Genomic DNA, 285,601 nt, shown 5'->3' with positions numbered 1-285,601 from the left:
AGTAAAATCTTAAAAAACAAAACAAAACAAAAAAAACTACCTGGAGAATATGAAAAGTCCTGATGCTTTCTCTGGCTGCACCCCAGCTTGATTCAGTCATAATCTCCGGTGGTAGGACTCAGGCACTGGTAAGTTTTAGAGCTCCCCAGGTGATTCCATTGTATAGTCCCATTGAAAACCACTGATCTAAAATAATTACTAGTTGGATTCCTGGTGGCTGTGGAAAAAGTAGGTTTGCCCTGAGACAGATCAGGGGCCAATTAAAAAAACGCCCATTGGGGCACCTGGGTGGCTCAGTCTGTGGAGCAGCTGAATCGGCTCAGGTCATGATCTCCAGGTCTTGGGATGGAGTCCCATGTCAGGCTCTGCAGTCAGCGGGGAGTCTGCTCCAGCATATTCTCTCTCTCTCTCTCTCTCTCCCCCTTCTTCCTCTGCTCCCCCCACCTCTGAAATAAATAAATAAAGCTTTTAAAAATGCCCATCAATCAAAGAATTGGAGCTAAATGTTAGAGTTGACCAAGTCTGGAGTAAAATCTAGACCATATAGTCAGCCAATAGCAAGTGTAACAGTGAAGATATTTTAAGTAATATTTGTCTACTTCGAGGTCCATGACAAGCAACTTGGAAGAGGCTAGAGCTTCATATCTTTTCCCAAAAAAGTATTCCCTAGATGGGAGGATAGGGAAATGCAACTGATGGAGTGAAACTTTCTGTATGTTCGGGAGGCCCTGAAAAAGCGTTCAGGACACCTCTGCATCAGCTGTGGGCTGAGTGTACTGTATATAACTGTATTATGCATGATTTTTTTCATAGGTCTGTAATTGACGGAATATCCCCGTTCAACAATTCGAGCCTGGAGAGGCATTATTAATAGCAGGCCACGGGGTACTTACTGCTCTTGTCCATTTCTAGCTTGTTCCAGCTATGTCGGCGGTGGTTAACCTGTCATGCTGGTGGCACTGAGCAGGACAGTGTGGTGGTGATGGGGATGCATGACAAAGATACCGCATAGCAGGGGAGAGATGGTGGGGCAAAGCATACAGAGATAAATCTGTATCTTTTATATCTTTATCGATTTATATCGATAAACGTAAAGCTCTTTACTTTCCCCATCCCCCCTCCCCAAGGTCCCCTGTTCCAGGAAAAAAAAAAAATCAAGTTACAAACCCTAAACTGCACAAGTCCAAGATGGGTGCAAAATGATCGAACAGCCGCATCTGCCAAAAAGATGATGAATTCTATATGAATCAGCCGAGTGACTCAGCAGCTGAACAAAAGCTCGTCTAGAGCATTTGAGCAAGGGAAAAGGTGCTCAGCTCTCCCTGGTTACTGGCAGGTTCTCAGCTGGGCTCAGAGCCCCAAGAGAGGCAAGGTCCAGAAGGCCGAAGGGCTGGGGAGGAATCCACAAACAAGGAGAGGGCAGGCAGCCACAAGCCTGGAGATCACTGGGAGAAGAACCTAGCAGCCTTCAAATATCTGAAGGACCAGCAAAGGGGAGATGGGTTGGGTTTCCCTCTATGGTTCCAAAGGACAAAACTGGGCTTGGGGCTGGCCCTTGCAGGAGCCTGCCTCTGAGAACCTAATGCTATCATTAGTTTTTCTAGACAGCTGTTTGCATACAGGTAGTAAGCTCCCAGTCACTGGGGGGCATTCAAACAGAGGCAGGATGATCAGCTGGGGGGAACGCTGCTGGTGGTGGTGGGGAGTCAGCGCTGAAGTACCGTGTGAGAGCTTTCAAAATTCCCACTTTCCCCCTTAAAGTTTAATCTTCTGAGCTTTGTTTGCTTAGTAGCTAGAGTAATCAAGTAATCATTCCTAGGGGACAACAGTCCTGGCTGTGAATCGTGTTATTTTCTTCCAAATCCCTTCTTCCTCTCCTCCCTTCCCCGACTTCAGCTGACTAAGGCAGATCTCCTTGCCTGTCCTCCAACGTCTGATTTTTACAAATACAATTATCACAGATTTGTGCCTCCTGTGCCGGATGCGGGGGGGGGGGGGTGGGGGGAGCCACAGAACAGAAAAGTTACAAGGAATGTGCTCAAAAACAGCTCCTGTGACCTCAGCCATTGATATGCTAAGGAGGAGGCAGTTTCCATAGAAAATGTAGCTGTTACTGATAGTTAGACTTTTTTTTTTTTTTTTTGAGAAAAATAAAAGGAAGCCTCAGGAGAGAAATACTGTTCCACGTTTTCACTGGATTTCTTTTCCTTCTGGGCTGATTTTCTCAACATTTGGCATTGTCTCCGGTGAGGTTGAATGGGACCTCAGAGATGACACCTACCTTCGAGATTCTTCATTGTCCACAGGGAAGAAACTGAGGCCCAGAGGGCAAAGTGGTTGTCCAAGGTCACCCAGCACCTTAGGGCAGAGCTAAGACTCTAGTCAGAAGTCCATGCAACCAGCTCAAGTGCCCCAACTTCTTCTCAGGCCTAGAAGCTGCATCCGTGCTCCCTCCGGAAAAAGGGTGGGGTCCCAGTCGTCCCCAGACCTTGGGCGACCAGGGACTGGACCTCAAGCTGTATTTCTTCAAGTTGTGAGCGGAAAAACTCAGCCCCTGACCATACCAGCCCTCTCCCCTAAAGCCTTCCGTCTCACATGGTTTTCGAAGTCGGCCCCCCAAACCAGGCTGCCTACCCATCTCCCCCCCATTGGTGTGAGAACCACCTGCAGGCAGCCTGACTTTTCACCTGGAGTGCAAATGTCCTGGGGGTCCAGAGTGGGTGGCTCTGTTTCCTTCCCAAGAAGTAGCTATACCTGAGGGGCGTCTGGGTTGGTGGCCTTCCTGCCTGGGGGTGGCGCAAAGTCTCCCATCTGTCTGTCACACCAAACCACCCTGCCAAAGGGAGTCTAGAAATGAGCTCCTCCTGTCAGCAGAGGGAACTGAGACAGACCAAGCTGAGTGAGCCCCCTTGCAAAGAGGACCTGCACATAATTTGCAAGGCCGGGAGCAAGATGAAAATTCGGGACCCCTTGTTCGACAACTATGAGGAATTTCAGGACTGCATCCAGAGCCCTCAAGCCAAGTGTGGGGCTGCCGAATCCCACACCATGAAGCCTGCCCAGCTCTGGGCCCCAAGTGGATGGGAACAGTAACTGCTTAAGGTTTAGGAATCAAGGAGCCAGGGGGACGTTCTGGTTCCCCAAATGTATGCTCTGTTCACCCCTAAAGATACACTTCTGTTTCTTCCTGGCGAGCAGGTGCACCAAAGGCCCACGGGGTCTCTGTGATGGGGGAAGAAGGAGATATTTCTTTCTCCCTCTGTGCTCTTCTCTCGCAGAACACCCTCTCCGTCCCACCCTCATTATTTCTGCTTTTCTACTTAAGTGGAACAAGGCTCACGTTCAATGTGAAAGAACTGTGCCATTTTATTTTGGACTGGGAACCGGCCGGGAGCGCAGTGGACCCCTGGAACCCTGTGGAGGGGTCGCCAAGCTGCGCACGTTAGCTCGAGCTCTCCCCTCCTGGGGGCACCGTCCCCCAGCTCTGAGCCGCCGGGGAGTGGGGAGCGGTGCACCGCACGCAGCACCCAGGCGCGGCCCATCTCCGTGCAGATGCCCTGCCTCCCCCGCCCCCCAACCCTACAAGCGCCCCCAGCCCGGTGCTGCCCGGGAGCGCCCCCCTACCCCGCCTCCGCATCCCCTCCCGCGCCAGCTTCCAGAAAGCTCCCGGTGAATTCCACAGCATTCTTTGGGCGTGAGTCATGCAGGTTTGCAGCCAGCCCCAAAGGGGGTGTAGACGAGACAGAGCGCTATAAATACGCGCGCCTCACGGTGCTCACCACGCGGTGTCGCCAGGAGCTGCGCACGGTCGCTGGGCGCCGCTGACCGGTGAGATGTCCCCACCTCTCCTACCCGGCGCAGAGCCCCACCGGGACCCAGGGCGGGCAGGGGTGGCAACCAGGAGAGGACAGGAAGATCGCTGGTACTCCCTGAGCTGTCTGAGCTGCGCTCTGGATGGAGGCGGGGAACCAGGGAAGGGAGGTGGCCCGAGCCCCATCACCCGGCCGCGGAGCTGGAAGCAGAATTGCTGGGCGGTGGCGCCCAGGCCGGGACTCCGGAGCTCCCGTGCTCGCTAGCTCCAGCCACAATTCTGTGGGGTAGGTAATTAGGACAGGTGTAATGACCCTCCTTTTGCAAAGATGGGGGACCGAGACTTGGAGAACTAATGCCTATTGCGGGAGGCCCGGACCTTCCTGTGGCATTCTTGTCCAGGTACTGAGCTCCGGTGGTGGTTGTCAGCTTGCCTGCTTGGGTCATCTTGTCTGCTCCTGAATCCCGTGGTTCTCTCCATAGGGTGTTTATAAGTATGTTTTGATTTAAGTACATGTTGCAACCACTTAAATCCCAGTCTTTCTGCTTCCGAAGGCACCAGGATACATCAGAGAAAAGTCACAATCGCCATTAGATCGCAGACGTCTGCTCCAACTGTCTCATTTTATAGATGATAATCTGAGGCCTGGAGAGGTTTAGGATCCTCTCCCAAGATAAACGGCATGTAGGTGTCAGAATCAGGACTAGAACTGAAGCCTTGATCTTCCAGAATTTCTGGACCTAATTAAAAAAAAAAAAAAGAAGCTGCAGCAGCAGCTGCTTATTATTCTTATTTTTAAGGAGAGATTAGGAATTTAAGAATAAGGACAGATACAATGAAAGGGTGCCGGCTGGAGTCTTCATTATAATAACAGTGGGAAATTACATGCAATGTAAATGCCCAACCTTGTGGGATGGCAAAATAGACGACACCAGAAAATGCACCATTCTGCAGGCTCAGAGGTGTGCTTTTAAAGACTATTTGAAGATAGTGGGTGTAAGGGATCTGATTGCACACAAATGCATAGAAAATAGAAGGAGATCTACCACAGTGTTGCGTCTGGATGGTATGAATTACAGGTGCCTCGTTTTTCTTTTCGGTTTGGTTTCTACATTTGGGGAGGCAGTAGCATAGGAGCTTGGGCCTTGGGCTTTAAAAACCGTGCAGCACCCCAGCTGCGTGACTGCGTGGCTTAGGTCTCTGCGTGCTTCCCATCGCTCCATCTGCGTGGGTGAAGCATCCTTGGGGGAAAGAGGCTGCCTGGCGGAGGTGGGGAGTGGAGGACCTTGGTAGGGCTTGTTCCAGTCACAGCAATTGGCAGCCGGGTGCCCAGGCCTGAGCTGAGAGGAGAGGAGAGTCGGCGCACATGGAGGGCAGTTGCAGTGCTGTCCTAGGAAGAGCAGTATCAATGTCACGTTCTGAGTCGGAGTCGGCATTGTCACAAGACCCCTGCCCCCCCCCCGCCCCCCGCCCCCCGCCTCGGGTGATTCCTAGGTACTCTAAAGGAGCAAAGCCCCACAGGGAGGGACCACAGGTTCCTCGGTCCCTCTCCAAACATGCCACCTCCTTCCACTTCCCGGAAGGATAGTGCCAATGCCCACAGCTGGTCCTAGGTCAGATTTCGAAATAGTCAGAATTTACTATGATTATCTAAGACCCCTGTGTTTGCAGAAGGCATTCACGTCTCGGAGGTCCATGCTGGGGCCATTTTACAGATGAAAACACTGAGGCTCAGATTTAAGTGACGTGGTGTCAGGGAAAGGACACTGGACTGGAGGTTGGGAGGGCTGGGTTGTCTTCCTGGGGTTGCCAGCCTGCTGCGGGCCTGGGGAGCCCCGTGCTGTCTCTGGATTTGACCTCCCCTTAGAGGCAGAGGGATTTGGGCCAGGAAACTGCTCTTTTTCTCAGCCTTGGGACCCAATGGCTCCTCATGGCCCAGGCTCCTGGTGGGAGACTGTACTGGCTGCTGGGTTTCCAGACTCCTCAGTCGGTGCTCTTGCCTTTGGCTCCCTTTTCTTCAGGGCCCAACGCCCTTTCTCCTGGTCCAGACCTATTTCAGAGGCTCTTGTATGAATTTCTGAGAAGTATCCAGGGGCCTCTCCCCGAGAGGTGGGTGTTCTTGCTGGCTTTCTCTCTCTGGCGTGGCCAAAGCTCTGTTTCTCTCTGAGGCATTTCAGGCCTTAGTGAGCAGCTAGGGCAGAGCCCGTGAGCCCTGGGCCTTCTATCAGGCCTGAAATAGCGCCCCAACTCAGCCACCCACCCTGTCTTGGGGGAAGGCAATGACCCACTCTCTTCTCCCACGCTGCTCCTTTGCTCTGCGTGGCTGGTTTGGGAACCGCAGCTTGGCCGCCTGACTAATGACTTTCCGGGCAAGGCTTCCTTTATTTACGTGCTACCAAATACGTCCCTATGGGCCTGCCCAGCTGAGGGCAGTTTTTAGAGGTTCACAGTTTCGGGAAGGGGGGACCCCACCTCCCTGTTCTGTTAGGGGAAATGAGAGAATTCAGATAAGCAGTGGGGGCAGGGGGAGGCGAGAAGACGGGCTGCTGGGAAGAGGGGTTCTGTTTTATGCAACAGCTCCAGCTTCTGGGAAAGGGTCCATTGTGTAAGACTGGGCTGTCCTGGGTTCCCAGCCGTCAGCTGAGTGGTGGAAGGGGCACCTTGGCAGGGCACCCTACTGTGGGCTTAAAGGGGAGAGCCACGGGAAAGGGAGCTGGCAGCAGAGGGGCCCATCCATCCAGAGGAAACTTCTCCTGGGGGGGGGGCATGGGCCCCATCGTTTAACCCTTTGACTTTGCCCTCCCCTACTCTCTACTCTCTGAAGACAACTGCCCCCTGCTCTACTGCATTTATACCCCAAATCTGTGCAGGGATATAGATCTCAGGTCTCATGCGAGGGATCGCAAATGACCTTTATTTTCCTTTGCCGGCCCTTTGGCTCTCACTGCCTCAGAGTCTTGAAAGGCCTTTGTAGGGAGTGTTGAGGCTTGGTGGAAAAAAAGGGGATTTTTCTTTTGTGATGGATTGGGAACGCCTGCTGTGGGCCGGATTAGTGATGCACACAGCACGGGGTTGGGGGGGGGGGTCTACGCAGTCCCCACATCAGGGCTGGGAAAGGAGAGGGGCCAGTGAGTCAGCCCAGAGAGGTGTTTTGAGGGTTTATTTGACATGAGCAGGTATCAGATAGACGTCCTTCCTGGATGCAGAAAGCACATGCTCAGGCTTAGTCAGCGATTCTGGGGTGGGGGGGTGGGGTGGCTGGGGGGGAGGGCTGGACCTGAGCCCAGAGCTCTGACTCCAGAGTTCTCGTTTCTTCTCTATTAGGCTGCTTCTCCTATGGTTCCTCCCTGTGTCCACTTTCTTTTGAAGGGGTCCAGGGGCAATTCTGAGCTTTTTCTCCCAGTTTCCCTGGGGGATAAAAACACAGTAATGGCAGCCGAGGGGCCGGCTGAGGGCAGGGCCTCTGTGGGGCTCTGGAGAAGCTGCTGTAGGCTGCAGGCCAGGCCGGAAACCAGCAGGCTGGCTAGCTGTTACCATGACAGTCTCCTGTTCTCTACAAACAGAGGCCTGCTGGGATTCCAGAATTGGAGAGGGAGGTGCCATGAAGACTCTCCTTCTGCTGGTGGTGCTGCTGCTGACCTGGGAGAATGGACAGGTTCTGGGAGACCAGATGGTCTCAGACACAGAGCTCCAGGGTAAGTGGAGCAGGTGTCCCCTGTCCTAGCACACTCTCTGCCAGAGCCCGAAGTGGTAGAGACGATTTGGTCCTGTGCATCCCATCTGCTTTGCTCAGACTGGGCCCTCTCGGAGCCTCCTCCCCCCGCCCAGCTACCTGGTCTAGGTTCTTGGCCGTCAGGTGGGCTTCTGGGCATTTTTCAGGCATATCCCCAGCACTTTCTGGCCCCTGCAACCCTTTTCACCAGTCTGCTTGCCCCGGGGCCCACGCCTCCTCCGGGAAGCCTGCCTCATTTGAGACTTTGTGAGCTTCCATTTCTGAGTCTCCATAGCCCCTACTATATGTACCCTACACCTTTCCGCCTAGAAACCCAATGCTCCGTATCCAGGTAAGGGGAAACGTCCTCCTGCAGAGCCCAGCTTCGGGGTTCCCTCCTCTGTCAGGCCTTTCCTGAAGCCCCCCCACCCCCGCCCTCCTCCCCATGCTTGTCCTACAAGCTGACCGGTTCTCTGGGGTTGTAGTTAAAAACTCAAACTTGGAAATCAGACTTGGGTATGTGTCTGGCTCTGTGACTCCCCAGCTGTATTAACCCGGGGCAAGGATCTGATCTCACTCTGCTGCTTTTTCCTCCTCTCCTCCTCGTCGTCGGTGCAGGGGGTGATGACCTCAGTGCAGAGAGCATTGCATAAAAGGGCATGTGATGTGGCCGGCTCAGTGCTTGGCCCAGGAGAACCACCAGAAAAGCCTTAGTCGTTACTCCTTCAGTACCTCGGTGACACTGTCTCATTGCATTTGCCACACGGCGTTGTGTCTTGATCACGGTCTCCTGTGGAATGGTGCCATTAATTCATCTTTATGTCCCCTATCACGTGGAGCCATGGAATAAGGAAGTTCAGATGTTTGGTAAAATGGACTCCCAGAAACACTTGTGTCCAAAATAAGATTTTACATTTTGATGTTTAAACAGTTAACGCTTCCAGAATTTTTTTTAAAAAAATTTTATTTTAAGTCACATATAGAGTATTATTAGCTTCAGGGGTAGAGATCAGTGGTTCATCAGTTGCGTATAAGACCCAGTGCTCAGTCCATCACGTGCCCTCATTAATGCCTGTCACTCAGTTACCCCATCCCCCCACCCTTCTCCCCTCCAGCAAACCTCAGTTTCTTTGCTGTGATTAAGAGTCTCATGCTTTGTCTCCCTCTCTGATTTTGTTTTGTTTTATTTTTCTTTCCCTTCCCCTATGCTCCTCTGTTCTGTTTCTCAGGATTTTTTTTTTTCCGTGGAAGTGTTCTCCTGCAGCTGGGCAGGCTCGTTCTCCAGAGCCGCAGGGGCATCGCGCTGCTCGCTGTCCCTCCCCTGGGGTGTGCCTGGGCCGGTGCTTTGTGCTCCCGAGCAACTAGCGGAATCGCTCTTTGGGCCCTGGGTCCACAATAAGCCCCATGATGGGCCCCCGGGTCAGGGCAAAGCTGGGGCCAGAAGGCTGCCCGCCGGGGTGGGTGCTCCCAGCCTTGACAGCCCCTAGACTGAACTGGACTTCCAGACCATCCCAGCTGGTTCTAGGGTGATATCCCCAGCACCATCTCTGCCTCTCTCCTCACTCTCCTTCCCTGCCCTTCTCTTGCAGAAATGTCCACCGAGGGGAGTAAGTACATTAATAAGGAAATTAAAAATGCTCTCAAGGGGGTGAAACAGATAAAGACTCTAATAGAACAAACAAATGAGGAACGCAAATCACTGCTCAGCAACTTGGAAGAAGCCAAGAAGAAGAAAGAGGTAAGGAGGAGCCAGCTGACTGCCCCGCCCCCCCCCCCCCCCCCCCCCCGCCACCACCTGAGTTCCCTGCTGGAGGGGCGTGGTCATCGCCCCTCTGGTGCCCTGCTGGGTTGTCATGGTGACCCTCAGCCCTTTCAGGCTAGTGCCTGCTGATGCTGGGACTGTAGTTAAGAAAAGAGGGAAGGTTTCTTTGCTTTTGAAAGCTTCAAGGGGTTAGATCTTGGATCTGGTTTCTTACCAGCCTGGCCCAGGGCCTGATGATGACCCATTAGTCACTTCAGTAGATTTTTCTAAACCCTGGCTATGCAAGCTCCAAGGTAGGCTCTGGACTGGGTCTGTCCTGGGTCAGGAGAGGGATGGTACCCTACCTTCAGGAAGCTTATCGAGTAGGGCAGTAACTTTGGGGTTAAGGCAGGTACACACTGCCGTGCCCCATGGCTTTCTGGAGTTCTGAGTACTTCGTAAAGAGACATTTAAGTCGGATAGTGAAAATAGTGGGTCTAGCCTGTGCCTAATGATTCAACAAAACTAAAACACCGTAATGGAATAAATCACTTATTTAAAAAAAAATCAGTAGTCTCCTTAAGGGTATCCTAAAAACCTACTCCCATTGCCTCCCTACCAATAATGAAGGAGATGCTAAGACAGGTCACTTGCCACCTTCATGACCCATAATGCATAGTAAAGTGTTTTAAAGGCTCTGAGAAGTTCTGTAGTAAAGAAGTTCGTGGAACTTCATTTAACTCTGTGTTTTCCAAACCAAATTGATTAGGAAATCCTTTTTTCTCCCCATGATAGCTTTTTCTTTTTAAAGATTTTATTTATTTATTTGAGATGGAGTGAGAGAGAGAGAGAGAGGGAGTGCATATGACTGGGGGTGGGGGGTTGCAGAGGGAGTGGGAGAAGCAGGCTCCCCACCGAGCAGGGAGCCCGATGCGGGGCTCGATCCCAGGATCCTGAGATCATGACCCGAGCCGAAGGCAGGTGCTTAACTTACTGAGCCACCCAGGCGTCCCTCTCCCCATCATAGCTCTTAGCACAATTCCCTGGAAGCCACTTAGGGAAATGCTGGCCGATTCAGCAGTTTCTTTTGACACTTAATGCCCTTCCTTGGTATCCGTGTTTTTCTTCACCATTTTTTAAAAATTTTTTATGTTATGTTAATCACCATACATTACATCATTAGTTTTTGATGTAGTGTTCCATGATTCATTGTTTGCATATAACACCCAGTGCTCCATGCAGTACGTGCCCTCCTTAATACCCATCACCAGGCTAATCCATCCCCCCCACCCCCTCCCCTCTAGAACCCTCAGTTTGTTTCTCAGAGTCCATCGTCTCTCATGGTTCGTCTCCCCCTCCAATTTCCCCCCTTCATTTTTCCCTTCCTGCTATCTTCTTTTTTTTTTTTTTAAACATATAATGTATTATTTGTTTCAGAGGTACAGGTCTGTGGTTCAACAGTCTTACACAATTCACAGCGCTCACCATAGCACATACCCTCCCCAATGTCTATCACCCAGTCACCCCATCCCTCCCACCCCCACCACTCCAGCAACCCTCCGTTTGTTTCCTGAGATTAAGAATTCCTCATATCAGTGAGATCATATGATACGTGTCTTTCTCTGAATGACTTATTCGCTCAGCATAATACTATGAGAATCCTCAAGTAGCTCAGAGAAGTGTCAGGCAAGTCCTATTTTTGAGTTTTTGTGGTTATCATCAGAGTTTGGTATCCTACAGTCCAGGTTCTGTGATAAAGCCCGTCAAGTTCAGGAAAAGACTCCATGCTGTCTTAGTTCCCGGGTCTGTGAACGGGAAAGAAAGGAAGTGGGCCATGTAGTTGATGTTGGTGCTTCGGCTCAGTAGGAGGCCTGGTGGCCTTCCCCGCAGGAACAGGGGACCCGGAGCAGGAGAGGGGTCTCACAGAACTCAAACTCTTTCCTGCTCAGCTCCTGGCTTTGGGGTGTGCATGGTCTACTTAACTCTTCTTCGAAGCGTTAATACGCTCATTTGTCGAGATTTTAATATAGAAAAGTGGAAGAGGAAAAGTTTTCTGAAAACCTTTTAACCTCTGGACAATTTGCTGTTAGCATTTGATCTGTTTCTCACTCTTTCTTTTCCCCCCTCTACACTCTTCTGATAGTCACTATATTCAAAATCACAACTTGTTAACATGAAAAATGCTTGTTATACTATTTAAAACTTAACTACGGACACCCTCGCAAAGAAAGCCGTGCGTCTCCGGCCGCTGTGTAGACCAACGATTTGCTTGGCCTTCTATTTTTAAGCATCCGGGTTGATTCCAGTATTTTTTCCCCCCCACCATAAACAAATACCATAACAAATACCTTCATGCATATGGATTTCCCCTTTATGGCAAGAATTCTTTGGGATGGATTCTCATAGAATTATTGGGCCAAATGACATGGATGTGCTAGAGGGTTTGGGTAGTTGTTGTGACTTTGATTTTGAAGGCTTGCTTCCTCCCGTGGCTGCAATTGACAAATAAGATTCAGAGCGCCTCTGGGGTCAAGACTAAGGGCAGCGTCAGAGAAAGGGGATATCCACGCGGGTTCTAGTGGCCGGGGAGGACTGTAAAGAAGAGCCGGGTCTCGAAGTTGAGAAGATGTTTAAAGCTGGGTGGGGAGGGAATTCCAGGCAAATGGGGGGAACGCAGGAGCCAGAGGAAGATACAGGGACTCTGTATGGCTGGACCTGGGAAAAGGCCTGCTCCGGGGGCGTGGAGAGCCCGGCACCATCGTGCCTGCTTGCAGAGCGTGAAGCCTGTGGCTTCCGCGTGGCTAACCTGATCTCGTGTCCTCCTCTAGGATGCCCTAAATGATACCAAGGATTCAGAAACGAAGCTGAAGGCGTCACAGGGGGTCTGCAATGACACCATGATGGCCCTCTGGGAGGAGTGTAAGCCCTGCCTGAAACAGACCTGCATGAAGTTCTACGCCCGCGTCTGCAGAAGCAGCTCGGGGCTGGTTGGCCACCAGGTGAAAGGGGACAGGCCGCTGAGCACAGCAGGGCTCTGAGTGGTGGATGCAGGAACTGAGTGTGAAATATGCCCCTTCTCTGGTCCTGCCCCCAGTTCCAACGGGTGGCGTAGTTCTCCCACACCAGCTGGGTGACTACAAATCAGTTCAATTCTGACACTGTCCCCCCGGAGACGGCATGAGATCCCATGGGCTAAGGGCTCAGGCCCACAGACTGTCCTCCCCACTCCTCCCAACTTCAGGTGTCAGTCATGAGTCTGGCTTGTCACCTGTGCTGCTGTCCGACTGGCTATAGATTGGAGGTTCCCACAACCCCCTCCTTGTGTTAAATCAGTTTGCTAGAGCAGCTCACAACTCAGAGACACATTTGACTGATTAGGTTATTGGTTTATTATAAAAGGATCTAACTCTGAAAAGCCAGAGGGAGGCGATGCGTAGCTCAAGGTATGGACAAGAGGTGAGGAGCATTCCATGCCCTCTGAGAGGGCACCGCTCTCCTGCATCTTCACACATTCAGCAACCCAGATACTCCTGAAGCCCATCCTTTTGGGATTTTATGGAGTCTTCCTTCCACGGGCATGATTGATAAAATCATTGGCCATTGTTGATGGATTCAACCTCCAGCACATCTCCCCTCTCCAGAAATCAGGAGATGGGATTAAAAATTCCATCGTTCCAATCTTGGTTGGTTCCCCTGGCGACCAGCCCCCAACCTCAGGTGCTTTCCAAAAGCCACCTCATTAACATAACTTTATTATTTTTTCATTTATTATTAGCATATAACTTTATTGCTCTCCTCACAGGGAATTCTAAGGGCTTTAGGAACCAGACAAAGACCAGACATACACTTCTTTTTATAAATCACACTATCACAGCTTCATTTCACATGCCAGATGCAGTTGATCGGTCCCAGCTGCATTGGAGCCTGGAGGGCCACGATCAGCTGGTAACGTTTGCCATCAGTGAGCAAATGTGAAGTCGTTAAAAGCACCTATGCCGTGTGTTAGAAGATTCTTATCCAGAAATTATTAGCTGGATGACATAACCAACGACTTCGTAGTATGGCTCATCCCTGGGCCCACTTAGGCAGAAGGAATTAAGAATTTTAGCACATTGATATCAATCCCATCTTCCCCTGTGGGCTTCGCCTGGTTGCAACTCATGAACCGAAGGCCCATTCGTTGGCCCTTGGCTGCGTCGGGGTGTGGGGATCCTTGGTGGCCAGAGAGGAGACCAGTCTCAGGTGACAGGGGTTTGTGCATCTCTTGGCCTCAGACGTCTTCCCAAACTCTTCCCCGTTGGGCGGGTAGAATGGAAGGGTGTTGGCCTGACAGCTGGGGGGCCAGGGAGCCAGTCCCAGCAGGGGCTTTGGTCATGTGCTATGTGACTGAGGGGACCGAGGGGCAGCGAGGGGGCGCAGGGGGAGGCTGGGACTTGAGTGAGCTTCTCCTAACTTCCCCGTTCTGCCATCACAGCTTGAGGAGTTCCTGAACCAGAGTTCTCCCTTCTACTTCTGGATTAATGGTGACCGCATCGACTCCCTGCTGGAGAATGACCGACAGCAGACCCACGCCCTGGACATCATGCAGGACAGCTTCAACCGGGCGTCCAGCATTATGGATGAGCTTTTCCAGGACAGATTCTTCGCCCGTGAGCCCCAGGACCCTTACCACTACTCACCCTTCCGCTCATTCCAGAGGAGGCCTGCCTTCTTCAAGTCCCGCTTCGCCCGGAACATAATGCCTTTCCCTGGCTACCAACCCTTGAATTTCCACAACATATTTCAGCCCTTCTTTGACATGATACACCAGGCTCAGCAGGCCATGGATGTCAACCTGCATAGAATCCCTCACTTCCCAATGGAATTCACAGAAGGTTAGAAAGCCGTCTCATTCTTCCTAAGAAGGGATGGGAACAAGCAGGTTACTGAGAAGCCCGTTAGATTCTAAGGACTATGCCAGGGGCTTGGCATGTGGCATCCCAGTTTCCCCCAGCAACCCCGTGAAGGTGGTATTATCCCCATTTAAGGAGGAGAAAAGTATGACAGGTGAAGGAACGTGTCCAGGTATTCACAGCTGATAAAGGGGGACCCGGTCAAATGTAGCCCTGCCGGACTTGGAATCTGTGTTCTCTCAAGTTTACCATGCCCCTTCCAGCCGCTGGTGGGTGTGACATTGATTACTCCTTTCTAGAGAACCAGACCCCCTTGTCTTGGGAACCCAGGTGCCTTTATGTGGATGCCGTGCATACAGTGGTGACCGATGATATAACCAGTCCATGCTACAGTTTAAAAAAGCTGTTCCTGGCCATCACCTTGGGGCCTGGTAGAGAATGGGCATGCATGGATAGTTTTTGAATGAATGAGGTCGACGATGGACATGAAAAGTCAATACTTTTAGAAGTGATTTCCTTCGTTAAACTAATAGACCTGGTTAGCCAACACCATCTCCTAAAGGCTACCGTTGGATTGGCATGAAGTTTGGCTTGAAACGGTTTGGAGATACAGGAGGACATTGAATTGAACAGCATCTACTGCATATCCATAATGGGGGGGAGCCTTGTGTTATAAGGCGGCTCTAAGGAGGATCCCATTCCTGCCTTCAAGGGATTTGCTGACCCTAGGGGGAGAGAGATGAGCCAGAGAGAATGCAGAGCAGAAAGGGTCAGATGCCAAAGAGAATGGCGTATAGCTATGGCAGTGTGGAGGGAGGAAGGGCTCATCGGATGGAGATGGTGGGAGTGAGGTCGCACCTAACTGAGGGAGCCCCGGGAACCCCTTCCTGTCCCTCTCTGCAGGGAGCCCAGATCAGAGAGGCCTAGGTCTGCAGGCAGACAACCCATTCCAACCTGCTCTGCCCACAGAAGCATCTCAAAGAGGCAAACAGTAGTGTGGAAGGGGTCGGAGGGGAGGCCCATCCCTATATTGCTCTGTGTGGTCCTTCAGCATGACGCCCTCTTCCCTTGTGTGTCTCCAGAAGACAACCAGGATGGTGCCGTGTGCAAGGAGATCCGTCACAACTCCACAGGGTGCCTGAAGATGAAGGACCAGTGTGAAAAGTGCCAGGAGATCTTGTCTGTGGGTGAGTCGGGGAGCCTTGGATCCCAGGAACCTCACCGGGGCTCCCTTTATGGGGTCAGGCACATGGGACTTGAAATTCCAGCCCCGCTGACTTCTAGCTGTGGCACTGGGGGGAGGGAGGTCCTTGACCCTGCTCCATGTGGGCCCTCATCTGTAGACAAGGGCTAAGAGGTGGGGTTGTCCCTGAAATTGGGAGACATCTTTTTTTGATTTCCCCAGCTACTCTCTTCCCAAGGGCCATGCCGGGTAGACCTCCCTATTTTTTTCTGCAGATGATGGACTTATAGATAATATGTATTCTGTTTAATAAACTCTTACCGTGTTGGTACTGTTGTAAACACTTTGCAAACATTTACTCATTTCCTCAGAATGACCCTGAGTTGGGTACAGTGACTGTCCCTATCTTACCGAGGTGAAAAAGCTCATAGTCACAGGAAGGTTGAGTAACTTCCCAAGATGATAGGACACCCATATGTTGGAGAGCTGAGTGTTTGGGATGTGTTCTTAACCAGTGTTTGGTGTTCTGTCCCCAGAACACGTGGATCACCAGTAGTGGTACCTTAGCTTCCCAGCAAAATACCCTTTGGTTGGTCGGTTCCCAAAGCAAGGGAAATATAGTTGACCCTTGAACAACGAGGGGGTGAGGGGAGGCGATAACATAAACCATCTATTAACATGCATTTCATATGTAACCTGTATCATATACTATATTCTTAAAGTAAGCTAGAGAAGAAATGTTACTAAGAAAATCATAAGAGAAAACTATGTTTACAGTACTGTACTGTAAAAAACTGCATATAAGCGGACATAGTTCAAACCATGTTATTTGAGGGTCAACCATACTTCCTTTTAGGGCTCCCCTCAGCTTTATCAGATCTCTTCATTGGCTCATTTCTTCCTACTTTGAGTAACAGCTGCAAAAGCATCTGGAATGGTTCCTGGCACACAGGAGTCTCTGCTCCGAAAGAGTTAATTGTTTCCCTTGGACGTGGCCGATCGATCTTGTGGCTTTGCTCTTACTTAACACGTTTGGGTTTGCCAGGGCAAGCCTTTGGAGTCTAGTTAAATATTCCTAGCCTCACTCCTATAAGTTTTGAGGCCACTGCGAAATAAATCCAAGTGTGGGGGGAGGGGCTGATGTATGAATTGCAGATGAGTCCTCAACCCAGCCTCCCGGGCTTTGTCTGTCAACTACCATAGTCAGAGAAGCATCAAGTGCGCGGTTCCCCACCACCAGAGTTGTGCGTAGGGCCAGAGGAAGAGAGGCACAGATGCCCCGACTCAAATTGGCACCCCGAGCACTGATCTTAACGGTCCCTGATCCCAGCTTACCCACACTGCCTTCTCTTCACCGAGAGAGGGTTACCGCCTCTTATTTCAGGCGCGGGCCGCCAAATGAACACGCACTGCCCGAACTCTCTAGACCAGGGTTTCTCAGCTTTGGCCCTGTTGGCATTTTGGACTGGATCGCTTTTTTTTTTTTTTTTTAAGATTTTATTTACTTATTTGAGAGAGTGCGTGCACGAGTAGGAGAAGGGCAGAGGGAGAGGGAGAAGCAGGCTCCCCGCTGAGCAGGGCCCCCCCCCCATCCGCCCCTGACACAGGGTTCGATCCCAGGACCCCGGGATCATGACCTGAGCCGAAAGCAGTTGCTTAACCACCTGAGCCACCCAGGCGCCCCCAGACCGGGTCACTTTTATCGTGAGGGGCTGTCCTGTGCGCTGTGCGATGTTCAGCAGCAGCACCCCTGGCCTCTACCCACAAGGCACCGGTAGCCTCCCCACCACACCGGTCGTGACAACCAAAACTATTTTCAGACCTTGTCAAATATACCCCTGGGGCAGCAGAGCCCCCGGTTGAGATCTACTGCTCTAGATGGAGTCTCAGTTCTCAATGACTTTTCTCACTTTTTAATTTTTCCCTGGTGAAAGAGTTAAGATTACTCATTGTATTATCTTTTCAACCTGGCTTTTATTTCTTGCCCCACCTAACATTTTTGAGATTTTAATACAAATACACTATCATCACTTATGGTAATCCTTTATAGTAAATGCAGTGTGCAAAGATCTGTTTTCCCCTGACTCGCTAGGGTTTGATGTACCATCCTTGAGATATTTTTTGAAAAAAATCAGGGAAAGAAAATCAGTAGTTTTTAAAGAGATAGCGGGTAGCTGCCAGCTCTTATTGATCAGACAACCTGCAGTGGGCATTCCAGGACCCAAAGCAGTCCCCTGTGTCTTCTCTGCCCTCCTGATGAGCTGGGTGACCAGCCATGATGGGCAGATGGACCAAGGATCCTGGCCAGCTCTTCTATGTCATGGACTGTCGGCACCAGATTTCTAGCTCTGCAGATACGCTCAAAAGACAGGCTTGGAGAATTTTCCAGAGCCACAGACTCAGAGGAGGAAGAACCTAGGTTTAGGAGTTAAAGCTCTGGGTTCAATCCTGGCCCCATAAATCATTCTGTGTCTTTAAGCAAGTGATTTACTTTTGTGGACCTCAATTTCATCACTGGTAATACTTAAGGTAGAAGAGATGTGATTACTGGAGAGAGTGGATATCCACAGCACTTGAGTAGTGTGTGGTACCTAGTAGCTGTAAGTAACACTCCTTCTCTCCGGAAATGATCCCTCGGGGGACTAGCACAGTGAGGGTAGCTCCAGGTCTGAGCACACAGACTGAGACCAGTGTTTCTCAAAGTGTGGTCAACGTCCTTTCATCAGTCTCTAAGCAGGTAAGGGCCTTGCACCCAAAGGTGAATCAGTGATGTCACTAAGGACACTGGTTAGTTCAGGTGCCAATGTTTTCCAGAGCAAGACTTTGTCGATGAAGGAAGCTGCGCGTTGATTTACATTCCGGGGCGAGCTCTCTGTTTTGTTACAGACTGACGACACACGGCATGTGGCTAGCCATTTAGAGTCCTGGCTCCATGAACTGATTTCCATTCATGTTTTTATCCCTTTTTAGCCTTCCCTTCACATTTCTGCCTTTTTTTCCCCCTCCATCTCTGGGCAGACTGTTCTTCCAACAACCCCGCTCAGGTCCAGCTGCGACAGGAACTTAATAATTCCCTCCAGATTGCCGAGAAGTTCACCAGGCTGTACGACGAGCTGCTGCAGTCCTATCAGGAGAAGATGTTCAACACGTCCTCCCTGCTGAAGCAGCTGAATGAGCAGTTTAGTTGGGTGTCCCAGCTGGCTAATCTCACTCAAAGTGAAGACCCATTCTATCTCCAGGTCACGACGGTGAGTCACGTCCTGGCCACACACTGAAGCTCGGTGGGGCGGGTATGGTCTGGCAGCGATGTGAACCTCCCCTGGAAGCAAAATGGGAGGAAGCTTTAAAGGGGACACTTAAGCTTTGGATCGAGCATTTGCCATATGGCAGGAAACATAAAAACTTTGAATACATTGATGCATGGAAGCCTCGTCTCCCAGTGAGGTGTAGAATGTCATGACCCCATTTTTTTTTTCTTAAAGAGGGGCAAAGGGAGAGGGAGAAAAAGAATCTTAAGCAAGCTCCATGCCCCAGCGTGGAGCCCAAGGTGGGGCTCGGTCTCACGACCCCAAGATCATGACCTGAGCCGAAATCAAGAGTCAGATGCCAACTGAGGCACCCAGGCGCCCCCATCGTGACCCCATTCACGGTTGAAGAAAGTGAGAGGTTCAACAGCTTGCCCCGGGTTTAAGAACTGAGAGGTGGCTCACCTAAGGCATTTGGACCTGTCTGCCTGGCTGAAAAGCCTGTGCTCTTCCCATGAGGGTGCCTCGCTGCCCTGCGCCATGTAGCTTGGCTCATGAATTGGTGTGTTATCCTCTACCAGTACTAGAAAGCCTCTCTCTAGTGCTGGGAACCTTTTTTTGGTTTTTCTTTCCCCGATTCCTTTTCTGCCACTGGCCCAGCCAGGGGCTGCCCAAAGAAAACCTGGTGGCTTAGAAACCATTTTTCCTCTGATGGGCTCCCCATGGGCTGGTCATTTGCAGATAGGATTGACACCTACAAACAAGTGTCTCTGAATTAGGGCCCTTCTGCTCATGGAATTTTACGGATGTCAAACTGAGTAAAAAGCAAGGGGGTCACCTGTCCACATCTGAGGCTGGCTTTTGTCACAAAAGGAGTCCATTTTGACCAATATTTCGGTTCTTCTCTTACCCTTTTCCTCGTAGGTGGGGTCCCGGACTTCTGACTCCAACGTTCCCACGGGGGTCACTAAGGTGGTTGTGAAGCTGTTCGATTCCGACCCCATCACTGTGATGATCCCAGAAGACGTCTCCAGGAACAATCCTAAATTTATGGAGACTGTGGCCGAGAAAGCCCTTCAGGAATACCGCCACAAGAACCGGTAAGCATGCAGGCCTCAGCTCTTCTCCTTCCATGCTCAGCAGGTCCCCGGGACCCAGAAAAAAGGCCGCGCGGATGCAGCCTGGGAATGATTGCTCCTATAGCCAGAGCCCAGGCACGAAGCCAGAAAATCTCTGGAAATTCTAATTTTCCTTTGGGGGATGTTCTTTCTTTGTTGAGAAGCATTTATCCGTGAGGGTCCAGCCCTCACCTTCCATTCTCCTCCATTTTGTTTTCAGGGAGGAATGAGATGTGAACACTCCTCTCTCCAAATAGGGGGCTGTCTGATTCCGTTGCCCCCGAGATGCGCGACAGGCCCCTAGAGAGAGCTCCGCATGTCACCGAGTGGACCGGGCCTTGCCTTGAGGCCCTCCTGCCCCCCTCGCCCAGCCTTCCCTGCCTCCGGACTCCGCACCGCAACGCCGCATTCGCTGATCACGGGAAGAACTCCTGTGTACCACTAACTCAATAAAACCGCCAGTAATCTGAACGCTCTGGGGTGTCCTGCTTTTATACCGGGTTTTTCCATCTCCCACGCGCCTTCATTTTGGTATGGAAAAAAAAAAAAGAAGTAGAAAAGAAAAGCACTAGCTAAAATGGTATAAGGACTATCGTGTAATTGAGAATAAAAGGAGTGTGACAAAGTCAAACCAGGGATTTCTTGCTTTTAGGAGCAGAAATGTGTTCTAATGGCCAAGTAAAATGCATTTCTGAAAAGTGAATCTTGTCCATTCCATTATAAAACGGTTGCTGTATTCTGATTGGGGTGGGTGAGATCTCCTGAAGGAACACATTGAAAATTAAGATTGAAGAAGCAATAATAGGGGCTCCTGGGTGGCTCAGACGGTTAAGCGTCTGCCTTCAGCTCGGGTCATGATCCTGGGGTCCTGGGATCGAGCCCCATATCGGGCTCCCTGCTGAGCGGGGAGCCTGCTTCTCCCTCTGCCTCTGCCCGTCCCCCTGTTTGTGCTCTCGCTTGCTCTCTCTCTCTCTGTCACATAAAAAAAGAAGAAGAAGAAGAGAAAATAATAAGGCATTCTGGGTATTTTAATACCCAGTTGGTATTTTCTTAATGGAATCTATTGTCCCCCAAAGACAAAATGAGGCAATTTCCTTTTTACTTTAAGGGTTTGGAATTCCTGTGACACCTTCCTGACTGTGGCATTGTCTGTCTGCTGTCAGTCCATACAACCTTCCTATCTTGCCCTCGACCACAATTTCTCTTCTACTTGGATTTTTCCTGAAGGCATATTTACCACTTAGTCCGATATAGCCAGGCTGCAGTACCCCGTGCTGCCAGAAGATGGCCCTGCCTAACCGTGGTTCTTCCCCCAACATTAAGTTAGGCAGCCTTACCATTTCTGAGTATAGAAATTTTTTCTATACTATAGAATTCTTTTCATCAAATATAGCTCACATGAAGAAACACATCTAGCTGCATTCCAGGTTTGTAGCAAAGTCCACATATTAATTAAACGCTTAGAATGTTCTTAGGTCACTGTTCCTCATCTTTAAGTTCTAAGTACCTCTGCCGCACAAGTAACACTCCAAGGCTTAGCTCATCAAGGAAGCTGCTATTTTCATATTGCTCTCAAGGAAATTCAGAATCAAATTAGTATGAGTCACTTAATGACATATATTAATTAGGGGCATGGGTTCAGGAGGCATTTGCTAAAATGACCATCTTTGTAAATCATACATCACATTAATGTCACACCCTTATTTCAAAATTTACTTTTTATTTTCTGATTATGTCACTAGCTTCTGGCAGCCACTATATCCAAATGTTGCTCTTTTTATGCAATCTACTTCACACTGTCCTAGGCGAGCACCTTAAAATACAGACTAAAGCTGACTCCGAGGTTTGCTGGGAGCCCATGTGTCTATCCTCTGTTCCCCTTTGCTCAGTGGCCTTGTTGAGGGTACTTGGATGTCTCTCCATCCCTGACAGGAGTCCTAGCCTGAGGCACTACAAAGACCAAGGCAGGGCACAAGATCACCAAGGTGCAGGGCTGAGATGTGCGTGGGGAATTCTGGCAGGGAGACTGTGGCTAATGAGCCCTTGGTTTCTGGCCTCTAGGAAGCTCATGGCAAAGGGGGAGCAGGGCTTGATGTTCTCAGAAGAGAGGGCTTGGCACCTGACTACCAAGGGGGTAGTGCCACCAACCCTGCCGTTGGACCCTATGGTGACCCTCGGTGTCCTTCCGCCAGAAAATTGTAATAAAAAATAATCTCTGCTCACTGCATGGTGAAATGACACCAGAATTATGCAGTGTATGGCTGGTGCAACTGTACCAGTACCCCTGGGCCAGCCAAAGCACTTCTACCACTTGAACCAACTGTTTCATGTCATCTCATTGGGTCCCACAGTTACTCTCTAGGCAGGGGTTATTTCCCCCACATTACAAAGGCTTCCAGGAGTAGCCTTCATTAGAAAAGCAGAAGGCCTAGATGAGAGAACATCAGACTGTTGTTTCTCGTGGCCCCCAGAGGCTACTGGAGGGGACCTCAGGTTGCCCACCCTTCACTGTGAAGTGGCTGGGAATAGGCGAGGAGAGGGAGCCAGGAAGCTGCCCATGTGTTCAGGGCAGCTCTGCAGAGCAGAGCTCACCACGAAGTGGTGGGGTTGGGGGTGAATGAAAGGCCATTTGGCTCAGGCTTCACTTTCCCAAAGGGCCTCCAGATAGGCTTCGACTTCATCCTCCCTGGGGTTACACTTTGGTCACGAAGTTCTAGTGACAGGATCAAAGGAAAATGCTCACCATATAACAGTACCTTTGTCTCATCCAGAGCGGGCTGGAGGCTTCGATACTGGCAGGGGCTTAAGGAGGACACAGGGGCTGCTCTCCAAGGGTGTCCAAGTGAAGTTCAAAGCCAGCCCAGGGAAACCATCATCTGGCAGTAGCAGTCTCGGTGACCAGAGCAAGCCACCGCCCCACCTCAGATAACCTCAGGCAGCTTGAGCAGGGAGGGTGGCGGGACAGAGGGCCCAGAGCCAGACCGTGCCCTTTCCTACTCTGCTCTGGACTCTCAGAACCCGGGGTGCAGGGGTGTGTGTGAGAGGGTAGAGGGTGCCCCTCACCTCCTCCGCCCACCTCTGATGGGGGAGGGGAAGAGTTTTGATTACCATGTTAGTTGACATTCTGAACTGTGGTGTTTCCAGGAAGTAGAACAGTGTGTTTGAGATGTGATTTAGTGATGGGAACAGTCCTTAGAATGAATACGATTATTTCCTGTTTGTGCCCCTAAATGAGTTGAAACTCCACAATGGACAGATTCCAGGAGCTCTTAGCCACAGTCAAGCACGAGGCTCAGACTGGAGCCCAGACCTGGAGTGTGCTGGGAGAGGGCATCAGCAGTGAGGGTGCAGAGAGAATGGGGACCATTTGTTCACAGCCGTGCGGCTGGAAAGTGGCAGAGTTGGGACCGAACTCAGGTCTAATTCCGGGGCTCGTGGGGACCTCACCACCACCTTTTAGCCGCTCGGGCCTCCCACCTTAATCTCCTATCCAGACCCAGCATTGCCTGGCATTTGCTAACTGTAAGACAGCAGCTCGGCAAACCCAGGAAATATTAAATAGTTCTAAAGACAGCGTGGGAAGGACTCGGGTCAGCAGATCCTATTGATAGAACCGATGGTAACTGATGATCGGCAAATCAGTTAGTGCACAATCTGTAAAAGCAGGACCTCAGGGAACAAATGGACAAGGTGAATAATGGACTCTCCATATGCCTCTGGGATATTCTTAACCCCTTGGTCATAATCCTCCTTGTTTATGACATGGCCCAGAGCAGGGTGGGCAACAGCACCTGGGCCGGTTCCCTGATGGTCAACAGTTGCCTTCAGCCCATCCGGGTCACTCCAGGGTCAGGGAGGCGCTTGCCCAGGCTAGGAAAGCAGACGGAGAGGATAACCCCATTACCGGCCTGCCTTCATTTGTTGTGTCCAGCACCCCAGGGAGCAAAGACGCTGACCTTGAACTAGTACCAGACATGCGCCCACAACCTCCTCTTGATCTTAGTCCCTCTTTGGTACCCAATTCAGTAAAAACTAATACCTGGCTCAGTCTGACCTCAAAGAAGGCACGTGTCGCAGGGGTGGGGTGACGGGTGGACCACCTACTTCATTCAGCCTTATATCCACAAGAAGACTTTGGACCTCTTTGCGTATGACTTCACGTATATAAAACCAGAGATGAGCTAACAGCATCAAACGACAGTATTCATTCGCCAAACTCAAGCCTGCATCCAATCGCCAGCCCACCTGCCTGGAGTGGCCGAGCTGTTGGCCTTTAAAATAATAGCCTGTAATGATCTTGAACCCAGGACAGCGTTAGCTCACTCTGCGTGTGTTAAGACATTCATTTGTGGATGTCAAAAGTGAAAAAAAAAACCCACATTTTGATAATTTTCTGGAAATGTCTAGATGTCACTTGATCTTCTGCAAGGCCCTGCCACATGGCAGAGAAAACCAGGGTCAAAACCAAGATAAGGCAGGCCTTACAGCTTTGCTCAGACTCTGCCTTATTGCATTGCTTCCCTTTTAGTCCAGGGCGGGGGTGGGGGGAGGTTCCCTCAAGGACCCTTGGGATTAGGGTGCTCGTAGCTATTTTTCTAGCTTCCACTCTCCCTTCCTTGGATAGCTCTGGCCTTTGGCCTCATTTTAGTAACTGGAGACCTACAAGTGAGATCTTCCTTGTAGGGTGCCCAGACACCTCTTCTAAATTTGAAACCTAGGGTTGCATAGACAACCCCCCAGTAGCTCCCTTCCCTCAGGGTCTGCTCCCTTCTCTGTGGCATTCCTGGCCCCTTTTAAAACTGGGGACTAGCCCGCCACCCCTGTGTAGGTCAGGGACAGGCTGCTTTGTTTCCACCTGGGTACCTTGGCTGGTTCCAGACAGCTGCCACCAGGGGGTGCCATGAGTCCCTGTTCTGGGGCTGACCGTGCCTGCCGACCTTGCGAGGAGGACCAGTTTTGTTGCAGCTCTATGGGCCAGGCAGGTGGGCTTCGCTGCCCGCCCCCCTCAATCGGCCCCACCTGCGCACCCCCTGGTCTATCCTCTTGGCCCTGTCCATGCAGGTGGCCAGGCTGACTCAGCCAATTTGGCGTTATCCCCGTGCAGGGACTCCTGCACGTGAAGTGAGGGGGCACCTGTCTTGGGCCTTTAAATGTCTCACGTCTTTGCATTGGGTGGAAGTGCATCCTTCCGAGACGCCCAGAGCTCACGCGGACCCCTCCCATTCTCAGCTCTGCCCCTCTGGGGCGAGGGGCCAGGTGGCCGCCCCGAGGGAGAAGTCGCCCACAGTTCAATCACTTCACTTGGTAAGATTTGCACCTTTTCTTTTGGCTGGTGAGCTCGTGCCCCAAATTTAACCTCGAGAGCCCTCATGGCCCAACGGCGGCCCTGATGCTGCTCTACAATGTAGCTTCCCAGGGGCCCAAGGGAGACGCCATTCCTCAACTTTCCATCTGTCTCTTGAGATGGTGCTGGCAATCACCATCCACTGTTAGAAGCCCAGGGTCAGAGCACAGGTTTGGCCCTCAGCACCCGTGATTTTCTAAATCTCCTGAAGTGAGAGTGTTTGCCACAGAAGGCAGAGCTGGCTCCTGCGACCTGAGGCTTCCACAGGGAGAGAAGAGAGGCCAGCCAGTGGGAATCTGGGACAGAAGTAGCAAGGAGGAAATCAGGAAGGAGAGAAAAAGTGGATCTGTATCAGCGATGCCCTCAGGAGCCCAATTTATGGCCTGCGGGACACAACATTCAATATCGAAAGGATTCTGCAACGGTAATTTTTTGGGAAGGATGACCTTCAGGCATCAGATCACAAATCAAAGGAAGAGTAAATTATATTCATCAAAAGCCTGAACCAGAAAAGACACCTGAGTTCTCGGATAATTAGAAAGTCTATTTCCACAACATTCTTTTGCCCTAGCATTCCAGGACTTGAAGTTTTACTGCATCTCAAGGTTTCAGACTTAAGACATTGCGCTGCGTGTCCCTCAGTATGTGTACTTCTCCCGCTGGGGTCAATGTGAGCTGCCAGAAGACCCCAGAACAAACGTGCCACTCTTTCCTAGAGCGGAAATGTCATTTAAAGATTTGAAAAGTAAAATATTACTCAAAACTTTAAAACACAGTTACATAATGAAATAGACTGCAACATCTGTAGATTTTAGAAATGAAATTCAAACTCTCAAAAACGTAGGGCTGCCAAGACAGACCTCAGTTGAAAGGTTTGAAGACACTGCTTTTCCTAACTTGCTGTGTGACGTTGGACAAATTTCTTCACCTCTCTGAGCCTAGGTTTCCTCCTCTGTAGAACCTGAGAGTGATTGGATTTCCAAAGCCTCAGAGTTTTGCCTGCTATGCTTTTCTTTTTATTAACTTTACTCATTCCTTATGTATCAGCCAGTGTCCTCTGGAAAAACAGAACCAGTGCACAGTTCATACCCATTCAAGAAATTGGCTATTGGTATTTTCCCAAGCCTGTAATCCGTGGGGCAGCCCCAGCCTGAAAACTCAGAAAATCTTGAGGCAGAATTCATTCTTCTTCCAGAAACCTCAATTTTTGCTTTTAAGTCTTTGAACTGATTGCAAAAGGCCCACCCACATTTTCGAGGATAATTTCCTTTACGTCAAGTCACCTGATTGTAGGTATTAACCACATGTACAAAACATCCTCAGATCAGTACCTAGATTAAATAACTCAGTATTGGAGTCTAGTTGACAACGTAAAAAGAGCTGTCACGCCTTTCATACACACCTGAGGGGGGTCAGGGAGGGCACGACCTGTGTGGTGCTCAGAAGGACCCTAAGCTTAATTTAACCATCACCACCGTCCATCTCCAGAACTTTCTCATTGTCCACGACTGAAACTCTGTCCCCAGTAACTAACTCCCCACTCCCTCACCCCCAGCCCCCTGCAAACCCCATTGCCACTTTCCAGCTCTATGATAATCTATGCTAAGTGGGATCAGTGTTTATCCTTTTGTGACTGGTTTATTTCATTTAGCATGATGCCCACGAGGTTCCTCCATCTTGCAGCCTGTGTCAACATTTCCTTCCTTTTCAAGGCTGAGTACTACCCGGCTGTGTATATACTACCCATTTTGCTTATCCATCCGTGTAGCGTTGGCTTGCTTCCTCCTTTTGACGACTATGAACAATGCTGAACATGCTGTACAAATCTGTCTTCAAGTCCCTACTTTCAGTTTTTCTGGGCATATACCCGGGAGTGGAATTGCTGGATCATGTGGTAACTCTGGTTTAATTTTCTGAGGACCCGTCATACTGTTTTCCAGAATGGCTGTGCCAGGTTACATTCCCACCAGTGATGCCCAACAGTTCCTCTTTCCATGTCCTTCACGATTTTTATTTTTTAAATAATAATGATCTTAATGGATATGAAGTGGTATCTCATTGTGGTTTTATTTACGCTTCCTTCATGATTAGTGATGTGGAGCATCTTGTGCTCATTGGCCAATTGGAAATCTTCGGAGACATGTTTACTCAAGTCCTTGGCCCATTTGAACATTTTGTTGTTGAACTGTGAGATTAGAATATCAATTTCTTGAGGCCAGGAACCTGCCTTACTGTGCTGTCAATTCCCCAAAGCACTTGACACCCTCGTAGATGTTCAGTGAATACTCACAAAAGAATGGCCACAAAGGGTGATAGGTCAGAGGCCAATTGAAACTTAATTTGCAAAAGGATATGAAGAACATTTTCCAGGCAGGCCCAAGACCACTACCTCTGGAGGGAAGCCAGGAAACGAGTGAGGCTCCTGTTCCCATAACATGGAGATGAAGAGGTGAGGGGCAGAGAGTGAGTAATTCTTGGTCTTTATTTAAAAGGCGGCAAGGAGTAGGCCCACTTCCCACATAGCCCCTGAAACAGACATGCTTGAAGGTCAGGTGATGGATGTCAGGTGGACAGACAGAAATTGGAAGAGGGCAGCCCCAAAGCATTTGAGAAACCCTCAAGGGTGTAAGGAAGCAGAGCACAGTGCACACGACAACTGTGCCCAAACACATTATTACGGGCCCGGGAGTCACAGACCCCTAGCTCGAAGGCGGAACCTGTGAATGACCGAGTCCCAAACCTCTTAAACAAATGTAACATTTTGGGGTTTCTCTATTTTCTGGGAAAACAGAACGTGGTGATTGTAGGTTCAGGAAAAGGGACTGCCGCATGTAAATGATGTCCATGGAGACTTGGGCACTCTTTGCGTGGGGTTGTTGTGAGGATACAGAAATTAGGAAAGCAGGGAGCCCTGCACAGATCCAGGCTCATGGCTGGGGGTTGGTGCTGCTTTGGGGGCGGCAGCAGAGGGCAAGCAGAGAGAGGTCTGCCCCCTCCAGGCCCGTGGGACGTTGCGCCTTCAGTGTCACTGGAGGGGGGCCTGAGGGATGAGATGGGGTGGGCTCATCTCCGCTTCAGTAGAACACCTTCTCCAGATACGCATTCAGGAACATCCCGGTGGGGTCCAGCTTCTCTCGGATGGCACAGAACTTCGAAAAGGCTGGGTACATTTTCTCGAAGTCCTTCCGGGTGCAGTTGTGGGCCTGTGGAAGCAACCAGATACAACAGGCCTTGTTCCCTGGGACTGGCATCTCAGTGGGGCTGCAACCGGGCAACCCTGAGTCTGTATGCCTGCATACATGACACTCCTATTCCCGGACACACGCATGCGTGAGCTCACCCACACATGCAGGCATGCACGCAAAATGCACCCATACCTACCCATGCACGCACGTGTGCGCACACACGCCTCCAGGCATACGCCTGCACGCATGCGTGCACACACATAATGTAAAGACCCAAACAGGAGAGAGGAAGTTCTGGGAAGGTAAAGAAGGAAGGTGTTACAGTGTTTACATGAAACTCTGCATTCCCTTCGACACCCCCCAGTGTGACAGTGGAGAGGGCTCTGGCCTCAATTCTACTGCTAGTCAGTCAGTCAGTCCCATCATCTCTGAGAGACTCGCAGTTCCCTATCTGTTAAAGGGGTTCACGGACTCCTGCCTTATCCTCCTCATGGGGTTTCTATGGGAATAAGACGAAAAATTTCTCTGAACACTCCGAGGGAGTTGTCACCAAGTACTGAGCTGTTGGAACATGGATGCAGGGGGCAGCTGGGTCTGGGTAATGCGGTGGAACCCTTCCTTCTTGTGACTCACTCAGCCCCTGGATCCCAACTTCTGAGCCTCGGGCAGGCCGAGGACCAGGGAAGAGAGGCACCCTCTGGGGAACCCCCAGCTCACAGCAGCTGCCCGGCCGAGGGCCCCGTGAACCTCTCGCTGGCAAATCCTACCTTGGCCCAGTGGGGCCTGCCCCCGACCTTCTTCATGATGGTCTCGTAGGTCAGCCAGTAGTCCAGCCGGGGCACGTCCTTGCCATAGGGCCTGGTGGGGAGCAGAAGGAGGTGAGGCCCTGTCCCTGCCCTGAGCATCACAGCAGTGATGTGGCACCTTCTCCATGCCAGGCCCAGCACGTGGCATGTGGTATAGAGACCAAGCCGGTGGCTCTGCCCACAGGACATGGGCAACAGTGCAACCTGAGGGTTTTTGCTCATTGCTCATCACCAGAGGGATTTCATAAAGGGTTGCTTCCTCTCACATATTTTATAGCTGGCATCGAAAATTACCATGAGTTTAAATATACATACACACGAACACATCTTTATGGTGTAACATATAAAATATGCCATCTTTTTTTAATGCCATGGAAATTCCTCCCTCCCTCCCTCCCTCCCCTTATTTCTTTGAGAGTAAGAGAGAGAATGGGGGAAGGGCAGAGGGAGAGGAGAGAAAAATCTCAAGCAGGCTCACTGAGCACGGAGCCCGACTCGGGGCTCGATCCCACCACCCTGAGATCATGACCTGAGCCAAAAGGAAGAGTTAGACGCTTAACCGACCGAGCCACCCAGGCGCCCCTACCTGTGCCATCTTTTTGACAAAGCCTAGGAATCTCTGAATCCCCTCATTTGATGTATGGATAGCATGGCCCTATCACCTAGTCAGTCAGTCCTCACTGCCCATCAGCCGAGTCAGACTTACTGGCAGAAAAAGTCTAGGTCAAAACTTTTTAAAAATTCAAATAAACACGACGCATACCCATGGCTACTTTCTCACTTCTGATCTGCATTCACAGATAAGGAGAAGATAGAGGGACAGACAGCTAAGGTTAAGCCAGAAGTTTGGTCCCTGAGTCAAAGAAGCTGCTTCCCATTCAGTGCATCTTTCCGAAACGCTCTTTTCTGGCTTTTCATGACACCTTTCTGGAACAATGCATTCTTTGTCCCTTGGGCATCCTCTAGGTTTGAGGTTTTTACAGGCTGGAGAAATACATCATAGTAAGATTCAAGCTGGGCGGGAGCTATTTTTTTCTTTTGCAGAGTCAGAAGGGGCCTATTATCAATGAGAGGTGGGAAGAAGAGGCAGAAGGAAGACACATTTCGCACAGGACGTTTTTTAAGAGATGAACTTCTTAAACTGTGCATGTGTCATGGCCTTATCCTGGAGCCTGCTACGTGTAACTGACTAGGAAAAAGATAATGGCTCTGTGAGCATTCGGTACCTGCACAGCACCTGGGGGAGGTGGTCCGGAGGGGCAAATGCATCCAGGTAGACAGCTCTAACGGAGCACGATCCTCTTTTCTGCTAAACCTAAACCTGGCCTCAGAATCCTTCTCAACACAGCGTTCCAGGCTCTCAGAACCATCGACCAGAGTAGGCACACGAGATCGCATGCCTGAAAGATGGGTGGGGAGAGGGGTCCTCCCAAAGTGGAGGGGCTGCCTCCCGCACCCCACCCCCAGCCCCACCGCTCCCAGTGAGCCGGTCACCTGTACATGATGATGTTCATGTAGCAACTGTCCCTCTGGAAGCAGGGGCTTAGCAGGATGTCATCCCCGCGGGTGAAGCGGACCTCCACGGGGTAGTGGGCCACCATCTTGGGGTGGGCCTCCAGCATGGCCTTCAGTTCCAGCAAGGCCTCCTTGGTCTTCTCTCTGCACTCGGCCGGGGGCGGGGGGGACAGAACCCAGATCTCAGGGAGGGGCCTCCGGGAGCCCTCCCACAGGGCTCTGCCAGGCCCCCCAGCCTGCGCCGGGGACGGGGGCTCCCTGCGCGGAAGGGGGCCCACGCCGGTGGCTGCTCTCAAAAAGTCCTTCTCATGGAAGGGGAGCCTGAGAATATGTCTCCTGGGGAGCTGCTACGGCTCTTGGTTCAGCCCTGGGCCCCCACCCAGTCGCGGGCTCCCCTTGGGTGTCTGGCCACAGCTGTCCCACACGCCAGGCCTCTTCCTTTTCTGACAAGTCAGTCTGATTCTAATGCTTCCACTTGTTCTAATATTCCCCCTGGGATAGTAATGCCTCAGGCCTTGAACACAGTGACAGGGGCATCCCCTAAGCCCTGGGCACCATCACCCCCCTTTCCTGGAGAGAGACAAAGAGAGGCAGTCCGAGAGAAAGCTGTCCTGAGTTCTGGGGCCACAGACCTAGCCTAGGTCCTCAGCGGGCGTCCCTCCAACGGCAGAGTACCTGCCCCTAGCATGCCAGGCGGGCTCCATCCAGAAGCTAGGCAGGAAGGCCCACACTCCAAGCCCGTATGCTGTGACCCACCCGCGGGGCTGGAGAGGGACTGACAGGAGAACAGAGGGCTTTCTGTGACTGGTATCCCCTCACGGGAAGAACAGCGGTGTACAAGGGTGCCAGAAGGGGACTCAGCCTCCAGTGGGCCCCTCCTGATAATGGGTAGGACTGGGAACCTGGCTGACAGCGTATGTGCCGGGGCTGTGGCGAGGACCCAAGGGGCTCTCTTCAACCCAGACCCCCCGCAGGCTGGCCCGCACAGTCCCTACCTGGGGATGGCCCAGTCCTGGACGTGCTGCTTGAAGCGGCACTCATAGCTGAAGATCTTGTAGCTGAGGTTGCTGCTCTCCTTCTTCCTGGTGAATAGGAGCCAGAAGAAGCAGCGATTGATCCAGCCCACGAGGCCCGGCAGGAAGGAGCTGGAGGGGCAGCAACAGAGGGGCAATTAATAATCGTATTATCGGGGCACCTCGGTGGCTCAGTCAGTTAAGCTTCTGCCTTCGGCTCAGGTCGTGATCCCAGGGTCCTGGGATCGAGCCCCGCATCAGGCTCCCTGCTTGGTGGGGAGCCTGCTTCTCCGTCCCTGCTTGTGCGCTCTCTCTTGACAAATAAAATAAAATCTTTAAAAGAAAAGATAATCATATTATCCAGCATTTAGTGAGTCCCAGCGGTGTGCTTACAAACCATGGGCTGAGTTCCTTACAAACCTCTTTCTCTACGGACTCTGTTGCTTCCCCTTCTCCGGAGCTCAGAAACCTTCCTGGGGATGCAGATGTCACCCCACATCACCCTCCCAACCCTGCCAGAAGCCCCTTCTGGATAGCCCACATGTATGCCCCTACTCTGTCGCTGATGACTAGCTTGTTTTCAGTGTTTGGGTTTTTTTTTCATTCTTAATTGTGGCAAAAAATACGTATCATTAAATTCACCATCTTAGCCATTTTTAAGTATGATGTTGAGCAGTGTTAAGTATATTCACGTTGTTGGCAGGAGCGGAAATTCTGTCCCCAGGGAACAACTCCCCATGCCCCTGTCCCCCTGCCCCTGGTAACCCCCATTCTATTTTCTGTGTCCATGAATTTGACTGCTCTTGGGGCCTCACACAAGTGCAGTCGTACAGTATTTGCCTTTTGCAACTGGCTTCTTTCCCTCAGCATCTTGTCCTCCAGGTTCATCCATGTTGTAGCCTGTGTCAGAACTTCCTTCCCTTTTAAGGCCGAATAACATGCCATTTTAAGGAGAGACCACGTTTTGTTTATCCATTCATCTGTCTGACCCGCGGGCTGCCTCCACCTTTTGGCGCACTTGAATAACGTAGCTGTGAACGTGGGTGTGCAAATCTCTCTTTAAGTCCCTGCTTTCATTTCTTTTAGATACATACCCAAAGGGGACACAGGCCCTGAGGCTGGTTGCGGGGGCCTCCAGGCCCCGTTCATGAACCCAATTCCCGCCAGCTTGGGCTCCTGCGAGCTGAACTGGCTCCAATCACGTCGGTGGTAGTTCATGCCCTCCTGGAGTCACTCAAGACTCCCGGTCACAAGGATTGGTCTGGCTTCTCCCTGCCTGTGGGTGGCCTCTGCTTAGAGGCACCCTCTCCAGACACCTGTCCCTTGTTGCTTCCCTGCCGTCTCATTGCCTGTCAAAAATCCATCCCAGCTGCTCAGAGCACCTCGCGGGGGTTACAGGTAACAGCAGATTCAGGGCCTTTGCATCCTGCCCCTTGAAGGGGGGCACCAGAAGCTGTGAAGCTGAGAAGCGAGGGAAGTAAGGTCTAGGGAACACCTTTCATGCAGACTTAATACTGACTCCTCCAAACAACCCAACTGTTGCTGGAGGCTCTACTTTATTACTTTATTATTACTTTATTACTTTATGTGGGAAAGCCACAGCTTACAGAGTCATACAGCAGGAAAATGAAGGGGTGAGGATCAGAGTCCAGGTCCACTTGAATCCATAGCTCATGCTCCTCCCATGGTCCCAAGCTGCCGAGTTTCCTGGGACTCAGAAAGGGTACCTGGGTACATGCCGCAGGGGCGGGGTGGGAGAAGGGTGTCGTCTGTTTCAAGGCAGATGTTCTTTGGTGTCTCAGAGGCCACCTGGCCGTGGCGGGGCTTCCAATGGCCCCTGGGCACAGGGCTATTCTAACCAGAGGAGCTGAGCTTGGCCTTGGCCCTGGCTCACCCTCCAGGGACCTGTTCCCAACGGACAGCCTGCCTTTTCGTCCTGGTCAGCTCTAGCCACCACCATCACTCCTACAGTGGACCACCACTGAACTCCTCAAAGACAGGCACCAAGCTTTTCACCTGGCACTTCTTTCTTTCTTTCTTTCTTTCTTTTTTTTTTTAAAGATTTTATTTATCCATTTGACAGAGAGCGAGCACAAGCAGGGGGAGCGGCAGGCAGAGGGAGAGGGAGAAGCAGGCTTTCCGCCGAGCCTGGAGCCCGACATGGGGCTCGATCCCAGGACCCTGGGATCATGACCTGAGCCAAAGGCAGTCACCCAACTGACTGAGCCACCAGGCACCCCTTTATTTGGTGTTTCTTACACAGATATTCGGGAGCCTCCCCTAAGTGCCAGGCACTGTTCGGGGCACTGGAGACCCAGTGTGATGAGGCAGACAGGGTCCCCACCCTTGCAGGGACACAGTGAGTCTTGTTGTGAAGCAGCCATTAAACCACCAAGTACAATCTATTATTCACTTCTCATTCCCACCCCTTTGGGCACGCAGCTTAGTGAGCGCCACAGAGCTGCCAGGGTGGGACGGGCGGACAGGTTTCCAGAAGCAGCTAAGCCAGAGCCACATGGGCTGAGCTTGGAGGTTGCGAAGCTCTCACAGAGCATCCACTCAGGCCAGGAAAGGGGCAGCAGTGATTTAGAGCCCAACTTATTTGGGTGCTCACTGGGCTCGGGCTCCCCAGACACACAGAAAGTTGCCGAGAGGCCATGATGGAAGGTGGAGAGAAAGCCTGACCCGGCATTTTCCACGAACTCCCATCCATACTCTGCTGGAGCAGTGGCCCCCCAGGCGGGCTTCCTCACGGCTCCCTGTCCCTTCCCTGCTCAGATGCAGTGAGTCCTGGCTTGCATTTCACTCTCTTAACACCTTCCAAGCGGTTAGTCACCCCAGCGTGGGTCCCAGGCGGTGTCACCTGTAGCTCCCCCAGCTCCCCCACCCTAGGGGAGGCCAGGCCCAGACGCCCGGATGCAGACCTATGGTGCTGAAGGTCTCAGCTGCGCCCAGCGTCTAGGATGACAAGAACTCCAGCTAGTTCTGCCCGTCCTGTCACCAGCCCCACCCTTGATGGGCTTTCATGCCCTTTTGGTAGGGAAGGATTTCTTAGTAAGACACAGAAGTCCCCAAGGTGAAAGAAGCGATGGCTAAATTTCACTATATTAACATTAAATACATCTGTACATCAAAAAAAGAAAAAGCCGTAAAAGTGAAAGACAACACAAACAGGGAGATGTTGCAACACAGAAACTGAGTGCCCAAAATATATCAATAAAACCCTACAGGGTAGTAAGAAAAAAAATACCCACCAAATTTCTAAAAAGGGCAAAATACATAAATAGGTGCTCCACAGGCAAGAAATCCGAAGGATCAATAAAATGAAAAACTGTGCACCCTTAGGAGTAAGCATGGAAATAAGAATTCAAAAATCACAGTAAGATACTATTTAATACATGTCACATGAAAATGTAAAATCCTGACAATTCCAATTTTGACTGGCTTGTGGAGCACAGAGAATCTGATAGCGCCCAGTGCCCAATAACCACTTTGGAGAACAATTGGATCTGATAAGGCTGAAGATATACTCGATGGCCCAGGAATTCCACTCATGAGTATTCCATGCATGACAAATTCCACTCAAGACAAAAAAAAAAAGGCACCAGGAGCAATAGTTGAGAATGCTCACAGTAGTATCATTTGTAACAGAAAAAAAAAATCCTGGAAACAACCCAAATATCTGAGTATGGATAAACACATCATGAACAGTGGAATAGGAATAATTAATAACTATCCATAGCAACATGGTAATTGTCACTATTGAAGCTGAATTACCAGATTTATTATTTCAGGATTCATAAAACTAAAAAGGGAATGATAAGCTTTATGCTTACTTCTTGGTAACCCCTTGGAGGCTGTGATTTGGGACTTCACAAAGAGCATGCCAATTGTACTTGTGTTGTTTTCATTTCTTAAGCTGGTGGTAACCACATGGGCGCTTATCACATGATTTTTTATACTTTATGTTTTCTATATTATTTTGCATGTATAAACTATTTCAAAAAATTGTATGATGCAAAGTTATCATTCAAGGCCCCATGAAACCTTCCCCATCACTCAAGAGTTCCATGTCTACTGGCAGACTTGGGGCCTGAGCATGAGCACAGATTTTAGGCTGGGAAGGAGATAGAAAATAGGACAATATGAGAAGATTTACATCATCTGGGGGCCAGAGAGTGGAGCCCAGGCATTGGTGTTTTTTAAAAAGCTCCTCAGGTGTTTTGAATGTACAGGTAGGGTGGAAAATCACTGCTCTAGACCCAGGACACTGAGCCAATTTGCATGCATAAAGGCCAGGGTGTCATTCTTCATTTTTTAAGATTTTATTTATTTGTCGAGAGAGAGCACAAAGCAGGGGGAGCAGCAGGCAGAAGAGGGAGAAGCAGACTCCCCGCTGAACAGGGAGCCCAATGTGGGACTTGATCCCAGGACCCTGGGATCCTGGGATCATACCCTGAGCCAAAGGCAGATGCTTAACTGACTGAGCCACCCAGGTGTCCCCAGGGTGCCATTCTTCTGATGGACCACATCCTCAACAGCAAATAGCAGATGTTGAAAAAAGGTACCCTTGCATTCCTACCTGACCCAGAGCAGGAACTCCAGTAAATAGAATCCAATGGCATAGTCCCAAAACCAGGTGGCAGAAGAGGAGGGGGGCTGGGAAGAAGAATCTGTGATCAGTTCAGGGCCAGAGCTAAGCTGCCTTCATATATATACATACACATACACATACACATACACATATACATATGCATATATATATATATATATATATTTAAATTTTAGTTAACATAGAGTGCATTATTGGTTTCTGGAGTAGAAATCAGTGGCTGCCTTCTGACCTATGCATCACAGTGTCCCCTGGAGAGAGATGTATTCCAGGAGTGGCTGCATGTGTGTGTTTGGGGGGGGTGACCCACCTATCAGGACAATTGAGAGCCTCACTTCTTGGTGACACAGCCAAATCTCATGCCCCTTTCATTTCATGTGTATTTAGGTATGGATTTATTTTGCACAAGACAAAGATGTGCATCTATCCCTCCTCTTCTGGACCCATGAAGCAGGTGTCCAGCGAACCCCGTGCCAGCCCCTAACACACAATGAGTGTCATTGCTTTTGCTTGACTTGTCCCATGAACATTCATCCTAAGTGATGGCTTTGTGTTCTGCTAAGAAGCAGCCCATTTGCTAAGGACATCGGGGAGAGACAAAACTATTGATTCCTTCACCGGTCCAGTTAGGGGTGGGAAAGATGGAGTGTTGGAGGGAAGGTGGAGGTGCATTAGACGGTTAGAGTATAGCCCAGCTGCCTTGAACTCTATCTTACCTTAACTTGTCCTGCCAATACTTCTGCTTCCCTCTCCCACATCTAGGCTGTCTCTCTCTTTTTTTTTTTTGCAAACCAAAACACTGCTTTATTGTCAACAGAACCTGCCTGGGGGAGTAGGGGATCCCACTCAACCCACAAAAGAGCTATCTATGTTCAACGGGCGTCTGGGGTTCGTGGGACACATGGGTCAGTGCAATGAGAACAGCTGGGGTGCCGCTGGGGCCTGGGTGATCAGCCACAGGGTCTGGGGGGCCAGCAGGGGGCGTGGGAGCCCCCGGGGAGGCAGGTCTCGGAGCCCCCTGGCTCATCTGCAGGAGGCCAGTGAGGGCGATCAGCTGAGGCCCACTGAGCCAGGCAGTGGAGCAGCCCGGGGATGGGGTGCCGAGGACCCAGGGAGACATGACAGGAGGTGGGAGCAGCAGCTTCAGAGAGCCCGTGACCTGCTGAGAGGCCTCCGACAGGTACAGGGGGACCCGCTGCCCACAGGGCAGCAGCGGGTCTGACAGAAAGACAGCTTCACGGCACACCGCCGGGAACCCTGCATCCCTGGGCGCATGCTCTCCGTTCTGATACCCTGTGGCTGGGGCCAGGGGCCTGAGGTCCCGGCCTGGGGCTGCCTCACACAACGGCCAGAACGAGGGATGACACAAGGTCCGGCCTGAGAAGGAGGCGCCTGACGCACAGCTGGGCCCCCACACCAGCCGAGGTCCTGCTTTAGCCTTGTAGCGGGGGTCCCACGGGGCTAGCACGGTCATCCTTGAGGGGGCCACCTCCTAGGCCATGTGGGGGGGAAGGGCGACTGGGGCTCCCGGGGACTGCACGGCAGCCAGGCCTGGGGGGGGCCCAGGGCAGCAGCTGCGCTCTCCGGGTCCAGGAAGGCCTTCGGGAGCGGGGCTGCGGGCTGTCCTGTGGGGGAGTCCCTGGCTGCCCCAGTGCTTCCTCTCCAGAGGTCCATGCCCCGCCGGGGTCACCGCCCACCGAGGGGCCTTGTTCCATGGGCGCCTGCTCTTTGCCGGCGTCCCACAGCCGAGGCGGCCGGAGCAACATGCCGCGTCTGGGGGAGGGGAGGGCAGCGCCGGGCAGCACCTCTGCACCCCGCGTCCGCGCCATCCCTGCCGCCCGCGCCTCCCACCTCGCCCCTCGCGGCCTAGGCTGTCTCTTGACCTCACTCCTGCACATCCCTACCTGTGGTCACATTGCACCCTTATGGGCCAACTTTCCTTCCTCCTTCCAACCTCCCACTTTTTCTGCTTCTGTCCTCATTCTCAGTGATGTTCACTCTTGCTTTTCCTCTCACACCACACTGATCATCGGGACAATGACAAATGTCAGCCACCCTGGGGACTGCAGGCTCTGTATAAGGATGGGAATGATGTGTTGCTACCTTGTTGGTGTGGTCCTGGTAGATGATGCTGACGTTCTCACTGTGCGGGAACCACAGGAAGCGAAAATACTCAGATTTCTTCAGGTGGCTGTCCAAGTTGTTAAGAACCTGACCTCGGCAGGAGAAAGGGAAGACTGTGTTGGTTACAGGATGATGGTGGGAAAGTACTGGGAGTCAGGGCCTGTGGGTGCGTCAGTTTCTCCCCATCAAGAGAAAATACTTAAAATTGTCCTAACATTGTCAACTGACATGGAATGTGGCTTGTAATATGCCGGACTTTAAAATGGTCCTTTTGCATGTTGACTTCCCCAAGCAGCTCAGAGGATAGAAATGATTTCTTATTTGTCCTGGCTGGAACAATTCCTAGCCATATGAGTTTGGGCGAGGCACCTAACATCCCTGTACCTCACGTTCCTCATCTATAAAATGGGACTAATACCAGTACCCATGTCGGGACTGGTATGAAGCTGAAACTCACTGACGGTGTCACAAACATGGTAAGCACTGTAGAGGTGTAAGCTGCTGCTGTTGCTACCCTCATATTGTCACCATTGTCATCATCATCCTTTACCCCCATAATGCCTAACACATCACGGTCCTTAGAATCCTGCTCTACTATGACTCATCATTGCACTCCTGGAGATGACATCACAGAGCAAACCATGTCTCCCTAAAACCCATCAAGCAGATACAGGACAATTTCTGAGACATGGGTAGATAGATTGGGGCTTTGACAGGGAGCTGGGAGGTTGAGGAAAAGCAGCCCTGGTCTTGGAGTTAAGTTCTGGATTTGAGCCCTGGTCTTCAGCTTACTAGCTGCATGACCTTGGAGGAGCCATGTACCCTGAACTTTGGTTTTCCCATCAATAAAGGTGAGCATTTGTGCAATGAAATGACATAATCTACATCAAAGACCCTAAGTACAGTGACTGCCATGTGGCATGTGCCCAAGGAACAGTTTAGTTCTGGATTTGATCAATGCTGGGACACACACATCGATATACCAGTGCTATTCCCCCCAAAATCCCTAGCTGTGACTTACAGAAGCCCTCTGAGGTCTGTGGGTAGCATCTCCCCATCTGTAGAATGAAGACAGTAATACCTTTCCTTCCTTCCTTCTAGGGCTGTTGTGAGGAGCAGGGGAAATTATGGATTTAAAAGCACTTTATACGCTGGAAACTCAACATGTGAGGGAGGGAGGACAGAGTGTCAGGAAAAACAGGGAAAAACAAAACAAAACAAACCTTATTGACCAAACACACTGTGGGGAATTTGGTACCTAGCATAGACAAATGGCTGGATCCAATCATGCGTCAATACAGTGTCTAAAGAGTTTGGTGAGCTTGAGAGAGGCTGGCCACATCTGATCAGGAAGGAAGGTGAAGTCAAGATGAAGCACTGAGATGAACCCATCTAGAACTTAAGTTTGGTGTGTCTTGAGCGCAGTGGAACTTTGGAATTCTGGGTCTCTGTCATGACTGTCAGGGAGGCCCCCCAACTTGCTAACCAGTTCATGGTACAGCCAGGGATACAAGGGTGGGTGGACAATTGTTGCATTCAAGTGACGTGGCTGCCACCCTAACCCTCCCCCACCCCACCCCGACTCCAGCCTGTTGGTCCCCTGTCGTATTTCTGCAAATGTCTCCCCAGTTTTGTCTTGTGACCCACTGCCGCTGCTGTGATGTAGTACATGTCCTGCTTAGCTGTCACCCATACTCTTGCCCTGGCCTCATAATATCCCCCCTTTCTCATCTCTCCAGACAACATCTCCAGAGAACATCCAAAGCACAGCTCAGAAATCCCCAGCAGCTCTCGACTTCCTACGGAATGAAACCCACACAACTTCGTTCAGCATCCGTGACCTCCATCCACAAACACCGTCCGATACAACGGCCACTGGCCACAAGTGGCCATTGAGCACCTGGAAACTGACTTACCTGAACTGAGATGTATGTAATTGAAATGTTCCTCATGAAGCCATCTCCTCCCATTCTAAGTGGCTTCTACCTATATTGCATCCATCTTGTCTCTGAAACTGGGCAACATTCTCTTATACGTCAGGGACTATCTCATCCAGCTTTGGTTCCCCCTGCTAGAGCAGAGATCAGCAAAATTTTTTGTAAAGAACCAGGTAGGAAATATTTTAGGCTTTGGGGGCCATATGGTCTCTGTTACAACTACTGAACTCTGCTGCGACGGCATGAAAGCAGCCACAGACAATACATTAACAATGTGCGTGGCTGTGTGCCAATAAAACTTTATTTACAAAAACAGGGAGTGAGACAGATTCTGCCTGCGAGCTGTGGTTTCTCAATCCCTTGCCTTAAAGCTGGCGGCACAATGCCTTGCACAGAAAATGTTGGAGTCACCACGCCGTATTTGAAGAGGAAGGCCCTTTCTTCTATGCTGAAGGCCCAGGAAAAGTTTAGGATGAAATCCCAGGGCCCCCGTCGCTATCACTTCTATCCTGACAGGGTGTTGGACCCATGGTCCACAGGACTCTTATGTGGGAAGCCTTTGGGCCGAGCTGATTTTCCCCCTGGGGAGAGCAAGGAACACAGCCTGCTGGCTTGGCCTGGAGGATGTGGCTGGGACACCAGGAAGTGGCTGTCATTCGGATGGTGCTGACCAGGTCGGTGACACACTGGGACCAATCCTGCTTCCTGGGGCGCTGCAGGAGGGGTGATGTGGCAGCCAGCTGTCCTTATCACATCTCATTATGCTTTGGGGGGCATAAAGGGCAAAAAGGTTGACAACAATTTTGAAAATCTTCTCGCCTTCTAACTGGTTGAGATCCCATACCGACCAAATGACAGGAGTCTAAAATGCTGAGACTTTGTCAGAAAAGTGGTGAAGGGGGCGCCTGGGTGGCTCAGTTGGTTAAGCTCGGCTCAGGTCATGATCCTGGAGTCCCGGGATCGAGTCCCACATCGGGCTCCCTGCTGAGCAGGGAGTCGGCTTCTCCCTCTGACCCTCCCCCCTCTCATGCTCTCTCTCATTCTCTCTCTCTCTAATATATAAATTAAAAAAAAAAAAAAAACGGTGAAGGCTGCCCCTTTCTTGGCACCACGAAACTGGATGAGCCAACTTACCCTGCCCCACCTCCCTGCATCTAGAAACACTGATTCCAACTCTCCTTGGGGCCCAGAAATGACCGTTTCCCCTCATATAGCTTTGAGCAGCATTCAGAAATCATGTTGTAATGTATTTAAGGGACTCAGTAATGTTGTATCTGAGATGGACCACCACACAGCATGGGTGGGAGGAGATGGGGAAAATCCCAGGAAGGATGGATTTTTAATAAACTGCTAATCAACTGACCTTGAGTTACCTTGTACTGAGCACTGCCATGTATTTTGTGGATGCTGGGGAACCAGAGGCCTCAGATAAAATCCCCGCCTTCCAGAAATGAATCACCGCGCAGCAGAAGGCGCGGAGGGATATTTCAAGAAGCAGTGACAATGTCCATGAACAAAGCAGAGTGACCAGCACCCCTAGCCTCAAAGTGCAGCATTGATTGGGATTCTGGGCTCTACCCACACAGCAGGTGTCTCTGGGTAATATTCTCTGTGAGTAAAGTCAGAGAGAGGAGGCATTGGGGTTGCCTCTCTCTGGCACTCTAAAGAAAAGCAAGGGCAGAGGGTTCACCTGCTATGTTTCCTTGAGTCCTGACAACATCCCATGGGGACAATGGAGCTCTTTTTTTTTTTTAAAGATTTTTTATTTATTTATTTATTCATGACAGACAGAGAGAGAGAGAGAGAGAGAGAGAGAGAGAGAGAGGCAGAGGGAGAAGCAGGCTCCCAAGGAGCAGGGAGCCTGATGCGGGACTCGATCCCAGGACTCTGGGATCCTGACCTGAGCCGAAGGCAGGCGCTTAACCACCCGAGCCACCCAGGCGCCTGCGGACAATGGAGCTCTTATCCGCACCACACAGGTGTGGAATCCAAGCTCAGGGAAGTGAGGGGACTTCTCCAGACCCAGACAGGGTCAATGGAGACACCGGGCTTCAAACCTGTTGGTGTGACTTGGAGAGAAGATTCCCAAACTCTACACCGCACCCCTCATGATGGGTCTGCTTGGGCTCTTCCGAAGTTCAAGGCTGGAAGACCCATGGTAGGTTATATTTTATAGACACGTGCTGGATGGAAGGCAGGGAAAGAGGAGAAAAGGGAAGGAAAAATGGTGGAGCAGCTAGCTCTTCAAACCTAACTTTATGCGCAAGACGCAATTGTCATTCTTCTTTGTCCTGGCTTCCTGTCGTCCCACTCCTCAAATGCTCCTCCTGTAGCTCAGGACCAGCCAAACTGGAGGCCTTGGCCATCAGGGACAAGCCCGTGCCCAGAGAGGACATGATGCTGGGGAGCTGCCCAGACATAGAGGTAAATACTCAGGGCAGCAGTCTGCCGCCCCAATGGAGGTGCGACAGTTTCCTGGGAACCTAAATGGCCAGAAATCACGAGTATGGGTTTGTTTCCTTTGAGGGGAGCAAGGCCCGTGTTGTGTGGCTCTCCATATCCACCTAGCTCTTCTTCCTAAACATTCAAAGCCTCTCGAAGGTGCCCTTTAAAGGCTGCTTTGCGTGGAGAGAGCAAAAACAAATTGAATATGGGGCCATTTATTGCACACACCCCTTGGAATAAATTACAAGGCTGTAAATGCCACTGACCTTCTGTGGCAGTCCTTGTTTCTGGCCTGCGAGTGTCGGGAAGGCTGTGGGTGGGGTTTGATGGAAGCTGATGATGGGTTTCTCAGAGGGCCAGGCTGGCTCTGCAGCCCTGTGGTTCACAGAAAGGGGGAGATCCACAGAGGGCTTGCTGCCTCACAGACTCCTGCTCCACGAGCCCTCTTGGGGTGAGCTGGGGTCTATGCGGGACCCGTGGGGGTGTTCCTCACAGGGCTCATGCCTCTCCCTGGGGGTAGGGCCCAAGCACTTGCTCCAAAGAAGAGAAACAATGCCAGAGGTGACCCTTGCCTCTAGGGTGTGGCAAGTGGATGCGGGGACAGCTTCACATCCAAGCATTGCTCTGACTTACAGAATGTCGGAGCTGAGAAAGAACTCAGGGGCCATCTGCTTTGACCCTGCTTTTAGAAGGTAAAGAAATTGAGGACCCCAAATGTGAGGGATTTGCTCAGTCAGGATGGCAGAGGACCCTATTCAAACAGGGTAGCAGCATAGCCAGACTCAGAGGCCCCGTCTCCCTCCCTGGAGACCTTTCATTACATCCTGTTGAGTGTTTATTGCTGTGTAACTGTGTGTGTGTGTGTGTGTGTGTGTGTGTGTGTGTGCCTACTTTGTCTTTTAGGGGAGGAGATTGCAACTGCTGTTTCTCATGTGTCATCATAGCCTTTCAAAATCAAAGAAGTTGGAAGCTATGAGAAGAATGTAGCCCATTGCCTAGAGTCACTTAGAATTTTCAAGGATGTTGTGTCTAAGTTAGAAGTTTCCATGTTGAGGTAAGTTGAAGGCAAAAAAATCCTCGAGCTCCGGACAGACAGAGAGGCCAGCCAGCGTGTGTGTGTGTGTGCTTGTGCACGTGTGCGTGTGTGTGTGTGCGTGTGTGAGTGTGTTGGGGTAGGGGAGGACAGTCTGAGATAGGCTCCACTAGAACCAGGACTTGGCTGTAATCAATCTTAGTCAATCTCAGCTGGGTCAGAGGAGGAGCAGAAAGAGAACAGACCAGGTTATCAGGAGACCACCCATCCACTCAGCTACAATATCCTAGTAGGAACCTGGGGGCCAGTCCTACTGGCAAAAAGAAGTTTTTGTTGTTTTTTTTTTTATCATCTCTGGGTCAAAACCTTCAGCTTAACAATTAACAAGTGCTAACCTATGTGAGAAGTAGGAAAACAGATTCAACAGTAGAGGACATTACAGCCCCTTTCTGCTTGCAAGTGGTCTGTGCTGCCCATCTCCCTTCCTCGTTGGTGATGCTCATCCATCCCTTAACCTGCCCCAGGCTCCCCACTGAAACCATCCTCACCAAGGTCAGCTACAGCCTCCCAATGACCAGACCAGTCAACACTCCAATTCCCCATGGCCTTGGACCCTGTTGACTGCTCCATCCCAGACACCGGGCATTCCTTGCCTCTGTGGTCATCTTCTCACTGGCTTCATTCCTCTATAACCTGTCCTCCTCGGTCTCCTCCTTGACACCTCTTCCATCTTCTTCTCTGCTCCCTTATCACCCACACTCACTCTCTCTGGGTGATCTTGCCTACCCTGTGACCACCTAGGAGGCTGAAGACCTCTACTTTGGCTTCAGGTGTACCCATCCCACGTTCATATATTGAAATCCTAACCTCCACTACCTCCTAATAGGACTATAATTGGAGACAAGGACTTTAAAGAGGTAATCAAGGTTAAATGAGGTCATTGGGTGAGCCCTAATCCAGTAGGACTAGTGTACTGATAAGAAGAGATTAGGACACAGATATGCACGGACGGACAGGAAACCATGTGAGGACACGCAAGACGACGGCCATCTATAAGCCAAGGGCAGAGTCCCCACAAGGAACCAATGCTGTAGACACCTTGATCAGTCTGTGCTATTTGTTACTGCAGCCCTAGCAGACTAATACAACCCCCCAATCTCCACCTCCAGCCTCTGCCTCCTGAGTTCCAAACGTGCAAAGCCAGCTGCCTTCCCATACCTCCACTTGAGGCACCTCAAACCCGAGTTCCCAAACTAAAATCATCTCTCTCCCCACACCTGTTGTGCCTCCTGGATGCTCCACCTCGGTGGTAGCGCCATTTCTGCCTCCTGCCTCTGACTCCCTCAAACCCACACTCAGCTGCCAAGTCTTACTGGTTCTTCATCTTAAGTATCTCTTGAACTTGTGCCCTAAAAAAAGTGGGCTTGGCTCTGTATTTCAGCCCCTTGAGTACCTCTCCAGTCTATACCCACTCTACCTCATTCTCTTCCAAATCTCCCTCCCAGAGCTCACTTTGGTCAAAGCGTTCTCTGCCAGGCTCCCTTGGGACTTGACAGTTGTTATGAACCATTTCTTTAGCTCCTGGCCGGGCCATCTGCACTACTGTCTTCAGTTTCAAGCCCTAGAGCAGGCTACCTAGTCTGTTGGCCCTGGAGCCCCAGGTCCAACACTACTGTATCTTTGTTAGCCATGTCAGCATATATGGTTAATCTCAGAGTGGGGACCAAGATGATCTATCTTTGTAACATCCCCCTGCACACACTTCTGTAATTCCCTGTTAAAAATGCTTTGGCTGAGAAGACTGGAATGCTTGGTTCAGAAGCAGCATCAGAAGAGGGAAGTTGGAGCATCCGTGATCTCCTCTGCAGCCAGTCCAGGGGCAAGACAACCTGGAGGGTACAGAGGATGGATGGTGGCAAATGCCAAGGGTGGGGGGAGAAGCAGACTGCCCCTGGGTCCATAGGAAGGGGTACCGAGGCTTCCCAGCTGAAGCCTGAGAAGAATGTGTGGATTTTATCTCAGTGGGGGTCCCTGCCACATCTTGCTGCATGACCAGGATGGAGGGGTCACCCCTCTAAGAAGTACAGAAGGGAAAGACTGAGAATATTAGAGGCATGAGGGCTGAAGGGAAAATTGATCTTTGCAGTGGGTGCTCAGAATGTTATTCCATGGCCTTAGGAATTAGCCCTAGAGTCCTATGAGTCTCAAATGCTGACCCCACAGGAGGCCTCAATAGTATGTCTGGAACTGAACAGAATGTAGGATGCTTTTTGAACCCTACTTGGAGTGAACAAGGGGCCTAGACCTGCCCTCTAGTACTGGTCCGGAAGATTATAGCTGGTTGAGGTAGGCCTAGGTGGCCCCAAAGAGCTCAGAGTCTGGTTCCAGGCAGCGTCATGTGGGCCTCCAGCCAGACCCTTATGGGACGCCCTAGCCACACCTTGTCCCTGCCAAACAATTCCATGAAATGTCCTTGTCCCAAACTAGTCCTACTTTCTTGGGCCAAGGCATCAGGCAGTTTGCTTGCCAATTACTGTCCCATTAGGCTCGCTGTTGGTACTCCAGGGATCGATGCTGCCTCCCCTAGAGCCACGGAATCACTTTCTTACCACCAACTGGGAGTTCTGGGGATAAATTCCCACCAAACACCATGCCTCTTAGTAGGGGACCTTCTGGATTTAAGGCCTTTGCCTTGTGGCTTCATGCATTAGAAATTTTGAGGTAAGGATTTTAGACCTGGTTCTAAGTAACAGTATTTTCTTTTTATCATTGACATAGGTGCCACTGGGGGCATATTTTAATACTGAACTAGATAATTTATGTGTATTATCTGATTTCATCCTCAGATTCACTACTTTAAGGTAGATATTTTTAAACTCTTGTTTTGGATGAGGAAACTAGGGCTTAACAAGGTTAAATGACGGGCTCACAGTCACAGCTGAAAAGTGGCAGAGCCAGCATTCAAGGCCAGATCAGTTGGATCGCCAACCCCACCTTACCCATTTAAGGGTAAGGTACTGGGTCAGTACTGCTTACATCATTGACTCTTCCAACTGTGCACAGGGTCTCCTCAACTTGAATGATAAGGTGACCATGGAGGAACTCAAAGACCAAGGAACTTGGAACCATAGATATGAGTCCCATAGCTTGTGATTACCAGGCATTTCAGGACTGCTGCCTGCTACCCATCCATCCATGCACCCATCCATGCATCTGTGCATCCATGCATCCAATTATCCATCCATCCATGCATGCATCCATCTATCCAGTCATCCAGTCATCCAGCCAACCAACCAACATGCTTTTCATTCATTCCCAAAACATTGCTATGAGTCTGAAGTCATCCTTTCTGCCCTCCATCATCTAGATCCACATACCCTGCATGTGACCTTAGGCAGCCAGCCAGACGGAAAGTTAGCTCACCCACTTGGCTGTGAAGAAGCCACTGTAAAGAGAATCCTGGGTACCTTCTATGTCTCAGTGCAGTTGAGAGTTAATGCCTTCTCAGGAGCAGTCAGCTCATGCCAGGACCGTATCTCCCCCGGCAAGTCTCTACCCAACCTCCCTTCTCACCCAGACGTCTGCCAACCCCTTGCAGTTCCTCTGAGCTTCACTGACCTGCTCAGAAAGGGACCTGGCCACAGCATCCTTGGGCCAAGGAAGACCTACAGAGGTCAGCCCACTCCCTTATTCAGGGGGCCTACAGAGCCCCCCCCCCTCCCCCGGGGCCATCAGTGGAGCATGGCCTATTTGTCAGCATCCTCCATTTACTTTCTGAGGTTGAGCGGTGGCGAACAAGACACCTGTACCTCTTCCAGGGTTGAGGGGAAGGAGATCTCCTGCAAGTGAAACTGGGGCACACACTGCAGGGTGATGGTGAGGATCACTCCCAGGCAGCCCAGGTGCACCCGCGCCGCCTGGAACACCTCTGCGTTGCTGGACTCGGAGCACTCAAGAATGGTCCCGTCGGCCGTCAGCAGGGTCAGCGCCACCACCTAGCCATGGGAGAAGAGCACTCAGAACCCCAGGGGGCATTTCCTGTAGACGCCCTGCTCTCTTTATCCTGGGAAATGAGGCCACGTGGTGCCTATCCCCGAAGATCAATGCCATCTGGCCACAGCGCTACAGGGTAAGAAGGGTCTGTCTGGGCAGCATCAGCCCCCCGTCTCTTAGCCTTGGCCCCCATTTCTGGAGGAATCCTCTTTTAGGACCTGTGTCAGTACTTCTCCACATTCTGCTACCTGCTAATTCGGATGCAAATCGCTTTTGACATGTGTAGTTGGCGGCTGGGGGCTCGGGTGAGAGAACAGAGACAGCTGAACAAATTCCAATTTACAGCGACCAAGACCAGAGGGGAGAAATTGGCAGAAATGGGGCACCATGGCCATCTGTAGGAGTGAGGGCATCAGAATGGTTTTCACAGAAACCAGATTCTGTCCATGATCCAGAGCCATTGAGAATTGGCCAGTGAAACCCCTCAGCAGGGTCCAGCAACAAATATAGGTAGGCACTGCTTTATTCGCTGTGTGACCTTGGGCATGTTACCCAACCTCTCTGATTCCTCATCTGTAAAATGAGGACAATAACCGTCTCAGAGACAGTGTGCAGTATCCAGCTGAGTCTCTGGTGTACAGTGGACATTGAAATGTCGGTCCCCTCCCCTCGCTCCCAGCCATTGGTATAGTATGTAAAACAAAACAGCGGAGCTCTCCAACTCCTTTCCAGGTGCTGGCCCTGCTCAGCTGAGCTTCCTAAGAAAAGGGGCCAGTAAATCTCAGGCGCATTTTGATTTGTGGCCCCTCAGAATTATCCCATACTCTGCTCAACATTTTTGTAGCAACTGCCCTCAGCCCTGGATAGTAGACCAGGACTGTGGCCTAATCTTGGGGGGCGGCTATTGTGTTGTCCATCACCCTCAGTTACCACTGGGCTCTCTTGGGCAGTGAAGCCAGCTTTGAAGGGGTCATGGCATGTCCACAGAGGGCTCTAAGTACCTGGGAATCGGGTCCCACAAAGCCCAGCATGATCTGCTGCAGCAGCTCTTGCCTATGGGTGGGGTCTAGCATGATGAACACAGGTGCCCTAGGTCAGTTTCCCCTACAGCACAGAGTGCGAGCTCCGGAAAGGGCCCTGTCTTCTTATAGGCAAAACCCATCACGAGTGTTTATTGAGCACTAACTGTGTACGCTCTTCTAAGCACCCCAGATGCATTGCTGTTGTGACCATCCTCATTTTCCGGGTGAGCAAACTGAGGTAGCCAGAGGTAGAGACTTTCCCCAGGTCACACAGACCATACTGGTAGAGCCGGGATGCAAAACCCAGGCCCCAGTGCTTAGCCGTAATGCTCCAGGGGCCAGAGGTCCCACGGCCCACAGTGCAGATGAGCCCCTGCAGGTGGAAACACAAGGCGAGCTGTGTGGTGCCGCCCGGGCACAGGGGATCTCTCCTGGCCCTGATGGTGAGCAGCCAGGCTCCCCGTGTGCACAGCCGGGCCTGTTAGGAAGCCCCTCCAAAGGGAGGCTCCCGACACAGAAATCACGCACTGCCCTTTGCTCAGCCACGGAAGTAACATACGCCAGCTCCTTCGCTCCACCTGGGTTGAGGATTGTTCCCTCCAAGTTACAGATGAAAACACGGAGGTCCAGAGGAGTTAAAAACTTGCCTACAGGCTCATGCCTACTACACGTTGGAGGCAGTTTTGAACCCAGATCCGAGTCCAGAATCTGTGTTCATAACCGGTTTCCCAGACCGGGACTCTCATAAAGTTTAAGTGGCGATCAAGGGCAGATCCGGGCCCACATAGGCTGGACTCCACTCCAGGTGGCCCCCGCTCTGGTCCTGGCCCCTCCCCGACTTGCTACCCTAGGAAGACCTCTTGCCCTGTCTGGCTCCTGGCTCAGACCTTTCAAAGAGGCTGGAATCTTTCACCCTGCTTGCCCTTTTCCACAGGGTGGCCAGGACGCTCCAGAGAGGCAGGGGTGTCTTATCACTTGTGTCCATTGCGGACAATGAGGCTTAGAGGAGAGTGGCTGGATGGCACCTGCCAAGTGTCTGAGAGAGGCAGGAACAAGGGTTGGCTTTGAGGCGTACGTGGAGCTGAGCCGACACTGCCCATGGAGCCCCCGATTTCCCAGGAGCTTCCGGGAGGTGATGTCCATCCCATCCCCCACCCCCTGGCAGTCGTGGAGCAGCCAAGCAGGGGGACTCACCTGGGTGGCCAGGATGCCGTGTTTGATCCCTGTGTTGTGCGTTCCGGACCCGATGACACCCCCTGCAGTCACGTCTGACACAGCGCCCAGGCTGGGCTCAACAGGAGGGAGGGAAAGGGACACAAGGGACCGGTTAGGCTTCCCTGGGAGCATACCCACCCCCTCCACTGGGCTGCAGGACGAGGCCCCTCAGAGCAGAGTAATAGATTCATCTCTTGCCTCGGTTCTGACCCTGCAGGTACCATGACTTAGCTTGTCTACTTGGTGGCCCTTCTCCTCTCTGAGCCTCTCAGCCTTATTTCAGTGGCCTGGTGGGGGCATGGTTCAGCTCTGAGAGGGGCCTGTGTGTACACAGGAGAACCAGAGTCCCGAGGGGAACAGGGGTCCCCCTAGAGGTGTGCTCTGGGGGCAGGAATTAGAAAGATGTGCCCAGAACTCAGGGTCAAGGGAAAAGAGTGATCAAAAATCTTACTTCCTGGGACACCTGGGTGGCTCAGTTGGTTAAGCGTCTGCCTTCGGCTCAGGTCATGATCCCAGTGTCCTGGGATCGAGTCCCGCCTCAGGGAGCGCTTTTCCCTCTCTCTCTGCCTGCCATTCTCCCTGCTTGTGCTCTCTCCCTCTCTCTGACAAATAAATAAAATCTAAAAAAAAAAAAACGAAAAACAAAACTTACTTCTTAGGCGAGTCCTCTGAGACATCCTAGGCCTAGCTTAAAGGAGAAGGAAACTGGTATTTTACTAAAGGCCCCCCGGGGTGCCCAGGGGGTGGGAGCATCATGTGCTACACAGTATCTTCACCGTAGCCCAGCCCACTTGAGAAATGGGCTCAGCAACTGACGCCAAGCGCCCACCCCCTCACACACCCTGGCTCCCAGCACGGACCGAGGGCCCCTGAGTAGAAGTCCAGCCTCAGACCTTCCTGTGGAGGCGGTGGGACGTGGGGGCCGTCCTGGCAGAACAGAAGAACGGAGAAACCCAAGCCTCTCCAGCCTCCCCTTACTCACCCCGCTACCACCTTTGTGTCTTGTCTTGTCTCTCTGTCCACATGAGTTGGTTTACTTCATTTTTTTTTTAAATAAAGATTTTATTTACTTATTTGAGAGAGAGACAGAGCAGGAGCAGGGGGGAGGGACAGGGGGAGGGGCAGATGGAGAAGCAGGCTCCCCAATGAGTGCAGAGCCCAACACGGGGCTCCATCCCGGGACCCTGAGATCATGACCTGAGCCAAAATCATTCGCTTAACTGACTGAGACACTCAGGGACCTGGAAAATACCAGAATGTTAAAAGAGGATCATGGAATCCTGCCCTCGGGAAATTCTCCAACTTGAGGGAAGGCAAAGCACGAAGATGTTTGTCGCATTACGTAGAATCCTGACAACCTGAGAAGGACCTCAGTGCCCACAAAGGGGTGGTTAATGGAACTGCAATATGTCTCCTCTTTTCCACACAGCCTCCCAGACTCAAAAGCAATATGGAAACAGGCTTGTGACCACCCGTGTTCAAAGAAACAAATGATTACGGCGAGGCCCTGAGGGAGAAAAGTCAAAGAAGGAAGGATTACACTGGCCTCCAAGAGGCTGGAAATAACATGGTCAGGCGAAAAGTCATCTCCAAAACCTGAGGAGCGAGGCACTCTGCAGGTGCCTCACCAAAAGGTCAACGAGCACGGACATTTACTGAGCAGTTCTGTGGGCCATCTTTAACTCCTCCAGGCCTCTGCACACCCTGTTTTAAGACCCATTTTCCAGGCCTGAGGCCCAGGCGGGTCAAGGAACTTGACTAACAGCGAATAGCAAGATTTGCACCCAGGCCGTCTGCTCCTGGAGCTGGGGTTCACACCACGCTGCTGTCCTGCCTCCTCTGGTCCACCACATGGTGGAGTGTTCCAGAACTTTCCAGCTGTGTGACTTTGGCAAGCCACTTAGCTTGAGACCCTCGTTTCTTCCTCTGTAACTAGGCTTCTATTCCTCACCTGCCAAGCAACCAGCATGGGGCCTGCCTCAGCTCTGTTCTTCTCTTCAGCACCCCCAGCCACAGACGCTCCTGGAGTCCCCAGAGCATCCTTGGAGCTATCTATCCACCCAGGCTCCTCTTCTATACACAGGACAGGACATCCTAACTCCCTCTGAGTAGCAGAAGGGCCCCATGCAGGCAGCCACGTGAGGAGGACTGGGTCCCCGGGGGGAGAGACACACCATAAACAGGGCACAGAGATGCCCGAGTCCAGAAGCTAATGCCTGTCGTTAATAGAACATGTCTCTTCCTGTTGTCACTGGTCACAGATTCTGTCCCACGATCTGTTCATCGGCCCCCGGATGCCCCCCACTCTCTCCCCATCCTGGACTTTTACTCGTGCTGGTCCCTCTGCCTGAATCCCTTCTTTCCTCTTTTTTTTTTTCTGGTTTAGGACTCAATCCAGAAGCCCCCTTCTGTGGGCTCCCGGATTCCTAGCCCCTCACATGGTCCCCTGCCTGCCAAGGCTGAACCCAGGGCTTCCTGAGAGCCCCACAGTGCCCTGAACACTTGTCTGACATTGAACCTGTTGTCTTACATTAGGCTTATCATTTTGGAGGTTGGTCTGCCCCTTGCCAGGAGTTCCTTGGGCTTTATTCGTCTTTGCCTCTTAAGGGCCTGAACAAGACCTACACATGGCAGACACCTCATAAATGTTTGAGTTGCCATGATCTTTAGAGAAGTAGGAACAAGATAGGAGGGTTCCCAGAGTAAAAAGGCGCAGCAATACCTCTGGGCCTGTGCTAAGAGAGCGAAGGCAAACGGACCACTCACACTCAAAAACAAACGACAGGCTTCCATGGGTGCAGTTTCCAGCTGCAAAGAGATTGCTACCCAACTATCCAAAACACCCGTCTCCTTTTTCCAATGGTTGAAATTCTACAGTTAGACATTCAATCCTTTGGCTATATCTGATGCTTATTTCAACGGAAATCCCCTGATATGTAAACCTGAGCAATCACTGACACGTTTGGCCAGAGAGACGGGTACAGTCATAGGTAAGTACACCCCGAAGTCCTGTGGCTCAGTCAGCATGCCCTTCTCTTCCTCTGTGCTTGTTTTGCACACCTTTTTTTTTTTTTAAGATTTTATTTATTTATGTGAGAGAGAGAATGAGAGAGAGAGAGAGAGCACATGAGTTGGGGGAGGGCCAGAGGGAGGGAGAAGCAGACTCCCCGCCAAGCAGGGAGCCCCATGTGGGACTCGATCCCGGGACTCCAGGATCATGACCCGAGACGAAGGCAGTCGCTTAACCAACTGAGCCACCCGGGCATTTTGCATACCCTTCTGTCTGGGTCCATGCAGTTGGTTACTGCAAGTTTGAAGAAAAATTTAATCCATAGTTTTTCTGCCCCTTTACAAGAACTTTACTTAAGGCTTGGCCCATCTCTGGCCTGTTTCTTTTTATTCTCACAGGACAGTCCCTGAACTCATGGGGGATGGGAGACAGGTACCCCAAAGAACAGGGGTCCAGAGAAAGGGGATGTGCCCTGGGAAGTGTTTCTCTCTCTCTCCTGCCAGATCCTTGAGTGTCCAGCCGAGGCCAGGGCAAGGGGAGGTGGGCAGTATTGGCCCACCAGGAACGGGAGAGGTGGTTCTTACTTGGACAAGGCCAGGCCGTGCTTGCCCAGCTGTGGGTGCAGGTCAGCCAGGAGGATGCCAGCCTCCACAGTCACCTGCTTCTTCTCTGTGTCCACCTGCGAGAGACCAGCATAGGCTGGGATCAGCTAGGCTCTCACCCAGCCCCCAGCCGGCAGCCACAGTCCCACGAATATGAACGTGTCTGTCCCAGCCTGTGGTCAGCTCAAGCCGAGTGTGGGCAGAGCCCTGGATTTGCTTGAGTTTTGGGCATACAGTCATCCCCCCTTATCTACAGGGGATACGTTCCAAGACCCCCAGTGGATGCCTGAAACCACAGGTAACACTGACCTTTACATATACCATGTTTTTCCCTATATACACATACCTGTGATCGTTTAATTTATAAATTATGCACAGAGGAACAACCATAACTAAAAATAAAATAGAACAATTATAACAATAAACTAATGTTACATCAATGTGGTCTCTCTTAAGATATCATACTGTGATCAGCCTTTTTTGTCTTGCAAGCATGTGAATGATAAAATACCCATGTGATGAGCTGAAGTGAGGTGAAGGATGTGGGAATTGTGGGTTAGGCTACTGTTGACCTTCTGATGATAGTCTTCTTGTCCTATATGATCCTTCTGATCATCTGCTTTCAGATGGTGGTTTACAGCGGGTCATTGAAACCACAGAGAGCAAAACCATAGGTAAGGGGGGGACTAGTGTTTTCTGTGGAACCCCTTCTTCCTGAAAGGGAAGGAAATGAGGAAGGAAGAGAAGGGGTTCGCTCAAAGTCACTGGCAGGGCTGGACTAGCATTCAGGTCTCCCAACTGCCACAACTGTGCTCCCCCCAATCCCACGGCCCCCCAGACTAGGAAAGTGGGATTCCTACAGCGCTATGCAAAGTCACCAACTAAGGAGGGTCTAATCCTGCGGGGGCTTGCGTTTGCTAGATGGAGTCCAAATTCTCCACTTGTTCTCACCCAGGGAGGTCTAGGGTGAAGACGGGGGCCTGGAAGGGGACGGGAGATTCCCACCATGTGCAAGAAGGGCCCTAGAAGATTCCCTGCAGCCCAGGGAGGTAGGGGCAGATTCTCTTCTTTCACAGGGAGGAATCTCAAGTTCAGGGACTTGAAGTCACTCGCCGAAGGTCACACGAGCACCGGGGGTGGAACGGAGAGGAGAATCCCCATCTGTGTGACTCCAAATCCCATCCTCATCAGCTCATTGCACTGACCCTGAGCACAGAGCTGGGCAAAATCAATTGTGGGAGCCAATCCTCACTAATTAGTCATCAGAGTTCATTACTGCCATGACCGACATCTTGACCAGAATATTTTCTATGGCGTGGAGACTGTCAGCCTGAGCAAAGAAGGAAATAATAGAGAGGAACCCAGAACCTCTGCTAGCAGGGATGCGGGGGAGAGGAGTTTATCCGGCAAAAACTATAGCTCGGGGGAGCTGGCCCTGTGAGGGGAGAATAGGAGTGCTCCCAATGTGCAGGGCACCTGTCTGACCTCTACGCCCTCGCAGGTGCCTTCACCGAGTGCTAGCTGAATTGCACGGACACCATCTCAGCACCGTGCTGGTGTCCGACTCCTGAGTTTGTGCCCAGCTCTGCTACTGATTGGCTGTGCAACCCTAGGCAAGTCACTCACCCTCTCTGATCTTGTTTCCCCATATGTAAAACGAGTTAAGTGTCAGTCCTTCTGGATTTGTCATTGCGAGTGCATCTTTGGGGGTCTGGCTTGTCATTTTTCTAGAGAAGCAGAGGGGGGCCCCGACAGGAGGGGGTGAACATCCTGTGGCCACAAGGAAGCACCCACACCTGACAAGCAGCCCGAAGAGGCACACAGAGGGCTCTGGGGAGGGTGAGATCATGGGGCCATCAGGAATTGGGGTGTCACTTTGGATTCAGGGGCAGGGAATAGGATGAGGCCTGAGGGCAAAGGCTGAGGCATTTCCTGGGGCTTGGGGTGGAGGCTGAGCCTGCCAGGCTGGGGGCCAGCAGAGGGGGGGAGCTGAGGGCCCTGAGTACCTGGAGAACACGGTTCATCTTGCCCATGTGGATCATGAAGCCATCGGTGCAGGCGATGTCGGAGGGCGAGTGGCCACCGCCCACCACCTTCACCCGCTTGTTCTGCTGCCTGGCCAGGGCCAGCACCTGCCAAGACCATACCAGAGTCAGCCCCAGCTCAGGCCTTTCTCTCCCTGAGGCAGCCGGAGACCTTGCAGGGCCCGCAGGGGGGTGGGCCGCCCAGGCTTTGCACCCCCAGGCCTCCAAGGCCCCTGCCCGCTGGAGGCTGCTGTGCAGTCCACTCTGGGAAAGGAACCAGACTGCAGGGCCAGGAAGTGAGCGGGATGGAGAACCAAGGGATCATCCTAAGGTGGGGCTCCCGTGTGCTCTCCCCACTGTGGCTGGGCACACCCGACCGCATTCTTCTCCAGCACAAAACCTTCCAAGGGCCCCCGAGTGCCTTCAGAATAAGGTCCCGGCTCCTCCTCTTGGCCTACTTGGGCTCAGCTGCCTCCTGAGCTGGAATGAAGGCTCCTGGGGGTGACAGTGGCTTAATTAGACTTGGTACCTGTGTCTGCCCAGCCCTACTAGTCTCTAGTGATCACTGAATGAATGCATAAATACATGCCTGGTATCACTTAAACAAATGCATTCCCTTTCACCCTCACGTCCCTGCTCAAAAAACCTCACACGTGGTCCAGGTGGTTTGACAGCAGGTACCACAAGGGGTTCCATGAGCAAGTGAGATTGGGAAGTGCTCTGTCTTCACTAGCTCCTTTCTCCACCCACAATGCCTGTGGCAGGTTTAAGGCCACAGGCTCTACAACAAAGAAATCTGTTTATCATCATCTTCCGTGAGCCCCCTTGACCACACAACCCCGTTTTAGGACCCTACTAGGCCTCCGGGGAGATGTCGGCCCTCAGTGGACTCAGCCTATTAGGAATTCACAATTGTGTAGGCCAGCATGGCTGAGGGGCGGCCTTGGCCTACAGCCATCTCAGCGTACCTCTAACTTTTCCCTCAGCTCAGAAGGAAGCCAAAAGGAAGCCCTCTGATACTACCTTCCCAGCCTTCCTCTTCTGCCCTCTGCTCACTCATCCCCTCCAGGCATGTCTGTCCCCACCCGCCCGGCCACTGCGTCCCCAGGCATGCTCCTCACTTTCCTTGCTCACGGTGCCCTTCCCCAGCCCCCTGTGGAGCTTTTATTCATTCTCCTGGGCCCAGCTCAACCACTTTTCCAGTGTGTAGCTTTTCCTGCATAAGAAGGTGGGGGCTTTGAATCAGACACTCCCTGTGTGAATCCTGGCTCTGATACTTAACTAATATGGGAAAATAACAAAGCCTCTATTAGTCTCAGTTTACCCATCTGTGAAAGAGCATAATTATAAGTGATTATAAATATGCAGTGAAGGAAACATACAAGGGACAGGGACAGAGAACACTGGGGCCATACTGCATGCAGGTAAGGTGGTGTGGGAGTCCACTGAGGAGCTGAAGTTTACCCCGAGACCTAAAGGATGAAAAGGAGTTAGTTGTGTGAAAAGTGAAGGGACAGGCATTCCTGGCAGTGGGAATAGCAAGTACAAAGGCCCCGTGGTAGGAAAAGGTTTGGTTTGTCTTACGAACAAAGGGTGAACCAAGGCCAGGTGATACATGGCCTTGGGAGTCCAGTTACAATTTTACTCCACAAACAATAGGGAGCCTCTGAAAGGGCTTGAGGCAGGGGAGTAGCCCCATCCAGATTACATTTTAAGAAAACTACTTCTACTGATGTGGAAATTACATTCCAAGGAAGTAAGAACTGAAGCAGGGAGACCAGGGACATGGCCACCACAGGTCATGGTGGGTGAGGAAGGGATGGCGCACTGCGCATGGAGAGCGGCAATGGTGCCGAAGAGAAGGGGAAGGACTCTGGAAGCTTCTGGGGCAAGACTTGCTGATGCCAGATAAGGGTAATGCCCCACTTCCTGGCCTCCAGTTTGAGCAAGCAGGTGCCCCACGCAGAGACAGGCATAGAAGGGTTGAAGTCAAAAACAGAGAGAGACTCAGAACACTGGAAGTGTAGCTTGGGGCATGGAAGTCTGTGATGACCTTGAGGCACACAAGGAGAGCGCCCGGAGGAGAGGTCTGAGCTGGAAGTGCAATGCCGGCCATCGCTGGTGGCCCAGACAGTTGTAACGGGGCGCTGAAGCAGGGGAGGCCAGGGCCCGGATTGCAGCCGGCTTCGTGGAGCTCTCGCCTACCCAGCGGTTATAGGGTGGGGGGTCCTAGCCGGGCACGTCCCCAGTTCCTGCCTCCTCTCCGGGGCAGGGCCTGGTCTCCAGCCGTAGATGCACACTCACCTCTCTGACCTCCTCCACGGATGTGGGCTGATAGTATATTTCTGGGCAACAGCCATAGGTCCTAGCCCAGTTCTGGAACTTGACTCCTTTGTACCCATGGACCTGTGAGGGCGAGAGAGCTGGGTGGCCACAGATACGTGGCTGCAGGCTGCCCGGACGCCCTCCCACGCTCCTGCCACCATCAGACGGGAGGCTGGGGCCCGGGCGCCCAGCCAGGTTCCTCTGCCCTGGTCACCTCTCAGGGCCAGTGGGAAGATGCAACACACGTCGGAAGCTCTGAAGCTGAGCAGCTACGTGCGGGGCTTCCTGTGATCTCCCTTGACCCCTCGAGGCCACAGTGGCGGATCACACAGGAAACGTCCGCTCTCAGTAGAAGGGATGGGGTCGGGGGTGGAGCTGGGAAAGTAGGGCTCCTGTCCCCCCTCTGTCTGGGGCACCTCTCGGAGGGACCCAGCAGGTGGACTCCGGCTGAGCAGGGCGACTGGGGAAGGGGCGGCCCGAGCTGGCCTGGTGGCTCCAGAAGGACTCGGAGCCGGCCTTCAGCTCTCCCACCAGGCTCCTCCTGCCAGGAAGGGCCGAGTCTGGGAGACTCCACAGCAGCCTTCCTGGCCTCTAGACCAGAGCAGGGAGCCCCGGGGATAAGCCTCCCGTTTGCTGGATGAGGCCTGTGTACGGAGCACTGTATTGAGACCCTCTATACATCGTATCTTACAGACCGTATAATGTCACAAAATAGGTAATATTCCTCCCATATTCAGGAGCAGAAACGGAAGCTCAGAGAGGTGAAGTAACTTACCCAAGCACACACATCAATCAAGTGAAGACACTGGAGTCCAACCCAGGCGTTCCTCTTCCATGCTTTCCCCAACACCCCAGTGCCACCCTTAGAGCCTCAAGTCCAATTCAAGAGGGTCCCCGAGGCCTCCCCGAGGCCCCAGACGTGACCTGATTTTGTCCTCCCATGCCTGGTTCATGGGCGGGCTGACCGGCTGTGCCCTGTTAACCTACCATGGCTCCAGTGGTGGGTCGGTGGCCTCGGCTGACTGTGGCTTCCTCTGGGAGCCGAGCACTGGGCGGCAGGGTGCAGAGGTGAGGTGGAGCGAGGGTCTGGAGCAGGCAGCACGGCGACCTCTGAGCTCACAGCTGGCTCCGTATCCACTGTACACCAAGGGGATTTGGGCTCCTGGCAAAGGTGGATAAACAGTGTTGCGACAAGCTCCACCCAGACAAATAGCAGCTCAGGCCTGCCCCCTGCCTCGGGGGCCCTTCTCAGCCTGCGAGGTGGAAGAGCAGAGTTTAAGAGGTGGCTGCTTTGTTGTTGGAAGCTGCTGGACCTCTGACCCCAACTCTAGGCATTCTGGAATGGAACCGAAGGACCCCGCCGCTTCAAACCTGGGTCCTTCATTCCATAGGTCAGGGGAGGCTGTGATGTGGGAGGCCCGTGGGGGTCTTAACGTAAGGGCTCCCTCAGTGCCTGCTTGGAGGAGGGTCCATGTGGCATGCTGGTACAGATAGACTCCGCATCTGTTAGTTAGCTCATTTGTCAGGCTTGGGGCATGGATACAGCAAGCCACCCATCGCTACAGGGAGACAGGACAGGAGGCTGGTGGCTTAGTCCAGGGTCGGGGAGGGGAGACAAGGGACACTCAGCCCAGGCAGTATTCTGGCAGAGGCCTTCCCTTCCCCAGGCTTTAAGGCAGACAGACCCGGGGTCCTCATCCACGCTTTGCCTGTTAACCTCTGCGAATCTCATTTTCCTCCTCAACAAATGTGGGGCACTTTTGCCTAATTCTTTGGGTCCACATAAAGTTTAGAGCAGATAGATGAGGAGCATCGGGACACCATGGGAGCTTGAAATGGCAGCAAGCTCTTGCATCTGCCCCAGCGGTGAGCTTGCTGGTGGCAGGATTCTGGGGACACTACCCTCCTCTTGCCAACCCTTAGCTAGTGTCTGGCACAGAGCCAGCGCCCAAAGCACGTTTGTGCCATGAATAAACAAATCAGCCACTGAGGATCTCGGCTTATCAGATCCCCCCAAGCCAAGGGCTGGTGTGTAGCAGGAAGCATGAGCAACAGCTCTGGAGTTGGGAGTGGAGGAAAGGCTGGGCTGAAGGAGTGGAACTGGGGTCAGAGATGCGGGAGAAAAGTCCTGGAAAGGGGGAGTGTCAGAGTCACATCTGTACCCCCCCAAACCAGGATTCCCACCAAGCCAGCAAGTGCACATGGGCATGAACGACTGCACCCCCACCCCAGATACAAATGTCTGTGTAGGAGGTGGGGTGGCAGCCATGAGCTCACCACAGGGAAAGCCCACCCAGCCCAGGACGTGCTGCTTTCTATGGTAGCTCAGCACTCGGTCATAGAACGGGGAGTCCTGGGGCCACAGAACAGAGCTGACTTTCGGGAAAGGGCTGTTAGAGGCTGAACTGTGTTCCTCCCAAATTCCCATGGTGAAGCCTTAACCCCCAGCACCTTAGAACGTGACTGTATCTGGAGATCAGGCCTCTGAAGAGGTTCTTAAGTTAAAATGAGGTCTCTAGGATGGGCCCTGATCTAATAGGACTGGTGTCCTTATAAGGAGAGTAGGACGTAGGCACACAGAGGGAAGACCACGTAAGGACTCTGGGAAAAGGCGGCCGTCTGCAAGCCAAGGAGAGAGGCCTCAGGAGACCCCAACCCTGCTGACAGCTTGATCTCCAACTTCCGGCCTCCAGGACTGTGAGAACATAAATCTCTGCTGCTGAAGTCACTCAGTCTGTGGTACTTTGTTAGGGCAGTCCAAGCAAATTAACGCCTGGTGGCTACTAGCTCCTGAGGCTGGGGGGTCTCCACCGAGACCTTCACGAGACAGAAGAGCAAAGCCTGGCTCTTGGACGGTCCCTGATGGAAGAGGTATGGCCTGTGCCCTCTAGTGCGGAGGCTCCATTGTCTGGAGGGAAAAGAGATGGGGAGGGAGCTCCCCATCCCCACAGAACCTCAGACTCCCTGCCTGGGAAAGGCAGGGCTTGGTGAGGGACACAGTGGTTGGAGGCCTTGGGACTGAGGGGTGGAGAAAGCTCCTGGTTGGCTTGGCTACTGTCCCAAAGCCCTGGAAGGAGGCCCCGGAACTGTGGCCCACAGATGGGGTGACTATCAAGCCTAGGGGGGGGCGCAGAGAGGTCCATGGCAGGGAGGAGAGGGGAGGGCTGAAGGTCAGCCTGGTGTCTCCCCAAATAAATAACAACTCATTTCCCACCGTTAAGCCTTGTCCCCACAACTTAAGGCCATGTATGTCCTGTCCCCACCGCAAATGCCCCATTCAACCACAGTCAGACTCACAGGGGTTTCTCCTTTTGGTGAATGCATTCTGCGCTGAGACATTCTGGAAGCCCGGTGCTGTGGGGAGCGGGTGGGCCTGGGCTATGCCCCTGAACTGCCCGAGGGGCTCCCGTCCCTCCCCTGTGGAGATTTCCCAGAGCCTGGAGTCACGCACTGTTTTCTTTCTTCACCTCCTGCTACTGCCCTTGGATGGAACGCTTTTCCCCCCAGCCCGCAAGCCAGTCACATCAATCTTACAAACTGCCTTTATTGAGAAGCATAAAATGACATGAAAGGAATACAAAAATCAGCAAAAACAGTGTGTGTATCAATTAATTCAATCTGCGCTGCCACCATCCTGGGGTTGAGGGTGATGGTTTATTGCTTATTTCCTCTTGCCTGAAGGGCTCAGCTAGTTCAATAACTGCTGAGTCTTAATTTTTTCAAACCTTTGTTGGCAAGGGAAATTAATGTGACTGCTTCAATGGTCACTGCAGCTTGTTTTGTGACCTTTTCTCCTCTCATACTTGTTCATCGATCTGAATGAGCTCCTTAATATACAATTTGTACGTGGTAACTGAACACTTCTTTGAAAGAGTGTGAACATTTGGAAGAGTGTTTATTAGATTTCTGACCTGCAGATATTACTTCCTTGTCCCACTCATTCTCTTTAAAATGTGATGTAAGGCATAAAGTTCACTCAATACGTAAGACAAAGAGGAATGGCACTGTCTAAAATGTCCCCTGCTTCTGAGTCCTTTTTCCCACTCGAATCCAGGATAACTGATTGATAAAAAGACCAAATATCCATCTCTTCAATCTATTCAAATGGCAAAAAAGACTACTATTTGGGGACTTTCTCTGGAACTTTCTGAGTTGCATAAGCCAAGAATTGTTTCTGTCTTTGAAATTCTGACATAAGCCAAATGGTCACACCTACTCTCCAATGCTGATACATTCAGCCCCATTCTGGGGGGGTTTGGCACAAACATCATGGAAAACAGTGATGAACTGCAGAAGAAACACAAGTTAGGTCTTAACCAAGGCCTTTTAGATATGGGAGTTATTTTATAATTGATTAAAAATGGGTCTATGACCCATGGAATGGGAGAAAATATTTGTAAATCGTGTATCTTACAAGGGATTAATATCCACAATATATAAAGAACTCCTACAACTCAACATGAAAACAAACACGAATTAAAATGGGCAAAGGACTTGAATAGACATTTCTCCAAAGGAGATATACAAATGGCCAACAAGCACATGAAAAGATGCTCAAGAACACCAAGTATTAGGGAAATGCAAATCAAAACTCTAGTGAGATATCCTTTCACCTCCATGAGGATGGCTATTATCAAAAACTCAGAAAATAACAAGTGTTGGTGATGATGTGAAAAAAATGAAACCCTTTGCATTGCTGATGGGAATGAAAAATGATGCAGCCACTCTGGAAAAACAGTATGGTGCGTTCTCAAAAAACTGAACACAGAATTACCACATGATCCAGCAATTCCACCTCTGGGTATATACTCAGAAGAACTGAAAGCAGGGACTCCAAGAGGTATTTGTACATCATATTCATAGCAGCGTTATTCATAGCAGCCAAAATGTAGAAGCAACTCAAGTGTCAACCAAGAGATGAATGGATCAACAAAATGTGGCATATCCAGACAATGGAATATTATTCAGCCTTAAAAAGGAAGGAATATCTAACACAGGCTACAACATAAATGACCCTTAAGGATCTTATAGTGGGACACCTGGGTGGCTCAGTCGGTTAAGCGTCTGCCTTCGGCTCAGGTCATGATCCCAGGGTCCTGGGATGGAGTCCCACTTCGGGCTCCTTGCTCAGCGGGGAGCCGGCTTCTCCCTCTCCCTCTGCCTCTCCCTGCTTGTGTGCTCTCTCTGACAAATAAACATACAAAATTAAAAAAAAAAAAAAACATACAAAAAAAGGATCTTACAGTAAGTGAAATAAGCCAGTCTCAAAAAGACAAATACTGTATGATTTCATTTGTGTGAATTAGCTAGAATAGTCATATTCATAGAGACAGAAAGCAGAATGGGGGTTGTGCAGGTTAGGGAGAGGGGGGACGTGGAGTTAGTGTTTAATGGGTATGGTCTATGTTTGGGACAATGGCAATGTTCTGGAGGCAAATGGTGTGATGGTTGCACAACAAAGTGAGTGTCCTTCATGCCACTGAACTTGTACACTTGAAAACAGGTAAAATGGTAAATTGTATGTATATTTTACCACAGTGAAAAAAAAGAGCGCTTATAGGAGTACAAACATCATTGATATTCTTTCAAAAGTAGGTACCAGCCTCAAAACCCTTGTATGTAAATATGACAAAGCATATTTAGGTAAACTGACAAAGTGATCCCACTCATAAATACTAAAACTGTAAGCATCTACAGTAGCCATAAATACTTCAGCCTGTGTTATTACAAAAATTATTGCCTTTCTATTCTACGCAGCAGAAACCCACTAATGCACTGTATCCAATTAATGCTAAGATTCGTAGAGGACTAGCATCTGGAGGTCTTCTTCTGAATTTAGCTCCATTCACAGATATGCTGGGAGTCATTTTAATAAGAGTCTTTTTTTCTACACTTTATTTGTTTATTCATTCATTCATGTTAAAGTAGGCTCCACGTCCAACATGGGGCTTGAACTCACAACCCTGAGATCAAGGGTCGCACGCTCTACCGACTGAGCCAGCCGGGCGCCCCAAGAGTCTTGTTCCATCAAGGCTTTGTATGGTGGACACAGTCATGCGATTGGCCATCTACCTCACCCGGTAGGACATCAAAATCAAGAATTTGAAATGAACCCATTTATCTATCCATCCACCCATGCTTCCATTCTCTGATTCATCCAGCAAACATCTAATGAGCATCTGCAAAATGCCAGGCATCTGCTGGCTTAGGATCAAGGATGGATCACCTAGACAGGCGGCCGCCAATCTCACGGGCCTTACCGTCTCGCAGGGCAGACAGTTAACAACCGGGTGCGGTAGCCAACACTCGGGAGAAACTTCTACAGCTGCTAAGAAAATATTTTATCATGTGTGGCTAGGTGGATTCCTCTGAGCAGTGAGGCATGGGTATTTCCCACCCAAGTGCTGTGCGGCTCTGGGCAGGAGATGATGAGGGCTTGAAGCCTCGGGGAGGGGGCCACACCTGGAGGAGACGTGGCTTCTGGGCGTGGCTGGGGAAGGAACGGCTAGAGGGAAGGTTTGGGTCTGCCCTGAGCTACCTGGCAGCTATTGCCTGCCAGACAGGACCATTCAGATTTATATTAACTAAAATTAAATGATGGGTTCCAAGAAGAGCGCCCAACAGAAGAAGGGCTTGAAGGCCTGCTGGGGGCTGGCACGAGCCACACCCTAAAGCTTCAAGACCACCGGTGGGTCCCTGGCATCAGTCTCCAGCCACTCAGTGAGGATCTGATTCAACTCCGTGGGCCTGGAAAGGGAAGAAAGGGCAATTCACACCTGTCCGGACCCACTCACCCCACGCGAAAGCAGAGGTGAAGAGGGGAACGGCCAAGCCAGGAAAGGCCTTACTGGAGGTGAACAGGAAGCCCTGATCTCCTCCAACCAGGGGATCCCCCCCCAACCCCGCTACCCTGCCACACCTCCTTACTTCTCCATCTGTGTCCAGTGTCCACAATCCTTAATGTGTCCCCTTTTCAGGTAGGGGATCTGCAAGAAAACCCCACCCAGAAAAGTCAATGGCAGAATGCAAATGATCTGGCTTTTGGTTAGTGCTCCCCACAGGCCACCCCCGAAGACCCTCCATTATTTAGGAAAGGAACGGGCATTTGTTGAGTTCCTACTATGTGCCAGGTACTCTATGTGCACTGCCTTCTCTAACCTTGACCGTAATCCTATGGGGTAAGATGAAGGCTCAGAGAAGTTAGGTAACCTGCCCGAGGCCACACAGCGCGTGGTGGAGCTAAGATTCAAATTCAGGGCTGCCTTGTACTGATCACCACAAATTGCTTCTCTTTAGAATTATTAGGACACGGCTTGTTCACCAGCTGGAAAATGGCTGGTTGTTGTGTGGCTCCTGCCATGCAGACATGACTGAGTGCCCCCCTCTCAGGCCGCCTCCCTTCTCCCTGGTGGTCTGCACGCAGGGTTGTTCAGCCTCCCTTTTTGGACCCTGAATCCCCACAGCGGGTCAGAGCAACGAGCCCCAAGGATGGAGAGGGAGCAGCACTGCACTCGGCACATGCGGGCTCCCTCCTGACACAAGCCTTGAACTGAGCAACACGATGGAGAAAATGCTGGGGAAAAAACGTGGCTTTCCTCCCAGAGGCAAGTGCGGCCCCTTCCAAGCACATACCTCAGCAAGGTTAGCAGTCAGTTGTCAGGGCTGGAAAGGGCCAGCTGAAGAACTGGAAATTCTACAGAAACCTTCGGAGGGTAGGGCCAGAGAGAATGAGCCCCACCCAGCCCCGCAACGGGCTCATGGCTTTCTGTAGCCCTCTGTCAGTGGGTTCTAGAGCCCACACCACATCCCACTTAACACACTGTCTACTGTGTCTGATGATGCTCACAAAGCCACAGCCAAGTGTGCACGGACTGCTCCCAGCAGCTAGGGAGGATAAATGAGCCAGCCCATGGTCACCCCACCTGCAAACCTCCCCACTTCCTACCAACCTCCACGTTTGTAGCAGAGTGAGCTTCCAACCCACAAGGCGGTCACCTGTCAATCCCCTTCAGTGGCTTATGCTCATGGATGGATGTACAAAGCTCAGCCTGGCCCCGTGGGCTCAGTAGAATCCTCCAGCCTTCTGGAATTCCTGCCATTCTCCCAGCATGCCCTGAATGTTCCCTGCCTCTCATCCTGTCTCCATTCTCTCTGCCAGGCAAGCCTTAGTTGTTCACCAAGGCCAGATGTTCACCAAGGTCAGCACCTGTGCAAAGACCTCATTCCCAACCGTGCCCTCTCTATCACTCCCTCCTGGGTTCGGGATTAAATGCCGACAGTGGGCTCCCCAAGGATGGGCTCTGTATCTTATTCATCCTTCCCGTCCCAGAATCTAGCACTGTGCCAACACACTTACGTGCACGGTAAAAGCCCATGAAATGAATGAATGAATGAACGAACGAACGAACGAATGCATGAGTGAGTGAGTGAGTGACAGGCCACACCGGTGCAGGGGAAGGCAGCATCGGTCATGACAGCAGCTCCCAAGAGATGACAGCGATGCTACGGCCGGAGAACCTTGTCGAGCAAGTGGTTCAAGGAGATCTCCCGCTCTGTGGCCTCAGCTGTCATCTTTCCTTGGCCGCCCATGCCTTCTGCCGGGAAGTGCCGATGACCCCAGGGCAGGACCGTTCCCTTACCCAGTCCTCCATATGCTTGGACATCTCAGGAACGAGCACGGGGTCCTTCTCCGCGGTTACCATCAGGGCCGGAACCAGGATCTGGGGAGGAGGGAGGAAACGTTCCCTTCTTGTGCCCCTCTCCCGGGGCAAGGACACAGTACTTCGTGTTCATGCTTTGTGCCTTCCTCCCTAACTAACACTGCCCCCCTCCACCCCACAAAGACCCACTATGGTTCTGCCGGTGGGGCCCTGATTTTGTTTCCCCAGGCTTTGAAGGGAGGAGGCATCGCTATTACTGGAGATCTGAAAAGGACGGTGCGAGAGGAGAGAAAATATATATATTTGTGTCTGCCCCGGTTCCTGGCACAGAGCTCCTGAAACCCTTGTAATTTCCTAAGTGATAAGGACATTGTGAGCATCTTGTGCTAATATTTGGGCTTTTGACCCCATCCCTGCCTGACACGGGGCTCCCAAAACCCTTGTAAATTCCAAAGAGATAGAGCACCGGGAGTATCGTTTGTTCTATTGAGGCATCTCTGGGTGGGCTCCTGGATGGGGGCTGGTCACCAGAAGGACCAAGCCATGATTAGAAGCTTGGAATTTTCAGCCCCACCCCCCATTCTCTAGAGAGGGCAGAGGGGCTGGAAATGGAGTTAATAATTGATTGTGCCTACATGAGTTAGCCTCCATAAAGCCCCCCCAAATACCAACAGGATGGGGTTCGGGAAGCTTCCACGTTGGCGAACACATCCACACTGGGAGGGAGATGCACCCCCAACTCCTGCGGGCACAGAAGCCCCTCTGCTTGGGACCCTCCCAGACTTCACCCTAATGTATCCCTTCCTCTGGCTATTCATCTGTATCCTTTGTCATCTCCTTTAGTAAACTGGCAACTGTGCTCCCTGAGTTCTGTGAGCCGCCCTAGCAGATTAGCCGAAACTGAGGAGGGAGTTGTGGGAACCTCAGATGTACCGCCAATCAGCGAGAAGCACAGGTGACAAGCTGGACTTGTGATTGGCATCTGAAGTGGGGGTAGTCTTGGGGGACCCTTGCCTGCGGGATCCGGCACTACCTCTGGGGAGACGGTGTCAGAATGGATTTGAATTGTAGGACACCAAACTGGTGTGGCAGAGAATTGCTTGGTGGGGGGGAACCCCCATATATCTGGTGACCAGAAATGTCAGCAGGGTGAAGCGTTTTGTGTAAAAGTAAAGGAGACACACAGAAGGACAAGACTGGGTTTTTCTAATACAGATGGAGTCAACAGTATAGTGACCAATGCGGGTTTTGTGTGCGTGTGTGTGCGTAAGAACATGCGTGCTGGCCCACTCTGTGTGACTGATACTCACAGAACTGTGAAAAAGAAACCCGTAGGCCCCAAATGATGTCACTTGGGGCTGGCCAAATTACTAAACTGGAGCTTAATACCTAACCTAATTGCAGTTCCAACTTGCCCCAGAAATGTCTTAATTGGTAAGGCAGGAATTTTTTTTTTTTAAGATTTTATTTATGTATTTGAGAGAGAAAGAGTGATCGAGAGAGAGAGAGAGAGCGCGCGAGCGAGCACGAGCAGGGGGAGGGGCAGAGGGAGAAGCAGACTCCCCACTGAGCAGCGAGTCTGACATGGGGCTCGATCCCAGCACCCTGGGATCATGACCTGAGCCGAAGGCAGATGCTTAATCGACTGAGCCACCCAGGAGCCTTGAGGCAGGAATTTTTTGATTAGCACTGATGAGGTCATCCATCACACGGGCCCTCTCTATTCCCCACCCCATACGAAGGTGAGGGAATGTGCTTAAGACCCCTGCCCTTCCCCCTAAGGGAAGGTGACCTTGCCTGAAACAATCCTCTCTTTTCTTTCGCTTAGAACTTTCTAGCCACCCCCTCCTACCTATAAAAACCTTCCCCTTGGTACAGCTCCTCAGCGCCCCTCTCCGTGCTAGATGGGATGCTGCCCGATCCAGGAATCATTTAATAAAGCCAATTAGATCTTCAAATTTACTCAGTTGAATTTTGGTTGTGAACAGAACGGAAGAGATGACACCAGGAAGAAGGAAAGATGCCCTTGGATGGAGATCAATATTCCTTTTCTTCGAATTCAATGAATGCTTAAAAAGGTCAGCCAGGATTCCAGAATGAATGGGTCAGCCCATTCATTATCAATGTTAGCGGCGGCAGAAATGACTTTGCTTTCGCCTGCTGACATATACGACACTGTGGGCTGGAGAAAGCCTCCTCTAGCCTCTTGGTTCTCCCTCCACCGTTATAATTTTCAAACAGCATCGGTTTGTCCCTGCCTAAGGGACTCGCCCAACTGTTTCTTCCCTATGTGCAAAACCATGGGCTTCTCACTGCATCCCCTCCACCAGACCAGAAGAGCCAGGGGATGCTCAAGGGTGATGTTGTTGCAGAAACTCATCCTGAGGCTGTTGTAGACTCTAGAATATTCCAAGTCACAATGTAAACTGGTTGTGGGGGCGTGAGAAGAGGTGGGGAGGAGGAAGATCGGGAGGCAGCTGCAGAAGAATGGGGTTTCCAACGTTGGCGCCCCTGGCGTCACCTTCCCAAAGACTCTGTCATTATGTCCCTCCATGCTGGGAGAGATTTTTGCCTATAACCGTGGTTTTGTCATTTTGGTCAGTCACAGATGAGGGAGACGAAGATGATGAGCCTTAACGGAACTACTCGTATGTGCTAGGCGCTGGTTTAAGCATTTTGTAGGCATCAACCCATTTTATGCTTACACACACCTATGAGGTAAGCACTATTCTTGTCATTCCCACAGTCCAGAGGCGGCAGTGGAGAACAGAGTGGTTAGGTGCCTTACCCAAGGTCACACAGGGATTAGATCCCAGGCCGAGTTGCTGCCCAGCCTGCTCTTAATTACCGTGTTCCAGCTTCTATCGCCTCAAGATATCACCCCACGAGGTCAGGACCTCATCTGTTTTAACCGCCATGGGATCCCTAAGGTCTAGCACAGTGCTTGGCATATAGAGGGTGCTCATGTCGTAGTGAATCGACGAGATAACGAGGGCGATTGAGTGAGCTGAGGAACGCGAAAATGAAATTTCCCATAGGTTTTTTTTAACATTATGAATGTAACCTGGGGACCTGTTACAGGTTTCCCCCGCTCCCCAAGAGCAGAGCATTCCTGTGAGAACTCCCGTAAGCCAAAATTGTGTAAGGTGAAAAAACAGTCACCATTAATTTATATGAAAAAATTTTTGAACTTTCCCAGACCCTCTTTTCGGCTTTTCTAATACCTTAGGAAACATCTTGCTAACGGATACACAAAAGAGAGCAATGTCAAGCCCAGATGCTCAGAGATGGTTCAAAGCTATGGCAGCTTGATGCGGAGATGTTGAGGGGAGTTCCTGGGAAGGGGCTTGGCAGGACCCCTCTGGCTTGTGAACCGCCTCTATAATGACTCACTGCGAAAGAAATGCTAAATGTTATTTCTGCTTTTTGCCTTTTTTGCTAAAAGCAAAAATCCTCTGGATTTCTTTCAGTTTGCGAAAACCCACTATTAACGTAGGTCTTCTGTAAAAGCGAACTTTCAAAAAGCGGGGTCTACCTCTATTCCCTTTGCAGACCCAGAGACTGGAAACCCATCTTCTGCTTGGCAAACGAGGACACCGAGACTCAGGTTGACTTGGGTGAGGTGACACAGCCAGCGGCTAAAGCCTGTCTCTCTGAGAGCACCTCACGCTCCTCTGTGAAATGGGGGCTCCATGATACCCTCCGCTTTGGGAGTCATCCTGGACTTTCTGCTGCCCTGACGTGGGGCACGGTCAGGAGACCTGGGGCCTTCCATGGCGGCGCTGCGATCACCTGGCCAGACCCCTGTCCTGCCCCAATGCCACCCTCAACCATTCCAAGGAAAGCATCAGCAAAAGTCCTCTGAGAACCCCCTTGAGTGGAGGGAAAGGACAGAAAGGAGAAAGAGGGCAAGTCAGACTGGCCCGCCCATCCCCCTACCCCAGCTCTGATCCAAGGACAGATTCACTGGGCCAATGAGAAGCCCCGAGAGGGGCTCATGGTGGAGCGCAACCACACTGAACCACACTGAACCAGCACTCACCTTCCATCCCACAGCTTTGCAGCCCCACTGCCAGTTCAGCTCCATGTTTCGATACCAGTTTAGGGGACCTCTGGGGGTGGGGAAGATCAGGGAACAAAAACAAGAAAGCTTAGTAGAGGACTCTGCTGCAGACCTCCCAGGGAACCAGCTGCGCGCAGAGCCAGTCTTCCCAGTGGGAGCAAAGGTTGCTGCAGGGGGGAAAGAGAACAGAGCCCAGGGTTCCCATCTGGTTGCCCAACACACCTGCTAGGCTTTAACGGGCGAGGCCTAGTACAGGCATTCAGGGCTTGGCCGAGACAGCCTCTGAAGGGGGCTTCCCAAAACACACAGAAGCTGGCCCCACAGGGCTCGCCACGTTCTCTGAGGGCGGTCGTGTTAGATAATGGGGAGCTTTGTTTCGTTCCCTCACCATCTAGAAGCCACTCCCCGGCCCCGGAACCTACTGAAGAGCGACTTTGGGAGGTGGATGTAGCGCGGACGCACCCTCTTTCCAATGGGATATAGGGAAGGGGTTCAAAGAGGCCTCTCTGGACAGGTAAGGACAGCCAGGCCAGGACCTGAACACTCTCCCAGTCCTCAAAACCAACCAACCAACCAACCAACCAACCAACCAACCAACCCACCAACCAACACCAAGAACAAGAGAGGTCGATAACCCTCCTCTGAAAATACATGTAACTTCTGAGTTTAGGTAGGCTTTTGTGTTTTTCTGAAGAAAGAACCCAGAGCTGTCCTCTGGTCCTCTCAGGGGTTATGACTGAAAAAAATGTTTTTAACCCTCTGTTCTGAGGGGGCCCATCAGCACAAGGGGGAAGCAAGCTGAGTTATCCCACCCTAGAGCAGCCCGAGTAGCTCCAGGAGTGAGCCTCCTGACACCAGAGGTGTTCAAGCAGAAGCTGGCCACACATTCACAGGAGGGACAGCCAGGCCTCACCCTGTACCCTGAGAGCAGAAGAGCCCCTCTTGGCAGATGGGCTCTCTACTGTGTTTGGGGCACTGTTGTCTTTACCTGAAACCGGACTTCTGAAACTGCTGCACATAGACCCGGATGTCCTCCTCGGTGACGATCCTGCTGAGGCTGGGCTCTTCTGGGGCCCTCACTAAGAGTCCTCCTGCAAACAGCCACTTGTTTGCTCCCAGCCTGGGACCAGGCACCCAAGTCCTAACTCCGGCGTGCTCCCAACTGAGGCTGGGCACCTCTCAGTTGGGAACTGCCTCTCCTGTCACACCTGAACTCACAGGGAAGGGTCTTGCGTTCCCTCATTCATTCTCTTTTTCTCTCCACAATGAGCCCATCTCCTCTCAAGCTGCAAATCTGTGCCCTCGCTGTCGTTCTGGAACCCAGTAATACCACACACACAGACCTCCCCTTCCAGGACAAACTTTGGGACAAACCATATCCCCTTCCTCAGAAACTCACGACGTAATTCCAGGATGACACTGTTTACTATTTACCAGGTCCTACCAGCCCTCCAGCTACCCTCTCCCCCGCCACTAAACCTTTTCTAAATGGCCTAATAACGTCCCTCTTTAGATACCTCCACTGATTCTCAGGATTTTCAGAAGTGTGTGCTCTGATTTTTCTCTTAGCCTGGAAGAAAGTCCAGGACAGGGAGCACGCGTTCCGTTGCCTTCTGATGCTCATGACCCTCTGCACACTGTGGAATCCTATCTTGTCCTCGGAGGTGCAGCCTGTGTCCTGGTAGTCCCCAGTCCCCTTGGTGGCTGGGCAGCCCGGGGACTGCTGCTATTTCACAGGGGACAGCCACAAGGGCCAGTAATGCTGGCGCGTGAACAGGGCTGACTCACCATTTTCAGGCTCTTGAAAGCTCAGAAGCATAGGAACTGGGTGATGCAGATTTTGTGAGATGTATCAATGGGGTATGTGATCAGGGCGCCTCCCTGACCCGGCGTGGGGCTCCTGGCTCGCTCAGCGCCTCTGTAAGAGCCCCCACCTGCTCTCCTCCTGTGACCACTGCTGTCTGCCACCCTAAGGCAGCGGCTGTGCTTTGTGCATCTAGCTATCTGCCCCTGCCTCGCATCAAGCGCGGGCTCCACATGCTCAGGGAATGAAGCAACGAACAAGTGACGCATGAAAGAGGAAAGACAGGGAGGGAGGGAAAGAGGGAGGGAAGGAGGGAGAAGGCGTTCTTGACCAGTGAGAGGAGTATGGCCTTTAGGGTAGGAGGAGTTTAAGACCAGCCGCACCCCTCTGAACAAATACCTTAACTCTTCCGAGATCCATTTTCCTCACCTGTAGAATAGTGGTAACAATGGGATTTTTGACGATAAAGAATAGATCTCTAGGGGGCCAGGCCCGTGTTTGATGCACACAGTAGGTACTCAAACAAGAGGCAGCGATCGTCTTCACTAATGCGAGTGCATACTGGCAAGGCCACTGTGTGGGGGCTTAAAAGCAAGGTTCTGTGGGAGCAGTGCCGGATCTGGGCACCATGGGGATGAGCTCCTAACTGCTCTCGGCTTCGACTCTGCACTTATATCCAACCCAGGAGGGAGAACAAAGATGGTCTTCACGTGGGGGAACTGGAAATGACGGGAAAGCAAGACACGGGTAGAGGAAAGGCCAGTGGATTATGACCAGAGGAGTTCTGGCTTGGGGTCTAGCTGACTTGGGCTCCATGTGCACCAGGTGATCCTGCAAAGGTCAGTCCCTATCTTAGGTCTTGGTCCTTATCAGCAGAGGGTGGGATTGCCCTGATGAGCTCTAAGATTCCTCTAAGCTCTTGTGGTTTAAGATCTTGGACCCAAAGTTCCCTGGGGCGGCAGGAACCAAGGCCGTGTGGTCAGCCCAGAGCTAGGGTGAGCACTATTCACCAGCGGGGGCCTATGTTAAGTCACAGTTCAGAGCTAGCTGGGGCGGGGGGGGGGCGGGGGATGCTTCTGCTCAGAGCAGTCAGATGGACACTCGTTTAACCTTCAGCTGATTCCTGCCATGAGCCTCCTGCCCCCCTTCCCTCCTAAAAACCTCTCTTACCCATTTCACGGACTCGGCTCACGCTGAGAAAAGCCTGTAGGGAAAAGGAAGGTTAGAAAGGTCGTCATGGATGAAGTAAAGGAAAAAGTTGAAACAGGTCATGTGTAAACCCTGTCACAACCAAAGGCCTACGAGTGCCATCAGGTCACACAAACATGCTCAACTCCCAAGAGAGCTAGAGACATCTTCGGGGGTCAGAGCCGAGGTGGTTAACAACCAAAGCTCTGTACCAAGGCTGCTCCTGGGTGCTTGCAGGCCTTGGTCATGTAAGAACCTGGGCTGACGCAACCCATGGGAACAAGAGGTGAGACCTTAGACCAATGGCGGGTGGGAAGTTAAAACAGGAGATACTCTCCACCCCTCTACCGCACACCCAGGAAATCTGCAGTCCTTGGTGAAAGGGTGGGCTAGAAAAAAATCCACCCCTCATGTGGAGCAATGTCAAAGGACTTGTTCCATTTCAGTTTGGTATGGAGCGGAAACCACAAAAGCTCCCCTAGGAATTCATGGCTATAAGCCTGCCTTCATAGGTGCTCAGGTTCAAACGTACTCTAACTACGGGATCTGGAAACCCCCAAGATGTGAGGTAAACAACAACAAGAAAAGTGGGCCCGGGCTGGTGATGCCCCCGGGACACCTGGCAGAGGCAGCAAATGCTAAAGCACAGGAGGATCTTTTCTCAAGCCCAGTGGAAGCAGATTGGTGCAGTTTCAGTGCTGCTGAAGATGAGCTCACAAAGCAAAATTTCAGAACACTCTGCCACACCCTCACACCCTTCATGCACACACACAGGCCCCTTTGCAAGAGACAGCAGAGACAGCAAACACAGCAAACAGTAAAATCAGAGTCTCCAACAATATCAAGTAATAGAACTTTCAGAGAAAGAGAGAGAGAGAGAATGAAAAAAATAAGTATGCTTAACTTGATTAAAGACATAAAAGAAGGAACTAGAACACAAGAATACAACAAGACTCTCTCACCAAAGTTTAGAACGATTTGAAAAAGAGCCAAATACAACTTTCATACAGAAACAAAAACCCTGTTTGTGGAAATTAAAAAGAAAACTTCGAAGATGTATTCAACTGCCGATTAGACATCACGACAGAAAGGAGGGCAGAGCTTGGGCTGATTTTTAATAAGCAACGACAGAAGCTTCTACCTAGAATTCCATCCTTGGATGAACTAGTCTACAGGACTGAAGATCCAAAATAAAAATATTCTCAGGCCAAAAATTATAAGTTTATTATTAACAGACTCTTAGGGAGAGAACTACCAAAGAAGGTACTTCGGGGAGGAAGAAATTGCACGAAACAGAAAGCGAAATGCCAGGGGCGACCAGCAAAGGCGCTGGCAAACACGGGAACGTCTCAGCAGCACTGACTATATGAACAACGGCAGTGACAGGACGACCCACACACAAGACAGCGGGCTGGGGTGGGGGTGGGGCGCCTGGGTGGCTCAGTCGGTTAAGCAGCTCAGGTCATGATCCCAGGGTCCTGGGATCGAGCCCCGCATCGGGCTCCCTGCTCAGTGGGGAGTCTGCTTCTCCCTCTCTGTGCTCTCCCTCCCTCTCAAATAAATAAAATCTTAAAAAAAAAAAAGACAGCTGGCTAGGGTTATGGAGTTAAAAGTGTTCTAGGCTCCTTTTCAAGACAAGGGTTAGTGATATCAACTGATTTGGGACTTGGACGAACAATTCTGCGTGTGAAAATGGTAGCGGCAGTCATGGCACAACTTCTCAACTGTTGCTATTAAAATCCTTTATAATCCTTCTCTGATCTTCATTCCAAAGCCCTACTGGTGTGGGGCAGGGAGGATGTAACCTTTCCCCACGACGAGGGGAGCGGTCGAGTGAGGACCTCGATGACCCTGACTACAGAAGTCAAAGAAAAGAAGGCCACGTTGCTCATTTCCAGACCCTGCCACACGCCAGGATCCTTCCCTCCCAGGGAAGCCTTCCAGAGGCCTTCAAACCTCTGCAGCTCCCATTCCTCCCCTCCCGCCCCCCCCCACCCCGCCTTCCCACCCCCTGCAACACTCACCATGTCATCACTTGCTCTGAAGAAGCTTTTGAAAGTCCGACTCAGGTTCTGTTCCAGTTCGGCCTCAGCCACTCCCTAAAACAAATCCAGAAAGCAAAAGGAAGGACTCTGCAGAAATCTTGGGAACCAGAGCCCTCCCCGATCGGACCAAAAGCCGGAAGCCCCCAACCTCTGTCCCATCCAGCCCACGTTTCATTAGAAGTGCATTAGTTTGGATTTTCCATTGAAAACTCGTTTTAAAAGCTTCAAATAAAACACAAGATGCTAACAGCGGTCCCCCGCGGGAAGTGGGTTTAGGATGTTGCTTTCTTCTGTTTTTCAAAATTCCTACAGTGAGTACGTCTTACTTGTAATAAGCCCTTTAAGGGACTGGGGGAGGGCTGCACAGGAGTAGTTGCTGGTGAGGGAACGGTTCCAAGGATTCCAAGAAGCCAAGTGGAAAGGCCAAAAGTTGTTCCATTCACGCATCTTATTTTGCTATGGTAACTTCAAACCCAACCTCTTTGAGTTGGGCCTAAATTATTATAGACCGATTATTATTCCATGCCCATGGATTGTCTCCCAAAGGTCAGGGCAGCAAGGTTGCCTTGGGAAGAGCTGGGACCCATATCCTTTGTGGTGACAGATTACCAGGTCTCCCCGCTCATGGGAGTGTTGTTACATATGATGCCTAACCTAACACATGGTTCTTTGGTCATTTCCAGGTCTCTGACCAGAACCTGCTTCATCCATCCCATAGATAACTGGGCCCCTTCTCTTGCCGGAAACTCAGGGTCTGGATTCCTCAGCTCCCCACCTCCTTTTCCTCTTACCCAAATCCTCCATCCAGGAGCACGTACAGACACTAAGACGGGGTGGCAAGGGGCTTTGAAATCCATCAGTGGATGTTAATCTACTGGCTAGTCTCACGGGACGTGATTTTTTAGGGCATAAAAGGAACATTTTAATCCAGTCTTTCTTTTCTGGAAATCGAAAGCCCTTGGACCTGAAAGCTGTTATAAAATCTGTGCAAAGAAAGACAGCTGTCCCCGAGGCAGAGAACCCCCCACCCCCACCCCAGGGGCAACTGCTCGGAAAGAATCAAGATCCTTCCCCAACACAGTCCTGAGGAGACCAGTGCTATGGCAGGACACTGAGAATGAGTATGGCCGTGTCTTAGTCCATTCCGGCTGCTGGAACGAAATCCTATACATCTGGGAGCTTGTAAACAGACATTCATTTCTCAGGCTGGAGGCTAGGAAGTCTGAGATCAAGGAGCCTTCAGACTCCCTGTCTTCTGACCGTGCCTTCACATGCCAGAAGGGGCGAGGGAGCTCTCCTCTGGAGAGGACGCTCCTCCCATTCACAAGGGCACTACTCTCATGACCTAATCACCCCCCAAAGGTCCCATCTCCTGACACCCTCACAGTGAGGATCAGGATTTCAATATGTCACTTGGGGGGGGGGGAACACATTCAGTCTATGGCACAGTGCCAATCTACTTCTTTCTCCTGCTTTCCAGGGGCTCACCTGAACGTACCCAGACACCGGCTGAAATGGACCACAAAATGTTTTCTGAGTGGGCGCCCTTACTTTCTCAGCTCCCTGGTTTAGCAGACTGGAACTTCCATCAAGAACACCTAGCTCCCAGGGCGCCTGGGGGGCGCAGTCGGTTAAGCTTCAGACTCTTGGGTTTGGCTCAGGTCATGATCTCAGGGTCCTGAGATTGAGCCCCCATCATGCTCAACGGGGGTGGGGGGGTCTGCTTGAGATTCTCTCCCTCTCCCCCTCCCCCCATGCTCTCTAAAATAAATGAATCTTAAAAAAAAAAAAAAAGGACACCTAGTTCCCTCAGTGTGGCCTTCAAAGAACCTTCAACACCTGTCCCCAAAACTGCCTTGTCCACGGAGTCCTGCCTTCAGCCATCCCAATAAAATAACTGTATTCTTGTTGGATCCCACAGAGCTTTAGCGTGGCCCCCTCAGGCCACCCTGAGGGCAGGGAAGCATCCACTTGGGAGCATCTGTGACCGGTCGTAGGACAGAGCAGGGGCTGCACCTGTATGTTGGTTCCTCTCCTCCCCTTCATGTTCTCAGAGAGGAGGGTGCTATAGGCCAGGTCTCTAAAGCGTTCTAGTGACCCGCAGCCCTCTCCGTCCTGCACACATTAAGAGGCCCCACGATACAACACTTCGTTTGTTCTGCACATCGACACGGTGAGGGCTCTGGATCTATGAGAAGGCAGCAGGCCCGAAAGGAAACATTTATCTTCCGCAGTGTTGGGTCTGCAGTTTGAGATTTTCTCATGTGAGCAATGTCGATGTGTTCATTACAACCTCCCTCCCATTTGTCAGATTCAATTATGATGGAGATGTGGTCGTGACTTTCTGCTCTGCGATCAAACGCCACGGCAAGAAAAAAAGCCATGGAAGGAAGTATATTTTAAGTGATCGATAAAAGCCCCGGTCAGCCCTGCCTATCACATGGGTCATCGCTTTTATTTACTGGGAGCCGTCCTCAGCCCCGAAACTGCTGCTGTTCACGAGCCCAGGGTCCGAAGGAGTCTCCCCAGGCGCAGAGGTCTGGACAGGGCTTTGACCTGCAAATGGTCCTTAGAAGAGCAGATGGATGCCAAATGGGTCAGTAAAAAATAAAAGAGATCAAAGGGATCAACAAGGTAAATAAGTCTGTCCACCCACATGAAAGTAGATCAGATCAACAGGGAGAATGAGGACAAAGGTGAGGGCCAGAAAGGGGAGAAAATGATGACATTTGTACTCTGCTCATGTGCCCTGCTGGTATCATCTGACTCTGTAAGTTTTTAGAAGGCGATGCCATGTTTTAAGTCCCACAGACCAATGACAAGATTCCTGCCTGCCCCGAGGGAGGGACGGGGCTCCTCCCTCTGTGCTCCTGAGTGGAGCCCTTAGGGGATGGACTTTGGAATCCAGCAAACAGGGCTGCAAGCCCCTGTCCTGATACTTGACTGAGCAACTTAAGATTAAGTCTCGTGATTGGGAGGGTGGGTGAAGAGGGAAAGGGACTAGGGCCTACGTAACCCCGGGTTCAGGGGGCCCGGGCACCTGCCCGCCCCACCCCCGCAGCAGGATGACAGTTGTGCTGAGCACAGGGCGCGGGATCTGGCTCCCAAGAGCTCAGCACGTGGCCCCCCACCCACCTTCCTCCCCAGGCACACGTTTCCCTCACTGTTAGAGGAACCCCAGATACGTCGCATACAATGAAGGAGACCAAGTGTTGTCCCCACTCTTCACCCAGAGTGCTGACAGGGGAGGAGCTCTCAATCACCTCCTCTGCCAGGGAGGTTCCTACAGCTGGGAGGGCACAGCAGCATCTTCAAGAACTCAGACCTCCTCCCAGAGACACCATGCTCCCGCGTCCCTACCCAGTGGTCTCCCCTTTGCTCCTTCCAAGATGTACAACAGGTCTCTGCCTCAGAAGATGAACTTAATTGGGTCTATGGCTTCATTGCCAAGACAGTGGGGACAGCAAGAGGCGGGTCCATCAAAGCAGGAAGTCGGGCAGCCTGGCTAAATAAATGATGGTCCACCATCATTTCTGGAGCACCAAGCAGCCGTTGCGACAGATGAGGTAAATCTACATGTATTGGCAGGAAGATCTGTCCACGCTCTAGTAAATGAAAAAGCAGCACGATTTCAGTTCTATAAAAATTACATGTACGCTCATATGCACATACGCATGCCCCCCGCCCCATCACACTTAAAAGCATCTTTTAAAAAACCGTCTGGGAAATACTCACTAAACTATTCATAGTAGCTACTTCTAGATGAGGGAAAGCGGAGCCAACTTTTTATTTTATACAACTCAGTACTTTTTCTTTTAAAGTACCAAGCATAAATCATCTACAAAATACAGACAGTAACAAGTCACCAGCTGTCCCCGTAGCCTGGTGCCTGGTGGGGGACAGGATGGGGGGGGCATTACTATGGGTGTTCTGGGGATGAAGGGAGACTCTGAACACCGTGAGGGAGAAGGAGGAAAATCGTTTGTGGATGTCAGGGTGCCCTTCCACCTGGCGAAGCCGTCTCTTCTTGACTGCCACCTATGATTTCTTTTCTCCACATTTGCTCTCTATTATCTAGTTTCTCAGCTGGTTAAATACTTAAAAGTGGGCTTTGGCTTGCTCTGGTATATACAGCCTATAGCTGGTTGTACGGTGCCAGACACCCATACCACACACACAAAGGTGCACGCCCCACACCCTTCTTCCAAAAAATAAAAATACACATATACTATTAAGGAGGAGTAAAGAAGAGTCCAGTGTTGGCAGCAGGAAGAGGGCATGCACTAACCATGTTCTGATTTCTGGGGCAGAGGGGCTATTAAATATCCCCAGGCTAAGCAAGGACGTGAAGAATCTTCAGAATTAAAACATGGAACTTGTCACTTTCAAATTGCCCAGCCGATTCTATTTACCTTTGCTGCCCGGGGCTGCCTCCCCCTCTTTCTTACTATACACATGCAAAGCCTGCCATCTCTTCACTGAGAACAAAAAAAAAAAAAAAAAAAAAAAAACCCACGCAAACCTTTTAATTTTAGTTTCCACCAGACTTGGCAAATTTGCAGGATGAGACAGTAAACACATTGGCTCAGGGTTCAAAGAGCTGGAGGAACTGAATCTAAACTTGGGGTTTACCTAAGCCACACCCTGTCCGGCTCAGCAAATGTGAACGAGAGGTAGGAGGGATGGGCACCGGGGCCCAGTCTGAAGCCTTTCTCAGGCTGAAGGCATCCACTGTGACCTTGAGTGCTCATGGTGACTCCTCCTGGCTGGGGCGTGGTGGGGGCAAGTTTGGAAGGAGAGAGGCAGGAGGGAGGGGGTTCCAGCACCCACCCCTGAATGAAACAGGTGCTCTCCTCGTTATGCTTTATTTACTGGCCTAAATTCGGCTTCAGTTTGAAGCAGTTTTACCTATTTTGAAAATCATCCAACTAGACCACCCTCTTGCAGTGGAGGAAACTGCGGGCCCAAGGTAGGAAGGGACTTCCCTGTTGCTGAGTGAGGAGCAGACATGCTGGCAGGACCCCTGTGCATGGTTTCTCCTCGAGACCCAGCTCTGTGCCCATCCAGACCAGCCTCAGCAGCTGAATTCGCCCCAGACCCACACCCCCCACCAAGCCTTCACTCATTTGAATATTTAACATTTCCCTACCAAGAGGCTTTGTTCTTCTTCTTCTTCTTTTTTGAGAACAAAACCGGTCTCCAAACTCTTCCTGTGATTTAAAACACAGCAGCTACAACGTAACAATAGGGGCACTGGTTTTTCCACAGTGACTATAATAACCTTTGAAACCAAAAAACGTTGCCTTGCTGGGGGGGCAGTTAATAAGCATATCCCCCCCCCCAGGTCACTTTTGTCCATGGGGCTTTGAGCTTATCTTGGTTTGCTCCTGCCTACCCTGTTTGAATGAGCACACACAACAAAGTCCAAGCTCCCTCCCAGAGGGGCTTGGAGGGAGGCACGTAGGCTTTGAAGTCAACGCTAGGTCAAACCCAGTCAGTACCTGGTCTTGGGCCAGTGAGTGAACCCCCCAGAGCCCCTGTCTGCTCAGCTGAAAGACAGGAGAACACCAGAGTGCGCTCGTGAATAGAGCCACTTGGCATACCATGCTCAAAAAAAAAGTAGTAGCTACAGGGCGCCTGGGTGGCTCAGTCCATTAAACGTCTGCCTTTGGCTCAGGTCCTGATCCCAGGGTGCTGGGATCAAGCCCTGCGATCAGCCTCTCAGCTCAGTGAGGAGCCTGCTTCTCCCTCTCCCTGCCACTCCCTCTGCTTGTGTTCTCTCTCCCTTTGTCAAATAAATAGATAAATAATCTTTAAAAAGAAAACAAAGTAGTAGCTACAACCCAAGTGTCCATGAAGGATGGCCAGATAGACCAAATATGTTCTACACGTACAATGGAATATCATTCAGTCCTAAAAAGGATGTAAATTCAGACACATGCTACAACACGGAATAGCCCTGAGGATGTTGTATAAAGGGAAATAATCCAGACCCAAAAAGACAAATCCTGTATGACTCCACTTCTATGAGGTTCCTGGCGTAGTCGGATTCAGAGACGGAAAGTGGCACGCTGGGTGCCAGGGGCTGGAGGAAAGAGGCAATGGGGAGTTCGTGTTTACTGGGCACAGTTTTGGATCTGCATGATGAAAAAGTTCTGGGGACGGATGGTGGTGATGGCTGTATGGTAAAGTGAATGTACTTAATGCCACTGAACTGTAGTCTTAAAAATGGTTCACATGGTAAATTTTATGTTATGTGTGTTGTTAAACAACAAAAATTCAACCAAGTATGTTTTGAAGATCTATTTGGCTTTATGAATCAGACAGCATCCCGTCTGGCCAGTAGAGGGCGCTCAAAAAGGGCTGCAGAAAAGGAAAGGTTTTTAAGGGTAGAGAGAGCGGAAATAAGGAAATGATCAGCAGAGAATCCATTGTTTTAGGCAAGGTCACCCTTCTGAGGGGAACGGAGGGGGCCTCTCAGTGATTTCCTTGTGCTGACCAGGAAATTCCCATGCTGACTGCTTAGAGGTTATGTTTGTGGGGCTGAAACTGCACTCAGGTTGGGGACTGATTGTTGGTTTACTGATTTGGGGCCTTCCCCTAAGTGATGCCATTTTGGGCCCGTGGCTTTCTTTTTCTTTTCTTTTCTTTTTTATTTATTTATTTACTTACCTACTGAGAGAGAAAGAAGGAGAGAGAGAATATGCCTGGGGGAGAGGGAGAGAGAGAATCTCAAGCAGGCTCCACACTCAGCGCAGAGCCCGACACGGGACTCGATCTCACAACCCTGAGATTATGATGACTTGAGCTGAAACCAAGAGTTGGACGCTTAACTGACTAAGCTACCCAGGTGCCCCCTCATTAAATTTTTTAAGGAAAATATTATCTAAAAAAATGTGTTATTTACATTAACATGGGCACATTATTATTTTTAAGTGAAATAATAAATATTTTAAAAATTTAATATCTAGTATGGTAAATACCAGTAGACATAACCCACATTAACTAAAGCTCTTTGAGGTCCTGACCCTCAGCTCCAACTGCTCCTAGCTTGTACTGAATTCTCACAGTTGTAATAGAAATGAGGAAGGAACTCCTGCCCTGGGAAAATGCATGCATACAGTACATTGTGCAGGCAATTTCAAGGTGTTCCAGACCTTCTGAAACCCACCTTCAGGATCCCTGAGTATTTCGTTTGGAACTCTCTTATGTCCCATGATATTTATGGGAGATAAATAACTTGTCTGCGTGAAGCAAGTTTCATATGCATTTTCAGCCATTTGTCCCCTCAGGCTGGAATGCCCTTCCCTCTCCCAGTCACCCACACAGATCCTATTATTCACCTTCCGAGGGTCAGTTCAAATGTCTCTCCTCTGGTAAGAGTGACCTGTGTTTTCTTACGAGCTCCCAGAGTAAGCTGTGTCTTCAGGCCGGTCCTGCATGGCTGCCTTATTATCCAGGCAGGTGTCACCTGCTTGCTTCTCCAAGAACTGTTTCAATACTTTTTTTTTTTTTAAGATTTTATTTATGTATTTGACAGGGAGAGACACAGCGAGAGAGGGAACACAAGCAGGGGGAGTGGGAGAGGGAGAAGCAGGCTCCCTGCCGAGCAGGGAGCCCGATGCGGGGCTCGATCCCAGGACCCTGGGATCCTGACCTGAGCCAAAGGCAGACGCTTAACGACTGAGCCACCCAGGCGCCCCCTCCAAGAACTGTTTCAACCTGTACATGTTGTTACTCAGAACTGACACTGGCACACAAGAGAAGATGCAGAAGCATTTGCTAGATGAATTCATGGATATTAATTCTTCCTAAGAAACACCAGTCAAAACATTCTGACATTTAAATGTATTTGTAATGCTCAACCCCTCTCCCCCATCAGGGGGCACCTCCGTTCTTATGAATGGGGAATCCAAAGGGATGAGAAAGAAAAAGGAAGAAAGGAGTGGGCATGAAAGTGCATGGCCTCCCTCGCGCTCTGCGTCCCCCATATGGTGCAGCCTGGCAGCTGGGGCCTGAGTGTGGAGGGCCTGTTGCCCATGCCTGGGGCATGGGGGCTTGGTGAGGGTGGAGGGAAGAGGGTGAGAGATAACTATGAAGCACGGGGCACCGGTGATGGAAAGGTCTGTGGCGGTCGGAGGGGGCGTCCTCTGCAAGGGCGTCCTCTGGGCACAGCGTGCGGCGGGAGGGGGTTGGGCTCTTGGAGGGTGGGGGCCAAGCAGAGCCAGAGATTGAGAAAGGGCCAGATAAGAGGTGAGAGGAATCCAGACACCAGCTTCCCAGCTTTGGGTGGGGCCCTAGTCCCTCCCCAATTCCCAAAGGCCAAGGCAGCTGCCACCAAGACACCTGCCACCAAGACTTTGTTTCTCTCCCCACCACCAGAGCCTTCTCCAGTGTGAGATGCACAGGGGCAAAGCGAACACCTGGAAAAGGGCGGCAGGCAGTACGTCGCACCTGACATTGGGATTCTGACTTCCAATCCAGCTGGAAGAATTTTCATGGGGCCATCTTTGACCGGGCAATGAGCCTGCAAGGATTCTTCTCTACTACTTTTGACATCAACGACAGGCGCAGGGCTTAGTGTCCAGGCCACAGGGACACTCACCTCCTTCCTCTCCCACTTGTCCAAACCTTCCAAAGAGGCCACTTCTCATCGCGCCTACCCTTTCCCCTCACTGTCCCCATCCTCCCATTTCTCTCACCCGGGGCACTGTTCCTTTCCTCCTTACCCACCTGTTACAGGCTGAACTGTGTGTCCTCCTAACTCCTAGGAAGTCCTAACCCCTAGGACCTCAGAATGTAATGATATTCGGAGATGAGGTCTTTAAAGAGGTAATTAAAATAAGGTCTTTAGAGTAGACCCTCCTCCACTATGACTGGTGTCCTTATAAGAAGAGGAAATTTGGACACAGAAACACACAGGCACAGAGGAAATGCCACGGGGGGACACACCTGTGAGCAGCAAGGGCAAGGTCTGGGTAGAGAAGTGGGGGGATGTTCTTGTGTTATTAATTCAATCCATCCTTCTCTCTTGGGAGTGCTAAGGCAACATCTCTTATCTTCTCTGGAATTACCCAGATGTAGCCGGACACTGGGGTCCAGAGTCCACGAATGGACGAGTGGCAGGTGCCCCTTACAGATGAGGCCAGATGATGCTGACTCACAGTGCTGCTCTCAGTGACTCCCCCTGAAGGTGGCAGTGACACCCCATCACGGGTGTCAACCCAAGGTCCAAGGGGCATCTTTGAAGGGCACCTTTGGCTTTGAGGCGTATGAGGTGATACCCAGAAACCTCCTACATATCTCAAAGCACACTTGGGGCCTGGTGTAGGGCTTTTAGGCTCTGGTGCTCCTGTAATCACAAACCACATTCCTCAGCAAGTGAGGGACTAGGTCCCTAGCAAGAGCCCAGGCGCGGTCCCCAACCAGAAGTGGGCTTCACCAGCCTCTCAGCCACAGAACTGAGAGAGGGCAGCTCCAAACCAGCACTCAGCCCCACCCCACCCCATAATTTCGGAGAAACAGGAGAATCCACTGCACCGTCACTCCCACTCCCTTCCCCTCGCCACCCCAAATACGCACCCACAGAAACGTGTTGTCACCTGGGAAGGACCAGCTGAGCTACAGAGCCAGTTTCACCTGAGCCTATGTATAAAATCATTTCTGACTAATGCCATGGAAAATTAAAGGGCAGAGAGAAAATCAAGCCAATGGGGAGGAGGGGAGACAAAGGAGAAAGAAGAACAAAAACCTTGTTGGGATCATGGCTCTCAGGGCCCCAAACTTACTGGTTCTTGGAAGTAGAGCTGGTAATCAAAAACAGGATTGGCTTTGATCCTCTCCATTGGGGACACATTGGGATTTGCCGGTATGAAGGGAGTATTCAAGCTGGCCACTGCCCTGTGGAAAAAAAGACACCAAGATACAGACCCTGTAAGAAGATAGTCTGTAAGAACCAGAAAGGACCTTACACATCAAAACGGAACCTCAGAGCAGGAAAGGGATGTGCACAAGATCTCACATTAGCCATGTGTGTGAGAATGGGGTCAGCACTCTGATTTCTTGACTCCCAGCCCAGTGGTTTTTTTCCCACGAAACTGCAGTATTTCTTACCTTCTTGCCAGAGACAAAGACATACGGACACACACATACACATTATGTACAGTATATCAACCTTAATTAGATTATAGTTTCTAAAAATGCATTCATTTTTTTCCTTCCTTCCTTCCCTCCTTCCTTCCTTCCTTCCCTCCCTCCCTCCCTCCCTCATTTAACTCTGTGTTGAGTTAATTCCATGCTATATTCTAGGGGAGAGAGGATATAAAATCATACTCAAAGAGCTTATTATAATTTAAAAAGGCTAGACAAATATACCCATGACAAGACAGACTGTGATATGAGCCATAAGAATAGCACAAGCACCATGGGAGTTCAAAGAGACAAAGAGTTTCTAGATTTGGGCATCACGGAAGTTCTCATGGAAAAGAGAGCATGTGAACTTGGCTTTTAGGAGTGGAAGAGTGTAGGGAAGGAGAGACGCTATGTAAGGGCAACATCACGGGGTCGTATGAGCAAATTCTAGAAGGGGGCAGAGCTTGTGGCTGAATTTGATGTCACAAAGAATCTATGTGGCCAGAGGCCAAGTGTTTAATGGGGCCTCTTGTGAAATAAAGCCAGCGAGGCAAGTGGGAGCCTGGACATGAAGGGCCCCGAGTAGATCCGATGAGGCAGACAACCAAGGAAACCATGAGGGCTTCTGAGAAGAAGGGAGGAACAGACTGAAGTTGCAGTCAGGAAGTGATGTATCAAGCAGCGATACATGACCTGGGGGCAGAGAAGGACACCAGAAGCAGGGAGAGGGCCAGCACACCACTGCATTAGTCACCCAAGAGCAGGGAGAGGGCCAGCACACCACTGCATTAGTCACCCAAGAGCAGCAGGACGGCAGCGAGAGGAAAAACAGAGAGGGGTAGATCTGAGCAACCACACGAAGGCAGGGCTGACAGAAGGCAGCAGGACCACGGTGAGCTTGGTTCATCAGTAAGGGATCCCGTGCCCACTCTGATCCTAGGGAAACTCCTTCCCCAAAGAGAAAGATGGAGAAGACCATATCTGGGGGAGAGTTAAACTAGGAGGAAGGGGGTAACTAGGACAAATGAAATTATCAGGGAAAGCAGAGCTGAGGTTTAATTAGTGCCAACCAAGCATAATGAGAGCCACACATACCATTTCAAGTTTTCTATCAGCCAATTAAAACAAGTAAAAAGAAACACGTGAGATTAATCTAAAATAGTACTTAATATCAATTATATGTTAATTAATATTAACTTACAATCCAATGTTGATGTAAATAATTTAATATCCAACACGATATATCTAAAATATTAATAATTTCAACAAGTAATAAATTAAAAAATTATTAATAAGATATTTTACTTTTTTTTTGGTATTAAGTCTTTGAAATCTGGAAGGTATTTCCCACTTACAGTCATCTCAGTTTGAACCGGCCACATTTCAAATGTCCAGTGGCCACCATGAGACACTGCAGCTTAGGCTATAAAATAAGTTATACCGAAGTCGAAAGGTTTCTAATGTTACCAGAGTGAACCTATTTTAAGCATTACTTAAATCACAAGTCAAGAAATTCTAGCTTTTTCTAAATATTCTGAGCCGACTAAAGTTTTCTTTTCAATCGCCTTGACACACAGTTTATTCCATATATAAGAAAATTATCATCACCACATGAGATGTTAGCATATCAATGCTGCTGCCAACCACATTAAGATTGGAAAACGCTAAACCACAGCCTCCTTTTGGGTACAGAATCTCTAGATGATTATCAAAGAAAGGATATAAAAAGGTATTCTTGGTCAAACACGTGAGTAGACCCTTACGTTAAATGGGTCCCTGCAGTTTATCTCAATAGAATGCCAAAACCAAGGATTTAAAGAGGTATTTCACTTTAAAGGTGGGCTTCCCCCACCACCCTTTCCTTCATTTTCTATCCAGAAAGGTGAAGATCAATGTCAACAATATTCTTAAAATCAGCTTTGCCCAGGCCCAGATATGCTGTGTCCCACCACGGACAGCCCTTGGAAGGGGGTCTTGGCTTCCTCCTGCCCCGCAGGAAGCGAGTAATAGGGCCCGTTTTGATGAGCACAGAAAGAGCAACTACTACCGAACCAACGTCAGATGGGATGGAAGCAGAACAATGAGAGGAGGGATGGGAATGCACAGCATGCTTGCCTGTCTCAGACCTAATGTTATTCTGGCTACAACTTCACTGGGCTCATGTTAAATATTCTCAAATTCTCACGGGAGAGAGAGAGACTAAGTTTAATAAAACAACAAGAAGGCGTTTCACTTCCTTCAAGGTAGAGATCATAAGCCTGTTGCTCTATTTCCTTCTGTCCCCTTTAAGAAGCGTCTACTACAGTCTGTACAGTAACTTTCTAGTGACCCGATTCCTAAGAGCTGAGCTCTTATTTCAACTCTGAATGAGAGGACAGAGAGAGAAGCTAAAGAGATCAGATACACAAGAGTGCAACAACTTTTACAATATTTCAGGCAGTGGGGCGCCTGGGTGGCTCAGTCGTTAAGTGTCTGCCTTGGGCTCAGGTCGGGATCCCAGGGTCCTGGGATCGAGCCCCGCATCGGGCTCCCTGCTCCACGGGAAGCCTGCTTCTCCCTCTCCCGCTCCTTCTGCTTATGTTCCCTCTCTCGCTGTCTCTCTCTCTGTCAAATAAATAAATAAATAAAATCTTTAAAAGATATTTCAGGAAGTGTTTGAGTCTTTTTGGTCTCTGATATCATCCTGCCATTTGAGCTGATGTTGGGCCGCACAAAGTTCTCCAGTGTTTCCGTTCTTATAAATGCCACCAAAGAAAAAGTGACCAGATTAGTTAGGGAGATACAGGTGGCTGTGAAAGATGGTGTTTATTTAATTTGCTAAGATCCCAGGCTGAAATGGGAGGCCACGCAGGCTTTCACTACAGTTGCCAGCTCAACGGGGGCGTGGCCACAAAGACCACCTGCCTCTCTGGGTTCAAAACCTGTCCTCCGAAAGCTGCTGCCAGAGCCCTGATGCCATTCTAAGAATGATTATGAATGATGTGATGGTTGTCACCAAGTGCCATTCTAACCTGACACCCGCACAGCATTTTGCAGGTTGTACAGTCAAAAGGAGTTACCATTACTGCTCTGTGGTTGAGGAAACCAAGGCCTAACAGGTGAAGTGATTTGTCACACAGCCAGTTCACAGGGCAAAATTGAAAGCCATGTTTCCTAACTCCCAGTCCAGGACTGAAGTTTCTTCTGACACTCTGTTCTATGACCCTGCCACCCTCGATGCCTCACCCACTCCCCCCGAAGTCTACCACCATTCTCCTGCATTCCCACTGGGCTACCCAGGCCCTGAGTTAGCTGTCCTGGGACAGGCCTTGCTTCCTAAGACATGAGCTCATTAAGTCCTCCTTATTAATGGGTCAATGGGCACTAGGAAGCTAGATGTTTGGTGCCTTCCCAGACAACCTATCTGTTTTCACAAAGTATACTGGAGTTCAAGACCTGAGGAAGGATTCTAACGGGAATTCAAATCCAAATTCTAGGTGCCTGAGGCCTAATTACCTCACTCTCTCTGGGTAGAAGAGAGCCATGTTCCACACCAGCATGCCTCCCCAGTCGTGGCCGATGAACACGGCTTGAGGGATGCCCTAGAGGACAAAGATGGGAGCGGAATGTGAGTGGGCTGCCGGGTTGGGTGCTGAGAGCCCTGAGGCCTTGTGCTCCATGCAGGCCCAAAAAACCCTCAGTGCTGGCAGGGACTCCCCCTCCACTGACCCCACAGTGTCTACTCCAACGTCCACCCTCTTCAAGCCTCCCTTCCCACACATAACGGCCCCACAGAACCTCCACAGCTGACTGATCTTTTATATTTTCTCAGAAGCCTAAGGCCACAGGCTCCAAATTCCCTCTCCCTCTCTACTTCCCCTCAAATCGAAATTTGTTTCACCTCTTTTTTACTTTTTGTCTTAAAGTTAGTATGACTCACCTCCCTGTGCTCCATGTTCATCTTTCATTGAGTGATTATGATTCTACGCCCCACTCTTTTGGGATCTTTCCTCCCTTAACTAACCACTGAAACCTCAAAGTCATCTTTAATCCCTCCCTCTCTACCGGCAGCTTCCTTCCTTCTGCTGCTACCGACAGTGAATGACAGCAGCTCCCTTTTGTGGAGGACCTACTATGTCAAAGGCACTGTGCTAAGTGCCTACACCTCTTGTCTGGAACTCCTCCATAACCTTCTCATGCACAATAGGGAGACAGCCTCACAGTGGTTAGGCGACCTGCCCAAGGCCACATAGATGGTCATCCAGACCCAGGCCTCCCCAACTTAAAATAGGACTCTCCCCCCCCACCCCCTGCTGGCCACATTCTTCGCCACTACCGTGAAAAGTGGCTCCCTGACTCAGCTCCCTGCCACGCTTCTGTCTTCACTGTGTCCAGCTTCTCACAATGATCTACCCCAGTGGCCTCCCTGGCAACCTTCTAAGTCCCTGCATGCTGACTTCTTCCCTGTGACCACTGAGTCCACTGAAACTTCCCTCTTAAAGGCTATTTAATCACTTCTAATAGTCTTTTTTTTCCTCTTGGCTCTCACTCTTCTGACTCTTCTGCGGCATCAGACATTTCCTTTGAAATGTTCTTCCCTGGGCTTCTGTGACACTATGCTTTCTAGACTGTTTTCTCACGTCATGGAGTCTACTCCTTCCTCTTTTGTCACACAGAAGTGCTTCACGGCTCAGTCCTCAGTCCTGTCTGGGGAACTCCTCTGCTCCTATGGTTTCAGCCACCACCTCCAGGTGGAAGATGACCACCTCACCTGCAATGGGCCCAGCTTCCTTCCCCTGCAACCCAGGAATGACGGGGCCAGGGAGGGACACCTAGCCCGCCAGCAACCCCACAGGGGCTCTCTTTCAACAGAGTCAGAGACTGTCTCAGCCAGCTAGAAATTTTCTAGATAGGAGGTCACTCTAGAGTCAGAACTGGGGTGGCCACATTGGGCCATGTCCTCTTAGATGTCCCTATCATTCTCAAAAGGTCCAAAGCGAATTCTGTGGGACTGAGAATTTCGAGAGGGCAGGGACCGTGACATCTTTGCCTCATTTCCTACAGGGTCTGCCCCCAGGCCTTGCTGCTGAACTGGAAGCCCTCAGTCATCCCAAATTCTCCTCCCGACTCTCATATCCAACGAACAGGCACTAAATCGCTGTTTTCAGATTCTCTCTCAGCTGTCCCTCCACTGTCACTGTCCTGGCTTAACCCTTCTCCCCCTCAGTCCAGGCTGTGTGACCTAACTCAGGGTGGGAGAAGTGTATTACCTAATTGCAATCTCAATCTTCTGTAAGTAAAAAGCAAAAGTATAGTCTCTGATCACCATCGCTGATCTGCTATTTGTTTGGCATTGCCATTCCAAACAAGGTTACCTGAAGGCACTTGATTCGAGGTATTTCTAAAGGGATGTCAATCTTAAAAAGTTGTAAAATATTAGCCTATAGGATAGTTTCCAAACTTCCTGATGTAAGCAAAGCTCTTTACCCTGACTTAAAGCCAACAGAGGGATCCTGTTCCCTGGAAAATGCTTTCCGTGAAACAAACAAACAAACAAACAAAACCAAAACAAACTTGGCTCTACACTGTTCTCCACACACTTTGCCACCTCTGTGCTTGTAATTCCTCCTGACCACTGACCCTGCCTCCCACGGCCCCAAAGTGGGCTGTTCCTGCCCTCGCCACTCTCCTCGGGGGCTCTAACAGTGGAAACCTTCAAAGGCTGCATCTTTAACTGCCCACCCAAACGGAAGTCTCCAGGGATCAGTTCAAAATAATTACTTACCAACTTATCCAGGAAGGTTGCCATCTCCTAAGAAAGAAAACACACCAAAAATCAGAAATTGTACGCACCCACCTCAGCTGCTTCCAGTTGAGAATTCCTGTGTCTGCTTTGTTAGGGGCTGCACTGTATTCACATGCTCAAGCCCTAACCTCTCCCCTCCAGGACCTTGGAATCTGGCTGTATTTGGAGGTAGGGTCCTTAAAGGTGATCAAGTTAAAATGAGGTCATTAGAGTGGGCCAGGATCCAAGCTGACTAGAGTCCTTATGAGAACAAAAGTTTGGACACAGACCCACAAAGAGGGAAACCCATGTGAAGACACAGGGAACAGGGAGAAATGGCCATCTACAAGCCTCAGATGAAACTGCTGTCACCTTGATCTCGGACTTCCGCCTCTAGAACTGTGAGAGAAGAAATGTCTGTTGTTGAAGCCCCCCAGTCTGTGGTCCTCTGTTATGCTGGCCCGAGCACACTAATACAATGTTCAGTCATTTCCCGAGCTCGTGAGCTCTCTCCCTTCCCTTTCCAGCATCCTCTCAGGAACCAGGTAGACCCCAGGCACACACAGGAAATTTTCCAGGGTCTGTCACTGCACATCCCTAACTGGGCCAGATCCATTGTAAGACAGAAATCGTGGCTTCTTCCTGGGACAAAGAGGGGAAGAAAACTGCTGTGGAGAGGTCTGGCTGCTTTCTTGCCCCAGGACAGCAAGCACCTGCCCCTTGATCTGCAGCACAGACACGGATGCCTGGCCACACTCGTCAGCAAGCATGGGGTCTAGAAAAGGTGTCTAAAATGTGTGGAGGTGTTGGAGATGAGGGTCCTCCAGAATCGGGGCTGGGGCTATCATACTGGGCGAGGTACAAAATGAGCAAGTAGGGGAGTCCTGCTGGGAACGGGGTGGCGGGGAGGGCAGAGCAGAGGTGTGGAGAAAATGAACCAGAGACGTGACAGGCCATTCAGGCCCTCCAGAAAGCCACATTGGCTTCCTGTTTCCCAGCCTCACGCCTCCTGAACGATCGCGTCTCATTTGTCAACACTTCCCCTATTCACCTGAGCCCGTGCGAGAAGCTTCTGCGTGCTGTAATAAAGAAGTCTATGGAGCTGCTCATCTGTGGAGCCCTAGCTTGGCCCTAGGTGTAGTGCGATGCCCCTCACACTCATCACTTCCTTTTCCCTCACGCGGGCCTGCGGGGAGGAAGGGGTAGCTCCACTCTACAGATGAGTAAACTGAGGCTCACACGGGTCAAATGATGTGGCCACGGCCAGGTAGCTAGTAGTGGCAGAACTGGGACTGATTCCAGGTCTGTCTGATTTCGGAAATTCAACATCGGAACATTCAAAGCCATTCTCTTTCACCATGTAGACCAACAGTGTTATTTTAAATCGTTTCCAGTCCCTTGACTCCTCCCCTCGGGCTACCAATTGAGAAGTAATCCTAATTTGCTTTCGATTGCCCAGACCAATGCCTTCACTGGGGGCTGCCGAGATTGCACCATGAGACGCCGAAGACTTAAAAAATATACGTGATTGTATTTCCAACATCTACTCTTGTGTTTCCAAAATGAAAGGCGATTTTCTTCTCCTTCTCTAGGCTGGGCCTATTTCTTGTTCTACGTTAAGCAAGGAGATGGAAATTTCAGGACAGTAGGAGGCAGGGAGAAGACACAGGGCTTCCCATAGCCCTTGTATTCACTGCCCTAAGAGCATTAAAAAGTGTTCGGATGTTCTCCCCTCTGGTCTCAGTTCTGCTGGGGAAACCCACCAAATATGGGCACCCTTTTCTGGGGGTGCCAGGGGGGGACACAGAGTTCTGCCTATAGCCAGTGCCAGCTTCACAGAGAAAGAATTGTAAAGGTGTTCTGATTCCTTTTGCTACCCCGGCTCCCCACTGCTCCCCAGTAGAACATGAGAAGGCAAGAGCAGATGACAAGTTCCACTGGTTAAAATACACACCATCTATTATTTTTCCAAGATGTAGATACACAGTATTGATGTAATTACCTAGTTTATTATTTTAGCAGTTTTTATTTTCACCCTTCCCCCCAAAGATAGGGAGAAAATTACCAGATGGTGTCAGGAAGACCTTTCCACCCAAAGATAGGGTGACAATCACTGGATGGTGTCAGGAAGTCTTGTTCTGGACTGAATGTCTTTGTCCCTCAAAATTCACAGGTCAAAGCCCTAATCCCCAGTGTGACTGCATTTGAAGACAGGGTCTTTGCAGAAGTCATTAAGGTTCAATGAGGTCATGAGGGTGGGGTCGCGATCAGATAGGATTAGTGTCCCTTCCTTAGAAGAGACACCAGAGAGTTGCTTTTCACTTTGCAATTAACCACAGAGACTGAAGATTAGCTCAGTGTGATTTCCACATCCTACTGTTAAAAAAGAAAGCCGCCGGCCCAAAATGACATCACTCAGGTGAAGGCCCCAATCAGTAAACCAACACTCAGTACCCAACCTGAGTGCAGTTTTCAGCCCCCCACAAACGTAACCTCTAAGCAGTCAACGTGGGAATTTCCTGGTCAGCACGAGAAAAATCACTGAGGGGGCCCCTCCATTCCCCTCAGAAGGGCGACTTTGCCTAAAACAATGGATTCTCTGCTGATCATTCCCTTCTTTCTACTCCCTCTCTACCTTTAAAACCCTTCCCTTTTCTGCAGCCCTTTGGAGCTCCCCTCTATCGCTAGATGGGATGTTGCCCGATTTATGAACTGATTGATAAAACCATTTAGATCTTTACAATTTACTTGCTTGAATTTTCACACTCAGGGCTGGAGGGGTCTAGGAGAACACTAAGTCCATCCATCCACCTGCTGCATCTGATACTTGATGGCATGACCTGAAAAGGTTAAATGACTTACCAAGGTCACACACAATGACGGAGACAACTGGGTGTAAATAAGCCTCCCTACGCTAATGAACTTGAGAAGATACCATTATTGCTACGTTGCATTCCAACACCCCTAATTTGGAATCCTAAGACTATAGACATACAGAGAACAGGTTCACTATAGACATACAGAGAACAGGTTCATGGTTCCTTAAAGGTACCTACTCTAAAACAAATAACAGTTGTATGATGAACTGGCACACAACGTTAAGGAACTGTGGTTGAGAAAAAAGAGGTTTCAATATATTTGGGGGGATGTAGTTGAGAAAAGGGTTTTTGTGGGCACTGAGGGTAAGCAGTATTATGGATCTTCATTCAGTTTCCTATAATCCTCTATTTCAAGATTACACAGGTTATTTTTTTTTAAGATTATGCAGGGTATTTTAAATAAAATTTTACACTAAAAGTATTGTGCTAATTTTTCAAATGACAGCTCTACTGAGATATGATTCACATACCATAAAACTCACCCTTGAAAAATGTATAATTCAGAGGATTTTTAGTGTGGTCAGACTGTGAGGTCATCACTGTTACATGGTTAGAGAACATTTCATCACGCCAAAAAGAAACCCTATACCCATTAACAGTGTCTCCTGTTCCCCATTACCCCCAGCCCTTGGCAACCACTAATTTCATTTCTGTCTCTATGGATTGACCTCTTCTGGAAACTTCGTATCAATGCAATTATACAATGTGTGGCCCTTTGGGACTGGCTTATTTTAGCATAAGGTTTGCAAGGTTCATTCATGTTGAAGCATGCACCATGATTCCATGCCTGCTTATGGTGAATAATAGTCCATTGTATGGATATGCCGCACATTTTTAATCCATTTATCACTTGATGAACACTGGGATAGTTTCCACTTTTTGGCTTTTGTGAATAATGCTGCTGTGAACATTCATGTCCCAGTTTTTGGTGGACGTACTTTTTAAAATTCTTTTAGGTGAAGACCTAGTAGCAGACGTACTAATGACTTTAAAGGGTGGAGTTGGAGGACTGGAGCATCACATTTTATCTTGCTTGTCTTAGTAAAAGGACCTTCTTCACAAGGGCAGTTAGGTCAAGTGACCCGATTTATCTGTCTTGAGAACCGATTTCGACAGAAACAAGCAGGGGTCCAGTGAAGGGACATTAGGGGGATGGGGAGAGGCCCCCCACAGGGTCGCTAGTGAGATCTTGGTAGGATTTTGGCGGGGGCGGGGGGGACATGAGCAAGATCAGAAGTGGCAGAGTGGAAGAAGTAAAGACTTGGACACCGAGGAAGGAAGGACAACCCTAACTGGAAAGTCTGGTTTTATCAAGGCTCCTCTCATGAGTCGCCAAAGCCTGCGTGCGAGCCTGGCTGGAGGGCAGTCCGAGCAGAGCTGTGACTCCTACATGGAGCCTTTTTGTAAATTTAGCATAATTAGCAGCATCGCCAGTTTTTTTTTTTAGATTTTTTCAAAACTTATTTATTTGACAGAGAGAGAGAGCACAAGCAGGGCGAGTGGGAGAGGGAGAAGCAGGCTCTGCACTGAGCAGGGAGTCCGACACGGGGCTCGATTCCAGGACCCTCGGATCATGACCGGAGCCGAGGGCAGATGCCCAACGGAGCCACCCAGCCGTCCCTAGCGTCGCCTGTTTTATGGCCAACCAGGACGCTGTTTCTTTCCCTCGGCCCCCCCTCCAGCCTTGGTTTCTGCCCTAGGGCTGATGGAGGCTTGGTACCCAGTCTCCTCACCTCAGCCTTGGCAAGGTCTGAGATGAGGGCCCCTCCCCGATGGTGCTCATGCTTCACTTAGAATAGGAGCACCATTACATCCGCCAAGCCACACACTGACTCCTTCGGTCTGGCCAACAACATCTCTACCAAAATAAGGTGATTTTTTTTTTAATTCTCAGGACAGAAAGGCGAGATGGTGGAGTGGCCACGAGGAGGGACGTGGGAGCTATTTCAGGGTTCAGACTTGGCTCTACCCGCTGCTGACCTCCAGCAATTACTTTACCTCCTCATGACTCAGTTTCCTCTTCTATCAAATGGCTTAGAACAGTAACTGATAGACAGTAAATGTTGGCTATCATTTTTAAAATACCATCTTAACTTTCAGTAAGATTTTTATACCCAAATGCTGTGAAATGCTTTCCTAGGATTTTAAATGAATACCCATACTTCTGTCTTGTATCAGTAAAAACACCAGGATGGAAAAAATGTTACAAATGTTACCCAAAGATCTTTCTTACCTGGCATAACACTTCCATGGAATATTCTTTTATTTCTGCAATTAAAAAGAAATACAGTTAATTCACATGACCGAAAATTACCAACAAACTAAAAGGGCCCCTTTGCCCAAAAATAGATATCTTATTAAATCTTTAGATTGATGTAGTCTACTTGTTTATTTTTGTTTTTGTTGCCTATGCTTTTGGTATCATGTCCATGAAATCATCGCCAAAATCAGTATGTTTTCTTCTAAAAGTTTTAGTTTCAGGTCTTATATGTAAGTCTTTAATCCATTTTGAGTTGATTTTTGGGTATGGTGCAAGGTAAGGGTCCACTTTTATCCTTTTGCATGTGGATATCCAATTTCCCTAGCATCATTTATTGAAGAGACTGTCCTTTCCCTAGTGTATGTCCTAGGCACCTATGTCAAAGATCAGCTGACCATACATGTGTGGATTTATTTCTGGGCTCTCTATTCTGTTCTATTGGCTATATGTCTGCCTTTATACCAATACCACATTGTTTTGATTACTGTGGCTTTGTAATATATTTTGAAATCAGGAAGTGTGAGTCCTTCCAGCTTTGCTCTTTCTAAAGATTGATTTGACTACCTGGGGTCTTTTGTGGGTCCATATTAATTATAGAATTGTTTTTTCTGTTTCTGTAAAAAAAAACATCATTGGGATTTTGATAGGGATTGCACTGAATCATACCAAAGATCACTTTGGGTAGTATGAAAATTTTAACAAAAACAGCAATTCCAGGGGGCAAAAAAGAAAAGAGAAAACAGAAGAAAAAAATTATCAAAGAAATAATTCAAGAAACTTCCAAGAACTAAAAGATAAATGTACCCAGAAAAGTGGATGAAAAGAGACCCACATCGTGGCACAATATCATAAAATTTTATAACACAAGAAGATAAAGATCCTAAAGGTTATTAAGGGTAAGAGAAAAAAAAAACAACAGGCACATAGAAAGCCTCGTGGATCTGAAAGGCATGGGATTTTTTAATAGCAACAAAGAAAGCTAGAAAATAGTGGGACAACAGCTTCACAGTTTTAAGGGAAAACAATTTGTTACTTAAAATCTATTGCCAAATGTATGAAATTTATACACAAATGATTTGCAATGTGTATGTATGATTCCAAATCATCATGCTTGGCTTTAGAACTCATGTTATATATAATCTTCAGCAATAGTTAACATGTAAATTATTGTTTTCTCTTTTTTTGAAGATTTTATTTATTTATTTTAGCAAGGGGGAGAGAGAGAGAGAACTCGAGCACGGAGTGGGTGGAGGCGTAGAGGGAGAGGGAGAATGAGAATCTCAAGCAGACTCTGCGCTGAGCATGGAACCTGACACGGGGCTTGATTTCACAACCATGAGATCATGACCTTAGCCGAAACCAAGAGTCAGTCGCTCAACCGACTGAGGCACCCAGGCACCCCGTAAATTACTGTTTTCTTAAAAAGTAGTTATAATCAGAGTATGTATAACCATAAGTCCCAGTTCGTCCAGAACAGTTCTGTTTATGTGTGTTATTACTAACAGTGTTTCTTTTACTTTCAATGGTGTTCTAGTATGAATGATAAATTAATTACTAAGTTATCCCTAGGGAATTCAGGGAGGATCATAGTCTAGATGAATGAAAATAGACATTTTAATAATTAAATTGGAAAAAAAAAACCCTTCAATGTCTTTCCGAGATGTCTGGACTAGAAGTTTTCTTTTTGTCTAAAAGGTAGACCATGCAAGAGGTAGTAAGCAGCCGCTGAGTCGGTACCATGACATTTAGGGAACAATCATGGCGGCACTCCCTAGTCATGACAGGCTGAACGGCCTCGTTGGTGGTCACCTGAGTGATAGTTCATGTCAGCTGGCTTCAAACTCGACAGGCTTGATGTCAACATGGGGAAGCAGCTCAGAGAAGGGTGGTGAGCAGCTGGTTTGGCTCACTGAGCCACTGCTGTCAGCGGCATGGCTGACACTAGGAGGGACAGGGATTCTGCTACATGTCTGACTGCATCACGTTCCTATCTCTACCTGGGGAGCTGAACAGTGTGGGACTTGAGAACCCCTCTGAAACCCATAAAAACAGTAGACTCCCTCGCCCCAGGAAGGCACTCATAAATCCACGCATGGACTTGGGTTCATAGGCCCCCAATGCCCATCCTTGGATAGATGCCAAATGGGATCCACAGACACTGGCTTAAGAATCTGGCCTACCAATTACCATACGATCCAGCAACTCCACTTCTGGGTATACACCCCAAAGAATTGAAAGGAGGAACTCAAGCAGATATTTGCACACCCACATTCACAGAGCATTATTCACATTAACCAGAAGGTGGAGGAAACCCAAATGTCCATCAATGGATGGATGGATAAACAAACCGTGGTCTATACATACAATGAAATATTATTCAGCTTTAAAAAGGAAGAAACTGTGATATATGCTACAACACGAAGGAATCTTGAAGACGTTATGCTAAGTGAAATCAGCCAGTCACTGAAGGATAAATATTGTATGATCCACTTAGAGATGCCTGGAGTAGTCAAATTCATAGATAGAGAGCAGAAGGGTAGTTGCCAGAGGCTAGGGAAGGGAGAACGGGGAATTAGTGCTTAATGGTACAGAGTTCTGCAAGATAGAAAAAGTTCTGTAGCTGGATGGTACTTCCTATACCCTACATCCAGCACGAGACTTCCTCAGGCCACTGGGTTTCTTGTATTCATTCAGAGTATGGGGAGCAGAGACATCTGAGCCCAAAGTGTATAGACAAGGGTCACTGCAGGAGAGGGGAAGGGCAAAGTCAGACCCCCCTCAAGGGCTGTCTGCTCTGACCTGGGACCAGGGGGAGACAGTGCAGTTAGGAGAGCTCAGGCAGTCAGAAGGCATTGACAGCTGTGAGACAGCTAACCTACCAGGAGGAGCAGATGACTCTCCATAGCCTTTCATGTCCAGAGCTAGTACCCGGAAACCTGCCTGAGCCAGAGCAGGGATCTGGAAAACAAACAGTTCGGGAACACTCAAGTGTGGTCTCAACAGTCTTTTGCAGATACTCCTTCTTCGCTTTGCTTCCTTCTATCCACGTTCTTATAAATGGTTCAACTCAAAGTGCCATGTGGCACTATCTGGGATCCTTGCCATGAGGCTGGAATGAGCCCATCTGGATAGGGCTGCCACGGAGAGTGGTAGGGTCTGTGTACTGCATCTAATACTACATCTAAGACAGCACTTTTCCTAGCAAAGACTTTGCAGATTTCTATATTCATTACAAAGACCTCCCAGCAGGTGGCATAAAGTGTCCTGAAGAATCCGTCTTCTTCTAATCTGCAAAGATGCTATGTGGGCTAGCACAGCCCTGAGGCCTGCACCCATCTCTGGCTCCAACACTGCGGAGGTATCATGGTCATCGTTGGAGACAATGCTCCACTATAAGGTTTCAGCTTCTTTTTAAGATAGATAGATAGATAGATAGATAGATAGATAGATAGATAGATTTATTTATTTATTTATTTATTTATTTATTTATTTGAGAGAGAGAGAGAGAGAGAGAGAGAAAGGGCATGAGAGAGAGTGAGCATGAGCGGGGCGAAGGGCAGAGGGAGAGGGAGAAGTAGGCTTCCCTGCTGAGCAAGGAGCCCAATGCGGGTCTCGATCCCAGGACCCCGGGATCATGACCTGAGCTGAAGGCAGACACTTAACGGACTGAGCCACCCAGGAGACCCAAGGTTTCAGCTTCTTAACGGCATTCTACACTGGGACACAACATTTAGACCTCCCTCTCCCTTCAACTTGACTGGGGCAGACCTCCCCCTGGTTTCCTTTACCTGGTACCGCCAAGAGAACCAGCTCTCGGGAAATCCATGGCAGAGACACACAGCAGGTCCGGAGCCCAGCTCCACAAAATGCAGACGCACCCCAGGCTGTAGAAAAGAGAGGTGAACAGAAAGTGACCACAGCGCCAGGCTGGACAGAACCAGCTCGTCTTCTGCAGACCGCGCTGGGCCATCTCTGGGTACTGCCGGACCTCACAATTTCTCAGCCCAAGACCCCGATGCCAGGAGGAGATGTTCAAGAAGACACAACTGGCCAAACTGCAATAAAACTGGCAGCTTCTATAGGAACATAGGAGGCCTGAAAAGAAGGTTATAATGTTGGAAAAAAAAACCCAAAAAACAAAAGCAAAACAACTTTGCCTTCCTCCCTAAGAGGCCCTAATAGTGTCAGAGTTTCCGGTACTGTCTGACTGGTCTGTCTTCCATATTTTAAACTGGGGCTGATTTTGTGCACAGCATAATATTCATGTTAACATGCAGAATACCACGATTATTATGTTAAAAATTGTTTCTCTCTTGAATGCAAAATCTTTTCCAAGCTTTGCTACACTTCCGAGTGCTTTCTGGGCTGTGTCAGAGCCTGCTAGAGCTCCATGTCTGTGTTCTCTCCTTGGCACATGACAACATTTTCCAGACCTCCCCCCCACACTTCCTTGCAATGGGTGCAGCCATGGGACCGAGTTCTGGCCAAATGGCCTAGGAGAATGAAGAAATGTGTGCTACATCCTGGGCCCATAGAAACCTCCCACGCGTGGTCCTCCCTCTTTCCCTATCTGCCCCTGAACAGTTTGGGCCTTGGGCGAGGTAGAGCCAGCAGAAAGGAGATGGGCTACTTGATGACTGCATGGAGAGAGCCCACTCCTACCCCACACTGGACTGTCTGGCAAGCAAGGAATAAACCCGATGTTGAGCCACCGGAAGCTTGGGATGGTTTGTTTTGGTACTTAACCTACTCCAATTATTACCATGTGGTCTAAGCACATGAACTAAAGCAATATCCAATCAGAGTGCTCCATTTCCCTCAAAAGTATGTATCTTCAACTTTCTAATGGAGATAAATGGGAAAAATAAGCTTTACGTATGGAAATTCACTTGGAACAATTCTATGTAGCTGCATCTCAGATTACTCCAAGCTCGTGTTCTAAAGCAGAAGTTTCATTCATGATTCCCAGTGAGTTATTCTGCTCAAGAAAACATTAGGCTGACATTTCACAAACTCTTTCATGGTCTACAATCTTATCAGAATATGTCCCACAGTCTTCTCATTAATACTTGGCAAAGGAAGGGATTTAACTTGAAATTCTATTCCTTATATTGAAAAGTGTTGCAGTACTGATGTCCAGGGAAATGATCCTAACCTGCCCCAGATCTAAATGGATCCTAAACTAAGAGTCTCCCTTTTGCTGCTCAGCATATGCATATACTTTCCCATCCTTTAAATGATATGTTAATGAAATTGCCATAAAGCCAGAAACCAGAAAGACCTAACCCAGCTTGGGTGGCATTAGTATTTAGTGGAGATCGATGGAGTAGCGCCCCGCACAGTGGGGCTCGGCTGGGACTCCCCAGAGGTCGCTGCCCCAGGCCTTTAATTTGGGATGAAGACAGACGGGGTGATAAAGCAGTTCTGATCACCCTCCTTCAAGGTCAAATGAGAAAGGTATTGAAACTGACTGGACCTGTGAGCCTCAAGAGGATTATGAGAATAACCCTGTCCATGGGGTTGAATACACCAGGTCACAGCCCAGATCCCAGGCCGAGAGCCCCTCGCTCCTCATTGATACTGGAGACAAGGACTGAAGGGACCTCATGAAGCATTCACCCCTTCAGGAGCACCCAGGGTTACCGGAGGGGCTGGGTTGACCCTCACAGTAACTTTAGCCCTTTCTTACTACCCAGCTCACACTCATCCTTTCATGCCCACTTCACCATCACCGCTAAACATTCCCCGATGCAGCCTCCACCCTCACAGAGCCCATGCCCAGTGTGCTGGGGCACCACCATCAGACAAGGACCCCATCCTGGGTTGTAACTGCAGGGGCTGGGGATGTGTATCTCACTAGACTGCAAAATTCCTTAAGTCTTAGAAGACACTCCATTCATCTCGGTATTTCTCTCTGTGCCCCGAAAACAACAAATACTCAATAAATCCTTGAGGGGCTGTCCTCCAAGCAGCAGGACTTCCCCTGGGTCTGCAGACCTGCCCCATTCGTGCCACCAGCTCTCCTCTTCATCAGCTACAGTTTATGGAGCACGGAGGTGCCAGGTACGATGCCCCATGGTCTACATACAGTATTTCAATGACAGTTGACCCTTGCACAATGTGGGGATAAGAGGCACTGACCCCCACCCGCATAGTCAAAAATAGCATATAACTTTTGACTCCTCTCAAAACTTAACTCCTACTAGCTTCCTATTGACTGGAAGCCTTACCAATAGCAGTTGATGAACACCTATTTTGCATTATGTATATTATATACTATAATCTTATAAAGTGAGATAAGAGAAAAGAAAATGTTCTTAAGAAAACCCTAAGGAAGAGAAAATACATCTATAGCACTGTACCGTACAAAATCCTCAGATAAGTGGACCCACACTGTTCAAACCCATATTGTTCAAGGGTCAAGTGTAATCCATACATGACCACTGAAGGGAGGTATTAGCATCACCTCATCATAAAGCTGTGTACACTGAGATTCGGAGTGATAAAAAAAAGTACCTAAATTTGCAAACTTAGTGCCGAAGCCAGGATTCACATTGGTTCTATCTGGCCCAAAGCAACTGTCCCATCTTGTTTGCTTATAAGCTGACCCGTAGCTCTAGGTCTCTTCCCATTTAAATGGGACCGATGACAAATGAATCCATGAAGACATCCTAACACCCTGCTCTGTATCCTGGCTGGCTCGGGAGTCGGGGCCACTCTGCACATGGCCTTGGCCTTGCTGTAGCCCTGACCACAGCTGTTTTAATGACTAATTCTGTCTCTTTATCCTCACTACGGGTTCCTTGAGGATGGGTCTGTCTTGTTCCTCACTGCATCCCTTGTATCTGGCCCATGGCTGACACCAAGGCAGTGCTTGATAAATACCTGTTGGATGAAAACAGGTTCTCCCCAGATCACCCAGGCCAGACACAGATGCACGTTAGCACCCCCGGGCTACTCAAGGCCCCATGTGACCTGTTTTTCCATGGGAGCCTGACCACATCTGTACACTGCTTTGTATATCCTAAGGCATGATCCATGTCTTGTGATTTTGGAGGAATGATTATATGGAGAAATGTTATTTCCCTATGAACAGCGGATGTTCAGCTACCCTTGATATTTAACAAATGTCTCTGCAGGCCATTGTAGGTGGGCTGGTCAGGGAGGACTCGGCTGACTGGGAGGGAGTGCTCACATACCTTTATCGGCACGTATCCGTGGCTTGCATCGCTCAGATTGCACGGGACTGACAGAGGGGCTGTGGCTCCGAGAAGCTGGAAGGAAAAGGGGACAGGAAGAGAGGGAGCAGCCTCCTTCTGTGAGAAGTTCTCACACAGAGTTTCCCAAAGTCCAGAGTGCTGGCTACAGGCACCCGTGTCAGGGGCTCCTGAGTCCTCCAGGGGACTGCCCAGCCCCGTCCCTCTCCTGCAAGCACAGAGTTGTACTCATCTCCTCCTCTGTTTCAGTTCAGTGCAGCCCATGACCAGGTCCTTCGGACAGAAGAGCGTGGCCTGTCAGGCTGACCCCTTAAAATCCCCACGCCATTCTCTACATTCTCTACTGCCCCCCCCACCCCGCCCCCAGCTGAGAGCCTGGTGTGACTGGGGAGAACACAGCGGGGAAAGACGGTGGGTCCTCTGTCAAACCCAGGTCCTTGAATGGCTGCATGAAGCAAAGCCCCTGGCCACCACCACCTGAACTTAACATCAGCAGGAAAGAAATACCACCTGCTCTAAAACGCTGAGCTTTCGTACTTCAAGGACTACAATCCTTCTCTATGGCAGTTCCTCAGGTGGTCACCCAGGCTCACGTTGGATACCACCAGGAATGCCAAGTTCACACAGCAGCCATCCCATCACTGTATGGCTCCGCTGAGGGGTCTCTCCTTCACGCTGGCCAAAATCAGATTCTCTGGGCCTTTGGATTCGTCTGCTCCAGCTGCCATTACCATGTGCCACAGACTGGGTGACTGACACAACAGACATTTATGTCTCTCAGTTCTGGAAGCTGGGAGTCCAACACCTTGGTTGGTTCAGGCTTGGCTCCTCCTGAGTCCTCTCTTTGGCTTTGCACCTCCGCCCTGGGCCCTCACATGGTCTTTAAGGGGCTTCTTTACCTATTCATGTCAGGTTTCTTGAGACGGAAATGACAAAGGACAGGATGCTGACACATGTAAGTGAACTTATTCACAGGAAGAGACATATTAGCGACTCCTACTGCTAGATCACTCATCTTTAGTCCCAAATGTGCGACCTAAGGAAGAAGTGGCTCCGACCTCTAAAGTGGGAGAAGTAAACCACGAAATTTATCTTCCTTTTTTAAACATGGAAGAGTCTGCCTGGGTGTCCTCAGCGGGGGAACCAGAAGGCAAGCCCCCTATCTCCATCGCACCTGGAGAGGACTCAAGGTGTGGTGGGAGGGATGGGCAGCTGGGTGCCCTCTGATGGCAATGAGCCTTGCCTGGCCTGAGGGAGCCAAGACCCTGACCAAGGACCAGGGTCCCTTGGGGCCCTTCTGCTGAGGTATCCCTGGCTTCACAGGGGATGTGCTACTCTTTCCAGGGGTGAGGGCCGAGCGGGGAGCAGGGAACTCCCTGAACCGGTCGCCCTCTCACCTGCTGTGTCTCCTGCAGCCCTAACACAGAGAAGGGGCAGGAAACCCGACCCAGCGCAGCCCAGAGAGTTACCTGCACCCCAGTTACTTTCTCCAGTTCTGCCAGAGCTGTGTCTGTGTCACGGACGAGGATGGTGACCATCCCCAAGTCACGGGCCGGCTTCAGATTAGTCCCGACGTCATCCAAGAACACAACCTGAATCCAAATAGCAGAGACACTAGCATCACTTTAATTCAAAGCAAAACTCATCCATGAGGGACAGCATCGGAAAGATACACATTAAAACATGAATAGTGGTTATTTTATGACGACAAGGTGAAGAATTATGTTTTCCTCCACATATTTGTTTACCCTTAAAATTAAAAATATTGAATTACATCAGCATACCCATAAACACGCAGAGATGTACAGATTCCCACAGACACTTGTGGGTTTCAGCCTGAATTCTGAAACTTAAGAAAATTAAGGAAGGATATAAAGTTACAGGGTGATATTAAAATTCATCTAGGAAATCAGCATGTATGAATAGATTTAAAAAAATCTGGAAAAGAACTGTAATAAGGGCAGATACTAAAACAAATTATGAAGCTACAAAAGGTAAAATAAAAAAAAGTGGGGAGCTAGAAGAGATATAGATGATATTAAATGAAATAGAAGAGAGTCGAGGAATGAACCCAAATATAAATGACAATTTGTGTTGTTCACCTCGTGAGGAAAAATAGTACTTAAAAGATTATATAATTATTTTAACTGTTTGGGGGAAAACAGTGGATGCTTCCTTCACATCTTCGCACAAAATAAATTCTGAATGGATCAAATATTTAAATTTTAAAATAAAAAAATCTTTAAAGTTGTTGAAGAAAGCATAAGTGCATTATCATCTTGGATTAGGGCAGGCCCAGACTTCTAAGCAGCTCATCCAACCCAAAAGCCAGAAATGAGAAGACATTTATTTATAGGTACACTCAAATTCAGAGCACTATTACAAGGCTTGATCCAGGGGTTGAAAGGGGCAGGAGCAAAGTTTAAGAGGAAGAGGAAGGGTTCTGGGATTGAGCCTGGTAAGGATTCCCTGTGAGGAAGTTCAGGGTTTCATCTGATCAGCTTGTGGATGAGGTGGGGCCAACAAGGAAGGGTCAAAAACATCAGGGAAAGGTATTTAATCTTGGTCTAATTGCCTTTTTGAAAATTAGAGGTGGGGAATACAAGGGAAACAGAATTTTAGAATAGATACTTAGAGACAGTATGAAGACAGAATTTAGGGGTTCCTAGAGGAGATGGCTCTAATATTGGAGCCCACTTCTGCTCACCCTTTGGTAGGGTGACTGTGACCCTTATGAGCCTTGTGGTCTTGGGAAAATCTCCCAGGGTCTATATTTCTTTATAGGCAAACTGAGGCAGCTGATCTAGCAGTTTTGACAATACCTGTTTTGACCTATAAAAGCCACAGAGAGGGGCCACATGCCCATCTCTTGTAGAATGTTCTAGACTGAAGGGACAGGTAAAGTCCTTCAGAAGTCCTGGCCTGGGATAATGGGAACCTGCCACTGGACCTAGAATCAAACCACCAGGCCCCAGATGTCCTCCATCTGCTCACTCCTTCTCAATTTTTCTTATTTGCAATATCTCTAGAACATTCTTTTTCACTAAAGGAAGTGTCTACATACCTCACTGGGGCTGGCCTCCATGGTGTCCAGCACGAATCTGTAGATCTGTGGATCAGGCTTGGCCATTCTGATCCTGCACGACTCTATCAGGAAGTCGAAGTGCGGCCTCAGCTGACACAGCAGCTGGGCCAGGCTGCCCCTCTTAGCACTGTCATCCAGCCAGTTGTTGGTGAGGATGCAGGTTGTATATCCTGAGTGAGAAGTCACCAGTGACCAGACCAGATACAGAACTTTGCTCCAAGAAGCTCAGGGTAACCCCACAGGGAACCCCAAAGAAGGGGCCACGCAGGGTTCTTCTTTGCATCAATCTCTTGATGCCCAGCTTCTAAACTGACAGATGGTACAAGAATCATCTTTACCCATAAGCACCTCCTGGCACAGAGACAGGAGAGTAAGCAAACCGGGTACATGAAGGGCTTTCAGAAGCACTGATAGAAAACACTACATCCCTTAATTCCTTGCAATTGTAGAGCAAGAGGTTGTGATCTTTATCAGCTCATGTGATCCCCACCACTTCTGGAATAGGCAGAACAGATCTTACCAGATGAGCAAACAGAAGCTCAGACAAATGTGAAGCTTCCCAGAGCCACACAGTGAAGGCAGAACTGGGCCAGGCCCAGAATCCTGCCTTTGGACTGCCCCTCCAGTGCTCCTTCCAAGTCTATCTTACTGAAAGCTCTGCTCGACTATCTTTCAAAATTCTTGCCTTGGCTGTCGGAGACTGCATTCCCCTTTCAAAACTAGAGGAATGTCAGCAGAAATGGCATTATCCCTGGCTTTCTCTCCCTAACCAAGAAGGGCAAGAAGCAGGGGGTGCTGGAAACAAGGCACTGATGAGTCAGTGGTGAGACCCTTTCCATGGAACATGAGTGAGAAACATGGACATGGGATGGCTTAGCCGTGACCAGGTAAGTCTGCTGAGAAGTGGATAGAATGATTTCGAATATACCTGTGAAGAAGAGCTGGGCTCCAAAACTACATAAATCCCTACTGGATGAACATGATCTCATGTCCCAGACCATTGGACACCATCTGAATTCATGTCAGCCAGCTCAGAGCTCAGTCACTTTGACATTCAGAGGCTGAGACAATCACAGTTGCTTAAAAGGCCTTGATTTTCAATCACTGTGACAAGAGGTTGGGTCATTCTGGTCACTACTAGTGTCACTGGAGGGAGAGAACTTTGCTCACAAGGCAGTCTCTGGCACACATTGCTTTATTAAATAAAGTGCTTTCATTTCTTTCCCCCAGCTATTCTGATAGTGCTATTTTTTTGCCATTTGATAAAACTTACTTCAGGGCTATATTTTTAAGAATGGCTTTCCGTCAAGGTCCAGCAGATCTGTGCTCTCGGAACACATACAGATGTATTCTGACCTAACCCTCCCAAGGGCTCTAGTGTGGTTGGTTCAGAGAATGGCAAGTATTGGATCCTTACCCTTCTTTCTGAGGGCAAGAGCTGCCTGAAGCATGGGGTGGTTGATCTTTCTTGCTGCAGCCACCTTGCCAAAGATCTGACTTACAGAGAAATTCTCAGGGAGGCGGATTCCAGAGTCCTCAGAACACTTCCTGCAGTCTTCTTCCATGAGTGGCACCCACTGTAAGAGTGAATTGATGACAGGCAATCAATAGGTACCATCCTTTGGAAAGCTTTTGGCAGCATTTACTAAATCCGACCGTATGCATTCTGAGCCAGCAATCCCGCTCCTAGACCCACACCCAATGGAAATGTCTACATATGTTCACCAAAAAAGACATGTTTGTGTATGCACTTGCAGCAGCATTATTTCCAAGAGCCCCCAAACTACAAGCTACACAAATGCCCCTGTTTATGGGCTGAATGGGGTTCCCCCAAAATTCGTGTTGAAGTCTTAGCCCTCACACCTCAGAAAGTGATTGTCCTTGAAGGTAGGGTCTTTAAAGAGGTGATTAAGGTAAAATGAGGTCATGAGTGGGCCCTAATCTAATCTGACTGGTGTCCTTGTAAGAACAGGAGATGAGGACACACATACACACACACACAGAGGAAAGACTGCAAAGACACAGAAGATGGCCACTACAAAACAAGAAGAGAGACCTCAGAAAAAAACCAACCCTGCCAATACTTTGATCTTGGGCTTCTAGGCTCCAGAGCTATGAGAAAATAAATTTCTATTATTTAAACCACCCAGTCTGTGGTATTTTGTTATGGCGGCCCTGGGTAACTAATAACACTTGTTAGCAGCAGAATGGATTGTGATATGTTTACACACTATCATAGCAACACTATTTGTAATAGTTCAAACTGAAAACTACCCAAACCCCAATAGCAGAATGATAGAGAGCTCAAAAATAAACCCATGCATACATATATGGTCAATTAATCTATGACAAAGAAACCAAGAATATACAATGGGGAAAGGACAATCTCTTCAATAAATGGTGTTGGGAAATCTGGACAGCCACATGCAAAACAATGAAACTTGACCGCTTCACCATACACAAAAATCAGCTGAAAATGGATGAAAGACTTCAACACAAGACCTGACACCATAAAATCCCTAAAAGAAAACGTAGGTAGTAAGTTCCTTGACATAGGTTTTGGTGATGATTTTTTGAATCTGACAACAAAAGCAAAGCAACAAAAGCAAAAATAAACTATTAGGACTACATCAAAATAAAAAGATTCTGCACAGCGATGGAAGCCATCAACAAAACAAAAAGGCAACCTACTGAACGGGAGAAGATATTTGCAAATGATATATCCGATAAGGGGCTGACATCCAAAATATATAAAGAACTCATACAACCCAACGGCAAAAAAAGCAAACAACCTGACTAAAAAATGTACGGAAGACCTGAAAAGACATTTTTTCCAAAGAAGACATATAGGTGGCCAACAGACACATGAAAAGATGAAAACATGACTAATCGTCAGGGAAATGCAAATCAAAACCACCGTGAGGTATCACCTCACACCTATTAGAAAGGCTATTATCAAAAAGACAAGAAATAACAAATGTTGGTGAAGACGTAGGGAAAAGGGAACACTCGCACACTGTTGGTGGGAATGTAAATTGGTGCAGCCACTAGGGAAAACAGTTTGGAGGTTCCTCAAAAAATTAAAACTAGAACCACCCTATGATCCAGCAATTCCACTTTGGTATTTATCCAAAGAAAACAACACTAACTCGAAAAGATATCTGCACCCCCCCACCATGTTCACTGCAGCATTATTTATAATAGCCAAGATGTGGAAACAACCTAGGTGCCCATCAATGGATGAATGAGTGGATAAAGAAAATGTTGTATATAACTTTAACGGAATATTATTCAGCCATAAAAAAGAACAAAATCTTGCCATTTGTGACAATCTAGATGAACATCGAAGGCATTATGCCAAGTGAAATAAGTCTGACAGAGAAAAACAAATACTGCCTGATCTCTCTTATATGTGGAAATTAAATTAAAAACGGAAACAAAAACAAAAAACACAAAAAAAGCCAAACTCATAGATACAGAGAATGTGGTCGCCAGAGGCAGGTGGTGGAGGACGGGGTGGGAGAAATGGGTGAAGGGGGCCAAAAGATAAAAAGAAAAAAAAAAAGGATACAAATGCCAAAACTGATGCAAGATAAAATATAAAATGTGAGTAGACTAAAACCGTTAATGAGATTGGAAAAATAATGGAAGTCTTCACCTTTCCATAAAAATAATACAACTCTTGCAGCCTTAGACTGTTACACAAGTAAAAAAAAAAAAAAAAAAAAAAAAATATATATATATATATATATATATATATATATATATATAGTTAAGTGGGAGAGTTACATAAGTAGATTTGCATTTTAGGGAGGTCATCCCAGAAACAGCGAGGAGGATTGGAGGAAGGGAGAATAATTAGAAGAGAATTTTCACAAGTTCTCACCATCACTATCCACCTACCAGCATTAGTGGCCAAGAACTCTATCTTCCCTTCTGTTGCCATGGATAATGGTCCATTGCTCTTATCAAAGCTCACCCCTCCAACCAGATTCCATCCCTGTCTGTTTCAAGGACGTGGCTCCAGTGGGTCTCCCTTCCTTATTCCTTTATCAGCAATCCCCCTCCCTACGGGATCATCGCCATCAGCATGCAAGCATATTGTTATCATAAAGAAAACCTCTTTCTTGACCGTATCCCCTCCTTCTACTGCCCCATTTTTCTACCCCACTTCGTATCAAAACTTCACATAGTCTTCAAACTGTTTCTCTCATTCTTTCTTGAACATAGTCTGATCAGGCTTTTCACCTCTACATTCCACATTCCACCTTCTCTCGTCAAGGTTATCAGTGACCTCCACGTTGTGTTGTTGTATCTAATGGGCACTTGCCAGCCTCCATTTTGCCTGACTCATCAGCTGCATCAGCACGGATGGCCACTCTCTTCATCTGAAACTTAATAAATCCTTGGCTTTCAGGACTCCACACCCTCCTAATTTTTCTCTTATCAGTGGAGATTCATTCTCCATCTCTCAATCCTGGGCCCCCTCATCAACCTGACCTTTAATACTAGAGTACCTGGGATTCTGGGTTCTCCATTTATACTCCCTTTCTCAGTGATCACACTGAGTCCAATGGCATTAAAAATGCCATCCATATGCTGTGTGTGTGTGTGTGTGTGTGTGTGTGTGTGTGTGTGTGTGTGTGTATTCAGCCTGGACATCTTCCTTCAACTCTGGGTTTGTATATGCAACTGCCTCTCGCACGCTCTATTTGGAGATCAATAGGCATTTCAAATTAAAATATCCCAAATCGGGCACCTGATTTCCCAGCCCCAGAGCAGCGAACAGCAACTGATAACTGTCAGTTGGTTCTGGTCAGAAACCTTCGTTATCCTTCATTCCTCTCTCATACTCATACTCAATCCATCAGGAAAGCCTATGGAATCTACTGTCAAAATATTCCAGACTTGGATCACTTTTTACCGCTTCCACCAATATTACCTTAGTCCAAGCTACCACCATCTCTCACCCAGATCTTCCAATAGCTTCCTTAATTAGTCTATAATGATCCTTGCCCTTTTGGTCTATTTATGCAGCAGCAAGAATGAGGTTTTAAAAATATAGTCAGGAGCTGGATTTGAGGCTTGCCTTTCCATCTCCTTGTCTGGCTGCCTCTCAAATAAACCTTTTCCTTGGGATGCATGGGTGGCTCAGTGGGTTGAGCGTCTGCCTTTGGCTCGGGTCATGATCCCAGGGTCCTGGGATTGAGTCCTGCATGGGGCTCCTTGCTCAGCAGGAAGCCTGCTTCTCCCACTGCCTGCTACTCCCCCTGCTTGTGCTTGCTTGTGCTTGCTCGTGCGTGCGCTCTCTCTCTCCCCCTGACAAATAAATAAATAAAATAAAATAAAAACTTTTCCTTGCTGCAAATATATATACATAATGTCACTTCACTGCTCCAAACCTCCCAATGCCTTTCCATCTCAGGGTGAAAAAAAAAATGGATAAACAGATCAGAGTATCTTCATACAATGGAATATCATGCAGCAATGAGAATAAAACTATCTATGCCTGCACACAATGACATCTATGATTCTCACAAATACAATGTTGAGGAAAAGATGCCAGATACAAAAGATTTATCGGTGTGGTTCCATTCGCATAAAGTACAAAATAGATAAAAGTGATCTCTAAGGTTGGAAGTCAAGATGGTTAGTTACTCTTGGAGGGGTGGTGTTAGAAGGTGCATAAGTGGGGTGCCCATGGTGCTGATTATGTTCCAGTGCCGGTGACATGGGTGCATTCAGTTTGTGTGAAAATTCATTAAACTGTATACTTTGTGTACTTTTCTGTTTGTATCGTATACACAAGTGAGAAAAAATTTCTCACCCAGGTGCCCATATACACAAATGAAAAATTAAAAGACATTCATTTTTAAGATATGATTTCTGAAGACAAATTGAACCTAAGTAGCCTTTGTCATAATATATAGTTGGCCCTTGAATAATGTGGGGGTTGAGAGCCCTAACCCCCACATTGTTGAAAATCCACATATAATTTTTGACTCCCCAAAAGCTTAACTATTAATAGCCTACTGTTGACCAGAAGCCTTACCGATCAGAGTTAATATATATTTTATATGTTATATGTATTATACACTGTGTTCTCATAATAAAGTAAGCCAGAGAAAAGAAAATGTTATTAAGAAAATCAAATGGAAGAGGAAAATGCATTTACAGCACTGTATGTGCATTTATTGAAAAAAAAAATCCATGGATAGGTGGACCTGTGAGTTCAAATTCATGTTGTTCAAGGATCAACTGCAATTTGCTATTTCAGACCTCATCTGCTAACCATTCAAGTTACCTAGAAGCTACACATACGGACGAAAGAAGTCAGAATGGGTGCAGGGTTTTCATAGCAATTACTAGAATTTCACTCTATAATCCTATGTTCATTGAAAACACATCGTACTTCCTTCTTTCCTTCTCTTCCAACAATATTACTGCAGATTTCTTATTGACTTCACATTTATTCTCAACAGTATCATTAGTTTTTCATTCACCAGCAGCCACTGTGTCTTCACAGAAAAGGCGGACTCCTGCTTTCTCCTACAGTGGGCCCTAAGTTCTCTGACAGACTGATAGGTGGCTGTAATTCATAAAAAGTGTTAACATATAGACCATGTTCTCTGTGCGCTTATAGATTCTCAATAGCCTTTCTTCTTCCAGACACTGAGAATTAAAGTGGTTCAGATCCTGATTACTTTGTTAAAAGCCAGTGGAGGTTGTAGTCACAATGGTAACTGTTATTTATTGAGCACTTGCTATGCGCCAGGCACCTTGTGAGATACTTTCCTAGCTTCCTAACAATCCATGAAGTAGATAGTAGACCACCCTCATTTTACAGATGGCAAGACTGGGCCTTTCGGAGGTTAAGCAACTTGCTGGAGGGACACGGTCTAGAAGTGGGAGCTGTGATTCAAATCCTGCTCTCTGACTCCAAAGCCCACCCATTATCCAGTTATTACTTAACAACCTCTCCCCGCGATTGGCCCCGTCTGAAAACAGCTACTCTAAAGATGACAACTATCAACAACAACAGAACAAATAAACAACAAAACAAAGACTAACGAGGATTGGCGAAGATGTGGACGAACTGGAAATCCTGTGCACTGCTCAGAGGAATGCAAACTGGGGTAGCCACTCTGGACAACAGGATGGAGGGTCCTTAAAAAAAACAACTGAAAACAGAACTACCCTATGATCCAGCAAACCCACTTCTGGGTCTATACCCAGAAGAACTGAAAGCGAGGTGTCACGCAGATATTCGCACACCCATATTCACAGTGGTATTATTCACAATAACCAAAAGATGGAAGCCACCCCGGTGTCCATGGACAGATGAATGGAAAAACAAAATGTGGTCTATCCATATAATGGAAAACTATCCATCCTTAAAAAGGAAAGAAAGCCTTTCACATGCCACAGCATGGATGAACTTTGAAGACATCATGCCAAGGGAAATAAGCCAGGCACAAAAGGACAAATATTGCATGACCCTACCTCTCTAATGTGGCTAGAGTAGCCACACACATGGAGACAGGAAGGTTGCCAAGGGCTGGGGGAAAAGAAGCATGGAGTTTTTGTTTAAGGGGTACAGGATTTCAGTTTTGCAAGATGGAGAGTTCTAGAAATGGATGGTGATGATGGCCTCACAATGTGAATATACTTTACATTACACAACTATATACTTGAAAGTGATCAAGGTGACAAATTTTGTGTGACGTGTATTTTACCACCATTTAAGAAGAAGAAGAAAAAAAAAAGCTACTCTGCCTGGCCTAGATTTTTCAAGGGGTTGGCAATTTTCCACTCATGGGGTGGATCCTGCAAAGAGACAATAAACCAGTCTTAACCATCTCTCTGTGGGTCTCTAAGCCCCCATCCCAGTCCTATGATGGAAGTGCTAGGCGGGGTCCATGGGTGAAGCAAACATGGGTCTGCCCTCAGAGAGCTTCTAGTCAGTGTGGGAGATGGGCACGTGGTCACAGAATGCCTTCTTAAGGGGGTCTATGAAGTGTCCCCTTACCTGGGAAAACGTGATCTCTCCCCTCATGAGGCGGGCACTGGAGCCATCTGGGCCTCCTCTCCTGAAAGCTTCTTTCAGAAAGCCTCTGGAAGACACAAAGGAACAACAGCATGGATGTTCAGAAGACTTCATCACAGCAGCATGTAGGGTTCAGACACTATTCCTATCCATAGGCAAACTGCTGTTAGAAAGGCATTCTGCCGTGGAGGGGGAAAGGCAATGTTCAAGTTGGGAGCTTAGCCTGAAAGAGCAATCTAACCGGGACGTGAGACCATAAACTAAATGACGACCATGCTGGCAGGTGAAGCAGCTCAAAGGGGACCACCTAGCAGAGACTCTTCAACTGTTAGTACTTCTGGCTTTGCCACTTAAGGGACAAACTCAAGACTGGGTATGCATTCACTCCCATCTTCAGCTCATTTGCACAAGGCACTGCTCCAAAGGACTGCTTTATTAATACATATTCTTCAAAGGGAATGAAATATCTTTTTCTCGTTTTGATTCTGAACATATAGTTTCTATTTCATTGTAATTTTATTTAATTTTTAAAAAGTTTCCCATGTTATGAGCTAAATTGTACCCCCCCCACCTCCAATTCATATGTCGAAGTCCTAATCCCCAGCACTTCAGAATGCGACTGTATTTGGAGACAGGGCCTTTAAAGAGGTGATTACATTAAAATGAGGTCATTAAGGTGGGCCCTGTGTAATGAGTGCCATCCCGAGGAGGAAATCAGGACTCAGACCTGAACAGAGGGAAGACCACGTGAGGACACAGGTAGAAGGCGGCCGTCTACAAGCCAAGGAGAGAGGCCTCAGGAAAAACCAACCCTGCCGCCATCTTGATCTTGGACCTCTAGCCTCTGGAACTACTGTCGAAGCCACCCAGTCTGTGGTGCTTGGTTACGGCAGCTCTAGCCATCTAACACGCCTCAGCTCATATTCATCCCTTGTACACAGACCCAAGGAGGAGCAGACACAGAGGGAGAGAGACCAGCTCATTACCCTCTCACCTCCTTACATTAGGAAATACAAGTTTCCATTCCATTCTCTTGATAATGCCCCCCCCCCACCGCCCCCGTGGTGGATCTGCTACCTTCACATGGCCAGCTGGGTGTCATCGGACAGATAAAGGGTGGTACGTATGTGGCACACACACACACACACACACACACACACACACACACACACCCCTCCACCCCCTTGCACCCCCCGCAGATGTTGATAATCCATCACCACATCCTATTCCCCTGAGCCTAGACGCTCACGGGCAATCCTTAATAAAGTGCCCCAGGCAAATATTTACAATGCACGGGAATTGGTGAGCCAGTTAAAATTATTTACCATTCCCAAGTAAGACAATAAATATCTCTGACCTGGGAGTTTCATTTCTGAAAACAGTCAACTCCCTTCTATCCCACTAACCGTCTTGCAGGTAACAATGACCGACTTCGCACGAAATGTGGAAAGATATATTCCTACTATAGTAGCCTTGCTCAACTTTCCAGTAACAGCAATGGCTTTGCCACACCTTTGCCACCAGTTGTTATTTATTTATTTATTTGAAAGATTTTTATCTTTAAGTAATCTCTACACCCAATGTAGGGCTCGAGCTTACAACCCTGAGATCAAGAGCCACATGTTCCATTGACTGAGCCAGCCAGGCACTGCCCTGCCAGTTGTCTTTTTTTTTTTTTAAACAGAGTTATTAAATTGTAATTACATACCATCAAGTCCATGTTTTAAGAGTATGATTCAATGATTTGTAGTAAATTTACAGTTGTGCAAACATCAGCACATGCCAGTTTTAGAACATTCATCACCTCAAAAGATCCCTCACACCTTTCTGCAGCTGACCTCCAGTTTGAAGAATCAATACACAATTCAACTCAACTATCTTGTATTGAGCACCTAGGCATGCAAGACATTGTGCTGGGTGCTGTGATATAAAAATGGAAAAGTGTGACTGCATTCTTAGGGAGCTCACAGGAGACAAGGGAGTCAACATATAAGCAAGTAACTATAACACACTGGATGAGTGGGATGGAAAGCAAAGGGAAAATTATTTTTTCTGCCTGGAGAATGGGGGCTGATAGAAGAACAGGAGCTGAGGGAAGAATCTAACTATAGAGAAAGGAGATACCAATGTATCTATAAGACGAATCAGGCAGTAATAATAATAAAGGAAGCAATTTGAAATATGAACATTGTTGGATTGGAAAACATGAATTCCAAATTTTAAGGATGGCTAATAAAAGCAGTGAACCGTGAAATGGCCATCACACAAAGTGAAATTAGTGAATAAAAAGACACGATACAGTTTTCAAGAACAAAGAGTAAAACGATGAAGCAACTGAAGTTAATGAGCAAAATGAAAAGACCTAGGGGGGGCCAAATTCCTTTAATAAGCAAACAATAAGAATTCCAGAAGGATTGGGGTGCCTGGATGGCTCAGTCAGTTGAGTGTCAGACTCTTCATATCCCCTCAGGTCATGATGTCATGGGCCGTGGAATCGAGCCCTGCATGACACTCCTTGCTCACTGGAGAGTCTGCTTGAAATATTCTCTCTCTCCCCCTCTGCCCCTCCTCCTGCACGTGCACATGCCTGTGTGTGCGCACGCTCTCTCCTTCTCTCAAATAAATAAATCTTCAAAAAAAAAATCCACTAGGATTGATCAGAGAAGCAGTAGGAATAACAGGAGAACACTTCTCTGTGCTGAAGAAAGATTTGAGTCCTTAGATCAAAAGTATACCAATTACCAAGGCAAAACTAATAACAAACAAACAAACAAACAAACAAGACCCCCACAATAGGCATATGTGGGGGAACTATGTCAATTCCTAGAATAAGAAAGAGTAACAACCTTTTGTGTAAAAACAGATTATACACAAAAGAAAAACAATTTAGAGTGACATTAGTCTTTTATCTGTAACTTTCGATGTCAGAAGATTGTGGAAAAATATTCACTAGACATTGAGATAAAAAGAAACAATGGCCCCAAAATTCTATCCCCAGACAATTTATTATACATTTTGGAAGGCAAAAGAAAATCCCAGCATGTAAAACTAATGTTTACCATCACATGCATTTCCTGAAAAAAAAAAAAAATTCAAGGAAGATTTCCAGTCAACTTAAAGATAGATCAAAATAGAAAGTTGAGAATAGGACAAATGTGGTTTAAAGGAAATTGGAAATGAAATTCCTCAAAATACCACTTGCCATAGCATTAGAAAAAACCAGAAATAAACCTAATGAAAGAGGTTTAAGACCTCTCTCTGGAAAACTACAAAACTAAGAGAAATTAAAGACCTCAATAGATGGAGAGATCTCTATCAAGTTTATGAATCGGGAGACTTAATATGGTTTGGGCAAAAATTCTCACCAAACTGATATAAAGATTTAATTCACTCCAATCGTAATCCCAGCAGATTTTGTGTGTAAGTGTGAAAATTGACACACTGATTACAAAATTTATCCGGAAACTAGAGGACACAGAATAGCCAAACAAATCTTTAAGAATAAATATGAAGGATTTATATTACATGATTTTAAAATTTACTATAAATTAAGACAACGTAGTATTATTGCACAGACCTACACATCAACTAGGCATAATAGGGAGTCCAGAAATAGACCTCTACATATATGGTCATTTGATTTTTTTCAACAAAGGCACCACTAAAATTTAATGTGGGGAAGGTTTTTTTCAATAAATGACTTTAGAGCAACTGGATATCCATAGGGGGTGGGGAGGCTTCACACCATACACAAAATTTGTTTTGAAGTGGATCATACACCTAAATGTGAAAGTTAAAACAATCTAGCTTCTAGAAGAAAGTGGGGTATCTTCATGACCTTTAAGTAAGCAAAAATTTCATAAAAGGACACCAAAAGCAGGGGCGCTTGGGTGGCTCAGTCAGTTAAGCATCCGACTCTTTTTTTTTTTTAAAGATCTTATTTATTTATTTGAGAGAGAGAGTGTGAGAGAGAGAGCATGAGAGCAGGGTGAGGGGCAGAGGGAGAAGCAAACTCCCCGCTGAGCAGGGAGCCTGATGCAGGGCTTGATCCCAGGACCGCAGGATCATGACCTGAGCTGAAGGCAGATGCTTAACCGACTGAGCCACCCAGGTGTCCCAAGCATCCAACTCTTGATCTCAGTTCAGGTCTTGATCTTGGGGTCGTGGGTTCAAGCCCATTTGGGAAAAAAAAAAAAAAAAAGGACACAAAAAGCACTAACATAAAACAACAACAAAAAAGATAACTTAGTTGTAATTAAAATCAAGACTTTCTGTTCATCGAAGATATCACTGAGAAAGTGAATGAGTTAAGTCATATACATGGATATGCCTGCAATACATATGACAAAGGACTTGTATCAAGAATATCCCACTCCCCCTGCTTGTGTTCCCTCTCTCTCTGTGTCTCTCTCTTTCAAATAAATAAATAAAATCTTTTTAAAACAAACAAACAAACAAAAAAGAATATACAAAGAACTCCTAATATCAATAAGAGAAAGACAACCCAATTGAAAAATGGGCAAACAACTTGAACAAGAGTTTCACTCAAGAGAATTATCAAATGGCCTATAAGCATATAAAAAGAAGCCCAGTATCATTATTCATCAGGGAAATACAACTTAAAAACCACAATGAGATGCCACTATATACCCACCAGAATCACTACATTTAAACACCCTAAGAATATCAAAGACTAAAGACCATGTGGAGAAAGTGGACCTCTCTTCTACTCCTGGTAGGAGTATAATTTGATACCAGTTTAGAAAATGGCAATCTCTATTAAGCACTTTTATATCGACAGGGGGCACAAACCTTTGTGTAATAAAGTTATAAGGCACACACCTTTATGCAACAATTAAGATAGCATCAAAAAATGCAAAACGAAGGGAGTGGGGATTATATCAGGACAGCACACTGAGCATGTATCTATTTCTCTCTGCCCAAAATCCCACTGAGATCATACAAAAGCTATCCTTAACAGATTTAAAAAGAAAAACACCTTCAGTAGTTCAGAAAACCAAGAAAATGTAAATTATTGGACTAAAAGACACGAGAAAATCTTGGAAGACAGATGTAGCCTGGAACATATTAATTTAAAAAAGAAAGAAAGGAGGAAAACAAGAGCCCAAACATGTGAAAAGAAGTCCACTGTTGCTCTTGCTCCACTAAGCCCAAGAGCAGGTTCAAAGTCACTTCAATAAACTCCACAAGTAGAAAGTGGACTTGGGGGCTTCTGACAGCTGATCTGCTCTCTCCCCTTCCTTCTACCATTTCATTTATTCATTAGCAAACATTCATTGTGCACCTTCTATGTGCCAGGCACTGTTGTAGGCAATGTGAAGGAAAGATTGAACAAAGCTCTCTTTCAGGAGCTCACATTCTAGTGGGGGGAGAGGGGGGAGAAAGAATAAGCTGGTAAATTATATAGTATTTTAGTGAGAAATACCGAGAAAAATTAATCTGTAAAGGAGACAGTGTTCCAGTTATTATTGCTACATAAAACATCAACCCAAAATCCGTGGCTTAAAACAACCACAGTCATTTTATTATCTCTCAAGGTTTCTGTGGGTCAGGAGTTAGAGAAGGGCTCAGCTGGGCAGGTTCTGACTCAGGATCTCTCCTGTGTCTGCAATCAGATGGCAGCCAGAACAGGATGGGGGAAGGGGAGAGCTGAAGCAGCTGGGGACTGACCAGGCATGTCTTTCTCTCCCAAATAGTCTCAGGGCCTCTCCATGTGGTCTTTCCAGGTCAGTTAGCATTAAAAAGAAAACCACATCTCAAAATGGAGTTACTTATGTTAAGGCCCCACATCAGTTAAGACTTCACACTTAACTAACTGCAGTTTCACCCCCCCCCCCACTGCCCCGCCCTCACCACGTAATCTTTAACAGGGCAAACTGGAATTTCCTGGCCAACACTAGGAAGTAAGCCCCTGATAGACCACTTCCATTCCCCTTAGGAGGGTGAGTTGTCGGAAAAAATGCATTCCTTGCTAGTAAATTCCCCTTTTCTGCCCCCTTTACCTTTAAAAACCTACTTTGGACAGCTCTTCTACTTAGTAGATGGAATGCTGCCTGACTTATGAATCATTTAATAAAGCCAATTAGATCTTCAAATTTACTTGGTTGAATTTAGAGTTTTTTTTAAGCACTAGTTGGGGATTTCTCCCAGCATGGAAGCCTCAGGGCAGTCAGACTGCTTATCCAGTGGCTGAAGGCTTCAAGAGTGATATTTCAGTGAGCAAAGAGAAAGCTGCAACACATTTATAACCGAAACTCAAAATCACAGGGCAGGGTATCACTTCTGCCATACTCTGTTGGTCATAAAAGTCCACCCCACTTCTAGCAGAGGGAGTAAGGAGTGCACCTCAATGGGAAGTGTCAGAATCACAGGTAAAAAGTGCACATGGGTGGGAGATACTGCTGCGGCCATCTTTAGAAAATATAACGTTAGGGGTAGAAAGTCATCTCTCTTAATTAACAACTAAAATACAATTATTCCAATCACTTTATTTTTAAAGATGGGGCTGAGAGAGCTTAACTGGCTAGTCCCAAGTCACACGGCTAGTGGTGGGGAGGCCATTACATAATGGCTCCCATTCCAGATTTAAATATTCTACTGTATGGAGACTGTAGAAGACTCAGAGCCCTATGAGTATAGTTACATACAATTTAAATTTAAAATTCTGATTCCAATTTTTTTTAAAGATTTTATCTATGAGAGAGAGAGCGTGCGTGTATGTGCGCACAGGCGGGAGGGGGGGCAGAGGGAGAAGCAGACTCCCCGCTCAGCAGGGAGCCCGACGTGGGACTCGATCCTGGGACTCCAGGGTCATGACCTGAGCCGAAGGCAGAGGCCTAACTGACTGAGCCACCCAGATGCCCCTAATGATTCCCATTTTTAATAACATTGGAAATTCAGCAATCATCCTCTTTGTTTCAGTAAAATACACATAACATAAAATTGACCATTTTAACCATTTTTAAGTGTACAGTTCAGTGCCATTAAGTACATTCCCATTGTTGTGCCACCACCACGGCCATCCATCTCCAGAACCTCTTCATCTTCCCATCTTTGCAAAACTCTGTGCCATTAAACAATAATTCCCCATTTCCCTTCCTGGCAATCATTTTAAACCAGATTATATTTTATATACGTTCTCACCTCCTCAATCTTCCACAAAATATCAACTATATAGGAAATTTAATCTTATACCATTAACTACGAGAATCTTTGTTAGTGGTTTTCATACAATGGAACCCTTGAAACCTCCCACTATGTCTAGAATTCATTTGCTGTCCCCCAAAGGGATTCTTCTTCACGTGCTGAAAACACACATCCATAGCTAATAATGAATGAGTCAGAGCAGCTGGAAGCAGATGTGTCCCATGATAAAACTGGAGTGGAAGTGATCCACCTGCCTGGGGAAAGTTCCGGTGTGAGTGAGCACCAGGACAGCTAAGCTGGCCTGGGCATGGCAGCGTGGGGTGTACTGCAGTTGAGTTCCGATGCTAACTACGCAGAGTTTGCACAGACCCCACAGGTTGAGGGCAAGTCCTCCACAGAATGAGCTCACCTCAGATACCAGCCACAAGTCTCGGGGAGGGGGGTCTCCAGTCCACCCATACTTCTGACCTACTGGATATAAATTTGGAGGTTCCCACAACCGTCTAGGTCTGATAATTCACTAGAACAACTCAAAGAATTCAGAAAAGTGCTATACTTACTATGATCACAGTTTTATTTTATTTTTTTAAAGATTTTATTTTCAAGTAATCGCCACACCCAACGTGGGGTTTGAACTCACAACCCTGAGATCAAGAGTCACACACTCTACCGACTGGGCCAGCCAGGTGCCCCTGCAGTTTTATTTGAAAGACACATGAGACAAGTTCTGGGAGGGCATGCAGAACATCTGTGCCCTCTCCCTGTGAAATCAGAGCATGTCACCCTCCAGGCAAATCGGTGTTCACTAAATAGGAAGCTCCAGTGAGCTAGAGTGTGCAGAGATTTTATTAGGGTTTCATTATGTGGGCACGGTTGAGTAAATCATTGGCTATCTGATTCAACTCAATTCTCTGCTTCCTCCCTAGAGGTCTGGCTGGCCCAAAGTCCCAAACCTCTAATCACTCAGTTGGCCTTGCTGGTGACCAGTCCCAATCATGAAGATTAGTAAGCGCCCCCATGAGCCATCTCACTGTAACAATGGCATTCCTCTCCCTCAGGAAATCCCAACGGTCTTTAGAAGCTCTGTGCTAGGGGCGCCTGGGTGGCTCAGTCGTTACATGTCTGCCTTCGACTCAGGTCATGATCCCAGCGTCCTGGGATAGAGTCCCGCATGGGGAGCCTGCTTCTCCCTCTCCAGCTCCCCGCTTCTTGTGTTCCCTCTCTCACAGTTTCTCTCTGTCAAATAAATAAATAAAATCTTAAAAAAAAAAAAGAAGCTCTCTGCTAGGACAAACAGCAGACAAATTCTTCATTACACAAAAAATAAAGATACCAATAATTATGCATGCTGACAGAAAAGGTTGTGTTAATAGACTAAGTTACTGTCTATGCACATTAAAAAATCATAGGTAATCGTAAAGAAACTAGAAACAAAATGTACCCATACAAAGACGAGAAATGTTTCCCCAAGAGAAAACCAGAGAAAAAGAAAACTTGATCAATACAACTATAGACAGGAAAAAGAAGAGGAATAAAAGGGGCACCTGGTGGCTCAGACGGTTAAGCATCTGCCTTCAGCTCAAGAGTCCTGGGATCGAGCCCCACGTCAGGCTCCCTGCTCAGCAGAGAATCTGCTTCTCCCTCTGCCTCTCCTCTCCACTTGTGCCCCCCACCCCAAATAAATAAATAAAATCTTAAAAAAAAAAAAGAAGAGGAATAAAAGAAGGAACACAAAACACAAAACATCATGGTAGGAATCAAGAGTTCAGAGAAATTAAGAAGAAAATGACAAACAATCCAGTACAAAACCAGGCACCATCCTGTTGTGGAATACCATGGAGCGGTTAAAAAAGGAAAGGTAGATATATAAATAGACAGAGACACAGGAAGATGTCCCATTGTTAAGTGAAGTAAAATAATTAAAATGAAGTAAATGAAGTAAAAAAAAATTAAGACCTAGAATAGCATGTGTACTATGATCCTATCGTTTTTTTTTAAATCTATCTTTCAAACCACCTACCTACCAAACTGTGCATAAACGTGCCTGCAAATTCCTATAAGCAGGTGACAGAATGACAATCCCTTATCTGAAGCCTCAGAACCAAATGAGTTTCAAAAGTCAGGCTTGTTCAGACCGTAAAGGTAAAGGGGGACTATACCATATAGTCAGTAACACATCCAGGAGGGTCTGGGGCAGCCCTCTTAATCAAACCCATTCGTATTTCTCTCGGGAAATGCGTGACTGCTCACCGTAGTGGGACAGATAAAGATGACAAATAGCCCCACACTTGTTCAGATCATGTTTACTACCCAAATGAGGTCAAGTCAGATTTTGTGGTGAAATGAAGTCAGGTCAGGTTTTGCTATAAAGAATTATGGGGAGGGGGAACCTAAAATACCCCTTGGTTCTGGATCAACCAGGATTATATGTGGGGTGGGGAGAGGAAGAAGGAAGGGTGAAGAGGGTCTGACATTCCTATTCCACATTGTTCTGTTAGTTTGAGTATTTTCATAGTAAGAATGGATTTGTGTATTAGTTGTGGAATTAAAACCCACGTGTAAAAAAAAAAAAAAAGATGGTTTCAGAGATGATATAAAATCCCAGAGGTGGTAAATAAGAGGCAAAAGGCCACTACAAATCTGGGGACTGCCCCAGGAGCTCCTGGAAGCATCCAGTAAATACTTCCTGAAATAGTACACACGACATGGATAAGAAGTCCTGATTCTCAGATACTCTTCCTGTATTTGCTGACCGCGTGTCTGTCTCCCTATGAAAACATTTACTGAGCATTGCATAGGACAAGCACCTGAGGTTCTAGAGCACACATTTTTTGGTAGAACTGACGCTCTGCCTATCCCTGTTGTTCGGTCCAGTGGCCCCGGGCACACCTTCCACAGTGAGGCTGTGTGAGAAGGTATTAAACGAAGCACACAACTGTCTACACCCTGCTACCCTCACGGCTTCAGCACCAGGCTCACAGGCTTCCTCTGTCCTCCCCGGCTGGGCTCCTACCTAGGTTCTTCACCTTCATGTCACATTACGGAGCCGGCCCCCTGCTTCTGTCTCACGACGCTCCTCCTCTCTGGCCACACTGGGATAGTCAATGTTCTAGTGCGCACTCCATGCTCTCCAACCCCAAGCCTTTGCTCATGCTGCTCCCTTCACCTGGAATGTTCTCCCTTCACATCTCTTCCCACCAATCTCTTAACCATCTTCTCAGGCTCCGCCTCCATTAAAGCTTTTCTGGTTCTCCCATCAGCCCTAATCCCTCCCTCCTTTGAGCCACCTAAGAACTTTGTTCCTTTTATGACACTGCCTTCACCTTGAACTCTGGCTATCTGTGGATGCCTGAATTCACATACCAGATGCCAAGCCTGGTGAAAATGCCCCGTGCAAGGCAGGCCCTTCAGGCTCACCTGCTGAACCAACACCTTCACGGTTCGTTCACAGACTCTAAAGACTAACAAGGTCAAGGTCTTGGAATCAGCCAGCTTTACTATGACCCGTTTTATGGCTGCTGGGAACAATCCTAACCATGGTCATGGAGGGAGTGCATCGTCTGTGCAACACTAGATAAACAGAGTGTGCCCAGTGCATCTCGTGCATACGCACGAGACTTATATAAAGAAAGAAATGTGTTGGAATACAGCTGCCCATCCACCTTACATGTTACCTAATGTAACCCTCACAAAAATGTCTAGGGGAAGGCATTTTCCTATTTTTAAACTAAGACTACGGTTTTAGATGAGTTGGCTAAGACTGAAACGGATTAAGCGAGGTTACCCAGCAGTCAGTGTTAGGACTGAGATTTTTAATCTGGGTCTGACTCAGAGACCAGTGCTCTTTTAATTACCCCATATTTGCAAACTTGTATACTTGTGACTTTTATTCTTACAGTCACGTTCCCCCCCACATTGATGAGGTCACAGGCACAATTACACCTCATAGCTTACGAGGGTAAGCTCTTTTTATGTCTTTTTTTTTTTAATCAAATTTATGAGTCAAAAGGAAGTAAAACAACGCTATTGTTAAAAGGGATTCTAGGAAAGCTCACTGGCCTTCTTCAGCTTCTCCCTCCTGCAAATGATCTGAACTGGACAAGCCTGGATGGAGAGCGGCCCTCCATCTTCAATACTTCTCTCCAATCTTAATTATCTGGGATGTGATTATTCTTACTGTGGACTCTGTAGGCACCTTATTTATGTTTTAATGACAATAAATAATTATTGACACGCTAACTACTGGTATTGACATATTGATGTCAATTTACTATTGATATACTTATTGATGTATTTACTCACCGCCTACAGATTGATATCTTTCCCAGAACAGTAATAGCCAAGGGAGGTGGGAAGTCTCAATGAATCAGAGAGGAAATAATCCTAAACTGGGAGTCAAAAAAAAACTGGTTCCATAGCTCCCATAATTACTATGTATTCAAGTTAATCTCCTGCTAGGCTTCAGTTTCTGTATCTGTAAAAGTTAAGGGTGGCTCTAGATTCTGAGACGCCTTTTGGCTCGGCATGCTTGCAGACACCAGTCTTTTATAATATATAGTATAATAGGTTAGACAGCCTGTTGGTCTTTGGTATCACAAGAATTCTAGAATGGGGCATGTGCTGTATTGGTTTGATGTGATTTGAAATCCACTTGTTCTTGACAAAGGCTAATAAAGTAAAGCTGTTGTTAGAAGTAGTTGTTTTGCTGGAAGAGTGAGGTAAACTGTACTGTAACAGCATGTCAACATCTGGTCATCTGCTCCTTTGCCCCTGATACTCAGTAGCTCAATTGCTGAGGGCCTCTCTGGGTGTCTATCAGTAAAAACATGGAGCAGCAATACCGAAAGTTTGAGAACACCATCCAATGGGTGAGGGGACTCGGCCCATTAAAACAGCACTCTGAAGCCCTTGGGGCAAGTAGCTTTTGCTTCAGTAAAGGCGACTCTACTCTTTCCAGAGCAGCCACCAGCTGGGGAATAAAGAGTACACTTCAGGGGCGCCTGGGTGGCTCAGTCGTTAAGCGTCTGCCTTCGGCTCAGGTCATGATCCCAGCGTCCTGGGATCGAGCCCCGGTCAGGTTCCCCTTCTCCCTCTCCCACTGCCCCTCCCCCCCCCAAGCTCGTGTGCTCTCTCTCTCACTCTCAAATAAATAAATAAAATCTTTTAAAAAATAAGTGAAAGTACATCTCAACTGAATTTGGGCTTTATTTCTTTCAGATCCCCCTTGACTGGAACAATAATGGGATTAATCTATCATTGTTTGGGAGTATGTTGTGTATTGGTTTATGAAGGGGCATTATCCTGTATGCTACAGGCTTGTGAAATACCCCTAGTGAATCTGGGTTAAAGAAATTGCTGCCAAAAGAAACAGTCTCTGAGCATTAATTTGCCATGAAACAAAACAAGACCGAACTCTCAAAGCTTCCACCCTGCTCCTTATCCTTGCCAGTAGTTTAGAATTTAGTCTTCCTTGGGTGTTGCCAGGGTGATCTATCTATCTTTCTTTCTTAAATCTTTTTTTATTTATTTGAGAGAGAGAGAGTAAGAGAGCACATGAGAGGGGGGAGGGTCAGAGGGAGAAGCAGACTCCCCGCTGCGCAGGGAGCCCATTGCGGGACTCGATCCAGGATCAAAACCTGAGCCAAAGGCAGTCGCTTAACCAACTGAGCCACCCAGGCGCCCCTGTTTCTTAATTTTTTTTACTTATTTATTTGTTAGAGAGAGAGAGAGGGAGAGATTGCGAGCGCACAAGTGGGGGGAGGGGCAGAGGGACAGGGAGAAGCAGACTCCCCAATGAGCAGGGAGCTCCCTGCGGGGCTTGATCCCAGGACCTGAGCCAATGGAAGGCAGACGTTTAACCAAGTGAGCCACCCTGGCGCTCCCTTCTTAACTTTGTAAACAAATATGCTTTCCTTCCTTCTGACTATAGAAGAAACATATGTTCATAAGCAGATAAACTGGAAAATGCAAAAAAGTAGAAAAATGAAGACAATCATTCATAATCTCATCTGGGATTAATAATCCCAAACACATTCTGGGATATTTCTTCCATACATTTTTCTACATGTAGCTTCCCCCCCCCCCCCCGCCCCATAATTGAAACCATGTTGTATAAATTGTTTTACATGCTGGTGGGTTTGTTTTTTTTTTCAAATATCATTAACAGGTCTTTCCTGATCTGAAAGCTCATCCTGTTTCCTGGTTTACTGGTGACGCTTCCTAGTTCATTTCTCAGTGATTAGGCTTTGGGGCTGTTTCTCTAGTTTGCTATTATAGTTAAGTAAACCCGCAAGGCACAGAACTTTTTTTTCTTTTCCCAACTTCAGCGCGGCTTTAAAGACCCATTCCATTACACAGAATTAAGGGGCAGCAGTTAGCGCGGAGAGCAGTTCCTCTCACTTTAGGAAAAGAATCCAATATAGAGGGCAATTTTGGAGTCTTTAGAGACATCTAATTACTTAGCATTTAGAAAGACAATGGGTCTAGTCGCATACATGGGTATTTTTAGGGCCGGGTAATTGTTTTAACCTTCGCAGGGCTCTCACCCTACAGCAATGTGAAGTGCCCAGAGGCAGCTTCTCAGCGGGGGCGGCCGCCCCCTGCGGCGCCGACTCTCCCGCTCCGACCCCGGCGCCGGCTCCCTTACCTGGGCAGCGCCGACTCCTCCGTGCGGTCCAACGCGCCGGCCACCGAGGGCAGCGCCAGGACCCCGTCCAGGTCGAACACGGCCGCACGCAGCGCCATGGCGGCCCACCGAGGCAGACAGCGCCCGGAGCTGCACGGAGGCGGGGAGCTGGCTCGGAGCGGCTGGCCGCCGGGCCTCGCCTCGCACTGGTCCACCCGGGCCCCGCCCCGCCCCGCCCCGCCCCCTGGCCAGGTCCCGCAGGGGTGGCGACCGACGGGGTGAGCCCGGGCTCTATCTCCACCGCCTCCAGGCATCGAGTTCCCGGGCTCGAGTCCCGTGATGGCTGACCGCTTCACACGAATTTGCCAGACTTTCACTGGTCGGGGGCAGGCCTCAGAGAAGGGGTCTGAGAAAGAGCCAGGGGCCACAGACCCTTTAAAGTGTGTGTGTGTGTGTGTGTGTGTGCGCGCACGCTTGTGTGTCCCTTTAAAGTGTAAGTGTGTGTGTGTGTGTGTGTGTGTGTGTGTGTGTGTGTGCGCGCGCTTCATTCAGTGTTTGGATCCTTCCATGTTCCTTTCCATTGGCATATCCACTAAACTAATAGCTTTGTTGCCCCTCCTTTTGGTGCATATATTTACGGATGCCTCACTATCCTGACCACGCTCCCCTCATCACACACTTATCTGTAGAGGCAAAATGTGTTTCAAGAATAAAATATGCTCCAGGGCACCTGGGTGGGTCAGATGGTTAAGCGTCTGCCTTTGGCTCAGGTCATGATCCCAGGGTCCTGGGCTCGAGTCCCGCATCGGGCTCCCTACTCAGCGGGGAGCCTGCTTCTCCCTCTGCTTCTCTCTCTCTCTTTCTCTCTCTCTCTGTCTCTCATGAATAAATAAATAAAATCTTAAAAAAAAAGAATAAAATATGCTCCAGATACCGTATGCCAACTCAGAATACATCTACACCAATCTCTTGTTGGGATGAGGCTTAGAAGTAAAGTTGGAGTACTTATTACCTCTTGGAACATTCTCCTTGTACTAATGCTGCCTAAAAATGTTCCAGCTTTGTTTTAAATCACAGATTCCACACTATTGGCTCCTTTGTTTCTGGACTTTGCTTAAGAGTGTCTGAGTTGTACTTGCCTGAGGATTGCTGGACTCCTCATGCCTGTAGTGTAGCTCTGTGAATTAAAACATGCTTTGGGCCTAGTGTCCCAGCTTGCCAGGAGCATGCCTCAAGACACAAACACCGGAGACCTCTCTGTTGAATGTGTCATCTCTGAATTTATCCAAGATATTCTGCCCCATTTAGCTAGAAGAATGTTGTGAAAGATCATCAGATACCTTACTGAAATCAAGAGGTATTCATCTACAACATTCTTTGTATCTACCAATTATCAATCTGTGGAAGAAGAAAAATGAGTCCACTTTGGGTGTTTTGCTCTGGTGAACTTTGACCATGCTTACGTCTCTTGCCTTATAACCTCATCTGGGATCTGTCTGAGGCTGTTATTAGTGCTTTCTGAAATCCACCCCTACGAAGTAGGAAGTAGGAAGTATGTAGTCAACAATGCCAAATTTAGCAGAGGGAACTGGAAAAAGCCATTCGATTTTGGATTTGGAGGACACTGGGTGACCTCCTTCAGAACACTTTTAGTGGTTTTGGAGATAGAAGCTGGATTACCTGGGTTTGAGAGAGGTAAAGAAGTGACTACAACAATCTCTCATGAAGTTGGTGATCTCAAAAGCAAAACTGAGCCTTAAAAAAATAATAATTAAACAAATTGTAACATGGCTTGTAGAGTATGAACCCTCTTAAATTAAATCTCCAACTTAGACTTTCCTTTGGTCTCCAAACTTGCATATCCAACCTCCTACTCCACATCTCTTGAATGTCCAACAGGTATCTCGAATTTATCATGACCAAAACAGAACTCTTGCTGCATTCCCACCTCTCAAACCTGTTCTCCCCAGTACGTTCCTAGTCTTACTCAATGGCACCCCCATTCACTTAATTACTTAGCCCAAAGAACTTGGAGTCGCCTCTGGATTCCCCGTTCCCCTTTAAGCTGTGTGCTCTTGAACTCAGTCCCAGTGATGTCCGGATGATTAGGGCAAAGGTAATAGCTTCAGGTTCAGTGGTGTTTTTTGGCAGTCTTTCTTAAAGGCTCACCCGGGAGCTGACTTCTCCACTACTTTCAAAGGTTTTGTAGGTTCCTAATATCCCATATTAAAGCTCTCTCTATTTAATAACTAGAGTGATTTCTGCTGCCTCACAGGTGTACCATTTAGGAATACATATCCATATATGTTTGTAAACATAACAAAGCAAAGAGGAAGGACACATTAACAGAATTGGATTTTATAAATCCCCCTTTTGAGAAGGAAAGTAAGAAACACAGAACACGAGACCCCATTTTAAGATGGGGATCATTGCGGGTTAAGAGGAAACTATGAAGCTCTTACAGGGACCTTTGTTTATTCAGGAGCGTTTACGCTGATAAAGTGATCTGGTCTGGAATATTTTGTAATACCTTATGAGTTGCAGAACTTCCTGGCTGAACTGCTTAGCCAAGGTTTAGTGGTCTCAATCCTTTTACTGTGCTCTGCTCTTTCTCATGGGTCACACTTCCCCTAGGTTTTCTGCCAGCCAACATAGAGGAAGGTAAGAGCTCACTCAGCTGGGCTCTGGAAACAGGGTATCTTTTTAAAATGTAAATCACAACCCTTTTGTCTGCTAATTTTAATATTTATAAAATGCATTTGAGGTGATAGCATGAAATCATAAAAACATGACGAATGTGGTAGTGCAAATGCAGAAGTTACACTTCATGCTAATCACTAGATTCACAATGAACTTACAGTAAACTTATATCTGGTTTTGTTTTGGATTTCCTGCCACCGCACCCTTTCCCACCACCTGCTAGACCTTGGTTTTCCAACCCTATTTTAACACTCTATTTAATTCCTGCTGGTTGAGAAAGGATCTCACACTGCTGCTGCTCCTACTGTAGGTGTTTGAATCATGCTAAATTAAAGTTGTCTCTGGTAGTTTTCTGAACCCACATTCCACCTGATGCTTTGTCTTTCTTTAGTGCAGCAAATGAATTTCTTTAATTCATTCAGAAAAATATGTATTAAGCACTTTCTGGGCACTTGGGATTCATTGGAAAATACAACAGACAAAATTAGGGACTAAGAAGCTTCCATTGTAGTGGAATGATGAATTCAAGGAATTTCTAGTTGCTTCTGGGGCAATGAGAATGACATTAGTAATATTTATCGAGGCTACTTGTCATTTTTCTTAGTTGGTTTTTTGTTTTGACTGCCAAACATCTATAACCTCTTCCTATATTTGAAAAATTCTACTCTACAGTGGACATCTGTCATTCAGAGATGCCCAGTGTCCTTCAAACATCTATTTTGATAGTTCTCACATTTTGAGTTCTACCTCTGCAAGCTAGACTCCACAAACACCGTTTTTCCTGGGCTTCCTTAATGCTGGTCATATGACTTGTGCTCTGCCCATCAACCTTCTGGCCTGAGATTTGGGTATGGAATGAGCAACTTGAAGCAACAAATGTACCAACAATGGCAAAGCAGATGCATCTAGTTTTTCTGGAGAGGACAGTATGGAGCTTCTCCAGTCTAGTCCTGGATACTTGATATGGATGCAGTGGCACAATGATGGCTTCGTAAAAATTGTACCATGGCATGGTTTGCTGTCATTACGTTCTTGGCTGTGTAGTTTCCAAGCCTGCTTCTCTTGTCCTCCCTGAGATTCTGTGAGCCTGCCTTGAGCTAGGGTGAAGTTCTGTGAGTTAGGCTCAGCAAATCAGATGCACCCAGCCCAGACTTGATAGCAGGAGCTGGTAAAAGGAACAGGGACAGAGGAGAAGGTTGGGTTGGCAGTTTTGGGACAGCAGCAGTATCCAGGGGTCCCAGCTGGCAGGAATGATGCAGGCCTCAGCATTCAGCAACAGGAACAGCGGTGTGTTCCCAAGGCCGGTTCTGCTGTGTGAATTTGGTATTGGCCCTCTCTACTGCTGGTTTTCCAAGTTTGGTTCTCCAAGCTTCCTGAGAGCCTCACCAATAGCCTATCATTAAATATATTCCCTGCCTAAATCAGCCAGCGTAGGCACTTCTCACCCCTTACCAATTCCCAAAACCCTTCTTACTGTGCCTTCTGGAACCTTCTGGAACTCACCATGCCCTCTGGAACTTCAGGGTCATTATCAGCAAGATCCACTCTTTCCCTCAACCTCTTTTCTATTCTCTTGCTCTTCTTGCTTGATCTCAAATGTTGCTCTCCTCTGAGGCACCTATTTTCCCTCTTCTCTCTTCCTCCACTTGTGTGCCACTGACAGGGGGAGAGGGGGAAGACCTTTTTAGTCCTTATCGCTGCTCCCAAATCCTCCCTAAGACCCATAACATTAACCTCACCTCAGCCGATTGTACCACTCTGGACCCAACGACTCTACTACTCTTCCCTAGTCAGCTCTCTCTCCTAATCTCCTGGGAGACCAAAGGACACATTCCTTTCTCCCCTCAGCCTCCAGTGCTTTCCATCCATCCTCACTCTCAGCCAGTCTCTTTGCTTCCCATTTCACTGAGAAAATTGAAGCAATCAGAAAACTTCCACAAACCCCCACCTCTCTATTGATTCATCTACCTGTACCTTCTCTCCAGCTGCCCTGAACAGCTGCCTCTGCTCCTGCCTAAGCTTGACTCTTCCACTGAGGCATTGAATTTGGTACCTTTGTAGGCAGAAGGACAACTTCTCACTCCACCATCCATGATCTCCTTTCCTGGATCATCCCATTCACATGCCAACTGTTATGGACTGGATGTATTTATGTGTCTCCTCCCCCGCCCCCCGCCCAGATCTGTATGTTGAAGCCCCAATGCCCAATATGATGGTATTTGGAGGTAGGGCTTTTGGGAGGAAATTGGGGTTAGATGAGGTCATGTGGATGGGCCTCATGATGAGATTAGTGTCCTTATAAAAAAAGACACCAGGGCGCCTGGGTGGCTCAGTTGGTTAAGCAACTGCCTTCGGCTCAGGTCATGATCCTGGAGTCCCGGGATTGAGTCCCGCATCGGGCTCCCTGCTCAGTGGGGAGTCTGCTTCTCCCTCTGACCCTCCCCCCCATGCTCTCTCTCTCTCTCTCTCTCTCTCAAATAAATAAATAAATAAATAAATAAAATCTTTTAAAAAAATAAATAAAAATAAAAAAAGACACCAGAAAGCTTGCTCTCTTGTTCTGTGCAGACACAGAAGAGGTCATGTAAGCGCAAAGCCAGATGACGGCCAGCTACATGCCAAGAGGCCTCAGAATGAAACCGCCCCCTGCTGGCACCTTGATCTTGGACTTCCAGACCGCAGAACTGTGAGAGAGAAATTTCTGTACTTTAAGCCACCCAGTCTTCGGTATTTTGTTATGGCAACTCAAGTAGACTAAGACACCAACAGTCTGTAACTTCACTTATTAAAAAAAATGAATAAATCTATGGAGAGCCCACATTTCTCTCCCACTACCATCTTATTTCCTTCTTTTCCAGCAAAAGTCTTTCAGAGTTGTTGAGGCTCATTGACTCTAAGCCTTCTTGGCCCCTTCTTCCGCGAACTCATTTGAATCATGCTTTTGTCTTTATCCCTTCCTTGAAAATCCTCTTCCCAGCATCACAGAAAACCTCTGCATTGCCAGAACTGTAGGTCATTCTATACCTTAACCACGTCTGATTTGGCATTAGCATTTGGCCTGATTGCTCATTCCTCTTCCTGATGACACTCTCTGTACTTGGCCTCTGGTACCCTCTCTTGCAGGGGGTGGTCTCACTTGCTCGGCAAACTGCTCTTGCTTGGTTTCCTCTGCTGGCTCCTCCTCATTTTCCTCATCTCTAGATTAAAGTCAGTCCTTGGACCCTTTCTCTTCTTTATTTACAACCGCTCTCTTGCTTATCTCAACTGGCCTTCTCTAAATTATTTGTCCTGCAGTCTTCCTCACATGGGACCCTCTGGCCACAGTCAGCTGCATGTAGCCCTTGCAGGGGCTTGCCAGGGGGATCTGGACAGGTGGCTCCACGCAGCCTCCCTGGGGCTCTGGTTTGTGTGTCAAAATGGCTGCAGAGACGTGACTGCCAGGCTGAAGCTGAAAGGTGCCCCCACATGTGCTAGAAATTGCAGGAAACCTTTCTCTCATCCTCCTGCAATCCCTCTGGAGCTCTTCACTGAGAAAGCTTACTATTGTGTACACTGTAAAGAAGAAATGCTTTAAAAAGCATATATTGAAGGTACATTCAGAGATGACAGGCAATAAATGGATAACTGACAAGATGGCTACAATCCAAGTTCAAAAGAATTTGATTTCAAAATCCTGTGATTTGCCTAATTATTGCATCAGTTTAATTCATAGCACTGATGGAAAAGAAGTGAGACTCTAAGAACTGGGAAGAGTCCCATGAAAAAACCAGGAAGCAGGGGAAGATATTTTTCTTTCTCTAGCTGATGAACTTGTTCCTACCTTAGCTGAAATTCCTACAACAACTTCACCTGAAGGATTTATCACGGGCCAGCTAAGCCAACTTTCTACATGCCCCACCCTACCCCTCCTCATTGCCTCTGGACTTGAACCAGGTTTAGGTCCCCACATGTCCCAGCAGACAGGTTCCAAGGACAAACCTGGGAGGAGACACAAACACACCCCAAAACTGCAGGATTCTGATCCCTGATATTCACAATTTGGTGATCATGCATAAAAATGTATTATCAGGGGCACCTGGGGGCTCAGTAGGTTCAGCAACTGCCTTGAGCTCAGGTCATGATTTCAGGGTCCTGCGATAGAGCCCCATGTCGGCCTCCCTGCTCAGCGGGGAGTCTGCTTCTCCCTCTCCCTCTTCCCCCCCACTCATGCTTACTCTCTCTCAGATAAATAAATAAAATCTTAAAAAAAAAAGATTAACCATCACAGGGCGGTATTCACAGTTTGTTCAATGGCAGCCCACGCAAAGTTACTATGAGATACCAGAAATTAGTATAGTGGAAGGGAAGACTTGGTGAAACAGAAACATTGGAATGGATTTTTTTTACGTATGACCTTCTTCCTAATGTGAGAACTCATGAGACACTCCTCCAAGGCCTTGAGAAAAACACTGGTGTGGGAGGACTATTAGCTTCTTATAGGAGCCGTGGGAAGTGGTTTGACCTTGGGTGACAAGACTTGAGTTAAGGAAACTTCTCAGTACATGACACATCATTGTCAGTCGAGAGAGGAAGAACCAAGATGAAGCCTCTATAACAAAGTAATAAATAAAATCCGTAACATGTCTCTGGGAGAATCCTAAGGGTTAGAACCACCATCAAAGACCAGAATTATGCAGGGACTTTTGATTACCACCAAACTTTACCTAAGATGGATGCATCTTGCAGACTGTCAATTCATCGTTGTAAACTTAATTAGGTGATGCTAATGGCAGATGCCATTCCCTATGTGATCCCTACTGCTGCCATTGCCAAATGCCCAGCTCCCCAGCAGCAGTGACAAATCCCAAGCTCTAGATAGGGTGCCTGAGCCCAGAGGCTCGAATTAGCCACCTGGTGGCAAGCTGACTACAATGAACTCCTTCCATAATGGAGGGGGTAGCAATTTGTCTTTTATGGAATAGATGCTTCTTCTGGAGAATGGGTGAAGGGGAAAGCTGTAAACGCCAACTCTAACCTAATGATCTTTTATAACAATGAGGGCTGTACCAGCCAATATTTTCTTCCTTACTTGGTTAATTTATTTCATTTTCTGCCCACCCCATTACTTTATACGCAGTATGCTTTCGATGAACTTTATGATTTACTCCATTGGAGACAGAATTTCAAGATGACATTGTATCAGGATGAGAGCAAGTTTGGGCTTTGCTCAGAGAGGCTAGATATGGAGTTGGAGGGAGTAACTGATGAGCCCTAGGGATACGGGGTGAGGACGAGCACTTTTATTTCTGTAAGGAATGGCTGCCTCATGCTAGCGCTCTAAATGTGTTTTCTTAGATTCTGTGTTTGTCTAGTTGGCAACCATTACTCATGAGGCCAAACTAATGGCCACACTTGTTCACATCATCCCTGTGATCCAGTTTCCATGGAGGCACAAAAATCATATTACAAACTCTCCAAACAGTCCTGAGTCAACATCTCCAACCACTTCCTTTATCTCTCGCACACCAAGCCACCATTGCCCTGCACAAAAGCACCCACGGCCAGGTACTGGACAACTAGAGACTTGTCCCTATACCCACAGCCTTCCAAAATTATTCAAACCATCCAGTTCTAAGCTACTTACCCTGGCCTGCCTTGCTTCTCTTGCAGAAACTCCAATAAATACTCTGGGCCATGGGGACGCCTGGGCGGCTCAGTCGGTTGAGTGTCTGCCTTCAGCTCAGGTCATGATCCCAGGGTCCTGGGATCGAGCCCCACATCGGACTCCCTGCTCAGAGCCTCAGCTCTCCCTCTGCCTGCCCCTCCCCCTGCTTGTGCTCTCTCTCTCTCTGACAAATAAATAAATAAAATCTTTTAAAAAAATGCTCTGGGCCATGCTTTCTCCTTTGCCTTTTCTGCCCCCTGGCTGAGCCCTGGTTCTTCCCTGTGTGGCCCTGCATGGCACATTGTGATTATTTCCAGGGATCCGTGAGTATAAACTTCTTCCTTCACGACAAACATTCTTGTGTCTGCATGTCTTGCCATACCGAATTAAAACAAATTCCGGGGACAACTTTTTGAACAGTTCGATGTAGGCATTCTGTTTTTGAAGTGAAATTATGGAAAGTTGGGTGTGCACTGATGTTAGGAGCCAAAAAGCTAGATTTGGGGGAGCTTTCCGGCATTTAAAACGCCTATCTAATATTTTGGGAATGTTCTCACCTTGAAGGAGGCAGAGCCCACTTTTCACAAGGAGCTCAAAACCCCAGATTCCTGCTTCCTCAACATTCCTTGCACCTCGTTCATGGGCACATGCTTAATCAGATGCATCTGTCCCCACCCTTGTGTTGGGAGCTAGTGACACAAGGAAGCAGGGACGGGGAGGATTAATTCTGGCAGCAGCAGGAGAGGCTTGTTTCCAGGGACAGCAGTGACCTCAGTCCTAGCGACAGATGTTGTGAGGCTTTGCATCCAGTCCCACAGCAGCACAAGGCCCATCGTGCAGGTGAATGGCTTGTGAGCTCGGCTGTGGTCTGGTTGATGTTTCCCTTGTTCTCACCTGTGCCCTGAGTGGGTTCTCCAGCTTTCTAAGTCCTGCTATGAACTACCCATTGTCCTTTAATAAAATCCATTTCTGCTTAAATTCATTAATAGGTTTTTATTACTTGCAGCCAAGAACCCTAGTTGATATAAGCTATGATTCTTTCCTTCCTTACACACACACACACACACACACACACACACACACACACACACACCCCTCAATAAGCAAGTACATGTGGTGAAATATTAACATTTGTTCATTATGGGCAGTGAGAATATAGATGTTTAGTGAATTCTTTTGTATTTCATGTCTTTTAATTTTCTTAGAGGATAATACTAGCAATCATGTACATATGTGTAAATATATATGTATATTTATGCACATATACGTCCCATATATTTACACACATAGCTATATATAGCATACATTATTTCACTATCCTAAGCCCTTTATTTATGCTAACTCATTCACTCTTCACGTCCAGCCTGTGAAGTGGGAACCAATATTCACATCCTCATTTTACGTATAAGGAAACTGAGGCACAGAAAGCTCTAGAGACCTATCAAAAACTACACAGCTTTATCTTTTTGAAGTATATTTGACACATAGTATTATATTGGTTTTAGGTGAAGCACATAATGATTTGACCATTATATACATTTTAAAGTGCTCACCACGCTAAGTGTAGTTACCATCTGTCACCATAAAAGGTATTACAAAATTATTGACTATATGCCCTATGTTTTACCTTGTGACTTACTTATTTTATCTCTGGAATCTTGTACCTCTTAATGCCTTCACCTGTTTCGCCCATCCCCCATCCCACCCCTCCGTCAACCACCAGTTTCTTCTCTGTATTTATGAGTCTGTTTCTGTTTTGTTTTCTGCTTGCTTGTTCATCTGTTTTGATTTTAGATTCCACATATAAGGGTAATCATATGGTGTTTGTCTTTCTCTGTCTGACTTATTTCACTTAGCATAATACCCTCTAGCTCCATCGACGTTGTTGTGAATGGTGAGATTTCATTCCTTTTTATGGTTGAGTAATATTCCATCGTATGTATATATCACATCTTCTTTATCCATTTATCCGTTAATGGACACTGAGATTGCTTCCATTTCTTGGCTGTTGTAAATAATGCTGCATAGGGGTGCATGTATTTTCTCCAATTAGTGTTTTCATTTTTTTTCCCATAAATACCCGGAAGTAGAATTGCTGGGTTGTAAGGTATTTCTATTTTTAATTTTTTGAGAAAACTCCATACTCTTTTTCACAGTGGCTGCACCAATTTACATTCTCACCAACAGTGCACAAGTTTTCCGTTTTCTCCACATCCGTGCCAACACTTCTTATTTCTTGTCTTTTTGATTCTAGCCATTCTGACAGGTGTGAGGTGGTATCTCATTGTGGCTTTGATTTGCATTTCCCTGATCACAAGTGATATTGAGCATCTTTGTTGGCCATTTATATATCTTCTTTGAAAATATTTCTATTTGATTCCTCTGCCTATTTTTAATCAGATTATTTGTGGGTTTTTTGTGGGTTTTTTTGCTATTAGTTGTATGAATTCTTTATATATCTTGGATACCCTCATCAGATATATCATTTGTAAATATCTTCTCTCATTCAGTAAGTTGCCTTTTCATTTTGTTGATGGTTTCCTTCACTGTGCAAAAACCCACACAGCTTTTAAGAAGCAAATCAGAAATCAAACCCTGGAGGTTATTTAGGTCCCCCCCCTTTTTTTAAAAAAAGATCTTATTTACGTCTTTGTCAGAGAGAGAAGGAGCACAAGCAGGGGGAGTGGCAGGCAGAGGGAGAAGCAGATTCCCCACTGAGCAGAGAGCCTGACGTGGGGCTCGATCCCAGGACCCTGGGAACATGACCTGAGCCGAAGGCAGCACTTAACCGACTGAGCCACCCAGGTGCCCCTAGGGCCCTTTGCTTTTAAACAAAGTAAGGGAGATGAGATAACAAGGGGCTTGAGGGGGAGGCAGACCTCAAAGCGTGTAATTAGGATGGAGGATGAGCTTATTTATGGGCTGAGGAAAAGGTTCCCGCAGTAGGAGCGGTGAAGATAGGAGAAAGCCTGGGGATATTGAATAGATGGGGTCTCCATCGAGATCACAGGGGCCAAGCTTCCCCGTGCAGGAAGGAGAGGAGGACCAGACTCCTGGTGAGAGAAGGAGGCAAGTGTCGGTTTACAGTTTGGAAGATGACCTTGACCTTGCTTCTCTGGGTAATTGAAGGCAAAGTCACAGGCAGGGAGGCTGAGGAGGTGACAGGCAAGCTGCAGCCAAACCAGCTGGCAGCATGAGGGAGCTGATGGTCCTGCAGACAGCAGGCTGGGGGGAGAGGGGTTTTCCTCCAGAGGAGAAGGGGAAGGAGAGATCATAGGCTGGCTGACTGAGGGCTCTGTCCTCAGTCCTATTCTACTTGCAATTATACTGATCTCTTGACACCCAGACCCAGGACCCAGGACCCAGGAGATCTCCCACCTGTGAGGTCTGGGGGTCCAGGCAGTGATCCCAGAACACAGGATCCTTCAGAGCAAAGAGAGAAGCATCTTAATAACTGGACAGAGGGAAAGCAAATCTGTTGTCTGTCTCCCACTGGACACAGACTGAATAGTCACAGGCTCCTCCTTCTCCCCTCCAGAGAGGGTGTGTGTGTGTGTGTGTGTGTGTGTGTGTGTGTGTGTTAGAGAGAGAGAGAGAGAGAGAGAGAGAGAGAGAATGAGAGCATGAGTCTGTGTGCTGGTCAAGCCAGCAGTCCCTCCTGTGGGCTTTGGCTGTTACCTGCAGAAGCCTTGGTGCCGGGCTCTCCATGACGCCCTCCCCCTTAGCACCTGAAGGAAGCCTCTCTGGCCGCCAGAGCTGGGAGCCCCAGGCAAACCGATCAGCTGGCAGAACTTGCCCAGCCCTCTCCAGGAAGCCAACTTGACTCTCAGAGTCAGGTCGCCCTCATCCACCAAGGTGTGTCCTGCTCCAGCATCGGGGTGACGATAAAATGAAGTCACCCCGCTCTGCTTTGCACCTGCCTTTCCATTTGGGGGAGACTTTTGTCGGCTGACCAGGACTTCCAAGCCAGGCTGCTTCCGTGTTCTCTCGAAGGCCTTTCTTCTTCTGTCGCCACAGGTAAGAAATGTGCCTCCAAAGCTTGCGTCGGGGGATGTGGGGGTGGGGGCATTGTGGGGGTGGGGACAAGGGGGATATCAGCAGATTAGTGGCTTCTGGGTACTTTGGGAAGGGAGTATGTCAGAATGCTGGAAGTCACCTGCTCCTAGAAGAATTTTCATCTTCTGGTTGTCCCTGCAAGGGCTGTTCAAAGCCCAGTGACAGTCAACCCCTTCTACTGGGGTAGCTCAGTCTCAGGCGTTAGTGGCATTCCTATATCAAATCTGCTTCTGTGTACTATTCTTTCATTTATTTACTCATGAAGTAAATATTCTATATCTTTTAGTAAAGACTGACAGACATCAATGGTATTCACTGACTTGGAAGGTTAGCAAGTTCTTCATTTCCGGGGTTTTTCTGAGGCTGGAATTTGTCAGAGAGGTTTCCTACATCAGCTGATGGGCTAATCCAGATGACCTTTAAGAGTCCTTCTGACCTTGAGATATTAGGCTTCTCTGATTGAGCAGGGTATGGAGCAGAGCAGATATACAAGCTAGAAATACAGGCTCTCTCCCCTAAGCACCTGGCATGAAATTATTTGGAAGAAGAAACAATATCATTTCCTCTAATCAAGGGGCTTTCTTTGGGGTATTGACAGTTGGGAGAGAGATGGGACTCTCATGTGGGGAGATGGGGTGCTGGATGGCAGAGAGGAGCTGGTGGAATCTAAGCAGGCTTCCAGAAGAAGGTGATGTTTGTGAAAAGACTAGAAAGTGACCTGGTGGGTGGGAAGCCGAAAATCAGCTGCAGTAGGAAGATGGACAAAGAGGCCAAATTACCTTGACTTCAGGGAACCAGGACTCAGGAGGTCGGCATGGGGGTGGGGGGTGGTCTGGTCATCCAGGTGCGTCAGCAGCAATAGTGGGGATCTTGGTGTCTGAGCCTTTTACATACACAGTGTCTTTTATGTAGATTTCCCTGTGCGTCCCATTCACCCAGACCCACTTTACAAGCAGGGACGTCACCCCACAGCCATCCCCTCCCCCAAAGCTGCCAATCCAGCCGCTTAAAGATCAAAGGGTCCAGGGCTCTTTCGCTTTTAATATCTTCCTTAGGCAGAAGGTAACTCCAATTACTGTCAATTACCTGGGATAATTCTCCTTTGGTTTCCAGTGACAAAGTAAGGAAATTATCTTCGCAGGCTAATTACAAAGGATGCAAACTTGAGGGTTCTTGTAGGACTATATCCTCTAGGATCGATTGACTTTTATTTGCACATTCTTCCGGAGGGTCCAGCAGATCTCTGGTTGGTTCTTTATATGATGCAATTTCAGCATGCCTGGATTTTTTTTTCTCCTATTGTCACTAATGGGGAAAAAAATCTTTTATTTAGTGCGCTTGGTTGAAAGGTGAAACAGGTCATAGCCTTGGGATTTGTGGCCATGGTAGGGGTTGGTAGGAGGAGTGAATGAATCTGCACATAGTGGAAACTCCTAGAACCTTGGATCCAGGCAAACATGGCTGCGGGGTGGGACACCTTTCTCTTCTCATCACCCATCTGCCACCGACCTCAGTCCTGACAGTGGCTCAGCAGTGACAGTCAATAGAGCGAGGATCTGCAAATGTAGGTATAGGCATAAGTTGCCCATACAAATTGCCCTTCTAGTCAGTGGCACTGGGTAGCACTTTACCAGATTATAGTTTAGAAGCTGAAGATCTGAGTATGAATCCCAAATGTATGGATTCTGAACTACACATCCCTGAGCAAATCTTTTCTGAGCATCAGTATTTCTTTTATTTATATAAAAGAGATAATAAAATCTCTCCCCCTTTCCCTTCTAGAGATGATATGAGGCTCAAAGGAGGTCAAAGGTGTGAAAGTGCCTTGTAAGCCTTAAAACTACACAAGTGCAAATTGTTCTTAGAAAGATCTAGGCGTTAACATCAAAGGGGACCCTGGCATCCTCTTTCCCTGTGCTTGTCCGCCCTGTTCTCTCATAGCTAACTGAAAACAAAGCAGTGCATCTTCATGGATATGTCCTAGTGGAGAGGAACAATTCCATTTTCTAGCTCCCCTTCATTTTAACAAGCAAACAAAACTTCTAGATGGTAGAGATGGTGTCAGGTAATAATTTGTCACTGACAACCCAGGTCAATTAGGGAGACATGGGACACATGAGAATCCTAAAGCATCTGGGGTAGAGAATGAAAGAGAAAAGGAACCAGAAAAGGAGCCCTGTGATTGTCAGGTTTTGAATGAGTGTAGAAGGATAAAAAACCAACCAACCACCACCACCACCAACAAAAACAAACAAACCAACGTGCTCTGCAGTTCCCCTGGATGTTAATGAAATTTGTCTCTGTTGGCAACACCAGGATCTCTAAAATCAACTCAACTCAACTCAACTCAAGCATTTCTCAGGTGCTTACACAACATCAGACTCAGGGAAGAGCTTCCCAGTGTGAGGAGTTGTAAAGAGCTCCGAAGGAACATCTCGGGGAATTTGAGGTCTCTCCGCATGGCTTTGAAACCAATGGGACTAAATGAATAAAGTCATGACTTACAGCAGGGGTGGATGAGCAGATGAGATTCCAGAATTTTTCTTCTGTCCTTTCTTCTCTACTGTGTCCCCCTCAGGGCCACACATTCTTGATTCTTCATCCCTAATGCCTGACACATTTTTGGCCCCATCATGGAAGAGGAGGTGGAAAGATGAATGAGTAAAGAGAAGAATAAATAATCAGATTATGGAGGAAGTGTTCAATGTTATCTTGCTCCCTAAACTAAGCCATAAGCCTGGGTCTCCTTCATAGATTCTTCCAGAACCCTCTTCCACTCCTGGGTCCCATTCATGGGTGACCCGACATACCTAGAACACACAAAGCAAACCCGTGTTATAAGGGCTGTGCTTGGGGCTGAGATAGCCAGTGAATGAGACACAGTTTGCATCCACAAGGAGCTCATAATAGTGACTTCTGCTTCTCTTCCCAAGCCCCTGTCAACTTTTGTTTCACCTTCGGAGCCCATTGTAGGATTTCAGTGCTAGGATCTATTTCCTGTTCTCTTTTTTGTCTCAGCCCTAAGGTGATTCCCAGGAACACAGCTGACTCTTTTTTTTTTTTTTATGAGTTTTGAGTATTTATTACCTGTTTTTCTTCCCCAAGTATTTTTTTATTGTGGCAAAATATGCGTAATTTACTGTTTTAACCATGTTTAAGTGTACGGTTCAGTGTCATGAAGAACATTCACTTCATTGTGCAATCATCATCACCATCCACCTCCACAGCTTTCCATCTTCCTCAACTGCAACTCTGCCCCCATTAAACAGTAGCTCCCCACTCCCCGCCTCTTCCCAGCTGCTCTATCAATTTCACTCCTCTAGGTAAGTCAAATAAGTGAATCATACGATATTTGTCCTTTGGCATTTGGCTTATTTCACTTAGCCTAACATTTTCAAGGTTCATCCATGTCCCTAGACATGTCAGATTTTTTTTCTTTTTTAAGGCTAAATAATACTTCACTGTATGTATACAACACAGTCATTTATCCATCCATCCACAGATCGACATTTGGGTTGCTTCCACATTTTTCATAGATGACTTTGATGACTTGCACTCCATTCAGATGGAGGAATGGAGTCTTTTTTTTTAAATTTAAATTTTAGGTAGTTAACAGTACAGTGTTGGTTTCTGCGGTAGAATTCAGTGATTCCTCACTTACATACAACACCCAGTGCTAGAGAAATGGAGTCTTAAATCTACACATATTTTGGGGATGAGAGTCACTTCCCCACTCCCTCCCATGAGATGGGGGGAGGGCACATAATACACCCAGCAGACGTCACCACCCAACTCAGAGTACTTTATAATATTCAATAGCTAGTACATACTTATGGTAGGAAATTTGGAAAATATAGCAAAGTGTCAAAAAGAAGTAAAAATTACCTCTAATTTCTGTACCCAGAGATAACACGGGTGATCTGTATATACACAGAAAAAAAGATTGGAAAAGAGCAATTTTGTTGTCTTAGTCCACGGGGGTGCCATAACAAAAACACCACAGATTGGGTGGCTTGTAAACAACAGACATTTATTTCTCACAGTTTTGGAGCCTGGAAAGTCCAACACCAAGGTGCTGGCAGGTTTGGTGTCTGATGGGAATCCGCTTCCAGGTTCACAGATGATGCTTTCTTGCTGTGTCCTCACACGGTGGAAGGGGAGAGAGAGCACTCTAGGATCTCTTTTGTAAGAGCACTGATCCCATTCATGAAGGCACCACCCTTTTCTCCGACTCCCCCTGTTACAAAACATTCAACACTTCACTCCCATCTTTGACTTCAGCGTCCTTCTCACCACTGGAACCATATCCATGTTCTGGCCTTTATCATTGTCTGAAAAGTTGGCTATTTATTTATTTTTTTTTACTAATCCACAAGGTGTCTGTTTATTTTTTTAATAACAACTCTTTTGAGATATAGTACTCATTACTATAAAATTCATCCTTTGAAAATGTTCATTTTGGTGAATTTTAGTATATTCGCAGAGTTGTACAACGAACACTGCTACATCACTGCAGAACATTTTGAGCACCCCAAAAAGAAACCCTGTACCATTAACGATCACTCCCTCTTCTCCCTTCCCCCCATGCCCCCCAACAACCGTTAATCTGCTCTCTGCCCCCACAGATTTACCTATTCTGGATATTTCATATATATCGAATCCCACAATGTGTAGTTTTTGTGTGTCTGGCGTCTTTCGTTTTGCATGTTTTCAGGGTTCATCCATGCTGTAGCAGGTGACAGCACTTTGTTCCTTTTTATGACCTAGGCTTCCATTGTATGAACATACCGTCTGTTTTGTGTGTGTTCATCAGCTGACCGGCATTTGGGTGCTTCCACATTTGGGCTATTGTGAATAGCACCGGCATTCTTCTCTTGACCACCCGTGTGGTATGATCATCTCTCTTCTAGAGATGTAGCGCTGAGGCCAGAACAAAGGGGACTTCATTCCCACCTTGCACCCTCCTCTGTCCAGTGGGTCAGGGCAGAGTGACCGGTTGACACCAGAGGAAGAGAAGATGCTAGTTCCTCAGTGAAGTCAGGGAGAGCCCAAAGCCCTCGACTCCTGGGAGGCCTGTTTGCTCACCTTTCTCGGCTCTGTAAAGTATGAGGAACAAAAGCACATGTGTATCAAGGATGCACGACCCCAAGACCCTTTCCATGGCTTGCTCAGGTTCCACAGTGAGAGGGGCTGTGTGGAATCCAGTGGGAGCTCTGCCATGTCAGCACCTGGAAGCCTTCCTGGGGAAGCAGATCCGAGCCTCCAGCCATAGCACAGCCCTGGCCTGCCCTCCTTCTGATGTCCAGGGGAAGCCAGCCCCCGTCCTCTGAAGCCATGGGCCCCTCCCACTCTGCGGTCCTGTCCATGACAAAGCTCAGTCTGTGGTGGCTCCTTCTGATCCCAGCAGGTGAGTGGGTGTCATCACTACGACATCATGTCACACCTGTGGGCTCCCATGCAGCATGGAAGATTTTGTGGTTAGCATTAGCCGGCGGGTCGTTGACCCCAACCACTTTCCTTCCCGTCCACAGGGTTGGCACAGCGAGCCCCACATACCCAAGCTGAGGACCGCCTCTTCAAACACCTCTTTAGGGGCTACAACCGCTGGGCACGGCCAGTGCCCAACACCTCGGACGTGGTGATCGTGCGCTTCGGGCTGTCTATTGCCCAGCTCATTGATGTGGTGCGCCTGTCCCCCCATGCTTCTCCCCCTTGGGATCAGCCCCCAGATCACGGGTCCCTTTCCCGGGGTCCTTCCTCCCTCCCTTCCCAGCTCCAGCCCTTCTCCGTTCCACTCTGCCAGCCCTGGAGCCCCTGAGAGGGCACTGATCGGCAGCAATGGGTTGTCTAGGTGCCCTGTTTGTTTTACTAGACACAAACCCAGAGGACCCAAGTAGCCAGTGTGCTCCTGAAGGATCTGAGGAAGGGTGGCAGTGTCAGGAGGGGATGGAAGGTTAGGCTGGGCTTGGGGTGCCATGTGAGAGGTTCTTCTGGGGAGTAGGGGGTCTGTATTAGCCCATCCCACTCCACTCTGTTTTGGGGGGCTGGCTCCATCACTCTATTGTTCTTACTCTCTCCACCGGTCAGGATGAGAAGAACCAAATGATGACCACCAACGTCTGGCTTAAGCAGGTGAGAGCCTCTTCCCTGGCTGAGGCAAGAGTGAAGGTGGGAACCCACTGACCCCAGACCCCTCCCAGGACTCTCTCACAAACAGAGGGATTCTGAATTCACATTTCACAGGGGAGTTGCCACTGGTGATATTCCCAAAGCTGGCCAATTGTGGGCTGCTTCTCGGAGGGGCTGTGCTCTGAGATTCTGAGTCCAGTCCTCGAGAAGGTCGCCTACAAGAACCTAGTCATCCCCTTTCTGGGAGTGGGCATTTCCTGCATGCCGGCCATTGTTTGCAGATCAGCTCATTCTGAGTAGTCACTGAAAAGCCAGGGGAGGTTTCACTCTGCCCATTTTACAGCTGAGGAAAGCCTGAAGCAGAGTGCAGTTCAGCTAGAAAGGGGGAACCCAGGTGTGCTCAACTCAGAACCCCAGGCTCCTTCTGCAGGAGAATGCTGGGTGTTCCACATCTATGCTGCTTAACAAATGACCCCAATACTTAATGGCCTAAAGCAGCAGTTTATCATACTTCATAGTTTTATGGCCAGGAGTTTGGGTGGTTTCTTCTGCTTTGCATGGCAACTACTGGTGTTACTTGGTGCTATTTAACCTGTGGCTGGTTTGCTCTGGAGGGTCTAAGAGAGCTTCACTCATGTCCATTCCTTAGCAGGGATGTCTGGAAGGCTCTGGAAGGTTCTGGAAGTTTCTGGAAGCTGGGCCCACCTCAGGGTCTTTCTCCAGCAGGGGAGTTGGTTGCCTTACCTGGAGGTTCAGAGACCCCTGAGTAAGGGTCCCCAAGAGACAGGAAATGAAGCTGCTGGTTTCTTAAGGTCTGGAAACTGGCCCAGCATCACTTCTGGCAAAGAATGTGTGGCCCATTTTGATGTACCCTTCTTGGGGGCAGCACTTGGGGGCACAGGCTTTATTAGAGCCTGAATAGATTCCTTTCCACTTCACCCCTTCATGCTCTGCCCAGCCCCTCCCCAGGCCCAGAAGTGGAGATGGTGGAGAACATGAGAAAGAGGACCTAGCCCTCTGCCTCCTTTCCTCCCGCTACTCCCTTTTCCTGCCCCACTGGTAACCTGACCATCTCCTATCTCAGAGGTTGGCACTCAGAAAAACCACGATAATCAGCATTGTGATTGGCAACTCTATTTTGAGTCTTTTGAATGAACGTCTCACTTTGCATGACCCCAGGGCTGTATACAGGCCATTTAGTTTATAACTGAATGCTGAGGTGAGAGGCATAGAGCGGATCCCTCTGACACTGTTCACCCTGCAGCTGCCAGGGGGTCATGCAGCTCATCTTTACAGATGTACAAATTGAGGCCCAGAGCGGTGAGGGACTTGGGAAACCACACAGTCCTGCAGTGCAGGGACCAGCTCTAGGACCTGGGTTACCATCACTGTCCCCATGAGACGGTCTCCTTGGCTTCAGGGGCTGGGGTGGGGATCGGAGCAAGGGGTGCCTGAGCAGGAGTCCGGCCGACCAGCACTGCCTCTGACTAACCTGTGATACTCTGCAGGTTACTTAACCTATCAGAGTCTTATTTCCTCACCTGTTAAATGGGGATAGTATCATTTGTTGCCTGCATTGGCAACTGATTGCCAGTTACTATAACCCGTGGGTGTGGATGCCCTACCAAATGTTGGTTGAGCCCGAAAGCTTGAGAAATGATGGACTAGGGGGAGGGGGCTAAATTAATGAGTACCAATCCCTTTCAAAATTGTTCATCAATGTCCTGAGAAGTCCTGACAATTTTACGAATTTTTTTAACCTTCCTTATTTTGCATGGCCTGGCTCCTTTGTTCACCTAAGCCTCCCCCTCCAGGTGAGCAGTCAATATCTCCAGGAGGCCAGCGTCTTCCCTTCGAGCGTGGGTTGGGCATCAACAGCGGTGTTTCGTGAAATGATTTTACTTGCCTTGCTAATATTCTTGTAATAGTCTTATATTTATATGTTAGTGGATATTCTCAAATGCTCTTGATTTTCTAGTTAAGTCAGCGATGTAAAGTTTCAAAATTTAGGTAATTTTAAAAATAGTGAACTAGTTTAGAGGAAAATACTAAGTACATGATGATACAGGCAGTATACAGGTATATTGGCAAAAATTATGAAATTGGGACTTGGGTGCTTGAAGTTTGGGGACCACTGAGCTAGACCAGTGCTCTTCTTCTCATGTACCTGCTTCCTGAAAATGCTATTTCCCTTCACTCCTTCCTGGATCTCTACCAGCCGGATGCTTTGTGTAAACGTTACACAACTATCCTTAGAGGGGAAAAGGCATCATTCATGGGACCCTTTCCAATGGTGCATTACTGCACTATTTTAGTGAAGATGTGCAAAAGCAAAATGGCCCCTGGAATGAGGGCAGGCTCGGAGTCGGGGAGGCCAGGATTCAAGTACCAGTGCTGCCACCTACTAGCAACGTACCCTCCACACCTCACTTTCTTCACCCTAACCCATAGGCTTGTTGGGAAGATTAGAAAGAACCATCTAAAGGCCCTGTAAAAAAAAACTGGGTTTCTAAATGGTAGTGGCTATTATTTTAATTATGAAAAGCCCCCCGGGAGGCAAAGGACAGCCTTGTGGGTAGACCCAAGTCATTGTCTGTTGGGGGTGGTTGTTTCTTTCAGGTCCAGAAGGGATGTGGCCAGCCCTCCCAGAAATGGAACCAGACAACTTCAGAGGGAGGAGGCATTGTTTTCATTGCTCAGCTACACATTTACTGAGCATTTCCCCGGGGCTTGGTGTTAGGGAGCCAGAGTGAACCAGTGGTCTTCCCTGGCCTGTAGAACTTACATAGGCATTAAATAAATACATATGCAAATCCACATTGATCACCACTTGTGATGATGCCCAAGAGGAGAATTTCAGCAAGTGAATAATACTAACCTGGTTCTGGGGAGGAAAATTCACTTGGCCCTGCCCCTGGAATCAAAGTCGGGGCCCAGAGCATCCCCTCCCTGCTGGGACTCCCAAGGGGCGGCGCTCTGGAGCACAGTTTGGAGGTCACTGTGGACTCCCTGGTCTCAGCAGCATAACCCTGGTGCGACGTTTTCACTTCTCTGGTTCTCAGTTTCCTTACCAGTTAAAATGGGGAAATTCTTTCACCTGCTCAGCTTTCCCTCCCCAGCTCTCCCACGGAGGCTCTTCCTAGACAGACGGCGTACAGATCCTTGGTAAACTGTGAGGCACTAACAATGTTGTTCCTACAGATGAGTGAGGTGGCTCTCCAGGGTCATCTCGCTGGGGGGGGGGCGAAATGAGATCAGAGGAGGGACTAGGGTGACCTATCGTCCAGCTGTGCCCAGGACTTTGAGTACTAGAGCTGGGGCAAAGCAGGGTTGGTTATCACAGGCTGGACTCCCCGATCCTCAGCTCAGAGCCCTGTCCCGGCCTCACAGCCCTTTCTCTTCTGGGGCTTAGGGGAGGCACTTGGGGGTGCTCCCGAGGCCAGCTGCTGGGGCGTGCCCAGACCCCTCCCCGGGCAGTGCCGGGTGATGCGACGCCCCTCCCTGTGCACAGGAGTGGAATGACTACAAGCTGCACTGGAACCCGGCTGATTTCAGCAACATCACATCCCTCCGGGTCCCTTCGGAGATGATCTGGATTCCTGACATTGTCCTCTACAACAAGTAGGAAGCCGGGGGGGGGGGCGGTCCTGGAGGCCCCTGGGATCCCCTGGGAGGGGTGGGTACAGTGAAGCTCACCTGGGTTGGACTTGGGAAGTCCCCCTTGTGTCTCAGCTTCCTTGCCTTCCTCTCAACTCCTGCTTTGCTCATTCTCACCCCCTCCACCTTTCCTCTTGATTCTTTCATTTCTTTCACTCTGTTCTCTCACTTGTACACCAAAACTTACTGAGCACCCACTCTAAAATAGTGCATGGTGCTGTGTGCGTGGGACACGATTTACCAATACTGAACAGTATTTGAAAAATTGGCTGATGTGGGCTCTGAAAACAATGCCGAAGAGTTGGCAGTTTGCAGGATGGCGGGACTCTTGGAACCGGTAAGCGGCATCCCCGGGGAGCACCCTCAAGGGGGCACACTCACTTGGCATGGGTATTTTGTAAAACTCACATTATTTGTAGTTGCCTTGCATTCAAGACCAAAAAAGGAGCCATTTTTGAGCACAATGACAAGAAGCTAATAAAAGGCAGGGGAGTTGAAAGAGAGTCCCAGTGAACACCAACAAGGCAATTTTTTAAAAAAGAAGATAGAGAGATCTAGTTTTTTATCTGTGTGCTTGGTGTCAGGTAATTCTTCACTTAGAAATCAAAACTTAAAAGATGTTTGGCATTATGCTTGTCTGACGGTGTTTTCTAATGTGGAGCTCTAAGGAGCACCCGTCCTCGGAGATATGAATAAGTATGAAAGGCAGTCATGCAGTCAAATAATCTTGGATAACTCTGTATGTCGTTAACTCCCCCACCCTGGCCCAGTCCTTAGGAAAATGTTAGCACAAGGCAGCATTTTCCGTGTTGTTGGAAGTTGCGCGGCCAAGAAACCCATGTAGTCTAGGTTTTCCCAAATCATTTGACCCGAATTGGGAAGAACTATCTTTAAACATAAAATAAAAGGAGACAGATCCATTTTTGAGTTTTGGTGTCTTCAGAGAAAGTCATGACAAATGACTCCTTTATACCACCCCCTCCTGGTCAGACCCAAAGCCCTTGTCCCTGAGCCATGTCCATAAACACACATTCAGCACAGATTACCGCAAGGTCTAACTGCAGGTGCCTGGTGTTGGCGGCTGTCACTGGACTCATGGGCCCCTTCCTCCATATCTTTATGCCCTGGAGCCAGCACTCAAGATCCTTCTAGTTACTGCTCCCTTTGCACCTGGCAGAAAAGTCAGGCGAAAGGTCCTAGCATCAGATATGACCTGAAGTTTGGGATCGTCAGTAAAGCTCCAACCAGTGTTCCTTGATAATAACAGGAAATTCTTTGGATAGGACGAAAGTCCAAACCAGATTCTTGCAGACATTTAAAGAAGGGTCTCCTCTAGCCAGACATTCCACTCCAGGTGAAACAGGAGGATGGAGGAAATTGCGCCTTTCCTTCCTCCAAATGGGGCACATGTTGCCATCTAGTGGTAGTTCTGTGTGGTGACAAAAATGCCTTTAAAAAAAAAGTTAAACTTCGGACTGATCTGGTCGTTATTGTTTATCAAAGTTCCTGTTTCCAACCTTCTAAGTTTCCCGTTTTCCAATCCCTAGCCTGGGATTTCTCCATAGGAAAGAAGTCTGTCTTCCTGTGTATTCTTCTGGTTCCCTTGACTTTAAGGAATTGGAGGGAGAAGGAAGGCTCCTTGAACGCCAGGGCACAGAGCCCACAGCACCACCCCCCCCAGAGGAGTCAGGGACTCAGGCTCTCAGGAAGCCCCAGCAAATGGTCACTGTTCCTCCACTGTTCCCAGAGCCCTGGTGGGCCCTTGGATGCCTAGCCCCATGATGCCACAGGGGTCATTTCCCACCACCCTTTCTTATGCCCTGCCCCCCCAGCCTGAGCACACCCCGTGAGTTTTGTCCTTCCCTTCTTCTGTTCCTTGTTCCCCACCTTTGTTCCGCTAGTATGCTCTCCACCCCAACTCTCCACCAATCCTACTGGCAACCTTCAGGGTGAACCTGCTCACTCCAGCCAGAAGGGAGGCCCATCCTCCCCGCCCACCCCCAGTGGGCTACCCCTGTGATGCTGTTGCCAAACCACCTTCCTTGTGTTATAGGTGTTTAGGGCCGCATCGCATTTCCTCGTGGTTCCTCACAGTTCCTTAAGGGCAGGCCTATGTCACATTCCATCCCCCACAGCTCCTCTATAGGGCCTAGCGGTTGGGGCTGAGTGCAGAAATGCCCAGTACATGGACGGGGTCAAGGAGGTATCTTCCAGCACCAGCAAAGGTGTTAGGTCTCTTCTGAGCCAGGAACTAAGGATCCCGGGTGGAAAAGACGTGACCCTAGATGAGGCCCTTGCTCACCATCTGCTGTGGGGAGAAAATATAAATAATCACCCTAAAATATTAAATAAACACAAACAGGCCGTAAGACTATCTGTCCCATGCGTTTATAGATATGTAAAAAGTTATATATATGATCTGTATGTCAATCAAATATGTATGATATATATAACATCAGAAGGTTAATAGTGATTGTTTTTAAAATTCTTGGTCTTGTCCTATATTCTTCAGTATTTCTACTTTTGTCATTAAAAAGATAGTGTCTGAAAGACAACTCGGGTAGCTCTAAATGTAGGTGTGCTGGGGGAGTCTCTCGCACACTTGCATAGATCCCAACAACTGAGCCAGGTCCGGCTTTGTTATTGGGGTTCCCTGTTGCAGGCTGTCTGGAGCAGCCTGGCATGGCAGGTGGGCTGAGCCGGGTCCCCCAGCTCCTCTCCTCTCCCCAGTGCAGATGGCGAGTTTGCGGTGACCCACATGACCAAGGCCCACCTCTTCTCCACGGGCACTGTGCACTGGGTGCCCCCCGCCATCTACAAGAGCTCCTGCAGCATCGACGTCACCTTCTTCCCCTTCGACCAGCAGAACTGCAAGATGAAGTTTGGCTCCTGGACCTACGACAAGGCCAAGATCGACCTGGAGCAGATGGAGCCAACGGTGGACCTGAAGGACTACTGGGAGAGCGGTGAGTGGGCCATCATCAATGCCACGGGCACCTACAACACCAAGAAGTATGACTGCTGTGCCGAGATCTACCCCGACGTCACCTACTACTTCGTCATCCGGCGCCTGCCCCTCTTCTACACCATCAACCTCATCATCCCCTGCCTGCTCATCTCCTGCCTCACCGTGCTCGTCTTCTACCTGCCCTCAGACTGCGGCGAGAAGATCACGCTCTGCATCTCCGTACTGCTCTCGCTCACCGTCTTCCTCCTGCTCATCACCGACATCATCCCCTCCACCTCCCTGGTCATCCCGCTCATTGGCGAGTACCTGCTCTTCACCATGATCTTCGTCACGCTCTCCATCGTCATCACGGTCTTTGTCCTCAACGTCCACCACCGCTCCCCCAGCACCCACACGATGCCCCACTGGGTGCGGGTGGCCTTTCTGGGCTGCGTGCCCCGGTGGCTTCTGATGAACCGGCCCCTGCCCTCCCTGGAGCCCCATGACCCCCCAGATCTGAAGCCCAGCTCCTCTTGCCACTGGCTGGAGACTAACGTGGATGCGGAGGAGAGGGAAGAGGAAGAGGAGGAAGAAGACAGATGGGTGTGGGCGGCTCAGTCGTCCCCCTCCCTGGGTGTCCTCTGCAGCCATGGTGGTCTGCACCAAGGGGCCTCAGGTCCCAAGGCGGCGGCCGGGTTGCAGGAGGGTGGGCTTCTGCTGTCACCTCGCATACAGAAGGCACTGGAAGGTGTGCACTATATTGCTGATCACCTGCGATCTGAGGATGCTGACTCTTCGGTGAGTTGGGGCCGGGAGAGGGGCTCTTCCTCTGGGTGACTACCCCTCATCCCAAGGTGTTCATTTAGACCACCTAGTCTCCTCCACGAGGACCCATTTCCTTCAGTTGTGGCCCTTGGGAGTCTGGACTAAACTGTGATAAAGAATGTCTGGCTGGCTGGTGGCAGAGTAGCAATCAAGAATGCCCCAGCTAAGGCTAACTGGAAGACAGCAAGCCAGAGGGGGAGGCACCTCAGATGCTGAAATTCCCCATACCATCCTTGTCACCATTACCCTGTAGGTGGTGGAGGAAGGAGACAGAGGGAGGCAAAGTGGAAATCATCAGATGATAAATCAGATAAATCAGGCTACTGCTTCCTCAGCCTTCCTCCTTTGTCCTGGTGGTTTCCTCCCAGTTCTATTTTTTTTGGGCTCTGGGCATGTTGTGGAATTCACTATTCACCCACAAACCTTGAGGAAACTTGGTTGTACCAGGTGGGCTCCCCTCCCCGCCCCTGCCATGCTCAGCATTAGTAGGTCAGCAGGCCACTGCTCGGGATCACAGACTTCTTACCAGCCTAGGGAAGGATGAAAGGCCAGGTGGTTATTAGGGGGTGGCCTTGTTGAGTGGATTAGAAAAATTAATCATTATCTAATCTGAGAGCAGGTGGGAATCCAGACCTGCTTGCTTGGGCTGAAAGCCTAAATTCCACAAAGCTCTGCCCCCCACCCTCCCCCATGACCCTCCCACCTTTCCCTGGGCCACACCTACCTCACCTAGCTCCTCCTCTCCACCTCGTGCAGTGGGTGGGGGATTGGGTGGGGAGGCAACGTGGGGGCAGCACGGTCTTCACCATTTTGTAACTGCCGGGTGTCGGGTTTAAATCACTGCAGCCCCCTGGGAAGGTCCATGCCCCTTGGTGGTTCTAGAACATCTAGTCTCCCTTATCTGGAAATTGAGAGTCGATGGAAAGGCTCTGGGTCATGTCATAGGGGTGGGATAGGGTTGGGATCACTAGAAGAGGCTTGTTTGAGTCTTGAGACAACCTTAACTTCCCCAGGTCTCAGTGGGGTCACGGCTGCCCCATGTCATCCGTACAGAGGCTGTTCATGGGTGGGACACTTCCCCTCTCCCAAGGCCTGGCCTCTGTCACAGTGAGCCCATTTCCACCTGCAGGTGAAGGAAGACTGGAAGTATGTGGCCATGGTCATTGATAGGATATTCCTCTGGTTGTTTGTCATCGTCTGCTTTCTGGGGACCATTGGACTCTTTCTTCCTCCGTTCCTGGCTGGAATGATCTGACTTCCTGTCCCTTGCTTTCACCCAGTGGTGGCACTGCTGACCATCTTTAACCACTGCCCCATCTAGTACACCTTTGGGGTCAACGCCATCCGACTGCAGTCACTCTCCATCAAGTCCCTACACGGGCCTGATCATCGAAGTCTCCTTGGGTCAATTCATTGGACGTTATTGTACTGTGTGCTGAGACTCTGCTGGGCACAGAGCCCGGTTTTGGATGCTGAGGAACTCAGAAGTAAGGACCTTGCTCTGCAGAAGGTTATAATATGGTGGTGACAATGCGAAGCCATGTAAGATTTTCCTGTAGGAGCCATGAAGACACTGAGTAACAGGAGGGGCGATCCAGCGGGTAGAGGCACAGACCTCAAAGGATGGGTTCGTGGTGGAGAGGGGAGAGGGTGCTTTAGGGGGTGGAAGGGTTGTGAACAATATTTTGCATTCAGGAATGAGCCCAAGCTGTCTAGGAGAACAGGCAGACTGAGATGGGGCTTCAGTGTGGGAGCTGTGGGAGGAGGTTGGAAAGGCAGGTTAGGGTGTCTTGAGTCTGATCCTACAGGTCTAACGATGGTCAAGACTCTCCTGGAAGGAGAGAAAGGGGGAAGCAGGGCCATGGGTGGGGTAAAGGTACGGGTCAGACCTTCTGGGTGGCAGGGGGATGTGTGGTTGGATGCAGGTAGCTGGGCCATCCCACCCACCTGGAAGCTCATTTGAACCCCTGGCTTCCCCTCACCTTTAGCAACACCCCCTCACCTTCCTGCTGCAAACTGGCTCAGCACCAGCCGGCCCCAGGAGGCTTGGCCGCACTGCAGTCCCTGCCATCTGTCCTTGAATGCACCTTGACAAACCGGGAAGGTATCCTGGGCCATCCTTGACTCAACTCAAGCTTGCAGCTTGCTCCTCCCACCCATTGGCGGGGCAAGTGGTGGGCAGCCCGCAGGACAGTTTGCTCAGAGTGACTGACAGGAGTGAGCTGGGTTGCTTTGCACTTCGACTGCTGTGGAAATGCAGAAGCTGCAGGACAGCTTCCCTTCCCAGCCTGGCCTCCTGGTCGTTCCTGAAGCCCCGCAATGGCTTCTGAGCCACTCTGTGCAGCCCGAGAATCCTCGCACCTCACAATCCAGCAATCCACAGCCCTCAGCCGCATGCTGGAGCCCGGAGGAGCTCCTGCCCCAGGGTCAGGCCTCCCCGTGCCTGTCCAGCCCTCAGAGGGCAGAACCTCAGCAGCTAACAGAAGTGGACACCGGCTCTCTGGACCATGTGGGGACGCTGGATAGGAAGTTGAGCAGGGCGAACTTCCGGTTTCCCTTTGGCCTTTGAGGTACCCCACTCACCTCTCTCTGACGATCACAGAGGAAACCTGCAACACCCCGGCCCAGACCCTCACTCCTCAGTTCTTCCCAAGACCCCCCACTCGGCGGCCCATCTGGTTTCTGGCTTCCCCCGGCTCCTGTGTGGGGGCAGCCTCCCAGCCTCCCTTCTCCGTCCATTCTGGTGCGGTGATGTTCCCTCATGCTATTCCATCTCCCATCCACCTCGCATGTGAGTAAAGAGATGAAATAAAGCTATGGCCAGTGTTCACTCAGCTGTACGACCCCTCCTCAGCAGCCCCAGGACCACTGAAGCTCCACTGGAGCCCCAGTTGCTTGCAGAACAGCTGGGAGAGTGCCATTGGCATTGCTCATGTGGCGCAGGAGGGGGCTGCCCTGGGTCCCTGCTGGAAAGTCACCCTTGGGTCAGGCGCAGGGGTGAAGGGGCTGGAGCACGCACCTCACCCTACGGCCCCGGTGTCACCACACACTGCTCCGTGCTCATGCTCGAGCCTGGCGTCGGCTCTTGATCTACACGCACCAGAGCACAATCGATTTCTTCCAGGGCGGTGGCCCGAGGTCAGTGTCGCCCTCCCTACAAAGAGCAGGTCAAGCAAACAAAACAATCAAACCACAAAGCAAATGGTACAATTTTAATTCATCCACAAGTCAAATAGAAAGAAGGTAAAAGAGTGTTTTGCACAAACACAAGGGAGGGGTGGGGCAGATGGGAAAGGGGGGCGGAGAAAAGGAGAAGTAAGAAAAGAGGGAGAGAAGGAAGGAGCAGAGTCAGGGAAGAGAGAGAAAGGGCACAGGGAAGAGAGCAGATTGTGGTCCAAGTCCTGTTTTGGCCTCATCTCGCCCCTTCTCCCTGACGCTTGGTGTGTTGACGACACGGCGTCTTGTGCCCGGACTCCCAGTAGCTTGTTCCTGGACTGGGTCCCAGGTCCCCCCTCAGGGGGGCACATGGCTGTCAGTCCAGCCCACACTCACATTAAATAAATTCCAATATACACTGTACAAGAAAGCCAGGCCCATCCCTCATCTCACCAGCCGCCCACCCCCAAAAGGAAAGCCCCTCCCCAGCCCCTCTGTGCATCAGGGGACCTCCATGGGCGGAAGAAGAAGGAATAGCTTGGCTCCAATAGAGAGGCCTGCCATGTCCACGCATAAAGCCATCGTGACCACTAGGGGCACCAGTGTGACACCCCCCCCCCCCCCCCAGCGGGGCAGGCAGGTGTGAGGAGGGAGCGGCCAGCAGCAGCAGGGCTCCCTCTGAGCCCTCTTGGTCACCCCCTGGCATCTATAGCCCTGAGTCCCCTCTGTCCAGCTGCAGCCTGAGCAGCACAGTCCGGGGGTTGGGGTGGGGAGAGGGGGTCGTGCAAAGTGGCAAGGGAAGAAGGACTCCCCGCAGCCTTCCCCCTGAGAAGACCCACATGACCGAAGACAAGGCAGGGGCCGGGGGGCAGGGGAGGGAACACTACAGGCAGGGGCAGAAGACACAGGCAGGTGGCGCCCACCCTCCATCACTCTGCAGGCGGGTGGGCCAGATTGGCCAGAACTTTGGCCTGGTCTACGGCATCGAGCAGGTTCTTGGCGTCCACCGCCAGGGTGTGGGAGGCTGTGAGCATCTGCCGCTTGCACTCCTCACTCAGGGAGGTCACGGCGTTTTGCTGGGCCAGGCGCATCTTATTGATGAGCTCTGCTAGGTCCTTGTTGAGCAGTTTCTGGGTCCCCTCGATCTGTAAGAAAAGCACACAGGAGAGGCTGGGAGCCTGAGGGGCTGCAAAGTTTAAGCCTGGAGAATTGGGGAAGCCGTGCAAGTATCCCCTTTGGTGTTGGCCGAGGCAGGCGGAAATTCTCTGGGGGACAGATCTGATCCAAGCCTGGACTGAGCCTAAGGCCCCATGGGGGCTGGAGCCAGGTCAGCAAGGACACACATTGCAGACGCCGCGGACCCCAGCGCATCCCATGCTAGCTCAGTCTGACGCAGCCCCACAGACTGTCCCCTTCATGGCTGCATCCCTCGTGCTGGCCAAGGTCAGAGTGAATGGTCAGGGGACAAGGGCGCTCATTCATGTGTTAACTGTCTACCTTCAAATCAAGAGACCAGGGACCATGGCTTGAGCAGTAGGGTTTGTTTGACCACCATATCCCAGTGCCTAGCACAACGCTGAGCGCATACTCGGCCCTCGAGATATTTACCAAGTGAAATGAATGACGGAGCCTTCACGTGGAGGGTAAGGACCTCTCACATCGGAAGGGACAGCTCCAGCTGGGGCTCCTCTATGGGCTGTTGCTGCCACCCAGAGGGAGGCTGGGAAATGCCCAAGCCCTCCTGCATTGTCTTGTCTCCAACAGTCACAGGCTGTGGGGACAGCGGTGTGAGGCGGCCGTCCCTGTGCTGTGTTGCTGGCTCACAGCCTGGTGGGGGGCATGGGGTTCTGCTGAGCTCCATGGCTGGTTTGCAGGCAGACAACCAACACACTTTCAGAGGCCTCAACACACTGTTCAACGTCCGACTATGTTCAGCGTCTCCCACAGCTGCGGTAACAACCCAGGACCAGGGCGGGGAGGGGTGGTGGTGGCTCGAAACAACAGAGTAGTCTCTTCCACTCCTGGAGGTCAGAAGGCTGGAATGGGTCCTCTGGGGCTAAAGTCAAGGCGACAGCTGGGCCATGCTCCTCCTACAGGCTCTAGGGGAGAGAATCTGTTCCCTGCCTTTTCCAGCTTCTAGAGGCTGCTGCCTTCCTTGGCTTCTGGATCCTTCCAGCAGTGACATTATCCCAACCTCTGCTTCTGTCATCCCATCTCCTTCTCTGACTCTTACAGGATGTCTGCTTCCAACACCCTCTTACAAGGACCCTTGTGCCTCATTGCACCCACTTGGATAATGCAGCACAATCGCCCCATCTCAAGATCCTTAACTTAATCACACCTGCAAAGTACGGTACCACAGTACTTTAGTACACTTAGCCTTAGTGTGGCAGGTAATTAGATAAAGAGTCACGGGGAGGGAAAAGGGAAAGGGAAAGGGAAAGGGAAAGGGAAAGGGAAGGTCTGTCCTCCCTTGCACACCCTCGTGCATTATGAAATCACCACAACTCTCTAAGACTTAAACGGGGAGACTCCCCCTAGGAGGCTGGTCGGGTCCCTGGGCACCCACTCAGCCCCCCTGTGGTCCCGCTCAGATCTGTTGTGGAGAGCCACATGTGGAAGGCTCAGCAGACAGACATGAGGCTGCCCATGTGGTCCTTCTGAGTCTCCTGTGTGAAGCGCAGCTGCGGATGGGTGAAGGTGAAGGGCAGAAGTGACAGCTGATGAACTGTCTTCAGCTTCAGGAGTATACCCACCTCTGTCCGGGAGGACGACGGCAAGGAGGGCAGGAGATCATCCACACTCCCAATGAGCTTCCGCAGGGTCAGGCCCACGTTCTGCAAGAGAGAGGGGTAGGGTGACTATCACCCCTTGCTTTTTGGAGAAAGCCGTGTTTCCCTGGGGAAGAGCCCTCCTGGGATGGTACCTGTCCTCCACGACTCCCTGGCACTAAATTCCCACCAACCACTTTGCACTAAAGGGAGTCTTTCTGGGAAAGGCACCTGCTGGGCAGACAAGGAAGCCCACCTCCACCCCCTTCCACCCAGGGCCAGAATGAGCAGCCTCCACCTGCCCTGTCCACGGCTCTCACCTTTACCACCACCACGTAGCCCTCGGGAGGGAGCTGACAGATCTCATTCTTGAGGTCCAGCACAGCCCGCACTAGCTCCATGACATTGAGGTATACCAGATCATCGGTCCGGTCCAGGTTGGCTGTGGGCTGGATGGACTGTGGGCGGGGGGTGGGGGGGTGGAAGCAAGTGGCCAGAGGGGAGGGTCGTGAGTCTGGGGGACACTGTGATTCTTTCTTTGGCAGGCACTATTGTGCCAACACAGCCTCTGGTCCAATTTGAAAAGACTCTTTTCCAGAATAATGGTGCCCCGTCCTTGGGGGGTGCATCCCCCCTTTCTGCTTTCAGGGCAGTGGTTCTCAGATAAGAATCAGCCTGGGTTTGGGGGCCGGGTGGTTTTCTAAGCTCCTCGGATGATTCTAACAGGAGCCAAGGCTCATAACCACTGTTCCAGAGTGAGGAAAGCGAGCACCTGGCCCCAGGCTACTGTGAGAACAGTGTGCGTGCAGGAAGCCAAGGGGGCAGCTTGAGAGAGGAAGGGGGTCCACACTTCTTGCTCCTAGGCCTGGGTCAATGAGCTTTCTTCCAAGTCAGGGAGCGGGGCACAGGAGATGAAGAGACTGGGTTTCCCCCTGCTTTCTCACGAATTCACTATGTGGCCTTAAACAAGGTACTCTTCTCTCTGAGCCTCAGCTGTATAATGATGCAGGACTGGATTCTTTCTGAGGGCCTCTGAAGGTTTCACAGCCCATGGCCTTGTGTCTTGTATAGCCCTGATTCAAACTCACTACCAGCTTTGGCACCGCCAACACATACCTGCGCACCCAGCCGTGGTGGCTTCTGTGGGGGGCCCGTGAACTCCGCTGCAAGGGGGAGGGAGAGTGAGTCAGGGGGAGGTCTCGGCACCCTGGCCCTTCCCCTCACACCTGCTGATAACCAAGCCAACCCCCTCTCCTCTGCTATCAGGAGACTCAGGGAAGCCAAGGTCGAAGGTGTTTCCGGGAAGGTGGCTGGGAAAATAACCTCTGGGCTCCCTGGCCCTCCCACAGTCAGGCACTGCTGTCCATGTGATAGAAAGACAAATCCAAAGTTGCAGTGGAGATGGAGTGATTACAGCAGGTGCTCCAGATTCTGCCTGTTGCACGCTGGCCCCCGAGCAGATACTCTGGCCTTGACATTCATGGGGAAGAATCTTCAGCCTGGTGCCAGAGCAGTTAATGGGGTAGCTTTGTGAGAATTCCCTTATGGTCTGCCTTGAGCATTCGGGGGTCCGGGAAGTGAAACAGCTGAGGAACCACACTATTCACTCCACACTTTGAAAAGCAAAGACATGTGCGAGGCGTGTGGAGTTGCTGGAAGAGTGAGCAGGAATGGAAGCCAGAAGACTGGTTGGTTCTACTCTCTAACCTTCTGCCACCAGATAGCTGTGTGACCTGGGGCAGCTCACTTACACTCCCTGGCCCTTACTTTTCATCTGTTAAATAGGAGGGTTCTTTCAGAAGGGACCCTGAAGCCGGACTGCCCGGGCTCCAATCAGAGCTCTGCTATTTACTAGCGGTGTGACTTTGGATAAGTTACTTGACCTTTCTGTGCCTCAGTTTCATGTCCTTTGTAAAATGGACATAATGATTCATTGTATCTATTGATAGGGTTGCCGTGAGGTTAGACCTGACATTTGCAAGCAACTTGGGCCCACGCTTGGCTAGTATTCCGTTTCCAGTGACTGTTGTCATTGGTCGCTGTCATTGTCGTCATTGTCGTCATCCCCATCGCCATCCTCACCAGCCACACCCTCCCTAGTTGGATGATGATGAGCCTGGCTCACTGCTGGCTCTTCCTGCCCCCCCCACCCGCCCTTCAGCAGCAGTTTCTGGAAAGGCCCCGTGGCCTCAGCTGGCCCCGCCTGCCCTCTCCCTTCCATCCCCTGGGCCTAGCGAAGAGAGGCATCAGCTGAGAGAGGCGCGCAGAGCTACTGTCCCCCACAGACAGCCTCCCACAGAGTGAGGGGGAGACAGGACGGAAGAACCACCAAGGCCTCCAAATACGTGCAAGAGGAGATCAGTGAAGCGAGGGCTGAGGACCCCGCAAGAGCGAGAGACGAGAGAGACCGGCCAAGGCAGAGAGAGGGCGGGGGTGGTAGATGGAGGAGAGGGTAGGTATCAGTTCCCAAACGGATACGACACGCTCCGAATTGAAACAGGCAGAGTTTCTGAAAACGGCAACAGACTCTGCGGCCTCTGTGGTGGGCAACGAGCATGAGCAAGCGCTCCCCACGCAAGGTCAAGCGGAAGCTGCCGCCCAAAGGAAGGGCACGAACACTTACTGTAGCCGGCCTCCTTCTCTGGGGTCTGGAAGGGAGGAAAGAGAACACGTCACCAGCGCGGTTCTGGGCACACCCCGCTCCCCACCTTGACCTGTTCCCTGCTGTGCACACGGAGGTCAGAGGTGCAGGGGGCCGCCGGGGAGCTCCCGTCTCAGAGCCCGAGGGCCCGGCGGCAGAGGCGGGGGATGCGCTACGGGTATAGATCCAGCGGGAGCCAAGGTACCACAAGCGGAGCTTCAGAGTTTCGTGATGATCAAGGTGAAGGGAGGAGTCGAGCTCCCAGAGGGAGAGGCAGAAAGGGAAGGAATGGGCAGGCAGGGGGCCTGGCGCTGGGGTCCCGCTGTCTCCAACGCCTTCCCAGGCCTTGAATTTAAGACAGAGATCTCTCCCGGTGACTTACCAGCGGGGACTTGTCGTTCATGTACACCATGGGGTCCTGCAGAGGAGGAAATGGAAGCAAACGACTTAGGATTCTAGAACCGAAAACCCTAAGGACGCATGGAGAGCATTCCTCCTGGTCAGCTGGTGACGCACGAGGACCCAAGTGGACACGGTGGCGTGGATATCTCTCCCATTCAAGCACTTTTATCACTGTGTTCAGCAGCCCTGCAGAGAGTGGGGTCCCCTCCCACCCACGGCTCAGAGGCTGCTCACCAAGGATTTCTCCTCCTGCCTCAGCCACTGGTAATCTTCCACCATCTGCTTCTGCTGCTTGTCCAGGATCTGTCGCATCTTGAGCCTCTCGGCCTCCCAGAGTTGCTGGGCCTCTTCTCGGCTGCTGGGTCGGATGAAGTCCTCCTCCTGAGAGGACAGCTGGGAGAGAGGAGAGGACACGATGAGTCCAGCGCCCAGACCCAGGCAGGGCAATCCTCCGAAGAGCCTGTGGGAGCCACAGAACTTGACCTCGCCTGCTGCTTTGTTTCTTGCAAGGTTTGTTCTTAAATCCTTAGCCATGGATGCAGACAGTTATTGGCTATGTTGCAGTGTCATGTCAAACCCGAGAGCGCAGCACTGAACATGCATCGTATTTGAACAATTACAGGATCTGCTCGTACAATTTCATTTTCAAATTACTGCCCTAATAGTATTTTCTCAGTTGGCATTTGTCATGGTTGTGGTCATGTCATACATTTAAAAATGCAAAGCCAGCCCTCTGGAAAGCCTTGGGTGCTTATCGCCACCACCGGAACACTGTGGCAGGGGGCCTGGGAGCTTTGAGGAGCGTGGTGCCGCCTCTAGGCTCACGGTGTGCAGTCCTGCAAAGCTGACCATGGAGGGATGCAGGCTGAGGGAAGGAGCGACAGTATGCACCCATGTGATTGTGCCTTTTTATGAAAACATACTCTTTATTAAGCTAGTAGTAGCTTGGGTTATCGAACCAAAGGCTAAAAGAAATGCATGAGCTAAGAGAAAAGTGAAGAACAAAATTTAAAGCAATATGGATCTATACATATGCAGTACATGCTTGCTCTCCCTAGCTTTATTAATCTAACCCTCCTTTTAACTCATTTGAAGGGCTCTGGAACTATAGTTTCACTTGGGAGTTCTTAAACAGAAGGTGTTACATGTTTTCTTACTCCTTCCTTCCCCTCAGTCTTCCCCAGGGTTCATTTATATCAGTATCTTCTCGTCCCTTCAAACTCTGGCTTTTTTCTGCTGCACACAATCACCTTGGCCTCCCGAACTCATGTGTGCTATTGTCATTCTTTTGACTGCAGAAAGCCCAGGGTGACCTTTGTCAGGAGCAGGACACTTCTGTGACATCCAGACCAGCAGCCTCTTCAGATTCTTGCTTTTAAAGTGGCCATTTTACATACAAGTCACTAGCATAGAATGCTAAAAATTATTCTCTATCTACTTTAGCAAGCCATAATCACTGCCAAGCCTCTAAAAAAGATTTTCCCCACCAAACCCTTTAAAACACACTTGAATATAACCACACAGTTTCAGATTAGTTATATTGGTGTTTTTCCTAGTGCTCACTGAGTTTCAATCACGGCTCTTGATTTCTAACAATACTTCCCGCCTGACACCCCCCGCAAGTTAGATTTCTTGCTGAAATATTCTTTGTTACTCTATTCAACACCTACTTATTAAGGAGCTACTACGTGGCAGGCATAGGGCTGGGTGCTGGGAGGGCAGTGATGATAAAATATGCAATGTCCCTGTTCTCATAGAGTGAAGTAAGCAACAGTTAGACCAGGTTTCTCAACCTCAGCACCATGAATTTGTGGGGTGAGGATCATTCTTTATTGGGGGAGATCTCCTGTAAATTGGAGGATGCTCAGCAGCAAGTCCATAAAATAGATGCTTTTAGCATCTCCCCAGTTGTAACAAAATGCCTCCTGACATCTCCAAATGTCCTCTCGGAGGCAAGACCATCTCAGCTGAAGGCTACCGAGTTAGACCTTACTTTAAGAAAATAAATTTCAGGTCATAAGAGTATTTTACAATCACAGAATTGATAAAATAAGATTTTTTTCCCAGATACTGATGCTCCAAAATGAGGGTATTTGAAGGCTATAAATATCTGCAGTTAAATGTCAATACCTACAAACACAATGGTATGGCTACCCCAGGCTATTGACAAATAGTGACACACAGGAACAAAGTGTCAAATATTCTGAATATTGAATCTCTAGGTGAGATTAGACTAGTCTAGACTAGACTAGACTGAGAAAGACTAAATACTGGTAGAGGAAGTTAGTAGACTCAAGAAAACACTGTATAGTTTTGTAAGTGTTAAAGGAAAATTCCCACTACTCAACTGTCTAGGTGTCCCAGGCCCGACCACCATCTCACCAAATATTTTAACATGTATTGGAAAATGTTCCTATGTCTTACAATTTCATAATAAAACCCAAGGAGAAAATAAGATTTTAAAAAATTGATCACTTTAGGGCTTACTTGTCTGCAAGGTACCTCAGATATTCTTATCAGGCAATAGCATCTTAGATTGCTGGTCACTTTTAAAAGGAATCAGGCTCTCGTGGTGTCTTAAAATGACTCTCGCAAGCTGTAACTCCTTCCAAATTTGACTACCCCCTCCCATCTTGCCAGCTTTATTTCCACCTCCAAATGCATCCTCCTGTGTTCTAGCCAAACAGGTCCTGCACTTGCCCTGTGGCTTCCCATTACTCAGTCTTGGATCCTACCTATGCATCTGCCTCTTTTATCTCCCATACCCCAGTTTCTTCCTGTCCAAATTTTCCCCATCCTTCAAGGCCCAGCTGAAAAAAAAGAAAGAGCTGTTCTTTTCTCTAAACTCCTAGTGCACCTTTCCATTATCTCTGTGTGCCACTCACAGCTTTATGGCTTGCATTACAGGTAAGTGTGCATCTGCCATATTCCTTCTGGCTGCCTGAAGCTCACCGAAAGCAGAACGCCCTTGTTCTCCCTTCAGCACCTAGGACAGTGCCTGGCAAAGCGTTCCTGCACAAGGTAGTTCATTGAATTTTATTATAATTTTAAACCTCAATTGCGAGGTCTTCAAGAGGGAGATTGCTGCCATCCTGACTCTTGTGTGGAATGCCAGATTCCCAGATGAGTCAGGCAAGAGAGTCAGTCAGTAGAAAAATTGTTTTTGTGGGGAAACCATCTCTGATTTTTGTTAAATGCTTTCAGATGCTTTGCAGGAAGCCTATTATACCTTTCCAGCATTCTCCCTAAAAGAGGTTTTCTCAGTCTTTCTGATGTATATCATAAAATGGATTTTATATTTTTTACTTTTTTTTGTTTACTTAAAGAAACATCTATTATATTCTTTTACATAGACCTTCCTTATGACAAGTACTTCTAAACCCCTAACACAAAAAGTCTTTTCTTCCCTGCTGCACAGTATGTCTTTATGGAACTGAACAAAGTCTTATGGTGAAGGGGGATTAGACAAAGGCAGTGCCACCCCGGAAATGTGCAAAATAGCTTTTTTCTAAAAGGACACATTTTAAAGCAAAACTCAATTACGAATAGAGTCAAGGACAGGAAGGTGGAGGAACTGAGCGTTGCCTAAATTATAGTTCATACTTAAAAATGCAGTTTTATTATTGTTAAGTATGTGTTAAGATATAAATTGGTTAAATTAATTTAAAAGAGGAAAATGAGCTAGGTCAGGGGAAAATTTAGTCCACAATAGATCTTACTGCCTAGAATTCTAAGTTACCTTATGCATTTCAAAATTTTGCTAAATTAAAAATAATGGTACAGAATATACCAACATAACTTTCCTATGTTTTTCAAATCTGTTGTAATAAACATGGAGTTTTTCCAAAAACTTTTAGAGTCATGTATCCTGAGCCTGAAATATCATGCATGTATACAGAGTTAGAACTAAAATAATGCCTTTTGTTTGTTTTGTCACATACCAAGACTCAGTTTAGTAAAGTATATCAAATATTCATGCCAGATGATCACACCTCCATTGAAGGAGAAGATGGGTGCTGAGAAGTTACAAGTGCATATCTCTTTTACAAGCAAAGCTGCTTCCCCCGCCCCCACAAAACTTGACAATTAGAAGCTAGTCCATGAAGTACTCAGGGCCCCATTGGCGGTTACACAAAAGACGTGACTGGGAAGGGTGGCTTAGCCCCACACTAACCCCCAAGCTCCTTCCTGTACAACATCAACTTTGACAAAAGCAGCAGGAGTATAGCCACAAGGAAACTTTTCCTTTGACTGAGGAGAGATTTAGCAACTGAAGCAACCAGGCAGGAAGGGCAGAACTGGGCAGAGCCTCCAGGATCTTTTATTCTCTGGCACCATCAAGCTTGGTCACCCTCTGCCCACAAGCCACCACACTATCCCCCCTGCCCCCAGGGCTCAGGAAACATAGCACCAAAGTATGGACAGGGGCAGGTCGAGGTCCAGCTGTGTCCTTGGGAGTAGAGCCTGACTTGGCCCCCAGCTTCCAATGTGTTTGCAAAAGCGAGGAAGTTACAGAGCCCCTTGATGGACTGACGGGTGCATTAAGGCATGGAGGGCCCCTCCTGAGCTGGAGGATGTGGGGTTCCTGGTGTCCCAGACACCTCCCTCTAGCAGCTTTCTGAGTTCGGGCTAGGACCCAGCATGCAGAGCCCTCTTACCCGCATGCTGTGGCGCTTGAAGACATTGTGCCGGTGGAGAGGTGGGGTGTGCAGTGAGTTTACAGGAGATGGATACTCCATAGGGCTGGTGAGCGTAGGTGAGCTGGCACACAGACCCTCAGGGACCTATTCAGGAGAAGTAAAGAAGCACCAGCACAGGGACAACACAAGAAGGTGGACAATTAGCTGCTACAAATGTGAGCACAAAGAAGCAATAATGGGCACCACAGGAGACATCGGACTTGCTCTTCAGGAGCTAAGAATGTGGTGTGGGCATTTCGTTGGTCTTGTTTGGGAGACATGGCAGGGCGACACACACGGCTCTTGGCTGGGAGTCAGCGCAGCCCCTGTGGCCTCATTCATCTGACAGCCAACCACATGATGCTCTGCGTACAATGGGGTCCACATTATGTTACTGACCTACTGAGTCCATGTCTCCTCCTTCAGGACTCTTCAGAAAGGAGTTCTGTTTCATAAACATGTCGCAAACTCGCAGGTATGATTAGCCCACAGAAATATGTATGTGTGTTTGTATTTAATCACTATTTTAAACATCACAAAAAGGTATGATTCTTTTTAGGAATATTGCTTCTATCTTCTGCATCAAGGTTTTCTTCTTCACACAACAAGGATTTAGCTGTTAGTTCTTGGTTAGCCTTGTTTTGGTACCAGAGTGTTTCCTTGAGAAATATATGACCATGGGACACCACCTTTCTGTAAGGAGCACTAGATAAACAGACATTGTTTCTATTGGTTGAGATGCTCCACTGCTGAACAGTGACTCCGAGCTGAGGGATGTAAGAGAAGAAAAGAGATGGGCCTTGGCTCCCTGTGACTGAGATGCAGGACACAGACACAAGACAGAGACATTCTCAGACAGGGATCGACATCTTGGGAAGATCCCATGGTTGGTAATGATGGAGGCATGAGGAAAGCTCCAATGGAACCTTGCTCTCAGCTTCTGGCCACCTGGGTTCTGCCTAAGGTCTCCATGGGGAGCCCCAGGGAGCAACTCCATCCTCTGGGAGCATCAACTATCCCCAACTGCCTGAAATTCCTTCTCAGAAAGCTCTGCTCTGGGTAGGGGGCCAGGAAGGCCTTGGGCATAGAGAAGTAGCTATAGGCAGGCACACAGAGCAACAAGCACTATGGACAGATGGACTGAGCTTAAGGCAAGTCTTAGCTGAGGAGAGCCTGGTGGAATTGCATTTTGATTCTTTTGATCTCTGGGCACTCTGAGTTCAAATTTTCTTGTGGGTACCAAAGAATAGTCAATGCAGGCCAACTCCATAACCCAAGCAGGTAATTGCTAGTCCTCCAAGGCACGAGAATGGAATTTCAGAAAGGTTCGAGTTGAGGAATGGCCCCAAATTTCCCAGCCCTCTGGTTACATGTTTACCTGGAACTGCAGCTTGGGAGCCAGAAGGTTGGTTTGTGGAGGGGGTCTATACTTGGGCCGGCTGGGCTGGAGAGAAAACACAGAGATGAGTCAGTCCATGCCTCTCTCCTTGAGTGAGCATAGCTCACCAAGGGGAATATTGGGCTGGACACAGGTCAGGCTTATTCAGAATAAAGGAGAGATGAGGGGCAAAGTTATCATTAAAATCATTTGCATTCACTTACTGAGCACCCATTATGTGCTGAGTGATGAGAAGGTACAAAGAAGCCAGTCTCTCTGCCCTCCTGGGGGACATCACTAATTGAAGGGTTTACTGATCTCTGGTGTGTAACCTCTTTAGATATGGGAACACCTGTCAAATCAGCTGTCAAAAGCCACATGCTTCCAGAGGTAACGAGTTACCGAGGGCTCAGGCACGTGCAGAGGCTTCATGGAGGAGATGAAAACTGCCTGAGGGAAGGATCAGGGCATGCCAGGCAAGGGGGGACAGTGAGAAAAGGCCTTGGACCAGATAGGCCTTTGTTATGGACTGTTGGTGCCCCCCCGCCCCCACAGATTCATATGTTGAAGCCCCGGCCCTTAGCGTGATGGCATATGGATGTAGGACCTTTGCCAGATAATTCGGGTTAGATGAGGTCATGAGGCTGGGGCCCTCATGATGGGATTAGTGTCCTTATAAGAAGAGACACCAGAGCTCTTGCTCTCTCTGTTGTGCTAAGACACAGTGGGAAGGTGGCCATCTGCAAGCAAAGAAGAGAGTCCTCACCAGACAGTGAATCTGCCAGCACCTTGATCTTGGACTTCCTAGCCTCCACACTCAGTCTATGGTATTTTGTTATGGCAGTCTGAGCTGACTAATATGGATATGGTCCCTCAAAACCCACCCACATAATGGCATGGTAGCAGGGCACTGGATTCTGAGTCCAGAGATGCCATGGAGGGTGTGGACATGGAGGCTGGACATAAGGGACCCAGGGACACTCCCCATTCATATGCCCTCAGGGACATCTAATTTGCCCCTAAAAAATACCAGAGACAAAAGTGCTCCAGCCCCTCAAGGGAAGAGTGTCCAGGGTGATTCCCTGCCTGAGATTCCCTCTGAGGGGTGTGCTCCCCTGGGGCCTCAGATCACACCTGCCAGGGCACCCATGTGATGGGGGCTAAATTTAGTGCTGGCGGACAGTTGGGTTGAGGGCCAAGAGGCCCACAGGAGCACATCCTGCCTATGCTGGAGGAAGAGGGAGGAGTTACACAGTCAGGCCAGGAGTGGGCTAGATGGAGACCCAGCTCTGCTTGATTCACAGGACCCATGAGACCAGGGTTTGGTTTACCTTGGGTGGGGGTTCCTGGTAGGCTGTGGGCTCCAAGATTTTGGGAGGTCGGTAGCGAGCATTCCTCTCCTGCTCTATAGCGATGTCTTTCTCCATCTGATAAATGTCACTGCCAAGGAGTCAGGTCCGATGAAGAAAGAGGAACAAAGTTAAAGATGCTCCTGGGGCCTCTTTTCTGCAGTCCTTCCTCTGAAGCCTGGAGAGGCCCAAAGAAGGACCTCTGGGTCCCATTTCTGTCTCCTCAGAAGAGTGGCTGGGGAGACCCCTCTGAGAAGGCTGGAAGATGGACCCTGAGGCTGCTTCCCCAACAGTGAAGTTGGGAGGATCACAGGAACGGATCCATGGTGGGAAAAGCCCTTGGAGAGCCAGTCCTACGGGGCAGTATAAGTGTGTCTCCGCCCACCTCACCATGCATCTTGCCTTCCTGTGCTTGCTACTGGCACCAACCCCCTATGCAGATTTCTGATATCCCAGCCAACTTCATGACCAAGGCCTGTGTTCTGCATCTCCTATTTTTCATTAAGCCACCCACCAACACATTCCTGGTGTATACTAATGAGAAATGGCTGTGGATTCAACTCCTGGGTTAGCTATGTGCATGCTTCTTGCCCTTCTTACTCAATCCACTGTTTCCCAACTTGGGAATCACAGATCCTAGAGGACTCTGGAATGGTCACAGGGGGTCCCTGAATTCACATGTTCATTGTCTGTATTCATTGTATTCGCATGTATTCATTGTCTGTAGACCAAGTATTATGTGCTACCAGATACATAATATTTGTATTGTATTTTCAAGTGTACATGAATTATACTGTACATTATATAAAAAATTCATTAGATAGCATAGTACATTTTGCCAATCAATAAATTCTGAAAATGTAACTATTGTTACAGGGAGGAATTTTCAGAATTTGACATTAAAAGGGCCCCGCTTATGCCCACAAGATCAGGAAATTTTCATCTAATCCTTTCTTAACTCTCATGGAGGACTGCCAGGCTGTAGCTTGAGGGGCGTATCCCGGGCTCCTTGGGGTCTTTGGATATCCTTCCAGTTCCACAGAAAGCCTGCTCCTAACTCCATCCATGGTGGGGGCTGGCCTGGGTCCTCTAATGGGGTATCCTTCTCAGCCCACAGAGAAGCACCTGTCACAACTCCACAGGGTTCTTAAGCCCCCAGAATGAATTAAGATCTCCCCTCTTACCCTCATCACCTCAGAGCTTTGGTCCTTTCAAATTACATCTTTCAAATACTTTTCCTGGAACTCTTTTGCTTCTCAAATTTCCCATATGAAGGACCAAAAGATGAGACTAGAATTAATCAGGGGTGTCAACAAAGGGATAGACAGGAACAGAGATGTCTTTTAAGCTGGAGGCCTTGCAGACTGTGTTGGAACCCCTGGCCCCACAAGCAAACTCAGTGTCATTCCCACTGCCCCAGTGTGGGCAGCCCCAGCTTGCCCGTTGGGGTACCTCCCTGCAAAGCAGTTTCCAGGGGCACCTTTCTTTCTCTAAAAAATGCCAACACATTGACTGCAGTGCTTAAAGTCAGTTGTTTTCAACATTAATTAAGCACTAGATTCCCTAACGCAGGGGTCAGCACACTGTTGCCCACAGGCCAAATCCAGCCCTCTGCCTATTTTTATATGGCTCCAAACTAAGAATATTTTTTACATTTTTAATGACTGAAGAAAATAAAGAGAAGAAACTTCATGACATGTGAACATTATATAAAATTCAAATTTCTGTTCCCCCATATAGTCTTCCTGAAACCCAGCTACCCACATTGATTTTTTACGTATTTTCTATGGCTGCTTTTGAGCTATTATGGCAGAGCTGAGTCGTTTTAACAGAGGCCATATACGGCTTGCAAAGCCCAAAATGTTTACTGTCCGGCCTGTTACATAAAGTTTGCTGATCCCTGCCCTAAAGGAGGCCAAAAAAAAGTCAGACCACCCAAGGAGAAGCTGTTGGCACGCAAGCCACCCAGGGAACAGGGGGACAATCTAAAATGTGATCTGACAGCACCCTTCACCAGGAGAGAATAATGGCTCTTGGATGAAACATCAGATGTTCAGGCTGCCAATGCTCCATTCAGAAGGGAGAGGCTACCCCCCGGGTCGCTGTCTTAATGGTCAAAAATCAATCACTCCCTTCCCCACTATCTGGGAGGAACAATCAAAGGCACAGAGGCTCAAGGGTGTTGCTGGAAATGCAGGTCTCATGCCCGAGCTGGGCCTCCTGTAAAGAGAAATCTCTGCAAAGAGCCTAGGCACATCAGTGAAAGTCTGGTTTAGACTTTGTGCTCAAACCTGCAAAATATTTTTTGGAACGCATACTAGGAGCAACATCTCGTGCTCGGGGTTGACAGATACCAAGATGGTGAGGCTTACGCAGGCTCACTCTCTGTGAGTTCCTGTCTGACAGTGAACTCGGTTTCAGTCCCCTGTCCTCTGACTGAGCTGCTGAGCCTCTGTGACATGTAGGGCACTGTGCTTCTGCTGGGAGGACCAGCCAATTCCGCCTGGACACATGGCTCCGTGTTGGTCAGAGGGGAGGTCCTGGTGCAAGTCCCAACCCCACCCGTCACGGCCACAGCTCTGAGCCTGAATTCTCTCATCCTTAAGGTGGTCATGGCCAACTGCATCTTGTTTCGGGAAGTACGTTCGTTTTAAGCCCCTAAGAGCAGCTGGAGAGTAGACTTGCTGTCTGGGGTCCCTGCACCTGCAGCCCCCCCACCCCTGCTCCATGGTCACCTGAGGTTGCACACGAGCTCGGTGAAGCGGGGCCGCTCACTGGGGTCGTAGTCCCAGCAGCGAGTCATGAGGGTATAGAGGACAGGTGGGCAGAGGTCGGGCTTGGGCAGCCGGTCCCCTTTCTCGAGCACCCCGATGACGTCCTTGTTCTCCAGCCAGAAGAAGGGCTGCTTGCCAAAGCTCAGGATCTCCCACATGCAGACAGCTGAAGGCAGGTAGAGAGGGCTCAGGGCCTGCACTGGGGAGGACGCATGCCCAGAGAGGCCAGTCCACCTTCCTCAGGAAAAACTGTGGGACCTTCTGAGTTCACCAGCCTCCCCCTCTAGCATCCCTGAGGGCTTGCCCAGTGTGGTGGTCCACTGAGGGACCAATCACCTGCATCTGCAAGTGAACTAAGGCTCCCTCCCTAGAGCCCTTCCACATGGAGTTATTAGATTTTGTGGGACAAGGAAGAGGGGCCAGTCAAAGGGCATGTTGTTGGGACCACCAGTGCCTTCCCTTAAGAGGGAGTGCAGACTATTGGAAAGCTGGGGTTTGAAGCCTAGCACCAACACTTGCTGCCAACACAAGCCCCTGGCCTGCTTGAGCCTCAGTTTCCTTATCTGAAAAATGGGAATAATAATAATGAGCTTTTATTGGGCTGGCCATGGAGAACTGAGAGGGATAATCTGCGTGGCTGTGTGCTCTGTAAGGGGCTGTCCATCTATCACCTGGTCTCGTTCTCACCTCTCCCTATACCTCCTTCTCAGAACAAACTTCAGAGTTTGATCCCCTCTAGGGGGGGGACTTCTCAGAACAAACTTCAGAGTTTGATCCCCTCTAGGGGGGGGACTGGCCCCCCATCCCTGGGACTGGTTGGTGGAGGGCATGCTCCCCTCAGGAGCCCTTTCCAGGAAGATTAACCAATACTGCCCAGGCAGGCCTTTAGCCCATATCATCCCCAACCCACCATGGCCCCCCCCCCCATTTCTGGGACTTCTCAGTGGCCACAGCAAAACAGAACCCTTGCAATCCAGGGATGGGGGGGCCAGACCTCTGCCCCCTGGACCCCCTCTTAGCCTGGTCGTGGAGGGGAGAATCAGAACCCTTTCCCATGCTCTTCTGAAACTCCACTGACCAAACATCCAGACGTCACTGGCTGTTGTAAAGCGGCGGAAGTTGATGGACTCAGGGGACATCCACTTGATGGGGAGACGGGTCACAGAGGCTTGGGGTGGGCAAAGAGATTTACAGGGGTTATTTTGTGAAGAAAGATCCAGAGAAATCCAGAATTACAGCCTGTTCTCCAGAGACCCTTGGCCTGGGCTTTGACCAACTGTAGCCTTTTTTTCTTTCTTTTTTTGGGGTGGGGTGGGGCTGCAGCGACCCCTCCAGGGACAAGTCCGGGGCCAAACATCCCTCACCTTTGTAATACTCCTCATCCTCAATGTACCGGGAAAGGCCAAAGTCCCCCAGCTTCACACACTCAGTGGAGGCCACCAGGACGTTTCGGACAGCGATGTCCCTGGGAGAGAGATGTGGAGGTTCAGAATGTTTCATTCTGACAGACCGATGGACAGAGAGGTAAAGGAGGAGAGTGCCGGCCAGGGCCCCAGGAGGCTGGGCTGGCCATCCAGGTCCCCCCCCACACGAGGCCCTCGGCCACCTCCTTCTACCTCCCCGAGGAGCTTTATCTCCCATTACCCCTCCTCACGTGGCTCCAGTGTGAAGCCAACTTCAGGTTCCCAGGACTTGCTCCGCACACTTGCCCTGAAGGCTATATCCTCCCCTCTGCCAGGGATGCTGTCACTCTGCTGATTCTTCAAGGGAGAGCCCTAGCAACTTTCCTGGTCACTATTCTCCCCTGCTTCTGCAACTCCACTGGACTGTAGGCTTCTGTCGTGGCTAAGAGCAACAGCTCCCAGATACCCTCTAAGGAGCACTAGCATGGTCAGGACCACCCAAATTCTGTACATACCCTGCCTTGTGACAGAGAGACCCTCAGATGCCCCCCACCAGCCCCGGCACAGAGGAGGAGACGGGGGTGGGGGGCACAGAGAGCCGAAGGAGCTTGCCCAGTAGGTTCTCTGGGCGGGGAAAGGGGTCAGCCCAGGCGGCCTAACTCCAGAGCTGAGCTCTCACCCCTCTCTGGGAAGCACCCACTGACTCAGTGTACCTCATGTTCCTGGCATCGTTTCTAACCCAGGGTCGTCCGCTCGCTTCTCACAGGCAGGCTCCGTTCCCTGTCATTTGTCTTTATAACTGAAAAGCTGACTTCAAAGCAGGACAGCTTCACCCAAACAAGGGAAACAGATCTATTATCCCACAACCTTCCCCTCATGACTATTTACATCTCAAATTTTACCCTCATGCTAGAAGGTAAGCTCCACAGGGAAAGGGAGTTTGGGTCTGTTTTGACTACAACTTTATCCCAGAGCCGAGGACAGCACTTGGAGACACAGGGTGGAAGTTCCAGAGGTGTTGAATGAGTGAATGGAACGAATGAATGAATGTTTATATCCCCACACATTGCTTTGCATAGTATCACCCACAAGACCACATACCCCACGTCCATGGTGTTGGATTGAAGAATTCATCTGCTCACCCCAATATTCTGGGAGCACCCCCTTTGTTTCCTCCAGGGGATCACATCCCTTGTGGCTGGAACCTCCTTTCAGGGACTGGGAACAAAGCCAGGTGGAGAAGGGGCCCACCCCCCAGCCAGAGGGAGGAGAGGACTTGGCAGCTGGGTTGCTGAGGACTGGGGTCGGGGGCGGGCAGCTGCTCAGGCTGGGAAGGGCCCAGACCCCAGGATCTTCCTGGTGCTGCCCCAGTCCCATCCCCCTGCCTGGGCCGCATGCCACCAAATGGGTGAGCCAGCTCCGTGCAAGTGGGGGAGCAACTTCCTAGACCCCACCGGGAAACGGGCTAGACTGCGCTGAGCTACAATCAGATGCTCCGCACTTTAGATTTAGTCTTAATAACGATGCCATGAGGCACGTATGGCGATTCCACCTTTCAGATGAGGCAATGGGTTCCTAGCAGGTGCTCGACTCGTCACATGAGGCAGGACTAATGCTGGGGTCTCAGTACTCGTCTGTGTGACTCCAAAGCCCTGAATGACCCCCAACCCCTCCACGGTCAGGTCGAGGAGCCCAGCTTCCTCCCCAGCCCCACCTATGGACACAGTTGATGCTCTCCAGGTAGGCCATGGCCTTGCAAATCTGCAGCGAGTACAGGACAAGAGTGAGCACCTTCAAGGAGTTCTTGTTTCTCTCCAGGTAGTGGCCCAGCTGTAGGAAGAGGTAAGATGCCATCAGGACCCCAGCACAGACGCCGCGGGCAGCCACCAAGCCCTGCCCCGGCAAACCCAGGTTGGCAAGATGTTCCGGAAATTTCCCCTACCCACAATCTCTGGGTTGTCTGGGCTGAATACAGACGGCAGGAAGCTGGGAGTGAAGGGCCCGTGCTCTAAATGCATCCCACCCGGAGGCCCGGCTCAACAGGGTTCCACCCCTCCCATCCCCAGCTCACCTCACCGTAGGGATACAATTCCATGATGATCCAGGTGGGCTCCTCTTCAATGATACCGATCAATTTCACGATATGTGGGTGGTCGAGATTCTTCATGATCACTGAAGTTGGGGGCAGGAGGGATGGGCCAGAGTGGCCCTAAGTTCCAATACGGGGAAACGGGCTGGGCTGTCCCAACTGGGAGAAACGGGGGGGGGGAACCCCTCCTCCCGACGGAGGCCCCTGCACTGTTCGAACCCTCCCCATCCCCGGTTCCAGGCCCCTCCCCCATCTTGGACATCCAGGGCCATGTCATCCCAGGGGGCCTCTTCCCACTCACGGGGGCTGTGGCGCTTCCCAGGGAACATGTACCTGCTTCACTCAGGAACTTCTCCTTGTTGTCCAGAGTGCAGTCCTTCTTACAGGTCTTTACGGCGACATTGATTTTCTCCCCTTTCTGCAACGAAAGTCTGTTCAGAGCCCCTTGGGCCAGCCCAGGACTCAGAAGAAAGTGTCCCCTCCCTGGCATCGCCATGGCCATCCCACAGGCTTGGCTGACAGCTGAGGGAAGACAGGCAACATCTGGGCCTCCCGGTCTCTGCCAGGCACCTTCCTCCCTTACCTCCTTCTTCCCCCCACTCTCCTCCACTCCTCTCCAAGTCCTGACTTCACTGCCTTTTATTTTTTTAAGATTTATTTATTTATTTGAGAGAGAGAGAGTGCATGAGCAGGAGGGGCAGAGGGAGAGGGAGAGAGAATCTCAAGCAGACTCCCTGCTGAGTGCGGAGCCCGACGTGGGGCTCGATCCCACGATCTTCAGATCAGGACCTGAGGCGAAACCAAGAGTCGGACACTTAACCGACTGTGTCACCCAGGCGCCCCCTGACTTCATTGCTTCTTGATGAGGGCATGTCAGGACTAGAAAGGACCTTTGAGACTAAAGCCTCTGGCCGTCCAGATCAGGACACTGAGGCTCAGGGCCAATGCTCTGCCCTTTGTTCGTGGGTGTGTGTGGAGTGCATGCAAAGCCATCTGACGCAGTGTTCCAGTCTCTTTCTCTCTTTTTATTGTTGGCTTTTGCATTTTTGCTGCTTCTTTTCCTTGGCTCTACCCTTTCTGCACGGTCCCACCCCACTGGGGCCTCAAAACTAGCCCCTGCCTCAGATCCTGCTCTTCCTCTTCCCAGAGCTATGTTTTCTCACACTTCCCCATGTTCTTGCCCGTCAAGATTCAGCCAACTCTTCCCCAGGTCCTGCCTCCATTTTACTCCCCGGGCTTGCCATCCTTCTGGGAAATGACCCTTGCTTCCATCACTCCCTGGGTATTTCATAAATACTGCAAATGCCAAGTGGAGGAAGAGCCACATATCATGGTGGCCGCTCCAACCCCAGAATATATGAACTCCCCCTTCGTTCTATGGAAAGGTGGGAGAGGAGTGTCCGCGAAGAGTCTGGAACTCACGTGATTTGTGTAGACACCTTCATAGACCTCCCCAAAAAAGCCTTCACCAAGAATCCGATTCAGGACCACATCTTCCCGTGTGACGCCATACCGCGGCCCTGGGCAGGTGGAAAGAGCAGATAGTCTCACTATCCACTGGTGCCCCTGGGAATCTGAGTACTTGTAGGCCCCAACGCCAGGCTCTGCTCCCCTCCTGCCCAGGCATCACCAAACCCCTCAACAACATCTCAGCTAAGATGCAGGAGTTGGCCTGGAAAAGGGGTTCTAGAAGGTTCCATCATCTCAGACTTGGAGAAAAACCACCACCCTGTTCCCTCTGAAGGCCAGGTCGCATATTCACACTCATGGGATCCCCACACACATCACAGGCACACACAAGGTCAATAGTGTGGGCATAAGAGAATGATCTCAGCTTTCAAATCAAAGGTGTTTCACTTCGGTTTGTCCCTGTCTGCGGCACACATGGGAGGGGACGAAGGAAGGAAATAAAGTCCCCCCGGGGTGTCACAGGTGTCCCCACAATGTCACTTCATAGGGCCCTGGCTCTGGCCATTGTGGTGGGGCCAGAGATCTACCTCCGGGCCTTCGCAGGGTCTCATCGGGAATCTCAGCATAGATGTCTGATTCTGGAATGATAGAAAGAGAACATCCTATGGGTAAGACGCCCTCAGCGGGCACCACCGGGAACTGGGCATGGGGCTCCCACATGCAGGCCAGCAAAACCAAGGCTGACATCCCGGGGAGGCGAGTGATGGAGGGAAGGGGAGCCAGGCAAGAACTGGGGCTCCTGTCGCACGTTTTGGCATGGCCACAGAGCCTAGGGCACCTTGACTTGAATCCCTGCTCACTACTGCCTGGTTGCATCATTTAGGGCAAGCTACTCTCCCTCAATCTCAGTTTTTCTTTCTGTGAAATGAATGTTTCCAGGGAATGTCATAAAGATCAAATAAAATAATACCTATGATAGATTTAACGCTGCTGGGGACTGAATGTTTGTCTCTCCCCAAAATTCATATGTTGAGATCCCGACACCCCAGTGTGAAGGTATTTGGAGGCGGGGCCTTTGGGGGGCAGTGATTAAGCTTAGGGGAGGTCAGGAGTATGGCGCTCCCCGGCTGTGGTGTTTGTTATGGCGGCCCAAGCTTAGACAAACATGGCGCCCTGTATTAACTGGTGAATACATGTTAGCTATTAGGATTCATGATGCTTTAAGCTGTCACTGAGAAGTCAGAGGGGAAGTGTGCTTTTCTGCAACTTTGAGGGAATCCATGGCAATGCACAAGAGCAGGCAGAAGAGAGGCTCTGGACACAGGCAGAGGACTGCAGATGGGCAGGCTCACCTATGCTGCAGCTGTCTGAGAGGTGGGGCCGCTGTGCCTCCAGGCTGCTGTAGGAGGAGAAGAGAGGGCAGGAGCCCAGTGAACTCAGAGCCTGGCAACACGGCCCGGGGCAGCCTCGGCCCACCCTCTCCCGGCCGCCCCTCCTGGAGGCCAGCTGCCCCTGTCCCCCTGCCTGCCTGGCGGAGGAGCACCCTGTCCTGGCGACACCAGCCTGGGAGCATGGCCCCCGCTGCCGGGGGGCAGGAAAGAGGGGACAGCGCCATTCTCCGTACGATGAGGCCAGAGGGCATTAGGACACGGGACTACCCTTGCAGGGACTGATGGGGTGAAATTTACTGGTGAGAAATTGCCACTTAGGAAATGCTGGGGTTCCTGTGTTCTCCCCTGGGGCCTGGAAACCAGAAACCATGGCGGTGGGGGCTCCCTATTTGTTCTGCCTCCTCCCAGGAAGACACAGGCTGAGTGTAGACCTTGTTCCCTGTCTTCCCGTTGTACTCACAGCATGGGGATCTGGGGCAGGCTGTTCCGCTTCTCACCATCTGGGGAGAGGGCAGAAAGGGGGAGCTGAAGCCAGGAACACAGGGTCCTGGATGGATGGCTGACCTCACTGCTCCCCTATGAACCAACACAAGGGGGATCCCTTCCCACCATTCTGTATCCTCCGAAAGTCGGAGTGGAAGCTGGCCTGAAATAGAGTCCTCTTAGTAGAAGAAATTCTCGAGTTTCTTTCTGCCACCACCCACATGTTCCAACCCGGACCCCTGCTTCCTGATCCCATCCCCAAATAGACACATGTTCACAGGAGGGACCAATCATGTTCTAACACTAGCTTTGCTCTTCCTGGGGCTACAAACACCTCCGCTCCAGAAGCCAGCCCCCAAACTGCCTTTGGCCGGGGCCTGCAGCTAAGGACCCAGGATGGGTCCACAAGGAGCATCCTTGTGATGGAAGGACTCGGCAAGCACCTGGTCCCACTTCCCGAGGCTCTTCGTTCACATCTTGGTCAGTGGTTTCACTTCTCCTGCTCTGCCTCTGGGGGCTTGTGCCACATCTGCTCATTGGGCCAGTCTGCCTTTAAATGGAAACTCACCTTTTTTGGGATGAATGATGAGAGAGCCTTTGTGCTCCCCCTGCAGCCGGCAGTAACCGTCCACCAGGTCAGCCATGTTCTCGGCCTCTGCCAGAGAGGAGGTTTTGATGGACAAGGTCTGCAGAGAAGAGACCAGCCAAGGATGAGACCCAAAATCCTTGGCTAGAGTCTGCCCCACAGGACTGGAGAAGAAACTGCATACTCCGAAGGAGGAGACGACACCACCCATCTCCGGCCTGGAATCCATCAGCACCTGTCCTGGGGCTCGGCTTGCATTCCCCCATGGCCACCAGGGGGCGCACTCGTCATCCCTCCCCACTGGTGACCCTAAACCCTAGGAAGGCCAGTTCCAGTTAGGACTTATTTTGGTCTCTGAGTGCATAGCACAATGCCTTGTACCTAGTAGGTGCTCCATAGGTAAGAGCAGAAACTAGGAGAAGAAGGAGTGGGCAGGCACAGACAGATGAAATGGGAGATAGACAATCAGTTTGCAGTCTGAGTTCTCTCTGATTCTTCCACCCACAAAAAGCCCAGGTCCCCGGAAGTCCTGTTACTGAGTCATCATTCACTTGTTCAAAGTTAGACCTCTCATATGTACCTTAATTTCTGGTCACTTCACCCACTTTAAAAACTCCCCCAACTTATTTCTTAACATTTTTAAACAGCTTTGCTTCCTGATACATTTCCCTTAAAATTTTTTTGTCAACCCGGTACCTTGTCTGAGAAATAGGTGCAGTTTTCTTAGCAAGATCCCAGAAGCCAGGCTGACCTACACAAGGAATCCCACCCTGCGGTTGCATGCCCTTGTTTCAGAGCTGCCAGGGGCCCAGAGATGCTCACCTGGGGGGCGCCTTCGATGCCCAACTGCAGTACCGCCTGGCCCTCCTCCAGGGGGAGGCACCTGATGGACTTGATCTGCTTGAATTCGGCCAGGCAGGTGGGCTGTAAGAAAGGAGGGACCCTTCAGACCATCCCACTCGTCGGGCCATGAAGATTGGTCAGTCTGGGGGGAGGGGTTGTAAGGAAGCACTGAGAGCCTCCCTGTGGGATGAAGAGAAAATCGAAGACAATGAAGACTGAAAGGATCATCTGGTCTAAGCTCCTCACTTTGCAGAAGAGAAGATGGGTCTAGAGAGCCGGGACTGGCCCAAAGTCATATGCCACATTGGTGATAGAGCCAGGACTGGATCCCGCCCCCCCCCCCCCCGCCCCCCGCTCCCCCAGGTCTTTTGACTTCCAGGGGAATGATTGTCCCATGTTGCCATTTCCACAGCAACTGTTTTATCTAAGCCAGAGGAACAGTGATGGTGCCCTTCTGTCTTCTCTTCCCCCCAAACCACCCCTGCCGCCCAGCCTCTGCGCAGGGGATAGCACAGAGAGGGAAAGAGCCATCTGCCCCATGTTCCAAACACTCTCTCTACGGCTATTCCTATCAAGGACCTCTCTGATCTCAGCCAGGGGAAGGAACAACTGAAAAGCCGGACAAGGTAGGCGGCAGCAGAGAGGGGAAGGCCACTTAGCCTGGGGCCAGGTGCAGCCTGCCCTTCTCTCTCTCTACCTTTGCATCCTGACTGGTCAGCTGGCGGATGCCCTTAGGGCCAATGACTAGGTCCACAGTGATGTTCCATCCTTGCTGGAATGAAAGGAAGAGAGGACTATTGCTTCAGTTCTGTTTCCCTCCTACTTCAGAAATTTGAGAAGAAGCTCACTAAGTTAGACCGAGGCCACTGTCTCCTGGGCCCTCCAGCTCCTTCAGTCTTCCAACCCTGCCAGACAGATTACTCTCCTCCCAACACCCTGCTGCTCTGCCCACCTCCAAGATCTGTAGCCAAGATCAGTTCCCTTCCTCAGGCAAGGGAACTTGGCTGCGTTTGACAGTACGTTGGTGAGGCCCGGCTGCCCAAGGGTCTTGGCTTATGTGGGTTGCCACAAGCAAGCACACCCCTTCTTGGTCCCCCATGTTGGCCTCATGGGTCTGTTCCCCGAGAGGCCTGGAATTCAGGTCAGGGAGAGAATAAAAAGGACGTGGCATTACAATGAGTTCACAGCGATAGGTCTCCTGGTCGATGTTGGCAAAGCCCGCGAGGGTGTTGAAGAACTTCATGACACACTCCTCCTCCTTGAGCGAGGCGTACTGCTGGAATGTCTGCTGGATCATCTTCCGGAACTGCTTGGGCTGGGGTGGGGGGCATGGTCAGTGATGAGCGGGCCCTGCTCCTCCAAGCTCTGGCTCCTTCCCTGATTTCACCAAAAGCCTCTCTGCTGCTGGAGGATGGTTCCCAGGCCTTTGCCACGAGAGCAGCAGTGAGCTGTTACCTAAAGCACACACCTGCTGTCTCAAGGGAGGATCACCATAGCCCTGGCAGGGAAGCATGGGAAGTAGCATCCCTAGGCCAAGAAGCTAATTGGCCTCTGATGTGGAAATGGAGCCAGGTTTCCTAACTGCCAGCCACAGAAAGGGCTCACTAGATGCTTTTAGTGGTCCTATGCCCACAGATACCCTGGCTTTCCCAAGTACCCCCAGCCCAATGCCATTAGCTCCAGTCTTGGAAGCCAACACAAAGGGGGTCTCTCTGGCCCCTTGCCCAGTGGTTTCCTCACCTTTAAGTTCTCCTGCATCTGCTTTGGGAAAAACAGGTCCAGCCCCACTTCCTTCCTGAAAGAAGAGGGGGGAAAAGTGACATCTGACTCCCCCTTACCCCCAATCCAGGACTTCAGGCCAATCAGGAAGAGGCAAGATGGCTTGAGGACCAGGGGGATGGGTCCTGCCTGGCTCTGGTCTGGGGATGAACAAGGTAGGGAGTGAATAGGAAAAGCAGGGCAGCAAGGAAGGAAGGCAGGAGAGGCGAGGGCCAGTGTCAAAACTTACTCCAGGAGCTCGAAGTTGGACTTTTTGTCAAGTGCATTGTGGGGCATGTCTTTGAAGAACCGCCTGGAGAAAGAGAGAAGTCATGGACAGGTTGATGGTTGGAGAACAAGGCCATTAGACTGGGGTACCTAATGCCACACATTGGTCTAGAAGCTCCCTTTCTCCTTCCAAATGTAGTCACCAATGGAAAGGAGAACATTACGATTACGAGAGTAAAAAAAAAAAAAAAAAAAAAATATATATATATATATATATATATATACACTCCTGTGCTTTGGGAGGCCCAGCTCTGGCCCAGTTTTGGGGCAGAGGAGGAAGATGGCAGTTCTATCTGTGACCTCTAAAAACAAATGACCCAAGGCAGCCAATAATGATCGTTGGAAGGCCTAGCATTCAGTGGCTCGAGTATATGGCCCTCTAATGGCCCAATTCAGTGGTTCTCAACCAGGGGCAATTTTACACCTCCCTCTCCAGCCTGGAAAATTTGGCAATGTCTGGAAATCTTTGGTTGTCACATCTGGTTAGGAGAAGGGTGGTCCCACCAGCATCTAGTGTGTAGAGGCCAGGGATGCTGTTAAATATTCTACAATTCACAGGATGGCCCCCCAACCAAAGAATTATCCAGCCCCAAATGTCCCTATTGCTGAGATGGAGAAACCCTGCAAGCTTGATCCAAGGAGAGAACTCAGGGATCTGGGAAGAATGCTCTTCCTTGACCCATTTCTCTCTACTGGGTGTCTGACAGAATGGGATAGCAGATCCTGGAGGAGCAGGCCAGCTGATTAAAGCAGGCCCAAACTCTGGAAACCAAACAATAGGTCAGTAGGAATGATATTCGCCTGTAGGACATGAGGAGCCTATCCAGGGTTCTCCCCTGGATGGACGGTCATTCTCCTCCTACTTCTACCTGAAAATGTTTATGGTTAAGATCCCAAATTTCCACACAGCCCCTCATGGAGGCTTTAGAAAGTTTTCTGAACCAGTGTTACCCGCTTGCCCCCCAGGTTCACAGAAAACCTCAGAGCATGCCTGTGCAGTGTTGGTCATAGACAGCATGGCCTCCAGCCATTCCTGCTGGCTCGAGGGAGCTGCAAAATGTACTCCTAGGTAACTAAACAAATTGGCTTGCTGTACGCACTTACTTAATTCTAACAGAATAAGTGTTGGCAAATGCCCATCAGAGAAGAGGGTTTTAGATCTTTCAGGGTTATCCATTCATTCAAATACATACTGCACTCTCAGTCTGTGCCAGGCAATGAGATGCCAATGCCGACTTTTAGGATTTGATAGGATTTCACAATCTAGTGCATGGGAGCCAATCAGGGCCTGGTGGAGTGAAGCATGAGTACAGCAGATCTACGTAGGGTAGGGGAGGTGGGGTGGGCATGAGGAAGGGGAGCCTTCAAGATGCTAAGACCCTGGAGCCGGCTCAGTGGGAAGAACCTATGGCCACCATATTGCTTGTGATGGACACTTCACAGGCATGCTCTGAGGTTTTCTATGAGTGTAGAGTGCGAGCAGACAATGCTGGCTCAGAAAACTTTCTAAAGCTGCAGAATAAAATGAGCTCACCAGGTTGAAAAGGGAACGAGAAGAGTATGACACACAGCAGGGTCTGCTTCCCAGCAACCAACCCCCCCCCCCCAGTGACAGCGGTCTCCTTACGTCACTCCTGGCTTAAGGCAATTGAATGAATGAATGAGCTTTGAGACTAGGGATGGATGAAAGAGTTCCAAGGATGGGGATATTTAAATAAGTCTTAGTAAAAAAAAAAAAAAAATTGGGGTTGGCTAAATGGAAAGGGAAACAAATTTTCAAATGAACACTGAGGAATTAAAGTACGTGAAAATAACAGCAATGTTAGACTGTTGGAGGAGATGGTATGTAAAAATGTTTTCTTAGAAAAGGGAAGCTCAGGGGCGCTTGGGTGGTGCAGACAGTTGAGCATCTGGCTCAGGTTGTGATCTCAGGGTCGTGGGATCAAGCCCTCTGTCGGGCTCCATGCTCAGTGCAGAGTCGGCTTAAAAATTCTCTTTCCCATTCCTGCCTCTCCACCCTCTCTCTCTCTCTCTCTCTCTCTCTCTCCCTCTCTCTGGAATAAATAAATAAATCTTTAAAAAAAAAAGGTGGGGGGAAGCTCAGGGAGTACACCTAGGTCATTTCCATCTCCTGAAATCCAGCCCACTCCCTCTATCATTGGCTGCCCTTGAAGATCAGTTACAGTGTTACTTTTGATAAAGTTACCCAATCACTCAATGTGTCATGATCTGTGTGTTTCTAACGTTTGGAGCAGTGGAACATCTTTGGGACGTCTGGGAGAACCAGTCACCATCATTTATCGGATGTACCAGTTTGCCCAGAGACTGGGCTTCACAGTCTTCTGTACCTCAGCTATTGTCAGTGGACACCCGATGATCCCCAACCTGCCCGAATGCCCTTACTGAATGAGGCTGCACCTGCTAGGAGAGTCCCCTGGAGTCTGACTGGCTCTACGAAGCCCAGGTCTGCCATTCTGACTGGCTAACACTAGGTGGAAAGCAGGGCACGGGCAGGCGTAGGCCCAAGACTGATGCCCAGGTAAAACCAGCAGAAGGTAAAGAAGCATCTATGCAAAATCCAGTTGGCTGTGTTTGTAGTCTAAAAAGTAACAGAAATATTAACTCATTACCAACATTTATAAATTAACTATGAGACAAAATGCCTTCTGAAGCAAGCTGAATGCTCTTTCTCTAATCTTTACTTATTATCAGTTACTACTCAACTACTCTTGGGGTACACATTCACTCCGAGTTTTTAGGTCAGACTGTTCTGGGACTCTACTGGGAGTGGGCAGTGGTCTTGGGTGCCTCAGGTGAAAGGGGGGGCTACTTGGTTCTTCACACTGGGAAGGTAGCATGTGGCCCATGAATTTCACATTTTAACTTAGAGGGGGGCATATAGATAAAATATTTGGCATTTACAGAGCACTTCCAAGAAATCAATAAAAAATTAATTAGGTATGATTCCAACTCTATGACGTTCTGAAAAAGGCAAATTATGGCAATAGTAAAAACGTGAGTGGTTGCCAGGAATTGGGAGAGGGAGGGATGAATAGGTGGGGCCCAGAGGATTTTAGAGCAGTGAAGCTATTCCACATGATGCCGTAATGGTGGCGGGGGGGGGGTGGTGGATAAAGGACAACATACCCTTTCCAAACTCCATAGAATGCACAAGATCAAGAATGAATCCCAATGTAAACTATGGACTTTGGGTAATAATCATGTGTCAATGTAGGTTCATCGATTACAAATATACCACGCTGGTGGGGAATGTTTATAGCGGGGAGACCATGTGTGTGTGTGGGCAGGCAGCGTATGGGCAAGTTCTGTACCTTCCTCTCAACTTTGCTTCGAATTTAAAACTGTTCTTAAAAAAAGGTCTATTAAAAATAAATAAATAATAAATAAGGGTAAAGAGAAAAAAGTCATACAAACAATAAATAATTACTGAATATTCTGTCCCTACATTAACTCACTAATTCCTTATAACAATCCTATAGGGTCACTACTATTATCATCATTCCCATTTTACAGATGAAAGAACGGATGGATATGACCAATGGTGAAACTGAATGGTCTGCTCTGGTCAAGAGAGTGCTAGGCACAGCTTTAACCACGCCACGCTCCTCGGCCCCGAATGCTTCCACAGCCAAGAATAAAGACTATTTCTTAGTCTGTCACTCAAAGTCTTCCATAATCAGGTCTGACTGACCTCCTCCGTTCATCTCCCACTACCTTCTAGTCTGTTCTCTTCTTTCCACTGATCCCTGGACCAGGAGTGCACTCTCTCCCACCCCCGATTTCCCCCATTGTCTCTGGATGGGATGTATCCTCCTTCCTCGAAAGTTCAGATCCCCTCTTCCTGATCCCTGAGGCAGGATTAAGGGCTTCCGTATGTGTGTATGTTTGGCACATGTTTCATTCTGCCTTATATTATAAGCAACCGTGGACACACCTGTCACCTCCCAGACCAGACCCGGAAGTTTGAGGGCATCTCTGCATGACTTACTAATTCTATACATATTTCTCGGTGCCTACTGCAGCTGAGGACATAGCAGTGAATGACACAGATGGAAACCCAACCTTCGAACATCTCCCAGGACCTTGCCTGGTGCTCAAAGACACATTTACTGAATCACTCGAATGGCAGATAGATGGAAGAAGTAGGCAGCCTGGAGGGAAAAGCAGCGGCAGCCAAAGGAAGCGGGGGGGCACTGACCCGAGATGGGGCTGGCGAGCACCTTACCCTGTCAGCCACCATTTGTCACCCACCCCCCCCCCCATGTACCCACTCTTGTTTCCCACCCTGGAGGCAAGACAGAGCTGGCCAAGAACTCCAGTCCCTGGAGGGTCCTTGAGGCCACATACCTGAGCTCCAGACAGCCTAGCTGCAGGGCCATGCCCTCACTGACCTTGCTGGCGTAGCGTTGCATATAGTCATTCCGGAGCTGGTGAGGAGAAAGGCCAAGGTTGAGTCACACACTCCTTCCCTGTTTCCCTGAACAGAGGCCCCAGGAGATGGCAGGTGCTTTGAATACAATCCTGCAGCCCCAAGCCGTCTCTCTCTCTCTCTCTCTCTCTCTCACCCCACCAGGCACAAATGTGTAGCCTCTGCCTCGCTCCAGAACCCTCTAGACTCATGCCTCCATAGGCCGAGGCCCTCAGATTTTTGGAAGCGCTTCCAGACACCGAGGCTTATGAGGCTGGAGTTCAGATTCTCCTCTCCACTCTTCACTTTAGAGATAAAGAACCTAGAATTTGGGCATGAGCCAATCATTTATTCAAAGTCTTGTTGGTAAGTAGTGACAGATGTCATCCACTCTACATTCAGAGTCTCGCTTTGTGTCCAGCAAATCAGGAGGGAGATACAGTTGGGAGCAGGGACCAGACAGACAACAGGGGCAGCAGGCTCACACATCCTCAGCACCCACTGTGCCCCGTCCCGGGCCAGGCACACTACCTGCCTTATTATAGCCAGTGGTGTGTCACAGCAGCTCTGAACAGCTCATGAAAGCCAGGTATTAAAGCTTCTGAAGTTTTGCAAGCTGTATGATATCATACTGGTAGCTTGAAAAATGCCATGGTGGGGGAATATTTACACCATGGAAATTGGCACGTGCTGTACCTCAGAGATTCTTTTCTTCAGAGAGCTGGTTCACCAGCCCCTGCTAATGATACCATTTGGTCCTCACCACAACCCTATAAAGTAAATATGATTATTATTGCCTCCATCTTCTAGGAAAGGAAACAGCTTCAGGCAGGTAAGTTAAGCCCTTAGAAGATCCTGGGTTAGGAGGTGGCCGAGCTGGGCTGGAAGCCAGGTATGTGAGAGTCTGTGTGCTAAGACTACCACTTCTCTTTGGACCTGCTGTGTCTGCTCACCACCAGGTCTCCTGGGCCGTAAATGGCCACCAGCAAAGTCCAAAAGGAGCTGTGCACATGGGGCGGGGTGAGCCAGCACTCAATGAGCCGTGAGAGAACCAGGAGTGGAACCGTTGACCGGGGACCAAGGCATGTATATCCCCAAAGTAAGTTTCCGAGACTGGGATCTCCAAAATCTGGGCTTCGTCATTCTATCTCCCCAGGTAAGGGTGAGTAATAGGACCCTGGTGACAGGAAGATAAAATACTTACCTGTTGGTAAAAATAAAGTAGCGTTGTCCTGTCTTCTTTTAGGCTTTCCATGAAGTCCTCTGGCAAGTAGCGGATTTGAAGGTCGTACCTGGGACAGGAAGTTCAGACTCTCTGGTTGACACAGGGAAGCTGGTCATGTAAGGGTCTGCCCATGAGGCCGATGGCCACCCATTCAGGGCTTGCTTCTTCTTTCCCTCCTCTGTGGTCGGGCGGAGGACCGTGGAGGACCGTGGAGGACCGTGGAGGACCATGGAGGCCAGCAGGTGGTAGTCAGCGCTAGTCCTGACTCTCCAACTCTTCCCCCTCATGGCAATTGTTCTCCTTAGGTTTGCAGATCACCACGTGACCTGGTTCTCTATCCTCCCTGCCCTACTGTTCCTCCTTCTCCATAGTACCAGGAGCATCCTGCCTAGGGATGTTCCTGATATCTGCCCCGGGGAGGGGGATGTGCTATGAGCCCATGTTAGGCTTTGGCCAACACATGCACTGGATGCTGCAAGAGGACTAGGCTTAAAATGCCACCCAGATTTTCTAGGAGGTTCTCAGAAGTTGGGAAGTGCTCCGAGGAAGGACTTCCCACAGCCTCCCCATTCCATACTCATCTCCCCCCATTCGAGAACCCAGGGCCCTTCTCCTACCTCCACTCGGCTTCCACATGCAGACACTCATACTTGTCCTGCACCTCCCCCACCGTCATCTGCGGGTGCAGCCAGTGGATCTCATCCGACTTCATGTGCTTCAGCCTTAGCCCATAGCACTCAGCCAGCTGGATGTTGGGCCCGATCCGTCCGCTCATCAGGATGGAGGCAATGACATCCTGGGGAGAATAGAAAGACAGGATTCAGGGATGCCCCCTTCTAGGTTCCCACAGTCCTCATGCAGCCCCCAGAAGTATGATTCTCTAGGGTGGGGTTCCGTCTTAACTTCTCATTTATCTCTGGTACTCTAGCACTTAGTGCAAGGCTTAGTGCACAGTGGGCTCTATCTGATGAATGAATAATTTGGTAAAATGAGACAGAGAAATGGAGAGGAGAGAGTAGGAGCAAAGGAGAAAAGGCAGCGGAGGCCAAGAGCACAGAATCTGTGCTTCTGCAGCCCACTCCAACCAAACCGATGAATAATCATTGAGCATCCGCCATGTAAAATCACCCTCTGAATGGCTTCCAATTTAGCCAGCATAATCGGGGGTCTGTGGTAGGCACTCCAGGCCCCTTGCATACATTATTATTTCATGGAATCCATACAACACAGGGAAGTAGGTGTTACATCCCCATTTGGCTGATGACCAACTGATGTGGGTTACACAGCTCATGGACCCGGGGCCAGTGGACTCTGAAGATTTCTCCTAGGCCAAGCTGCTTCATGGGGTGCTGGGGCTGGACAAGGCAGAAGGATGAGATTCACATTAATGGATTAAGTGGCCCAGTTTCCACATAAGAAGCATGGCCACGGGAAACAGAGTGTTGACAAGAAATTAGGAAGCCTCCTATTCCGGCTTTCTTGTTGATGAGAAGCCAGCCTGCCCATAGCCTGATGCCATTGTTTCCTGGCCTCGAGCCAGAGCTGGATCAAGAAGAGGCCCAGTGGGCAGCTGCCTGGAAGCCCATCTATAAGGTCTTGCCTCATTCTGAAATCACATTAGTTTCAGTTTAATTCAGGTTTCTCATATGGTTGCACAGGTAATTGGTGAATTGAGCCCACTCCCAACAGAGTAGAAAGTACCATCAAAGGCAAATTTTTAAAACTCTTCTTATTTTCACTAATAAAATATTAAACCCATATTTAAATAGCACTGTTTTAAAGGAATGCCAAATTACTGGTCTGCCTGGGCACCCACATACATTCGTCCCGCTCTGCTTCCTGCCAGCCCTCTTCAATTCTATGCAGTGGGAAAGCTAAAAGACCCTAAGCCTAAAAGATCCCTTCCCGATTAGGGAAGCAAATGCCCATCAGAGCCATCAACTCTTGCTCTGTGGGATAGATAGAGAAACTGAGGCACAGAAAGCACACTTTAACAGTTGTAACTAATCAGTGCAGGAATCGGAACTGTGGTCTTGGGATGGGGAAGAAGGCTATGATCAATGGGACCTACAGCAAGAGGGACACAGACAAAAGGAGAGCTCACAGCTGTGAAGTTGACCATTTTGTCATTATTTCCACCCATTTCTCCTGCCACTGAACCTCTGTACTGCTCTGTCCACTCATGATTATATTATCCAGAGCCCCGTGTTACTCCCAAGCCCCACCTGGAGTCCCAGTCTCTGGTGCTTTTAAATGTAGAGCCTTCCCTGCCCCAAATGAAACTTATTGTCTTATGTCTAATTTCTCCAGGACTGGGACCCCTGTAATTATTGGAAATTTCAAACATATATGAAGTACACTGAAGTCAAAAGAAGAGTATAATAAACCCCGATGTACACATCACCCAGCTTCAAAAATTACCAACATTCAACCATTCTTGCTTCATCCATCCTGCCACTGAGCTCCCCCAACCACCACTTAACTACTACCACTTTTTACAGTTCCTTTAAGGTAAAATTTATAGACATTAAAATGCACATGTCAGTTATACAGTTTATGTGTAATCCACACGCCAATAATTAAGATACAGAACTTTTCGGGGCACCTGGGTGGCTCGGATGGTTAAACGTCTGCCTTTGGCTCAGGTCATGATCCCGGGGTCTTGGGATCAAGCCCCACATCGGGCTCCTGACTCAGCAGGGAGCCTCCTTCTCCCTCTCCCTCTGCCTCTCTCCCTGCTCATGCTCTATCTCTGTATCTCTGTGTCTCAGATGAATAAATCTTCAAAAAAAAAAAAAAAAGAGGTGTGCCTGGGTGGGTCAGTCTGTTAAGTGTCTGCCTTTGGCTCAGGTCATGATCCCAGAGTCCTGGGATCGAGCCCTGCATCAGGCTCCCTGCTTGAGGGGAGCCTGCTTCTCCCTCTCCTCCCCACTCATGCTCTCTCTCACTATCTCTCTCAAATAAATAAATAATCTTAAAAAAAAATACAGAACTTTTCAAGACACCCAGAAAGTTCCCTCATATCCCTTCTCAGTCAACTCTCATGCCCATGCCCACCCCAACTCCAGGCAACGAATTTTTCCTCCCATTTTTGCTTAGTTTCACCTGTTCTAGAACTTCATATGATGGAAACATCTAGTATATATAAATCATTCCCCTGTTTCTAGATACCTGGGCTATTTCTTACTTTTTGCTACTGTGAACAAAAATACTATGAACATCATTGTACAGGTCTTTTTGTGTACATATGTTGTCATTTCCTTTGGACAAATACCTAGGATTGGAAATTACTGTGTCAAAGGTAAATGTATATGTTTAACTTTCTAAGAAGCTGCTGAGATCATTCCATTTTGTACTTCCACTATGATATATGAGATGTCCATTACACTATGTCCTCACCAACATTTGGTGTTAGAAGTCTTTTTAATATTAGTCATTTTGATGGTTATGTATAGTATCTCATTGTGCTTTTAATTTGCATCTCCCTGACTAATGATATTGAGCATGTTTTCATCTGGCCATTCATGTATCTTCCTTTGTGAAGGATTTGTTCCAATCCTTTGCCCATTTTTCTGTGTTTTTTTATTATTGAGTTGTAGGTGATCCTTATAGATTCTAGATAAAAGTACTTTTTTTATGTGTTTTATAAATACTTTCTCCAGGTCTGTACTGTGCCTATTATCAATTTCCCTGTCAGTTTCTTTTGGTAAAAGTCTTATTTATCAAATTTTTCTTTTATGTCAGTGCTTTCTGCGTACTAAGAAATCTTTGCCTGCCTCCAAATCATGAAGATATTCTCCTTTTCTCTTTGATAAACTTTGTAGTTTTCACTTTTCCTTTTAGGTCTGTGATCCATCTTGAATTGATTTTTGTGTGTGGTGTGAGGTAGGGGTCAAAAAAAATTTTTTTTTTCTCTTAAAGGTCTATGGTTGTTCAGCAGTGGTTGTTGACTTTCATTTTTCAATTGAATTGTCTTACTGCCTTTGTCAAAATCAATTGGCCATATAAATTTAGGTTTATTTTTGGACTCTCATCACTCCTGATCTATTGATCTTTATTTTTACTCTGCTGGTACCACACTGTCTGCATTACTGTAGCTTTACAGGAGATCTTAAAGTCAAATAGCATCAACCTTTTACCATCTCCTTTCCAAGATTACTGTGCTATTCTGGGTCTCTGCATTTCCATATACATTTTTGAACCAGCTTGTCACTTTCTATTTAAAATGCCTGCTGGATCATGATTGAGATTGTGTTAAATCCATAGCTTAGTGGGGGAGAATTGACAACAGCGTGGAATCTTCCAATCTGCAAACACGTTATATCTCTCCACTTAATTTTACTCTTCTTTAATTTTTCTCAGCAGTGTTTTGCACTCTTCAGTGTATAGTTTTGCAGGTCTTTTGTTCAATTTATTCCTAAATAGTTTATGTATTTTTATGCTTCTGAAAATTAAAAAAAAATTAAAATTAATTTTCTATTTCAGGGTCCACTCCTTTGGTGACTCCCTTTTCTCCGGGATTTTCTTCAATCTTCAATCTGAGCTCAGTCAGCCCTAAATTCTATCCTCTGATCCCTCAAGCCAGGAAGGCTGCAGCTCTCTGCCCCTCCCACCCCCCCCCCAGATAGGAAAGTGCCCTCAGGCAAAAAGCCAGAAATTTGCAAATCTCATTCCTTGCAGTTCTGCTCTCAAGAGCAGATTTCCCTCAAGTGTCTGCTAGTTCTGGTCACTCTCCAGGGTTTTAAAGATAATTTCCTTGTTATGTTGTCATCTGCAGGAAGATCAGTCCAGCCAAGTGATTCCACTATATTTGAAATCTCCATACAAAATAGTGAATAAATGAATAACAAAATAAATGAATAAAAAAAAATAAATGAATAAATCTGTATTTTCTGCAAATGGAAGAGGGTTAGAAGGCAAGAAAGCTCCCTTTAGAGCTCCACTGGAGATTCTGGTGCTTTCGTAAAAACAAAAAAAGCTTTGAAACACAAAACAAAATCCTGATGTCCTCTTACACCTTTTCGTCTCTTACTTTTTCCTCCCCTTGGAGCACATGGTATGACCAAGGCCGAAGTCCAGAGGTAGAGGGGTTGGCATTGGCTGCAAAGCCAGGAACAGAGCAGAGGAGGAGGTGGGGCCAGGGGCAGGGATGCTGGTGTGGTGAAGATAATGTTCACCTACAGGGGGATCCAGCAAAAGAGTAAATATATTAAAGATAATGGGAAATGGGCTTCTTAATTATGGAGAAAGTACTCGAAATATGGAGAGGAGAGGGCTAGAGTGGACGCTTAGGTGAGGGATTGAAATTGAAAGAATTGGTGAGAACTCATGGTTTTCGAGGCCTGGAGAGAGAGAGCATGGGAGCCCAGGTGCACACAGGAGGGTAAGCATGAACCATTGAGAGTCCTATGTGTACTTACATGTACTGAAAGACACCCAGATGGTCATTTGCATACCAAACTTTGAGTCTTAGTTTCCAGATACCCTTATCCACTAAAAGTACCCAGGGGGTGCTCCTGGGTGGCTCAGCTGGTTAAGCATCTGACTCTGGATCTTGGCTCAGGCCATGATCTCAGGGTAATGAGACAGAGCCAAGTGTCAGGCTCTACACTCAGTGGGGAGTGTGCCCCTCCCCTCTGTGTGTTCTCTCTCTCTCTTTCTCAAATAAATAAATAAATCTTTTTTTTTTTTTTTTTTTTTTAAGAGGATCCAGGGATCCTTGGAGCAATGGCTGATTCTAGGGCTGGGGCAAAGAAAGTACAAGATAAGCCTGGAATATCTTTTTGTCCTAGGGAAAAAAAGGGAAGTGTTCAGAGAATGTTGGGATATATAACAAGGAAACAGTATTAGCTTAAAGGGTCTGGCATAGGACAGATCTGGGACACCTAAGTATAAAAATATCTAATGATAAGACTATATAGGAAACAAACTGAGGGTTGCTGGAGGGGAAGGGGGTGGGGGGATGGGGTAACTGCATGATGGGCATTAAGAAGGGCACGTGATATAATGAGCATTGGGTGTTATATGCAACAGATGAATCACTGAACTCTCTGAAACTAATAATACACTATATGTTAATTAATTGAATTTAAATAAAGAATAGTAAAAAATAAAAATAACTAAAAACAAAAATATATAATATAATATAATGATAGGAATGGATTACATCCCACTGAATAAAACAGAATCTGAGACAGACAAATAAATAAATGAGGCAGAAGGGAATATTCTTTATTACAGTAGAATGCCAACTAGTAAATATAGTAGAAGAAATGATGGAAATGGGAAATCACCATTTGGCAACAAACTCAGTGTTGGTTGGTTCAGGCATGATTCATCAATGGATGACAGAGCTGGAGGGTGGAGGTCTGATGATGAATTGGATATTGACATAGTCTCAGTGTATCTTCCCTCAGACTCTAGTCATACACACACACACACACACACACACACACACACACACACACACACCTGGCAGACACAAATGATCAGGTTATCAAGGTTAACAGCATCAGTCGTAGAACAGGTAAACAAAGCATGCCTCCCATCTTGATGCACCAAGAAGAGCGCAGCATCATTTCTGAGATTCCTGCCAAGAGTTCCTGGCCAAGACTAGTTATACGACCCAGGGTGAGGGGTCTTCCAGAGACCTACAGAATAAAAGGTCTGTATTCTTTTTTTTTTTTTTTGTAACTGTTACCTTTTTTTTTTTAACTGAGGTGTAATTAACATAACATTATTTTAGTTTCAGGCATATAACATGATTCAGTATTTGTTCACACTGCGAAATTATCACCATAATAACTCTAGTTACCATCTAACACCACACATCATTACAAATTTTTTTCTTGTGATCAGAACTTTTAAGATTTAATCTCTTAGCAACTTTCAAATATATAGCAGCATATTATGGACTATAGTCATCATGCTGTACCTTACATCCTATGACTTACTTATTTTATAGCTGGAAGTTTGTATCTTTTGACCCCCTTCGCCCATTTTGCCCACTCCCCACTGCACCTCCCCTCTGGCAACCATCATTCTGTTCTCTGTATCTATAAGCTTGCCTTTTTGTTTTGTTTTGATTTGTTAGCTTTGTTAGATTCTACATATGAGTGAAACCATACAGTATTTGTCTTTCTCTGACTTATTTCACTCAGCATAATACACTCTAGCTCCATCCATCCATGTCATTGCAAATGGCAAGGTTCCTTTTTTTTTTTTTTTACAGCTGAGTAATATTCCATTGTGTATGTACCACCTCTTCTTTATCCATTCATCTATGGATGGGCACTTGGGTTGCTTCCATATCTCGACCATTGTAAATAATGCTGCCATGAACACGGGGATGAATATATCTTTTTGAATTAGTGTTTTCATTGTCTTCTGATAAATACCCAGAAGTGTAATTGCTGGATCATAGGGTAGTTCTATTTTTAACTTTTTGAGGAAGCTCCATACTGTTTTTTCCAGAATGGCCTCACCAGTTTGCATTCCCGCCAACAGTGCAGGGTGGGGGGGGTTCCCTTTGCTCCATCTCCTTGAAAAGGCCTGCCGTCTTTCAGACCGAGGAACTCTTCTACATTGGAGGAGACCACAGAGACATGACGACTAAATGCAGCGTGGGCTCCTGGGCCAGATAGAAAAAATAGACACTGGAAGGACAGTTGGTGAAATGTGAATGGATATTCTGGTTCAGAGGCAAGTGTCCCAGCAGTTTTGGCTTTCTCCTTTGGATGGCTGCAGGCTAGTTCTGTAGGAGAGTGTCCTTGTGGGGGAATAAACACTGCAGTATTTCGGGTGATGGAGTAGTATTGCTGCAACTTGCTTTCAAATAAATCCGAAAAAGAATAATGACAATGGGCATGTGTGTGTCCAAAAAGACAGAGCTACTAAATATGGCATGTGATAGATCTGAACTTAGAGAGGACTTAACTACCTCCTTTTCGACTTCAAACTTTCTAATTAAGTCCTTCTTCCCAGCTGATCTCATTCCCCCCCACCCCAGCTTATCTCTTAACTCAGGAAAAAGACCCTGTGGGCAAAGCATCCCGTGATGGGAACAGAAACTACCCCCCTTAAGCAATAGGACCTGCCCTGAGCCAGCCACACCCTGTGACTGACCCCAAGACAGTGATCCACTTGACCACTGCCCACCTGCACGGTACCCAACCACCTTGCCCCACATTTCTCCTTACATCAACCAAGAAGTATTTTCAGCACTTTGGAGGCAGTCTTTGAGATGCTAGTCCGCCGTCTTCCTAGTGTTGGCCTCACTGAAATAAATCCCTTCGCTTGTTTCTCTGCCTTTGGATTTTGTTGGAGGGCGACGAGTGACCGACTGAACCTGGTCTGCTCCCCTGCACACCGGCTACACAACTCCTGGGGAATCTGAGTGAAGGCACTATGGGAGTTCTTTCAACATTTTTATAAGTTTAAAATAATTTCAAAATAAACGGAGAGGTTCTGGTGAGGGAGACTCGCAGGCACATAAGAAGTAAAGAGTAAGATTTCTCTCAGGCCAGACAAGGTCTTGCCCCTTCTCTTCCACTCACAGTCTCTGTGAGGGGCCAGACTGCATTCCGCTCTTTGCTCTGTGGTGGGTGAAACTCTCCAGGGCACAGCTTGTGGAGACATTTTCCTAGGTTGCTTTCTAAAAAGCAGCCAATTTCTGTTGTAAGAGTGGTGGGGTAATTTTAGGTCCTTGGGGTAGAAATTCATTGAGCCTCCGTCCAACAGATTTTCACAGGAAGATAGATTCCGTCTTGCGGTAAGGAAGAAGTTGGGTGTTTTCTAAACATAAAGTGCATTATTTGGGAGGCTGCCCGGTGCTGGCAGATTCCTACGGGGTCAGGGGGAGCATTTTTCCCAGAGGGGCAAACCGGAAGTTCCTGGAGAGGGGCACCTCCATCTACCACCACCACCTCCCTGGTTACTAATGAAAGTATGTCTTATAATAAAGAATTTGGCTGGTCTTTGTCCTTGTGTCTGGGGTGGGAGCCTCTAAACCCTTGGGATTTCCTCAGTGGTAGTGTCTTTGTAGTTCATGGTGCCTCTTGGACCACATCTGAGTTTATGCTAATGAGGTGAGTGGTGGGGGGGCTAGATAGTCTCAGGATGGGGGCCCACTGTGGTGGAAGGACCAACTGTGTGATTAGAGGTTCAGAACTTTGAGCCATATGGTATCAGCCTGGTTTTCAAGGACAGGAAGAGAGCTGGAGAGTCCAATGGTTCAACCAATCAATCCATCAACCAATTGCCTACATAATAAAACCCCAATAAAAACTCCAGTTCACATGAGCTTCCTGGTTTGTGATGCACATCGACGCGCCCCGAGGGTGACGTGTCCTTAAGGACACGGAAACTTCATGTTTGGGGCCCTTTTACACTTCGTCCCATGCATCTCTTCATTTAGCTGGTCCTGATTTGCATCTTTTATAGATGCAAATCTATAAAAGATAGCACTTTCCTTAGTTCCACCAGTCATTCCAGCAAATTAATAAAACTGGGGGGTGGGTAGCAGGAACCCCCAAATTGGTAGCCAGTTGGTCAAGAATTGCAGGTGGTCTGGGGAGCCTGGAGCTTGTGAACGGGTTTTGGGGGGGGTGCCTGGTGGGAGCACTGGGCTCTCAACCTGCCAAGTCTGTGCCGGGTCCAGAATTACCAGGTGTCAGAACTGCCCCGCAAAGTGTGCAGATCCGTCAGGCGCACGTGGGGAGAAACAAGGCTGCCCATCGCGGGCGACACCGAGCATGCACTTTGGAGTCCCACCAGCCTGGTTCTGACATACGCTTTAGTAGGATGACAAGCTCCCCAAGCCGGTCCCCTCCCTGCTGTTCATTACCCTTGTCATATGAAGCCACAGAAGGCTTCCTTCACTCAAACCATCAGCAATTTCCTATGACGTACTCACTTTGCAAAGCACTGTGGGGAGCCCCAGGGCACACATAGAGGCCCCCAGACTCAAAGAGCTTCTATTTAGGGTAGAAGGAAGAAAGTGGCTTCACTTGAGGGGCCCCAGAGTGGGGGTGGGTAATCAGTTTAAAAGAAGAGGAACTAGAAGGTTTGACAGGATCTCATGGAGGGGGCTTTTGTATCAGCCCTGCCCCCCTCCCTTTACTACCTCTCTTCTGCTCTTCATAGGGCTTCTCAAGCAAATGGTGGGAACAGCAAAACCAGCCCTCTGCCCACGGCTCATAAACTGTCATTAATGACTCAGTACTCCTTTCTCTATTAGTAAATCACTTTTTAGGAACAACAGTTTGAGATGTTTGCCTAGTCACTAAATTGTCATATGTAACATAAGAGAAAAAAAAAAGCTGTCTTAATTTTATCACTTACTATTTAGATAAGCCCAGGATGTATTTTTTTATTTTATTTTATTTTATTTTATTTATTTTATTTTTTGCGATAGGGAAACTGTTAGCTCTGCCCTTGTGAGAGTGACTGAGAAACAAGCCCTCAGACAGCCCCTGGCCCACACCTTCTTGCATGCAGTGGAATTCCTATGGCTTTTCTTCCTGCTTGGCTACCATTGACTCATTTGCTTTATCAAATATCGTGAAGACCCCAAACCACCTTTGTCTCTCGATTCTCTGGCATTTCCTGTTGTAAGAAGTCAGAAACAACGAAGGGACAGGACTAAATGCTGTCCCATGTCCAGGATCACTTATTTTCCCAAAGAAAGAGGTCACCCAAGCAATCAAGTACTCAGGCCACTTTCTCTCTCCTTTATTGGTACTTGGTCACATTTTTTTCTTTTTTTTTTTTAAAGGTTGTCTATCTTTTTTTTTTTAAGATTTTATTTATTTGACAGAGAAAGAGACACAGCGAGAGAGGGAACACAGCAGTGGGAGTGGGAGAGGGAGAAGCAGGCTTCCCGCTGAGCAGGGAGCCCGATGCGGGGCTAGATCCCAGGACCCTGGGATCATGACCTGAGCCGAAGGCAGACGCTTAACAACTGAGCCACCCAGGCGCCCCACATTTTTTCTTTTTCTATCTGAAATAGATTTTTGTATATAGTGTAAGGTACAGCTTAAAGTTAACTTGTTTTCACAAGGGTGTCTAACATTAAGTGATTATATGTGTTGGGCTGTTTCTGGTGTCTTTTTCTGTTCCTTTGATCTAAAGGTCTATCTTTATACCTCAGTCATGGTTTTTATCACTTCTTTAGTAGTCTCATGATTTTCTCAGGTTCACCTATTTTTTTTTTTAAACAAAACACCTACTTTTGTTGTTGTTGTTGTTTGAGTTTTTAAATATATTCATATCAGTGGCTGGCTAGTTTTTAGAAACTGAGTTCACAGCCTGGCGCCCCCACCCAAATCGCCCATGCTTCGACTCGGGTCACAGCCCTTACTGGGGGCAGTCTGCATCTGGTGACCGGTCACTTCAGGGGCTTCAAGGCCCTGTCTTTTCATCTGAGCACCAGAGCTCCCTGTGGCCACTGGCCACATTGTAGCCCATGCTTCCCCTCTGCCCAGTCCAGTTTTGGTCACTTCCCCAGGTTAATTTCACGAGAGTACGCACGGATGCACTTCCGCCGTGCAAATCCACAGTGCACGGTCTGCTTCATGGGACCCCACCCAGGGCACTGGCCTTCAGATTGCTTTCCCGGCTTGATCTCACTCATTCTCCTTACTCTTTGTTCTAAGGAAGGCACAATGCTCCTCTTTTTTTTTTTTTTTTAAGATTTTATTTATTTATTTGAGAGAAAGAGAGAGAGAGAGCTCGAATGGGCGGGCGGGGGGAGGGAGAGGGAGAAGCAGGCTCCCCACTGAGCAGGGAGCCCAACCTGGGGCTCGATCCCAGGACCCTGATCAATCCTGGGGTCGAGGTCATGACCTGATCCCATGACCTGGGATCAAGGTCATGACCTGATCATCAGATCATGACCTGAGCCAAAGGCAGATGCTTAACCAACTGAGACACCCAGGCGTCCCCTAAGGAAGGCACAATGCTCCTCTTCCTCTTTTTAAAGATGACTGAATTTACAGTTTTTAATAAATTAAAGCCTTAGTTTGAAAAAGTCCTGCTTAAATTCTATCTATAAAGGCTCCATTTTGAGAGTGAGGGCAAATATAAACAGATGACTTTTGCTGAAAACCACACTGGCTCTCATTTGCTGTGTGCTAGGATAGGATGCAAACACTTTAGCCCGAGGCACAGAAGTTTCATCTCCCACTCTCACCCATGATGTGCTGTCAGCTCCATCCTCCCTCGCCAAGCATAGCATGCTCTTCCTACCTAGAGGACCCCCGGCTCCCCTCTCTCTGTGCTCTCCTCCTGGTGAGATTTTGGGGCCAGTCAGCACCATGAGGTTGGACCTGACTTGGATTGATAGGGTTTGTTTTCTGCTCTGGGTCCCCAAAGAACTGTGCACCCACATCTGGTCAGACACAGTTATGGGCTGAATTGTGTGCCCCCAAAAAGATATGTTAAAATCCTAACTGCCATACCTTAGAATGTGATCTTATTTGGCAATAGGGTCTTTACAGACTAATCAAGTTAAAATGAGGTCATTAGGGTGGGCCCTAATCCAATATGACTGATGTCCTTATAAGAAGGGGAAATTTGGATATAGAAGGAGACATGCTCACAGGGAGAAGGTGCTGGGATTTGAGTGATAACGTCTATGGGCCAAGGAAGGCCAAAAGATGGCCTGCAAACCTCTAGAAACTAAAAAGAGGCACCTACAAGTTTCAGAGGGAGCATGGCTCTGCCAACACCTTGATCTTGGACTTCTAGCCTCCAAAACTGTGAGACAATGACTTTTTGTTGTTTTCAGTTACCACACTTGTGGTACTCTGTTATGGCAGTCCTAAGAAACTGACACAGACATTTACTAGCTACAACGAAGACATTTGTCTTTGTTGGCCTTTCTAGCCTTTCAAGTCCAAGGTCAGAAGCCAAATCCGACGTGCAATATCATCCCCTACTCTGAGCACAGTGCTTGGCACAGATATTTGAAGAAAGGATGAATGAGTAAATGAACAGAAGTCGGCTCTCTGGGTAACAACCTGGGGTTACAAAGGACAGTGACCCATGGTCAAAAATGCTCAAGAGATCAGGAGTGTGGTGATTAACAACACCACAGGCTTTGGTGTCTACTGGATGCAGCCATGGCTGTGTGGTCTTGGCCAGGTCACCTAACCTCATTTCCTTATCTATAAAAAGGGAAAAATACCCCTTCCAGTGTGGGATTTTTTGGCAGGATTAGATAAGATGGCATGTGGTGTAAATAAAAAGAGCAGATGTTAAATGATAAACATGCTAACTATCTCGTCCTTCATCTTCTAAGAGGTTTCTGTGCACCACCCAACTCTTGCACCCCTGTAAACTTGGCGATGGAGAGGGTAAAATTGGAGAGGTCTCAATCCAGTTGGATTTAACTTACACTGAAAGAAGCAAAGAATGACCTGAAGGAAGAACAAGAATAGGTCTTGAAAAGAACAATACGGGGAGAAAGAGAAGAGCCTGCACTGGCCAGAATTCAAGAATCTGAAAATGCAAGTAAAGATGTTTCTGGACAGCAGCCAACCCAAGTGGATATTAAGAAATAAGTATGAGAATCTTAAAAAATTTTGCGATCTTGAAAGTGAAGCCCCAGTGGTGTTTTTCTCCTGAAGAGAATAAAATTTTCACTTGATTTTCAATTCTTTTTAGAGGATAGACTAATATCGTTTGGAATGTGACACTGTTCTAAGCCTGGCCTCAAGGAAAAAGCAAGCTGGCAGGCTTTATGTGGGTTGTAGAAATGTAAAGAGCTTGGCACCGTGGTTGGCACAGAGTAGGTCTCAGTAGATGGTGACCATGACCATGATGGGCAGGCAAAGGAGAAGGCAGAGGCATGGGATCAGAAGAGGCAGGCCAACTTGGGGAGTTGGATTAATTGACTCAAGAAGTCTGTAACTGAGATATAAATTTGAGAGCCTGAAATGGAGTCCAAGGGTGCCTGGACCAGGGGCTCCTCAGATTCTCCCTGCCTGAGTGGGAATTGGCCCCTTTGGAGACCCACCCCCACAGCAGTGGCGGAGGGAAGAGAAGGGCACCATGGTTGCCAGTATCCCAACAACCATTGAGCTCCGCACAAGGAGCCCAGGTGACTGAAGAAAGTCATTTCTGATCTTGTTTCCAAGCTGAAGCCAGTATTAGCAGGAGCAGGAGGCTGAAGTGTGATAAATGAGACTTGTAGGATGTCAGGTCATGACCGTGAAGAAGTTGGCTGGGAAGAAATGATGCAGAGAAAAAAGACTTCCTTCTGCTGGGAGCAAGAAAGCCACAAAGGGTTTTATGGCCCCAAGGCGAGAGCTCACTACAGCAGGCTCCTTCCTTTTCCCTGTACAGAGGGAAGTAAAGCTCTGAGGAGGCGCACAAAACAGGTCAAAAAGGCAATAAGACGCCTTCTCTTTAAATGACTTGAACAGAACATAAGAGGTGTCTCTGAGAAATAAAAATATTGCGTTAAAAAGAAGACTGTTCTGTCAAATGTCTGGATTTACTAATACACCACAAGGAAGGGCTCTTGATGCCCAGCTGAGGTTTGGGAGGAGTGAAGGTCATTACGGGAAAGTACCAGGTGGACTTCACGTACTTCTTCGAAACAGTCCCCCTACTAAAATGCCCCTTTAAGGAATGATTTTATGATTTGTGTGTGTGTCATACAGGTCACTTCAACATGATTGGTGACATTTTATTTCTTACTCAGGGGGATGGGTCCCGGGCGCTCATGTCACTGTAATGCTTCATCACTCATACCCGCTGAGTCTCAACGGGCACACTTGGCACTCGGGGCTTGATGATTCTGGGTGGTTGTGGTACCATTCAACACCCAAGGCTGCCACCCAGTGAATGCCTCATCCCGTGGCCCAGTCATCCTGACTATGATGACAATGTGACAATCCAAAAAGGGTTCTGCTCTTGAAAACCCTCATGAATGAGATTAGTGCCCCTAAGAGAGACAAGAGAGAGACGAGATCTCTCTATCTCTCTCTGCCATGTAAGGAAGCAGCAAGACAGTGGCCCTCTGCAGTTCTGGAAGAGGACCACCACAAGAACCCAACCATAATTTTGGACTTCCAGGCTCCGGAACCGTGAGAAATAAATTTCCAGTTGTTTAAGCCTCCCAGTCTGTGGTATTTTGTTATAGCACCCAGAGCAGACCAGGACAACGCAGGTAATGAAGAAATGACTCAAAATACAGAAATACCCTGTGTACTCAAAAGCGCACTATAGACATTTTTAAAGTAGCAAAATCCCCTCCAGCAAGCAGCCAATCGAAATAGTTTGAAAGGGCCCTGGAAATAATGGGTTTATTTGCTGGTTTTAAAAAACTGTCTAAAGAGCTTGGAAAACTTCTGGAAAACGCTTCTATTGTAATAAATGGGAGGTATAGGACATGAAACCATATACAAAGGATGGTAGTGGTTAGAAACTGAAACAAACAAATCCAGAATGAGGTACATTAAAATGTGAACAGTGCTGTTCTGGGGTATCCACACATACATGTTTTATTTTTCCAGGTTTCCTGTGTTTGAACTTTTGTATACAATGTAGTGGTTCAGAGGATGGCCTCAGGAGTCAGAACTATTTCATTTCTGATTCGCTTTGTGACTTTGGACAAATTAATTTCTCTGCCTTGGATTCCATATTTGTAAAGTGTAAACATTTTCCTATCTCCTGGAATTCTCGCGAGGACTATCTCCTGGAGTTCTCGCGAGGATTAAATGAGGGGATACAAGTGAAGAGTTTAGCATAGTGCCTGTGCTCAGCAGTGCTAAATAAAAAGCTATTACTAATATCGGATGAACATGCATTCATTTGATAAATTGTTGGATTCCATCTGCTAACATTTTGTTGAAGATGTTTGCATCTCTGTTCGTGAGAGGTGCTGGTCAGTAGCTTTCCTTTCATGTATATCGTTCATAAATTCATTTTAGAGTTGTAAAAAAAAATCTCTTCAAAAATAAATGTTTTAGTTCAGCTGTTATAATAGACTTGGTTGTGCAGATTAGGCATAACAAAATCATACTTAAATGGTGGGAGCAGACATCATCTTCCAGCCTGAGACAAATGCCCTAGTTTACGCCTATGTGCTTGGCTCATGAGACCTCATACCCTATATGTGGGATCAGCTTTTAAGGGGTGAATAAACTCCTTGTAAAATATAAAACTCTAAAACTAAAATGCTGGCTAGACAGTAAATTCCACAGAGCCAGACCGAAGAAGAATGGCCAAAATTCACTCAGGCCCTGATGAAAATGAAGTTGAACAGATATTTTGCCTGTTAGATCCTAGAAAGCAGACCTCACTGATGTAGCCACAAAAATATAATCTCTAATTATACAGGCATTCAAATGTTCAAATGTTTATTGAGCTCATAAATCTTAGGCTGGAACTTTGGAGGCTTAAGGAAACTTAGAGATCACTTAATTTGACTCTGTTTTTAAATGAAGAAAGTGAGACCCAGAGAGGTCAAGAGACTTGCCCAAGATGACACAGGGAATTCTATTTTAAGCCAGCTGAAATTCTATTACCCCTCCTACACACTGTTATTTATGAATGCCAATCTGCCTTCCAGTCAGCTTTCTATTTGGTCTTTATATCAAGGGACCTGGAAGATTACTGATCGATCTCATTTGAGTACTCTCTAGGCAGTAGTTCATTCGTTTGTTCATTCAATCATTCTGCAAACATCTACTTTGCGTTAGGCTCTATGTAGGCACTGGGGATATAATGGTGAATAAGACATAGTCCCCGCTCTCCAAGAGGCCACCTCTGTTTAGAGACGGACAAGAGGCATTTACTGTACAGCCTGTCAAGTGTGGTAGGGTTAATGGGAGCACACTATCGTACCACCTCCAATGCCTGATGCCCACTCACAGACTTTCTCTCTCTTTGGCCGCATCCAGCTTTCTCTGTCACTCTTTCATAGACCCTTCAAATCTCTGAGTATCTCGTGAATTCCTAAACCCTGTAACATGACCTCCTACCCTGGGGCTTCCCACCATCCAAGTGATTCTGATAATTCTCCTCCAGGGAGTATGAGCCAGATGGGTATTCTGCAGGCAGAGATGAGTCCTTTGAGGCAGCAACCAGTCCAATTCAGTGAATTTGGGATGGGACTTGGAAAACCGGTGTTTAAAAACTCCATGGGTGGAACGCCTGAGTGGCTCAGACAGTTAAGCGGCTGCCTTAGGCTCAGGTCATGATCCCAGGGTCCTGGGATTGAGTCCCGCGTGGGGCTCCTTGCTCAGCGGGAAGCCTGCTTCTCCCTCTACCTCTGCCTGCCGCCCCCTTGCTTGTGCTTCTCTCTCTCTGACAAATAAATAAATACAATCTTAAAAAAACAAAACAAAACTTCTTGCTGACTCAGACCATCTGCCCCATGTAGGAAGACCATGGTAGTGGTTATATGAACCAGTCTGCCGGCCCTATTTACAGTACCTCTTGGGCATTTACTGCCACAGGCCAAAGACATTACCCCCTTAGATACCAGATCTATCAGAAGCTCTCTCTTCCCTGCTGGAATTTGGAATTGAGACACAGAATTCCAGCCAGTAAATCTCTGTTGGCTTTATAACTGGAATCCATCATTCATTCATCCATCCATCCATCCATCCATCCATCCATCCATCCATCCATCCATTCATTGTTAAACAACTACTCATTGATTAATTCAGCAAATTGGGGAAACAAAAACAAGTCCCTCTCTCCTGGAGCTTATTTTCTACTGGGGGGCGGTGTTAAACAAAATATACATGTAATAATATCTCAGGTTCTACTAAGTGTTAAGAAGACAGACAAAGCAGATACAGGTACCAGAATGAGAAGGGGCTGCTATTTCACATGGGGATGGCCAGCAAAACCCTCTCTGATAAAGGGGCATTTGAATGATCCCGAAAGGAAATAAGAGAGAGAAGGGTGGCTTGTGAGGCCAGAGCCTTCCAGGCAAAGAAATCATATCGTACGGAGTCCCTAAGATGTGCAGCCCAGCATGCTTGGTGCATTTGAGCAACTGTGAAGAGGCTGGGGGACTGAGGTGGAGAGGCCTGGGGAAAGTGACAGGAGGAAAGGTCAGAGAGAGGTAGGCCAGGGCTTGGCAAACCTTTTCTGTAAAAGTCCAGGTTGTAAATATTTTAGGCTTGAGGGCTACATGGTCTCTATCGCACCTACTCAACTCTGCTGTTGTAGCTCAAAAGTTGTAGACAATACGTAAACAAGTGAGTGTGGCTGTGTCCCAGTAAAACTTTATTTACAAAAATGGGTAGTGGGCCATATTTGGCTTGCAGGCCATTGTTTGCCAACATCCGTTGTAGGCTGAGGTAAGACTTTGGATTTTATTTTGAGTGAGACAGGTAGCCACTGGAGAGTTTAAAGGAGAGTGGTGACGGGCACCTGGGTGGCTCAGCTGGTTAAGCACTGGACTCACAGTGTCGGCTCAGGTCATGATCTCAGGGTTGTGAGACTGATCCCGCCATCAGGCTCCGCACTCAGTGGGGACTCTGCTTGAGATTCTCTCTTTCCCTCTCCCTCCGCCCCCCGCCCCCACACACTCTCACTCACTCTCTCAAAAATGAACAAATCTTTAAAGGAGAGTGGTGAGAAAAATAAATAAATAAAGGAGAGCAGTGAAATATGCTCTAATCTATACCTCAAACATATCTTTCTAGCTGACTGATGTTTTAAAGAGTCCCACCATTGCTCCTTGCAGAATGGACCGCAGCGGGCAGAAGCAGTGAGAAGGCCAGTGTGTCATTCCAGGTGACAGGTGGTGAGAAGGAAGTGGTCAGAATCCGGCTGTGTTTTGATGGCAGGGTTGACAGGATTTCCTGATGGACTAAATACAGAGTGTGAGAGAAAGAAAGAATTCAAGAATGACCCTGAGGTCTACAGCCCGAGACACGATCAACGGAGAGAAGAGAGCTGCAGTTACGGGAGCTGGGAGAGATGGGAAGAGAAGCAGAGTCTGAGGAGGGGATTCTGAGTGTGATCCTCCCTGCGGAAGTCAGCCGTGCAGCAGAGACAGCAAGCCTGCAGGTGGATGCGTGAGCTGGAGGCACGGAAGGAGGCCCTGGAACCAGCGCTACAAAGTCGCTCACCCATTTCAAGTCATGTGACTGGATGAGCTCCGGTCAAGGGACCGGCCTGTGGTGTCACATAGCCTGACGGTGTCACAGGAAACATCCTGCCAGGGCATAGGCCAGCCACAGGCTGCCCAGAGACTGAGGATCCTGGACAGCAGTGGGGAAAAGTGGCACCAGCCTCTGTTCTGTGTCATTTCCCAACAACTAGCCTCGTTTCAGCATGGGCGTGCATATGTGTGCAAAGTGCTCACACTCACCTGCATACTATACACATGGGTCTCTGTACACCGGAATGGGGATACCAGCGACAGACACTGTGATCCTAACTGATGGCTGCAAAGGGCTGAATGACGACCCCAAAAAGATAGTCCATGCCCTAACCCCCAGAACCTGTGAATGCAACCTCATTTGGAAAAAAGGGCTTTGCTGATGTACTTAAGTTAAGGATCTCAAGAGGAGATCACTCTAGACTCTCTGGGTGGCTCCTAAATTCAATGACAGGTGTCCTTCTAAAAGACACACTGAAGAGAGGCACATGGAGAGGAGAGCAGAAGGGGTCACGAAGGCAGGGGCAGACACTGGAGTCCTCCAGCCCTAAGCCAAGGAAGCCTGGAGCCCCAGAAGCCCCAAGAGGCGAGGGAAGATTCTGTCTTCGAGTCCTGCCAACCCTTTGATATGGGACTTCGGGCCTCCAGAACCGTGAGAGAACACATCTCCGTTGTTTAAAGCCCCCGGGGTTTGTGGTAATTGGTTACTACAGCCCTAGGAAACAAATACAATAGCTCTACAAGTCCCCAGTTCTCAACACACCTAAGGGATAATTTTTAAAAAGGGACTGAAGAACAAAATAATGAAAGTTAGCATTACTTATTACTCTGAGAGCGTTCATTTTGATGGGACAAAAGCCTCTATCTAACAGGGGCATTCAGCTACGCAACTGCCGGATTAAAAATAGAAACGTAAGCACAGGCACCTGCCTGCGAATTTGTCGATATAATGAATGTAGGCATGCAGATAAATACAGAGAGGCTCAGAACTCAGCGTGTTTGCCTGGCGCTGGCCTCTGCAGGTGTCTGTGGGTGGGTGGGCCAGCCAGGAGGCATGCACAGGGAGTGGGGATGCACAAAGGGGGAGGTGCTTGTCCATGGGCCTGCTTTTTGATACCAGTGTGAGTGGCTCTGTGGTAACGATTTGTAGTTTCCTGGCTGGACTCTTTCCCCCTCAGGTTTTCAGGGACGGTCCTCACGTACGGTGGGCTAGCCTTGCGTGGCTCCGTTTATTCTTCTTAGGGCAACCTTCCTTTGAGAAACAACAACTTCCCAGGACAGGTAATCATGCCTTCCCTTCCTCTCGCATCGCAACCTTGTGGTCTTGTCCCTAGGGACGTCTGAAGGAGGGCAGCAGGGATTGTTCTGGAAACAAAGAACTGGAGACCTTGAACTTCCGGCTGAAGACCTCCTCTGGGTGCATGAAGCTGCCGGCTCCGTGTTGTAGTCAATTTGGGCGGATGTAACCAAGTGCTGCAGACTGCAGGCATTTATGTCTCACAGTTCCAGGGGCTGGAAGTCCAAGATCAAGGTGCCAGCAGATTCGGTTCTTGGTGAGAGCCCTCTTCCTGGCTCACAGATGGTGGGCAGAGTCCTCACATGGCGGGCAGAGTTCTGGTCTCTTCCTCTTCTCGAAAGGACACTAATCTCATCCTGGGGGCTCCACCTTCATGACTTCATCTAAACCTAATCACCTCCCCAAGGCCTCATCTCCTAATACCATCCCACGGGAGGTTAGGGTTTCAACATACGAATGTGTGGGGTTGCAGGGGAACCCAAACATTCAGTCCATAGCCCCCCGTGTCTGGTTAAGTGATAGTTTAAACTTGAAACTAATTAAGTATCGGGCAGGGACAATGGGTCCCAAGATCTGAAATGTGCCTTTCTGGGAATATTCTTCAATGTATTGTATATACAGTGACTACTGGAGGGACGCCTGGGTGGCTCAGTGGTTAAGGGTCTCCTTCGGCTCAGGTCATGATCCCAGGGTCCTGGGATCGAGCCCTGCATGGGGGTCCCTGCTCAGTGGGGAGTCTGCTTCTCCCTCTGCCTCTGCCCCTCCTCCCCCTGCTCATGTGCGTGCCTACGCTCTCTCTCTCAAATAAATAAAATCTTAAAAAAAAAAAACGACCCCTGGGTTTATAGGGGAGGCCAGTGAGTACAAGTGTGTGCAGAGCAGGCTTCACTTGGGGCCGGATTCTGCCTTGCTCACACACCAGGCAAGAAGCACCACAGGCCAACCCCGCAGCCTAGAAGCCTTGCTTTGAGGGACAGGACACAGCTGGTGTGAAGGGCAGGGTTAAAGGTTGGCTCAGGCTCTGTCCTTCCTGGGGACGTCAATGTGGGTTCTTAGCAGAGGGACACTTCACAACAAAACGAGGATGAATCTTGAACATGGCTTTTCAGCATGATAGAGGCCAGCCGAGGAAGAGGATTTTGGATGTGGGGTTCCCCTCCCCCCCCCGCACCCTCCTAACCACACCCTATCACAGACAAGTACCTACTTCTCTGCTTGAGGCCCTCCTGTGTGAGACACAGAAGTCCCATGATGAACAGACAGGCCCATGCAGAGAGTGGGTCGGCCAACATCAGCCAGAGAAAGAAAACCACCATGACCCAGCAAGTCAGTATGCCAGGCAAAGAGAGGAGTGAATGTGGCACTTAGAAGTAGGTGACCATGTAATTTATCCTCCAAACCAGGATGCTCTTGAGATTGGCAGGAGCACCGTTGATAATCATCTTTGGACAGGGTGTGTAAACCAGGACCGTCTGACACAAATCAGCATGTAAGGTCAACCTACACGGAAAAGAATGAGAGAGGAGGGGAAGGAGAAAGGGGAAGGGAGGGGGAAAGCAGGACACACAGAGAGAGAGAGAGAGAGAGGGAGAACGGGAATGAAGGAGAAGCTATTAAGAGTCAAAGAGAGACGCCCTGTGTGGGCATGTCTGGGTGGCACTCTGCTAGCTGTTTACAAAGTGTTATCTTCACCTCTTTCCCAGACAAGCAAATTAGCATGTTAGAGAAGGATATAATGATATAAGCCTCCACTTGCAACAGAGATTCAGAGCTCCCAAACAAATACAATTTCCTATGAATCTCAAACAAATGGGAAACGGAAAATGAAGAAGAGCAAAATACATTTCTCCCCCGGCACTTGCTCAGTTCCCTTCAACACCTGTCTGATTTCTGTGGGATCCGAGGCACAAGGGCCAGCGTTGTTTACAGAGCTTTTAACAGCCCGGAGAAAACATCACAAGGCAATTACATTCTCACAGAAAGCCGTTGAGAGTAAGAAGGAAAACATGAAATCAGCAAGTGTACATGCAGTAACTCTGTTTGGGAGAGGTGCTACAACATGGCCTGTGCCAAAAGTGATTCTCCGCCGCTTCTACTGAATCAGACACAGCTAAGTGGGGGTGTCAGCATTTCAGACGTGTTCTTATGGAAGGACAAGCGCTTGGCTAGCTGAGCACAGGAAGGATGGTGAAAGAAGACAGGACCTGGAAGTAGAAAAACCCGTCAAAGCACAAAGCCCTGCTAGGGAAGGAGGGTACAGGAAGGAGTCAGTGGGCGGCAGGGGCCCAAGAGTCTCAGGCACAGAAGCTGGGTCCGGACCTGTATGCAGCTGGACACAGAATCCACAAACGGGCCCTGAAGAGCAAAGATGTTCCTTGACGTTTAGACCAAACTCTTTGGTATTTTATGCTCTCACAGACCCCCCCTTCTCCCTGCAGAACACTTGCCTCGTGTAAAAGTTCATTCATCAGTGTGAATCAATGTCAAGCTCATTCCGTTTTGGAGTAGGATGATAATACCCCCGGGCCATAACCAGCATCGTGCCAGGTACATGGGGTACTCCACAAAATATTGTGGAATGGACCATGACACTATTCAGGACGCTTTCATTAATGATCTCACCACCCATAGCCGGGGCACCAACCACCACCCAGAGGCTGACAACACTCAAATGTCCATCTCCAGCCCCGTTCTCTCCTCCAGAATCGTGTATCAAAAAGTCTACTCCACATTTTCATGTGAAAATGTTAGAGCATCTTAACTGTCCTTGACAGGTCCAAAACCGAACTTGTGAACTGCTCCCCTCTCCAGCCGGCTTTTCCTCAAATGTTCTTCATCTTAGGGAGGGGGACCCTGTTCACCTGAACCAGGGCTGCCATTCTTCACACCTCCCTCTTCTTGATTCCTGCATCTCTGGTCCATCAGCAAAACCTTTCATTTACATCTCCTAAATTCTCTGGGTTATAATCACTTCTCTCCATAGATCATGGTGGTTAAGAGTGCAGGCTCTGGAGGCGGGCTGACTGTGTTTGAAGACAGCCCCCGCTACATACTAGCATTTGCCGAACTACTCTGCACCTTGTTTCCTTATAGACAAAGTGGAGATAATTTAGTATGTGCTTCATAGAGTTCTTTTGAGAAGTCAATAAGATAATACATATGATGTTCTTTCAAAAGTGCTAGCTGCTATCATTACCACTACCACCACCACAATCATCATCATCCCCACCGTCGTCATCTTCATTATCATTACCACCACCACCATCATCAATCCTCACCATCACCATCATCATCTCCACCACCATCATCAATCCTCACCACCATCATCATCAATCTTCACCATCACCACCACCCTCACCACCAATACCATCACAAACATCATCGCCACTATCTACACTACCATCACGACCACCATCACCATCATCAACATATCATCACTAAGATCATCATCACTGTGACCTTTATGGCTAAGTTACCATCATCTCTTACCTGGATCACTGCAACAGCCACCTAACATCTCCCCACAACCATTCTTGCCTTCTTCCAACCTATTTTCCACCATGTAACTCAAGTGATCTTTTAAAAATGCAATCTCATGTCACTCATATGTTTAAACTATGTCACTGGCTTCCCACAAAAGATGGATGAAACTAAAAATTTTTAGCATAGTTTAAATAGCCAACCTTGGGCATCTCTTAGCCTCAAACCTGCCATGTACCTTCTCATTCCAGGACCTTCGAGGTCCTGTCCACCTGAACCAGGGTTGCCATTCTTGACAATTCCCTCTTCCTCATTCTTACATCTCCTGTCTTCTGCCTATATATCCTATGCTGGGAATATGCTGCTAACACCGTTCCTCTTGCCTTCTCTTCTTTCCTTCCCTTTATGGCCCAAACCTCTCTGAAATGTTGGTTATACTCACTGTCTCTACTCTCCAGCCAACTTTACAATGGCTTCCGCCCCCCATCTTTCACTGAACGTGCCCAGCAAAAGATCATGGCACCTGTTACTGAAGCCAATGAACCTATTTTTAGCCTTATCTCACTTGACCTTTCCGAGCGTCTGACACCGATAACCACTCTTTCCTCAAAATGTCCTCTGCCTTTGTGTCCGTCGCCTGTTCTCTTGGTTCTTTCCATCTTTCCCTGGATAATTCTTCTTTTCCCCTCATCTGCCCCCTTTTCTCTATCAGCCTCCTAGAAGTTGCTTTCCCAGGGTTTCCCAATTGCAGCTCTTTTTCACTTGCTCTACTTACCCTTCTGTGGGTGATCCCATCCATTCACATGGTATCCATTGCATAATGACTCCCAAATCCTTCTCACTGGGTCCTTCCTCCCTCCTGAGCTCCCCAGACCCGTGTGCCTCCAAGGGAGTGTTCCATAAACACTTCAAACACAACACATGTAAAGCTGAAATCTCTGAACGCCCTTCCTGTCTCTGTTGGTATCTCAATGAGTGGCCCCAACACCCAGTCAGTTACCCAAGCAAAAGCTTGAGTCATTCTTGTCTCCTTCCTTTCTCTCCCTCCCTACCTCCAGTTAATCATCAAATTCTCTTAACTCTGCCTCCTTAGATGCACTCAGATGTGTTGCTTGTCTTTGTTCCAATGCCACTCCCTTAGTTCAGGCCCTCATCATTTCCCGCCTGCACTATGGCCACGGCTCCCTAATCCATCTCCTGTCTCCAGCTTTTCCTCTCTCCTGCCCTTTCTGTACTGCTGTCAGAGTTTAGGGAAAACAGATTCTTAAATGATTTTCCAGAGAACTAGTGGTCCACCTTTCAAAAAGAAGGGTTTCTTAGGCAAGTAAGAAATGGCTTAGTTCAGAAAACATCCCCTCTGTGGCCCTTTCGTAGTGACCCACCATGCATATCAGCATATTTAAAGTTCTGAGAAGTCCTGTCACAAAGGGTCTGTCTGGAACTGTTTAAGCAAGCATTTCCCAAACTTCCTTGACCCTAAAACCCATTCTCCTGGACATACTTCTTAACATCTTGCAGCACATTATATACTGTTTGAAAACACCAATCTGATCATCTTACTTCTCTATTTGAAAATAGGACAGATACGTGGATAAACAAACAGAAGACCATTTGAACTTTATTCTATGAGCAATGAAAAGTCCTTGGAGATTCCTGAGTGGGGAAATGACCTAACACTCAGGCAATCAATAGCTTTCAACGATCGAGCTCCTACAATAAGCTAGGGGCTTCTCACCTACCACCTCTAACCCTTACAACATAGCCACGGGTGGGCATAATGCCCCGTGAGGAGACTGAAGCCAGGGTGGTCAAGTATTGGTCCTACGGTCATATACCCAATAAGGGTAGAGCAGGATCTGGCTCAAGGTCTAGGTGGCTTTAAAGCCATGGCTGTCTGCCTGAAGGACAGATTGGAAATAGGAAAATCTAGGGCTTGGACATAACTTCTTAGAAGGCTATCATTTCTTTCTTTGCTCTTTTTCACCTTTGTTCTCACACCCAGATAATGCCTTGAGTACTAGCCACTCTTCCTAAGCTTGGGGCTCATTGCCTTTTCTGTAGGCCCACTGTATTTTTTTTCCTCTTATGTACTCAGCAAGTCATCAGCTCCAGGAAAGCCTCTCTCCTGCTTAAAGACTGTGTCTCTCCTGAGTGCCTGTCCATGTCCAAATTTCTCAGCCTAACATTCTAGGTCTTCTCTTATCTGCCATCAACTTTCCGTTCTGATCTTGACTTTGACACTTTCCTAAATATTACTCATATTACCCGAACCGAACTACTCACTGTTTAGCAGCCTCCCTGCTTTTGTTCTTGCTGTTCCCGCCTCTTGGAAAGTACCTATCCTTTTGGGACCCTTTTTACTGTAATTCCATAGAACAAGTCCTAATCTGGGCCACCTAGATGCTCGCAGGTTTTTAGCATAAAAGTTCAGGGAGGTGCCTCCAAACTTGGAAAGCAGGTTAACTTCTGAAAATTAAACTAGTAAAACCCACAGTGGATGGCATCAGCTATCTGTGAAGATGATATAGCCAAAGGAAGTCTCAAGAAGTAGACAGCTAAGAAGATATGAAAACACATCCCTAGAAGGGAGGAAGAAGGTGCCCAGAGCTTACTCTCAGGGCACAACTCTACCCACATGTCTGAAACCATAAGATGCGCAAATGAGACCCTTATCATATCAATGACAGGAAATGGAGTAACCAAACCATGATCTATTATGATAATTGGCCAAGGCAGTGGCCTAGTCAATTGCATTCTGCTCTGGTGCATTGAAGCACGGCATGCACTGTAATAGACGGAAGACGGCTAAGGAGACAGACGGACAGGTGGAGAGACTGCCGACTAGAAGAGACACTCCCTGAGTTTGAGGGATACTGACCTTTGGGCAGGGGAAGGATTGGTGATGAAGGGACTAGAAATAGTTCATCCAGCTTTCTCAAACGTGGTTAGTTTTCCCGAAAGTCCTCTGCTTCTTTTGTTCAAATGACAAATCCATCAAGCCACCTTTTGAAAACCAGTTTGGTTTCCTCGGACATCAAAAGGGGTTACTCTGGGCAGTGGGGAAGGATATCCTAGTTTTTTCTGTCTCATGGGGCTGCTGGGAGGATCCAAGGAGGTGATGCATGCTAAGGGATGGATCTAGGCTGTACGTAGTACATTGTTCAATAAATACAAGTGTTTAAAATCCATCAGTGCAGGGGCACCCGAGTGGCTCCGTCGGTTAAGCGTCTGCCTTTGGCTCAGGTCATGATCTCAGGGTCCTGGGATCGAGCCCCATGTCGGGCTCCCTGCTCAGCGGGGAGTCTGCTTCTCCCTCTGCCTCTGCCCCTCCCACTCCCACTCGTGCACTCTCTCTCTCTCTCAAATAAATAATAATAAAAAAACAATCAGTGTATTGTAACTCTGCTTTTAATGACAAATTCTTATACATTTACTTAAGGTGAACTGGCTTCCTGGTATCTAGGTGCTGTGATGACGTTGGGCACCCAAACCCACAAAACAGTTTCCATGGCCCTGGATGAGAATAAGCCAATGGAAGTCTTGCCTCATAAAGGACCTGGCAACCATCCACCTGGTCTGGGACATCTCTAGTTCATTATCATCCTCCCACTTCCTTTCTCTAAGTGCCAAGCACGTGTGTTTACGACATATATTCAATGCAATCACTTGTGTATATCTCGAATCCCCATTCTATCAGAGCATATACTCCGGGAGGGTGAAGGCTCCTACATCCTTCGCGGAGCTCCAAGTGTCATAAGTCTTTAATGAGTTGAAATGAGTTGACTCAAAAACAAGGCAAATGATTTGGGGCTCACATGAAGCCTCTAAAATCTGCCCTCCCCCCTACCCCCATGAGGTTGGTTGCAGAGTCCTGGAGAGGAGACTTGGACTTGCAGGCTAAGAACGTCTCTTCAGGTGTCCCCGGCCCAGGGAGCGGATGCAGGAGTGCCTGAAAGGCTGAAGGAGGGCTGCCCAGCTGCCCAGGAAGGAGAGGGAGAGACAGACAAATGAAGAGAGCAAGTCCGGCCTGCCACACTCACCTGGATCTCGGTCTGCACAGTGCATTTAACCAGTTTAAAGTTCTTCCCAGGGTTGAAGCTGTTGCTGTAGAAGCAGACCTTAAGGATCCGCACGTCTTCCTTTTCCACATCGACTGGCACCACCACCATGGGCTCTGGGGGGCCTTCAGGCCGACGTAATGTGCCCACCTTCACTCGGCTCAGGGGCTCGGACACCCCAGACATCCTCTCGGGCGGCAGCTAGCACCCGCACATTGCAGTCCTGTGGAGACAGCAGAGGGACAGCCCTGAAATGAGTCCGAGGAGGCCCACATCCTCGTGCCCCAGGGACGGCACCCACCGAGCTCCAGGACCTAGCAAACCACACATCCCCCCATTCTCAAAAACTCCCCTTCAAGGCATCCAGCTTTATGGACTGGGGGAAGCTGAAGCACAAAGGAGCAGTTTGTATAAACATCCAGGTCTGAAACCCGGCCCTCGAGTTCCCAGGCTGTGCGCTTTCTCTTCCAGAAGCCCCCTCTCTCCATCACATTTCTCCTCCCACACTGGGCTCCAAGGCAAGAGGCCCACACTTTGCAAAGGCAGCTGTGAGAGGGGGCGGCCGCAGCATGGTTCCAAGGCACAGCTGAGCAGAAAAAGCAAAGAGTTAGACACTAGAAAATAGCAGGAGAGAAACAGGGACAAGAGAAGAAGCAGAAGGGGAGAATGGGTGGCCTGGAGGGAGCTGGAATGGACAAGGCAGGAAAGGGCCCAGGTGGGGGGCCAGTCCATCAGCTGATGGCTTTGTCTGCCCCCACCCGTGGCTGCCGGCCCGAACTTTTGGGGCAGGAGGCCTCGGTCCCACAGGAACTCATCCTATAGCACATCGTTCGTGGCACACAGGAGGATTCAAGGGGGACAGCACTCCCACAAGCCCAATTTGGGAGGTCTCTCTGTCAGGTGGGAGAGGGCTGGGCTGGGCCCCCGAGAACACCCAGCCCAGTTTGGACGACAGTTCGGTTGACACTTACATCGACGATAAGAATACCAGGAATCGTCAGTTCTCCCCGAGTCCCCACAAAATGGGTTCTGTCCTCTAGATTCAACTCAACCCTGCGGGGTTTACTCCCCACTGGTCTAAAGCAGGAGCGCCCCAAGGAAACAGTAGGAAGTTTTATCTGATGACTCATGGTGTCAAGCCTGGCTCCACATTAGGACCCCCGCCCCCACCCCAGGAAGCTTCTAAGAAAGCCTAAATCCAGGCCCTGTGCCCAGAGAAGGCCTCGGAGTTGGCGTGTGGGGAGGCCTGGCATTGGTATTTTTAGGTTTCCAAGGATTCTTCTAACATTTAGCCTGGGCCTGGGGGCCACCTTTCTAGGCTAACCTTAGCTCTCATTCTGAATCCATTCTTACAGAAAAATGATCTCCTTTCTAGCAAGAGACTGAGGTTCTAGGGGGACAGTGTTAGACCGGGAGCTGGGGGCCAAAGGATGGAGCTGGAATATGAACACACAGATGTAGAGGCAAATATTTTAGAAGTGGAACCAAAGTTACGTTCACCCACTCACACTGTGCTGGACACCAGAAAGGAAGATGGAGACAGTCATTGGCTACAAGGAGCTGTTCCTTTTCAATGGGCGGTGTGTATTATGAGGGCATGAAGGAGATGCTCTGAGGGCCAGGGAAGGAGCAGGGCATGCCCCTTCTATCAGGGGCAGGCAGACAACGGGCACAGCGCCAGTCTGAGTCCAGAATTTGGGACAAGACAGATGGAGAAAAGAATATCCAGTTGGCTTTATTTTAGAGGCTACTACGTATATTCTAGAAGTACCCATGCCATTTTTCAATAAATATCAACCGAACATGTCCTGTGTGCCAATACTCTGCTAGGTGCTGAGCATGTATCTCCGTTTCCCCACACCCTGAAGAAGGAGTCCAGAGGAAATAGCTTGAGAAGCAACCCCAGGAAGCCCACTGAGGAGGGGGGAAATGAGTGACGGGGAAGGGAAGACAGCCAAAGGAGGGTTATCAATAGAGTTACCACTTGGGCAGTTGCAGGGCAGTCCTGCTGGGAACTCTGGGAGCCAGGACGTGCTGCGGAGCTACTCCACCCAGGGAGGGGAGAGGAGGGGGTTTCCGGGGTATTTATACACCCCTCTTACAGCCGTCATTCCCGGCATTTCCAGCCAGTTCTGCACAAGGACAGACTGGACTCGGGAGCCAGAGAAAGTCCTCAGGCACAAAGATGCAGATGCTTGTAGGCAGAAGTAAGCAGGAGAATACTGGAATGTCAAGGCCCAAGGGGTATTAGATGGGACAATGACAGATCTGCTATAGGATGTAAAGATGAGGGTAGGGTGTCCCGCCCCTAAAGAGTATACACTCTGGTCATAGAGATAGGCGCATGCACACACACACACTCGTGTGCATGGGCACGCTCAGCACCAGACATATACGTAACTGGTCCCAGACTCAGGAACTGCTGTGTCTGTCTATTGAGCCAGGGTCCTGTGACCGCTGGGGATCTGTTTGTATAAACTAGTTTTCAGGAAGGGGCTCCATGACACAGTTTTGTAAAACAGGTGGTGGGATAGGAAGGAAATGGAGTGGCACATGGCATCCATCCCTATAGACCAGATGGAAGTCACAGGGCCTATGTTCCAAAGGCATTTAGAAGCCAGAGGCACAATCAGTGCTGTCATGCTGACCAGTGGGGACGTGGACTCAGAGCTGGGGAGCAGGTCTATGCCCACATCTGCAGGTTAACACCACATGGCTTCTGGGCATCCACAATGAAGGGGATGGGGTGCCATTCAGGAGGTGCCCCCAGCCCAGACAGCATTCTCATCCAAAGGGTGCTGATGCCAGTGAGCACACAGGGGACACCCCAGGGACTCCCTGAAACACTGGAGAAAAGTTTGAGAGAGGAGTGTTAAGTAGAATTAACATGTCAGTAAAAGTCAAAAGATCTGGTGCAACTTGGGAGCCCCCACTTTCCCATATTATGTGTGCCATTGGCTGAAGTTGAGAGCGAAGCAGGTAAGCCCTTTCTGACAGGCAGAACGAGGGGCAGAGATAGAGCAGGTGAGTTAGAAATCTTTGCTGGGGACAGAGGCCAGAGGCCAGAGCAATGTCTGGCAGGAGAAAAGGGGTTAGACCCCCATGGAGCTTTTAGGGGCTTCAGCCAGTGGCACCATGAAACGTGGCGTTTTCAAATTCGAGAGACAAGAGGATGTAAGCACATGATGAGGACATGGAGCAAGAGGAACTCTCGTTCAATGCTGGTGCAAACTTTGGAAGACAGTTGGATGGTTACTTACAAAACGAAACATATTCTTACCATACGATCCAGCAATAGTGCTCCTTCGTATTTACCCAAAGGAGTTGAAAACTTATGTCCACACAAAAACCTACACATGGATGTTTATAGCAGCTTTATTCATAACACCAAAACTTAGAAGCAACCAAGATGTCCTTCAGTAGGTGAATGGGTAAATAATCTGTGGTACATCCAGACGATGGAATATTATTCAGTGCTAAAAAGATATGTTCTATCAAGCCATGAAAAGAAGGGGAGGAAACTTAAATGCATCTAACTGAAGGAAGCCAATCTGAAAAGGCTGCATACTGTATGGTTCCAACTACATGACATTCTGGAAAAACTACAGAGACAGTAGAAAGATCAGTGATTTCCAGGGACTGGGAGGAAAGAAGTGATGAATAGGTAGAGCACAGAGGATTTTTAGGGCACTGCAAATCCGCCCTGTGTGATATTATACTAATGGATACCTGTCATTATACATTTGTCCAGACTCGTGGAGTGTAAGCATCAAGCGTGAACATTAACGTAAACTATGGATTCTGGGTGATAGCAATGTGAAATGGAGGTTCATCTATCGTAGTAAATGTCCCACTCTGGTGGGGGGTGTCCACAGTGGGGGAGGCCGTGCATGTGTGTGGGTGGGGGTATATGGGAAATCTCTGGACCTTCCTCTCACTTTTGCTGTGAACATACACTGGCCAAAAAATAAAGTCTATTAAGAAAAAAATGTAATGATGAGAAACCACAGTGGGATCGTTGACCCCCTCTCCAGCCCACTCAGGAACTCGGGAGCCAGCCCCCACCTCTACCTTGAGCAAAGAGAAACATTCATTGTCTACATCGGACTGAGCACAGCCCACCCAGACTAATGCATTGACCATCGCCAATACGCCTGGAGGACCTGGTTTCTTGTCTTCATCAGTTTTTCCAGGCCCTTGGGTCAGGGGCCATCATTCCTAGTGGTCAACATGACTCCAGTTGAAATATTTTTGCAAAATCATTTTGGTCATTCAGGAGCTACTTTTTTTTTTTTTTTTAAAGATTTATTTATTTACTTTAGAGAGAGAGAGAGTGTGTGTGTGCACAGGGATGGGGGTGGGGAGGAGCAGAGGGAGAGAGAGAATCTTAAGCAGACTCTGCGCTGAGTGTGGAGCCCAACACAGGGCTCGATCTCACAACCCTAAGATCACGACCTGAGCCGAAACCAAGAGTTGGATGCTTAACCAACTGCGCCATGCAGGAGCCCCAGCGTACTTCCACCTTCAGCCTGAGGTTAAGCCCCGTAGGTCTGCCTTTAATCCTTCGCAGCAGTAACCTCTGGCTATCTATTCCAAAAATGTAAGTGCCTTGTACCACCATCCTTGGAGATGGGAAGGGATGAGTATGCCCATTATACAGATGAGAAAACATAACAAAGTTTAAGCCATCTGGTCAAGGATTCCTGCTTGTTGAGTAGCCAACTTGGATCCCAGGGAAGATTTGAATCCAAGTGCAAAGTTTTTTGCCCTTTCCCATCTGCCTTCGAAGAAGGTGGTATCTCTTGATACTACTGAGATTGGCACAGACTCCCCACAAGGAGGAATGTGTCAACTCAGCATTGACTATCCCCAGTCTGTGAAGAATCCTGAGGTCCTCTGGCTTAGGAAGCATTACTCTTCCCAATCTAGGACTTGGTCATGAGAATTCCTGGGGGGCGGGGCACGGGGAGGGACTCACATGTTTGGTTAAAAGACGAGGGCCCAGAAAGGTGGTGCTACATCTCCATGGGCACACGGCAACTTCCTCAAGGGCACCCCAAATTCCTATCTGTCAGCACTGGTCCGCAAGGGACTGCCAAGTGATCCCCCCAAACTCTTTGGAACGGAGTAACTGAAACGTGTGCTGTAAGGAGCACCTCAGCCACCTGTCTTTGGGGTCTTGGAGATCATAGCCCTTGACCTCACTTGCAGGCTTCTCTCACTGTCCCTCTGCCAGCTCATTTTCTGGCTAGCTCTAAAACCTTGGGCCAGTTGCTGAACCTCTCTTGGCCTCATCTGCCTCACCTATAAAATGGGGGTAATGCTACCTGCCCTGTTTTCCTTATAGAAGGTTTGTGAAGATGAAATGCAAAAACATAAGCAAAAATTCATTATAAGCAATAAAGCTGAGCACAGACAAAAGGCTTTACCATCATGGTTATCACTTGCCTATTTTCCAAAATCTTGTCTGATTATCTGTATTCCCCATATCTTGTTCCCCCTGCCAATGGCTCTCCAGGAGGGTGTGGCGGGGGGGGGGTTCGGATTTGCAGCATTTGCCAGTTTCCGTGGTGTAAATATTCCCACTCTGGCTGATTTCAAGCCACCAACATATGCCCCTGAACACAGAGTTAGGAGGATATGAGAACAATCCGCCATCTCTAGCTATTGTTTCTGACAACAGAACTTGTCTATTTCTCCAGATTTTGCCGGATGACTTGAATTTCTCATCACTGGCTTGTCTCTGTATTTTGACGATCCCTAAATCCTCTGACTCTCAACTTGTGAGCCAAACGTGCTGCCCCTTTTTCCAGTCAAGACCTGGAACCCCAGCCTGGTGATCCCTCCCTGCATACCAGCCTGCCCCAGCCCCTGCAAGCGGTGTCAGAGGAGAGAAGGTCCCATAGCACCAGCGGAAACCCTGGCTCTGAGCCATCGTGGGCTCCAGCTTGCCTCCCAACCCAGATCTGCAAGTCCAAATCAAAGAACAACAAACACAAGGAAATGGGCTTAAATTAAAACAGGAAAAGTTTTGATTGGCTATAAGAATGTCTCAGCCAAAACCTGAAAAGGGTAGTAAGGGAGACTGTACAATCTCGGAGTCCCTGAAGTCTTCAGGAAGAAAATAAATGACACTCTTCCTGAATGGCAAGACATTCACCTGCCGAAAAGAGGGGGTCCTGAAGCAGGATTAAGTCCCACTCAGATCCTCTGGGTTACCACTGGGCCCAGGGCTGTGTTCCCGGCAGGCGAAGAGGACAGGGTCACGGGTGTCAATATCATGGAAAAATATAGTCTTGCACTTGAAGACATTGTTGGGTAATGTTATGTCTTTACTGAACACATCCTGTGTGCCAGGAAATTTGTGCAAGTAATTGCCAAAGATGAGAGGGCTGGTGTCGCGTCCTGCCACCGGGCTTAGGGGGTGGTACCCAGCTCTGCCATCAGCTGGCTCAGAGACCTGGAGGCATCAGGCCAGATGGGTCGGAGTTCCCAAACAGCAGCTGGTACATGGATGATGGCCTCTGATGTTTTCCAGTGACCATGGCAAAATGGGAAAAATACGGACACTATAGAGAATTTATCATAAAGCTCAACGTATTCTTTTTGAAGGGCAGGCTTTTATTCTAACTTTATGTCTTTCCACCTTTGTTGGTTTTCCAGCACTCATTTGTTTATCAAGTGACAATGACAGTCTTTGGCAAATGACATTAAAGATGGGCCTCTCAGAGAGTCAGATGTGGGAGCAGATGCTGGGAGTCCTGAGCATAAAATGCATTGTCTCGAGGTCTGGAAGTTCTGCCCATGATCTGAGGGAGCATGGGGGGAGGGGACCATCAGTCAGAGATGTGGCATACTGTCAGGGAGAAGGTGCACCCACCTGCTCACCTGACTCATCAACCCAGGGTTGAAAACTCCTGTCCTCGGGCTGCCATGTCTCGTAAGTCTGGGGTGTTGCTCACCATGTGCCTCAGGGTCAGGCAACGTGGTGGCCTTCAAACGTCTGCCGCTGACCCTTTGTGTGACCTGGACAAGGTCACCTTGCTAAGCTTCAGTTTCCTCTCTCGGGGGCTGGGGCTAATATTACCTATCCTGCAGAATTTTCTGGAGAATCAGAGATACTTCTGTAAACCCCCTGGCACATGTATTTTTTTAAGTGCCTGTGACTTGGCAGAAGAAAGAACCATACCAGTCCCTACTTGCCAAACACTAGACCGGCCCAGTGAGTCCGGGATCGGCTCCTTCCGTCTCCACAGTTCTGATGCTGCCTTTTTGCCACCACCCACCTTCCTCCATCCACCTGCCCACCTGGAAAGCTTAGCCCTATCTCCCGCTCTCTGCGCACACACACAGGGCCCTTGTCTATCCTGAGAACACCACAGAAGCGTGGAAGGAAGCCTCATGAGAGACTGTCACAATGTAAGCCCTCTGGGTCTAGCAGAAGCGAGCATGTCACGAGACACACGCTTTATTTCCACTCTGTCTCTGAGTCACTTCCTCTTGCTGTTTCCACATCAACGGAATGGGGAACACAGGCCTGTCCTCTGCAGAGACCTGCTGAGAGCAGCCACTTAACTAATTGGCAGTGACCTCGCCATCTCAGGGAGCCAGGCCTGCGTTTCTGGGCAAGCTGGGCCCTGCTGGGGCCATGCAGTGCACCCCCTGCGCCCGGAGCCCAAGCCCTTTCAGCCCCCAGTTCCCGCGGGGCCAGTGTGGTACCCACTCCAGACCCCTCAATCCGTCACTTGGTTAAGCCCTTCCCCTCCGCTCCGAGCATCCCTCCCCATTACCTCTCGAAGGAAGGAACCAGAAAGGTGGTGATTATCCCCCAGCTATAACTCAATGTAATTCAAAAAGCATTTATTGAGACTCTAGCACATTTTCAGCTCGCCACCCCCACGCACGTCACCCACTCAGGAGCGTTCTGTTGTCAGCACCTACCAACCCAGAGGCCAGTTGATGTGGGGCTGGCGGTCAGGGCGGCAGAAGGGGAGCAAAGAGACGCATGACCCCGTCCTTCCTTGTTCCTGTTCTCCTTGCTATTTCAAGGACTTTGATTCTTAGAGCTAAGCAGACCTCCTGTGTACCCTCTGGGCTCCACCACTCCCCCAACCCTTGCAAAAATCCCCGGCACCTTGCTCTTTATTTGCCAGTTCATGAGTAATTTTGGCTGGCCTGCTTTGTCCCTCCTTCCTCCCTTCCTCCTCCTTCCCTCCTTTCCTTTCTTCCTCCCTCCCCACCCCCATCTTTCTGCCTTCCTATGTTTTAGGAGGCATGCCAGGCTCCAGACATATGCAGCTAAACAGAAGAGGGAAGAGGGTATCTGTCCAGCAGAGACTCATAATCCTGTAAAGAGGAAAAAGATGAACACAATACAGTCACAGCCTGGTAGGGGATCTAATGGGGGTCCACACTTGGTGCTTGAGGAGCACGGAAGAGCCCTGGCTCAGGGGGCCCCAGGATCTCAGGAAAAGGGGACACAGCAAGATTGGAAACCGTGTGACGTGGCATAAGGCTGGTGAGGAGGGTGGCGAGGGGTGTTGGGAAGTGAGACGAGATGGTGGCAACACGCTAAGGAATTTGAACTTCACCCTGTGGAGAAGCAGATTTTCATTTAAAAGATAAAATTCGGGCTAGAGGACGAAGCACAGGTGTGAGCTGGGAGGCAGCGGGGCTCTTCTGATGATGCAGCTGGGTTCGCGGTTCACAACTGGGGATGCAGGGGAAGGGTGACCCGACTTGGAGCCTTCGCCAATTTCCCTGGTGTAAATGCCTTCATGGCTGATTTCAAGCTGTCGATATGACTTTGCTGAAAGGGCCTTTGGGGACAAATGGGTGCCGTCAGCTAGTGAGAGCTGGTTCTGGCACACCGCAGCCTGAACGGTGGCTGGGCAGGGGCTGGGGGGCACATTTCTGAGGATCTGCCTCCAGCCTGCCTCCGACCTGACCCTCAACCCTCCACGTCTGGTCCAGCAGTCTCCCTGACCCAGCACTGAGGACAGCAATATATGAGGTGTCCAGAAGCCTGGAGTTTTTTTTTTTTTAATATATCTTTTTTATTATTATGTTAATCACCATACATTACATCACTAGTTTTTGATGTGGTGTTCCATGATTCATTGTTTGCATATAACACCCAGTGCTCCATGCAGAACGTGCCCTCTTTAATACCCATCACCAGGCTAACCCATCCCCCCCAGCCCCCTCCCCTCTAGAACCCTCAATTTGTTTTTCAGAGTCCATCGTCTCTCATGGTTCATCTCCCCCTCCGATTTCCCCCTCTCATTCTTCCCCTCTTCTTCTTTTTTTAGAAAAGAAAAACTTCAGGGTGCCTGGGTGGCTCCATTGGTTAAGCGACTGCCTTTGGCTCAGGTCATGATCCTGGAGTCCCAGGATCGAGTCCCGCATTGGGCTCCCTGCTCAGCAGGGAGTCTGCCTCTCCCTCTGACCTTCTTCCCTCTCATGCTCTCTACCATTCTCTCTCTCTCTCTCAATAAATAAATAAAGATCTTTAAAAAAACAAAAGAAAAAAAAGAAAAGAAAAACTTCTTCTTCTTCTTCTTCTTCTTCTTCTTTAAACATATAATGTATTATTTGTTTCAGAGGTACAGATCTGTGATTCTTCTTCTTCTTCTTCAACATATAATGTATTATTTGTTTCAGAGGTACAGATCTGTGATTCAACAGTCTTGCACAATTCACAGCGCTCACCATAGCACATGCCCTCCCCAATGTCTATCACCCAGCCACCCCATCCCTCCCACCCCCCACCACTCCAGCAACCCCCAGTTGTTTTCCTGAGATTAAGAATTCCTCATGTCAGTGAGGTCATATGATACATGTCTTTCTCTGATTGACTTATTTCGCTCAGCATAACACTCTCCAGTTCTATCCATGTCATTGCAAATGGCAAGATCTCATTCCTTTTGATGACTGCATAATATTCCATTGTATATATATACCACATCTTCTTTATCCATTCATCTGTCGATGGACATCTTGGCTCTTTCCACAGTTTGGCTCTTGTGGACATTGCTTGCTATAAACATCAGGGTGCACGTACCCCTTTGGATCCCAAAGATACATTTGTATCTTTGGGGTAAATACCCAGTAGTGCAATTGCTGGATCATATGGTAGCTCTATTTTCAACTGTTTGAGGAAACTCCATACTGTTTTCCAGAGTGGTTGCACCAGCTTGCATTCCCACCAACAGTGTAGGAGGGTTCCCCCTTTTCCGCATCCCTGCCAACATCTGTCGTTTCCTGACTTGTTAATTTTAGCCATTCCGACTGGTGTGACGTGGTATATACCTCATTGAGGTTTTGATTTGGATTTCCCTGATGCCGAGCGATGTTGGCACTTTTTCATGTGTCTGTTGGCCATTTGGATGTCTTCCTTGGAAAAATGTCTGTTCCTGTCTTCTGCCCATTTCTTGATTGGATCATTTGTTCTTTGGGTGTTGAGTTTAAGAAGTTCTTTATAGATTTTGGATACTAGCCCTTTATCTGATATGTCATTTGCAAATATCTTCTCCCATTCTGTCGGTTGTCTTTTGGTTTTGTGGACTGTTTCTTTTGCACAGCAAAAGCTTTTTATCTTGATGAAGTCCCAATAGTTCATTTTTGCCCTTGCTTCCCTTGCCTTTGGCGATGTTTCTAGGAAGAAGTTGCTGCAGCTAAGGTCGAAGAGGTTGCTGCCTGTGTTCTCCTTTAGGATTTTGATGGACTCCTGTCTCACACTGAGGTCTTTCAACCATTTGGAGTCTATTTGTGTGTGTGGTGTAAGGAAATGGTCCAGTTTCATTCTTCTGCATGTGGCTGTCCAATTTTCCCAACACCATTTGTTGAAGAGACTGTCTTTTTGCCATTGGACATTCTTTCCTGCTTTGTCAAAGATGAGTTGACCATAGAGTTGAGGGTCCATTTCTGGGCTCTCTATTCTGTTCCAGAAGCCTGGAGTTTTAAAGATGTGCTTCTCCCTCCAAGGAACTTCTGTTATTGTCCAATCTCCTAGAGGTTGTAATTTTCAAAACCACATTCTTTGTCCTCTCTAACCTTAAACTAAAGTCTTTCCCAGCTTCTCCACTTTGAGTCATGATCTCAACTCTCCTTTTCTCCCAGCCTTTGGCTCCAGCTAATCTCATTTCCCTGTCTGTGTGCATTACAGTTGGTCGTTGAGCAGGGAAATTCGGTACCGTGACAAATCAATGCTTCAGCCGGGTATTTGACTGAGTTCTTCCCCATTTTCTTGAGAGGTTAATGCGGAGGGCAGATGGCAAGCAATGAATTTGTCAGTGGTCAAATGGTTTCTTCACTGACTGCTGATGGAGCGTCTATATTCACTTGGGGACTGACTGCTATTTTAACAGGCCTTTGTTCACACCTTTTAATTTGGCATTAAAGAGTTTGTGGTTATCAGACGAGATGCTCCAAGTTAAGCACACGATGGGGAGAGATTGTGACTTTAATTGCAGGCCACAAAGGACCCCTGAAATCTGTAATAGGTTGGTAAGACATGCCAAGTGTAACAAAACACAACTGGTAAAATGGGATAAATGTGAAGTTCTTTATGTAGATTAACAAAAAAAAAATCTTCCCCAGTCTGGAATGAGGAAGATGTGGTTTAGCAACAGCACAGGTTAAACAAAAATGGGGTTTAAGCTGTCTGTGAACTCATGGTTACTCACTACGATACGGCTGCCAAAAAGATCAGTGCAGTTTTGGGGCTATTAGAAAATCCCTAAAATAGGGATGGTGATTTTCCCCGGGGCTCTGCATAGATGTGACCCATCAACAGCACTACTGGCCCAGGGACCCCGAGGTTTGACAGGTCGCATTCTAGGGGAGGGACATTCAGAGCCCTGGGAGCCTGGGGGCTCTGACACATGACACAGAAGGGACGGTGGAGTGAAGTCCTGGGGAGTGAGGACAGGATTGCTGGTTTCAAATGGTTGTAGGGCTGCCAATGCAAAAGATGGACCGCACTCTTTCATCCAAGTCAAGGATTAAAAACCGTGCAACAGACAGACAGGAGGGAAGAGGGTCTTTACGTTGTGCAGACGACACACTTTCCAGAGTATTTGCATTCTTGCTATCTTGCTGGACATCTCCCAAGGCAGAAGTCATTCCGTTTGGAGGATGAGGAAAAGCGACTGAGCAGCTTGCCCAGGCTCACCTTTATTAAGTGGCAGAGACCCGACCAGAGCTTGGATTTCCTATTTTAACCCAACAAATGCAAGTTGGTGCCGACAACTCCAATCCCATCAGGGAGTCCCCCGCTCTGGCTTTGTCTCCACACATCCAGGTTATTTCTGTGCCAGAGACAACAGCTCAGATGAACACTGCTTTTCTGTCTGGCCCCACTATTCTGCTCAAACAGAAACTTACATGTAAGCTCATCAGTTTCTAGCCAGGCAATACTAAAAGGAATACCAGCTTTTGACATATTAATATGTGTAATAATGATGGTGATGTCAACTTTTATTTTTAAGTTATCTCTTAGGACACATTTCCTAAACAGGAAAAAAATCAACCATAGAAATCGACAATAAAAAAAGTGACTTTCTTTTTTTTCAGCGAGAAAGTACAAACCCAGTACTAACAGTTGTCTCCCTCATCTATTAACACCTTGAAAACAGCTAAAACATCCTCTTGAACAAGCTTCTCCACCTGCCAATCCCCAATCTGCTCCTCTTTGCAAATCCAGTACACAAATTTGCTTTATGTAAACAGATATCAAAACCATTAAACATGACGATGGCCCCCATCTGCACCCTGCAGCCACCAGCTTTCGTTTTAATGTGGATTGGATAAAACACCAATTTAGACACCCTGTCAAGCAAACAGGATGTCACCTGTGTGTGAAAAGACTTGAGGAAATTAAAAAGAGATGGAGGGCGCCTGGGTGGTTCAGTTGGTTAAGCGACTGCCTTCGGCTCAGGTCATGATCCTGGAGTCCGGGGATCGAGTCCCACATCGGGCTCCCTGCTCAGCGGGGAGTCTGCCTCTCCCTCTGACCCTCTTCCCTCTCGTGCTTTCTATCTCTCATTCTCTCTCGCTCTGAAATAAATAAATTAATTAATTAAAAAAAAAAACTCAACTGCTTCTTTAAAAAAAAATAGATGGAAAAATCATCAGTAGTTAAAAATGCTAATGACAACAACTTTGAGGTACCACTACAAATTGACTAAAAAAGCCAAGACACCAAGAGAAAAAGAATAAAATCTTGTGTTTATGGCCTTGAAATGAAGCTGGGACAATTGCCAGGTGATTCAGAACTGGCTTTCTGAAGGCAGGCTGGTTAAATATAAAGCGACTCCCATGTACGGACCTGGTCCCTCAACCTTGGGAAATGCACCCCATATATCTAACCAGGGAGAGCATGGATCATTTGCACAAAGATGTTCATACCTGTACTATTTATAAGAGTGAGATTGTAAAACCAGAACAAAATCCTCAGGGCACTGCTTGGGGGATGGGGGGATCCTAGGCAATATCAATAATGATAAACTCGATTGAAATATGAGCAAGGTCATACATGAAAATATTTGTATAAAAATGTGAAGTGACAGGGAATGAAGCTCACATCCTGATTATAATGACATAAAAATGCATCTACATTTAGAATGACATATAGACAAAAGATCCTAGGTTCTTTGACTGTTAAATTGGTTAAATATATGAAAAAAATCAGTGACTTCCATATAGATAGAAGTCAGCCCTCTCTCCATTGTCCACCTCGACCTCCCTGTGTGACACAATCCTCCTTTCTGAGCTCTGCACGTAGCCCGGAGAGGGGCCAATCCTCTGCCCCAAAGCTAGCCTAGAGAGCAAACAGGCCCTGGAACTCTAGATTTCTGGATCCTCTCCACAGTCAGGATTGGGCGTGAATAGGGTAGAGAGATATCCCAATATACTCTGCCAAGAGAGCCCCAGGACTAGACAGTTCTCTTCAACTGCAGACAGTCCTCTAACAGCACGGCAGGGAGTCTTGCCCCCTCTGGGACCCTGAGTGTGTGCCCTCTTCCTTTCTCCACCTCTGCACTCACACCGAAGGGCTCACTTCTGAGAATTAATAGCATTTCCCTAGACTGACCCTGAGCCAACACCTTACATGCACGATGAGCCCATTCAATCCTCATAACACACCTAAAATGTAGGTACTCTTATCATCCATCCCACAGATAAGGGAGGTGAGGCTGAGCCGAGTGCCTTCCGGAAGGCCACACAGAAGTAGAGAGCAGAACTGGGGCTCTTTACCCCCACACCCTGCAGTGATGCAGGGTCCCAGGCTGCCTGTGAAGGTGGTCTTACTCGGCCCATAGACACCCCCAGGGTACTGTCCTTTGGGACTCTAGATTCTAATCATGACAAAACTAGACTGTTGGATCTGCAATATGGTCTCAAACAGCACCTGGTCCCATGGTTTCCTCACCCTGGCTGTGTGCACACGTGTCAGTATATATACTGACAAAGACTCTCTCCTTGACCAAATTTCAGTCAGGTTCGTTTGAGTCCTCCACTCAACTAGGAAGCTTTGGCTTCCATCTCTGCCCTCACGGAGTCCATCTTTAGCAAGACTCCCGCTAGGTGGCCTTAGCCAGAATTCCCCACCTTCTACAGCTGATTATTCTTGTTATCTGATCGAATTTCTCACCCCCCCCCATCTCCATCCCCCAGGTAATATCAGGATCGCCCTGGCCTGCCTTTAGCAGCAGTCCTGTTAAGTCCATTTAGAAAAGAATTACCCTGTGCTCTTAGCAATTTTCCATCCACTGATCCCCCACCCTGCTCCTTGGCTATAAATCCCTACTTTTCCTTGTTTTATTTTCATGACTTTCCCCTACAGCAAGCCCCAGTGCTGTAGCCCTCCTAAATAAAGTTCGCTTTACCATCTTCAACAAGTATCTGAATAATTTTTCTGTAACAATGTAGACATAAGTAGATGGTTACATTGCAAGGCTCAGTGCCACCCTAGTGAGTGGAGACCTCTGGGGCTGGGTCCAGCCACCTGTACTTTTTACTGACATCCCAGGTGACTCTGATAGTCACCCACTGGCGGCGGGGTTGCGGGTGGGACAGCAGGTTTGGCCCTTGTCTCTCTGGAGAGAACTGAGTTTCAAAGAGGCTGACATGTGAGGACTCTTGGCTGGGACCGAGGTCTCCCGATTCCCTGGCTGGAGGTCTCTCATTACCAGGACAGGTCCTATGGTTACAACTGGTTCTCAAACACAGGACCTTCCTGGGTGTCTCTGAGCCTCTTATTTCAGAGCACAGTAGTGGTTTCTGTTTCAGTCTCTTGTTAACCCAAGCCCATTATTGGGAAATGGACAGAAATAGAAGAAACAGGTGGTTTCAGTTATTCAGAGATCAGAAAATTTGGTGGAACCCTGGTCTTTTAAAACTCTAGCCACGGTCGGGAATGCTGAGCACAGCAGCGAGAAACCCCCAGCCCAGAGCCCTTCTCCTGCCATCTTCCCAAACACTACTCCACTTGGGGGAGGATCTTCTTCCCTGGTGAGAAAAACAAAATGAAACACAAAGGGAAAAACCCAACCCCAAATTTTCTGAGCCCGAAGGGAGGCAAAATTACTGTTACTTTTTTAAAAGAGCTATGGAAGGGAAAGGTCTCATGGACCCTAGGTCAGTCACAGAAACTAAGCCAGGTGGCCAGGCTAGGCCAGGAAAGAACTGACCTGTAGGGTCTGCTGTAGGACACTATTTGAGTAGGAGGCCTTGATAATGGGGTTCTATGGGCTCAGCAGTGTGCCATCAAAAAAAAAAAAAAAAAGTAGGGACACCTGGGTAGCTCAGTCGGTTAAGTGTCTGCCTTCAGCTTAGGTCATGATCCCAGGATTCTGGGATCAAGCCCCGCATCGGTTCCCTGCTCAGCATGGAGCCTTCTTCTTCCTCTCCCTCTGCCCCTCCTCCCTGCTTGTGCTCTCTCTGTCTCTCTCTGACAAATAAATAAACAAAATCTTAAAAAAAAAAAAAGGAAAAGGAAGAAAAAAGAAATGCAGAGTGTTTCCCCATATCACGGTCCTTCTCACGGAGGTACAGGGCTGCACTCATACACTGATTCCCGTCTGCCCAGAAAGGTAATTGATAAGGAGACCACTTAGGCATATGCAATCAAGGTAGTGTAAAAACTCCGAAGACTATATGCATACCCGCTACACAAACACATTGCCATGGTTGCAAGTAGGTTGTAGGCAGAAAGGGAGACACAGAGAAAATGAACCAGCTGTACTGGAAAGGTAATTAAGTTTTCCTTTTTAATGGGTTTGGCCTCAATGATGAATAGTTCTCAAAAAATCACTTTGGCTACCTGTACAGATATAATGGAGCCACGCATGAAAAAAATGAGGTACCCACCACCTACTTCCAGCCCCAGCAGCCCACAATCCTGGGCTCTCGGTCTGTAAAAATCACGAATCCGGCTCCCCCCACCAACCCCCCCATGCCAGGGGTAAGTCTATGTTTGACATAAGAGCCCTCGGCCCTTTCTGCCTTTAGCTCTTATTTCATTGAGGTTTCCAAAGCGCACAGGAAGTCAGAAAAAAGAACAGCAACCCACTTCTCCACAGCTTCACCACAGACCTGAGGCAGGAGGGAGAGAGGGCAGCAGTACCCAGAAAGTGCTCTGTAGGCAGGGGGGTGAGGGGAGCTAGAGTGAGCGCTGGGGTCCCTCCCCTCCCCTCCCACAGGGCTGAGGCTGGAGGGAGGGCCGTGGCTGTTAGGTCCATACCCAGGTCTTCAAGAGCCTCCAGAGGATCCCCCCTGCACTCCCCATTCTATTCTTTCCTTCTGTTGACCGAGAATTTTCTCATCCCTTACGTGCACACACAGAAAACGATGACTTTTTAAATTCTTTTTGAATCACATTCAACTTCAATGCCAGAATGATCCTTTGATAACGTGGCCAAGTCACCTCACCTGTGGGGACCTCAGGTTTCTTATCAGAGAAAGTGAAGAGATTAGAGGATAGGAACGTTTTTCCAACAAAGTCTTGAGCATGAATATTTCAAACTGTTAAAAGCCACAGCCTGGTTCCTGAGGTGGTTTGACTTTGCATTGTTTGGCAGAAAATGTTGCAATGTTTGAGGAACCCCCAAAACTCTTTTCAGAGCCCCGGAACTCCAGGATAAAGCTGCAGGACCAGATTAGATGTTTCCCAAAGTGCCCTTTTGGATCTAAAATTCTGGGAGCTAAAATCATTAGCCACAGGAAAGCCCCTGGGTTGTTGCGGGAGAAATGAGAGGCTGAGAAAAAAAAAAAAAAAAAAAAAAGTGAGGGGTGGGAAAATAGACAAAAAAGAAAAAAAGGAGAATGACTTGGGATATGGATATCAGGGAAAACAGAGCAACTAAAATGATAAACTCATCCGTGGTGAGAATCAGCTCTGAAGGGGTTTATAAATGATCTGTTTTTTGTGTTTTTTTTTTAACCTCCTTTGTTTTGTAGATGAGGCCAGAGATGTTGAGTGACTTCCCCAAAGACACAAAGCTGAACTCTTGATTGTGGGAAACAGAGCAGGGGCCCTCTGAAGGGTAAAACCACAGGACTGAAGTCTTTGTTGGGAGGCCCATGTTACCCAGAGTAAATCCCCTGGCAGGTGCAAGAGTCCAAGTGATCTCTTACAGACAGACCATGCAGATGACACCAGTCAGGTCAGATACAGAGTAACACAGAGGAGGAAGCCTCTGTTCTCTAGAATCTTGCACACCTGCACCCTGTGCCTCTCTGATCTTTACCTCACCCTGCCCACCATGGACTGTCCTCTTGGGAGAGGCTTCTTCCAACCCAAACCTAGGTGCTTGCCTGCCTAGAATGTGTAGACAGGGTGTCTATTTTCTTTCTTCTTTTTCTTTCTCTTTCTTTCTTTCTCTCTCTCTCTTTCTTTCTTTCTTTCTTTCTTTCTCTCTCTCTTCCTTCCTTCCATTCTTTCTTTTTTTACGATTTTATTTATTAGACAGAGAGAGACACAGCGAAAGAGGAAACACAAGCAGGGGGAGAGGGAGAGGGAGAAGCAGGCTTCCCGCCGAGCAGGGAGCCCGACGCATGGTTTGATCCCAGGACCCCGGGATCATGACCTGAGCTGAAGCCAGACGCTGAACCGCCTGAGCCCCCAGGGGCCCCCAGGATGTCTACTTTCCAAAGGTGGCCTTAAGTAGGAACTCTTCCCTCACACGTGCAGGAGTTAAGTGGCAACTCACAAAGCACTTGCCCTGTCTCCTCTCTCTTCTCTTTGCAGTGGGTGCTGGCCCCTTCAGAGGGCAGGTGATGCTGGCTCCGAAAGGGTGGAGGCCCACACCCAACAGGATGCCAAAGAAGGGTCAGAACGACGGCCTCCCAGTTGGCGGCCAAAGGAGGCTTCCAGGAGGGGCAAGTTTGTGCCACGTTAGGGAGTAGGAGAAGTGCATCTTCCAGATCTATCCTGCCCAGTCAACGCCTCTGGGACAAATCCTCTTACCAACCTGAACCTCAGTGAGCTCACCCACCAAGGCTGGACATGTGAATACTATCTTCCCTAGAACCGTTATGAAGATGAACAAAAATAATGAATAGAACAATACTTGGTGAACTTGAAACCCCTAATATCAAGGGTTGGTCACGATCACAAGTCGTCCGTGTTCCTCTGGTTTCTTCAAGCATCTACACAAACATTTTAATGACAGGGACTCGGTCTTGTCAAAGGCAACCCATTGGTCCCAGTTTTGGACCATTTTTAGTACCGGAGAGTCCCTCCCTATGATGTGGTCAAGGAGTTTTCCTACAGCTGCTCCTGGCAGGTGCCAGTTCTGCCTTGGGAACTGCCACGCCTGAGCCGCGCCCCCCTCACCCCTGCTTTGCACAGCCAGTCCTGGTTCTAAACACAGGACTGCAGAGACACATGACAATTTGAGGTGGAGGTGGGCTGTTCCTAGATCATTCCATACCAGGACCACCTGCTTTCATACACATTTAAATGCCAACCTCAAGAAGCCCATAGAAATGAGTTTGGACGAGCCCGGCTGACATCAGTGATGGCAAGCAGATACTTCCACTCAGTCTTTCGACAGGGGCACAGGATGGGGGGGCAGTCAAGCTTGGCCCAAGTCAGCCCTGAAGCTCCCAGCGTTCTGGGTCTAGTCTCAGGTTTTTAGGACTTTAGAGCTGCCTATAGGCTTTGAGGTGCATCCCCCAAGATGCTCTCCCATAGTCTTGCAATCACTGCTGTGGCTCCTATTGGCTACTCAGTCCACCCTGGTCCCTGCTCATCCCTGCGTGGAGCTGGCTGCCAAATCCCCCTTGGTCCCCACAGCATGGGCGGAGCAGACTAACCTTCCATTCCCGGTTCTATTCTCGGCTGTCAGCATTGCCATCGTTTGTCAAGTGTCTAATCGCACATGGCCGTGTGCCGGGTGAGGGGAATGAAGAACCCTGAGCACAGGCTGCCCTGCTCGCTGCCATGGCCCACGGCCCTGCTGGGGACCAACTGGTCATATGGGCAGAATACTGCACAGGACGCAGATGGGCATGGTACACTCAGTAGACGTAAGGCTCACCAAAGGTGGGGAGCAGCGCTGAATGCATTACATGGAGTGGGGGAGAAGAGGCCCACTAGGGGAGAGGCACGTGGAGCAGAGGAAAGAACGCAGCCCCACCAGGCAGGCTTTCCGGCTTCCCATGTTCAAGTTCTAATCCCCAGGACCTCAGAAGTGACTGTATTTGGAGAGAGGACCTTTAAAGAGGTGATTAAGGTAAAAGGAGGCCCTAATTAGGGTGGGCCCTAATCCAGTATGACTGGTGTCCTTATAAAAAGAGGAAATCTGGACTCACAAAGAAACACCAGCTGCATACAGAGAAAAGACCTGGGTGAGGACACAGCCAGAAGACAGCCATCTGCACGCCAAGAGAGAGGCCTTGCAAGAAACCAACCCTGCTGGGGCACCTGGGTGGCTCAGATGGTTGAGCGTCTGCCTTCAGCTCGGGTCATGATCCCAGGGTCCTGGGATGGAGTCCCACATCGGGCTCCCTGCTCCTTGGGAGCCTGCTTCTCCCTCTGCCTCTGCCTCTCTCTCTCTCTCTCTTTCTGACTCTCATGAATAAATAAATAAAACATTTAAAAAATATTAAAAAAAAAAAAAAGAAAAGAAACCAACCCTGCTGACACCTCGATCTTGAACTTCCTAGCTTCCAGAACAGTGAGAAACAAAGGTCTGCTGTTGAAGTCACTGGGGCAGTGGTTATCTTGTGAGGGCGGCTTGAGGAGCCCGACACAGGCAGGAGATCTGGCTTCTGGTTCCCACCACTCTCCTACCTGGTAGCTGTGAACTCTGAGAAGTCATTTCTACTCCACTGCCTCCCTGGTGTGGTGCTCATAACTGCCCCACAGGGACCAGCCCAGAGGATCAGAATGGTGTAGGATTTAGCATTGGAGGGGATCTAGGAGATGTCCGGGTCTGGTGGTTTCCAACCCCCCGCTGCTTCTCAAGGTTATGCAAATACAGGAGGCCTACTCGAGATCTACCCGACAGAATAAATGGTGGTGAGTGTGTGTTGGGTGGGGGGGGCACAATGGAATAGGAATTTTTATTTCAACGGGAAGGATGTTATACTGCAGGTTGAGAATGAATGCATCACCGCTGATGGGGCTGATGCCAGGGAGGGAAATGAGCTGCCCAAGTCAGATGCTCAGTGTAGGGCAAACAAAGCTGGGACCGAGGTGAGGTCTCCTCATGCAGGCTGCTCCTGGCTCTAAGTGTTCCTCGTGCATTCAGGGCAGAGTAGGGAGAACCAGGAGAGCTGTCCTGGTAGGGACTGCACTGCTCACCCCTTCCCGCTGCCCCAGGAACCCCAATTCTTCAGGCTAGAGGCACTTCCTAGGCCTTGTCATCCTGTCCTGGACGCTCAGAGTGAAGACTCTGTGCCTGCTCCTTCCAGGCCCTTCCCCTCACAGGACAGTCACTCTCAACTAACCCTGAGACTGTGACCAAGTCAGTTCACCTTTTTGAGCCTAGAGTCCCCTCTGTACAGAGAGAGAGAAAGGCAGGACTCTTCAGGGTGACCTTCTGGCTGGAGGTGCTGACCATAGCCCCTTGGGGCTGGAAGATCATGGAACCGTCTTCGTGGCACACCTGGAGAAATGGATCCCCTTGGGACATGCGGGCAGTGCCTTGTCATAACCATGTTTTCTAGTTTCGGTACTTGGCGCTCTGACCTCTGGGGCCTTGCTGACCCTGGAGGGACTGGTGCTAGCCAGTTCTTGAGAGCATGATTTTCCTACGCAAACCAACCAATCTGGAGCTCCCTAATCACCTCATTTATTGGACTTTCGCTCTTTGGGCTACCAGCCACCTGCTGCAATCACCCCAGGGCCAGGTACCACACAACTAGGGACATACCCTGTGCCCCAGAGCCTGCCAAAATTATGCCAACCAGCCAATTCTACACCTGCTTTCCCCACTTCACCATCCCTTCCCCAGGAAACCACATTAGAGGCTCTTGACCACATTTTTCCTCTCTCCCTGTGCCTCCGGACCTCCACTGGTACTTCTCTATGGGGTCCCCCTGCTTGGCGTGCTCTGCCTCCTGCTTCTTGGGACTCGTGAGTGTAAACTTCCTTCATGATTCATCTCTGTGTCTGCGAGCCTTAGCAAACAAATCCCGAGTCCCCTCAAATCTGGGCCTGCCGTGACCTTGTGCAACCCCTTCTGGGGTTCACATCCCCTCCAGTCTATCTCCTGTGTGATGTACAAATACGTTCATTGTCTATGTGTACCTCCCACACAAAAGGTCTGGAGCCCTCCGACCCAGTCAACTTCTAGTCTGGCAATGGAATGCCTCTCAAGGCCCCCACAGCCCCCTCAGCCATGGGGTCTTACTGCCTTAGGCACCAGGCTTTTCTGCTTTGAGAGAGCTAGAAAAGTCTGCATTATGCTCACCACAAACCTGATTCTCCCAGCTGTTGGTCCCTGGGTGGACTCCTGGCCTCTGGGGACATTCAGAATTAGCTCAGTCCCGCTTCAATATGACAACCCTTCAGCTATTTTCAAAGCAGTTCTTGGTTCCCTTAGAGGCATTTCTTCTCCTGTCTAAACACCTCCAGTTCCTTCCTTGTACCCTGGAAGTTGAGAATCAGGCTTTTCGCCATTCCGTGTCTCTAGAAGATTGCATCTTAAGGCCCATCTCTCAAAGTCAAGCTTGAAGGAGAAGACAGGACCCGGACCTAAAAAGATGCCTGACCTCCACTGATTGTGAAATCTCTAATTTTTAAACGTTGGTACAAACTTATGAAATGGTAGTTGCATGGAGCGACTGGTCCTCTTCCAGCCCCTGCCCAAGGCCAGTTCCTCTGGACAGCTGGGCGACTCCCTAGCTGGAGGGGAAGGAGTTTTCCTACCACAACTTGTGGCACCTCCACCAATGGCTGCCATGGGAGAGTGGACGCCCGAGCCCCACATGCCCACTTCTAGTGTTTCATGAGAAGCTGGACATTCAGATTTCTAATGGGAACTCTTTAATCTTTAAATGTTGGTATCAATTTACAAAACATAGTGTAAACTAACAAAAACATGTCTTTGCAATGGCTCGAGCTCCGGGACAACTAGTCTGCATCCCGTCACGAGTGCCACCCCCAGCCAGGGTTACTCTCCCCTCAGGACAGGGTGGTCACTCAGTTCCCCCCAACCCCAAAGGGCTTTCTCAGCTATAGCATTCTCTGACCATGGCTCCCCGTGCTGGTTAATTTTATGTGTCAGCCAGACTGGGCTCTGGGATGTCCAGTTATTCGGTCAAAGGTTATTCCGGGTGTTTCCGTAAAGATTTTGGATTAGATTAACATTTGAGTCAGTACACTGAGTAAAGCAGATTGCTCTCTCTAATGCGGGTGGGCCTCATCCAATCAGGCAAAGGCCTACTAGAATTAAAAAGGCTCACCTTCTTCTGAACATGAGAGAGTTCTTCTTGCCTGACACCCTTTTAAGTGTGGCATTGACAGTTTCCTGTCAATGACAGTTCCTTTTGAAGTCAAATTAAAACTTCAGCTCTTCTGAGTCTTGGCTTTGTTGGCGAAGAACTATCTAGAACTATCTAGAACTATCCCATGGCTTCTCCTGGGTCTCCAGCTTGTTGTTGCTGAGCCATATATACTATTGGTTCTGTTTCTTTGGGAGACTAACACATTCTCCTTAACCAAAGGAGAGCTATAAATCTGAGAAAAAACTAAACATTGTATCAAATGAAAACACTTTTTCTTGTTCTCTGCCTGACCATTTATACCATATTTCCAGTGGTAAATATAATAACAATGACAACTACCATTTATCAAACACTTTTTGTGTTACAAGCATGGTATTAAGTTATATATATATATATATATATATATATATATATATAAGAATTTACAGGGGCGCCTGGGTGGCTCAGTTGGTTAAGCGTCTGCCTTTGGCTCAGGTCATGATCTCAGGGTCCTGGGATCGAGCCCCACATCAGGCTCCCTGCTCCATGGGGAGTCTGCTTCTCCCTCTCCCCCTGCCTCTCTCACCCCTGCTCGTGCTCTCATTCTCTCTCAAATAAATAAAATCTTAAAAAAAAGAAAAGGAATTTACATGTATTTATAAAATTATATATAATATATAAATATATAATTTATATATAAATTGTATGTTTATATATTATATATATTTATGAAATTTGTAAAAATTTATAAATCTATATTCTTATATATAACATATATAACATAAATATGTGTATTAATAAATATACAAGACAAATATATATTTATATTTTATATATTTATAAACAAGTTTATAAATATATACTTAACATTATTTATTTATATATATATATATTTTTTTTTTTCCCTATATAATCAACATACCAGAAGACATGAGTGTCATGAGGACAGAGGCCTTCCCACCACTGTAGCCTGTGCCAGGACCGGTGTTTATAAGGAGGAGGTGCTGAATAAATTACACATTGAATTAAGGAATGAATTGTTTTTTAAAATAGATACTATTAATATCCCCTTATTACACATGAGGAAATGGAATCTCCGTGGCACGAAATCAGCAGCCCAGGATCACAGGATGAAGAAATGGTGGAGCTGAGACACAACCCCAAGTTTACTTCAGCTCAAAACCCACATTCCTGATCTTCTGCCCCCTCCCGCTGCACATGGAAGAGCCAGCCCCTCTCCAGTGCCTGATCTTGACCTTCGCACCTACAGCTCTCTCAGCCCACAGGGAAGCCCAGAGTGTAGCTCCTTCACAGCCCAGGGCCCCTCACCCACCCTCCCACTGACAGCTCTGCTACCAAGCCATCCACTGAGGTTTCTAAAGACTAATTTGAGAGTCTGACCACAGCTTCGTCTTTAAAAATAAAAAGGCAAGAGAGGAAACCCACTGCAGTGTCTTGGTTCACCCTGTTTTTCTCAGAGCTGCTTCAGGTAACAAGACAAACGGGCTGGTTTGGCACCTACGTGGAGAGGCCAGCATAACAGAGGTGAGACCGACCGCTCTTCATCCCAAGTAGGAAGAACTTCTGGGGAAATGTACACAATTTGCAAAGACTACCGCCTCTTTATGCTCCGTCTCTGTAACGCCATATGGGTCAAACCACACAGCAGGCCGGCAGATAAAAGCAGGTTGTGAAGGAAGGGCTCCAGAGAGACCAAAGCAGAGGTGAGAGCTTGCACAAAAATGGGGGTGCTGTCAGACCCACTTGGGGTGGAAGGCACAACACGGGACGATGAGTAACTCGGCTTTGAATGGGGCCACGTACACAACTCTCTTCATCTGCTCCTAAACAACCAGACCCTCCCACACCCAAGTATCTGGAAAACAACCCTGATTGCCTTGCTCCCTCATGGAAGCCATTTCAGTCCAAAAAGACACTGGGCACCCCTACATCCGCTTTGTCCAAAACAAACAATAGTCTGATTTCTCTTTCTGTCCCTGAAGCATCAAGCTCCCATGTCAACGATTGCCGTACAACACAACCATTCTGAGCATGACATGGTAAGGTCTGAGGAAGGGTGCCCTGGAGCCCCTGAGCCTAGCACCTTAGCCAGAACAGGGGCCCCTACGTGCTTGGGTGGGGATCCCCGTGATGACAAGATGGCAGCATGGGAGCTACAGCAGAGGGAGTGAGGGGTCTCAGGGCAAGGCCTTTAAGACAAGGGGCATGCAGGTTGGGAAACACCGAGAAGAGGGAGGGCATAAAGAGGAGAAGATATTCCTTTCTTCTTTTATCCCAATATCACAGCTCTGTTTATTCTGAGAGGCAACCAGCTGCAGCTCCAAAATAGACATGCTGAGAACCGCCTCTAATGACAAAGAGTGCTTCTGCAGGCACCAAGGTTAGAACAGCCCCTTCCAAGGGAAAAGAGCAGAGCCTAGAAGGGAGACACTCCTCGGGGCCTTTCTCCTTCTGCCCTGCCAGCCTGAGGCAGTAGTGGCTCTTTCCAGAGTCCCCAGGACATAATACACAGCTGAGCAGCTGCAGAGCAGAGAGCAGGGCCCCTCAGTCACTTGCAGCCCCAGTGACAGTGTTCGGCTCTTCCCTGACAGGGGGTCCCATGGCCAGGGGTGACGAATGGCTTTCTTCTCCCCCAGACCCGAATAGCCTTTCCCAGCAGCCTTTCGGAGCACAGGAGAGATAAGGAGACAACCCCACAGAACCAGCGTTTGTTAAGCATGTGTGTGTACAGGTGCAATCACAAAGAAAAGCAATGCAGCAGATGGAGTTAAACCAATACGGAAGACTTTATCTGGTACTATTGCAACTGGGAATAGAGTTTAAACTCATCTCCAGATGTAGCAGGGCCAGCTTGGTTTATAGCCAAGGGGCAAGGTGAGGGAATCAGTGGATGGAAATCACCAAGAGGAACTTGGTTGGGTGTCAAGGATGGGGGATTCCTGCAAACGGCGCATGGCAGGCCAGGGACGAAAGGCTAAGGGTGAAGCCTAGTTGAGAAGAGGACTCAGTGGGAAGGAAGCAGAGAGATGAGCAGTTTGGGGGAAAAGCTGTTCCCCTCCCTTACCTCCCCTGGAAACAAGCCAACATGGGCATCAGCCCTCATAAGAACCACCAGAATGAGATGATGGTCCCCAGCTCCCTAGAACTAGTAACCAGAACAGTGTGGGTTGGGCCCACAGAAAGGCCAATCCCACCCACAAAGCAGGCCCAACTTGGGCCTGACTCCACCACGTGCCTTTCAGTAGGACCCGCTTTTGTCCCCTGGCTTCAGACGAGAAGTCAACAAGAGGCTGGCAAGAGATTCCCCACCAGTGCCTACTGCACGCGCAGGGGCAAGTGTCCCCGCCTAGCTGGATACCTGGCTGAGCAGGGACACCCGGACAAGCCCAGACCCTCACACAGTTGATGTGTTCTGTGCCTCAGCAGCTCCATCTTCCAGGACATGTGCTCTGCACTTTGTAGCTGCCCAGAATTTCAGGGCCTCCACCCGCTCTCTACACTCCCTCCAGGGTGTCTCAGGGAAGGCTGGGCCACTCCCAAAGCCAAGAGGGCCCCTGGGCTCAGGCCACACAGGATAAACGGCCCCTGCTATTATTTCCAAATGAATCCATTCATGAAGTCCCTCCGTGTTGTGTGTGTGTGTGTGTGTGTGTTTGCGCGCGCGTGTGCGCGCGCACGCGTGGGCATGTTTAAAATTACTAATTGGTGAAAGTAGATATTTAAAATACATCAAGATATTTGTTGCCTTATTTTGATATTTCTTCTTTTTTAATCCAGAGAGCCTCCAAAAATGGGAAAGTCCCAGACCTTTCTAGAATTTGAGAGACCTTGTTTGCAGGGAATTTGTACCTCTTCGAACTGAGGCTACAAATGCCAATAAGCCGGCATCCAGCCTCCCCTTTCCTCTCCTCCCCACCCAGTGTTACTCTGTAGGTTGCCGCCCGCCAGTGCCCTGGGCACAGTCCCTGACCTCCCTTTCTGCCAGGCAGCATCCCCTCCTCTCCACACACACAGACCCACAAATATAAACGTCCCCCGACAGACTTGAGCTGGGGTCCCCAGGCTGGCAGGATCCTCTCCCAGTGTCTGCTCTACAATCTCATAAGTTTCAAACGGGACTTCCTGCCTCCCTGGGGGATGCAGGCTCAGTCACAAGCTATTTGCATATTGCAAAGGCTGACCTGCACAGGAACACCCCCGTCCCCTCAGGAACTGCCTCCCCGGGAGTGAGATTAGGTAACAGAGGGGGAAATGAAGGAGGCTAGAAGCCTTGGCCCCGCTCTGATCTTGGCCTAGCACAAAGGAACGCACCCTGCAGGATTTCTGGCAGACATTGGTCTACCCAGCTGAAAGACTTCCTCAACCTAACTAGGCCAAGGCTGGCCCACCACCTCAAGACCCAGGGCACCCAAATCTGCAGAGACTGTGCCATTTACTAGGAAACAAACTAGATTAGCATAAAACTTTCAAGCTGGGAAGGAGGAAGGGATGGGTATTAGTCCAAAGCCCTGGAAAAAGTAGACAGCTTCTTCTCGTGGGGGCAGGTGACTTGCACTGGGGGCACACCCGGGAGGGAGTCCCAGTCTGGAGGACTGCTCTGATGAAATACATCGACTGGGTGGCTTATAAATGACAGGCATTTATTTCTTACAGTCTGAAGGCTGGAAGTCTGAGATTGGGGTGCCAGCATGATCAGATGAGGGCCCCCTTTCCAGGGTACAGATTTCTTGCTGTGTCCTACATGATGGAGGGGAGCACTCTGGGCTCTCTTTTATAAGAGCACTGATCCCATTCGTGAGGGCTTTGTGTTTGTGACCTAATCACCTCCCAAATGCCTCACATCCTAACACCATCACCTTAGGGGGGGCAGGGTTTCAGCATATGAATTTGTGGTGTGTACACATTCCGATCGCAGCAGGTGGAGAGATTGAGGGGGGTAGGAGGTGCTTGAGAGGGTGCCTGTCCTCAGGAAGGTTCAAATAATCCTAGGGCCTGGGATGGAATAGAGTACCCTGAGATTTTCTAGAATAGGACTCAGGTCATCCTAAGACTCAAGTTCCTAGTCTTGACTTGCCTCTTTGGGTTTCACATTTTCTGTGGATCACAGGAGGTGGAATTTCAGATAGGTTACTGTCTTAGTTGAAAAAGCAGCTGAACTAATCTTTGACAAAGCAGGAAAGAATGTCCAATGGAAAAAAGACAGTGTCTTCAACAAATGGTGTTGGGAAAATTGGACAGCCACAGGCAGAAGAATGAAACTGGACCATTTCCTTACACCACACACAAAAATAGACTCCAAATGGTTGAAAGACCTCAGTGTGAGACAGGAGTCCATCAAAATCCTAAAGGAGAACACAGGCAGCAACCTCTTTGACCTCGGCCGCAGCAACTTCTTCCTAGAAACATTGCCAAAGGCAAGGGAAGCAAGGGCAAAAATGAACTATTGGGATTTCACCAAGATAAAAAGCTTTTGCACAGCAAAAGAAACAGTCCACAAAACCAAAAGACAACCGACAGAATGGGAGAAGATATTTGCAAATGACATATCAGATAAAGGGCTAGTATCCAAAATCTATAAAGAACTTATCAAACTCAACACCCAAAGAACAAATGATCCAATCAAGAAATGGGCAGAAGACATGAACAGACATTTTTCCAAAGCAGACATCCAAATGGCCAACAGACACATGAAAAAGTGCCAACATCGCTCGGCATCAGGGAAATCCAAATCAAAACCTCAATGAGATACCACCTCACACCCGTCGGAATGGCTAAAATTAACAAGTCAGAAAACGAGAGATGTTGGCGGGGATGTGGAGAAAGGGGAACCCTCCTACACTGTTGGTGGGAATGCAAGCTGGTGAAGCCACTCTGGAAAACAGTATGGGGGTTCCTCAAACAGTTGAAAATAGAGCTACCATACGATCCAGCAATTGCACTACTGGGTATTTGCCACAAAGATACAAATGTAGGGATCCGAAGGGGTACGTGCACCCCAATGTTTATAGCAGCAATGTCCACAATAGCCAAACTGTGGAAAGAGCCAAGATGTCCATCGACAGATGAATGGATAAAGAAGAAGTGGTATATATACACGATGGAATATTATGCAGCCATCAAAAGGAATGAGATCTTGCCATTTGCAACGACGTGGATGGAACTGGAGGGTGTTCTGCTGAGTGAAATAAGTCAATCAGAGAAAGACATGTATCATATGACCTCACTGACATGAGGAATTCTTAATCTCAGGAAACAAACGGAGGGTTGCTGGAGTGGTGGGGGGGTGGGAGGGATGGGGTGGCTGGGTGAGAGACATTGGGGAGGGTATGTGCTATGGTGAGCGCTGTGAATTGTGCAAGACTGTTGAATCACAGATCTGTACTTCTGAAACAAATAACGCAATATATGTTAAGAAAAAAAGAAGAAGAAGAAGATAGCAGGAGGGGAAGAATGAAGGGGAGTAAGTCGGAGGGGGAGACGAACCATAAGAGACGATGGACTCTGAAAAACAAACTGAGGGTTCTAGAGGGGAGGGGGGTGGGGGGATGGGTTAGCCTGGTGATGGGTATTAAAGAGGGCACGTTCTACGTGGAGCACTGGGTGTTATGCACAAACAATGAATCATGGAACACTATATCAAAAACTAATGATGTAATGTATGGTGATTAACATAACAATAAAAAATTGAAAAAAAAGAAAAAGCAGCTGAGAAGCTTTGTTGGAACATTTGGAATGTGGCAGTGTATGGAAGAGATGCGGGAGGTGTTGCCAGGACCGAGGGCCCTTGTATTCCTGGGGCAGTATCACTGGGAAATACTCTAAAAACGGAAGGTACGTTTGGGGTGGTTGTTTGGGATCTTTCTCCCTGGACCCTGCAGTCTCTCATTACTTCATCCCGTATCTCAATCCTCCAGGGGTTCGTTTGGTGGCCTTGGACAGGAAGGTCTATTTCTAACCACTCGGCCCAACAGTCCCCATCCTGAGAGGCATCTCTGGCCTCCCTCATTTTCAGATGTGTACTTCTTGCCTTGGGGGAGGTACAGACTATTAGTAATGATAACTTTAAAATAATAGACATCTAGTAGGACTTTTTAATGTGCCCGCCACAAACAGGAACTTAACACTCAAAGCAGAAAGGTCGGTACTATGACCCCCTGGCCGTGTTACACGTGAGGGAACTGAGGCATGCAGAGGTTACAATAAGTCTCTCAATGTCATAGAGCTAGGACATGGCAGCCCCGACTCCTTCCTGAACCAGTACACCACACCAGCTTTCATGGAAACATATAGCACTTCGTCACGTTGTGGAGAAAAGCCACCAGGGCTTTGGCACTTCCCTGTTCTTGCGAAATTGTTTTTATTTCTTTTCCCCCGTAGAAAGCATGTGCTTCTGCATGTCAGGGGTCAGTTCTGGGTGCAGCTGCTTTCCCAGGGTCTCCTCTGGCCTCCCTCAGCCTGGGGCTGGGCCCCAGGGACTGTGAGTATTACCAGTCAGCGAACGTCACTGAGTGCCTGCCGAGTGGGCAGGCAGAACAGAGAAGAGAAAGGCAAGCGAGGTGTGAGGCAGGAACTTAACGACCTAGTTGGACGGGTAGACGCGTCCACGGATGAATTCCACAGGGTGGAGCGTGGTAAGTGCTATAAGAGAGGCACAGATCAAATTATACACGGGAGCAGCCAAAGAGAAAGGGGTACCCTCGCCCGACAGGGAAGGGCAGCACGGGCATTTGGATAGGTTTGTTTGCTTGTTTTAAGATTTTATTTATTTATTTGAGAGAGAAAGAGAGACAGAGAATCAGCAGGGAGCCCAACCCAGGATCCTGGGATCATGACCTGAGCCCAAGGCAGATGCTTAACAGGCTGAGCCACCCAGGCAACCAAGGAGGTAGGCGGGGAGCATTGTCAGCAAAACTTAGAAGGAATGTGGGCAAACAGCTAGAAAGAAAGTAAAGGCTTGCTAGGGATTGACAGTGCCAAGGCTTATAAAGGCGACTCTACCCGGCAGCTATGCATGAGACAGATTTGCAAAGAAAGACCTGGGGGCAGCAATTGGGAGGCTGATGCATCAAGTAGGGCGAGAAGACTCACCCAGGATGGGAGGTAATAATAAAGGGGAGATAAAGGGAGATAGATGTCTGAGGTAGAATCCACAGGGAATTGGTAGCTATTGGAGGGAACCCATGTTGCCTACAGCCTTCTCCAGTCACCGGGAGCCTGGTGAGGCTATTCATCAAGTTGAGGATGAGAAGGGCTGGAAAATTCTATTTAGGATTGCGGCCATCCCTGGATGGGTAGAGAAAGTGGGAGGGCTAATCATGCTCGCTTAACAGTAGCTCAAGAATTTATGCGCCTAATTCCATTTGATGCCTGTGGCACTGAATGCAAGGACTCTCATCTCCATGTCCCCCTATGTCTGCCTCTCTAAGGCTCCTTTTGGCAAAGCGCATTTCCAGTTCCATCTCTCTCATAAAGCTTCCTTCCCATCCCTCAATAGAATGAGCTCTTCCTCCCTGTTAGGCACATCTTGCTTTTTGTGAACATGCTATGCTCACTCTTTTGGACTGCAGGTTTCTTGTAAACTGGGAATAGTAGCTTGTACACTCCCGGGTGTATTTAGCACAGGACTAGAATATAAGGAGTAGACCATCATTCACCCAGGAGTATGGCACTGAATGGCTCTGGCCCTGGCCCAGTCCCCTGGGGTACACGTTCTGCAGCTACATAGGGTCCCTCCTTGCATGCCTGTGGGATGTCCCTTGCAGCCCACGGTGGAAGAGATACAGCACAGCTCTGTCCCTTCCTAGTGTGTCACAGACACAGTTCTCAATGAGGGAAACTGAAGGACTCCATAAAAATCTGCTCTTTGCTTCTTTTCCTGTTCCTATTCTTGCTAGGACCCGCACCCCCACTTTACACATGCCTCAATGCAAACAGTGTATGTCGTCCTCCTAAGGGATGACAAGGAGTTAACAATTTCTCTAGGATAGATAACATCTAAGGAAGGACCAGGGGAGAATGATCAGAGGAAGCCTTCACATACATATTCCAGACCACTGGCGCTAGACATCTCAACACCAAGACCCCCGGGCTCCAAGGAATAACCCCTGGGCCCTTGTCCTTGTTCGATCTGGTTCTGGAGGCCTGAGAGGGCGCGTACACCAGCCCACAATCCTCAGTAAAAACCCCAGGCCCCGAACAAAGACGAGACTCCCTTCTTTCCTTTCTGAGTCTCCCGGACACTCTGTCTGTACCTGCGTCCTCTCCGTCCTTCCAGTCAACTCTGCTCTCACCTCCTGCTGGCTCCCGCTTGATTTCTATCCTGTGCGTAGCCACTGGGGACTCTTTTGGCTGGGTCTGCGGGAACCCCTGTGGGTCCTCGGACCCAGCCTGCCATCATCAGCTACAGTGATTCTGAGCCTTGCCTTCCTCCTCTGTAAAATGGGACAATGCTGGGCAGCTATTTGAGCTGCCCGAAGGATTCAGCTCAAGGCCGCACGTAGGATGTCTGGGCACTCAGGGACTGGCTCCCAGGCACTCCACGGCCAGGAACAGGAAGGCAGCCTCCGGGTCTAATCTTAGCCCTGCAGTGGCCTGGGTATTTCCTTACTTCCTCCTCTGCAGCACGAGGGAGAGTAATCTTGACCTGCAGGACCGGGAATGGGTGAGATGACCAGTGAGAATCCACAGAAATATGTGACAGAAACCCTTCCCCCGTGGCTGGACCAACTCGGCATGTGGTAGACCTTTCTGGAGCTCCTTCTCTCTTTTTTTTAAGATTTTAATTTTAAGTGATCTCTACACCCAACGTGGGGCTCGAACTCCCATCCCCAAGATCAAGAGCTGCACGCTCTTCTGACTGCACCAGCCAGGCGCCCCTTTAAGGCTTCTGTCTAGAGCCGTCCCACAGCCCACTCCAGGCCCAGGCCAGACCTCGCCTCTGCCTTGCCCCGGGAGGGTCTGTGATGAGAAAGATGAAGGGCTCCGGGAGCACCGTGGGGTGGGGGGATAGGGCAGCGCTAGCTGGGAATCAGGGACTCCACAGGCTTAGTGGGTGTGGGAAGAGCTGTCAGAGGCCAGGGGGTCCAGACTTGAGCACCGTGCAGGAGAGGCCCCTCTCGGCCACCGTCTGCCTGAATTCTCCTACCCTTGTTGCCTCAAAATGCTAGTAGCCTGCTCCATTGCTCAGAGCTCCAATTCTAAGGGAGCCTTCTTTTATATTCAGCCCCAGTACGCTTCTCTGGAACGTCCTGGGACTGCCTTCCGGACGCACACAGAACAAAACACATCTCTCTCCTACACCGGAGAGCCCTTCAGTGTGCGGAAACAGCTTCTTGGCCCCTTCTGGTTTTCTCCAAATTGAAACTGCGTCAGCCCTTCAAACAGGTCTCACAAGACAAACAGGTCTCAGAAGACCACAGAAGGACCACGGTCTGATGGGCTGAGCTGGCCCTGATCCCAGGCCCTGCCCCGGTGGGGAGACTCTCCCAGGGTCAGTGGGATACCCTGTACTTTTCCCCATTTTCCACCACAAGGGGACCAGGAGGGGCAGCTCTCCTTGGATGCGCTGCCTCAGAGGCTGATATCCCAAGGATGCCCAGCCAAACTCTGGCCCCGCGGGCATCGTGGGGGGTGTGTGTTCTGTCACAAAGAAGTGGGTCAGTGCCCGCACAGCAATGACAGTGCCAGCACTTAGCGAACGTCGTTTCCGCCTAGAGGTTCTAAATTGCACACGGGAATGGCTCTGCCTGCCGCTGGTCTGACCCAGGTGGCAGTGTTGTGGGGCCCTCCGGCCCGATCCCAGGGCTCAGCCTCCTCCTACCAGCCTCCCCAGGGCAGGGCGGGCTGCTGCAAAGGGGTGACCTGTAAGGCCAAAGCGTCCCCATGGAAGCATCGATGGCGGGGGAGGGGGAGGGGGAGGGGGAGGTGAGGGGACAGCAGAACAGTTCTGGGGGACAGCAGTGGGGTGGCACAGACAGTACGAGGCCCCAGCTCCTCCCAAATCTCCCCAAAAACACAGACCACCTCCCACCGGTGTTAATCCACCCCAACAACAAAGCCCTAATAGGACGCTACGGTGGGCTTGAGGGTCCAACCCTTTCGGTGCTTTTCAATCCGACTAGGGCAGTCACAGGCTGGGGAGAGGGGGAGCACTAGAGGTCTGCGTCTCACCAGCATAAGGAAATGACACATACCTGCCATGCTGACAGGGAGTCAGAGGGGGAATCACGCCCAGGAAGTGGAGAGGAGAGATCAGGTTGGCCTAGAGGAGGGTGGGAGAGGGGAGGAGGGACGAGCCCTTGGGAAGGGCAGGCTCCCTGCACTGCCACAGGCTCTAACTTTTCAAACTCTACTGGCCCTGCCTCCAGGATGATGAACTGGGTCAGCGAATCGATAGGAGGCTCAGGGCCTGACCTGGATTAGAACAGGCCTGCCAGGCACTGGACAGCAGTCTGTGTCCATAAAAGGAAGTTCCAAAGAGAGGCCAGGGCATCCCCTTCCCCCCCCCCCCCCCCCCCCGGGCACCCCAGCAGGTGAGTGAATACCAAAGAGATGTGCACACACAGCTCTTCGTTTTTGTGAGCAGAGATTTGCCTTTTCTCAGCACAACTGGGCAGAGCTGGCTGCAGAGATGGATGTGAGGAAGGAGAAAAATTCCCGAGGGAGGGTGTTGGATCCTGGGTGTTATCAGTGGCAGGAAGTGGGGGATGGGGAGGTGAGCAGGGGGCCGCTCCAAAGCCCAGGGAATCTGGGTATAGAGCCCCAAGGGACTGTAGCTCACTGGGAACCCTGGAAATGCAGGGCGGCTGGGGCCTCATCAGCACCTCATCTCCCCTGGGGAGCCCACCTTGGATGCCAGGGTCCAAGGGTCTTTCTGGCTCCATTTTAGCAACCTCCCAATTTTGCAGAGCGGGGGCCTGGCACCCGCATGGGAGAGAGAGCTCTACCAGCCCAGGGCTCTTTCCTTTGAAAGGCCAAATCCTCATCACTCTTCCCTTCATCACTCCACCGACTATTTGAACCACCAAACATTTTATTTAGAGAATAATCAAGGGCCTTTTTCCTGGTTATCATCGGGAAGAAGAAATCCCCAGCTCTAGACCCAGAGGGCAAAAGACATACAGTCCTGACCTTTTTTTTTCCCCCTCCTTCCTGCTAGTCAAAATATACCAGGTACAATGGTCTTTGCACAAGTTTTTCACATCCTTTTTTTATTCTTGTCGTTCACAGCATATATGGCATCATTTTGAGGTAGTTCACTGCACTTTGGGGCATCCTGCCAGGGGAAATCCTGCCCCCGACACCTATCCCCCACATTTACACAGCGCCCCCCCCCCCCCCCGGCCTGTACCTGTAGGGTTTAATCACCCTGAGCACCTGCCCCCTGGTCAGGGAGAAAGTTGGCTCCCAGATCACCCGGCTGACACAGCAAAGCAGTGTGGGGGGGGCGACAACCCTTCCCATTGCAACGAACTCTTCCTTAGGTTGTCCTCTGGCCTTTGTGATATCGTGGCTTCTTCTTTCCTTATAGCTGGTTGAGTCAGGCCCCACTTGGAGCATCCACTGCCTTTCCTTAACATCATTTGCCAGAACTGCAAATTTACATGGATTCCTTAGACTACCTGATTCAAGTCGGCCTCTCTCTTTGGAGGTTAAGTTCTGGGAGGGCAGGGAAGATGGAGTTTCTTCACTCAGCACTGTGGCACTCAAGTCTAGTTGACTCGATGACATCTGCTGATTGATAAAATGAAGGTGGCCTGCCGCCTGTGTAAGAAGGTGTGAGCGTGTAGTTTACAGTAACTGTGAGAAACTGACCTAATGTGGCTGAGGCCCATCCCACTCCAAATGTGTAGAAATGCTGGATAAGACATAACAAACATAATCGTAATCGCACCCAAGCTGGGAAGAAGAAATTGGCAGATATCAGAACTAGAGGGGGCTTGCGTCCAGAACACTAAGGGAGAACTGGGGCTGTGGACACCTTGGGAGCTGGGGCTGCGGGGTTGATGTTCGTGTGGGTGGTGTCATCCCGCTGCAGATGCTTGGGAGGCGGGGACTGAGCACAGAGAATGAACACTGCCGTGATGATGTGATTATGAGAAGGGCACCAGAAACACTGCTCACCAGCCTGCAGAGGTGAGAAAGCTTGACTTCTGCCTGGGCCCAGTTAAAAAAAGATAGGAATGAAAAACCCAAACCTGTGCCATTCTACCTAAGTGGGATAGGAAGTTCAATCCAAGGAATTAAAATAAAACAAAGCCAGAAGTGGTAACAAGTGACTCAGATGTTTCCTCTGAAAAAGCACAACTCTGTAGGACCCTTGCTGAATCAGAAATACATGGGACCCCCCTTCCCACCTTATGTACACACACACACAACAATTCAAATTGACAAGCTATGTGGGCAGACAACCAACACCGAGGGAGGCTCAGCAGATGCAAATTATGGACTAGACAATCAAGAATGAAAGCTAATAGAAAAATTCAGGACTATACGAAGCATATTTGAAATCTTTAAATAGAGAAAAAATATTATGAGAAGTCCAAGTGGATGATCCTAATGGCCACACAGGGAAGGGGAATGTTGAAAAGCTAGAAACACAAAAACATGAGTTGACGGTAGTTTGGAAAATGGAAGGAAAACAATTACAGTCAGAGCCTTATGATAAGGTCTTTCTACTTTGGGGAGAAGGGCAACAATATTGACCAATGGGAGATTTTCAAGTCATGTGCCAAAAGTGAGCAAAACAATTAGAATAACAGAATTGTAATATATAACTTCTAAATCAGGAGGGTGAAAAAGAAGGAAATAAAAGAAACACTGTGAATCTTCTGAGAGGCAATAGGTAGGAAAAAAGGCAAATATGAAATAATATAGCAGAAATGTCTTAGTAAATAGAAGTCTTAAATTTTAAAAAGCTTGAATTGACTCTTAAAAGACAAAGACCTTCAGACTCAATTTCTTAAAAAAATCCAGCTCTATTTAGTTCACAAAAGAGAAACCGAAAACATTAAGACATAGACCAGTTGAAAATAAGGGGGTAGAAAAGTATCAACCAGACAATTACTAAATGAAAGTGAGTTGATACAGAGATAGAAAACAACAAACTCAATTTGAAAAAAAAAAACAAACCTAAAAATACGATTATAGGGAAATGACTTTAAAAAGGAAAAATTCACCAGGAAGGTATAATAATAAATAACCCAAACGCAAAGAATTCAAAATATAAAGCAAAAAATTAACAGAAGTAAAAAAGAAGTTTTTCTTTCCCAACTTCGCTTGGCCTGCGATCCACAGAATACTATAGAGTGCCTTCAATTCAGCTGAACCTACCAGACTGAGCTATGCCTACAGCCCTACGTGGCGGTGGGACTCAATCTATAGAGAAGGTGAGCAAAGAGGGAGGACAGTGAGATCTAATGGAAAAACTGAAAACCCACTACATTTAAGACCTTGCGCTAGGCGCTTACAAACCATCTTAGGCAACCTCACAGAAATCCAAAGAGGTTGGATTAATAACTGCAATCTACAGAGAACTCAAAATTCAAACACATTTAGTAACTTTTCAGAGGTCACAAGACTAGTGAGTGACAGAGATTGAATTCAGACCATTGGTATGATCTCCGTGAAGCCAGGGACCATTTTTCACCCTGTCACCCCAATACATCAAACTATGCCTACCATAGATTAGGTACTTGATAAATGCCCACTGCTATAGACTGAATGTTTGATTCCCCCCCCCCACCCCATTCATACACTGAAATCTTAACACCCGATGTGAAGGTATTATGAGGTGGGCCTTTGGGAGATGATTAGGTCACGAAGGTGGAGTCCTCATGAATGGGGTTAGTGCTCTTATAGAGGGGATCCCAGAGAGCTCCCTCACCCCTCCCACCCCATGAAGATACAGCCAAAGAAGACTGCCTATGAACCAGGAAGTGGGCTCTTCCTAGACACAGTATCTGCTGGAGTCTTGTGCTTGGACTTCCAGTCTCCAGAACCGTGAGAAATAAATGTCTATTGTTTAAGCCATGTGTCTGGTATTTTTGTTACAGCAGCCTGAAGAGACAAAGACACCTGCTGACTGACTGAATGAATTCAGATACCCCCAACCTGTGTGTTCCCATTACGGCCAGAGCACCTACTCTACCAACTCCCTTAATCTTGGCGATCTGTCTCTTCACTCAACCCTAAGTTCCCCTCCAACAAAGCCTCTTCCTTTCTCCAGCCTGTTCACTGGCCAGTTCCCCCTTCCTCATCCAGAGTTTGCAAAGGAGAAAGAAGAAAGCCAGGCTTTCACAACATATCCAGATTGTCTCGCAAACACAGATAATTTCCTCATAGGCTGGCAGCTGGGAAGGGATGTTCCTGATAGTTGCTGAAGAAGAACGCAGGCACAGGGCGGTCCAATGCACTGGAGATTTGGGGGAGAATCTTCCCTATACCACGCGGCCAATAGCAAGCATCTAGAATGCTGTGGGCAACTGAGGTATTTAAACACCAATTGAAACTGACCTGGAACGACTGAGTGGTGAAAAAATTCTTGGGGACAAAAAAGTGTCATCAGGCAGAGGAATTTTTGTCTGTTGCTATTTTAACTTCTTATTTTGAAATAATTATAAACTCATAGGAAGTTGCGAAAATAGCTCACCGAGTGCCCTGTACTCTTGACCCATCATCCTCTGGTGGTGCAGTATAATATCAAAATCAGGAAACTGACATTGTTACAATACTGGGATGAGACGACAGACCTAATTCCATTTTCACCACCTTTTACATGGATTCGTGTGTGTGTGTGTGTGTGTGTGTGTGTGTGTGTGTGTTCCTATGCCATCTTATCTCATGTATATGGATGCATAACTACTGCCACATTCAAGGTACAGAATAGTTCCATCACAGTGAAAGAACCCCCTTGATGGTCACACTTGCCCCCCACCTCTGCAAGTACTAATGTATTCCTCATCTCTATACTTTTAAGAATGTCATTTAATAAATGTAAACCTTTTGAGACTGACTTTTTTCATGATGCATAATGCCCTTAAGAACCATCCACCCAGGGACGCCTGGGTGGCTTAGTCGTTAAGCATTCTGCCTTCGGCTCAGGTGATTATCCCCGGGTCCTGGGATCGAGTCCCACATCCTGAGCTCCTTGCTCAGCAAGGAGCCTGCTTCTCCCTCTGCCTGCCTCTGTCTCTCTCTCTCTGATAAATAAATAAAATCTAAAAAAAAAAAATTAAAAAAAAAGAACCATCCACCCATAGTCTGTTCCTTTTTATTGCCGAGTAATATTTCATTGTATGGATATACCAGTCCCCCACTGCAGGACGTCTGGGTTGTTTCCAGTTTTGGGGGTTGATTATAGCTCTTTCACAAGAGGGTGGCTAGACCCTTCAGAATTCCTGGTGAGCAGCCTCCCCTTTCAGTGTTGTGCCTGCCCAGATCGGGGAAACAGCTGCAATCCATGAAACACCTGCAATCTTTTCAGCCATGGCTCATTCCTACTGATCCTTCAAGTTTTAAGTGGAACATCACCTTTTCTGAGAAGTTTTTGTGTTGATAACCATATCCTGGGCCAGGCTTCTGTAGCTCTCCATAATCCCTTCTGTGTCCTTTGCCTCTGTACCCTCAGCTCTGGCTCAGGACCGCATGCTCAAAGAGCATCATTGAATCACTAGATTGTCAGCAAGACTATCACCATGGTCCATCCCTTCCATCCATCCTTCCTTTGTTCCTTCGTTCCTTCCTTCCTTCTTTCCTTCCTTTCTTCCTTCCCTCTCCTCTTTCCTTCTTCTTTTCTGTCTTTCTGTCTTTCTTTTTTTTTTTTTTAAAGATTTTATTTATTTATTTGACAGAGAGAGAGATAGCGAGAGAGGGAACACAAGCAAGGGGAGTGGGAGAGGGAGAAGCAGGCTTCCCGCTGAGCAGGGAGCCCGATGCGGGGCTCGATCTCAGGACCCTGGGATCATGACCTGAGCCGAAGGCAGATGCTTAACGACTGAGCCACCCAGGCTCCCCTGTCTTTCTGTCTTTCTTCACAACTATGGTCATTTTCTAACACAGGCTATCCCTTCCTGTGATTACAACACACTCCTGAAGCAATGTCATAAAGGAGGATGGTCATCACCCTGCGGGCCATATTTCCTACCCAAACACTGTTGTAACCGTAATAAAGATAAGGCCACCAGGAGGGCCCCATGGTGGTTTCATGGTTTTGCTATTAGAGATAATCCTGTAATGGACATCTTAATATGTAAGGACATTTCTGCATATCTGATTGTTTCATAGGAGACAGTCCTAGAAGTAGAATGACTGAGTCAGCAGGCATCAACTCTTTATATTTCTCAGTACACGTTGCCAAGTTGCTTTCCAGAAAGGTAGTTATATTAGTTTCCTACGGTTGCTGTAACAAATGACCACAGACTTAGTGGCTTAAAATAGCACAAGTTTATCATATAGTTCAGGAGGTCAGAAGGCCCAAAATTAAGGTGCCAGCAGGGCTGTGTTCCTTCTGGAGGCTCTAGGGAAGAATGCTTTTCCTTGTCTTTTCCAGCTTCTAGAGACTGCAGTTATCAGCTCCTGGTCTCTTTTCCATCTTCAGAGTCAGTAGAATAGCACTTTCAACTCTCACTCTCTGACTCCTGCTTCTCTGGTCACACTTCTTCTGTTGTCACCTCACCTTCCCAGATAATCTGGGATATCTCCCTCTCTCAAGATCCTTACCTTAATCACATTGGCAATGTCTCCTTTGCCCTAAGTTAACAGAGTCACAGCTTTTCAGACTAAGACAGGTACGTCTCTGGGAGGCCATTACTATGCACGCACCTGCGGAGGATTAAAGCACTGAGACTCTTTTTGAGCAAAAGGATCGCCCGAAGAGTTAAGAGGCAGAATAAAAAATAGCCATCTACTCTAAGAACACCATTCACTCAAGACTGAAGGGCAAGGCGGGCTTTCAATTTTAGGCAGGCGCAGTACAATAAAAATACCATTCTTGAAAATCAGAGGTGATTCTGCGGGAAGACTGATGTTGACATTGCGTTCAAGCCCAGGAAAGGAACAACAACCAGTAACCACATGAACTGGTCTGTTAAATCCTATAAGCAGGGCAGCATGACCAGGACGTCAAGCTCAGTTATCTCTTTCATATAATAACTGTTGTCAAACAGTCCAGCAGGATGGAAACGATTTATTGATGTGTAATTCATGACCTTGCCGCTTGCTCTTTCTGCAAAGTTTTATTTCGTCCTAGTCATAACATAATTATGTCTTGTCAATTCCCAAGCACTATAAAGGTCACCATTTCCCTCCTTTCTCAAGTTTAATGGTCCTCCCAAAGGCACACCTGCTAGCCACAGAGCATTAGCTGCTACAGGACCAAAGCTCGACGGTTTGGTCTGCCTGCAATGCCTCCTCCCCCTTCTTCAGAGAATTTCACTCACTGTCTTTGCAGGGAACTACCCCTTCTTCCACAGCAACTGAGTAATTCTAGTGGGGGCTGCCCAGCATGGTAGACCGCCTCTTCTATCTTTCCCCCCTGCTCTGAACCACAGCATGGAACCCATTACCCAAGCTGGGGCAGACATGGCACCCTGCCCCTCTTGGCCTATGTCAGGGGGGATTGGTCCAGAAATGGACACATGGTCTTAGCCAAACCAGTCGAGTTCTTTGGCATTTTTTAAATGTTAACCCAGGGAAACAGGCTTTCTCCTGCGGGTTAAAAAGCTGTAGGTGAGAGCCTGGAAGCAATTCGCAGCTATGCCTCCTGCCTTTTGCAGAGTTGTTCTGAAAGAATGAAGCCAATGTGCACTGAGAGCCAGAAAGGCAGAAGGGCAGACCCAGAGACACTTGGCCATGTCTGAGTTCCCAGTTCCAGTTGCTCCTGAGTTCAGCTGCTTCCCGATTCTTCCTTAGTATGGGTATGTGAGCCAGTGTATCCTCTTTGGCTTTCTGTCACGAGCAATGACAAGAGCACTAGGACAATGACAGGTGAGTGACCCCTTCCTCTTTTTATTTCATTCTCAATAGTAGGCTCTCTTCTGCTGCTCCTGTTTATTTCTCCTGCTCTGGAGAAACATCTTCCAAAGCCACTTTTAGTCAGGTCTAAGGGACTGAAGTCACTCCCAGGCTATTCACCATTGGGCAGCTGGACAGTGGGAAGCCACGCCCCCCAGAGCAGCCTCCCCTCCCCTCAGAACAATCCTACCACTGAGGTGCCTCATTTGTTCCAGTACTGGTCTTGGTCTGATCTCCAATCACAGGGTAGATATGCGGATGTGTTGTGGCGACCCAAGTATGATCGTGTGTGCGCGCACACGCGTGTGTGTGTGTTTGTGTGTGTACATTCGTGTAGCGTAGGGTGGGGGGTGGAGAATGAGGGAGAGAGAACACCTGTGAGTGAATGAGTTAGGAGCTCTGTTACTCATATGCATAGGTCAACATGTACAACTAGGCCAAACTGGGTCCTTTCTATCCCATGAGATGAAAGGAGAAGGAGGGAGAAAAATCCTATAGCAGATTGGCAAGTGATACGCACTGCATCTGAGGTGTTCTGGCAAAAACACCACTTTCTTGGACAGGGCATGCCATCCTCCAAACTAAGGGTGACTCACTGGCTTGATGTGGTGGCTCTCTATCTGCCCCATTGCATTTATCTTCGGCATCTTCTAGAACACAGCCTCCAATATTAACGACCCCATTGATGTGTAGCCCATAGCAAATTTGTGCTCTAGCCCTCTGGGCCTCTTCTGTAGTGCTCAGTAAGTATTTCTGGAATTGAATCCCACTTAATCCTGGGACTAGATTGGTAATTCCAGGAGCATGCAGTTCTCTGCTTCTCTATCTCCTTGAGGTGACTGTGGCCTCCATTGGCTTAGGGGAAAGAGACGCCAAGCCTCTTATTCAATACTTTCTGTTGTTCTTGTTATAGAAAATGCTGGAGTCATTTTACTATCTCTTTGAATAATGTGCATCCAAATAAATTCAAGCTCCTATATTGATGCTTAAGCCAAAACAAGTTCATAAGTGTGGGCTGGTGCAGACGATCCGTCCCCTATAGACATGAAGTATACAACATTCTTGCTCTAACAAGCATTTAGAAGAGGAGAGGCCTTTCCTGTCTTTTGTTTTTGTTGTTCACAGGAACACATTCTGACTTTTACTTGGCCTTCTCTGTATCATGCATATGCTGGAGACCACAAGTTCTATGGATGAGTAGGTGGGTGAAAAAAGCACTTTGGCAATTTGTCAAGATAAGTGTATTGTACTCTTTTAAAAAAGAATGGGGCAGTGGGAAGCCACCACCCATATTAACTGCAAGCTGGGAAGGGTCAGGGATCTCAGTGCTCAGAAGAGCAGAGGGAGTGTGGTCAGCCAGGGGGCGGCAGGCGGCTGGACCAGTGGGGCCCCAAGCAGACCCCCTGAGTCACCCAATGACGGGTACAGCACAGCCCTGCTGTCAGCTCTCTGCCCAGGGGAAGTGGGGCCCAAACAGCACACTGAGTCATAGTTATTGAAGAGACCACAGGAACAAAAGCTGTACACAGGAGCCTCTGCGGGGGATGGCATTCACACTGCTTTTACCACTCCATTAACAGCGTTTCTCTTTCCTCCACTGGATGGGCTACGTGGGATGTGGGTTAAGAAAATCAAACACAGGTTCCATTTTCACATTATCCTTCAGCAGGTGGTTTTAACTCTGTAGAACCAGGTGTGTTTTGAGAGATTGGCTTACGACTGACATTTTATTTTTAACATTCCCCAGAGAATAAGTCTAGGTCTAATTAAGAGAAAATTGTTCATGAAATCATCCTGGAAATTGTAAAATCCTGATCATTTAGAGTTAAGTATTAAATGGTGAAGACTGATAAGCAGCATGATTGCATTCTTATTGCAAAAGATCTTTTTGGAAACCTAGTCCTAGGTGAGATACCGTGGTATCTCACCATTACCTTGGTGAGATACCATGCCCAGGGGACAAGCAGAGGACAAAAAGCCAACGGATTTGGGAGCGAGGCAAGTTCTGCTCTATGTGGCTACAGGACCTTAGACAAGTCACTTTCCTGTTTTCTTATGGCTATATTTTTATTTAAAAAGTAAAAGAAACAATCAAGAAAGTAACAATCACCCACATTTCCACAATCCCAAATCAACCACTGTTAACATGTTGCAGACTATTTTCTCATTTGTTAACAAAGTGGTTAGACTGGGTGATTGCCAAGGTCCCACCGGCTTAACATTCTCTGATTCTATGACTAATTAGTCATGGGTCCAGACATACCATAGATCAAATTTATCTCCCCAGTGCTCCCCCACCAAATACCTACATTTTTAAGAAGTTAGTGGTGATGTGCTTAACCATGGACATTTGTCTTATATCTGACCTCTTGCAACTTCATTATGAAGCAGGAATTCCCAACTTTTTAACAGAGAATAAAAGGCTCTATTCATCTCTCCCTTGAACTCATGCAATTGGAGGATGGGTAACAGCGAAGTCTCTCAGTGAAGGTGCACCCCTCTCCCTAAAGGGCTTGGAAATAGATATTCCAAGCAAAGCCAGACTGTGAGAGCCACCATCTTTCCTGTTGACCTCCCCTTTAGAAGGAGACCCTCTAATGGCCTGGAGGGGTCTCACTGAAGGCAGTGCCTGGAGGGGTCTCACTGAAGGCAGTGTCTGAAATGTTCATTCATCCTTGGTGAGATTACCAATCTTCAAGATTTCAATAACATCTGAATTCTACTCATTGGTCACACTTTCATTTAGCTTACTTGTAAATTCCTGATGTTACACACTCTAATATCTCTTGCTTCAGCTATCCTCTGTTTGCAAATCCAGCTCTTTTCCAGGCCACTACTAAACACATAACCACCATGGAAGTATCCATGACATAAACTTCAAACACCTACACCAGTGATTGCTTCCCCGGTACCTCTATCACGCCTTGGGCAAGTTCTGACTCATTTGTTTTCCTTATTGAAAGGACAGAGCTATATACATTCCCAAGTCAGAACTAGAAGAAGCCTCTAGAACATTCCTGGGCTGAGGTTTTGACGAGGTGATGAGCAGCCATCTTGGTCATGGGGCCCCAGGGGTAAGGAAGTGGAAGTATTATGGCAATGTATTCTTACAGCCACAAGACACATACTCTCTTTGAGAAAGGATTCAGTTCTGTCCACTGAGGCCTTTGGAGGGCAAGTGACTGTCATCTTTTCAGTTTGCTACAATTTTAGGACATCGAGGGGGTTTTAGACATTTTGGAATCTAACTCCTACCTTTTACAGGGGAAGGAATGGAACCAGTTCTGTCCAAGATAATTCTTATGTCTATAATTTGTAAACCACCTTGAAATGTGTAAAAGATACTGACACATATTTTCTCCTTTGAGGTTTACTGCAACTCTGTGCATTAGACAAAGCAGTTGTTCTTAGCTCCATTTTATAGGTGAACAAAAGAAACTTCAGGGTTGTGGAGTGCAGGACCCAAGATCAGAGGTACTGAGTACTTAGCCTTCTTGTCACTGCATGCCATGGCCTCTTGAGAATATAACAGGCACACGGTTTTCACTTGAGGAAGAAGTAGGTCCCAAAGGAAGAATGAAGAGTTAGATTGTAGACCTAGAAGGCTCCTAGAGCACTCCAACTATATGATAGGCATCTCACTGGGTTCTTTCTATTCATTACTTCATGTAATTGCCATAATAGCCCAGGGAAGCAAATATTCCAATCCCCGTAGGAAACAAACACTTAGGTTGAAGAAACTTGACCCAGATCCCATAATGACAAAAAGGGCGGGGGGGGGGGGGATCTGGGATATATGTCTTCAGACTACAGACTCTTTTGCCTTCTCTACTGTTCTATGTTCCATGACACCCGGGGATTCCAAGTCACAGTCATCCAGTTTCTGATCAGGACACCAACTGAGAGCAGGAGATGGGCCTCAGTCTACTTGTGTGGCCTCTGGCCCAGTGGTCTGTGGCTGGGATGGAAGGAATGGAAAGGACAGAGGTGGGGCAGAGACATGGCTGATCTGAGGAGCTGGGGCTGTCCAGCAGCACGGAGGAGCATCTGAAAGGCAGAGGGCCCAGGCACTAGAAGAACAAGAGGGCTAAGTGGGGAGGGGTGGGCAGGGCAGTGCCAGAACACTGAAGAACAACCTCCAAATGGAAGAGACTGCAGGGAACGCGGTGGCAAGGAAGATGCAGGCTTGGTGCAGGGCAAGGCTGCGTGGGAGCAGAGAGGATTCTGCAAGCTGCCCTGCCTGCATCACAGGCATCCTGAGAACAAGTGCAAGCAGAGAGATCCGGCCCTTCAAGAACCACCTACCCAGCCGCCCCCATGAAGACATTACCCAATGCCAAGTAAAAGCTAAGCAGCAACCAATTTTGGGCCCCCGGATGATGAGCCAATATCTCTGGAGCATAATGCTGGCCACCCCTGACAGTTACCTTCCTCAGTTGCAGAAAGAAGCCAGGGAACTGTTTGTATTGTCTGCAGGGCTCCATGGACAGTGCTGGGAGGTGTGATCACACTTCCCTTACTGGTTGCTAAGCAACAGCATTAAGCCAATGTACAAGGCTGGAGCTCTAGGAGGTGTGTGTGGCAGAGTGTGTGCATGCTCGGGAAGAGCAGCAGAGTGGAGTGGAAAGAAAAGTAGGCTTGTTGACTTTGTTTTGACTGAGAGATCTTGGCAGGTGAGGTTAAGAAGAACCCTGTCCTGCAGAGGGAACAAGGAGGAGACTGCAGTACTCCTGAATTGTGGGGAACAAGGGAGGAAACATCTGAGTATTTACAACAGTGGCAAAGGACCAAGTTCTGTTTAAAACTGTTCCCCAAGAACAGTACCTCAGAGTACACAGGTTTCAGGCATCTAGTTTCACTAGTTTTCAACTTCTGGGATATTTTGGGCTTTTTTTCCCCCCATATGTTACTCAGGGCTCATTTTATCTAGAGATAATTTGATTTATTTGGAGAACATTTTATCTGAAATGAAAGGAAAAGCGCCTTTGGTGTGTGTAACACCTGAGGCCTTTCTAGGTCCATGTTGCTAGGTGGAATACTATCGAAGCAAGCAGAATGGGCTGGCTCAGGAGAAAGGAATTTCTCCATCTCTGCAGGTATCTAAACTGGACTGGACAACCAGTTGGCATGAAAGCTTCCTAGAAGAATGACCTCGAAAGAGAAGGAGGGTGAAGCAGGGCAAGAGACAAGAGGCATAGGAACAAAGGCATGAGAGATGAAAGTAAAGGGTATGTTCTGAGAAGATGAGGTAAAATCAGCTTAACTACATGAAGGTAAGGTAGAATGTTAGGGGCTGAATTGTGTTCCCCCCAAATTCATATGCTGATGTCCTAACCCCCAGTACCTCAGAATGTGACTAGATTTGGAGACACATAAAGTAAGGTTATTAGGATGGACCCTACTCCAATATGACTGGTGTCCTTATAGGGAGAGGAAATGAGCACAGACATGAACAGATCATATGAGAACACAGGGAGAAGAAGCCCATCTACAAGCCAAGGTGAGAGACCTTCCAAAGAAGCCAACCTCATCCACACTTCAATCTTGGACTTCCAGCCTCCAGAACTGTGAGAAAAATAAATGTCTGCTGTTGAAACCACCAGTTGGTGGTATTTGTTACAGCAGCCCAAGCTGATGAACACAAGGAAAATGAGAAGCAAGGCTGGGGTAGGAGACCAGAGACAAAACGCAGAGGATTCTGGGACCATGAAAGCCAGGTTAAGGAATTCAAACTTAAAGACATCTGTAGATGGATTTTATATAGTAAGTTTAATTAGCAAACTCTTTCTCAACCAAAGGCCCATTTGGAGAGGGGAAAGATAGGAGCGCATGGTGATGAAGAGGGAGGGACCACAGCTGAGGGGTCTTGTTTCTTGTGGAATGTTATGTCTACTGCTGGCCGTGACATTTTAAGATGGTGACAAAATCACTGATGCAGAGGTAGAGAGCCAGATGGGCAGGGCATCTGAAAACCATGCCATGCAAGGTGGAGGGAACATTGCTCTCTATGTTGAGCCTGGATCAGAAAATAATGGGTAGGTGGTCCCTCTCTCAGGGCTATCATACTGAAAACCAGTCATTATTCTGGACTGTTCCAGAAGGCAGTTCTAGCACCAGTGGGTGAGTTTCTGACAGAGTTCAGAGCTCAGCTCAGTGAAAGGAAGAACCTTCTATCAATGAGAGTTTTCCAACAATGATGAGTTTTCTGTGGGAAATATTATTCACAGGTGCCAAAGAAAAGAAGACCTTTCTCCATAAGAAGGAGTTTGGACTATATCACTTCAGTTGTCCACCCCCTCCTCCCCCAAATCATTCTCTGTTCATGGAGGCATGTCTGGTCCTTTGGGAAAGTCCGCTTTTTTTGTGACACAAGGAGACTCCCCATTCACTCTTCCATTACTCAAGCAGCAAGGTGAGCAGAGAGCAAGTAGTTCCATGAGAATAGAATAAAAATAAAGATCCACAGAACCTTTCTTGGGCTCTTTCTTTCCCATCTGCAAATGAGAAATTCAAACTACCTATAACACCTGCCATGGTCTTGAGTGGCCAGACTTGTAGCTGAATCAGGTTCTCCTTTGCTTCTGGATTGCTGTGAACTGCCCCTAATGGCATGTTCAATGGATTTTTAAAGATAACTTAGTGCATGCCAGAGAGTACCGAGCCACTAGCTAGGGTCGAGAGCGGGGAAGACTGTCCTACAGGGCTCACTGAGAGGCAGAAGGAGGAGGGTGTCCACTGTCATCCAAGGCAGTGCGCTGGGACAGCAGCAAGAACAAGGCCACTCACTCTGACTACAGGCAAGAGCAGATCATGAAGGCCTCACAGAGGCTGAACACAGAAAGCCGAGGAGGGTTTCAGAGGAAGAACAAAAACGTGAAGAGGCAAGAGGGAAGGAAGAATATTTGAGTGGAAAAACACAGCTCTCCTGGCAAAGGTGTGAGAGGTGAACCTCATTTTGGGAGGCGAGGAGTTTGGACACCTTTGGTACGTGACAGATCAGTCATGTCTCAGCCATCGGTATGAGCCTCTCCTGGTTCTCAAACTTGGCCCCCAGAGCCCGGAACCCTCATGGCGCCCCCAGGCTCATGAGCTCCTGGTCTCCTCCATGGGAGCAGTGGACGTGTTTTCACTTGACTCATCTTCCCACATATGTGTCAACCCTGTCATAGGTTCTGCTTGTTTTCCATGGCTGAATCAACTGTGTGTAATAGAATCTGTCTACCTCCCTGGCTGGAGCAGAAAGTCTGTGTAGTGCTGACTACCCCCCATTGTCAGGAGGTTAGGTCCATAGTTTGGAAAGCAACAGCTTCCCTCACAAGCTGTAAAAACCCAGCCCTGGCTCAGTTTGCCTTTGCAGGGAAATGGGCATCAGTTCCCACAGACCTTGTTTTCCAACCCAGGAAAACCTTCATGCAGAACAGCCACATTGTCCCCTCAGTGGTGGGCAGCTCCCCACTTTCACCATGCTGCTCACTTTCAGGCTTACCCAGATATCAACACGGGCAATCTTGTCCCCAGGATGTAGCTTCTTTCCTTAAACACGTGTCAAAGATGATGAGGTTTCTATTCCCTTAGGAGAGGGTAACAGAATTCCTCCAGGAAGAAAACTGTATTTGTTTAGGAATATGTCTGCTATGGTCTGAATGTATGTGTTCTTCCCCAAATTCTTATGTTGAAATCCTTCCCCCCCAGGGGATGGTATCAGGAGGTGGGCTCTGAGGAGGTGATTAAGTCATGACGGTGGAGCTCTTATGAATGGGGTTACTACACTTATGAAAGAGACCCCCCAGAGTCCCTCACTCCTTCCACCATGTGAGGACACAGCGAGAGAAGACTGTCCATGAACCAGGAAGGGAGTCCTCACCAGACACCGAATCTACTGGTGCCTTAGTCTTGGACTTCCAGCCTCCAGAACTGTGAGGAATAAATGTCTGCTGTTTATAAGTCACCCAGTCTGTAGTATTTTGTCAGAGCAGCCCAAATGAACCAAGATAATACTCTGCTAATAGGCGATGAGGCTCCAGGAGCCTGGGCAGGTATGTGCTCATTGCTCCAGAAAAGGAAGGGGAAAACAACGGGAAGGAGGATGGGGAGGAGACCAGAGAAAAAGTGGATTGCTGCAGGATAAGAGCCTCTTCAGAACAGTCTCTTCCTCCCTCCAGTTCTGCCATAAATGTTCTGTGAGGTTAGATTTCTTGGGGTAATTGGTGAAGGAGCTGAGTTCTGTGCCTTGGGGTGATGTGACCAAGCAAGATCTGGTAGCACAGAGGTGGCGAGAAGCACAAGGAAGTGAGTCCAGAAACTGGCCCGGCAGAGAGCTTGGCACAGGACCTTAGGCCACCTGCCACAAGTGGGGTCTCCGCCAAGCCTGACTAGAAGACAAGGGGGGCAGGGGCCCCCCATGAAATTGCAGTTAACACATACTTCTGTCCTGATAATATCTGGTGAATTATTGAGTGCTATGTGCAATGCACCAATGCCAAGGGCTTTATATACATAAATATATGATCTCTTTGTAATCTTCACGGTCTCTCTTTAAGAAAAGCACTACGATTCTTGCCATTTGGCATGTGGGAAAGCTGAGGATTGGAGGGGTTAAGAATGTGCTGGAGGCCATGGGGCTGGGACGTAAGGAGCCACACCTTGAGTTTGAGTGCTGGCTCCCAACCATTACGAACACTGCCTGCTGATAGATTGTGATGTGAATTGTTCGTGTGCAGGCCGGATGTTCCTCTGCCTCCACCAGGAGACTGGATTGCCCCATAGTCAAAGGAGTACTAATATCAGGCCCAAGCTTGTGAAGGGAGGAGAGGAGTGGGCGAAGGAAGGATAAGGAGTTGGGGGATGGCACACAAAGTAAGCTGAGGTTCTTGCCATTTTCCTGGAAAGTGAAAGGTAGGGGTCAAGAACTGAGTCCTGGAGCCCTCTCTTCAACCTTAGGGCATTTTCCTTTAGTTACAGGACTCAGAGGAACACACACACACACACACACACACACACACACACACACACACACAAGGAAGAAGGCCAGAAGGCAGGCAAGTTTCATGAGTATGGTAGAGGTTGGAGAAGGGTTATCAGGAACACTTTTATGAAGATAAGCTGTGACCTGTTCAAGGCCCATTCAGGGAGCTGTGGGTCTTCTCCAGGGTGACCTTGTCATTAAATAGCTATAAATAAACGGCAAGGGACAGGAGTTCCCAGAGATGTACCTGGGTCACTTGGGGTCACCATCAGCCTAGTGGCTTCATTAGACAGAAATGAGGTGAAAAGCAAGAACTAAAAGACAACCTTGGGGGAAGAGAAACTGCATTTGGAAGTTATTTGAGTGTTAAAGAGGGCAGAGTATGGGCTTGGCTGTGCATCAGCAGCTGAGGGATCTGGAAGGAACAGAATCTGGAAGAAGTACAGGAAGAAGAAGAAGAAAGGGGGATCAATCATAAAATGAAATTCCTGAGTCTGGCTTGGATGCCAAAGGCAGCACATTTTTTGCCTGAGGAAAACATTCTTAATACAGCTCTGGGGGTGGTATCCCTGAGTGATACAGATTAGTAATCAAATTATTTTCAAGGCTGATGAGCCCATGACGACTCTGGCACCCAGCCTCATCATCCCATGGACGGGGTTCAGCAAATGCCTTCCCCTCTCCGTCTCCTTGGCCCTCGTACACACATTTCAAGAACTAGGGGCCAGTAAGGGCCAAAGGAAACAGATCTTGGTTTGTTTTGGTTTGTTTTTCAGACCTTCACTGATCCTGCAGACACTGATCGAACACCTCCTCCACAATACCTGAGGGGGGACTCAGTCACTGTGACTCACATGACCTCCAAGATTCAGAGCCTAATTGGGAAAGACGATGTTATGGACTGAATGTTTGTGCCCCAACCCCCACCCCCCAATCCTCATGTTGAGGCCCCAGCCTATAATAGGACGGTGCCTAGAGATAGGGCTTTGTGGAAGTAATTAAGATTAAATGATATCATAATGGTTGGTCCTGACCCGATAGATTTAGTGTCCTTATGAGAAAAGAAAGAGCAACCAGAGTGCTCTCTCTCTCTCTCTCTCCTCATGCACACACGTGGAGGAAAGGCTGTGAGAGGACACAGCAAGGTGGCGGCAGTCTACAAGCCAGAAAGAGGGCCCTCACCAGAAATGCACCACGCTGGCAACCCTGATCTAAGAATTCCAGCCTCCAAGACCTGTGAGAAAATAAATGTCTGTCGTGTCAGCCCCCCAGGCTATGGTATTTTGTTATGGCAGTCTGCACTGACGAAGGCAGAGGGCACACATATAATCCACGATAGCACAAGGCAGAAGGAAAGTCAGGAAGAGGGTTGCGGGAACAGAGAAGGTGGAAGGGAAGCCAGACTGAGGGCACTGGGGAGAAGGGCCTGGCAGGGGTGGTGCTCAGGTTAGAGCCTGAGAGGTGGGAGTTTGGGAAGCCCAGGAGAGGCAGTCCTGACTGAGAGAACACCATGGACAAAGGTCAGAGGCCTGGAAAATCCACCAAGCTCTCAGGGAGCCTTGGGCAGATGAAAGGTTGGGCTTCACGGTGGAGCCCCATGGAGACCTGGTGGGTATTTCCACCAGGATGAGCATGAAACCATTTTTGTAGTGTTAAAAACAAAGCGAAGCAAAACCTAAGGAGGAAGAAATAGCTTCCCAACTCTGACTGCAGACAGAAGCTGGTGCTAATACATGCTCCTAAGTAACAGAATTGGCTTCACACTAGTGGTTGTCAAAGTGTGGTCCCTGGGCCAGCAGCATTAACAGCACTTGTGAGACTGTCCAAAAAGCAAATTCTTGGGCCCCACCCCAGGCATGCTGCATCAGAAACTGTAGAGTTGGAGCCCAGTGATCTGTGTTTTCAGTGATTCCGATGACACCGATGTTCGAGAAGCACAACTCTGTGCAACCTGGAGCAGCTAAGTTGCTTCCCCTTGGAATGTTCTCCAAAGTGTGTTCATCCTGGGATCAGGAAGTCCTCTGCCCACTCATCTCTTTTAGCAGCTGATGAGATTTTGACCATTTGGTTTTTTATTTGAATCCCTCTGCTGCCCCTCATTTCCACAGGTTTTGGAGAGCATCTCCAAATTAGCACTTTTTCTTCCTGAAACCTCCTCAGGTCTGAACAAATGTTTACTGAGTACAGGTTTCACATCCTGGCATTTGCTGGAATATGACTGGGAGACAAAGAGCCACAAGACAAGATCTCTGCCTTCCACCATTCCATTAGCGAGGCATGTACTTGTGAAAAGTAAATTTATCTCAAGATAACATGTGCCTGGCAGACACGGATGGTACAGCCGAGAACTCTGGAGGAGGGGTGCTGGGGGAGGGTGGAATGCGGGCTCTGCCCTATGCCCAGTTCCTTTCCCCCGACCAGAGTTTTCTAGTCCTGAACACCCTATGTGTTCCATAATTCCTGTGAAATGATGCCTGTCTGCCCCGTTGCTTTCCAAGTGGGTGTCCTCTTCACAGATTCCCCATTCCTGTAGACCGAGCACCACCATATCCTCTGAACTCCTCCCCCCACCGCCTCGCCGCCCCCCCCCCCCCCCCCCGCCCAAAGGCAAGTTGGTTCCTGCTCATCTGGCCAAGCCCCTCTCTGTTCTCACTGCCCCACTCATTCACCACACCGAGAAGTAAGGAGAAGAAAGCAGGAAGTGGGCTGCTCCTGAGGGCCAGCCCTCCCAACACCCGCTCTGGCCGCCAGCAGTGTGGGCAGATGTGACAGCAGGAACTCCAGGCCATGTCAACACCTCCCTTTACTGTCCCTTGCTTCCTGACTCCAACTCCAACCACACGTACTCCAGAGTAAAGATCATAGGAACCTGCCTTTCTGTACTGCCATGGAGGTCTCTCTCTCTCTCTCTCTCTTTTTAAATTGTATTTATTTATTTGAGAGAGAGAGAACGGGAGAGAGTGCGAATAGGAGGAGTAGAAGAGGGAGAGGGACAAGCCGACTCCTCACTGAGCAAGGAGCCCGACTGGGGCTCAATCTCATGACTCTGAGATAATGACCTGAGTTGAAACCAAGAGTTGGACACTCAACCGACTGTACCACCCAGGTGCCCCCATGAAGGTCTTTCTAAAGAGCGATATCATCTGTCACTTATTCCCCCTGCAGGATCTGAGGCTTTATTTATTTTTTATTTTTTTATTTTATTTTATTCTTATTTTTTTTTAGGATCTGAGTCTTTAAAAGCTATCTCTCCAGGCTTCACCCATGTCTCCGTTACTTCTTCATAGTTCTGGCCACAACGTCCATTCCATTCTTGTTCTCTTGTCTGCTATTCTTCCTCTTTCCATGCCTCACTCTCACCCCAAACTCCAGAGTAGTCCTTTCCAGGTCACACTGTCTTCTCAAGAGGGGACCAAAGGGGAAGAATGGAAGGGGCAGTCGCTCTCTATGGAATTGGCTGGTGAATCACTGGGGAGTGTAGTTTGTGGTCCGTTCCCTCCTGAGACTGGACAAGGCAAAAAGCCTCCAGTGATGGGCTCATGCCTGAGGCTACAGCAGCTCTGAAGTCCTCATGCTGGCAGGAAGGGCAGCGCTGGACTGAAGAAATCCTGCTGTATACAATCACCTCCCTGAAGGTACTGCTCCCGTGACTTATGACCCCGATTCAAATCCTATAGTCATGTTACATGATCTTTGGGTTTCTCAACCACGTCCAGGATACTGGGCACACTCAGATTCTCCCATTTTAAAGGACGTCGATAAAGATATTCTAGGCAACAGAAAATGCAATGTCTTGTTTCCAACTTGTAACTGCAAACCTGTTTTTTCAATAATTTTATATATGGTTCTAGGTAGTGTAAATTAAAGACCAGTGCTGGTTTCCTCAGCAGGAATTAAGAGAGGACAAAGAGGGACAGATCGGTGTGGCTGCTTGATTGATTCGCTCATTAGCTTATAGCCCTTCTTTTGTCCATTCGTTCATTCCTAAAGTTATTTGTTCATCCATCCATCCATTTTTATATATTGTATATTCTTGAATTTAAGGTAAAGCTCTTCCCTTCCCCAAATTATCTGTCAGAAAAAAAAGGAAGTATGTATTTTAGCCCTTACAGAATTTTTCATAGTATGGGCTGCCCTCTCAGCTACCCTATTTTGAACAAAAATGTCCTCTCTGGGAAAAGTATTAGCCTGATACCCCTTCAATCAATGCCTCCAAAAGGAGGCTTACAAAGGTCACCTAATAGATTGTTTTTTCAGTAAGCCTGGTAATATAATATAGATTCAGTACCTTTTCTTGAGGGTATAGACTCGCCATTACAAGAGCTGAATTTTGTCATTAAAAAAACATTTAAAAGATCTTTTTTTTTAAAGCAATACACGAAACGGTTTTATTGTGAACGTCAAAAACAAACAAAAACCTTCTAAAGGATTTGATTAAACTTTTCAACAAAGAAGGCATACGAATAACCAATACGTACATGAAAAGATGCTCCACATCATTAGTCATTAGGGAAATACAAGTGAAAACCACGAGATACCACTTCATGCCCACTAGAAGAGCTAAGATCAAAATTACAGACAATAACAAGTGTTGATGAGAATCAGGAGCAATTAGAATTATTACACGTTGCTGATGGGAAAATAAGATGGTGCAGCTGCTGGGAAAGCAGTTTGGCAGTTCCTCAAAATGTTAAACATAGATCACATGACCCAGGATTCCATCCCAAGGTAGATAACTAAGAGAAATGAAAACACACATCCGTGCAAAAACTTGTACATGTATGTTCCCCAGGTGCATTATTTACAATGGTCAAAAAATGGAGACAACTCAGATGTCTATCAACTCATGAATGGATAAACAAAATGCAGCATATCCATACACCAGAATATTATTTGGCAACAAAAAAGGAATGAAGGACTCACACATGCTACAACCTGGACGAACCTTGAGAACATGATGCGAAGTGAAAGAAGCCAGTCAAAAAAATGTCGCGATATTGCATGGTTCCATTTATATGAAAGGTCTAGAATAGGTAAATCCACAAAAACAGAGAGTAGATTAGTGGTTGCAGGCGGCTCGGGGGAGAGAAGAAGGAATGACTGCTGGTGGTATGAGCTTTCTTATGGGGTGATACAAATGTTTTGCAACTAGGGTGCAAAACATCCTAGGTGTTTTGGCTCTGGGTGGCTCAGTGGGTTAAGCATCTGCCTTCGGCTCAGGTCATGATCTCAAGGTCCTGGGATCGAGCCCCCCTGCAATGATGGGCTCTGTGCTCAGCAGGGAGTCTGCTTTTCCCTCTCTCTCTCTCCTTCCCTCTCTCTCTCAAATAAACAAATAAAATCTTTAAAAAAAGTATTTTGCAATTAGACAGTGGTGTCTGTTGTACAAGTCTGTGAATATACCAAAATTCACCACATTTTAAAAGGATGAATTTTACGGTATGTGAAGTAGGTCTCAAGAAAGCTGCTATTCAAAAATAAATAAACATCTTCTGGATTAAAAAGAAATAGCCAACTCTCTTTAGACTGTAGGGACAATGATAAAGGCTAAAACGTGGATATGGTTCCAGTGGCGAAAGGACACTGAAGTCAAAGATGGGAGTGAAGTGTTGGATGTTTTGTAACAGGGGGAGTTGGAGAAATGTCGTATTTTAATTTAATGTATTATTTTGTACAGTATGTCACTTGAAACATGTCACTAAATATATTAAATATTACCCAAAAACATTTACATAGTCACAACAGCTTTTTTTTTTTTTTAAACAACCCTCCTTATTGGGAAGCACACATATGGTCAGTTTCCGGCACACATTGTACATAACAAATGTCGGCTGTGTGTTAGGCAGCAGCTGCGTCCTCAGGATAGTAACACCGACTCTCAGTGCGGACATGGTTCTGACCTCAACAGAGCTTCCAGCCTCATTCGTTTCAATTAAAATGGAGCTCAATTTTGAAGCAATTTCTATGAAAAGTTTGTAAAACTGATTATAAAATCTTGTGGGTCATTCCTAATATTTCGGAGTGCCATCAGTTCCTTGGAGCTCAGATGCAAATTCTGTACCTCTTCCCCATAATCATGTGCATTTGCTCAGAGGGGAAATTTCTTTTTTTTTTTTTTTTAAGATTTTATTTATTTATTTGACAGAAAGAGACATAGCGAGAGAAGGAACACAAGCAGGGGGAGTGGGGGAGGGAGAAGGAGGCTTCCTGTTGAGCAGGGAGCCCTATGCAGGGCTCGATCCCAGGACCCTGGGATCATGACCTGAGCTGAAGGCACACGCTTAACGACTGAGCCACCCAGGCACCCTCAGAGGGGAAATCTCTTCATCTCGTCTCAGGCCGTTCATGTATACAGTTCCCTGCCACCCCAACGCACCCACATGCCACGCCCCAGGCTGGATTCCTTAGTTTGAGATCATTCTATATGGAATCTACTTGAATCTGGACCCATTCGCTAGGCCCCAAAACACACAAACAATCAGGACCTCAAGAACTGGAGGCCTGGAAAGGATCCAAGATGACCCGAGCCCCAGGAGACGCAGTGAGGGCCCAGGGACCACTGTGTAAGAGGGTTGAGGACCCGACAGGCACCTCCCTCCCCACTTTGACCCCGAGAGGGTCTACTTTTACCTGGTTTAACACGGGGCTTTTGCCTGAGATCCATTTTGAGGAAAGCTCTTCACTAGTTAACAAGTCCCCAAACCTCCTTATTGTATGAGCAAATGAGAACCCTGAAACTCGAGCAGGCTGACCAGGTGACTCACCCAAGATCATGTGGCAGGACAGTGACACAGCAGCCAGTGACCAGACCCAGGTCTCCCCATCCCAGAGCAAGGCTCTCTCTGTCCCTCAGGCCTCTCCCGGGGAGGGAACACAGGTTGGGGGCTAAGGATTTAGCAAACAGGAGCAGGAAGGGTTTTTCTTAGAGAGAAAGAGGGAGAGGGCTCAGAGGTACCCTCGGACCAATGGAGGGAGGGCCACTCTCTGGAGACAGATGAGCTGATGTGTACCGTTTTCCAGTCTTGGGACTGCAGGATCCAGAAAGCTGAGAGCAGTTACCATGGCAAGCCCTATGCCTGTGCACAGTTAGGTCGAAGTCCGGGTTTCTAAAACCGCCAACCTGTCCCTTGCAAACCTCTCTTCCATATTCCCACAGCAATTTCACCCTCGACCAAGGCTCCCTGCCTTTTTTCCTATACCCTTTCCTCTGTCATTCAGTCTGGCCTACATGAGCTCAATACGCAGGAGGGTAAGGGAGGGAAAGGCAAGGATGCATGGATTAGAGAAACATGGGAGCAGCTTATAAAGAGATGACTGAGCTCCTGTTCTAAGTCCCCGGCTCTAGGAAACCTCCACATTCAGAAGGAGCTAGGAGTGCATCCTGACCCCTGGGGAGAATGTGGTCCCTGCTGTTACAATTGACTGTTGTGATGCCAGCACAGGGAATGAGGAAGATCCCACCTGGCCCGGTGAGCCAGGCATCGGTGTGCAGGGAAGGAGGGAAACGGAACCTCCCATCCTGGGCATCTGAGGCAGTTAAGAAGGAGAACAAAATGGAGAGCACCTCCCTGACCCAGAATTTCACGCTGGGATGAGCTGATAAATTCTGGCAGATCAGGGGATGCAAAGAAGCCCTGAGGCTGCTGGGGGGGGGGGGCGGGGGGAGCAACAGGTTTCCCAGGGGTCATGCATGGAGCCTCTGGGAGGAGTTGGGTTGGGGAAGGTGGACAGGGCTGTGGGCAGGAACACAGGACTTGAGCAAAGGTTTGATGGGGCCCAGAGAGCATATCACACTAGCGAGGGTGAAGGGCTTATGTGGAAAGTATGGGGGCGGGGCTGGGTTAGAAGGGTAGACAGAGGTTGCATTATGGATGGCACCAAAGAGCAAATTGAAGGAATCAGGATGTGTCTAGAGGCCTGGGAGCATCCGAGGGACCTGGAGGAAGGGGAGCGGCTCCTAGGTAATATCAGGGGGTATCAGCTAATCAGCTTGGCCTGGGCTAGAGTGGAGCCAGGGGGTAAAAGGGAAGACAGGAATGAGAGGCATGAAGAAGGAGTCTGCAGGATTAGTGACAGGTCAGATATGAGCAGAGAAAAGCAGAGAAGAGGAGACAGGGAAGAGAACCTCAAGGTTTCTGACCGGGGTGTCTAGGAGAACGACAGGTGCATGAATGGGAGGGTTGCCTGGAGGAAGAGATGGTTTGGTGTGAGAAACTGATGAATTTGGTGCCCGACATACAGCACTTAAGGTGAACTGCTTGACTGGAAACGTCTTACAGACTCTTGGGAGTAGGGGGCTGAAGGGAGGAGGGTCTGGCTGGATGCAGAGCCCAGGAGTCATGTGAAGTGACGAGAGTGGAGGTGGGGGCAGTAGATCTAAGTGCATGTTGCCCCTTGATTCTCCAGGAGGCTGCCATACAGAGGCTGTCGTTAGGCTTGGAGACAGGCTAACACTTAGTGCATACCCAGCAAAGATGGGTACCCTAGTGCATACCCTCCCTCTCTGTGGGAGAGGGCTTATCTGTGAATCAAGGGCCCAGAAGGAGAGGATTAAGGAGAATGGCAAATTACAGCTATAACCTAAACAATTTGATGTTCCCATAAACCCTACATCTTTTTTTTTTTGAGATTTATTTACTTATTTTAGAGGGAGAGAGAGAGGGCACAAGCGTGAGGGGCAGAGGGAGAGGGAGAGGGAGAGAAAATCTCAAGCAGACTCCACACTCAGCAAGGAGCCCGACATGGGACTTGATCACAACCTGAGTCGAAACCAAGAGTCAGACGCTTAACTGACTGTACTACCCAGGCGCCCCAACCCTACATCTTTTCAATTCAACTAAGGACCAGTTTCCACTCAGAGAATGGAGAAGCCTCCAGTTGATGAGCAGATATCTCCAGGACCCCTAAATCATCCTGAATTACACAGTTTATCCAGACTCTTAAGACATGAACTGTTATAACAGGTCCTACCTGCTCCTCCTGAAAGGTCAAGCTCTCTTTTCTCGGATTCACTTTACCTGCTCCTGCTCAAGTTTGATCAGGCCCCCCTTCACTCCCAACAGCTCTCTGCAGCCTTCAGAATAAAGTCCAAACTCTTCAGCTGCCAGGTTCAAGCCTTATCTTACATTCTGCCCTTTATCTTTATTGTCTTTTGACACCCTTGGCTCCACCCAAAATGACTCATTCAAACTAGGCCTTCCCACCTCCCTGCTTTTATTTACACTCTGCTCTGATCACAAGCACCATCCCAAGTTTCCATGGTCATCCCCTACCCATCCTTTCAGAGCTTTTCCAAAAATGCCACTTCCTCCAGGAAGCATTCCTAGACTCCCCTGACAGAAATAACCTCTCCATCCTCTGACATCATCATACTTTATGGGTGCGTTTTTTATGGCACTGCAAGTCCCCATTTTGTCTTACAGTTCAGTATCTTTATTTACTACCTCCCCGACCAGGCTGTAAACTTACTGAGAACAGATTAAGTCCTTCCCATGTAAAGAAAGACTGACCCCGAGAGTCAAGGAGGTGAAGAGGGGAGAGAGAGTAAACAAATCTCCAGAACAAGTTACAAATGAGAAAACTAAGGCTCTGTGGGGCAATGTTACCCAGCGAGACAGTGACCGAGTCAAAGCTCAGACCCACATCTCTCTAACCCGCCACTCTTCATCTCTCCAGAGATAGTGCCTGGGGAGCTTTCCGGGGCATTTTCACCTATGTCCAGGATTTCTCTTGAGGATCTCATCAGGGACGCTGTCATTTTTCTTCATTTTCAAGTGAGAAAGGTGAGGTCTGGAAGAGTCAAGCCCGAAGTCACACAGCTAGCGAGAGGCGGAATCTACCCTGGGGCCATGTCTTCTGACTCCTGACCCTCTTTCCACTAACCCGGGCTCCCAGCTTGCCTGCGCTGGGGGCTTGGGAACTCAAGCCCAGGACAGCCACTCAGGACTGCCTAGATGGGCATCACTGTACCTCGGTGCCCCATGTCCCTGTAAGTAGTGGAGGGAAGGTAACCGGCTGCTAGTAAGGGCACCTTCCGAGCGTCAGATCCCTGGGAACCTGCCTGGAGCAGGAACCAGGGTTGGGGAGAGGGGAAACATACCTAAGAGAGGAGATAGGGTCCCACCGCAAATGCACCTGGAAAATGGAGATGTGCCTGAGGCTAGGGAGGAAGTAGGGGGCGGGGCCAACTCCATAATTTAGAAACCAGGAAAAGATGTGATGCTCCAGGGGCCAGGACCAGAGGAGGGGCTGTTCTCTTGCAGGTGGGTAATGGATCCCTGCCCCTCCCCATCCCCTAGGAGCAAAGCCTAAACTCAGGGCAGAATTCCCAGCAGGACTTCGAGGAGCCGCCTGGACCCTTGGGTGTCCCATAAGGATGCAGCTGCTGGGGGAGTCTGAGAGAGCCAGGTGGCCGGCAGACCCTCAGAGAGAAAAGGGGCACAGGGAAGGGGAACCGTCAGTCCTATGCCCTCAAAGCTGTTGGGACAATTGGCCTAACCGAAAGGGAGACAATTAAACCCAGTGCCAAGTTCTAAACACTGGGCGTGGGGTGTTCCTGTGATCCCCCCTGCCCCCCCACAGGCTAGTGAGTGACGTGGCCAGAATCTTTGCTGCTGCATTTCAAGACAGAAAAGGCAAGAAAGGCACTGGAGAGGAGGAAAGTGTTAGTGAACTTGTAGCCGCGATATAGAAAAGGGGAAGGATCACCCTTCCGTGGATGTTGGCAGTGGTTGATCTTAGTTCTAACCGCATTGCCCAGCTGCCTTATGAAACCAGCAGTTCCCTTCGTGCTGGGGAAAGGGCTGGGGGAGAAGGCCTTGGGAACCAGAGGAGCATCCTTTCCTGCCGCCCACCCGCAGCCTACCTGGAAAACAAATCCTGCATTCCCATCCATCCGCCCATCGTGTCTAGGTAAAAAGGGCATTGGAATTTGCAGCCTCCAGCCTGCTCTCTTAATCAAACTGTCATCATGAGTAATAATTATCCCTTGGGAAACAGCAGAGTGACTCAAAAAGCGGTCCCCTCCCCCACTGCCACCCCCTCACACAGCTCAGAGCTTTGTTCAGGGTGCTGAGAACCCCAGAAAGTGAAGCCACCAGCTCAGCTCGGGAAGCCTGTCCGCTTAAGTGATCATGCCGACTCCAGTGTCTGATGGGCATTTGCAGAAAGTCTCCTGGGCTCAAGAGCTCATTAGGGCTGGCTGTTCATCAGATGCAGTGCAGGTGGGGGTGGCGCAGGTGGGGGTAGGGTGCAGGGCAAGAAGCAAATACTGCTGGAGAAGTGATGCTTGTCAGGGAGACAGCATGCAGGAGGAAGAGCCCCAAGTGCCGCCCCTCTGAGGATGGCTTTTTTCCTCAGGGGCTTCCCACCCACTCAGATTAACCCTAAGTGTAAAAATATAACGATAAGAAGAGCCACACTTACTCAACACCAACCGTGATGCCTGTTGAAGGACCAAATTTTTGCGTTCAGTCGAGGCTATTAGGAAGCTGGTGCATAAGGCCATCTGGGATGATAAAATATTGAAACAGGCCATGCAGGTTGGTACACGCCTGCTCCCCCGGCCCCCTCAATCACCTCCATCTTCTGGATGAGGATGACCAGGCCAAGGGACTTGCCTAATGTCAAGTTTGGGAGTCCAGGAGCTGGAGTTGGAACCCTGGCCGACTGACTCTAGGCTTTTGCACTTGACCACCAGACTACCAGCCCTGTGCGCGTGACAGGCCACTGTCCCCATCCCTACTCCTCCCCCTTTACCCTAGAACTCACGCAGAGTCTAAGAGAAAGCCCCAATCACCGAGCCAGCAAGAACTTCTCTTAATAATCATACTTGCAGAGCCCCGAGCATGCCAGCCGTTGGGTATCTCCAGCCACCCATGTGTGACCACCTCAGAGCCCCATCCATCTGGGAGGCCAGGGCCACATAGTCCAGAGCCCATGACTCCCGGGCAGGGGGAAATGTAGGGGCTGGTAGAGACCTACCACTTGGGGTCTACCCTACGGTACACTCCCTCCCTTCCCTTCCTCACCATCAGTGTGCTTGCCTTAGCAGTATTCAGCACACATGGAGCCACTGCCAAAACCACGGAGGGCCACTTGCTAGGAGACATCCTCTTCCCAGGCTTTTCTGACCCATGAGAAATGGGTGTAAGCTGCGGTAGGAAGGTTTTGGCTGACACGGGTAGGGGTCTGTGTCCATGGGGGATATGTGATGCAGGGACAGCTGTGCACCAGCACTTCAGTCCCTGAAGATTCTCTGTAAGTTGGACACTGCTGAGTCTAGGATAAATTAGATCCCTCCTGGCTAGAGTTATGGGATGAATAATGTCTTCTGAAAGACCTGCTTGGTCCCAGAACTGCGCCCACATCAACAGTCACTAGCCATGAAATGCTATTTCCTTTGAGACAATAATAGGTTTCCCCCCACCCCTGCCAGGGTTCTAGAGTCAAAGCCACAGAATGCTAGAAGACCCAGTGATACAGAAGTCTTTTTCTGCAGGACCTTGTCTGTGCAAAGACACATGACAAATCTCCGAGAGCCAGCTCCACTGAACATTTCATCAGTGGAACACCCATGACCCTCTCATGGCATAGAGTTTCTCGGAACACTGTTTGGCAGGTACTGCTCTAAAGAGTGGGGACAAAACACTCACCACTAGGCAGGGGGATGGGGAGATTCAGCCATTGGAAAGGGACCATTTTTAACTCCATGGTCCGCACAAGGGGAACACAATTTCCATTTCCTCTTTCTCTTAACAAATTCTTAACTCCTTCCGGTTCCCTTTTAGGAGGCCCCTAAATTGCTCTCACAGATTCTCCCATCAAAGTCAAAACATAGTTCACATGGCACCCCTACTTCATCTACCGCTGCAATGAGTCTATTTTTCTAATAAGGTACTCGCAAAAATGGGAATGATGGCAGTCAAATTTTATAGTGCATATGTTTGTGCCAGGCACTGTTCTAGCTGTTTTATGTGGGTTCTCTCTTGTAATTCATTCACATTTTCCTTCTGTTAAGTCTGCCCTGAGCCACCACCACCCCTGCAACCCCACACTACCCTCCTCCAAGAGGAGAGCTGGGGATCTCCTCCCCTGGAAACAGGTAACATGCAAAGGGAAGGGTAGAACTGAGAAAAAACAATTCAGGCTCTCCCTCTCTGCTTAGGAGCTAACCCACTCTCTCACTAGAAGCAGGACCCCTACCACATTATATCCCCGGGCACCTCTGAGGGCTCGATAAATATAATCAGAAATCAATGAGCCCCAAGCACTTTCTGGATGCTCCTTTGGTCACACCTATGAAGGGGTTACAAAAATTAATCTTGCCACTTTTTCTTGACTGCTCACTAGGCAATCTACATACATTATCACAGATCCTCCCAACAACCTGTTATTCCTGAATTCTTTCAGAAAAGAGATTCCAGCTCCAAGGAGCTAAGTGGTTTACATGGAGCTTCACAGTGGGCAAGTGGCCAAGCAGGGATTTGCATCCAGGTCCATCAGCCTCCAAAGCCCAATCACTTTCTGAGGCATCACAGTCCTTCAGCTGTGTAGATAAACACGCAGACCAAGGATTTTTTTTTTTTTTTTAATAAAGAGATAACATGGTCAGTCAGTGAAGGAATCCCAAACTGGAATCCAGGAGGATTGGTTACAAGATAAATATGCCCTGAAGACTGTTCTCCTGGTACCTGGGCACTGCCCATCCTTCACTTCCCAGCACGGGAACATCTTCACCTTCCTTTTAGAAGAGTGTTGCCAGATAAAATACCAGATACCCAGTTAAATTTGAACTTCACATAAACAATACCTAATGTCTTAGTATAAGTATGTCCCAAATATTGCACGGGCTATACTTATACTTGAAAAATATTCATGGCTTATCTGAAATTCAAATCTGAGTGTCCTGTGTTTTTATTCGCTAAATCTGGCAACCCCACCCTAGAGTCAGAGGCATGCTGGGAAGTCTCCTGCCTGGCTCTAGGTCCTAAGTGTTGCTCCTGTGGGAGTTGCCATGGCAGCCTGAGCAGGCCCTTCTGGAGCTGGCTCTACTTACCTACCCCCCCCCACCCAGCTTCACCTCGCCCCTGCACTCTCCATGCTCCAAACATGCTGAGCTACTTTCAGGTTCCTGAATGTGTCATACTGCTTCTGGCCTCAGGTCTTAGCGCTTTGCTGTGTTCTGTGCCTGCCTTCTTCCCTCTCTCCCACTCTCTGGCCACTTCCTATTGATCCTTAGGGTCTCCACTTGGAGTCGCTTTTGCCAGGAAGTCTTCCCTGACACCCTGATCCCTGCCCCTTCCCATACTGCAGCACGCAGCATCCGCTGTCCACAGCGCTGCTTGCTCCAGAGAGCGGGGGTGGGTCACAAGCATCCTTGTGTCTCCACATCTGGCACCGACATGTAGCCTCAGGTAGTAAGTCAGCAGATGCTTATTAAACAAATGAATGGATGGATGGAGACTGTCCAGGCAGAGCTCGTCTCTTGAATGTGACTGCTTCCTTCCTCCCTTCTATCCTTACTCACGTTTTCATCTCTGCCTCCTTTCCTCCCTCAGAGTTGTGAAAGGCCGGGGCTTAGGTCCACAAGGGCATGTCCTGGACTGGACTCAGGTGAGGAGAGAGCAGTCAAGGCTCAGAGAGATCTCCTTGTGCCCCTTACCTGGTCATGCCATACCCACTGTCCCCGGGGGCTCATGTCTAGCTACAGGTTAGCGGAAACTTCTCCTTGGCTCCCAAATCCTCCTCGCACATGCCTCCTCTGTGTGCAAACTCTGCTCCCCTTCTCCCCTTGGCCCCTTTAAGGGAACCTAATTGGACTGAGCCCCAAGTTTGGGGTGTGGGGAGATGCCAGTGTCAGATGGCTGAGGGTTAGGGCAGGTGGTGGGGCTCGGTGGGTTCAGAACATCACCCATATGTTCCCTGTTCACCCACCCAAGGCTTTGCCCACGCACAGCCTGACAGCCAGAGAAGGCAGCAAGGAACTTAACCCTTTCGTGGAATTTAGAAGGTAGTTTCACAATGAACCAGTGAGCAGCCAGTGTTAACTTTAACCCCCAAACACACACACACACACACACACACACCCTAGAGTTCTGCCTCTATGCCTCTCAAGGAACCCGGCTTGCTTCCAGTCAGGGCTTGATTTAGACAATGCCCTCTGGGGGGCAGGAAGTCCATGCCAGAGCAATGGGGTGTGCTGGGAAGACGACCAGGGTGGGGGTGCTGAAGGGCACGGGGAGAGGGTAGAGCGGGGAGGGCAGGGAGCAGCTCAGAGGCAGCTCCTGAAGTTGGATTCTGAAAGCCCTGCTCTGTTGCTCTCTGATCTGACCTTTAGAGGCAGGTGGCGATTTTGTGCCTTCTCATCATCCCCCCCCCCAACCTCCCCTCCCAGAATACGTTAAGAGGACAAAGCGGGAGAAACACCCTTCAGTATCAAATTAACTCCAAAAATAGAATCACTCTGCCCCGGGGGGAGGCTAGCAAGCCAGGCGTGCAGCGCCCGCGCCTCCGGCCACTGAGTCCCTTCTGCAAGAACTCTCGCTTCCGTCCAGGTGTCCAGGTACGCACAGTCTCGGAATCACCCCCCTTCCAACCCCTACCACCCCGGCCAGCCTCCAACTTGTGGCTGGGCGCTCAGCCCGGCTCGCGGGAGGGGACTCACACTGAGAGAAGCGCTGACTCCGACGGCTCCTTGGCTGGGCCAGGTGAGGCGCCGGCTGCACAGTGGCAGGTACAGGTGGGTCCAGGGGCTGCAGCAGGTAGGGGGTTCGTGGCCGCTCCGGAGGCCTCTGCCGAGTAACAGGGCTGACAGGTTTGTGTTTTCCCCTCTCCTCCTCCCAGTTAACCACACCCCTGCTGCTCTCCTCCTCACTTCCTTAAAGGGTGGGGTGTGTTGTCGGTGGTGCTGAGTGTGTGCCGGCTCCAGCCTCTTACCATAAACCCTGAAATAGACGCCGCCATCAATTCCCTGAGCTGCACGTGCCCACCTGGGGACCCATCTCCGGAGCCCCAAAGGGGTCTTCAGCCATGGCCATGGGCGTGCCCTGTGAATGGCTGACCCCTCCCAATTCCTCCCACCCCTCCCCTCCTCCTCCCACACCGCTTGCAGACGTTTGGAGGCCACACTTAAGAGGCTGGTGTTTCCTCTCTAGCCTCCAGGTAGGGTTCAGAGTGGGAGATGGTTACCTGGCTCCCATAATCTCAGCATCTGGGCCCCTCCAGGTCTCTCCCTGTCCTAAAGTGGCCCCAACCCCTTGATGGGACACTGGAGATCAGGTGAGTATCACCAAGGGCTTTGGCAGAACCGATCCAGGTGCTTGTGCTGTGATAGGGCAGGACCAGAGGGCAGCGCCAAGAATTGTCACAGAAACTGGGCAGCCTTTACCCAGCCCCATCTCCATATCAGCTGACTTCACTGCCCAAACAAAGAGGCTGGTTCACCTCTTTACTCAGGCAAACAGCGCAGTGAAATTCAAGGCAGTGACTCAAGGGCACTTAGAAACCCTTTTCCCCCTGTTGCTGGAAAAATTCCAGACTTTCCCCCTGAGTAGGAGGAGGTGAACAGGACTTAGCATAAGGTCAGAAAGCTGGTATGTCCTCAATGTCCCCCACATCCTCCAAGTTCCTCCCCAGAGACCCTGCCCCAAACTTCTTCACTCTGGGTCCTGTGAAGGATTGGGATCTCCCACAGTTCTAGAACATGCTATTCAAAGGGTCGTCTCTGAGGATGGCGCCCCCTTGAGTTGTGTTGCCATAGGTGACAGCCCAGCATACATGACGGCCCCCCGCCCAATACAACCTCACCCACTAACCCCGAACTCAGCCACCCCAGGAGAACA

General features: G+C 48.8%; 5 protein-coding genes, 1 long non-coding RNA gene and 1 pseudogene across 10 annotated transcripts; 2 read left to right on the top strand and 5 right to left on the bottom strand.

Annotated features, from left to right (window-relative positions):
• Positions 1–3,795: 3,795 nt before the first annotated feature.
• Positions 3,796–20,173, top strand: CLU (clusterin). The gene is made up of 9 exons (XM_028114375.2): positions 3,796–3,828; positions 7,375–7,506; positions 9,113–9,261; positions 12,093–12,263; positions 13,739–14,138; positions 15,239–15,343; positions 18,358–18,587; positions 19,509–19,684; positions 19,923–20,173. The coding sequence occupies exons 2-9, from the start codon at positions 7,413–7,415 to the stop codon at positions 19,930–19,932; spliced, it is 1,335 nt and encodes a 444-aa protein (XP_027970176.1). The 5' UTR covers positions 3,796–3,828; positions 7,375–7,412; the 3' UTR covers positions 19,933–20,173.
• A 7,627-nt stretch (positions 20,174–27,800) lies between these two features.
• On the bottom strand, positions 27,801–59,039 carry LOC114217386 (L-gulonolactone oxidase). The gene is made up of 12 exons (XM_088021433.1): positions 58,895–59,039; positions 57,887–57,988; positions 55,565–55,690; positions 53,541–53,635; positions 49,926–50,016; positions 47,526–47,711; positions 38,281–38,388; positions 36,148–36,224; positions 31,548–31,697; positions 30,532–30,696; positions 28,999–29,089; positions 27,801–28,249 (listed from the first exon to the last, which is right to left on the bottom strand). The coding sequence occupies exons 1-12, from the start codon at positions 58,895–58,897 to the stop codon at positions 28,121–28,123; spliced, it is 1,323 nt and encodes a 440-aa protein (XP_087877559.1). The 5' UTR covers positions 58,898–59,039; the 3' UTR covers positions 27,801–28,120.
• Positions 36,959–37,943, bottom strand: LOC114217385 (histone deacetylase complex subunit SAP25-like; annotated as a pseudogene).
• Positions 59,040–61,453: 2,414 nt separating the features above from the next.
• EPHX2 (epoxide hydrolase 2) lies at positions 61,454–128,984 on the bottom strand. 2 transcript variants are annotated; one of them, XM_028114407.2, is made up of 19 exons: positions 128,864–128,984; positions 115,033–115,117; positions 108,421–108,580; positions 106,983–107,173; positions 105,388–105,510; positions 103,901–103,975; positions 100,490–100,585; positions 99,581–99,659; positions 96,675–96,709; positions 91,563–91,589; positions 89,294–89,379; positions 85,456–85,567; positions 75,647–75,721; positions 73,605–73,638; positions 71,619–71,721; positions 70,610–70,679; positions 66,547–66,627; positions 64,835–64,893; positions 61,454–64,654 (listed from the first exon to the last, which is right to left on the bottom strand). In XM_028114407.2, the coding sequence occupies exons 1-19, from the start codon at positions 128,959–128,961 to the stop codon at positions 64,576–64,578; spliced, it is 1,668 nt and encodes a 555-aa protein (XP_027970208.1). In that variant the 5' UTR covers positions 128,962–128,984; the 3' UTR covers positions 61,454–64,575. The 2 variants fall into 2 exon arrangements, with proteins under 2 accessions (XP_027970208.1, XP_087877125.1); XM_088020999.1 differs by having other exon boundaries at positions 64,578–64,654; positions 64,827–64,893.
• Positions 128,985–146,576: 17,592 nt separating this feature from the next.
• Positions 146,577–156,055, top strand: CHRNA2 (cholinergic receptor nicotinic alpha 2 subunit). Its single transcript, XM_028114261.2, has 6 exons — positions 146,577–146,657; positions 146,731–146,925; positions 147,330–147,374; positions 150,883–150,992; positions 153,759–154,773; positions 155,930–156,055. The coding sequence occupies exons 3-6, from the start codon at positions 147,345–147,347 to the stop codon at positions 156,053–156,055; spliced, it is 1,281 nt and encodes a 426-aa protein (XP_027970062.2). The 5' UTR covers positions 146,577–146,657; positions 146,731–146,925; positions 147,330–147,344.
• Positions 151,947–155,564, bottom strand: LOC114217422 (uncharacterized). The gene is made up of 3 exons (XR_015767765.1): positions 155,525–155,564; positions 153,802–155,330; positions 151,947–153,336 (listed from the first exon to the last, which is right to left on the bottom strand). It is a non-coding gene; the product is annotated as an uncharacterized LOC114217422 (long non-coding RNA).
• A 1,942-nt stretch (positions 156,056–157,997) lies between the features above and the next one.
• Positions 157,998–284,610, bottom strand: PTK2B (protein tyrosine kinase 2 beta). 4 transcript variants are annotated; one of them, XR_003610982.2, is made up of 32 exons: positions 284,425–284,610; positions 217,805–218,045; positions 190,473–190,651; positions 189,835–189,922; positions 188,570–188,649; positions 184,164–184,226; positions 183,896–183,950; positions 183,330–183,470; positions 182,853–182,927; positions 182,135–182,236; positions 181,295–181,412; positions 180,704–180,743; positions 180,205–180,251; positions 179,440–179,490; positions 178,865–178,962; positions 177,776–177,860; positions 177,425–177,525; positions 177,068–177,183; positions 175,315–175,415; positions 175,029–175,118; positions 173,912–174,116; positions 171,159–171,267; positions 169,828–169,893; positions 168,429–168,554; positions 164,005–164,163; positions 163,751–163,786; positions 163,351–163,375; positions 161,844–161,890; positions 161,048–161,185; positions 160,713–160,793; positions 159,565–159,977; positions 159,014–159,101 (listed from the first exon to the last, which is right to left on the bottom strand). XR_003610982.2 is itself a non-coding variant. In XM_028114258.2 (31 exons), the coding sequence occupies exons 2-31, from the start codon at positions 218,006–218,008 to the stop codon at positions 158,886–158,888; spliced, it is 3,042 nt and encodes a 1,013-aa protein (XP_027970059.1). In that variant the 5' UTR covers positions 218,009–218,045; positions 284,425–284,609; the 3' UTR covers positions 157,998–158,885. The 4 variants fall into 4 exon arrangements, 3 of the variants coding, with proteins under 3 accessions (XP_027970059.1, XP_027970060.1, XP_027970061.1); XM_028114258.2 differs by lacking the exon at positions 159,565–159,977 and having other exon boundaries at positions 157,998–159,101; positions 284,425–284,609; XM_028114260.2 differs by lacking the exons at positions 159,014–159,101; positions 159,565–159,977 and adding an exon at positions 159,986–160,055.
• Between the last annotated feature and the right edge of the window lie 991 nt (positions 284,611–285,601).

This window comes from Eumetopias jubatus, unplaced genomic scaffold, assembly GCF_037043125.1.
Source record: "Eumetopias jubatus isolate StellerSeaLion01/CBP00866 unplaced genomic scaffold, mEumJub1_p1.0 scaffold_2, whole genome shotgun sequence".
Classification (NCBI taxonomy): Eukaryota; Metazoa; Chordata; class Mammalia; order Carnivora; family Otariidae; genus Eumetopias; species Eumetopias jubatus.
Note: the sequence above shows the minus strand (reverse complement) of the source record. Positions and strands in the feature narration are given on the sequence as shown.

What these genes read in the sequence shown, in the direction of transcription:
- CLU (XM_028114375.2), top strand. Translation starts at nt 7,413, where the DNA reads ATGAAGACTCTCCTTCTGCTGGTGGTGCTGCTGCTGACCTGGGAGAAT. An exon ending in CGGGGCTGGTTGGCCACCAG is followed by an intron (nt 12,264 to 13,738) that starts GTGAAAGGGGAC and finishes CTGCCATCACAG; the next exon opens with CTTGAGGAGTTCCTGAACCA. An exon ending in CCCAATGGAATTCACAGAAG is followed by an intron (nt 14,139 to 15,238) that starts GTTAGAAAGCCG and finishes GTGTGTCTCCAG; the next exon opens with AAGACAACCAGGATGGTGCC.
- LOC114217386 (XM_088021433.1), bottom strand. An exon ending in AGATGAACCGTGTTCTCCAG is followed by an intron (nt 53,636 to 55,564) that starts GTACTCAGGGCC and finishes GGTCTCTCGCAG; the next exon opens with GTGGACACAGAGAAGAAGCA. An exon ending in GAGTTCCTGCTCTGGGTCAG is followed by an intron (nt 31,698 to 36,147) that starts GTAGGAATGCAA and finishes CTGCCCCTCCAG; the next exon opens with CTCCTTCCTGCCGGGCCTCG.
- EPHX2 (XM_028114407.2), bottom strand. Translation starts at nt 128,961, where the DNA reads ATGGCGCTGCGTGCGGCCGTGTTCGACCTGGACGGGGTCCTGGCGCTG. An exon ending in AGAGTCATCTGCTCCTCCTG is followed by an intron (nt 96,710 to 99,580) that starts GTAGGTTAGCTG and finishes TTTTAATTGCAG; the next exon opens with AAATAAAAGAATATTCCATG. An exon ending in CCAAGCATATGGAGGACTGG is followed by an intron (nt 64,894 to 66,546) that starts GTAAGGGAACGG and finishes GTTTTCTTGCAG; the next exon opens with ATCCCCTACCTGAAAAGGGG.
- CHRNA2 (XM_028114261.2), top strand. Translation starts at nt 147,345, where the DNA reads ATGATGACCACCAACGTCTGGCTTAAGCAG. An exon ending in CCAACGTCTGGCTTAAGCAG is followed by an intron (nt 147,375 to 150,882) that starts GTGAGAGCCTCT and finishes CCCTGTGCACAG; the next exon opens with GAGTGGAATGACTACAAGCT. An exon ending in CTGAGGATGCTGACTCTTCG is followed by an intron (nt 154,774 to 155,929) that starts GTGAGTTGGGGC and finishes TTCCACCTGCAG; the next exon opens with GTGAAGGAAGACTGGAAGTA.
- PTK2B (XM_028114258.2), bottom strand. Translation starts at nt 218,008, where the DNA reads ATGTCTGGGGTGTCCGAGCCCCTGAGCCGAGTGAAGGTGGGCACATTA. An exon ending in CTAGGCTGTCTGGAGCTCAG is followed by an intron (nt 184,227 to 188,569) that starts GTATGTGGCCTC and finishes CTCTTTCTCCAG; the next exon opens with GCGGTTCTTCAAAGACATGC. An exon ending in AAGGTGTCTACACAAATCAC is followed by an intron (nt 177,861 to 178,864) that starts GTGAGTTCCAGA and finishes CTTTCGTTGCAG; the next exon opens with AAAGGGGAGAAAATCAATGT.